Genomic DNA, 288,358 nt, shown 5'->3' with positions numbered 1-288,358 from the left:
TGTCTGTAACAGGCCTTTTTGGTTATTGTTCGATAATTGCATACTGTTCCTTTAAGAGAGCGCACCTTCATGCAATTTTTTCACAAGAACTTCTAGCTTTATGCTCTTTTCGTACATTTATTTAAGCTATTATACAGTCATGGAAAAAAATATGAAATCCCCTTTGTTTTCTTAATTTTCTCAAAATCATTATCCAGAAAAACATGGAAAATGTCTAGATATCAGCTCTTAAATTAAACTCTTATGAGCTATTTTTGTTGTTATTATTATTATTTGTCCAAACAAATGAACCATTAGTTGTACCAGGCATTCAAATGAACAAGAAATTGAAGAAAACAAGGGTGGTCTAATCATTTTGTTTTCATGACTGTATATAGAAATACATTTTTAAACCATTTATAAACAAAATAAAATAAGTACAATTACCTAATGAGTACTTGACTTCCAAAGTTTCTTTTATTTGTGTTATCTGGGACCAATGTGCTCACCTTTCTGTACTGTCGGGACCTTAAAATATTGCTTTTTTCTATGCAGGCTGCCTCTTGTGGCCATTGAAGGAACTGCAGGTGTATCATCTGCCTTACCGCCTGGTTTGTACGCATTTCAGATTAAACAAGACACCAGAAAAGCTCCGTCGGTGAGTAAGGAGAAGCCTTTATTGGTGTTTGGAGGGAAAACAGCCAAACCACATACGCCATCTTCCCCGTGGACACACAATACTGGTGAGAAGTCGGGGTCGTGCTGCGCCCATGGGACTCATAACAGTCAGTCACAACATGGAGAAGTTAGCTGAGAATCCACAAAGTTGAAGAAGAAAGAACAAGGCTGTGTACATTATTGTTATCATCACCAATATAATTATTATTGTTTGTATTTATTACCCGCAACGCTGCTTCACCGTAGAGCGGCAAACTGTCACTGCCGCCACGAGAAGAGCGGGCCTCAAACACCCAGCGGGAAAAAACTGCAACACGCTCAACAACACAGTTACATAGAAAAATAGCACTGTCAAAAAGTTTCTGAAACGTCTGTGAAGAAATCCAAAAATCCCAGATATCAAAAGGGAAAAATACCACATGGCTTTCTTCTTCCATCACCGGACGGAAGAAGACTTTCCTTCCAGGGATTTGAATTCAGAAGTGTCTATCAGTGGAAATCAGGTTTAAATGTCTTCCCGTCTAGCGGAGGAGAGGACTACAGCTCCCACAATTCACCTGGGGTTCAGTTAAGTCTCTACGGGTGGTGCTGACAGCAAACAGGCTCGTGGGAAATCAAGTGAAAGTTGTTCAAAAGAGGATTTAGGTCAGAAATCACAGCTGTTGCATGAAAATAAGTATCAACAACAACAGCCGTTATAATGCTGGAAACTGTGGCTTTAAAGCAGGCGACAAGAACTTTTTCAAGAAGTTTCTGTTTTTAAAACAGACACAACTGTTCACTAAACCCCGCCCACGAACAACGACTGTCCAATCACAGCTAATAAAATGTGACTGGGCTTTGCATGTGTGCATGGCGGAGGGTTTCCTCTTTTTTTAAATCTCCTTTTCTGAAAACTGAATAGCAAAAGTGTAATGAATGGATTAATTAGATTTTTTTTTTTGGCCTGCTAACATTAGCATTGAGTGGCTACCTAGATGAAGAAGTATGCTGACCTACAGTCATGGAAAAAATTATAAGAGAATAGTTTTCTTCAATTTCTAGCCATTTTCCATGGTTTTCTTGAAAATAACTAAAATCATTATCAAGGAAACCATGGAAAAATGTCTAGAAATCAGCTCTTAAATTAAACTCATATTAGCTATTTTTGTTGTTCATATTATATTTGTCCAAACAAATGTGCCTTCAACTTTACTCCTACCTTTATACGGACCACTGAATATGTGCAATATTGTTCTTCTTTCCACTCTGACACTTTGTTTGGGACAATTTTCAATGAGGGATTGATCCACATTTGGTGCTCGAGCGAGTTTTTGTGACAGGTGGACACATTTTCTGGCCTCCAGCTTAACTTCTACGTTATGCAGCCCACTGAATATGTGCAGTTTAGTTTCTGTCTGCTCAACCTGCCGGGAGTTTCCACCAGTTTCCATCCAATTGATGCCATACCTGCAGCTCAGTTCATACTGCCAAAATAGGGAACATTTCTTATCAATATTACTCATACTGTATGACAAACATGGAAAAGATTACCTCAGTGATTTACTAAAACAGCTGGTCACTTTAGCTTTTAGTAAACGTCACTTAAACTGGAGGAAACATGGCATTTGTTTGGGACTATTTTCAGCGGTGGATTAACCCATTTAGGCCTAAAATGCCTGTAAAATCTCTGGGTGATTTTAAAATAACCCCCTTAAACCTGAGGTTTTTCTGGAAATTCAACAGAAGTGTCAACGCTTCCTGCTAAATAATATATTTTTCAGCCTCTGTAGCAGATAGAATTGAAATTCAGGTTATACCTGTGGCTTTCATGAGAAGTTGAGTTTATCTGTCGAAACCTTCAATAAAAAAATTTAAAAAATCAACGTGTTGCATTGCGACACTCCCACGTGTATTCTGATGCATTTCATTGGCCAAGAGACCGAAAATAGGTGGAAAAAACTACAAATACTACAAAACGACATATCCACTTTCCCGGCTTTAATGGTAGAATAACGCAACACCGCCCCCGGATTTAATGGTAGAAATGCGGTGATGCTTTCCCGGCTTAAATGGGTTAATCCACAATTGGTGCACGAGCGAGTTTTTGCACAGTGTATATATGGGACTGAGTCAAAATAAACTACAATGGGTCCATCTGTGGCACAGAGGGATGGCATTTACACAGTTCTTGTTAGTAGGATCAGTTAGTTGTGGTCATTTTGTGGGTTCTGTTGAAGCCTTGTGTCCTTTATGTGCCTTTTATTTAAGCCATAATATCTGCTCAATGGAGCAATACATTTATAAACTATTCATCAGCTGAAGAGTATGTGATTTCTCTTTTTTTTTCTCTATGCAGGCGGCCTCTTGTGGCCATTAAATGAACTGCAGGGCCAGAGGAAAGTTTTAAAGACATTAAACTTTCAGTGATCATAAATGCAATAATTTGCACTATGTTATACATTCAAAATAGTCAGTGAACATAATTGAGCCTGTTAACAGTTTGCAGAAGTATTTTTTTTACTATTGTTGTCTGCAGGGAAAATACTTTATAGACTGCAATACCACAAGTGGCCACTGGGGGAAATTGGCTGAAATGGATCAATGGATTCTGTACAATCAGGTCGGCTGAGTCAACGATCTCTTTTAAATCTCTCTTTCGTAAAACATACTTTTATCGGATTGCCTTTCCTGATTTTACTTGAACTTAACCTTCCGTTGAACTGTCTTTTCAATTTTTATCTGATGTTTCATGTCTGTTTTTAAGTTGTCTTTGTAAATCACTTTATAACGTGTTTAGAAAAGTGCTCTATAAATAAAGATTATTATAATATTATTATATATGTAATACTAACTAAGGGGGGCGGGGCTTAGTGAACGGTCAGCTGGTCTGAGGAGAAAGTTGAGTGAGTTAGTAATTTACTGGGGAACAACAGAATCAGAAGATTAAACCCAAACGGCTGTGAAATGCAAGAAAAAAAAATAAAAATAAAATATAACCGACCACCTCCCCCCAAAATAAAAAACCAAACCACAAATTCTGTGATCCAATCAAAGACTTTTTTGTGTTTTTTTTTAATACGTGTATTTAATACCTCAGACAAAAACACCTGAGAGAAAACTGACAAAAATGATTCCATGGGATTTTCTGTAATATATTCAATTATGTATATTACAACTATAATCACATAATTCAAGCATATATCATATACATATATTTATATATATCTAGTGAGAGAATAGTTTAATATTCAATAGTACAGTTGTATGGTACAGTAGCAGTAGGGTGCATTTCTCATTTCTCATTGGGTAAAGTTTGAAGGAGAGGTATAGACAAGTGTTTGTGTGTAAATCTATATACGATTTATCGATACAATATGCAACAAAATAAAGAAAAAAATAAACTAAAAAGAAGGAATAAAAGACAAAGAAAGGGTATAGGCAGTTCAGTACTGTGTCTGAGATGGTGGAGGTGTTTGCATGTGTGTGTGTGTGTGTGTGTGTGTGTGTGAGTCAGGTGAAGGATCAGATCAGATCAGCACCATAGAAGTCCATAACAACATCAACAACAACAATAAGGGTTAAAACCTGGGTGAGGATTGTTTGTTTGCGTGTGTGTGTGTGTGTGTGTGTGTGTGTGTGCATGCTGAAGGTTTCAGTCACTGTTCGATCTGGGCAAATCAACCCGGAACCAGTTTCATTTTTGCGCATCCTGGAGAAATCGATGAGTAAACAGAGAGAGAAAGACTGCAACCACATTGTGTTGTTGTTAATTGTCTTTCGCTGAGTGTGTTTGTGTGTCTTTGTGTGTATAAGTGTGTGAGCAGGACCCGTTCTCGACAAAAGTAAATGCAAACCTGCCAGCGAAATTCTCCACCTTAGTTATTTTCAGACATCTGCTCACATCCAGCTGTTCTGATGGCTAATTAATTCCTGTTCTCTCTCTCTCTTTTTCTCTCTCTCTCTCTCTCTCCTTCACCTTCACACAAATAAAAGCCCTGCGATTATTTCAGAAAAATCAGACACGGAATCAAATAGAAGATAACAAATCAAGTGCTTGAACGAGCCCACGAACGAAAACAAACGAACACAAAAATTTCTTTAAAACTATACAATTTTTGTTTCACCGTCTTCCCTCTTTCTCTCTCTTTCTCTCTCTTTTTCTCTCTCTTACTAAGATTCCCCGCCTCGTCTCGCACCGTGTAAAATACCTGATTCAACCGTGATACATTCTCCGTTGCGGCTCCGCCTCCGACTAACCCAGCTCAGTGAAATCGAAAATAGATTATCTGTTGTTGTTGTTGTTTTTTATTTAGCGATAAACAGCTGGGAGGAAAAAGCGTTTTCGTGTGGCCCCGTGACTGTCCAGCTAACAGCCCCTCCCCGCCCCATATATAAAATATACAAAAGATTATCTCCAAAATCCTCCTCCTGACTATCTCTGCTAATAGAAAAATATACAATAATCCTATGTCAAAATCTCTTTGCGTTATGGACGAAAACCATGCACCTCCCCTCCTCCTCCTCCTCCTCTTCTCCTCCTCTTTGCTGGACTAGTCTTGCCTTCCTCAAAAATATACATGTTTTTTTTGTCCTATTTATAGAAAAAAATTACACATCTGACCTCCCCTGGCTTGGATCCGTGCCTTGAGCTTAAAAAGTGAGATTTCACTGGCATAATGTGAATCAACACCCTGTTTGAACTGGCCGGAGCAGCGGGCTTTTGCGACGCACTACCTGCAAAAATGCCGTGCGACACCGGGCGTAAGCACAGCACCGAGAGGGTGACGTTAAGCTGCCGATGTGACACACACACGGTGATACAGTACGGGGTTAGTGGGTTCAGCGAAGCAGCATGTACAAAGAAGAGTCAGACTGGAAAAAGGTGGCGTCGCTGTGCTTTCCTGTCGTGGCGTCCTGAAGCACAGCGAGCGTGCACCTTTAGGTGTTTGCGCCCGGTGTCGCACAGCGCTTACTGCAGATCTACGCCGGCCGTCCCCCCCTCGCCACTTCAACTAAAGTGCTGCTGTTGTTGGGTTTGCCTTGTACCCTTTTCTCATTCTCTCCTCTCCCCTCCCCGCCTTTTTCCTCCGCCGTCTCCGTCCGCCGTCTTCCTCCGCCTCACAAGTCTCCGTGCCGACTCTCGTACTTGTTGATGATGTTCCTGCAGCGGCCCAGCTCTTTCCTCATGTCGGCCACCTCCTGGCGCAGCGCGGCGTTCTCCCGCTCCAGGAAGGCGGCGCGCACCGAGATCTGGTTCTCCTTCAGCCGCCGGGCGTCCCGCGAGCGCTTGGCCGCCTCGTTGTTCTTGACGCGCCGGCTCCAGTACTTGTCGTCCTGGTGTCGTCGTCGCCGTCGACGCCGTGCGGTGGTGTGGTATGTTGTGGTGTGTGGGGAGGAAGGTGAGGGGGAGGAGAGAGCAAAAACAAAAAGAGAGCGTGGGATGAGTTATAAGGGTCAGATATGTGACGAGAGAGAGAGAGAGAGAGAGAGAGAGGACAGGAGAGGAAGAAGGGAAGGAGGACAGAGGGCCACAGTTGAATATTTGCAACACAAGAACATTAAAAACATGACGAACAGACTAAATTATGTTGTTTTTATACTATGGACATTGAAAATACTTAAGAAATTTCTGATTGGCTAACAGGCGTCTCTTGACCTCCATCCATCTATCATTCATCCATCTATCATCCATCCATCCATCCATCCATCTATCATCCATCCATCCACCCATCCACCCATCCATCTAGCATCCATCCATCCATCCATCCATCATCTATCCATCCATCCATCCATCCATCCATCCATCCATCCATCCATCCATCCATCCATCCATCAAACCTGTAGCCCCATTGCTAATTCTGTAGTCACACCAAATAAATGCAAACAAAGCCAAATTATCTGTTTCTAATAATCTCATGTTATGTCTTTAATTTCTTTAGATTCATTGTCAGAAAAAGTTGCTTTGTAGCTGTTCGCAAAACAAGTCTAACTTTTGGTACAAAAACAACAAACATAGTCCTTCAAGACAAACAGCAAACAGAAGCTGCGACATTATAGCATACATTATGTGTATTAACAAGATATTGGACATAAGGATACACACTGGAGAAGTGGATTTTACTGCTGTGATGATTTGCAACAAGATTTGCATTTTTTATAAATTGCACCACCTGACAGTATATTAAGTAGTTAAAATTAGCCCTTCATGAACATTATTAAAGTGCTAATTAAATAAATGCATCAATACTAATAATAAAAATATCATATTTGGAATATATAAAGCATTCTGCGTAAGGAGAACTTTTACTTTTGATACTTCCAGTACATTTTGATGTCGATACTTTTGTACTAAGTCAGGTTTTGAATGCAGGACTTTTACTTGTAGTGGAGTAATTAATTAAAGTGTGTTATTAGTACTTTTACTTAAGTAATCTGAATACTTATTAATTAACAGACACACAGACACATTAAGAGACAGAAAGCTTTCTAGCAATCCAAAGGTCTGCATGTTTACAAAAGAGATGCACCATCAGTTTATAAGTAATATGCAATAATATGCGATAATTATAATTAAAAGAGAAGTAATGAATCTATGGAAGCAGCTCTGTGTGACTGCAGCTGTTCAGTCGTGCCTGCTGAGCTGCTCAGCTGAATGAATAAATTCTCGGCAGTCGAACAACGTTGTTTTTTGGGGCATGAAATAATTTTTTTTTGGCCGACGAGGGTCCCATGAGGGGCCGATTGGAAACCGCCGAGATTGTTGTGTTAAACTTTTGGACTTAGTGAGCAAAACATGGGTCCAAATTGAAAATGGAGATCTGTATCTGAAAGATTTATGCCGGTGGAATCGCTGCAGACCCAAAACGGTGCTCTGTGTTTCCTCAGAGAGCCTTTTTACTTTTTAAAGGATCTGTTTACTTTCTGCAAAGTGAAACTCTGCAAAGTCATTACCCTTCTGAGATTAGTTTTTAATTAGCTTATGAAAAAATTAAACTCTCCTTAATGTGGTGATCCTGGAACATCTTTCATCTTTTGATTGCCGACATATTTTCCCGCTCGGGTTGGAGCTGAATCTTAAAATCTCATCGCTGCAGAACAATCCCAGCTTCGTCTTTAACTTTGGCCGGAGATCATTTTCCCCCACAACCTGCACAGGAATGATTTATAAAAGGAGCGAGCACGAGGAGAGCGCCTTCATCTCTCCATAAATTACAAACGCCTCAGGAGCTGCAGCTGCTCCGCGCTGAACTGTGAAAGCACGAGCCATCGATCAGAGCGCCTCTTATTGTGCCATGAACTGAGGACAAAATATTTCAGACGTCGGTACGAGTGGGCATCGTGCTCCTTCAGGTTCTGTTCCACATCAATACAGCAGCTGTCAGAGAGGAAACCTGACCTCTGTCTGCAGAGCACTCAGGGGCTGAAGGAGGTCATGCTTTTATTCAGCTTTTATTCAGCTTTTATTCTACTTCAGCTGTGGATGATGTTCTTTTTTTAATTATTAGTTATTTTCTGTCAGCACTGTTAGAATATTTCAAACTGTTTCTGATAGAAATCCACTCATTTCAAAGGCCGTCTGTGTGTATAAATGTGTGTATGTCTCCAAAAAAGAAAGAATAAAGCAGGTTAAAATAATTAAGAATTTAAAAGATTTTTATGAAATATTCAAATATAAAGAGATTTTAATTTGGAAACTACATTTTGGAGGACTCAAAAAAAAAAGACTTGATAATGAGTTTTTTTGTTTTTGTTTTGCAGCTTTGAGACCAAAATCTTAAATCTTTGCAGTTTGAAACTGTTTTTTCTAATTTATTGATAAATATAAGTGTGAAACTGAAATACTTTTTTTTTTAAAAAGTCCTTCTCTCATACACATTAATATTAAATTATAATAACAATTATTACCTTTTTATTATCCTTATTATTATTATTATTATCGCTATTTTTATTGTTATTATTACATTATTGTTATCATTATTATTTATTATGTATTATTTTTATTTTATTATATATTTTTATCATATTATTTATTATAATACATATTTATTATATATAATTTTATGTATATATTTTTTCTATTTATTACCATATTAAACCGGTCAGGATCTTTATAAATATTAATGTTTGACTTTGATCATATCATAATAGCAGTAAAAACTTTTTGATCACATTTTGACAGTAAAACTAGTCAGAAAGCATTTCTGTAGAGCAGCAAAGAATTGTGGGAGATGTAGTACCTTCTGCTCATTGGGGACCAGCATCTTGCGGGCCTTCTTGATCATCGGCTGAGGTTTCAGCTCCTCGTCGGAGAAGCGGTGCCGCCGCGGGTCGAACGCCTCCTGGCCCGGCACGCTGGACAGCGCCAGGTCCGCCGGGTCGGGGTCAAAGTTCACCATGATGTCGCTGTTGCCGTTGGCGGCCGTCGGAGGTCCGGAGGGTCCCGGAGGGCAGGTGGAGGTGGGTGACTGGTCCTGAGGCACCGCCCGACCACCTGAGGGAGAGAGAAGCAGAGAGAGAGGATCGGTCAGTTTGTTGTGCCAAACTACATTGGAAAAACACACAATTTTAACATGAAACTGCTTAGTTCAGTGTTTCTACAGGTTTTAATCACTTGTTCTGTTTGTTTAAGAAAAGAGAAGAGCTCTGATAATAATTCTGCTCCAGTTAAAAAACTCCTGAAGGAATTCTAACCAAGAGAGGCTCTACAATGACTCTTTGTTATTGTTTTGATTGAGAGAAGCAGAAAATTACACTTTGCACCTTTTAACTCACTCCAATGTAACGAAGTATATTTACTCAAGTACTGTACTTAAGCACAAGGTTCCTTTTCATACTTTAAATACATTTTTATGCTGATACTTTTGTACTTTTACTTCATTAAGTTTTGAATGCAGGATTTTTACTTGCAGTGGAGTCATTTCACAGTGTGGTATTAGTACTTTTACTGAAGTAAGGAGTCTGAATACTTCTTCCACCACTCTCAGGAACTTTAGGGGGAATCTAGGGTGTCTGTATTAACATATGAATATCTACATAAAGATCTTTTTTACAACAATCATTGAGTGTTGCTTTTAACTTGCTTGTTCTGCTTGTAAACAAATCAAAAAACCAGTCTGACTCTTGTTTTCCCGAATTAAAAGTCCACTCGAATTAGGAAACGAATCAATCTTTTTACACAATTTCTATTATTATTGAAACCGTTTTCTAGATACAAAACTAAAAGCTGTAAAGATTTCTTCAGCTTTAAGTTATTTGTGCTCACAGAGCTGTCTGTGCCAGATGTAGAAGAAGAGATTAACGACACAACTGCAAATCTGCTGCAGATTGTCAGGAGCCAGAAGGCCAGAGGAAGGTTAAAGGTCGAGCTCAGCTGCAGACATGAAGTTTCTGCTAAAACTCTGGTTTGAAATCTCCTCTGTCAGCTGATATTTCTGATAGCTGTTCACTGGTCACTTTGTTTGTGACCGTCATTATCAATAAATTACTAGAAAACAGAGCAGAGAGAGCTGGTTGATACCAGTGGAGAATAATCTGCTCAACAGTCAGTTCAGATAAACACAGAATCAGCAGGACTGACTTCATGACTAATTTATGTTCAATCATCATCATCCAGTTTTATCTGCAGATTAGAGTCCATCTGCCCTCCGAGGACGGCACATGTCAGATGTCAGAGAGCAGCTAAAGGCTAAAGGCTAACAGGCTAAAGGCTAACAGGCTAAAGATGATAACATGATGATCAACAGTGGAGGTTTGATCACATCAAGCTTCAACTGAGGAACATAGATTGGAAAAAAGTCTGGTCCCTACCTCAAAAGTTTATTTTAACTGATAAAACGAAGGAAGTGTCATTTAAAACTGCTACATAGATTTTACCCCACAAAAGTGCTCACATTTATTTTGGTCTTGTGAATTTACCTACAAACTCTGGGAGGACATTGTTAACACAAATATTTTCACTGGTTTTACTTTGCATTATAAAGATGTCATATTTGTCTGTTTTGATCACAAAAAGAAGGATGATGATGCATATCTTATACACAAATGTAAGTTTTCAAGAACAAAAAACAAATTTCTTTTTGTTGAAGTCAGAGTTTGAACAGTATATCTCAACTCTCTCCTGTCTACAAAACAAAAAAGCTGTGAAGACTGCCAACATATGCACTGCGTTTAATGTCTTTAACATGTAATCTTGCGTCTGTTTATTTTATTATTTATTGGTTTGTTTTTGTTTAATTCTTTTCCATTTAATTCTTCTTCTTCTTTTTTATGTTATTTACTTCTATTTTATTTTTGCATTGTTTATCTTTCTGTAACTCGTTTCTTCTTGTTTGTAACTGTGCATTGTATTGCTGTTTGATATAAATAAAATAAAAATAATTAAAACATTTAAAAAAGCTTCAACTGAGGACAAAAACATGACCACAGAAATTGTTTCAACTACCAGGAAAATAGTGTTTTAATGTCATTTTTTCCCCTATGAATGTCAGCTGTTAAAGAGCAGTCAGTAGAAATTAATTGTATTCTTTGTATATATATATGTATTTTTTTTTTTGTTAAATCAATTTTTTTATTCTTTTCTCACATTCAGCCTGTCTTCAAACCCCTCCAGCTCCTAATGTAAAAAAGTAAGTAAATATATAAAATAAAAAATATTTCAGCCGATCAAAATGCACCATTTAAAGGCTAGTTTCTACATTTGAAGACCTAACTATAAATCCACCATATCTATACTAATTATTAAAGGATATTTTTCAGTGTACACACGAGGACAATTTATAGCAGTCATGTGCTGTCGGAAATAATAAGAAAAAGTAGTTCCTGATCCGTTTCCTTTCTTTGTTGTCACAAAAATACAGGAAACAGCTACCAGCATGTTGTTTAGACTCTCTGAGCCATAAAATAAAAATATGACAAAATAAAAAAAAAGATATTCAATTTCCTAATTCGGGATTATGTCGTGTAGTTTTGGTGTCTGATGATTTTTAAATTATTTTATTTTACACATTAGCATGATTAATGTTGCTTACATTGTGATTGTTTTTGAATCTTTTACGACTTGCACTTTTTGCATTTTGTTGTATTTTATTTCTTATTGAAGTGAAATAGTTTTTTCACTATGAGGGTTTCTAATCTCAATTGCACAACTTGCTTCATTTTTCCCATTGGTGTGTTTCTGTTCCTTGTCTTATTGTGTAAATTAAATATTAAATATAAAACATTTTAGAGACATTTCTGGCCAGACACGATAACAATCCTGTTATTAAGTGGTTATTATTTTTATTTAGATTAATAGTTTTGGTGTCTGATGATTTTAAAAATATTTCTATTTTACACATTTGCTTGATGGATGTTGCTTACTTTTTTAAATGTTTTTTTATTCTTTGTTAAGATATTTTCTTTTACGACTTGCTTTTTTTGTATTTCTTTTGTATTTATTTCTTATTGAAGTGAGATTTTTTGCTCTATAAAGGTTTTTTTAATCTCGCCTGCACAACTTTCTTCCTTTTTTCTGCTATTGTGCTTCTGGTCCTTGTTTTATTGTGCAAATAAAATATTAAAGATAAAAAGTTTTAGAGACATTTCTGACACAATCCAGTTTATTTAGTTCTAACAAAGACATGTTTAACTTTAATGTAAATCATACTGACATCTGATGGTTATTAAAAGTGGTTATTATTATTTATTTACATTAATAGCGGTAAAAGTTTCCTCTTATCCCTTTAGGACATAAAAAAGGACCTGATTTGGATCTTTCCTTTAACGTTGCATGAAAATGAATAAATATCTCCATAACAGGCAACTTCATTGTGTGGTTTGTTGGGGTTGATGCCACTGGAAGAAGATAATATGTGCTGAACACTGTGTCTCTCTCTGCTTCATCCAGAGAGCAGCGAGCCAAGAATGAGGCCCACTGAGAGATGAGTGGAACATAAAGAGGATTAGCATATAGACAGCGAGCAATATGTTCAAATTTAATATAAAATGTGTGTGTGGGGAGGGGTAGAGGAGCTGAAAGTGTGTTTATTTTCCCATCTCTCATTTCCAGATAGTTTCTTGCACATTATAATCCCAAGTGGACGCTGCAGCTTCTCACACTCTCACTTAAACCCTCCAAATAATTCACTCTGCTGGTTCTGCAAACTGGCCACCAGGTGGCGGCGTGGAGCCAGAAACCGCTGAGCAGGGCAGCGAGTTCACATCATGCTGGATTTACAACAAGCAGGAAAGATCAGGATTTTGTTTAACCCTTTGTGGTGCCCCGTGCGAGGCTCGTATCAGCTGAGCAGAGACGCAGGACGATCATATCTGAGCCGCAACAAGGAAATTAAAGAAAATCTGATCAGAATCAGATCTCTTGAGCCTGTTTTGCATTTAATAAAGCTCCACTGAAAGGCAGCACATCATGTTGGTTGGTTGCTGGTGTTGCAGTCGATTTTTTTTCTCCCTCTGATTCGATTCGAGCTGTAGTGGCACGACATTTTGTGTTTAAAATCAATGTGATGGAATGAAATAAATCTAATGAATTTAACATTACACTGTGAAAAAACATGATGTCAGTTCAAGTTATTCTCGGATGCTGCTCGTAAATTGTGTGGCAGCAAATCTAAAAAACCCTCTTTGGTGCTTTTTTACCCCGCAGCCATTCTGCATCAGCTCTCCGTTCTCAATGTAACACTACAGAACCAAGAATAGAGCGCCTATTTTCAGTCGTATCTCTGCACCAGCTGCACATCACAGCAAATCTACATTTCTGATACTAGGAAGGGAGAAAAAAAACAAACTAGATTTTCCTAAATGTTTTCACTTAGTTAGTTGAGCAATCATCCAGCACCAGTCAGAACTGAACTGTGGCAGCGTTTGTAAGACGCTTTTTTTGGAGCTCCAGGCTCCGAGCCACAGAATTATAAATAACTGCAGGAGCTGGGGACCAATATCGAGTGAAACAGTAGTGGAAAGATTTCTGATACTTGAGCAAAATTTAAACAGAAAAGAGAGGTGTTTATAGTTTGGCTTATAAGTTATTTTTACCTGCAGAGACCAGAGATTACATCAAACACTAACGACAGATATTAAAGGGGACATATTGTGCAAATTTTTTTAAGCTCATATTTATATTTTGGGTTGCTACGAGAACATTTTTACACGTATAATGTGCACAAGAACATAATTTTTCTTATACTACCCACGTCTGCTGCTTCTCTAGTCACGTTCCGCCTGAGACGCTCCGTTTTTCACGCCTGTCTTTTTCAGACCACCCTTACGAAAAACCTAATATGCACCAATAAGTCTGTTTTTGTTCGGGTCTTATGCATTTGTGCTCTTGATTTATGTACCATTGTTTTCAATTTGGTATCTTTTTTGCTGGATTTAGCAAGTTCTCTGACCCTCTTAGCAACTTTCTCTCTGAAAAAGCGAATACCGACATATTTAATGGCTTATTGCATCAAGGAAAATGTGAGCAATATATTATATTGTAAGTAATTCCTATGCAAGCTGCTCATAATGATCATAGTGGGCGGCTCTTTTGCCAACAACATAGTCTCTCCCTCTCCTCTTCTAGTTTTAGCGACTTTTGAAACCAGGGAAAACAGTTGGCAACCGTGCTTACCATTCCTGCAGCATATTTTATGGTGAAAAATCCCCAATAAAAGCTTCAAAACTTAATTAAAGCACTTGATTTCACATTTAATTATCATTACTCTCATTAATAATTGTGAATTACAAGAAAGTAAAGAAAGAAAACAGCTGAAAAGTAGCCGCCACTGTAGTGTGGACGGCCCTGAAAACACCATCAAACATGTTCCAGCAGGAACGTGATCCAAAAATTTAAAGAGATATGAACAAAATCAACAACCAATATTACAGGTTTCCCTGGTGCTAGCATGCAGCTACATGTAGCAGTGTTTGTAATATAAACATGGCAGTAACATGCACTGGAAGTGATGACCATATATAGAAATCCGTCACAAGCTGTGAGAAGAAAAAACAGCAAACACAGCATTCAGAACGGTCGGAAACATGAGGTTAATGCTCACTATTTTTTACACATTTAGCACTTTATTTGAAAGTTTGGCCACGTCTGATATGATCATCTGTCATTTTTGACATTATAGATATGACAGAAAATAGGGAAAAGCACAAAAATGTCCTCAGCCATCTGAGATTTTGTGCTTTCGGAGCATATTTGTAAACCTACAAATCAGTCTGAGCAGCACGGCTGACACTGATTCGCTATTTGACTGCTGCTTCGAGCCGACAGTCATTTTATTATGCGCATCAACCACAATACCACAACCAAATCCTCTGCAGGCTCGGAGAAATCAGGCTGACGGTCCATGGCAGGGGGCGGGGGGGTACTGGGGGGTACTGGGGGGTACTGGGACCATCGGAGGGTCGTGTCCCCCCTGAAAACCAGCTGAAAACACTTGACTGCACACTGAGAGAGCAGTGCCGCGACACGAGTGGGAATATCTGGATATATAAACTCTCTGAGTGGTTTTGTTCAAGTTCAAACTGATGTCAAACTCTGAGATAAAAATCTTCTTGTGATTGTGTTTACATCCAGCTGTAAGGAGTGGAAAAAAGCTTGACTCCTCATTTGTTCTCGGTGACTTTGATCTGCTTATGAAAACATTCGCCTACACAATATTTTGAGAATATATCCATATTTACTGCTAATATCTACCACTACAACCTGATTCAGAGTGTTTTCTCCAGAGCTTGGAGCTCATAATTACATAACCACCAGTATGACATGAAGGCATCATCCAGTTCTGCAGCTATTATCCTTTATAGATGGTTTTCTGTGGTCCGAGCCAAAGAGTGGAAAACTTTTTGTGTGTATTTGGTTATTTTGGGCTCCCAGTGCCCAGCTGCCATCAGACCAGGGCTGGTAAACAAAAGTCACGTGGATTCCCAAACACAGAAGCTTGTTGTCGATTAGCCAGAGTTAAGGTAACTTGTCGTCCTGCACAGTTTGGATCAAAACCTGGTTTATCTTCTCTTGGAAGAGGCTTCGATTTCTTGGTATTTCAGTGTTGTTATCAGCTATCAGCAGCGTCCAAATGCTTCTGTTTCCAGCTAAACAAACTAAATTATCTCTAGAAACAGATATCTGCATAACAGAAGCATTCTTGTTTCCATTTGTAGTACGAGTAGTATTGACCGATCACGTTTGACGAGACTTTTGTAGAACAGACTGTATGAGAGAAGTGGACGTCACCCATTGGTTTTTAAAGAAGAATTTGCCTTTTTGGCCATTTTTTTAAAGCCAGAATTGAACATAATTGGACAAAACACACCGTGGCAGCATCACAAGACAGCCCCGACCTGAATCAAACCCTGCTTTATCAACTATTTGACTCTAAGTGGGACCATAATTTACTAAATTACCACCATGTTGTATTAGAGAAGACTTAAAAGTACCAATTAAGACCATAAAGTCATGATGAGAATGTTTACTGAGGTAATACATCAAGTAAGAAGTAGAGTCATGTTCTCATTGACTTCTAAGCGATCAGACTTCTTTTTGCAGCCAGTGGAGTCGCCCCCTGCTGGCCGTTGGAAACAATGCAGCTTTAAGACAATTGCATTGGTCTTTACTTTTCAGACACGTGAAGCCATTTGCTCTCACATCGGCCTCAATTCCAGGAAAGATAAGCTGTAGAAAGCTTCTGTTCAGCAGACACACACAGTTAGCGAGCAGCAGCTGAACATGGTGGAGCGTTTAGCAGCAAAAGAGACAGGAGATATTTCCCTCAGGAGCTGCTAGAGAACAACAACAGAGTAAAGTAAATATTGGACTTAAATTCATCAACTGGACACAAACACGACTCCAAATAAATGATTATGTTGCTGTGAGTCTGCTGGATGTGTACACAAGGCACTGTTTACGAACACTTTCCATCTATCAGCTTTACAAACTGATGCAATGTCAAAAACTGCCTGTTTCTGTTGCACACAAGTGACCAAAAACACTACAAATTAATATAATTATGAATTGAGCATTGTTAAATTTTTGGATGGATGTTCGGACGATTTGCTGTTGCATTTAATGTATCAAATAATCCCAAAAATAAAACCTTTTTTGGTGCAAATGCTGTTTACAAAGACGTTTCATCTATCAGCTTTACAAACTGATGACATGTTAAAAACAGCCTGTTTCTGTTGCACACAGGTGACAAAAGACAACAAATAAATTGAATTGTACATTGTTTGATTTTTGGATGGATGTTTGCACAATTTGCTGAAACATTTAAAGGATCAAATAATCAAAAAATACTTGGTTGCAGCCCGACGTGTATCATCAGTTTTACAAACTGTGATATGTTAAAAACAGCCTGTTTCTGCTGCACACAAGTGACCGAAAAAACGTCAAACTTCCTGAATTGAGCATTGTATAATTTTCTGTTGCATTTTATGGATCACATAATCAAAAAAAATGATGATTCATGCATAGTTTGTGCATTTTAATCCTTGGTTTCAACCCTTCGTGCATCTACATTTTCTGCAAACTGTGCACATGTTTATGCACACTTTGATAAAACCTTTTTTGGTGCAAATGCTGTTTACAAAGAATTTTCATCCATCAGCTTTACAAACTGATGACATGTTAAAAACAGCCTGTTTCTGCTGCACACAAGTGACAAAAAAAATACAAATTAATAAAAATGATCAATTGAGTATCCTACAATTTGCTGCTGCATTTTATGGATAACATAATCAAAAAAAGTGATGATTCATGCATAGTTTGTGCATTTTAATCCTTGATTTCAGCCCTTCGTGCATCTACATTTTCTGCAAACTGAGCACGTGTTCATGCACACTTTGATAAAACCTTTTTGGATGCAAGTGCTGTTTACCACCCATAATGCAACGCACCATATATCCTCCTCTTTATCCGCCTATACATCCTGCGCTCCATCTGTCTGCAGAGCAGCGACTCCATCAGATGAACTGCTGCCGGTTTGATCTGACTCTCTGGCAGCTGGACGGGGCTGATCCTGGATAAGTCTGCCCAAAGCCCCGTCCTAATAACAACCATTTTGGGCAAAAAGTTGAAACTGATCCAAGAACACGGCTCCCGCTGCTGCTGCTGCTGCCGCTGCTGCTGCTGCTGGCGGGTAAACAGCCGCCAAGCGTGGCTTCGCCTGGCTTCATTTCCTGTCTGAGAGCAGGAGCCATTTGGACGCAGCAGCCGCTGAATCTCAGATTCTCTCTCTGCTTTCATTAATTTAGCTGAGATTATGTGTGTTTCTCTCTCTGCCTGTCAATCTCTGCTGCTCCCCGGCTCTCCGTCCATCACTCTGCAGTCTGGGAGACTCACTTTTATAGAACTAAATATATACATTACATACAAGTGAAGCCTGTAGATTCATATTTCTGGATTAAAGCAGCTCAAACTGGATTATTTTAAATTTAACACGGACCGTTTTCATGCCAAAAACATCACACTAAGTCAGAAACTTCTATTTAATATGTTGTTTTAAATATATATATTCCTAACTAGGGCTGTCACAATAAGTACTTGTTGTTGTATAATATATTATCCCAGAAATAATTGCAATAAACAATATTATTCTAATTTTTAGACTATCTTATTCAACTGATATTATGATAATATAAAGGCATATAATAATAAGTGCATGCATTTAAAAAAAACAATGAACCTTTAGCTCTTAAGAGTTCTGAAGAGTTTAAAATTATTTTAAATATAAACAAAAAAATGCACAAAAAAATAGGCAAAAAAAAGCAAAAAACGCAACAGAAAAAATGAAATTGCATAATCAAAACAAGTAGAAAAAAAAGTTTACTCTCAGGCTCTGTTAACTACAAATGAACCGATAAATAAATATATTGGCTCAAGAGTCTGATAGTTTCCCGGGAAACCTGCTGTTTATTCTGCAGACATGTCGGTAACAAAATGTAAACAAAAAAAACACGTAGCGGCCAAAATAGTACAATGACCTTTAGCATTTCTGCTGAACTTGATAAGCTGATGTTGTGATTATTGTGACATGTTTATTCTGAATTCATTCACAATAATATATCTTATCAGTTAAGGTATCTTCTTCTTTAAACCCAGTCAGCACCAAGGTTGATTTTTGGTGTGTTTATTTTTAGTTTTTCTTAAAAAATACCCAATATTTATACTAAAATATGTGTCTTAATGAAGCTTTACAACCAGCAATATGTTGTACAACCAAATTTTATCAAATGCATTGTGTTGTTTTAATGTTTAGCTGTTTTCTGACATTCATAAGTTGTTCTTTGACGTGTTAAATAACCTATTTTCGTGTGATTTTTATCAGTTCATGAGTCAGGCAGCTACTTGCTCCTCCTACAATAGACTCAGTACAATCGAGCACACCTGTGTCCTTTCAAGATTTTCCCATGAAGACGTTTGTGTGATTTCATATGAAATGTGACAGGTAACGAGTGCTGTTTTCAACAAGTGCTGACACATGATAACCGTGTTGTTCTTCCTGTACAACAGTTGGTTAAATACAAAATGTTCCTGCAGGAATTGGATCTGAAATTTGAGGAGATGTGAACAAAATCTGCAGCTAAGATTACAGGTTTGCCTGACAATAGCTATAGATAGCAGCCATAATATAGCATATAGCAGTTTTCCATGTTTGGGAATCAGAACCACTTTTCTATCCACAAAATGAGACACAAACAGGGATCTCCTGGTTAAAACACCTCCTCTCCTGCCCAGTTAAAATTATTTTTACTTGTTTTTTTTAAAACTCATTTTAACAGTACATTTGTCAGTGAACAAAGAGAGAGATACCGATAAATTCCATAAATCTGAATTAAATTCCCTTGCCCTTTTTTTGCCCATATTAAGTCATTATTATGAGATAAAAAAGTAAAAATGATCAGATAAAGTAATAATTATGAGATAAAATGTGATAATTATGAGATTAAAAATCAAAATTATGAGATACAAGTGAAGATTTTGAGATAAAAAAGTCAAAATTATGAGATAAAAAGTCAAAATTATGAGATAAAAAGTCATAATTATGAGATAAAAGTTGAAATTATGAGATAAAAAGTCCAAATTATGAGATAAGTCATAATTATGAGATAAAATGTCATAACTATGAGATAAAAAGTAAAAATTATGAGATAAAATGTCACATACTATGAGATAAAAGGTGCTAATTATGAAATTAAAAGTCAAAATGATGAGAAAAAAAGTCAAAATTATGAGATAAATGTGTTAATATTGATATGTGGAAAAAAACATTGTGCATTGTGGCAAACAATTAAACAATCTTGCTTCCCGTCTACAAGATCTGCAAAACTAAAGTTTCTGCTTTAACTTTTTTCAAGGTCTCGTTTGGTGTAATTCAAGGACTCTACGTTTCAGAATTAGAGCGTTGGTTTCTCATTCATGCTCCCGTCGAGTCTCTAAATCCTGGTTGAGATGTTTGGTTTTCAAACCGGCTGCTGGATCTCCTAAAGTCTCATCACAGGACTCGCCTCGGGATGTGAAGCGTTGATCCTCGCATGGAGACAACACCAGCATACTGATGATGCGCTGCAGAAACTTTTTTCTTTCCTTTCAAGGTCCAACAGAGTTTGCTAGATGTTTAAAGTGATCTCTGTGTTTGTGTGGAGAGGAGCTGCAGTGGGCAGAGACGCCCACAGAGGCAGAAAATAGCCGAGGTGAGCTTTGAGAGTCAGGTGAGCAACTCTTCCTCTTGACTAATCGCTCGTTTGATCCAGCTCTGCTTTCACCTGATCCACCTACACGCCAACCAGCAGCCCAACGCAACACACACACTCACTGCTGCTCTCTGAGGGGGGCCACCAAAGGCATGCTGGGAAATGTAGGAACCCCCCGAAGAAAGAAAAACCCTCACCATCATTGTCTTAGAGCAGTATGGAGCATGCAGCACCATGGAAGCACATTTCCAACATATAAAATAAAAATTAAAACTTTTATCTCACCAAAATTCTGAGATACAAAGTTATGATTTTGTATCTCATGATTATGACTTTATTAATCTCATAATTATGACTTTTTTTCTAATAATGATGACTTTTTATCTCATAATTATGATTTTTTTATCTCATAATTTTGACTTTTTTAATCTAATAATTATGTATTTTTATCTCTTAATTATGACATTTTTAATTCATAATTCTGACTTTTTTTATCTCATAATTATGATTTTTTTCTATTAATTATGACTGTTTTTCATCTTATAATTATAACTTTTTAAATCTAATAATTATGACTGTCATAATTATGACTTTTTTTTCTAATAATGATGACTTTTTATCTCATAATTATGATTTTTTTATCTCATAATTTTGACTGTTTTAATCTAATAATTATGTCTTTTTATCTCTTAATTATGACATTTTTAATTCATAATTCTGACTTTTTTTATCTCATAATTATGATTTTTTTCTATTAATTATGACTGTTTTTCATCTAATAATTATAACTTTTTAAATCTAATAATTATGACTTTTTTATTCCAATAATTATGACATTTTAATTTAATAATGATGGCTCTTTTAATCTAATAATTATGACTATCTCATAATTATGATAATTGTATCTAATATTTATAACTTCTCAAAATGTTTACTTTTTTTTCATAATTTTGACTTTTTAAAATGTAATAATTTTGACTTTTTATTTCATAATAATGACTTTATTGTCAAAACTATGACTTTAAAAAAAATATATAATAATTATGACTTTTTAAAATCTAACAATTTTGACTTATTATCTCATAATTATGACTTTTTTATCTCATAATTTCCATTTTTATATCTCATAATAATTACTTTTTATCTCATAATCATTACTTTCAAAGTTTACATTGTTATAACTGGTGTAAATGGCCTTCCATACAGACAGAGTGTCTCCCTGTTTAAATCCTTTCCTCCTGTTTCAGTCGGTTCTTATGTAATAAAAAGAAACAATGCAATTACGGCAGCGATGGTAATTATGCTAATTATGCCACGATGGAGGTAACAATTAACTTCTGTTGTGATTACAGTAATTGAGGCTTTTTCAGTGGTTTTAAACTATGTTTTCTTCTTCATCTTCAGTAAGTTTTCATCAAATTTAAGCACTTCTTCGCATTTAAACTCCATTATCTTTGAAGCTGAGGCATCCGGTCAACTTCTTTTCTACTGAACTGGTTTGTTTTTATGCTTTACAGTGACAATAAATATCATTTTGTGAGGGAAAAGGAGCAGCAGCAGCAGCAGGAGCAGCAGTAGATGTACCCAGCAGCCTGTGCAGCAGCACTAATATCACTATTAATAGTCGTAGCAGCAGAATTAGTCCGACCGTCAGCACTATAATCAGATAAAGAGTCCGAGCAGCGCTTTGTTTCCTGTCCAGTCGGCTCCGAGTGGACGACATGGAGATGAACTGCCAGCAGCTGTTTGTGCCACACACACACACACACACACACACACACACACACACAAACACACACTGGAAATTCAATACACACGTGGAACGTGATATAGGAAGTGTGTTACATAAGAAGGGCTCCCCTCCCCGTAATGTAAACACATGTTTGGCCTCTTCCTCTCCAACTTAAACACAACAGACTCTTCCTTCACAGCAGCAGCTATATGATGAAACAGCAGCTGAACACACACACACACTCCTATAGGACTTTAGAAAGCTCAAAACAAGCAGCAACCTCCAGGTCGGACAAGTGAAACAATGCAGAAGTGTCTTTAACCTGCGTTCTCTCTAACAACCAGCAGGGGGCGACTCTGATGCTGCAAAATGAAGCCTGATTGTGTTTGTGTGGAAAATAACCCGATTTCTCTCTTGATTTCTGACCTCAGTAAACTTCTTTTAATGATTTTATGGTCTCAGTAGTTAGTTTCAAGTCTTCTCCAATAGAGCACGATGTTTATTTAGCAAATAATTGAAAGTAAAACACACGTTAAAGTAAAAATAAATGCTTAGATTTACAGTGATTTTTTTTTTCTTGCTTCAAAATTATTACTTGTGATTTAATCTAGTCTGTACAGAGTTCACTGTGTTTTTTGTTTTAAATGTACTCAAGAAGCACAAGCTCACTTAATTTCTAAATTCAAATTATATTTTGATGAGTACAAAGAATAAAAGATCAAATCTAATGACCTTTTCCACAAGGGGTTTTAATTCTTTCTTTTATAAAATCTAAATTATAATTTAATTTATTATGATTGTAGTATTATTATTATTTGTATTATTTTATCATATATTACTTTCCCTCTTTAATAAAACACTGACATGTTATTATTTTATTATTATTATTATTATTTTATTTTTTTAATATATAACACTTTCCCTCTTTAATAAAACACTGACATCTTACTATTTTATTATTATTAATATTAATATTATTATTATATTTAACCTTCCCTCTTTAATAAAACACTGACATTTTATTATTATTATAATATATTATTATTATTATTACAATTATTACTATTATTATTACTATATTATTATTGTTACTATTATTATTATTTTTTTAATTATATTTCACTTTCCCTCTTTAATAAAACACTGACATTTTATTATTATTATTATTATTATTATTATTATATACATTATTATATTACTATTATTCTTACTATAATATTATTGTTGTTATTATTATTACTATTATTAATAATATTATTGTTATTACTACTTTAATTATTATTATTATTATTATTATTATTAATATTATTATTATTATTATTATTATCATTATCATTATCATTATCATTATTATTATTATACTGTTATTACTGTCAGTTGTGGTGTGTAACATCTGCTGTGTGTCTGGCTCTTTGTGTCAGACTGAGATCACACATGTCCGAGGTGAACACACCCAGCCAGGCTGCAGGCTCTGACTCGCCTCCGCACACAAACAAACACACCGCCAGGCACGTGCACACTCACACGAGTGTGCAAGAACACCAGTGGACACACAAACACACACACACTCACACACACACACACACACACACACACACACACACACACACACACACACACACTCACAGCAGAAACAATTGAGTCCAGGTGACACACCCCAGGAGTCTTGTTCCTCATGTCAACACTGACTGGGAGTTATGTCACCACATGTTTCTAAATCAGCGCTCACGCTCCGCCACATCACATTATGAGACGCTGGACACTCTCCTGAGCAGACCCCCACACGGAGCAGGCCTCCACACGGAGCAGGCCTCCACACGGAGCTCTGCAGGAGAGACTCCCAGACCTGGAAATGAGTAGGAATATCTGCACTTCCGGTTCCCTCGTGTGAGAGTCAACGAGCTGTTGGTGAACGGTTCAATGTCTTAAATAAAGTTTTAAGAGTTTTTTAAGAGATTTCACGTTTTGTTCTACGACCTGAAACACGTCAGTAAATACCCGACTTGTTAAACTTGAAGCTTTCACGTGTCTCAAAGTGTCTGAACGAGACCGCCGAGGTTTCCAGAGACATTAAACGTCATTGTGGTGAAGCTCGTTTATAGCAGCTCTTTACTTCTGGCAAATGCATTTAAGCTTTAAAGATCTAATACTTTTCTCTCTGCCTGTATATAAAACACTTTAAGAAAAGGTTTACTGTGACATGTTGGTATCATTTGTTTCAGTACAACCTCACCTATATGAGCTGATCATTAGTTTTCACTTTGATCAACATCTTGAACCCCCCAAAAATTCAAAAATCTCTACGCTGCTTCGTTTCTATATTAGAAGTCATAAAGAAGTCAATATAAATATTTTTCTTTGTGTAATAATGCAATTTTCAGCTGTCAATATTGTATATATTGCTCCAAATCTTATATTTCTTAATGTGTAAAGTGTTGATACTTGTTTTTTATTTCTTGTTATTATTGCTTGTTTATACTTATTGTTATTTTATTGATACTTTTTGCTGCTGTAACACTGAAAAGTGATTTATTTTGCTGAACAAAACATGTCATATCATAAACTTTTGTTAGATGAATTCAGGCTCCAACTGCTCTCCACAAACACTATACAAAATACTCACGTATTGTAAATCTTTTATGCTTTCAAACATTAAAAACACGCTGTTTTATGCAGAATCTCTGCAGCCTGAGTGTGCACAAAGCTTTTGACTTTCCGACAAAAACTGATAATGGATTGAAGCAGCAGCTGTGTGCCGAGCGTCCTCAGTCAGCAGCATTAATATTGTTTTGCTCATGTTTTCATGACAGCCGTCCTCCTGTGAGAAAAATAACTCAGTAAGAAGCCGAGTCTTAAGCAGCGTGACGTAACAACTCTGCAAAACCTCTTAGAGAGCAGCCAAAGCCTCGGACTCTGACGTGGGGAGCTGATCATCACAACTGTAACCACACTTCATGTCCGCTGCACATTATATGACTTTAAAGTTATCAGATTAGTGTATTAATCACTTCACATGACTGTCTGCTCAACCCTGTGTTCATAAAAGGCCTTAAAGCTTTGTTTCTCATATTTCTGCACCTTAAATCTCTTAAACTTCTACATTTTTCTCTTTAATCAATTGTGTTGTTATCTGGTTTATTTGTTTTGCACTTTGACTCGTCTTTGTGCTATAAAACTAGCCGTGACTTGTCAGTCTAATAACAAGGTATCATGAAGTTGTTGTGGTTTGTACATTAAACTAGTGATCAGTGACGCAGAGTCACATGTTTCGAGACATTTCACGGGGGAGGATTCACCAACAAGTCTGTCCTCAAACGGCGTTCAGTCGACCAAAAGTCACGGGAGAAGAGCTACGAGACCACGTGTGAGACAGGAGCTCTTTTGTCCACAAGTGGATGTCCATTATTGGAGCTGTTTGTGCTGATTTGCAGCAAAATAAGCAGAAAATATGGAGGAGAGAATGGTCTGGGAGAAGGATTGTTCAGTCTGTTCTAGTTGCTGATCTGCCCTGTGTCTCGCATTCTCACTGGATTTAGTTCGCCTGTTTCTGGTCAAAACAAAGTCCACATTAAAGGCACTGGACTCACACACAGGTCCAGATATTTAACCAGCTAGAAATCTCTCAGAATACTCAAAAGGCCGAGTACCGATCCGTCTCTGGTCTGCAAAAACTGTCAGAGAGAGAGAAACTCATGGAGCATAAACTCTGCAGAGCATTCCCAACCCTAACCAGGTGTTCACACTGAAAATGGCCCTACGACGGAGTGCAGTAATGGTTGTTTCAAGTACCAGTTTGGAGGTTGTTCAGGAGCCAAAATGCTGCAAAGCACTTCACAAAATGACAAGAAAAGCTTTTACGAAGCAGCACAAAATGTTTAGTTTTGCAGGATGTTGAGCAAAGTGTTTGTTTGCAGAAAAATAGAATAAAACCCAGCCCAACAGCAGTGCTTATTTCAAAGTGAAACAGCAGGAGCATTGCATGGCGTTACCACCCATAGTGTGCACTGCAAACAAGGGGTGTCTAAAAATAAGATAAAAACACTAAATCTGAGGGAAATGATGTCTTTTAATTAAGATTGTTAAATCTAGAAATAAGTATGTTGAACACTTAAAATATGAAATTAACTCTTAAAACAAGATACATTATCTAACACATCTAAATCTCAGATTTTATCTTGGTAAGAAACAAATCATTTGCAGTGTGCACTGAATGCATGCAACTTGACAATTTGGGAAGCAAATGTGCTTAAAGAAATGGTAAATAATGCACATTGTTGCTGAGAAAAGCACAAAGATGTTTCTCTGTAACTTGATGCACGATGGTGTATTCTGCATTTCACAAATGCAGCCGATCAAAAAGAAAAAAGGCCATATTATTAATTGTTTAAAAGGTTCATTTTGGAAAATTCTTCGTTTGCAGAACTTGTTAAATTCAGCAGGTTTCTGGTTGGAGTAGATTCATTCTGTGGCCGAGGAGGAACTTATTTATGTGGTGAATGTGAATTTGTGTCGTTATTACAAAGCAATAAGAATCATTGTGTCTTTTCTCTGTGGTGAATAAACTGCTGCACACAGACCTGCTTTAAAATTCAATTAAAATTCCCTTCCAGCTCACTGTTTAGTCTGCCATCCTAAAGATTTTTTTTCCCTGCCTCGTCCTCAGTGTTTATTCTCTCTGTAATCTCCTCTGTTTCCTCTCTCTCTCTCTCTCTCTCTCTCTCTCTCTTTATCTCCCTCCACTTTCCTCCTGCCTCGCTCTCTCTTTCCTCCCCCAGCCCCTCCCTCCCTTCCTCCCCTCCCTCTCCCTCTCCCTCTCTCTTGCATGCTGGCTCTCTCGCTCCGATGCTTTCTGCAGCGGCACGTGACGTGGCGGCCGCACATGGCCCGAGCGTGTGAGAGAGAGAGGGAGAGATTTCAAAACATGCAAAGCGAACACTCTTGACTCGCTCTCCCCCTCCAGCGCTGCTCCCTCTCTCTCCCTCTCTCTCCCTCTCTCTCTCTGTGCGGTGTTACAGAGTGCAGAGTCAGTGTCTTGTTTAACCCTTCCCTCTCCAGGATTAATCACAGCCCTGAATGTTAAATCACCGACTGCCTCGGCGTGGCTTTATCCTGCGCTCTCCTCTGTTAAAGAGACAGCTCTTCACTCTAAATCCCAAAGAATGCACAGCCACATTTTCACTAAATTCACCTTTTAATGCCTGAATTTAACTCTTAATGCACATACTCGTCTCAGTGGCTGACTGATTCCTGCAGGGTTTATGTGGGATTCTTCCCGTCTAGACTCTGGTATTTGGTTTTTCTGGTTAGGAGCTGCAGAAGTCACATACTGTACGTCATCTCTGAAGCCAAGGACGGACTCATCAGTGCTCAGATTGTCTGTGAGGGAAGTGACTGCAGAGATACAGGCTGCTGACCTTTTTATGCATACTTAGTTTTGATATTTTTTCCTCTCTGTAGTGACAACAAGGAGATGCAAAAGATCAAATATATTTACATTTATTTTGCAGCTAAGTCCTGCTGTATGAAGAGCTCTCCTAGCAGCTCTGTGAGGCTGCACTTAAGCTAAACGCTCACACAAATGAAATGCAAATCAAAGCGTGTTTCCATTAACTGGTTTGGAGTGAATAAGCTATGGCATTTTGTCAGAAGCTGCTATTTAAGTCATGTGCATTAGAATAAAGCAGAGAGCTCTTCAGGAATCTGCTTCAACTGGACAAGTTTCAATTGTTCTTTCATGTCAGCACGTGTTGGCTCTGATTCATGCAGATAAAATCAAACTTCAGCAAGACGCCAACAGCCGAAACAGCTGATCAGGACGTCAAAACGTATTGATAGAGGCATTTCCATATCCCTGTTAATGCATCAACTCTTTGCATCAAAGCAAAAACTACCTCAAGTGAGCAAAAAATGTTTCTTTTGTGCAGCTATGGAACAAATGTTTCTGTTTACATGCAGTTTTTTAATGCAATACTTAAAAAAATGTGCATAAAAATAAGATAAAACACAGCCCAAAGGCAGTGCTTATTTCAAATTGAAACAGTATTAGCATTGCATTGCATTAACACCCATAGTGTGCAATGATTGCATGATATGATTGCTGCAACTTGGCAATGCTTAAAAAATCGTAAATAATGCACGATGTTGCTGAAAAAAGGATGAAGGTGTTTCTCAAAATGTCCGCTACGTCAAAACTTATCGTTAGAGGCATTTCCATATCTAAGATAGTGCATCAACTCCTTATGGATGAAAGCAAAAACAACCTCAAGTGAGCAAAAAACTTGCAGCTATAGAACAAATTAAGCTGTTTACATGCAGTTTTCTAATGCAATACTTATAAAATGTGCATAAAAATAAGATAATTGAAACCATATTGCGAGCATGTTGATGTTTGTCATGTTAGTCTGGTTTGTTAACATGCTAACGGCGGCTAATTAGCACTAAACTGAAAGTACAGTTGAGAGGAGAGGCTGCAGGTTCAGGACGACATTTCTGGAATGATTGATTGTCAGGTGACGCAGTAACTTCCCCGTAATCTTACGTTTACCGCTTCAGCCTTTACTGGAAGAGATGTTGCAAAGATCTGTGTTCCTAAAAGTGCTGCAGGAACATACTATTGGCTGAGGCTGATGGGAAAGTCAGTTTTGAACTAGTTATTACAATTAATCCTCTGGGCAACATTATTAGAGTTTCACAGAAATCCATCCAACAGTTTGGATAAAGATAGATATTTCAGAGATATTTCACTAAAAACCCCAAATGTCAACCTCTTGGCAGCACCAGAGGAAAAGTCAGAAGGTCATCAGGAATAATCTTTTAAAGGAAATCTATGATGCAAATTTCGACGATAATGGAGTTTGAGAAATTCCAATAAAAAACATAAATGTCAACCTTAAGGCACTTTTAGAGAAACGCGAAGAGCCGTAACAAGCCTAATTCTGTTCAATTTCTTTGTATTAAATCCATTTAAATTTGACAACATGTGGGTGAAGAGGAATCAGGTCATACAGCTCTGAATCCAACTGAAAATATTTTAAAAATGAGGCCTGAAATCCAGGATATAAATAGGTAAAATGTAAAAGTCAGTTTGCAGAGAGAGTTCCTGATTTTGCTGCTCGACGTTAACTCTGGTTTGTTTGTCTGTTGGGCCCTTTTTTTCCATGATCGGCTTGTTTGTTTTTGTCTCCACTTCCCGCTGAAGCTTCAGCACTTCAGTCTCATCAGCAGGATTTAAAAAACTGCACATATTCCCATGAAGTTTGGTGCACGGCTCAGCGGCGTGCAGAGGAAGAGCTGATTAGATCTGGGTGGTGGAGGAGGTGGAGGAGGTGGTGGTGGTTCAGTTTCAGTCTCTCCAGGTTGCTTCACGTTTCATGCAGTAATCTGTACAGTTGTACGAGGGATCACCATTAAGGACCGCCCTTTGTAATAGCTGTGTAAATACGTGCAGCAGATGCTTCCTTCCACAGCTCAGTTCAATGAGTTCATGGTCCTGCAGCATGCAGAACGCTCTCGGGGATCTGGGCTTTTACAGTCTGCGTTTGAGGGTTCTGAGTGATGGAAGTGACCTGGAAGAGTCCGAGCTGCAGCCTGATAACAGCTGATTTGAACTGCAAGTTAAAGGGATCTGTCATGATTTTCCTTATTTTCTGTCATATGTTACAATGTTGGACATTCAGCAAAAAGCTCACGTTTCCAGTCCAACTGAACGATCAATTTACGTCCACATTAGCGCTGAAACATGTTCGATTGTGTAGTTTTTGGTTTAGAAGCTTTTAAGTGGCTGCTGTTTTCTTGTTTTTTGCTATTGACATTCCTATTATGAGAAATATGGTTGATAAAAGCTGAATCAATGGCTTTAATTATGTTGTGATTGCAGTTATTGTTCTTGGTGCAGACAGGTCTTTACTGGGAGTTTTCAGGGTAAAAAGTGACAGTCGTTACAGTCGTCTGTTGACCAATCAGAGCAGACTGAACTTTTTTTTTTTTAAGGAGGGGTTCTTAAAGAGACAGGCGCTACAACGGAGCGTCTCAGACAGCAGACCTTCCTCTCGAATTGGTGTACAAATAAAACGACATTAGACCTTGAAATGACATGCAATGCATACACCAAAATCCAATTTTGCAACCACATGATACGCCAATCTGTCACCCAGAAGAACGGGGTTTGTGATATCCTCATAACTACTTCACTTCCAGCATTTACATGCATGTATTTACAGTTTAAACTGTCTTTTATAATGTCTGACCAGGAACTTTTTTGCCCTAAATCTAGGTCAGTGGTTTTGCAGCCTAAATTCAACGAAACTGCAATGTTGTTGTTTTTTTAAGAACAGTGAACCTTTAAAAGTCCTGCAACCGGTAGTGTCGCTATTTTTGTAAATATTCCTGTGCATAACATATGCATGCAAAATATGCACACAAAAAGGATTTTGGCGTATGCATTGCACGTGATTTGAAAGTTCAAAGTCGTTTCATTTGTACGCAGATTGGTGAGACCAAGTTGCAAACATCGGGTGCAAACTGAAGTGTTTTTTTAACATTAAAACATGTAAACATACATCAAACAACTGAAAACTAGCTTTATACAGTCATGGAAGCCGATATCTAGCAATTTTCCATGGTTTTCTTTATGATGATTTTGGTTATTATCAAGAAAACCATGGACAATGTCCAGATATCAGCTCTTAAAATCTTGTGAGCTATTGTTGTTGTTATCATTATATTTATCCAAACAAATGTACCTTTAGTTGTACCAGGCAGTATTATTATTTTAGCTTTATTTTTTTTTAGCAAAAACTAACTTTTACAGGATCAGTTTGTTGTTTTTTCTACATTTTTTATTGTAATATTTGTATCCAGCTCCACTACAGCTGCTTTAGTAACACTTTTAGTCCCCATTTGTGTCCATTTCCAGCTAAAGACTTCAGTTTGAATCCTATCAGATGTTAAAAAAATGTAGCTTTTACTGCATTTTCAGCAACATCATAAACCTTCTTATTTTTAGCAATGTGTGGCTAAAATCTTGTAGCAAAAACTACATTTGGCAGGTTTAGTTTGCTTTTGTTAGGTAAATAAAAGCAGAAAAGGGGGAAATCTGCATATTTTATTCTAATATTCGTGTCCAGCTCCACCACAGCAGCTCTAGTAACACTTTTAGTCTCCATTTTCAGCTAAAGACTTCAGTTTGAATCCTATCAGATGTAAAAAATGTAGCTTTTACTGCATTTTCAGCAACAACATAAACCGTCTAAAACCACAGATGCATCCATATTTTAGTATAAGCCGTTTCCCCTTTTGCCCAGAATGAATTAAAATCAAAGCAAACATGTGCACATGGATCAGATTATTATAACCAGTCTCTATTTTCCATCTATTCCTCTGGATGACTCTCTCTCTCTCTGCAGCTCTGTAGTAACACTTCAGCTCCACAGTGACCTGAGGGATTTCTGGCTGGATGCATCACGCTCGGCCCAGTCACGTGTTTATAATTCAGAATAAAGAGCACACACACACACTAACACACACAGAGAAACACACACACACATATGAGAGCATGTTCACATTAAAGCCTAAACAGTTGCATGCAAATGCCGAAACAAAGAGGACACTCTCATATGCACGTTCAAAGTTCAGCGCACTGCACACACACATGCACACACACACACACACTGATGGCGTGTTTTCATAGACACTCACAGAAGCACTCAGGCAGATATGAACACACACACACTCACACACACACTCAGAGCCTTGCAGCAGTATCCATTGGTATTCGCTCTGCTGAGACTCTGCTGCTTCCTTTCATGCCTCTCTCTTCTGTCTGTGTCTCGTTTTCCACTCGTTTTTTTTCTACTCATTTATTTTTTCTTCAAGCTCCCTCTCACAGTGAAACATCTCCTCTCTTATTGCTTATGACTCAGAGGGAAGAAGAAGAAAAAAAAGACCATTTTCACAATGTTCCAGTCAGATTTCTCAGACCCTGCTGGGCAGTTTATCCTCCTCTCTGATAGTCGCTGCCTGCAAACGCCTCATAAAAGTCTGCTGTGAGAAAGCGTAGGTATACGGGACAAAGAAAGGGAGCTAATTATCGCTACGTGATTAAAAACAGTTCCACAGAAGTGACCTGGTCGGGCAGCATTTTCTAAACAACAAGCGGGAAGAGCAGTTGGAGCTCGCCAACTTATAATTAACCTTTGAGACTCTGACGTGCACCTTTTATAAATCCAGCCTGAGTGTAAAGTGCTTCACCCAGACAAACACACACACAAATAACAACTGAGTTAACAAACACATGACAGTTTTAAGTCTCTGCACCTGTTACTGCAGATCAACAACACACTGCCTCTTCTCCCTCCTGTTTGGGACATATTTGTAGCTGTTGTGTGCAAATTAAAGGGGAACTATTAAGCTTTTCCTTATTTGTGTAATGTGACCATGTATAAAGTTCATATTAAATGCTTGCAAAGTTTCAAATACTGCAGTAAATGTGTGTAAAAGTTATCACTGTGGGTAAAACTTCATGTTTCGGACCAATCTGAACGATTAGTTTCCAACTGTTTTTTCTACTCTCAGCCCGAGATGACATCACCTCGTCGCAGATTTCTGTTTATGGTCACATTACTGCAGTGTTTACACTACATACACTGCTACATGTAGCTACATGCTAACCTCGGGGAAACCTGTAATTTTGGTTGCAGATGCTGTTAATTTCCCCCCAATTTCAGACCCAATTTCTGCTGGAACATGTTCAATTATAGTTTCCTGCTTGGTTTTGATGTATTAATTGTTGATTTCTTATGTAAAAATGCCACAATATGCTACATGGTACAAAGACACTAAAAGCACAGACGGGACTACTCAGAAACGCTGACCAATCAGAGCAGACTGGGCTTTTTAGGGAAGAGATTTAAAGAGACAGGAGCTACAACGGAGCGTCTCAGACAGATGGTGAATAGAGGTGTGCAAAATAAGAAAAAATAAACTGTTTTTCTTGTATATTAAACATGAAATGTGCTAGAAGAAACCCAAATTACAAGTATGAACCTTATGAACCTAAAAATTTGCATAATATGTCCCCTTTAAGTTAGCTACTAGCTGTTAAAGCTGCAATAATCATGCATATTATTTGATTCTGCAACTTTCTTTGTGTTTTTCCACTTTTCGTTTTGGTTCACTGTCCGCACTTTCCTAAGAAACAATAAAACTCTTTTTAGCTACATGCTAACAGCGATAAAGTTGTGACTTGCTGGTGAACACAGAGGAGCATGTAGCCGCTAAAGCTGCAGATATTTGAGTTGGTAGACACCAAAGTGAGCTTGCCGACATATTTGCTATTCTATAAAGGTGATTAGCCTATATGTTATTGTTGTGTTTGTAGCCTGATGCACCGCCCCCTAGTAGCCAAAAAAATCAGTTAATGCACCAAAATGATTCGCTAAGTAAGCTATTGCCTAATAAATCCCTGTGCAGAATTAACAAACATTATCCATCTCTATCTCTGCAGGATGGACACTGATGCTTGCTTTTTTTTGCATGCATACTGTGAATCTGCCTGCCCACAGGTCTGTGCCTTTAACCTGCATTAAAATAGCATCACAGCTCTCTAAAACGTGTAAAATATAATCAAACTAGCTGCACAGGCTGCATTAGTCATCGTCTCGTCCCGCCTTTAAATGTCTACACAAACGCGGAACATTTACAAAGACATGTGTGTCAATAAATCACCGTGAATCATCAAATTAGCTGCGATGATTCAATCGATGGCTCGCAGGATTAAAAAAACCCGAGCGTCAGCATTATGAAGAGAAGGCTTTGTGGTTTCAATTAACCACAATTGCAAGTTGTCAGACTTGTGAGAAGAAAAAAAAATTAATTAAAGACAGAGAGACAGAACTGCTCTTGTGATATTCTTGCAGTTGTGGTTCACATCAAAGCAGCAGAGAGAGGAAACAATAAATTATGAATATATATTGGATGAAAACAGGCTAAGAGAGAGAGAGAGAGAGAGAGAGAGAGAGAGAGAGAGAGAGAGAGAGAGAAGAGGAGAACAACGTGTCAGCCATTTATCACACAGAGATATAATTAGACAAAATCCTACTCTGGTTATTGTGGAAGGGTTAGTTAATGTAATGCATCATGAGTCTGTGTCCTCATTAGTGCCAGATCACATCAAAGCAGCTGCATGTGTGTCTGGCTGCATTAGCTGCTGAGCAAATGTTGCCGTCTCACGTGAAGACGTCGATTTTAATCTCGTTGCAGATTTCTCAGGAGCTCCAGTGAGAAACGATCTCGCATATCTGTTCATTTCTGTAACGTTTTAAGATATTAAAGATATTAAACACTTTCCTCTTATCACCTCCTTTCGTTTAAAGTCTTTGGCGTGTCTGATAAAGTGAATGATTAAAGGACAATTTAGTAATTAATTTTTAACAGAATATGTAAAAACAGACATTTTCATCAAATTTCCATCCTTTCAATGAATGCATAATGTGTGAAAAACATTTCCGTCAGAAAATTTTAAGAAGATAAGATTAAAAGGTATTATTTCATCAAAATTCACTATTTTAAACTTTTATTTGGGCCAAAAATCTACTATTTGCATTAACAAATTGCTGTCAAAAACATTAAATTCTGCGCTCCTTGGCACAACTGGGAAGCCGTGACTGACTCTGCTACGACCAACAGACACGTGACAAAAATTCAGAGAAACTCGGAGAGAACTACGGGCTGTTTTTACACAGAGCCGAGAGGAGAGGACAGGAGAGGTTCAGGTTGTAAAAATGTAAATAGTTCAATATGTATAGCATGAAGAGACCAATTTTTTTTCTAATATCGGTAACACTTGTGGGCATTTGGAAAAATATAGGGATTTAAAAAGAGATTTAAAGAGACAGGCGCTAGAATGTAGCCTTTCAGACAGATGGTGAATAGAGGTGAGCAAAATGAGGAAAAAAAAATGTATTTTGACTATTAAACTTTGTTACCATGTTCTAGGAGTAAGTATGGACCTAAAAATGAGCACAATATGTCCCCTTTAAGCTTGCCACTAGCATTTAAAAGCTGCAATAATCATGCAAATTATCCGACTCTGCAGCTTTCTTCAGATTCCATTTATTCCAATTTTTGTCAAGTATATTATGAAAGAAATTCAGCTTTTCTGTTTTTACAATTTATAGCATTAAAACTGGAATTATAAGTTCTCCCCACTTATAATCAGGATTGTGTTGTTTGCATAGAGGTGCAGGACTTTTTTTGCTTTATATATTGCAGGAGACAGGAGAGAAAAAGCCCAGAAGCCAAAATCTGCTTATTCACTCACCATGTTGACACTCGGGTCCTCCCATCATGCCTTGCTGCTGCTGCTGAGGTGGCAGTGGCAGCGGCGGCGGCTGCGGCTGGACGGTCTCCAGTCCCAGCAGCGAGGAGGAGGAAGATGAGGAGGACATGGAGGAGGAAGAGGAGGAGCAGGGCGGAGGAGAGCTGGGGGGGCACTGGGAGCTCTGGTTGGGCACCGCCGACTGGGAGCTCTGCAGGGAAAACAGATAAATTAATTTATGTCCAAGATTCTGACAAACATCGGTCTAAATTACGACGTAAACAAAGAGAAGAGCGTTAAATCCTGTTAAATCAAGTTGTGTTTGATTCGTCCGATTCATTCAAAATTAAATTCAGTTGTTGAAAGGTTGCAGAGCCTCTGGTTAATATTTTAAAATCACCACATGCCAACCGGAGACAATGGTTCTTTGTTTTCAAATTAAAATGGATCTTCGTTCTAAAACAGAGAAACAATGAGAGAGGTTTGTTTGTTTACAGCCCCTAAAGCGTTTCCACAAACACACTTTAAGAGGAAAGTGATGCTCAGAGCAAACTAACATGAGGAAGCAGGTTAAAGTGAGTTAATGCTGTAATAATGTCACAGAGTGGGAGAGGCAGGAAAACCTCATTATTCTGAGTTTTTACATGTTATTACAAGATAGAGAGGCATTTCTGTTTGCTTTGTTTGTTCACCTGATCAGAGGAAATTAAGCCAAATAACCCTTTTCTTGTTGTGTCACTTGTTTGCATCTAACTATGAAATTATTGTTGTTTATATTGAATGTTTTTTTAGATGCAAATGACTCGTAAACACAGGATAAGTTAATTATTTCTGCTTTAATTGGGGTTTTGTGTTCACGAGTAGAATCCATATAAACTTCAAAACTCATCTGTTCCAATTAGCTTACTCCGTATGATTGCAACATATTTCTTTTTTCCTTTTTTTTTTTAATTATTCTTTGTCACTGTACTGCACTCTTTGTTTGGTTTTATTTCTTGTGTCTTGTTTTCCTTCCCTGTTTTGTCTTGTTCAAATTATTGTACAGTGTCCTTGAGTGTTAGAGAAGCGCTTATAAATCAAATGTATTATTATTATTATTATTATTAGTAGTATTATTATTGTTATATAAACTTTCCCCCTGGTGGTGTTCACAACCTCGTCAGCAAAAACTTTCTTAAAGCTCTGAGTTCACAGGAGTTCAGATTTATACATTAAGGAAAGAAGGATACACAAAGTCTAAGCAATAAAAACCCAAAGACCTGATAATTAGAGTCAAAATGTGTTCTAATAAGTGACTCTTTATATAATCATCATGTTTATATTGTTGCAAAGTACAGCAATGAAACTATGATCTTTTTTGTACAAATTTTATCTTGATTCCAAACTTTTGGCCTGTAGTGTAACTTCTAAGAAAGTTAGGGAAGAAGCTAAGTGTTAACTCAAGTGGTTTTCAGCTTCTTTTCAGACTTTTTTGGTCTCTTGATACGATGCGTTTGACTTCTGTACGGTGGCGAAACATCACTTCAACTTTGTTTAATAAAAAAAAAAGTCAACAAGCGACTTTTTGAAGCTAAATTTAATGTCGGATGGAAGGATATTTTGCTTTTATCTTTCCTAGTTCACCTTCACGCTGGGAAAACAGCTTGTAAAGTGAAAATAAATCTTTTTCGAGCTCCAGCTTTGGTCTCCTCCAGTCTCACCTGAGAGGGGATCTGGGCGCTGGTGGAGCTCGGCCCGTTGCTGTGCAGCCCCATCCCGTTCTCGGTCAGGAACTCCTCCAGGTCCATGTACTGCAGCTGGAACAGGCCTCCGTCGCAGGGCAGGGTCCGCTCCCACAGCAGCGGGCCCAGGAACGCCGACTGCGAGTTGGGCCTCAAGGAGCCGGAGCCGGGGGTCCCTCCGACGCCACCGGGGCCTCCGGCGTTGACGCCCTGAGAGTCTTCATCAGAGTCCACCAGTTTGTCTTTGTCTGGAGAGGAGGGAGGAGTGAGTGTGTGAGATTATTTCATCTTGATACTCAAAGACAAACTGTTCCCGCCCAAAGTGTAACCTCTCCCTCGCCTCTGAGCTGAAGGGTGAAAGGACAGATAACAGATAACAGCTGAAACTATGCAGCTCGAAGGAACGAGTTTGAGTATCAGGGAGTGAAAAATGTTCAGTATTTTGTGCTGGAAAACAAACCGGCAGCCGAGAGTCTGGCTGCACAGAGAAAATCTCATTTGTTTACTGTAATCAAACTGCCTTCAGCTTAATGTGGCAGTGATTTATTGACTCTGCAGAACACACTTTTCAAACTGATGCGGTCTCTCATTCCAACACACTGTGTCCACCACAGAAACACTTTCAGCTTTTAATCTTTAAAACTGAAAAAGGTCACATGACGAAGCCATGCATGCATGTGTGCATGTCTGCTGATTTGTATCCGCAATTACAAAAAAAATATCAAAGCTCTAATAAAACTGTGGACACAAAATGATCATATAACATACTGGAAGTGTTTACAGGAAGAATCTGGTCCAGATGGTCACAGGTTTGACTCCCTCAGGCAAACAAACACCCATGCCTTTTATTTTCTACATTAGCAGCGTTCTATTTCCTCACACTTCAGAAATGAAAAGTTGAATTCATGAGTAATAAAACACACTCTTGCTGTTTTCAAGTTTTACTAATACAGTCTGGAACCAAGTCAACTAATTATGAGATGAACCGTGGCCATAAAACATTTCATTTTGAGCAAAAAAAGATTGTAAAAGAGGAAAAAATGTTCCTGCATATTTTAAGAGTGAAGGAGCTACTCCTCTCATAAACCAGAGCGAATGATACAACTTGAAAGCGAACAATAGTTTAGTGCTTTTCTTATTGAATTTAACCTTTGGGGTGATTTAACCCCTTCTTGTCCTCATCTCTAATGAAATGCAGCACGTCAGAAAGTACAATCATGGATTCTGTGTGATAACAGTAACGTAAACGATCAAGAGTTTAGTGGCAGCAGTAAAGTGGGCTAACTCATTGCTATTTTTGTTAACTTTGAAACATAGATACGTCACGTTCTATGGCCTCTTCTATGTCACCTAAATCTGTTTAACTGAGTCCATTAGTTACACACAAAAGTGTATTATTATTAACCCAAACCATGTTCTTCTTGCCTATCATAAACCAAGTAGTTTTAGTGCCTAATCCTAACCATGAAGCTCCTTTTCACAACATTAACCATGTGTTCAAAACAGCACAATGTGGATTAGAATGGTCATATTCTGGCAAACCATTTATCATAAACAGACACTGTAAAAACAGACATTTTCATCAAATTATCATCCTTTCGATGAATGGATAATATGTAAAAAACGATTGAAGAAAAGACTGACTTTTTTTTTTTAAATAAAAGCATTATTTAATCAAAATTCACATTTATTTTTTTTATTTGGGTTTAAAATTTTGCCCAAAAATCAAGTGTTTACATTAACCGAATGCTGTCAAAAACATAAAATTCTGCGCTCCTTGGAGCAACTGGGAAGCCAGGATTGACTCTGCTGAGACCAACAGACAGGTGACAAAAATTCAGAGAAACAGAACTGCAGGCTGTTTACACAGAGCTGAGAGGAGAGGACAAGAGAGGAGAGGTTGTAAGTATGTAAATGTAAATAGTTCAATATTAGACATTTTTTTAGTGTCTAACCCTAACCATGAAGCTCTTTTTCACAACATTAACCATGTGTTCAAAACTGCACAATTTTTATTTGAATATTCCAGCAAATATCAAGGTATCATACTTTGCATACTTTGCACTTTGCAACTTTTCGAAGATAAACAAACTAGTTAGAAGTTGGACCAGTAGCTTTAGTTGCTAATGCTAACCTTAGAAATTGCTCTTTAATTGTCATTACTGAGTCAATTGGCTGACTTTCTGAATTTTCTTTTATCATGCTATTGGAACACCTCATGTTCAAGTATTTATCTTTATCCTGGTACTGCCATATGCCACTACAGTTCGGCAAAAGTTGCATACTTTTCTGAAATATTTGACCAAACAAACAACCAAAAGACATCATTTTTGCCCTTTTGAGAGCCTTTAAGACGGCACAAAAATGATTATTTAAGTACATAAATTCTGCCTCTTTAGCCCGTGTTCTGGCTCTTATGTTTATTATTTGAGAATTACCTTAGAAACTGACTAATTTTGGATGTTTTTCTGATGGACTGATAGTTTCTGGATCGCTCTGTGATCCATATCTTAAATCAACTGGAAGACGCTGCATCACAATCGTGTCATAAAATCATTTTAAAAGACAAACAACAATCAACAAACAGCTCCAGAGGCTCCGCTGTTGTTTGATGAACACCGGCTGAGGTTGGTGCCTTTGTGCCCGCGGCGCTCTGTGAAGCACTTAGTTGCAATCATTAAAAGGCATCTATAAATAAAGTCGACTTGACTGACCCTGCACTCTGACCTCACACGGAGGGAGTGGGGCCGATGGAAAGATAGATAAAGAAGACATCAATAAAGCATCAGCAGAAAAAATAAATGAAAAATCCTGCAAAGCAAGCCAAGAACCAAACTTAATTGCCGCACATGGAAAGAACCGGAGTGATTGTTTTGTACCCTGATCTTTTGATAATATTATCCTACAGAATTACGCCTCCAAAAGCGCATATTGAATAAATGGTACGCTGAATAATAAAACCCAATAAAATAGTAATAAAAGAGCATATTTAACTGGGCTGGGACGACCGAGCAAGACAGAGTAATGAGAACGAACAAGAGAGAGAGAGAGAGAGAGAGAGAGAGAACATCAGGAAGGCCGGAAATTTAAATTTAAAAGGATTAAAGAACATAAAGACACAGGAGATTACAACGTGAAAACAGCAGAGGAAGGATGGAGAGATGGAGCGAGGGAGGAAGAGAGCAGAGAGTCAAGTCCCTCATAATCTCTCTGCCCATCATCATCATCATCATCATCATCAGCTGACAGCTTCTTTTAAACTGTCTGCTCGACACCAAACTCAAAGGATTCAGCAGACAGAAGGAATAAAGACCTCATGAAACCCCGCTGCAACCATTAAGACAATTGCAGAAACTCAACGAGACGACTTGATTTAAAAGCGACGTAAAATGGCGACAGGCAAACAGATTTGAGGATTGAGGCTTCAGTTTAAGTGACATGTGATGGATTCTCTAAGCCCGTTTCCACTGCACTTTGTCACATTTTGCTTTTACTCATGCATTAACTCTTCAACCTCAGCCAAATGGAACAACTTATTTAGCTTTTTCTGCTTCTATTTCAAGGTTTTTGCATTTTATTTTCTGCAGGTTTTAGGTGCAAATTCAAAACGTATATGCAAGGAAAGGGAAAACGATGCGGATTGCAGCCAGAGTTCAGCTACATCAACCTGTGACTAAACTATTAAACTATAAACTATCTATCTAGAGTGGCATGACAGTCATTCAAGAGCACAAATTAAGTGATTTGAGAACATTCATTACTTATTTAGGTAGGAGCAAAATAAACTCATAAGAATGTTTCAAAGGGCAATAAATCAAGTGAGATGTAGGGTAATTTTCTCATACAATCTGACTTCTTTTTGCAGCCAGAGGAGTCGCCCCCTGGTGGCCATTAGAAAGAATGCAACTTTCAGACATTTCTGCATTGGCTTCAATTGTCAGACTCTTGTTGCATGCACTAAACCCAAACAACTTACTTTGATTTCCCTGACAAGTTTCACTATTTATGTGCTCTTCATAAGGCTACACAGTGCTCGAAAAACACTGTTATAGGGACAAGCAAAAATACATTAACAGGCAGAGTTCAGCGACACCAACATGTGACTAAACTATCTATCTAGAGTGAAATGACAGTCGTGCAAGAGCACAAATTGATTTGATAGTATAAATTACTAATTTGTGTGCACAAGTGATTAAGTCAAAGGGCACAAAAGATTTCATCTTGCACACAAATTAATAACACGCCTGCAGGCTCCACAGTAAGGAGACGAATGCAAACATAAGAATTTAAAAAGAGACTTCAAGCGTCATGAGGAAAACCCTTCAAGAGTGGCGGCAGGAGGAGAGAAGAGAAGGAGAAGAGGAGCAGAGCAGAGCAGGAGAGGAAATAAATGAGAGTGCACTGTAAAAGATGAGGACAAAGCCTGAGAAAATGTAAATCAGCACAGGGCGCTGTGAGGAGGAGATGTGATGATGAAGAGGAGAGAAAAAAACTCAGAGACATGTGAGGGAACGACAGACAGAGAGGAAGAGATGTGCGAGATGGAGTGGGTGTTTGTGAAGGCGTCAAACAAAGCTAGCCAGGAGGGCGAAGGAGCGAAACATCCACTCTGCATCGTGGAAACTGAAAAAACATCACACGGCAACATCTTTTCTCTCTCTCTCTCTCTCCCTCTCTCTCTCTACACTCCCCTGAATGCATCACCAGTCATTAGGAGAATTCGGCTCTATGGGCGCTGACAATGAGGCTGTAGCCGGGGCCTCTGAGCTGCTTCTGACTCCATGGAGAGCCTGTCAGCCGCGCTCACCATCATCTCCTCCTCCTCCTCCTCCTCCTCCACCTCCTCCACCTCCTCCTCATCATGCAAAAGGAATAAAAAAAAAAAAGTGCTGCAGTTGCACCAAGAGGCCACCAGGGGTCGCCAACCTGCAGGGAGCATTTAAACTCCCTCTCTCTGTTTATTTTATCCATATTTGTGAATCTTGACAGGCCATTGTGAGGACGTTTTATCATAGTGACAGGATAGTAAAAGGTTTAAAAATGTCCGTGCAAGAGTCCTCACAAGCCAAACAAAACCAGTGTGTGTGTGTGTGTGTGACAGCAGCTGACTGGGAGTTATGATCCCCACAGAAAGAGAGAGAGAGAGAGAGAGGAAGGAGAGAGAGAGAGAGCTGCAGCCTGGTTAATATTTGTCATGGCAGCTGGCGGATGGGAAACAATTCAATCCCACTCAGTAACCTTTATTTAAACAGAGCGGAGAATCACAACGCTGCTGCTGCTTTCTCTCTATTTTGATGGCATCCACTCCAGATTGTGTTGCTTTTTTTAAACCCTCTTCTTCTTCCACCATCGTCCTCCACCTCCACCACCTCCTCCTCCTCACGATCACTTCATTTCAAATGCAAAAAGGAAGCATCTAATATATAAAAAATCCAGCGGGCCAGAAGGAGGAAGGCTGAAGTGAAAACAGTTTGTGCATGTGAGTGAGTGAGCGTGTGTGTGTGTGTGTGTGTGTGTGTGTGTGTGTGTGTTGGATAAGTGGGGCCTCTGTCTTTTACAATCACACCTACCCACTCAGTCACATGCACACACACACACACATACACTAATGAATAATCACTGTAATATTCCTGTGGTTTTTCTGCAAAGGCGAGCACTTGTTATGGTTTCTTTTTATATATTAGAGGAACAGCTGATGATTAGCAATTAATCTACCATTAATTTTCATTAAAATGTTGAAAGATTATTTTTAAAAAGTGCAGATTATAACTTCCTAAAGCGGCAGCTCAAACATTCATGATGTTCATTTAGGCTTCAACCCAACATTTGACAAAGAAAAGCAGCAAAATGATCACATTTCTGTCCCTTTTTACTCAAAAAATGTCCTGTTATAAACCAGTTTTAGCTCAATTTCATATTATAGCACTAAAATATTTCTATACTGTTCATGCACAAGCTTCAAATATCTCTAATGTGCATTTTTAGTTAAATTGTATACTATCCGATTGTATTTTATTGCACTAAATATGGATTAGTATTAATATTTTACAATAAAATTCACCATAATGTTGCACAAAAACCCATGCATGATGTTCGTTTAGGCTTCAACCCAAGATTTGACACAAAAAGCAGCAAAATTATGACATTTCTCTCCCTTTTTACTCAAAAAATGTCCTGTTATCAACCAGTTTTAGGTCAATTTCATATGATAGCACTAAAATATTCCGATAATATTCATGCACAAGCTTCAAATATCTCTAATGTGCATTTTAGCTAAGCCTTATGCCACCCTAATGTATTTTATTGCACTTAATATGGATTATTATTAATCTTTTACAATAAAATTCACCATAATGTTGCACAAAAACCCATGCATTGCACATTTGGTGCATTTAAATGTAACAAAAAAAATGCATTTCAATGTTCAAAAGTGCACATCTCTGTGTTGTTCCTGCAGGGACTTGTTGGCTGAGGTGTTTTTTTGGTTACTGTCCCTTTAAGAAGTTTCTCGCCTATAGAAATCCTCCTGTCACGCACGCACGCGCTCGGGCACACGCACACACATAAACACGTGCACATGCTCACCTTTCATCTCGCAGCAGTCCTTGGGGCCTCTCTGGTCGGCTTTGATTGGCAGCTGGAGCAGCGACTTCAGGTTGGTCATGGAGGTCAGGTGTCCGCTTTGGGGGCCACTTCCAGCCGGGTTACTGGCCCCGAACTGGGGGCTGGTGGCCCCGGCAGGGAGATCCGGCGGCAGGAGCTGAGTAAGAGGCCTTGACATAACTTCCAAGGCAGAAGGAGGAGGTGGGAGGTGGGAGGTGAAGGGGAGAAGGTGGTGGAGAGGAGCAACCTGCAGACTTCTAAGTTCAAGATCAAAATAATCCAATTAGCGACACTAATTGACAGGCGCGCCGTCAAAAGGTGACGCGCTCAAGATCTCCACCTGATGTCCCGCTGGTGCGCCCGTCCCATGAAGAAAAAAAATATTTTAAAAAATAAAAAGAGGGGGGACTTATCTCCAAAATGGCACCATGTTCACAGAGTCCAATTCATCCTCTCACGAGTTGCTGTCACCTCTTTTAAACTAGTGATGCACGCACACAGGAAGACAGATTGGATCCTGGAGCGACTCAAGAAGAAGGAGAAGGAGAAGAAGAAGGAGGAGAAGTCCGCTTCTCTTTTCTTGTTTGTTTTGACAAACTCACAGTCCGCTCCGGTCCGGTCCGCTCCGGTCCGGGTCGCTGATTCGGCTCGGCTTTTTATTCCAGAGAGGAAAAATAAAATAAAAGCAGATAGAAACGCGGATGGCTGTGTAGTCCCATGCAGAGAGTAGAGAGGGAGGATTAGAAACAGTAGAGGCGAAGCGAAGATAAGAAAAAACAAAATAACTTGTGATTAAATATGAGCGAAAAAATATAAAGATGAAGGAAATAAAGAGATCCCCCCCGAAAAAAATAATAATATCCAGTAGTATGAGAGTCAGATAGATGAGACTGATGGCTCTTATTTTCCTCCCTCTCTCCCTCCCTCCCTTTCTCTCTCTCTCTCTCTTTCTGAAGCTCTCTCCCTCTCTCTCTCTGCCAGTCAGCTGGAACCAACACGGGCCGCTCGTGTGACGTCACCGCTCACGGGGGAAAGGCGATTGGGGGCGTGGCTCATTTGCATGCAGAGGCCACGCCCCCTTCGCCCATCGCTGCCCGCTTGGTAACACGGAGCGTGTTCACGGGCGCATGGGAAAGCTGGTAAATCTGAGCTCTCCACGTGTAAAAAACACAATTCAAACTGTGAACCTGAGGAAGAAGGAAGACAAATGTTAATTAAATCTATGTGTTTTTAAAACATGCTGTTCAACTTGGTTATACTCCAATGCACTTTGTGTTTTTCATGCACACTGCACCTTATTTGTTACACGGCACCTATATTTTTATACTGTATATTTATATTTTATTCCGCACTAGAATCCATACTCCTTCTTTAGACATTTTTATTTTGAATGTATTTTATTGCTTGAAGTATGCCTAGGTTGTTCTTTTTATTTAATTGTGTTGTCATTGTCTCTGTGTGTAATGCTGCTGCTACACTGTAATTTGATAAAGTTAATAAAGACTTTAATAAAGTCTATCTATCTATCTATCTATCTATCTAGTATAAAACACGGTTAATATATTAGCTGATAGATTCACACAAACGCATTAAATGTGAGGATTTTTCCAGACAAATCTGAATTGAGAGAATAATTAGCAAAATCATTCTTAATGACAACAATAAATATGAGTTTAAATCAATATCCAGACTTCACAGGACAAAAACTGCCCCCACACAGACAAGACAGACATATAAACACCCGCAAAGTGCTCAGCACTGCAGTGACGGCCGTATCCACTAGTAGTCTAGAAAAACAACAACAAAACAAGATAGGAGGTACAAGATGTAATAAACAAGTAAAACAAAAGAAGCAAAGTATTAAATTATATATAAATATTTAGGTACATAGACTACATGATAGACTGTCAACTCCAAAAAAAAGTACAATAATAAAATTCTATAACAAAAAAAATGAGGAAAGAAAACACTTCTTTAATCTGGTATAATGTTTAAATACTGACTGAATTCGACCTCACGGGTGTTTTTAGGGGCAGAGATAATAAAAACAGACTGATAACACCTGGTACTCTATTATTATAGTAAAATTATATTTTTTTTGTACTATACATTGCTGGTGCAATGTCATGATTTGACAAATTTTACTATCCATGATAGTAAAATAAATATCTCAACATGGTTTGTGAGAAATTACAAAGTAATCTTACTTTGGGGAAATGAAAGCCAATTTCTCTCCAAAATTTTCAAGAAACTCCATACAGATTATTAGTAGGCTACATAACTCATTTATTAAGCAATACTAATTGGGGCTTGTAAATAGGATAGTAGATTTTTAAGTTATTATAAAATAAGATTCAAGATATTTATTTATTGATCCCCAAGGGGGAAATTCAGGTGTTGCAGCAGCACAAGTAGGCATATAGAGTAAAACAGATTAAAAATAGAATAATGTCATATGTCATAAAAAAGGTAAAATAAACATTAGAGCTGCAACAATTATTCGATTAATCTAACAATAATCGAGTATTCAATTAATCGCCAACTATTTTGATAATCAAATAATTGGTTTGAGCAGTTTTTTAAAGACATTAAGTCCAAATTTTCTTATTTCAGCTTCTTCAATCCTTTCTTCATTTATTTGTTCCTTTATGACAATAAACTGAATATCTCTTTGGTTTGTGGACAAAACAAGAGACGTCATCTTGTGGTTTGTGAAACACTGATTGATATTTCTTAACATTTTATTGACAAAACAACTAATGATTAATCATTTCAATAATCGACAGATTAATCGATAATGAAAATAATCGTCAGTTGCAGCCCTAATAAAAACAAATAGTATATAAAAAAGTACAAAAATCAGAATTATAAGACATAAAACAAAGACACTCCATCCACTAGTGGAAAACATAAAATTATTTTAGTAGTCTCATCATCCATTTCTACACATTAACGTGAGAAAAACAAATCTTCTTGCTGAATGTACCAACATTTAGTATGCTTGCTTTCCACAGTGGTGTGTATTAATGCCTTTATTACTCCGGCAGTACTTGAACGCCACATATATTTGCATAAATCACAAACACCTCCCAGATCCTGCAGCCAATGGCTGACAGCAGCTGGGACTGTTGCGTTTGTTGTCGCGCCCACCTGAGCTGAGCTCCTTCCTGGATGGACCGTGAAGGCACCACGCCCCTCCGAGCTGCTCTCACGCTGTCATTTAAACAGGAGGCCGAAACAACAGACTGACCACTGAAAAACACTCACACGGGCCCGACACACCGGGACGGTGTTTACCTTCTAAATGTTATTTCCCCTTCTCTCTGTTTTGTCTGAGAAAAGCGGGGAAATTAATATTATTCTTACCCACAACGTGACAGGATTTGAAGAGTCAGAATAAGCAGCTCAAACAAAGCAAACACCACGAGTGCACGTGTGGGCACACAGATGCTCACACAGTTTCTATTGAACACATTATATATAAATACATATCATTTATAGGAGCAAAAACAACAATAATGCCGTGATTTTAGCAGAATAAGTTGAAAAAAAAAGATAAATAAAAATGTTTTATTCTATATAATAAGTTGTATTTTTACTCAAGCGTTAACTTTAACCCCTAACATGTTCAAATCGTTGCAATTCAAGGTGTTTAAATGGTGTTTTTGTGATAAAATCGGTGTGTTTTTCTGCCTGTTAAATGTCCCGATCTGCCTGAAGAAGCACATGGCTCCGGCACGCGCCGACTGTTGCCTACCGGCGACCCTGCCGCGCCGTGATTGGCTGAATCTAGGTCACTCGCTGCCTCTCCCGGCCTCTGATTGGCTTAAAATAGGTCACAGTCTCCGCCCACAGGTTTCCCCATGCTAGAGCCGCGTGACAGGCCGTCTGGAGGGAACACAGAGAGAGGGGGGAGGGGGGAGAGGGGGATTAGTGTTTTTCTCTTTTTAAATCACATTTATTTATTTATTACAAATTCTACAACACTAAATTAAAAAAAATAGAAAAATAATTTAAAACATAAAATTAAAAGTTTTATTATGAACTCATGAAAACATGAAACAAGATCAAATTTAAAAACATAAAAATAAAATAAATATTTATCTATAACTTACTTATTAATAGTACTACTAGTAGTTGTATTAATAATACAGGTACATATTTTTTTGTTTAGTTTCTTGACACATTAGGCTGGTGTAGTAACATAAAATACAATGTATTTATGTGAACTGATGAAAACATGAAACAAGATCAAATTTAAAAACTTCAAAATAAAACAAATATGTAACTATAACTTACTTACTAGTACTACTACTAGTTGTATTAATAATTAATAATACAAATAAGATAATGTTTGTTTGTTGACATATTAAGCTAGTGTAGTGTTGTTTTTTGACGTTAGTATTTTTAATAACAGTTACATTTTATTGTTTTGTATGCTGTATTTTGTATATTTTAGGGTGGGATTAGTCCTGTGTCTTTTTTCTTTATAGTTAATTCTATAACACAACACAAAAATATAAACAAAGCATTTGAAACATAAAATAAGTATAAGTGATAAAAACATGAAACAAGATCCAATTAAAATATACAATAAATATTTATCTATAACTTACTTATAACTAGTAGGCTACTACTACTTGTTATAAGAGCATGTTTGCTTGTGAGTGCTGTGTTGTTGTTCTTTCAGTTTTTAAATCACATTTATTTCTTTATTATAAATTGTACAACATGAAAAAATACAAACGAAAAAAAAATTAAAACATTTGAAAAATAAAAATACTATTATAGTAGTATAGTGATTATAGTGACTATCATATTATGAAATAATAGTATAGTTAACTTACTATAATTCAATTATTTACTACTACTAGTTATATTATTAATACAAGTAAGCGCTATATATATATATATATATATATATATATATATATATATATATACACACAATGTATTATTATTATTAAATGAGAGAATGTTTTTTTTGTTGATATCTGAGGGTAGCGTAGTTTTGTTTTTTCACATAATAGTTACATTTTATTGTTTTGTATACTGTATTTGTTTATATATTCATTTCTTGTTAGTAGCCTACCACATTGTAGTTTAGTAGTTTTTATCTTGTAAACTCATATCTTTACTCATATTTAACTTTATATATGCTTTTATCATTAAAAAGTTTTTCTCTACACTGCAAGCATCTGTAAAGATGTATTATTATTATTATATTTTAATCTTATAGTAGTCTTAGTTATTATAGTGAACTAATGCTGAAAAAATGTTTTGGTAAAAACAAATAATTTAAGAAAATACAATAAAAATAAAAATACACCCTTTATTTATAGCACTGTTTATTAATGTGCACTGCTAATTAAATAAATGTTAATGTTGCCTAATCTTCTCATCTGGTTACATTTCTGTTTAATAATGTTCAGTCGTGTTAATAATCCTGTCACGTTTTCTTTTTGTCTGCTGATCAAAGTGAAAGGGAAAATGGCAAATCTGTTACTTCAACAACAACCCAATTATAACAGTCTATAAAGTAAATAAAGGCACAAACGGCTGGTAAACATGCCGCATCATGTGTTTCCTGTTGATACTAATGTGAGTGATTCATGAATCAGATGCAGCAGCTGCACTGTGGGAACAACAGTTCCTGGAAGGACCTTGAGAGGCCTGCAGGTCCTATCTGGTGACAGAGTGCTGTCAAATACACGGCAGGAATGTGCGAGTAGTAAGAGGCCAAAATTATCTCTGACACACACACACACTCACACAAACACACACACACACACACACAGGAGGCGTGTTTGTACGCTGGCACGCTTCAGTGAAATAGAGGAACAACAGCTTGACTCCACTAATGTGTGATCTGAGTTTCATGAGACATTCCCAACAGAAATTATTTTCCCCTCGTTTCTCTCCTGCAGACATGTGAGGCAGAAACAGTTAAAGTGTGTTTAAATGGCGCCATCTAGTGGCCAATTGTCAACATTGCACCAAAGTATTAAATTCAATTTAGTCTGCAGCTTTACTGCACTACGTCTCATGTCCGGTGATTCTGTCTGATAAACTAAAGGTTTAATTTTTTGTCTCATATTTATTAAGGTATAAATGTTCTTGTTTGTTGACATATTAGCCTAGTGTAGTGTGTTGTTTTTTTTTTACATTAGTATTATTAAAGTCGTTTCATTTTATTGTTTTCTGTGCTGTGTATGATATATTTTAACTTTATTTACAAATGTTTTAATTAAAATGTAATATTCTACACTGCATGCATTTATATATATGTATATAATTTATTGTTATTATTATTATGGAACTGATGCTGAAAAATATACCAAAAAAATTCCCACAACAAAAACTAAAAATAAAACATTTTTTGTCTCATATTTATTAAAGTATAAATGTTCTTGTTTGTTGACATATTAGCCTAGTGTAGTGCTGTTTTTTTTTTTACATTAGTATTATTAAAATGGTTTCATTTAATAGTTTTCTATGCTGGTTTTTTTATGTATTTACTTTTTTACTCTTTTCTTTTTTTCTTCTCATTTTAAGATTTAGCTTTTATTACTATTTTATTGTTTTACTGTTTTTAGTATTTTATTGTTTTCATTGTTTTCATTTATAACTATATTTGTGTCTGATTTTTATTGTATTTTAATAACTGTACAGCACTTTGGTCAACTGAGGTTGTTTTTAAATGTGCTACAGCCACAACAAAAAATAAAAAATAAATAAATATAACTAAACTCAAGCATTTTCCAGGTGCAATTTCAAGCCTTTTCAGCAACTTACAGCTCTGCAAAATTACACATATATTATATAAGGGTATACAGAGTACATACAGTAAACTGATTATTTAATTTCATCACATAAAATAAAAATTAAAACTATAGAATGCATGCTTTGTTTAGTTTTTAAATAGATTAATAAATAGTTTTTAGATATTGCTTTTTTCTGCCTCTGTTTTTATTTATTTATATTATTTGCATAATGTTTTATTTATCATGCAATATTTGCGTCTTCTTTAGGCTACACCCTCTGTACAAAAATGCCATATAAAAAGTTTTATTATCATATTATTGTTTATTATTATCATTGTTATTGGTTTTAAGTCCTCTATCTCTTTTATTTATTTTACTACATTTACCTACGTCTTTTATTTATCTTATGTTTATCTGTTTGGTTTTATTGTTTTATTTATAGCATAATTTTAGATTTATGCACTTATTTGATTATTTATTGCTGATTGTTATATGGAAATGTTTGTTTTTATTGTTTTTATGATTCTTTATACAGCACTTTGGAGATGTTTTTGTTTTTTAAATGTGCTATACAAATAAAGTGGATTGGATTATAACTACTTGGTGTTGTAGATAAGCACTTTTTAAGCACTTTTCAAACCTTGAAAACACTTTTTCAAGGATTTCCAGCACTCCTGCATATAACGCAGATAAATTAATCAGTAAAATGCAACATATAAACCAGGGATGGGCAACTTAAATGCTAAAGGGGGCCACAATTTTTCATGTTCACTACCACAGGGCCACATATTGGACCGTGCACTTAACCAGATATGATGAAACTGCAATTTTAAATATGTTTACAGTGCAGTAACTTAACATATTTCATGTTCAAATGCATGTTTAACAGTATAAATAGGAATACAAAAGGTTTGAAGCAAATAAAAAATAACCACTTGTGTTTTATTGTATTTTTTTAAGTGCAAGAACAGCATTAACCAACATTAATTACAAGAAGTAATTTTGTGCATTTTTACACTGCACTTTTAAGATTTCATGCTCAAATGCATGTGGTTGTACTGAGGGCCACTTCAAGTGAGGGTGCGGGCCGTATGCGGCCCCCGGGCCTCCAGTTGCCCATCCCTGATATACAATAATGCAGCCCAAAAACACCATATATAATAATAAAAAACTGCAGAATGTTTACTTTACCTAGGACAATTTTCCTAAATCTTTGAGTAATGTTTTACTGTGTTGTAATGCAGGACTTTTACTTGTAGTCTAGTATTTTTTCAGTGTGGTTTTAGTACTTTTACTTCAGTAAAGGATCTGAATGCTTCTTCCACCACTGATCAATCTGCTGTTACGCCTAGAAAACTGCTGTTGTGTGAGACACGTTTCACAACATGTGAAGTTAAAAGCAGAAGCAGCAGCTGTGAACTCATGAAGGCATGAAGAGCTCACCTGAGCGCACGCTCCAGGTGCAGCACACCTGACCTCCGTCACTGCAGCTCAGAGAGAGAAACCTCTTCAGTCTCTGTAGGAGGAGAGCACCGATAAAAATATGCACGGTGGGTTAAATATGTGAAACAAAGCTTGGAGGGGATGGACGTCGTGGTTGAGCTGTTTGTGTCATTCTGAAAGTTTCATTATTGTAGGAGAGTTTATTTAGATCAGAAAAAGGTTATTGGAAGTAAACGAGTACTTTAATAGCAGCTGCAAATATTCTTTAGATCCATAAACTGACCATAACCACATAAGTTTAACCCTCCGGAGTCCACGAAAGCGCCGGAGCAAGTCTTCTTCATGACGTCACAATGTAAAAACTTCAGCAGCATGTTTCCCTGCTGTCAGCTGAACTCTAAAGTTTTGGCTTTTCCACAAGTTTCAATGTCCAATTTAATGCATCAACCCTTTTTTAGCAAAGGTTTAAAAAACACCTCGAAGTGTAATAACATGATTTTTTACTTTTTTTGCAGAGATTTTTCTAATTCAGCTTTGTGCATTTAGCATTTGTAGTGCACTTTTGTGTTTACTGTAATTTAAAAAAAAAAAAACAATAATTTCTTTGTTTTTATTTGTGTTTTTGTAATTTCTTTGTGGGGTTTTTTTTGTCATTTTTGTGTTTTTTTTTTAATTTATTTTTATTTGGTTTTATTTGTTTTTTATGTTTTTTATGTGTTTGTGTGTGTTTTTTTGTAACTTTGTGTGTTTTTGGTTTGTTTTTCATGTTTTATGTGTTTTTTGTAAATGTTTGTGTTTTTTCGTGTTCAAAATGAAAAAAAATAATCAGGTCATATAGGTGAGGTTGTCTTGAAAACAATGATACCAACATGGCATGGTGAAGCTTTCTGTAGTTCATACAGGCAGAATGAAAAGGAGTCCAAAACCGACAAAATAGCCCCAAACTCCAAAGGGTTAAGTAATGTGAATGTTTAGACTTCTAAGGATTAATTTTTTCTAACGAGTCATTTCCATTTAAAACAATTTCTCCAAGTTGTCAGCATCATTATACCACAACTCCATTTAACATCTTGCTTTCACAGACAGAGATTAGGCTACTTTGCTACTTTAACAATTAACAATCATCACTTTTAGCAAAAGCTTTAGCAGACTGGATATACCACCTAAACATAATATATCATTTGATTTAATTATTTTCTCTCTATTCTCACCTCTGTGTTATTTTCAATTGTTTCAAAATGACTTGAGTCACTATAGAGATGAGGTCTTAGCTTGATGTCTGTTTAAAGCCCTGATGACCTTGTGGTTGAAACATTGGCTTTTTATAAATATTATGTCACTATTATAAGTAATATTTGATCTTTCCTTGCTCACTAGATAGTTCTCCAATATTTTAGAGTGCCTGAATCACCTTTTGTTCATCCAGAACTTACAAGCAATCAAAATTTAACGTTTGAACTGTGAAGAAATGTCAGCAGTTTTCATATGGGAAAACATAGTTAAAAGTGAGTTAACATATTTATATGAAAACCTGCCATAAAAACGAGAAATCAAATACTTTAGAAATCTTTTTCTAAAATCTTGTTTAAAACTAAAAAGGTTATATATTTGACAAATAAACTGAATTCACCTTTTTAAAGTCAGATTTCTCTGAGAAGTCAGAAATGAATAAAGATAACATTCAACCACTAAAACTCTTTTTTATCTGTTCAGGAATGCAAGTAAACAACTACAATTTGACTCTGAAGAAAAAATAATGTGCTTTACTATTTTTACAGTTTATCGTAAAATTGAAAATTCATGGATAACAATTATATTTTAGGATTAAAAATATCATTTGGGTTAAAGAGCTTCTACATACTGCTGTATTAATCATTACATAAACATTAACCCATTGAAGCCTGGAAAGTGGATATGTCATTTTGTTCTCAAATACTCTTTGAATTTCATTCTATCTGCTAGAGGCTGAAAAATCTATTATTTAGTTAGTAGCGTTGACACTTCTGTTGAATTTCCAGAAAAACTTCAGGTTTTAGGGGCTGATTTTAAAATCGCCCAGAGGTTTTACAGGCGTTTCAGGCCTCAATGGGTTAAAAATAATTCTGGTATTTACTAATGCTGTTAATTTAGGACAACTGGTTTTTAAACCCCTTTTCTCTTGCCTTCAATTAAAGTTTTCCTCTGGCAAGTGCTAAGGAATAGTGTCCACTAGTAATCCCACAGTGCTTTTAAAATCATCCCTTCTTCATTTAATTTATTTTGAATTTAATTTTGTTTTCTTTCACCTTTGTCAATTCTGTTTTTTATTGCACTTTTATGTGAAGCACTTTGGTGAGACTCAGCCGTCTGTAAATGTGCTATAGAAATAAATTTGACTTTGACTAACTGTGACACAAACTGCTGGTCTAATAAATGTGTTAAGCACTGTATATCTTTGCATTTGTTTGTTTTACAAATAGTCAGGTGGCTTAGCCAAATAAAGGGGACACACCGGACAAAAGCACCACATTTTTTCCACATTCTCTCCATCATTATAGGTTTCAATTTTTAGTAGGAGCCACTTCATCAAGATTGCGGTGATGGCAGCCATATAAAGTCTATGAGAAATGCTATATCTTCCAAGCCACTTAGAAGGTCAATCTTGGTGTCAAAATCTACATTTTCTGGGTCAAAGAATCATTTAAAGCTATTGAGAATATCACTAGATGATTATTTGATCAAATAGATATGTTCATTTTCACTCAGACTGGGCAACTCGCTTCAAGTGCTGCAGCAGGGTATCCTGAGTTGAAACTGTTTGGAATCAATGTTCACGGGAGAGTGTGGATTAGCTGCCATGTACACTGCTCAAACAAATCAAGGGTACGCTTTCATCTCATGTCAGATCTTGATCAACAAATTATTTACAGTGAGTCATCCAGTGATATTCTCAATAGCTTTAAATGATTCTTTGACCCAGAAAATGTATATTTTGACACCAAGATTGACCTTCTAAGTGGCTTGGAAGATATATTGGTTCTCATAGACTTATGGCTTATATGCAACCTGGTCTCACAGAAATCCGTGAAATAGCCACGGATTTCGCTTAACCCAAAATCCGTGGAATAGAAGTTGAAACCTTTGGTGATAGAGAGCATGTGGAAAAATGTTGGTGCTTTTGTCCGGCGTGTCCCCTTTCTTCTCAAATCTGGTCCTAAGCCGCCTGACTAAAAGTGATAAAACAAAGTTTAAGTGATGGCTGATGTTGTCCTGCACATAAAGAAGGATCCGTCACTTCCACACAGTGAGACATAAAGGCTTATTAATCAAACATTAATTAAACACTGGTACCAGACTGTTACTCAGTATCAGCCGACATGGATCAGTGCGTCTCTCACCTGAACAAAAGGATCCTCAGCTCTCTGTGTGATACAAACCACCTAAGTTCAGAGGGAAAACACTGTTTTCTGTTCCAGTTGAAGCTCACTGCCTGCTGAGGTTACCTGTGAGATGAAAACCTTCCTCTTCTACTCCAGTTACCTGTATCTGGCAGAAACACACCTGTATTTTTTTATATTTTTTTTAACAAATTCATATTATTATCATTACAATAATTCCCTGGAGGGTAAAAGAGAAGAAAAGAAAGCACCATTCTTCAATCAACCTCTGAGTTGAATTATTCACTCAGCTTTAACAGTTAAAGGTTTTCAGCAGCTTCAATGATGTAATATTGACACAATACTTTTAAAAAAAATGTTTTGGAAACATTATTTTGTGCGGTAATTTCTAAATATTTTTCATAATAATTTCAAAGAGATTTCCTGTAAAGAACCATGTTATTTGATAGGAACTTTCAGCATGTTGTCCAATATAAAAACGTTTTTATTTTGATTTATTCAAATGATCAGCAATTGATTGATACTGAATTATCAATATACAGTACTGATGTTTATTTAGCCTTTTAATTTTATTTATTCTGAATGTTTTTTTAATTTTCATTTCTATTATAGTTGACAGTGTAACACATCCCATGTATAATAATGTTAAATATTCTTTAAAAGTGTTTTTTTCTGTTTAAGAGAGTCTTCTGGCTTCCTTTGCAGAGTCGAATTGGTGCAAAATCAACATGGAATTTATCAATTTTAACTCCAGATTAAAAATCATTATATTGGGCAGCAAATCGGTTATCTGTGAACCTTTGCCTCTAAAATTGGAATCAGTATCAGTCTCAAAAATCCCAAATCAGTTGGGCGCTAATAGAAAAGCATACAGTTACAATAATACTTTTTAAAAATGGGTGAATATTTATTTGGGGCAGCTTTAAATTGAGTTTTTATTTTAAGGGAAACAGTTCTATCTCTGGGAAAATTAAAGAAATCTCGTAAAAAAAAAAAAAAAAAAAAAATCAGTTTTTCTATTCCTCACTACCTTCAGCTTTAACATAAACTTAAAACCAAAAGTACCATTTCAGATTTTTTTTTTTATTTGATTTGAGGGTTTTCAACAACTCACTTTTAGGCAAAGAAAAGGATAGTAATTTAGTAATAATATTACATGTTTTAGTTTTACAGAAAAAAGAAAAAACACGTCTGGACAGGACCTAAGTAATGAACTATGTGTACACGCTTTTTGTTACAAAAATTGGGCATAACTGTGGCAATGAGGGAGTGGGTAAAAGGGGTACAGGGAGGGGGAAAAAATATCACATCGATACATATATTCATCCCGCTGTTTTACAAAGATAGCCCCCAACTCGTTCCCTCCCACCCATACAATACCAACGATGATAAAAGAAATGATACTTGGAGTAAAAAACAGCAAATCATCAATATATAATAAAATATAATACGAATTGTACAGTACACTCCGGTTATTTCTGTTGTCCTTTTCAAATCCTGAACACATTAACAGTTTGAGTCGTGTTTTCTCTGCGGCCACGCCTCTTTAAAAAATGACAAAAGTAGTGTACATTTAAAAACAAGGTCACCAACACTGTTCTGTTTGTCCTAACTCCTTTTTATCCTTTACAGCCACATCGACTGCATTTAGTGACTAATACTTCTCATGAGGTTCTCAGGATTTGTTGTTTTTTCTCTCTCTTTTTTTAAAGATTAATTTATGTTGAGGGCAGATTTCATCTCAGTATAAAAAGTGAGATTCTCCACTGGGGTAACAAATAAAAACACATACAGAGCAAGAGACACGGACTATACGGTTTAACTGTGAATAATGTGAAAACAATTTGAAAAAATAAACTGGTACTAAAAAGGTACCTCACTTCTACTATAGGCATCCAATCCATATGTATGCGCAAACACTGCTAGTGGGAAAATAAAAATAAACGGATGTTGGAAAGGAAACTGGATTAATGCATTTGTCAAACAGGTGCTACTATAATTGGTCTAGAGTTCCTCCACCTTAGGGGACACGTGATGAGGGTGGCTCTGATTTTGGGGCCTTTTGAAGTCCTCTCTAATTTATCAGCCACCTCTGCTGCAGTAAATTAGGATTGTTTGCAGGTTTCTGCGGGAGGTTTGGGGATATTATGGTAGTTATACTAAACCCTTCCCCCTTTCTCCTATTTGTTCTGTTAAAAACTTGCTAGCTCTTGCTTGCTTCTTGGATTATTTAAAAAAAATAAACATCAAAACAATCTAGTCTAGAAAACTTTTTTTTTTCTTTTTTTTTTACTGACTGTACTCAGTCAAAACAGTTGATCTCTCAGGCAGGACCAGAACCGGGACCGTTAGCTGGACCGGTGAATGGTCACTTTCTGACTGCTCGAGTGACGGCGGGGATTTCATCTTCACCAGTTCCCAGTTCCCGCTGTTGCTGGTCCCCCCCCGGCAGCAGAACTTGTGGCGGGCCAGGAGCCGGGGGCTCCAGAAACGGTGTCGGCATTTGCTGCACTGGAATGCGGCCTGTTTGAGATGGTGGCCCCTGTGTTTCAAGGCTTTGTGTAACGAGCTGGTGCGTTTCCCGCACACCTGGCAGCGCAGGCGGGCGTGGCGGTCTGAGGTTCTCGTCGGGTGCCTGACGGCGTGGTGGAGCAGCAGGGAGCCCTGCCTGGCGTACGTGGTGCTGGGGCAGATGGGGCAGGGGAAGCGTTTGATGGGGACTTCCATGGAGGTGAGCCCGGTGACTCTGACGGCGCCGCCGCACCACGACTTCACCCTCATCACGCAGCCCTTCACCCTCAGCTGGGCCAGGAGCTTTTTTTTGTTGACCTGCGCCTGCAGCCGGCCCCGCTTCCTCCTCAGAGCGATCAGCTTCCTGCGGGTGTCTTTACTCAGAGGGACTCCCACCAGCTTTCCATCTCTCATGATGCTGTGGATCAGCACTCGGCGTTTTTTTTTCCTTTGCTTTTTTGTTTGTCCATGCCGCTTTTGGAAGTTTTTTGAGCGGTAGTGAAAAGGGTGCTGCTGCAGCTGCTGCGGTTGCTGGGGTGGCGGCGGTGGTTGCGGCGGCGGCGGTTGCTGCTGTTGTTGCTGCTGCCCAGCGGCGCCCTGCTGCATGTGAGACGACCCGGGGTAGTTTGTACCTGATCCAGAGTCGTAGAAGAGCGGCGAGTATCCAGAGGGCTGCGACTGGTTGACCCGCTGGCCGTTGCGGTCGATGCCGTGCTGAGAGAGCTTGTGGCGCACTAAGCTGTTGGAGTATGCGAAGGCTTTGCCGCAGACTTCACAACGAAAGGACTTCTCCAGGCCGACGCCGCCGCCGTGGACCGTCTGTTGATGCGCCGTCAGGTGGAAATAGTGGCGGAACGACTTCCAGCACACTGTGCAGGTGTAAAGCCTCTGAGACGGGGTGCCAGATGTTGGAGACTTCTCTCCCTGGGAGCAGGAAGAGAAGTAGTCAGCGTTTCCCGTGTTGCCGACTTGACTGATGGCGGCAGCGGCGGCGGCGGCAGCAGCGGCGGCTCCTTTAACCCTCCTCCCCTGGCTGTCGATCTCTCCTTTCCTGTGCAGCTTCCCGTGTCTCACGAGGCTCTGTGCATAGGCGAACATCTTCCCACACAGATTGCATTTGTAGTTCTTCTGACCGGAGTGTACAGTCAGATGCTTGGTGAGGTGGAAAGGCTCGCGGAACATTTTGCCGCACACATCGCAGGCGTGGGGCTTCTCCCCCGTGTGGACGCGGTTGTGGCGCCGCAGGGTCTCCGCCCTTCTGAAGCGTTTACCACAGATCTGACAGCTGTACGGTCTCTCCGATCCGTCCCCCGGAGGCGCCGGGCTCCTTCTTCTCCTGACGATGGTGCTCGGGTCCCGCTTCTCTCTGGGCTTCCTCGGCCTCCGGGGCTTGCTGTGCGGATGGCTGGGGTGGGTCAAAGGCATGGTGGAACCGTTGAGGCTGGACGTGGACGAGGGTCCACCCAGGTTACCAAACCCCAACCCCCCCAGCAAGCCTCCGATGATGTCCCTCCTCTCCCCGTCCCGGCCTTCTGCGTTTAAATCACAAGAGGCGGCGGCTGCAGCAGCGATGGCCGACATCGCGCTGCTGGTGACTTCATCCTCCGAATCATCCAATAAGGAGGAGAGGGGGAGGTGGGGCTGCGGCTGCTGTGGCGGTGGCGGCTGTTGGTGGTGGTGGTGCTGGCTCTGTGGGTGTGGATGAAGAGTTGGAGCTAAAGGGGCCTTACGCAGAGTTTGGCTGGTCATTTCACTGGCTAGCGTGCTCTCTGAGGAGTACAGAGACGAGGATTGTGATCGCCGGTAGTCGTCGACCGTGCTGCTGTACGTCGACTGATTCTGGTAGCGATTTCTGGAGTAATCCGTTGCATATTTGTTATTCGTCATTGCTGCCCCATCGTTTGGGAGTCCCACCCTGTCACCGCTGCTTCCCATTTTACTGCTGCTCGGCGTGCTCCCTCCGCCGCTGCCCCGGTTTTTTGAACTCCGAGGAGGTTTGCCACAGGCGCCCGACGCGGCGTGGTTCAGGAGAGAGGTGCTCTCACGGAAGCAACGCCCGCACGCCGGGCAGCGGAAAGGCTTCTCATCATGAATCTTCTCGTGTCTGGTGAGCGACTCTCGCCGGTTGAAGGACTTTTGGCAGATGTTGCAGACAAAAGGCCGGTTCTCCGAGTGGGTGACGCTGTGTTGGATGAGGTGACCCCTCTTTTTGAATCTCTTCCCGCACTCGCCGCAGCAGAATATCCTCTCGGGGCTGGGGGAGTTACAGTCTGACTTCCTGCTCTGGCTTTCCGGTGTCAAGCCGTGGCTGCGGAGATGCCTTCGAAGGCTGGAGAGGTGGGTGAAGGTTTTACCACATTCACCACAGTGGTAAAGGGGCTCTGGCTCGGGCTGGCCAGACGAACTGTTACTGTGGCTGTCTTGGGATTTGGACAACTGTCGGCTGCCGTTGGCTACGAGCACAGAGGTGGAGTTAGAGGAGGGAGGGGCAGACGAGGAGGAGGAGACAGTGGAGGATGACTGCTGCGAGGACGATGAAAGGAGAGAGGAATGCGGCGGCTCGCTTCCGATGCCACTTATCCCGACGCCCCCAGATCCTCCTCCCACGAGGCCCGATGAGGAGCTCTGACTGTGCCCACTTGAGCTGCTGTTATGGCAGTTAGCAACACTGCTGCTGCTATGGCTGTGGCTGCTGTGACTGTGGCTACTACTCTCGGTTTTCCTCTGGGGCAGGTAGCCCGCCATCGCTTTCTTTCTCCTGCTTCCTCCGGCTGAAGACGATGATGAACTCTCTCTGTCGCCTGACTTTGAATCATCTTTAGAGAGAGACAGGTGCAGGGGCAGGGGGAGGGGGAGGCCGGCCTCTTGCTGCATTAGTGATGCTATCTGGTTGGAAGAGAGGACTGGAATGCCTTGGAAATCAAAGCCACCCAGCGGGGCGGGCTGGGGAGCCGGGTGGAGCGGGTGCGGGTGGTGAGTGTGGCTGTGTGGGTGAGATAAGGCATGAGAGGTCAGCTGCTGTTGCTGCTGCTGAGGCGTCGGAGCTGTGTGGCTGTGGCTGTGTGAGGAGTGGAGGGCGGGGGGAGGGGCCAGGGCCGAGTTTGAGTCGGAGGCCCCTTGGCTTAGACCCAAGCCCAAGTGGTTGTGAGTGCCTTGCTGGACGAGGAACTGCTCCAAGCTGCTGTTGGTGGGGACGCCGGACAGGAAGTACTGGTTGGCAGCGAGCATGCAGCTGAACTGCTGGTGGAGGCTGCGGGGGTCCGACTGGCCGACTAAGGGGACTGCAGTGCTGCTGGAGGGGTTGTTGGAGGCTGAAGAGGTGGAGGGAGAGGGCGAGGAGGTCGGGGGACCAGAGGAGGGCTGGGGGACAGAGAGACCTGGATGCAGCGGTGGAGGCGGGGGTGCAGGTGTGACCACCCCCCCGATGACTCCGGCGCTCCCTCCGCTGCTGCTCCCACTAAAGTCAAAGCGTCCCATGCCGGAGTGGAGCTGCTCCTGAGCCAGCGCGGCCTCGGCGGGGTGAAAAGGCCGCAGGAACTGGGGGTACCCCGAGCTCCCGCTGCTGCTGCTGCTGCTACTGCTCATCTTACTCGACTTGCGGGAGCTGTGAGACGACGAGGACGACTGGCTCTGGTGGGAGATGGAGGGCGGAGGGGCGCTCATTTTGGCAAATAACGACGAGGAGTCGGCGAAGGCATTGCTGCGAGAGCTCTGGAGGGAGCCGAGGCCGAGGCCGGACAGGAGGCTCCCGGAGCTGTCGGCGGAGGGCTGGTGCTGCTGCTGGAGCTGCTGCTGATGCTGCAGCTGGACCTGCTGCTGGTGGCTCAGCTGTCGTTCTAGTCCCAGGCCTTTGAACTGGTGGGCCTGGTGTCCACTCAGCATCTCTAAAATGTCCATGGGGTACTTGCTGAATTGGAACATCTTCCAATGCAGCTGGGGCGGAGTGTCACGAAGCCACAACTGCCTCGTGCACTCAGCGGTGATCCCTCGTCAAAAAGACCAGGTGGGATTATCAGAGGTAGTCCGGATCCCAAACGTCAAACGACAAGCTGCTATAATCCACCAAAAGCCGATGCTTGATTTTTGTCATATAAATGCTTCGATACTCTCCATTCAAGAGTGAAGCCTTCAAGTGCTTCTTCTGTGGGATGTTATAAAAAGGGTCATAAATAGGAAATAAACTAAATCATACTAAAAAAAACTGAGTCTGTAGTGTTTCTTTAAAAAGTGTTCCATAACCGTATGCTGATTTTTGTTAAAAATCAGGTCAGCAGTCTCATGTAGTGGAGTGTGTCCGTTATTTCAGCGGAGGAGGAACCGTCGCTTCACTGCCATTCTGTCCCCTTGTGGAGTTCTTCAGACAGCCTGGAGAAAGAGAAGAGAAAAAACAAAGAAATTATATTAGTGAGTGATTCAGTGACTTCATATGGAAATTAATTAATTAATTGGCACAGAAAGTTCAACATGTGGCTTTTCTTGCACTCTTGCATGGATAAACAACTGTTAAAATATAATCAATTTATTCTTTCTTTAGTTTGGAATTTTTAACTTCAGCACTCAATATTTAACCTGACATTTGCCCATTAATTCATTGTTTTATTGATTTAAAAACCAACAATTACTTTCTGTTGAGATGGTCAGGTGGGCCTGTAGTTTTTGGTGATGTTCCATTTGTGCATACTGCAAATTCAGCTGTTTTTAATTCTAAAAGGAGGCAAGTTTAATTTATTTTCAAAACACATTTCCCCAGAGAAAACAAAGCGTCACCACATCTAAAATATTTGGCTAAAAATACATGAAGGTTAACGTTGAGGAGGAAATTTTTGTCACAGACTGAATTCCCACTCAGAGCCTGAGCAGCACAAATATTTTTGCACAAGTGTGGAAATCTTGGAAAGCGCTCTGCCTTTTGATTGTTTGTTCAGTCTGGTAAAAATGTTCTTCAGCTTGCTTTCTAATATCAGCCAACTTGAACCCAGAGAACCAACAGCTGCTATAACCTTGTAATTAGAATTTATGCAAGGTGTTTTCTGCAAATACAAGGAGTTTTTAACTGGTTGTGAAACAGCCTCAAATTAATACTGATGGGCATTTGCCAGTGTGTAGTACTAGAGGACTAGAAGGAAGCAGGAGGAAGATTTTCATTAGAGAGCACTGGGGGCAATGTTTTAATGCTTAAAATTAAACCAAATGGCCATTAAAGCCCTGCACTGAATACAGGGGAAACACAGATCTTCACAACATGAGGCGGTGAAACACATGGAAACACTTCAGCACCTGCTTTAAATGTTTTTTTAGATTTGCACAATCATTATGCATCATCACTCATGGAAACACGACCACTTTTGTCCGCAGGGGCCACAACTTCCACAAAAAGTTCATTGTATTTACTGTAAAATATCCAAAAGAAGAATACAGTCGTCACTGAGAGAGCAGTTTCAAGGAAATGAGAGTTTAGTTAAAAATATAACTGACGCAGTTAATGAAAAATAAACATTAGGGACAAAATGGAAATTTGCAAATGCAGCTCTGAGCCACCGGTTTTGCATTTATGAAATTAACTTTTGGCGCAATAATCCCAACATTTAATTATAATACTGGTTTTCTATGACTTTGAAGGATTGAAGTGTATTATTTGACTGGGTTTCATGTGGTCAGACACCAGTGAGAGGGGCAGACAGAGTCGACTCGAACGGTGGCTCAAAATGCCACACGCCTCCTGTCCTGCTGGATAACATGGCTGCCTGTCCACACACACACACACACACACACACAATATAAAAGGTGGTCTGGTGGACAGTGTCTTGTGTGCAGGAGGAAAACAGGCTGCTGAGAATCAGCTTTCAAGCTCAGCAAATCCCTCAGTCAGAAATGTGATCTGATATTGAGAGATTGGCATTTAGGAGCCACTGATTATGTTTTCTACTTTGTTTCTCAATTTCAAAAGGGTTTTTTTAACCAGTTAGGGAGAAAAGTGTATTCATGCACCCACTACTGGGAGCAGTAGCTCAATCAACATCTACAATGTATTGAACGCCTCCAAAAAATAAAAACAGAAAACAATAAACATTTCAGTACTGTGGAACAACAGTGCAATATATATTAATTTATGTGAAATGTCTCCCATTCTGCTGCCTCTCCCCTTTTTTCTTCTTCTTGTGCTTTATTATAGGGTTTATATTTTTTATTGTTATCTGTTTGTAATCTGTTTACTCCTCTGTAATGACAAAACTATTCTGATTCTTGTTTAAAGTATAAGAATTTACACTTGTTCGTCTTTTTAACAAAATGTTTTGATTCAACACCATCTCTTTAGTCTGAATACTCTGTATTCATCTGTAAAGATAATCTACGACATCTGAAAACGCCCCAATCTCAACAATGACTCCATCTTCATGATGCTTCTTCATTTCACTGAAGGCAACAAGCTGCTCCTTCTACTTCCACACCAAAACATTAGCATTAAAAAGGCCTAAGCAGAAACCAATTAAGACGTTCATCTGACTGGCCTGGGTGACATATCTTTTTTTAAAGAGGAAGGTTAACTCTGCTCTTGGTTGTGACCTTCCTCTGGCTCTGCACAGAGCGCTGAATGTGAACAAATCTCCCTCGAGACAGAAACCAGAGCAGCCAAACATCTTCATATGTCACATCTGTCTGCAGTCTGAAGCTTGGCACACTCATGTTCAAACACAGCAGGAATGAAAAATCACAAAACCATAAATGAACGCAGACTTTCTTGTGGACGATATGTAAACCGGCTGTTACTTAAAGCTTTGAAAGTCTTGAATGTTTATATGCATTAGAAAGCTGATGAACCACCGAACAAACAAATAGTGATATTGAGAGGAAAGATGTTTCTATAACAATATTCACCTATAAAAGCAGCTTCTTATCACTCTAATCCTGAGAAGGACAGTGTGGCTGCAGCACCATTAAGAAATTGAAAAAAAACATTAATCAACTGTGCTCTAACGTTTACAACAATAACACTCTCCAAACTTCTGCTGCTGTCCAGCGACTCAGCAAACACAAAAGCAAATTAATCTAAATTCTGCTCAGTTACCAGTCTGTCTAACTGGGCCGGCCTGAATAAACGGCACCCAACTAAGTTCAACATCAAACCCAACTATGTTGCAGCAAATTAAAAAACATACACGTTACAGTAATAATCTAATAAACCACAACACAATGATAAAAAATGTCTGTTTTAAAGATTTAGGTTACATTAATTTATTTTTTCAGTAAGCAGCATGAGGCAGCGGGCTGTCAAACTGGTCTCAAACGCAGCAGGATTTCATTTTATCTTTAGTTCACACCTGTTACATCTGTAGATGCAGGTAAAAAAACAGCAGGACTGGAAGAGTTATCAAAAATCTTTCAATTGACTGATATTGTGATTAAATCATGCGTCAAGAAACAATAAAGCATCTAAATTGATAATAACAAGCACATACCAACTTATACCTCTCAGAAAATTTGATGTCTGTATGCATATTTTTTCTTACTACTTCAAAAAGAAACTCAACTCAAGTTACTTTTTATTTTCTTGTGTATTCAATTCACACGGAAGTTAATTAAAATAGGCTTTAACCATGTTGTCATTTCATACAGACCATTTATTTTGTTATGGTGTTGACTCATTAAAGATGATGCTACGTTCAATAACTTGTGGACTGCAGCTTCAGTTGAAACACTTAACTTGATTTTGTGCTGCACATAACTTCAACACATCTCCTAAATACTTCTGCAGCTATTGCCTTTTGAATGTGAGACAATCTAAGGAACTTTTGAACATGTGCAATAACTCAAGAATAACTCATTCATGTGGAAAAGTTTAAATTATTGTTAATGTTTGCTGCAATTATTCTGCTGTTCTCTCCTACTAGCCACAAAAAGAATTATAAAACGCTAAAAATGTTCAAGTATCGTGACAACACAATGACTGAGTCTGCAGTTTTATCCATTGCAGCTGATCAATCTTATTCATGATACTTATTTTTTTAACCAGACAAAAGAAAATAATGCATTGCACACTGCTGATTGTTTGAATTGAAGATCAAACTCTCTGGTCTCAGCAGCACATGTATCCACAATGTATGAGGAATTTCCATCATCAGGCTGATCTCAAATGTGCTCAACGTGAAAACATTTTGTTACATTTTTCCTGTTCACGGTATGCAATTCTTTTCAACCGCTTTCAACAGTTTGGTTGGTTTGTATCCATGGGGGAAAACACTCATGTCCAGAAAATGTAGACTACGGAAAACAGAACCTGATCCAGCCTTAATAATGTTGGTCGTTCTCCTGTAATTTACCCATTTACTTAATCTAATGACCCTAATGAATTTAATAATTTGTGCGAAATTGGAGGGGAGTGGAGAGGTGTTGTTCCCTTTTCTTCCTTAAATTGCTCCCCCAGGTGTGGAAATGCAGGGAGGCGTGGCTGCCCTCAGAGTCACACATGCTTCTTTTTGTTGAGAACTGTTTATATTTAATGTCTGGTCAGATTGTCTTGCTTACTTATTAATTAGTGGCATTGCTCTGATAGTGTATTAAAGTGTAATAAATAAAGAATTAAAGTAAAGTTTAGTAATTTTGGGGCCTTTTGTAAGAATGAATGAGGGTTTAAAGCTGTTAGTGCTGAAATTAATAGTCAACTATTCAATCAGTTGATCATCTGTTGGAGATTTTCAATATATGTTAATGTCTTTAATGAAGAAAAACTCCAAGATTCACAATCTACAGTTTTTAAAATGCAGGGGAAAGATGTGCAACTTATTTGGAAATAACTTTACTGTTGGATTTTATAATTTCATGTTGTGAGAATCTTAAAAACTGATCATGCAGAATTACATAGATCATATTTTTTTATTAAATCACACAAAATGCTACTCAAAAAGCCCTTTTCTATTCATCCTGGGGGGTTGATCCGATTTGCCATCCACCTACACCCTTAAAAGTATTGACTGGGTGATTATTTAATAATGTGTGCTAAATAAGGGGGAGTGGCTGAGTGGAGAGGTGTTGTCCTGCTGCCTCAGGTGTAAAAAGAAACGCATGGTATGTCACACATGCACCCCGATTTAACAATCTTTTAAAAAAAGTAGGCAGCAACTTTCTCAAATTAGAGGAAAAATGTGCAACTGCTTTGTAAATAACTTCACATCACAGCCAGTGGTGTCATCAGTTAGTCTGAGCTGCTGATTCTGCATCAGTGTGTGCAAAAAGCAGATATAATTAGTTAAAAATGAGATAAATCTCCTGTAAGCCCACAGTTTTTATGCAGGCAGTGTGGAGCAGCTTGAGGGGGAGAAGAGACAGACTGAAGCTAATGAAGGTAGTAGGTAGTGATTGCATGTTGTTTCCTTCTTACCGGCTGATCCACAGGTCTGGAGCTCCCTGCTGGACCCGCAGCTGCTAGAGGGGAGGGTGGAGGGGGTAGAACTGTCCGCTGTCTCCGCCGACAACCGGTGACTTCAGGGTGGACAGCCTGAAACAGATGCACCGATGACCGAGCAGGTTAGACGGATACACATAACTGTTCTCACTCCGCTAAGCAGCGTCTGCTAGCATCCATCAATCACTCAGCTAACTAACGTTCCACCAACTGCCACTAACGGTCGTGAAAAAGCGCATAATGTGTGCCATATTTAATAAACACTGACACACAGGGTGTTTTAAATTTAGCAAAAAATATGTTAAATTGCGCTATAATACTCATAAATATAAAATAAATAACTCAACTGACATAAAAGGGGGTATCCAGGTTGCTTAGCATAGCAATGCTAGCAGCTTAGCTACAGTTAGCATGGCGGCTAGCAAAATTAGCTGGCTTTTGTTTTTGTTTTTTTTTACCTTGTAGCTCGCGACGGCTAGGTGCACTAACGGCTCACAGACACGGGAGGGAAAGGTTTAAAAACAGAGAGAGCCGTGCACGCGGCGTCCCTGCTGCCTGTCAGCGGGGCCTTTTTCTTCATCCGTGGAAAAACACCGCGAGAGGCCTGGCTCTCCATCGGCCCGGGAGGGCTGCTTTTCACTCGCTAACAAAAACTCTTTCCGCCGCTGGCCCGGCCCGATGGGTCCATTGTCTGCCGCCTCGGTGCTCCTGCTCCCCCCCGGCTCCTCTTCTCCCTAAACGGCGCCTTTGTTTTGTTCCCGTCGTGTTTCTCCCTCTTCTCCTGGCTGTTGTCCGCCCCGTGTCAGATTGAGGTGTCCCCCTCCGCAGACGACGGCTCCTCCGCGTTAAAATGGTAGTTTCCTGTCTGCATAATGGTTCCGGGTAGAGCCAGGCACAGGTCGGTCTGTCCGGCCGCCGCACCGCCGCCTGCCCCGCTCTCTCACCTCTAACCCTGCCTTTGCAAAATATGGATCCAATCCAGCATCATGAATAAATAAACATTGTGTGTGTGTGTGTGTGTGTGTGTGTGTGCGTGTTTTCACTCCATTAAAAAGATATCACAGTGAATTCTGACACTGTGTGTCATTAAGTGTGTGTGTGTGTGTGTGTTTTCACACTATGTGTGGGAAATGTTAATGAGTCAATTAAGGATATCATTACGGCGCATGCTGCATAACATTACAAGGTGTGTGTGTGTGTGTGTGTGTGTGTGTGATGCATGTGCTTCTGTGTGCCTAATTTGCATTCAATTAAAGTTATCATTACAGTACAGTATTTTCTGCCTGTCGCTGACGTGTGGGTGTGTATCTGGCTGTTTACTTCGTGTGTGTGTGTGTGTGTGTGTGTGTGTGCGCGTGTGGTTGAGACAAAAATCGTGAAGAAAAAAAGGGAAAACAAATCCCTTTTTTTTCTTTTACATTGGCTGCACTTCTGTGTGTGTTCCTGCATTTTGCACATGCATGTGTGCCAGATGGATTTTATTTTTATTCCATGTTGTGAGAATATTAAACGCTGGATAATGTTCTGCATAGTCCAACAGCAAAAAATAAAAAACATTTTTCTATTCATCCTGGGGGTTTTGGTCTTATTTTCTGCCCCCCTATAGACATAAAAGTGTTCATCAGTGTTTGTCTTTCTCCCGTAAATTCCTTATTTAACCTTGAAGTTAAAAAATTGTGCTTAATTTAAAGTATTTGCAATATTTAATTTCAGGAGAAGTCATTTCCTCTTGTGTTTGCACAATACTTCATTTGAAAACTTGAGTTGCTTTGTTGAAAATGAAAAGGGTTCATAATAAATTATCATTTGTTATTCATTACTCTGGCTCTGTATTAACACCAGTATTAAATGGTGGTTATGTAGCTTTAAGGCACTTTGTAAGAATGAACGAGGAGATATTAAAGCTGTAAGTGATGAAGTCTCTTATTCAATCAGTTGATAGGAAACTATTTTAGATATTCAATCAGTCATTTGTCTTTCAGTAAGAAAAACTTCACAGGTTCACAAATGCAAGAATATGTTGCTTTCCTTGAATTTATACTCATAAGAAAAAACATTTTTGGGTAAAACAAGTTATTCTTAATATCACACTGGGCTTTGGATTTTGCTTTTCTGTTACAATTTATAGACTAAAGATCTATAACAGTTAATGGCAACCCTGTATAAGGTTACTTTTGTGTCTTTATTATGCAATTAAACATAACAGGGTTGAGAGCAAAACTTTACACATTGTAGGAGAAAAAAAACTCTAGTCTCAGTAAGTGGCAAAATCTTAAAGTTTTGCTTTAAATCCAAAAGTTTTGTTTCCAAACCCCCAGAAATTTGCTTCTAAATCCAAACTTTTTTGGCAAAATCTAAAAGTTTTGCTTTAAATCCAAATGTTTTATTTGCCAAAATGCAAAAGTTTAAGCTGAACCTTGTGGGCGGGACCTTTGGGTTTGCAAACAAAACTTTCTCTTCCACATAATTTTACATTTCTAATCACAAATGTATTTACTTGCAATAAAACATTGTCTGATCACATCATAAAGACATATAGACACAAAAGTATCTGCTGATAACCCTTAAACCCAGACTAGTATACTGTAAATAGGACTGTATTCATTATCAATTCATGTAGCTGTTATTTCTTCATTACAACAATTTATCATGTAAAAATAAATAGTCATAACAGTACTTATTTTGTCTGATCAAACGTCCAAAACCCAGTTATTTATTCAGTTTACAATGATATAAAATGAAAAAAAGCAGAAAATCCTCACATTTATTGAACAAATAACCAATGAATCAAACTGAAACAGAAAGAGCCCGACACAAGAAGACACAGACACGATTTAGTGGGATTTTTTTTATTGTTATTATCAATTAAACAGTATGGTTTCTACAAACGCAAGAATTGATCACCGATAACAAAAGGGTTGCACATCTGTGAGACCTTTGTTTGGATATTCTTGGAAATAGACATATAAGGGGATGTAATAAATAAATGTATCATACAATTTGAGGTATGCAGAGTAGCTTTGAGAATACAAATATGCCCATGCCTCCCCTCCCAGTGGTTAACACACACACACACACACACACACACACTCATACACACACACTGCAGCCGCGCACACACACATACAGGCACACAGTTTTATCAGGGGAGCAATTAACTGAACATGGATTACAACATCTGAATCAGACCTCTGAAGGTATGAGGAGACATTAAAAATACAACTGAATCTTCACGTGTCATTTACATTTCCCCCGCTCGTTTTTTAAGCCTCTTTCTCTTTTAAAAGTTAATGAGATCTTTTTCATTGTAAAAACCACAGACTCTTTCCAGTCCCGTCAGCCAAAGGCAAGTCTCAATACATTCTCCTCCTCGACCTCCACGCCAGGCGCTAAAAAACACTGCAATGCAACTTCGAAGACGCTGTTAACACCTTGTTTTGTGCCCTTTAAAGTTCTGTTAAAACGAGCACAAACCGTCGTGGAAAAACACATTTTTGCAGATACATATTTAGCAGCGACACAAACTCATCCACCGAGTGGTTTGTGACGTCACGAACGAACCACTCGGCGTCTTTTTCTATTCAAATAACCAAAAAATTGACACAATATAAGCCTTCGATTAATTTACATTTTTCAAATGTTTGGGGGGGAAAAAAGTCCTCGCTTTGGTGAGTGTAGCTCGACAAGAAAAGCTGTGATTGATCAATGTCCCTTTGAGAGAAAAAAACAGAAAATTAAAACGACGACAGGCCTTTTTTAAAAATTTCATCACAAGTTGATATGAACACGTAACGACCGCGACAAGTTCGGTCAAAAAAAATGAGGTTCAGCATTCCTAAGAAGAAGAAGAAGAAGAAGACACTGAGAGAGTTACACACACGGGCACACAAATTAAAACAGACGCATGTACATTTACACACACACATACATACACGCCGTGACATCATCAGTCAGCACTATGACATCATCAACACTGGCTTCTGACATCGTCATGCGGTTTTTCGTCGTCTTTTCTCTTTGATTGCATCAGCTCTTTTTGTTCTCGAGAGTACAAATCTTTTTTTCATTTTTTTTAAATTCCACTAGAAAGTTTGAATATTGAAAATCCAGGATTATACATTTAAAATTCACAGAGATTTAAAAAAATAAATACATGTTTAAGTAAAAGAAAGAAAAAGAATGATGATAAGAGCGTTCATCGTCTGATCGAGGGGGAATCTTTACACGTGTCATTAACATGTATATACATATATATACATATAAATATATATATATGTATATTGTGGGGGAAAGAGTGAAGATGTCTGGCAGGAAGCGTCGCTCAGTAATCAATCATGTCTGTCTGAAAACCTCAAACAAGGCCTCATGAGTCCCTAAAACCCCATTAAAGGGGAAGATCCAGCCTAAAAGACTAGAAGGTCCATCTCACAGCCAGAAAACAAAAAAAATGTACAAAATATGACATCATCATGGCCGAACCTCTCCTCCAAAAAGGAAAAAAAAAGGTGTTTTTACACAAAAAACGTCCCTTTGCTTTGCAGAATAATTTCCTTGCATGTTTATATATTTTTCTCTCCACACACGAAGAAAAAGTAAAAAATGAGAATGAGAAGCAGACGCTGTACAGAGCACAGACACACAAAGATAATTCGGTATAGCCCTTGGTGTGAAGTGTCCCGTCTCCCTTCGTACGGAGGTGAGCAGCTGGTCGCCATGGCCGCCGCAGCGCTCTACCAGCTCACAATGACGAGTTAAAACAGTGTTTGAGGGATGTTTGGTCAGTCTGCATGAGGTTAGATCATTTATTCTATGAGTGGTCTTAGTTCTTTTTCTTTTTTTGTACCAATTATTACGCAAAAAGGGTCACAGCACAATGTTTGATAAACACCCACTACAGTTCACTGTACAAAGCTGAAATCAGACTGTGGAGTGGATTTTAACTCTTTAAGGCCCGCTTGTTAAAAAACAGGAGAATTTATCTGCATCAGACACACGGATGGATTTTACTGTCCGTAGCAGATTTTTAATACCAATTGTGTTTCTTGCATGTAAAGTGTCTTTGAGAACCTTTTTAAAGCACTATACGAATAAAATGTAGTGTCATTATTATAATAAGAACTGGATATTCAGTCAAACCGTCTGGCTTACAAGTTTTTAAATCATTTTTCTTGACTCAAGAAAAAGGTTTTACAAATTCAAAACCTTCATGAATTAAAAGTCCAGACTAGAAAGTCATAATTTACCTTGAATTCTTTTTTACAGGGAAAAAACACTTTTTCAGCTACAGTCGGATTGGCCACTGTAAAAAATATCCAGTTCTATAATACATCCACGGTCAGACAAAGTGAATACTTACTGGGCTACTTTAACACTAACTAACAGGCAGGGAACATGCTCGTGTTCATAGTTTTCACGTGACGTCACAGCACAATGGGAACGCCACCCGGAGGGCAAAACAAAGTCAACTTTCACCACAATATTCACCTAAATTTGTATAGTTATAGTGTTGGAGACACGCCTCAGGCAGTGTTTCTACAGAGACCCAGAGGTGGAGGACACTGAATTTTAGGTCTTTATTAAATGTAAGCCATAATCATTATATTCTTTTCATTGCCAAGTTCACATTGGTTAGAATACATGTTTAGCCATAATCATTATAATTAGAAGAAATTAAATCAATCAAGACATGAAATGTTTCATTCTGTGTGTAATGGATCTATATAATGTGTTATTTCCACTTTTTGAATTGAATAAATGACATAAATAAACTTTCTATGATATTCTAATTTATTGAGATGCACCTGTAAACTGTTGGCTAAATGTAGCAGAGTAAAAAGTACAATATCTGCATCAAAATGTAGTGAATTAGAAGTATAAAGTTACATAAAATACTAAAGTACAGTACTTGAGTAAATGTACTTCGTTCCACTGCTGTAATGTTACGTTTTCATCTTGGAAGCAGCATAAATAATGACTCGAAAATTTGCACCAAATTACAGCTCTTGTAGGGACATAACTGTATTAAAATACAGTATATATATATATATATATATATATATATATATATATATATATATATATTGTTTGTTTTCCTTGTTTGTAAGGTGATCTAAACACTTGTGGCTGGTAAAATAAGCCGTACACTGCAAAAAAGGTGTGTCTAAAAACAAGATAAACATTAAATCTGAGGGAAATTATCTTGCTGCATGGGCAGATAATTTCACTTGACAACATTTCTTGAATTAAGATTATTAAATCTAGAAAATAAGCATGTTGAACACTTTTTTAAACACTAATTAACTCTTAAAACAAGTTAAATTATCGACCACATCTAAATCTAAATTTTTTAATTAGCAATGTAGTTTTATAGAGTTTTGCCTTCCAGATCTCCGCACCAATATCATGTGACTGAAAACTATGAACCGCTCCCTGCACCTCTTTATATCTGGTCTGTTCTGGGCCATTTCAGTCAATAACGTTTGTTTCATTAAAGAGGGAAAAAACATTTCTTAACTAGCAAGCTTTTTGCTAACAGGGCAATAACAATTCAATTGCAACAATTTCACTTAAATCGATCCACAAAATGTAAATGCTGGTGTGACAGAGCAGCTTGTGTTTTTTTTTTTTACCCCAACATGGTTAATATATTATATTTTTATCTGGAGTAAATTGAGCCAATGGAGTGACAGCTCCTTGATTATTTTTGCAGAGAATGTTTTTACTTTGATGATCGTCCAATCACAGCTAGAGAAAGAAGGTCACATGTCCGGCCTTTTACGTTACAAACGGGCCGGCTGAAAGGATAAATACGTTTTGAAACCAAGTATACACAAAGTCTTACAGGGCTCAGTAATGTTAATACTATCGTTATTATTATTATTATCATCAGGTTAATTTCATACAAAAAGCAACTCGTTTGGTTTTTAAATACGTTTCCATAAATACAAAGACAAGCAAACCCCCGTCTGTCTCTGCCTCGGCGCTCTCCGTCCTCCGCAGACCAATCTGTGCCGGAGCTCTGAGGACTCAGAGGACAGTGCAATAAAACTCAAGGACAATTCAACAAATTTGACTCGGCGGGTATCCTTCAATAAAAGTCACAGCGAATACCCAGCAGCCTTTAGAAAGCTGCGCTCATGTGATATTTTTTGCTCTTTTTTTTAAAGTGGACATTTCTGTCTTCCCTTTTTTTCAAAGAATGGCTGAATATTCTCTTTTTTTCGACACGGAGTGACAAGGAGAAAATCAATCGGCTGTATTTACTCACTATGAGATTAATGTTGTCGTCCGCCACTTTTTGTTTTTGCGGAGAAGAGGGGGAGGGGGGTGGAGGGGAGGGGGGGCCGTGTGTGTGTGCAGCCCTGTGAGGCGGCCAGCGGAGATCAAACCTCTTCATCACTTCTTCTCTCCACTTCATCTTCCCTCTAAATGCCTCCTCAGCTTCTTCACAGCTTCTTCCTGCTCTCTCTCTCTCTCTGTTCCCTCGTCCTCTCACACTGTCACCTCGTTCTTACTCCCAGTCCGCAGTCCCTGCACCCCTCCTCCTCCTCCTCCGGGGATGAAGTGCAGCTGTTCGATGGTGTTCTGCCTCTTGTTGGCGAAGGCCATCCGCCGGGCGTTGGGGTGTCCTCCTCCTCCTCCTCCTCCTCCTCCGTGGTCCCAGCCGCCGTGCATGCCCATGCCGGAGCTGCGGTCCCGGTCCCGGTCCCGGTCTCGGTCTCGGTCTCGGTCTCGGTCCCGGTCTCTGTCGTGGTCGTGGCCCGGCGTTGGGTGGGAGTTCATCTTGATCATGTGGTGGCGGTCCATGGACGGCGTGACGCAGATGTTCTGCTGGGACTGGGCCTTCTGGTGGTGGCTGAGCCGGCCCATGGTGGGCACCATCCCGCTGCCTCCGCCCCGCTCGCCTCCTCCGCTGATGATCAGCCCCATCATCAGCCGGTCCTCCAGGCGGTCAGGGGAGACCAGAAGCCTCTCGTGGGACCTGGAACCAGAGACTCGTTTATCCCCTCTGCCTTTAAATCATGCTTATGACAACAAAACCTGAATAAAAACTAGGGGTGCACCCATCAATCGGCACCGATTTCCTTAATTTTGCGGGGTCGGCGATTCTTTTGCGTCAAACCGATCTTATCTAGCGATCTTATCTACCTCCGCAAAGGTCTGAAAGTGCGTCTGCACCAAGGTTATTATAATTAACTAACAAAATAAAGAAAACTAAAATTGAAAAAACATTTTCGTTAACTGAAATAAAAATAAAAACAAGAGTTTTTGAAAAAACGATAACTAACTGAAACTGTATTTTGTGGTTACAAAACTAACTAAAACTAACTAAAATTATAGTGAAAATGTCCTTAGTTTTCATCTTTGTCAACCTTTTTCATACATAATTCAGTGTTTCTATTTCAACATGCAGGAACACATGGTAAATATGTTTACTGAGACTGGGATGTTACACTTCAACCAAAATACAAAACAGCCCGAACTGTAAGAGTTAATAACCTAATTGGTGCTAAGATGGATAAACCAAAGGAAATGAAGGCACATACCCATTACAAAAAAACTAAAACTAACACTAAAACTAATAAAAACTAAACTAAAACTAGAAAATTCACTCTAAAAACTAACTAAAACTAACTGAATATGAAAACAAAAAATTCACAACGAAATTAAAACTAAAACTAATGAAAAATCCCAAACTATTATAACCTTGGTCTGCACATACGCGTACTCGGATTAGCGTCTATCATGTGACAACCGTCACCCAGAGCACGTTCCACCAATCATGTCGTCAGTGTAAGTATTTATGGTTGCAGTTCTTTTGTTAGTTTGTCCTGTAAATTGTTGCTATTTATTTTAAGTTAAATATTTTATTAACTACCTCAGACATTGTGATTTCCTTTATTTGTTAGAGAAAAATACTGCTCTGTTATTGTTTTTCAATAAAATAAGATTCAAACATTGAAGGTTCAGCTGTGAGTTATTAAAAAATCAGTATCGGTAGGTCAGGCTTTTTGAAAATCGGTGATCGGGCAGAAAATTGCAATCGGTGCACCCCTAATAAAAACATTTCGTATGTGGTTTTTAAACCTCTGAACCGCAAGTTTCAACACATTTTTTGCTATTTTTTACATTTTACTCACTTTGACCTTGTATTTCACTGCAATATATAAAATCTATATATAATAAAAAGTCCTGCAGCTCAATGGAATCATCACGATCAGGGCTAGAAATGGGGACAACTCAAACATGTGTTTGTGCGGAACAGTTATAATCACATAAATCATTGAAAGGGGAAAATGCAAGCTTGAATTTCTTGGATGAATTATTTTTTTTAATTTGAATGAAATTAAATCTATATATCCAACACTTTGGTGTCACGAATATTGGAAAAGAAAAGGGTCTCCACATTCTATATATATTGTCATGTTTCCAGCCTCTCCTGTCCTCTCCTCTCTGCTCTGTGTAAATATTTGTCACGTGACCGTTGGTCTCAGCAGAATCAGTCATGTCTTCACAGTGTCTCTGAGGGGCAGAATTTAATGTTTTTAACAGGATCTGGTTTGTGCAAACACTTTATTTTTGCCGATGTTTTAAATGAGACGTAGAATAAAGTGATTCTGATATATCATAACTTTAAGATTTGTTTTGTTTACTTTTTCTTACGGAAACTTTTGTAGCTTATGATCCGTTCATGGACAGTCAGAAAGTTTAAATTTCAACAATAATGTCTGCTTTTACAGTTTTTTCTGCAATAAATGGTGTATTTTTGGTATATTGTCGGGGTTCAGAAGGTAAAATCTCTCTTTAGTGTTTCCTCTGCTCCTCTGTACTCTTTTATTTCCTTTTTAACTCTAACTCTGGTTTTAAATTGAGTTTTTTTTATTATTATCTTACTGTTTTTATTGTTTGTTTGTTTTTTATTTATTACTATATTTGTGTGTGATTTTATTGTATTTGAATAACTGTACAGCACTTTGGTCAACTGAGGTTGTTTTTAAATGTGCTCTATGATTAAACTTTGACTTGTGTCTTACCTGCGGAGCGTCTGAGAGTTGGAGCCCCTGCTGGTGCTCATCATGGCTTTGTAGTACTGGTGTTGCTGGTTCTTGGACAGGCGGGACAGCGTGTTCCCCTCCCCGAACGCCAGCAGCTGGTCCTGGGAGCGGACGCGGCGCGGCGGCCTGTCGAAGGAGGAGCTGGTGTAATGCGTCTGGGCGGGCAGCGGGTACGGGTTGGGCGTGGAGGCGGGGATGTGGAGGCGGGGCCGGGAGCCGTGGAGGGGCAGCGTGCCCCGGGAGCCCAGCGTGTACTCGCCGCCCCACGGCAGGTAGTGCTGCGAGGAGTAGAAGGTGGGCGGGGCGTTGTTGGAGCGCCGCTTGGAGTTGTAGTAGCCGGAGTACTCGTCAAGTTCTTTCTCTGTTCAGCAAAGAAGAAAGACATAGAGGACATGTTAACAGAGCTGAAACTAAAGATTATTATTGATTAATATGTCAATTAATTCATCCTGTGGGCTAGAAAATGTTAAAGGAAAGGCTGAATCCCTGCAAACAATCTCAGGTGAGAGTTTTTGGCCCATTTGTGACTTTAAAAATTTTAATTTGATGCCTGTTATAGGGTCATTCCACAACTTAATTATGTTATATGTCACAGTATAGCACAATATAGCATGCTCTCTGGTATTTCAATAAATAAAAGTCTAAACAGGTGCAAGGATCAGAACATTTAGAGTCTATAAAATAAAGTAAATAATCTAAATTATGTAAATGTTGCCGTAATGCAGTTCAGCTGCTGGTTTTTCAACATAGAGAAAAGATATGAAAACATATCTACACCATAGACATTTTTATCTTGTTTTGACCATATTTATCATTATATTTCCCAGCTTTTTTTGAAAACATTGACAGCTATAAAAAAATTTTTGTGGTGAAATGTATTCAGACTGGTGGCTCCTAATGCTTCTTTCTGGACAAACAGTCCAAAACCTGAAGAGAAGTCCTTAAATTGCAAGCCGGAACTAGGAAATGTTTATAATTTTTGATTAAAAATAAATAAAAGGAGGGTTATTCAAGTACAAAAAAGGGAGATAAAGAAAAGAAGGAGCTTTCATGGAAGTGTCGATGTACAAATTTCCACTTTTTCGAAGCATTTGACTCGACGCTGGTGAGCTTATTGAAAGACTCGACTAGCACTCAGAGCGCAGATCTTCAACAAGGTCAATGGTGCATTCGAGTGCTTCCTGAGTTGGAAAAGTGGTTCTTCCGCCTTAAGTGTATCCATGAGCTTCAAGTTGTAATATGGAAACAACATGGACACTACTAAAATGATAGTATTTCAGCTTTTAAACAACACAATGACAGCTGTTTCCAGGGTAAAAGCATCAGGTGAGCCATGAAATATGATCCGGACACTCATTTTCCCCATTTTTCCAACACCACATGAATGCAGCACAAATACCCCATCTCACAATGTTAACTTAAGTGAAAATTAATTAGTGTATATCCGCCCCCGTGATTCGGATCTGCTCCAAAGTTTAATGAGCTCTTTCTTGGCTCATGCTTCAACCTTCCACCATGTTTCATGAAAATCAGACTTCTACTTTTTCTGTAATCCTGCTGAGAAATCACACCAAAAACACATCACAGCTACTGATGGAGATCATGCTGTAACCTTGTAACTCTGGACCTTGTAGTCAGATTGTTTTTCTCAAAACTCCAATGTCAAGACTTCAAATTCCAGAGAAGAAAAAAAGCAGAAAGGAGAGAAAAAAATTCACAGAAATGAGGTAGTAAGAGAAGAAAACCAAAGAAAGATAACAGGGACAAAAGACAGGTGAAAAAGATTAAGTGATAAAAAGAGAGATAATGTCAGGGGGGGATGAATGAAAAAGAAAAAAATGTGACTTTTGTGGCAGGACAGGGAGGTTTAATATGCAGATAAGAGAAGAGAAGATGAGTTGAAAGAAACGGAGAAGGGAAGGTGAAATAAAGGTGATTGAGTTGAGGGCGGACAGGGTGAAAGATGGAAAAGATAAGAACGGATAAAGCAAAAAAAAGAGATGCGCACTGTATATTTCATGAGGCATAAAAGAATAAAGGTAAACTGTACCGAGGTAAGAAGGAGTTTAAAACCCAGTGACGTGAAAATAAAGACACAGAGACACGGAGTAAAGAGAGAAGAAAGAGACGTTCATTAATAGTGAAATACAGAGTTTCTGTGCTTCCTGCTCTATAGCCTGAGACCGCTTTAATCTTCAAAGCATTTCCATGGAAGCAGCTCCCCAAGAGCCAATTTAAACCTGACCTTTACCCAGCCACCTCTCTGCCTCTCCCTCCGCCAGGTCCCTTCCCCTCCTCTCTCTGCTCTCCTCTGTTTGTTCCTTTGTCTCTTACACTCCTTTGGTTTCAGCTCCCTTTCCCTCTCTTCCTCCTGCTCTCCAGGTTTTATTCCTCCACCTCTATCTCCTCTCTCTGTTTGTCTCATGTCCTCTCCCTCTCCGTGTTTACTCCCCTCCTTTAAGGCCAAATTATCTCGAGGTTTCTCCCCCGGCTGCCGGCCAGCAGACAAAGAAGCCTTTATCAGTGTCCTTTCTGCGGCTCCGTATGGGGAACTACATCAAAAGGACCTGGTTTCATACAATGGCTGGCGAGCGGCGGCGCTCTCTTTGTGACACAATGACAACGTTTTTAGTTTGAAGAGGCGTTCCACCAATAACTGGCATTCAGGATGTTTTTATGAGAAAGCAACCATTAAATAATCAGACATGTAGAAATATTTTTTTTGTGTGCTTTCGGTGTCAACAGTTCATCAGTGATTCAGCCTGAATCTGGATCACAGTTTTCTGCTGAAGTGATCAGCTCTCAAAGGAAGTCATTTATTATATATATTTTGGTTTAAAAACAAACAGAAAAAAGGAAGAACCGAGTAAACTTCGGATCTGAACAGTGAAGCCAATGCAGAAGTGCCTTAAAGCTGCATTATTTATAATGGCCAGCAGGGGGCGACTCCACTGGCTGCAAAAAGAAGTCCAACTGTATGTAGGTCAATAGGGAAATGACTCTACTTTCAGTTGATGTATGAGCTCAGTTAACATTCTCATAATGAGTTTATGGTCTCAATCGCTATTTTAAAGTCTTCTTCAATTCAACATCGTGTTTATTTTGTAAATTATGGTCCCAACGACATTTTTATGAGAAAGAAACCATTAAATAACCAGACATGTAGAAATTATATATATATATATATATATATATATAGCTTTCTGTGTCAACAGTGAACAACAGTGATTCGGCCTGAATCTGGATCACAGTTTTCTGCTGAAGCGTTCAGCTTTCAAAGGAAGTCATTTATTATATTTCTGGTTGGAACAGAAAAAAGGAAGAACTGAGCAAACTTTGGATCTGAACAGTGAAACCAATGCAGAAGTGCCTTTAAGCTGCATTCTTTCAAATGGCCATCAGGGGGCGACTCCACTGGTTGCAAAACAAGTCAGATTGTATGCAGGTCAACAGGAGAATGACTATTTCTCAGTTGATTTATGAGCTCAGTTAACATTCTCATAAATAATTTATTGTCTCAATTACCATTTTAAAATCTTCTCCAATTCAACATCGTGTTCATTTAGTAAATTATGGTCCCAACAAAGTTTTTATGAGAAAGCAACCATTATATAATCAGACATGTAGAAATCTTTTTCCTTTTTTTTTGCTTTCAGTGTCAACAGTGCAGCAGTGATTCAGCCTGGATCTGGATCACAGCTTTCTGCTGAAGCCATCAGCGCCTGGTAGTTCAGCTCTCAGAGGAAGTCATTTATAATATTTTTGTTTGGAACAAACAGAAAAAAGGAAGAACTGGGTGAATAATGTTGCAAACTTCAGGTTTGAAAAGTTGCAATGCAGAAGTGTCTTAAAGTTGCACTCTTTCAAATGGCCAGCAGGGGGCGACTGCACTGGCTGCAAAAAGAAGTCAGATTGTATGTAAGTCAATAGGAAAATTACTCTACCTCTTAATTGATTTATTAACTCACTAAACATTCTCATAAAGAGTTTATTGTCTCAATCACTATTTTAAAGTCTTATTCAATACAACATTGTGTTTATTTTTTTATTTTATAATTGTTTTCAGCAATTTGGTCGCCTAAAAATGTTTTGTTCAGTGTTCAGATGTACAAAAGACACTCATCTGTCCATGAGACATTTACATCCTGCTACTACAATGCCTGATGTTGATTCTCACATTTCCACCAAAATTCAACCCAGAATGCTCTGTGTTTTGGTCAGTTTCCTTCCTTTGGTTCGGACTGCGACCTCACCTGCAGAGAACTGAAACCCCCATTTTTTAGCAGACCAGAGTTCAGTTCTTTGGTCCTCACCAGAGTTCGTTTCAGCGTTCACACCAGCAAAAACCAAACTGACTATCAGACAAAAAGGTACCAAACAGCTCAGGTGGGCCCTAAAGTGTGTCATTTGAAATTGGTGAAATTTACAACTACACAGGTCAGAACATACTGTACTGTACACAGTGTACTACATGGAAGTATCCAAAGTGAGACACAGAACGAGCCAACAGACACAGGTGATGTAAAATAATCGATCAAATGGCGTACGATTTTGAGTCGTGACGCAAATGTGACGCACGTGAAAAGTTCCAGAAGTTATTGTGTGAAGAATGAGAAAAAAAAGGGTGGGTAGGTGGTTTTTAATCATTACTACTCATGTTGTTATTAAGAACTTTCAATCTACTTTGGTGAAGTTTTTCACCCCACGCAGCCTCTCCGGATGTCTACAGAAAGTCTGCAGAAAGAGCACCTGAGGCTCCGAGTGGACTCGATGAACTGTGATTTGAGCAGCCAGACTTTACAGCCTCAATGACGCAGCACAGGGAGAAAATAATGCCACCTGCAGAAACTCTGAACCGAAAAACTGAACTGTTACCGTCCTTGAATTGCAGATTAACTCGGGGTAGTGCAGAGCTTAAAAATATGAAAATGAGCTCTTAGGACCAAATTATTCTTGAATTAACAGAGGTGATATCCGTGCAAACATTTCCTGTCTACAAATTAATTTGCTCAGTCATTTGAGGAGGCAATCATGTGATGAAAAGATGGCGAGGGAGACAATGAGAGAGAGGAGGTGAATGAAGAGAGTCTGTCTCCATCCTCGGCAACACGTAAACGATGACGTCGTGGCTTTTGAGGATCTGAACCATAAAAGAAGCTGCAGATTAATGCGACAGAGATTCAGGAATGAGACAATGAAGGGAAGTGGATGACCTCTGGAGCTCTGCTGTGTAATGAGTAGAAGCCTTTCTGAGATTCAAGTGTTTCTCTCTTTTTGATTGAATGGAAATAATAAGAGACTCATCTGGACTTTCACCTCATTATTGCTTCCCACTTCCACGTACACACACACGTACACACACACGTACACACACACACACACACACACACACACACACACACACACACACACACACACACACACACACACACACACACACACACACACACACACAGTGTAGTAAGCATCCATCAGTCAGCCTGCGGAGGCGCCTCCCCTCCCCCTGCAGTCTTCAGCGATATCAGGGCGAGAGAGGTAAAGGCAGAGAGAGAGAGAGAGAGAGAGAGAGAGAGAGAGAGAGAGAGAGAGAGAGGTAAAGACAGAGAGAGAGAGAGAGAGAGATAAAGACAGAGAGAGAGAGAGAGAGGTAAAGACAGAGAGAGAGAGAGAGAGAGATAAAGACAGAGAGAGAGAGAGAGAGAGAGAGAGAGAGAGAGAGGTAAAGACAGAGAGAGAGAGAGAGAGAGAGAGAGAGAGAGAGAGAGAGAGAGAGACAGAGAGAGAGACAGAGAGAGAGAGAGAGAGAGAGACAGAGAGAGAGGCTGCCAGTCGTTCCTCTCAACCCTCTTTTCTTCCCCGTCGGAGGCAGCTCGGCCCCTGCAGACCGCCAGCCAACGCCCCTCCCCCTATCTCCACATCTCCCTCCAATCCCTCCTTTCCTTTCCTTTCTCTCCCTCCATTCTTCTCCTCCTGCTCACTCCACCTCTCTGCATGTCTATCTCCACTGATATCTTTCTCTCTCTATCCTTATTTGGCCATCAGCTCCTTCACTGCCTCCCCGATTCCTTTTTTTCCTGGTCAAACAACCTTTTATTCTCTCTCCTTTCCTTATTGTTAATCTCCCCTGTTTCTCTGCCCCTCCCTTTCCCTCCATCTTTCTCTCTCTCCATCGTTTTCACTCCTAATTCTCACCGTCTGCTCCTTTAATTCCCTCCTTTTTATCGGTTTCAGTCTGTTTGCTTTCGTGTTACAGCGGTTTAACAGTTTACACCGAGATGATTATTTGGTTTTTGCAGCTGAGTCACAAATCTCAAATGTCTGCCTGCTGCCATCATAATACTAATAACGGAGGTTTTACTGGAGAATCGGCTGCATGGCCGTCCAAATAAACACGGAGAGAGAAATACCTGGAAAGAAAGTAGAGTAGTAGAGTGGGAGTACGGCTAGTTTACCTGAGAAGTGGCTGGTAATTTAGCTGATGTTTATCAGACAGGTAGAGCCTAATGCCCTCACTGAGGAGAAACATCTGGCTGCAGCCATCATCACTCTGCTAACTTCATCCTGGGTGGTCAGGATGCACGTTTTAGCTAACAAAATAGATAATGGAGACAAAAAGATGGAGACAGAATGCAGCTTTTAGCCACATCAGGGAGTAAAGGCTACTTTTAGTTCTCAAACAAAATAAAAATGTTCTCCTCTCGGTCTAAAATGGTCCAGTATCGATACCGGAGAGTTTCTTTGTTTTATGAAGTAGGCAGCTGTGAGTGTTTGACCGATCAGCAACATTAAGGTGTTGTTTAGATGGAGACGATCTGAGCAGAAAACACAAAAGTGGCGTTGTGTTCTCACTTTTTATTCTGTGTTTAGACAAGCGTCTTTAGGGCAAAAACTGCGTGCAGGCGGTGAAGCAAAAGCCTGTGAAATTTGATGTGGTATGCAGCCGGGTGGCTAGGTGGTTGTCAAGATGTTTATTATTTATCATTATTTGTAGCTCTAAATAATTATTTTAGGGTTTTGTGCCTCTCCGTTTTATTTTGAAAAGTCTGTGTTGCTTCCTGTATTGCTTCCTGTGTTATTGATTGCAGCAGTTGCATCCAGGTTTGGACAGAAGCACATAGCCCATTGGTTTATGACCTGTGGTCACCTGTGGTCATTTTGTAACAAATAAAAGAAGACCAAGGATAAAACACGAGTTATTGCTTCAGTGTGCTTCCTGTCAAGCCTTTTCGGAGGGCTGAATTTTTTAAATCCGAACAGTGGTACTGTGAAGCTCTGCCACGCAACAAACACCAAGAGCTCACGCATCAAAGACAGTAGCGCAAAAGTAATTAAGGTAATGAATGCACCTTCTCTGTTCTGTTCTATTGTCTGTGATCCTTCTGTTAAACTGCTGAAATGACTCCTGTATGGTTATCAGAGCTGCAGGGCAACTTGCATGTTTGACTGATGGAAATAGTCCGACATGTTGGTTGTTGTTTGTCTGGACTGCTCATGTATGTTACGTAAACGCAACAAGAGCCAGCATGAGCTGATCAGAGCACAGTTTTGCGTTAAGATTTCCACTCTGGAGGGTAGTTTCAGTTTTTTGCGTTTTTAAGCCCCAAAAACGCTGTTGCCGTCTAAACGAAAGGCACGTCTGATAAAATATTTTCTTGTTTTTTACCCAAGAGAGTTGTCGTGTAAAGAGGCCCTAACTGAAAATACAGGATGAAGTTGTTACAGTCCTTGAGTCATAGATTAACTCAGGGAGCTAAAAAAAAGTATAAAAGTAAGTAAGAAATCCTGCTTTTCTTTTCTTTTTTACCATGCTGTAACTATAAAAACATTTCCTGGTGAGAGAGAGAACAAAAGAGATGAAATAGAACATGAAAAAGGAGAGGAGGTGAATGAAGAGAGAAGAGAGAAAATGTTCTCCTCTTGGCATAAAATGCTCCTGAGCAGCTCCTCTTTGGGGGTAAAATGTCCCTTCAGACCTTCAGGTTCCTGCGGTTGAATAACAAGCTTTAAGCAGAACTTTGCCTCGTCTCTGGGGAAAGTTTCTGCAGTTAAAAAAGGGTCAAACGATCCACACACACCCTGCCAATTTTTTTTTGGCACACAAAGATGAGAAGGTTTATTACCCTGCAAGAGGAGGGACATTTTGCACAATGAATATATATATTTTTAATATAACTTTGAGGGACTTTTTGAGTCCTGCTGTGAATCCACAACAGAATCATCCAACAGCAGAAATGTGTCCACTGCTAGAGATCTGGCAATACGGTTATCCTTGCCTGATCTTTTATTCTGATCTCGTGAATCTAGCAGCTTCTCGAGGTCACGCAGGAGGAAAAGAGACTTCCTGTTAACCTTAAAACCTGAAGCACTTGAATTTATTGTTTCCAGGAATCTTAAAAACTTTCTTTTTTGAGTCTTTTGTTTTGAACTCAAGTCGTGTCTCGACTGTCTTCTGGTTTGTAGCCTATTTAGGTTGCGAAATAGAAGAAGAAATTATATTGTTTTAACATATTTCTTATTTAAATGTTCAGAAAATTTACTGTATCGTGATATATACTGTAACTTTGATATAAAACTGTATATACTGTGTTATATTTTAGATTAGATTTTGGACATCAGAAACGATGCCTTTTTCCCTTCAAGCAACACAAATGTGTTATTTTGTCCTACTGTATGTGAATATTCCTGCATCCTGGGGCCCCTAAACAGTGTGTGAGCTGCACAAATGGGGTCTGACTGGAAAGCTGAGACTCTTGTAGATTCACTGAGCCCAATTTTCTTCATGTGTGATGATGTTAGTGAGTGAAACTTGAGCTCAGTGTATAAAATGAGCTGCTGTGACCTCTAGGATAATCACAGCCTCATGAAAAAAGGGCCTCCGTGTCAGTGGTTATTTGGCAACAGATTAGCATAATTAGCATTTATCGGTTTAGTTAGCAGGGTAACACTTTACAATAACCAACTAAGTGATGTTTATAGATGGTTTATAAACAATTAATAATCATTTACAAAGTGCTATACATATTTAATCTTTAAATGTTTTCAACCAATTTCTCAAAGGTATATGAGTCATTTAAAAATCATTAACATACTTAATATGCTGTTAAAAATGTTAAAATGAGTGCAACTAAAACTATTAATAAACTATTAATTATCATTTTTAATGGTAAAGTAACTATAAACTTACATTAATATACCATCTATTTGTCATTTATAAATTATTTAGTTAGTTAAACATTAATAAATTATGTATTTACCATTCTTAAAGGCCTACGGTTTATAAATGATGATTAAACATTAATAAACTATCTGTTTACCATTCATAAATGAGGGTGATTGTAAAGTGTTACCGTTAGCAGGATGCTAACTATGCTAATTTCAGGACATGTTAATGCCTTACAACAGGAAGTGGACTGAATGTCAACCAAACTTGAACTTTTTTTGAACTTATTTAGTTGTTTTTGTAACACTAATGAATTAAATGCTGACTCATCTATATTTAAACACATTAGATTTATTACACCCCTTAAAAAAAGAGGGCTTCACGCCCCCCCCGTGGGTCTTTAGTGCCCCCCTTTGGGGGTCGGGCCCCCCCGGTTTGGGATCACTGCCTTAGACTCACCCAGCCTCTTCAGGGAGCTGTAGCGGCTCAGCTCGGGTTTCATGGCGGCCTCGTAGGACGGCGGCAGCTGGGCGAGGTTGTGGAAGGAGTGGGAGAAGGACGGGTGGCTGCTGTTGTGTCTCATGCCGCCGCCGATGATGCCGCCGCCGCCACCGGGACCTTTACTGCTGCTGGAGAGCAGGGTGGGACCCGAGGAGAGCTGGGGGGTGTTGTTCATGCGGGCGCCACGCTCTGAGCGGAGGGAGAGGGAAGAGAGGAGAGGGATGGAGGAGAGGAAATGAGGAAGAGAAGAATAGAAATAAAGAGGGGGACATAAAAATGAAGGGAGAAAAAAGTTAGATGGAGCATAAAACAAGGAGTGGGAGGGAACAGAGAGGAGGGAAAAGGAGAAAATGCAGAGAAATAGAAACAAATGGAAAAGAGATTTTTAAAAAAAGTAGAAATACAGATGGATGAAAAGGAAGAAATAGAAATGAGGGGCGAAAACAAGATGAAAAAGAGATAAGAAATAGAAAGATGATGGAGCATAAAAAGAGAGAAGAAGGGGAACAGGAGAAGAGGATGGGAGGGGGAATAGGAAAGAAAATACAGAGAAAACAGAAGACAAAGGGAAAATTAATGGAGAAAGGAAAAAAAATGACAAGAGAACAAGAAAAGAGAGGAGAAAATTGGTTGATGGAGGAGAGGATAAAGAAGTGAGGAAGGAAAAGAGAAGAAAGGGGGGAAAACAAGATGAAAAAGAGAGGAAAGAGAATGTTAGATGGAGCATAAAAAAGGAAGAGAGAAACAGATGGACGAAAAGAAAGAAGGGGAAGAGAAGAAAGGATGAGGAAAAAGAAGAGGTGGAGGAGAGGATAAAGAAGCGAGGGAATTTGAACAGGAGTACAAAAAATGAAAGGAGTTAAAGAAATAGAAAAAAAGAGGAGATGATAAAGAGGAAAGAAAATATTGAGAAATCCAAAAAAGAAGGGAAAACAAATAAAAAAGATAGAAATAGAAATGGATAAAAGGGAAGAAGGGGCGACAGAACAAGAGGAGATAAAGGAGCGATGGAGAAAAATTAGGGAAATTAGAGTAACGGAGGAGAGGAAAAGCAAGCAAGTGAGAAAATAGAAATGAGAGGGGAAAACAAGCAGGAAGAGAAGAAAATAAAGGATGAAGGAGTTCAAGATACAGAAAAAGAAGAGATGAAAATGAGAAAGGAGAGACGAGGATAGGAGGGCGAAATGAAAGAAAATACAGAGAGAATTGAAGAAAATAGAAAGAGAAATGGACGAAAAGAAGGAGATAAAGAGATGAGAAAAGGGAGTGATGAAAATTTGGAGAAGAGAGGAGAAAATTAGGGAGGGAACAAAAAGAAAGACAAAAATAATGGGTTCAAGGAACAGAAAAAAGTTACATGTACAATAAAAGAAGAAACGAGGATGGGAAGAAAAGGGAGAAGGAATAATAAGATGGAGGGAGAGGAAGGAGAGGGGGACGACAGAATGAAAGGAGGAGAAGAAGAAGAAGAAGAAGAAGAAGATAGGAGCTGGTTAATGATCAGTAAACACAGGAAGTGTCTCCGAGCTCCATGGTGACCAGCTATAAATACAACTCTCACTGTTCATCTGAGGCTCCAACACAAACACATCAGCCACATGGAAATACAGAGAAATACACTGAGAGCATCAGGAGGGGGTCCACACACACACACACACACACACACACACTCTCTCACACACACACACACACACACACACTCACACATCACTCACACACACTCACACACACACACACACATATATTTATGCAAAGTGCAAAAGCAGCACATTGATCGATACACATAAAAATGATTTGTCTTATGTAAGATTATGGGGGAGGGGCTGTTTTGCAACATGTATATCAGTTACATCACAGGTTCAGACACGCCACTAACGACCCAACATGTAGGTGCACTCAGCCGTGACCTCACATGTGTAGGTGCTGCACATTTAAAACGGGGACATCGGAAATAAAAACGCATGCTGCAGAGTCGTCGGATCGTCTTCAACCACTGAGGAGACTTGACACAAAGAGAACAGGAGGAAGTTCAGGGTGACGGCAGCTGATATTAACCCTCGGAACTCCAACATAGGCGTTTTTTTTTACTCTTTCTTAAATCACCGTGTACTTGTATTTCAATGCAATGTTTAAAAATATATAAATAAAGTCTATAATTCCTGCAGCTTTATGGAAAAAACACAATCATGACTAGAAGTGGCGGCAATAAGGCAATATAGGCAATATGACATAAATCATCAAAAAGAAATAACGTAAGTTGACTTTCTGCAAAAAAGTATTTTTTAAAAATTGGAATACAATATTATTTATCTATATAAACATTCATAACATGATGCATTCAAGGGCCGGCAGAAAGTTCAAACTCGGACTACATTGCTTGTTTTTACAGTTTCCTTCTGCAATAAATGGTGTGTTTTTGTAGATTTTTTAAAAAGAAAGAACACTTTTGAAAAATCCGCCGGCAGGTTTGGGGTTCAGAGGGTTAATAATCCCACACACTAAGAAAGAATTAATACCTTTATTATTATGTCTTGCAGCCACGTTAATAGCCATGTCTTGAGGAGCAGAACTTAATGTTTTTAACAGGATGTAGTTATTTGTAACAGTTTATTTTTGGCAACATTTTAAATGACACATGTAGAATAGAGTCGGTCGGTTGATTTTTTTTTCTAATGGAAGCTTTTGTAACCTATGACGCGTTCAAAGACTGTCGGAAAGTTCAACTTACGATGATAATGCCTGTTTTTACAGTTTCTTTCTACAATAAAGTATATTGGCGATCTATTAAAGAAACATAAGTTGGGTTCCAAAAGGGTTAAAAGGTTAAAAATGTGAGAATATAAAGCAGCAATAAAACGATTACGTAACTGCAGAAAATTGGCTTTTGTTTCCTGTCTTTGGGACACAATCGAGTCCGTTCAGGGTGGTAATGGTTACGATGTTGTTAAGATTACAGGCGGACATGTACTCCTCGCTGACCGCTGACAGTAATGGGTAATAATGGGCAATAATGTCTCTGTTAAGCGTCACCCGGGGAACACACACCACATCAACTTCTGCACCGTGCACACACACACGGTGGTGGAGGGGGGGAGGGGGGGCAGAAAAAAAGCAATGCTAGCTGTGAGATCATATGAAGCACAAGGAAAATAAAAGCATCAAATGTTGAGCTGCTGTTATTTTTTCTGTGTCATGATACAGAATTAGCCCGGTCATTTCCAAGAGAGCACGGTAATTGATTTTTGGAACACCTACGACGGCTGACACAGGAGGTTTGATAATGGTGTCATGGAAAAGTGAACTTTGTTCAACGCGCTGCAAAGTGTGTGACTCAGAGAGTGAAGTGTTCTGCTCTTGTATCCTCCCAGGAGGACGTGAACATTATCTAACAGGAAGAGAAGAGAGAGGACACTGGAGAAGGACACTGTGAGATCTCACCTTCAGGACTAAAACTTTACAGAATTATTTTTGCATGAGTGGACTCGCAGGGCACTGATTATACAGTATGTTGAAGACTGACTATTTTTCAGTGAACGTGAAATATCAGAATTTTAAACATCCGCACTGTCATTTAATTTCATCCATTACAGAGTTTCGCCACATTTTAGTTTGAGAACAATTTAAAAATGGGTTCTATGGCTGCCCACTTTATAATAATTCCAGTTTGGGGGCAGAAAAAATGCCTTTTTCTCCTCATGCAGCACAAATGTGTTATTTCCACCTACTGTATGCTAATAGTTGTGCATCCTGGCATCTTCTTTGTTTAATATGATACTTTATTAAACATTTGGGCTATTTTACAAGTAACATGCCCACTTTATGCACTCTATCAGATGCTGTTTGTGGCAGAAATCATGCAACTACAAATGTGTTATTTTGTCTTACTGTAACAATGCATTTTTTCCTCCTCATGCAGCATAAATGTGTTATTTTCACCTATTGTATGTGAATATTTGTGCATACTGGGGTCCCTAAACAGTCTGTGAGCTGCATAAATCTGGACAGCAAGACAAAAATCTATGCAAGAACCCTGGCTTCTCTGCTTTGTTTCATATGATACTTTCTTAAATATTTGGTCTATTTTTAGAGGGAACATGCCCACTTTATGCACTTCATCAGATGCTGTTTGGGGCAGAACCCATGCAGTTTTTCTCATGAACTACAAATGTGTTATTTGGTTGAACTGTATGTGAATATTTCTTCAACCTGGGGTCTCTAAACAGTCTGTGAGCTGCATAACTCGGGTATGACTGGAAAGCTGAGACTCTTGTGGATTCAATGACCCCAATTTCCTTCAACCTCAACAGCTTGTCCGAAAGGGGGTGAAGTAACACTTAAGTCGGGCTAATGTAAAGACTGACATGCCAATTTTATGCTAGTTCTTTGCATTTGCAAATATTTCTGCATACTGTGGTCCCTAAACACTGAGTTACATAAATTAGAAAAGACAACAAGACAAAAATCTGTGTGGCATGCCCACTTTATGCAAATTATCAAATGCTGTTAGTGGCAGGTTTTTTTCTCCTGCAGTTAAATGTTTTATTTTGTCTGACTGTATGTGAACATTTGTGCACACTGGGGTCCTCAAACAGTGTGTGAGCTGCATAAATGGGGTCTGACTGGAAATCTGAGACTCTTCTGGATTCAATGAGCCCAGTTTTCTTCATGTGTGATGATGTTAGTGAGTGAAACTTGAGCTCAGTGTATAAAATGAGCTGCTGTGACCTCGAGGATAATCACAGCCTCATGAAACTTTACAACCACAGACTAGAGACCTAGAACATTCAGAGGATGGATAGATGTTTCCTACGTACATTGACTAAGGATTTTTTTTCAGCAGTTTACAGGACAAAAGTGCTCGCCATCCAATCACAGAAGGAGGCAATTCTTGCAGAAATCTCCAAAATGTGAAAAGTTCTTCAAATTAAATCACAGCATGGATTTTACTACGGTGTTCCTCAAGATTTTGGTGGTTAATGTGGTATTCTGGAGGGATTTTAAACATTTTAATCAATTCTTGAGTGGAAATAATGGTTAAATGTAGTGCCAAATCTGTTTAACAATCTCCAAAAAGCATGAAAATAGTCTTCATGTACTTCAATCCTAATGTTCTAAAGCCTTCTACACTTTCCCGACTTTATTTTAATTACTTATTTTGTATTACAGACAGTGCTGAGCTGCATCTCAAATTAATCGCATGGTTCACAGCTTTCAGATGACCTGCTATTTCCTCCTAATAATCCCTGGAGTTTGTTCTGTATCTTTAGTTTGATACAGCAAAGAATCTATTTAAACACATCTCATTTCCAGAAACAAATATACATATATAACTAGAAGGGATTTTGACTTGCTTGTTAACAATCTTTGCTCACAGCTCACATAAAAACCAAACTTTTAGTTAAATCTATTCTCTGCCTCTGGTTTTATTCTTCATGCTGCTGGCTTCTTGTGTAATGCGTCCCCTGAGGGACTCATGTAGGTGTAATGGTTTGGAATAATTGGCACTGAAACGGCTTAAAAACATTCAGTAAAAAAAAAAAAAAAAATCATGCTTCCCTTCATCCTCGTGATATTTCCACACAACTTTTTATCCAGTACTCTGTGGCAGCCATGTTAGATGCAGCAAATTAGCTGATGATTTAACAAAGAGAGCTTTATTTGCATTTTTACATTTTACTCTCTGTGGCCTTGTGTTTCACTGCAATATATAAAATATTTATATGAAGTCTATAAATCCTGCAGCCTTATGGAAAAAGCTCATCATGGCTCGAAGTGGCGGCAATTAAACAATATCTTTTGTGCAGAATAACAAAGTTATAATGACAGAAATCGTCAAAAAAAAAAGAAAAAACGCAGGTTCAATTTTTCTTCAAAAGGTATTTTTTTAAATTGCAATAAAATTGTATTTACTTATTATACTTTTCAAAGTGCCAAGTATCATTAATATATTGTAAAAAATATTGGACTATTTACATTATTTGTCCTCTCCTCTCTGCTCTGTGTAAACAGCCTCTCCTGTCCTCTCTTCTCGGCTCTGTGTAAACAGCCTCTCCTCTCTGCTCTGTGTAAACAGCCTCTCCTGTCCTCTCCTCTCAGCTCTGTGTAAACAGCCTCTCCTCTCTGCTCTGTGTAAACTGCTCCTGTCCTCTCCTCTCTGCTCTGTGTAAACAGCCTCTCCTGTCCTCTCCTCTCAGCTCTGTGTAAACAGATTCTCAGTGAATATTTGTCACGTGACCGTTGGTCTCAGTAGAATCAATCATGTCTTCACAGTGTCTCTGAGGAGCAGAATTTAATGTTTTTAACAGGATCTGGTTAGTTTTAGTTATTTTTGCATCTGTTTTTTTATTTTTTTTCGGGGGGTGGGGGGGTGGAGGGGAGATAAATCACTCGTGCTAGCATTGCTTTTCTTGTTTTCTTGGTGCAAAGCCTGGGAAAACAGACTCGGGTAAAGTGCAGTGACCTCGCTTAAGCCAAGACTTCTAGTAATGTGTCGTGTCAGCTGTAAGCACATCACTGCTACACAGAAAGAAGAAGAAGAAGAAGAAGAAGAAGCACATTTGGAAGCAGGCTTGTGGTGGTAAGTTGGTGGAGGGAGAGACAGGCTTGCATTAAGCGGAGAGCAGCCCAGACAACTTTCAGCTCACACTCTTATGAGCGATGTGTCACGTTCAACGGCGGGCGCGTTGACCGTGACACAGCTGCTGTAAGAGTGCAGGACGACAGGCCGCCACGAGACAGGACAGACAGTGTGACAGTGGTGAGGCCGTGGGTCCGGCCGGCGGCTGGTCACCGCCGCCCGTGCTGGACCGTGCTGCTGACCACGAGGCTTACCGATGGTAGCAGAGTGTTTGGGGCTGGAGGCAGACCCCTGCTGGTTAAAATGGTGGTGCAAGTTCCCAGCTGCGAAGAGAGCAGAGCCGACAAACTGATGGACAACCACTCCAGAGACACAGAGCCATGTGTCGAGTAAGCATATGTGTCAGTACAGAGAGAGAGAGAGAGACAGAGAGACAGACAGAAAGAGAGAGAGAGACAGGCAGACAGACAGACGGTCCCTCCAGGAGTTGGCTTTTTTTGTTTCTTTGATAGTTTCACTTTACTGACACACATTTCCACAATAAAACTGCTGATTAACATAAAGCAGCTCGTCTCCTCGGCCCCACAGAGGACGCAGATGAAAGACAACGTTTTATTCTCCATTAAGAGTTTAAATTATTCACTCAACCTCTTTGTTATTTGCATACTATGAAAACATCACAGAGTGAACCTAAACAGCTCACTAAACACTTTTACAATCAGGTAGAATTTGGTGCAATAAAGCAGCTTTCATGTGTTTTTAATGTGCTGATGTTGCAGCAGGCCTGTCATGATAACCACATTCTGTTAAATAATCTAATTCTGACACAAATATGCATCTAAACTCAATGACAGATATATGGAGGTCACTTTGATTATTTTTTCTCAGCTTATATTGTAATTATTATGATTATTATTAAGTACAATTACCTATTAATTTGGCTGGTGTTTGGAATAAAATGTTTTTGTGGCATCATGTTGATTAAAATTAGTATCATTTTCAATACAAATATGCAGGTAAACACAACAGCAGATATTATACCATAAATGGATATTACCTTGATAAGTCAATATTGTGATTATTGTGACAGGCCTATCTTGAACTAAATCCATAAAATATATAATGATAAAATCTGGACTTTGATTTCATTTTAAGACCATTTAATACGACAGTTATAATGATAATATAATAGCATAATAATGCAAGTACATTGAACTGTTAATTTGGCTCTGATGCTGTGAATAAACATGTTTTTATGGCTTCAAGTTGTATAAAATTATTATTATTCTCACACAAATATGCAGATAAACACATTGACATGTTAAACGATATATCGACATAACTTTGATTATTTCTTCTCAGCTTATATTGTAATTATTATGACAATATTCGACAATTTTGCATGTACAATAACTTTTTAATTTAGCTGTTATGAAAAAACATGTTTTTATGCTGTCAAAATTATTATTATTCTCTCACAAATATGCATGTAAACAAAACTGCAGATATTATAGGATATTAACTCTATATTGTGATTATTGTGACAGGCCTATGTTAAAGTAAATCTATAAAATCTATAATAATATTTTTTTTTTTACTGTTTTAGGTTTGTGTTGAGGCCTGTCACAATAATTATTTTTGTTCGAGGATATATTGTGCCAAAACTATTGTTAATAAAACAATATAATAGTAATTTAATGTCACGGATATAATGATAATATAATGGCATAATAATGAAAGTATATGAATAATAGTATAAATATACTAGAAATAATGAAAATAATGACAATTAACTGTTAATTTGGCTCCGGTGCTGTAAAAAAACATGTGTCATGGCTTTAAAATGTTCTTATTCTTAACTTTGATCATTTCTTCTCAGCTCGATAAGTCATATACTGTAATTATTATGATCATATTTGACAATATTGCAATTACAATTACTTTTTAATTTGGCTGTGATGTATAAAATTATTATTCTGACACAAATATGCATCTAAACACAACCTCAGATATTATATGATAAATGGACATTACCTTGATTCATTTTCTAGCTTAATATTTCATATATTTTGATTATTATAACAGGCCTATACTGAACACAATCCATAAAACATATACTAATTAAATACATACTTTGTTTTAGGTATGTGTCTAAACCTGTCACAATAACTATTATTATATAGTATTTTGTCCCAGAAATTATTGCAATGAACAATATTGCAATTTTTGCCACTGATATGATAATATAATAGGATTATATTGCCAGTACACCGTTTCAAAGAGCAATTCACTTTTAATTCTTAATTCTTATTCTATCAATATCCTCAATAAATGCACCTCAGGTTTTATAATAGTCGGTAAAACCTGCTGTTTGTTTTGGAAACACAAGGGGAGATATAATAAATAATCATATAATAAGTCCATATTGTAATTATAGTGACAGGCCTGTATGTGCCCAGTGTTTTTGACAAGTAATAGTTATTTCCACCCCCAAAAAGCAACTTTCTAGGAGATCTTTACTTGTACAAAGAGTTGAAATTATCATTTTTAAAAAGTTCTGCAAAAACTAAAAAAAAAAAATCACAAAACAACTGAGCAAACTCCTGGAGAAAGCAGAGAGGTGAGAGACAGAGTGAGCAGAGAGACAGAAGTGTTATGTTTCTGTGTGTGTTCAGACTCTAATTGTGTGAATTGTTACAATACAAGAAAACAAACAGGTTGAGCAGCACTCTGACGCTCAGAGTGTCACTCAGAGAAACAACACCAAGCCGCCTGCACAAGATGCAATAGAATGAGAAAATTAAAACAGGAGACTTGTTGGATTTGTGTCCTGACAACCTCAAAAAGAAAGTGTCAGAACTTTTTAAAGCATTTCATTTAGCTGAGGAACAAAAGACTGTGGAAAACATCCATCTGTGGCCAAACAAGTCCACAGAATCGCATCATAAACATGACTGCTGCAGGCTTTCAGTCGAAAGTTTTGGGCTTTTTTTTTAACCCTTTTCATTCTGTCTGTATATACCACTTCAAATGTTTACCATGCTGTGTTGGTATCATTATTTATACTGAATATATTTGACCTTATCTCTATCTCTGTCTATTTTATTTGGCCGATCATCATCAAACAAAAACTGTTATGTATGTAAATGCCAGAACTTTAGAGGGGAGCTCCATACTGCTTTGTTTTTTACGTCATTACATCATGAAAAAGGGAAAAAAAGTGAAAAAGTTTCTGGCAAAGACAACTTTAACCCTCCTGTTATGTTTGTTTCTCAGGAACAGCAATAATGTTTTTGGGTCATGATGAATTAATAATTATTCCATATTTGTGTCAGAAACTATGGAAATCTCAATAAACATTGTTTATATTTCATTAATAACTCCATTACTATCCATTTCAATCAATATTTAGTGCAGTGGTGTTCTTCACCTCTCACAGATCAGGTTCAATGAGGATAATTCACTCGTTTTTAATTAAAAATGCACGTTAAAACTTTTTTTTATATACATTGGAAAGACCGACATAAAAAATACAATGTTTTTACATGACACTGACTTTTTAAACTTCTATTTTACACTTTAAAATGTTTTCTTTATGTGAAAAAATACTTTTTTTTTTTTTTTTTTTTTTAAACTTTGAAATAGGTCAAATTGACCCCCGGGGCATGTTGAATTAATCATTATTATAAATTAGTGTCAGAAACTAAAAAAGTCCATTTAAAATTGTTTAGATTTCTTTAATAACTCCCTTACTGTCTATTTCAATCAATATTTAGTGCAATGGTGTTCTTTACCTCTCACAGATCATGGTTCAATGAGGATTATTCATTTGTTTTTAATTAAAAATGCATGTTAAAACTTTTGTTATGGACATTGGAAAGACCTACATATAAATACAATAGTTTTTTTATTTTATTTTACACTTGTACTTTTACACATGTTTTCTTTATGTGAAAAAAATACTTCTAACTATTTTTTTTTTAGATTTTTAAACTTTGTAATGGGTCAATTTGACCTGCAACATAACAGGAGGGTTAAGGAATCACAACAAATATCAGTGTTTAGATTAACTTGTGGTCAAAGTACAGGTGATTTATCAATGAGAGCTGCTGACATAACGCTAAAAAACAATTTGCAGGGTTATGTGCAACAGATCTAACTTGTGTCAGCATTCCAACGACGCTGCGACAAAAAAATATTTCAGATTCAGATGAGTTTTATTCACTGTGTGGTGAATTGGATCTCAAGATTTTTCTCTTCTACATTACGGCGTTGTCTGCAGCTCTCTGACCTCGGGCTGGAGGACATCTGTCATCTGGATGGAGTGATTATGAATAAAAGCGCCAATTGAAAGAGTCAAAGAAGCTTCTTGTAAAATTCACTCCACTCTGTCAGAAGTCCAGAATCATCACACAGACCCAGGTTTCAAATAAAGAGTCAATTATTTGGAGCTGATAGTAAAGAAACGCTTGCAAATCAGCGGATATTTTAGTTTTTTTGAATCGTCACAACAACAACTGTCAGAATTTGATCCATTTGGAGGCGTAAAATGAAATAATTTACAGGTGCATCTCAATAAATTAGAATATCATAGAAAAATGAATTTATGTCAGTAATTCAATTCCAATAGTGGAAATAACACATTATATAGATCCATTACACACATAATGAAACATTTCATGTCTTAATTTATTTAATTTCTTCTAATAATAATAATTACAGCTTACATTAAATGAAGACCTAAAATTCAGTGTCTCAAAAAAAATGTAATATTGCAAAAGACCAATTTGAAAAAGTTTGTTTAATATGTAAATGTTGGCCTCTGAAAAGCATGTCCATCTATATGACTCAATACTATAATACTTGGTTTGGGACTATTTGACTTCAACTGATATTAAGATGCACCTGGAATTCAAATTCAAGTTATCAGAGCACTAAAACGGAGAGCCCGCCTCCAACACTGCACCCAGATCTCTTTATGTATCATTCAGTTAGTATGTTAGCTGTGGTACTTCAGAGACAGACGTGTGTTACTGAGATTTAACTGAAATTTGGAAGAAAAAAAAAAAGCTATTAGCCTCCATGTCACTGGGGAGAATGCTGGTGTGTAATTAATGATTTGTCTCTCTGCTGGTTTTACAGGAAGTGGGAGTGGCTTACTGCGGTTGTCTTTGCTCTGCAGGATGGGGGTGTAGAGGTTTTTGGATGTGCGTCCGTCTGAGGTGGTGGTGGTCAACACTGCCGCGTTGTTCCTCTCTCCCTGCTGCACCGGGCTCGACTGGTGACGCAGGATATCCACCAGTGATCTGACACAGCAGAGGACGGAGAGAGGGAGGGAGGGACGGAGGAGGACAAAGAGAGAGACAAAAGGTCAGAAAGGGACAGAAAGAGAAATATAACGAGGAGGGGGAGAAGAGTCTGAATACAGAGGAACATTCAGTCCAGATCTCTTGTCCAGTCCTCTGTGTAAATCACCACTAACAGGCAGTGAGCGCAGCTGTCCGGAGGCTCACCTGGGCATGTTGATGTCCCTGTTGCGAGGTCGCCGTGCCACCTTGCTGAAGGCGATCCTGACGCCCACCGCCACCACCAGCGTGAAGGAGATCACACCTCCGATCACGTAGCCCGTACTGCAATCAGGGAGGAATGACGTCAGCGCATTCAGCACGTCACTATAACGGTGTTATTCTGCACAGAAGACATTTTTAACTCCCTGCTTCTAGCCACGATTGTGCCGCTTCCACAGAGCTGCTGGACTTTTATATTGCAGTGAGAAACAAGGCCAAAGTGAGGAAAATGTGACCTGAACTAGGGGTGGGCGATATGGCCCAAAAAAATTATCACGATATTTCAGGGTATTTTTGCGATAAGAATATTCTTGACGATATTACAAAATACTGAAAAAAATATAGAAAATATGATTTTTTTTTTTTGTCTGTATAAATAAATAAAAAATATTCAACAAAATAAAAATCGATCATGAATCTAAAATGTAGTGTAAAGTGCAAATCTCAAAATTTACTCTTGACTCTTGAGTATTAGCAAATAATAAAAATCAAGGGGCTGGAGAAAATTTTGTACATTTTTAAGTAAAATGCATCAATCTCGTGCACTTTGAGATCTTAATGTGAGCAAACACCTGATATAACATTTTTCACAGTCAACAGGGCTTTCCACTAGGACATGGGGTAGCAGTCAGTGTTGAAAAATAGCTGTTTAGGGGGGTCTGGGGCATGACCCACTGGAGAATTTTTTTTTCCATAAAAGCCCAAATTTGGTGCCTCTCACACATTCTAATGCCACTAATCCATCATATACACTGATCCTATCATTGCATATTTTAATGAAATATTGTAAAGAGAATAAGGGTTCTTGTATGTTTTATTTAAGGCATCTTATTTTGACAGTCTTCTTGTAAAATCTGTGGTGGATTCTGTTAACACACTCTGGTCTTATTATGAAAACTGCATTGTTTAGCGACAGGAAGGAATAGTAGCTTTTTGTGATTAACTCAACTTTAATTGTTAGCTAATGTTAGCTTGCGGCTAACGAACAGCATAATTCAACAGTGTGTTTGGACCTCTGACGGCCCGGACAGGTTGAGAGTATTTAGTTTAGCGTACGCACACAAAGAGATGATGTGGGGACGGGACTGCTACAGACAGGTAGGCATGTTTCTCTAGCTGGAATTGTTTTGAGGTGCAGTGGGCTGGGCAGCTCGGTATATTCAGTGTGTGTGTGTGTAAGAGTGTGAGTGCGCGCGCATGTCTCCAGGAGGACGGAGAGGTTGGTCGGGGTTTTGACTGACTGACTGGTGACAGACACTCTGCTGAGCAACGGCAACACAACGCAAAAAAAAAATCTATTATCAGTCGTGTAAATATGCTTTCAGTAGCTTGAAATGTGACGTTAGCGCAGCACATGAGACTCTGGCGGTCGAGGTAATTAATGCTAAACCATTACGCCACTACGTCAAGAAGTAGGAATGTTAACAATATCATGATATGCATTTTTTTACTCTAAAATACTAAAAGTATCCCGGTATAACCGTGATCGATGCGATATGGCACACCCCTAACCTTAACTAAAATGGAGCAATAAAAAAAAGTTATTTTCTTGATTCTGTTTACAAGATAGAGACAGAATATCGTCCTTAAAGAGTGTTTAATGACTGTTTCCAGGACTCTGACCTGCTGCTCTGCTGCTGCAGCGTCTCGAAGTCCGGGTCGGGCTTGTTGCCCGTGTTGACGGTGACGGGGACCTGCGGGTCGGCCCACACGGGGGAGTTGTAGTTGTTGCAGGAGTCCTGGTCCAGCCGGCTCCTCTGGTGCTCGCAGCAGAAGCGGTAGTGGCAGGTGCCGCAGCAGTAGATGTAGCTGCCCTTGGAGCAGTTGAACGTGCTGTCAAAGTGCCCCATCACGTCGTAGTAACCCCTGAGGAGCAGAGAGGGAAAGATCAATGTTAGTCCGTGTTTCTGTCCCATGTAGGACTCATTCAAGACCCTGAAACCTGGTCCAAACCCAGATACATTTATGGCAGTAAAAGCCAAAATTTGTGTCCTCTTGCACACTGATCTTAATCACTGATGATTGTAAACATGTAGGAAATTATTGTAAAGGAGATCAAGTCTTTTTGTATGTTTTATTAAAGGCATGTTTTGACAGACTTCTTGTACATTTTGTGGATTCAACATGCTCTTATTTTGAAAACTACATGTGTTTAATGACAGGAAGTGATGCATACGGATATGCTTGTTGTTAACAGTGACGTTCGTACACTTGTCTGTGCTAAAGACGTTAAACTTGTGCTCTTTATAACTGATGCATGAATCCAAAACACAAGAAATTCAAACAAACAATTTAATCCATAAAGATGAACTTTACTTTGAAGCCTCTGTGTGATGCACTATTTCAGTGGCAGTAGACTGTGGGAACAAGAGGCGATATGTTTCAAAATAAGATTTCTCATTAAATATATCTGCTGGGTTGGTGGATCAGACACACAGCGAATTAAACACACTCATAACACTTTAATTCACCGTCTTTGCATGTGTGTGTGAGGGTATTTGTATGTTCTGCTGCTTCCTGTTGAGGCTGCAGATGCACAGATGGTGTAAAAAAATGTGTATTTATACTGACACTGTACAGATTATGCACATAATTCACGATTCACAACACACAGCAATTCTGACACACACAGGGAGCCGACACAGACAGACAGGCATTTTTCTCCATCACCATTGTTTTGAAGCGGAGGAGAGGCGTGAAAATGTGCACGCTGTAGTGAATGGCAACTTCTTAATCAAAACTATTTCATTAGAATCAAAAATAATAACATAGCTGGCTGCAGGTGAGTCCAACCTTGTGTGTTTGATCTTATAGAAAGCTCTGCATCCAACATTTAAACACAGAGGAAAGGCTGATATGTGTTACTGAGCATCAGAGCGATGACGTCATCTCTCAGACGGAGACGTTAAATAAAACATCAAGTTTAGACGAACACAAGTGACGATCTTTATGCAATTTTCTAATCTGTTTCTCTGTTATTACTGTTGGAGCGTAGCTGCTCTGTGTGTGTGTGTGTGTGTGTGTGTGTGTGAACTGATTTAGAGCTGATTACATGTTGCCTAGAAACAGCGAGACGCCTCTCAGTGCAGAAATATAAGCTCCAGTGAGATGGAGATCAGAGCTGCTGCAGGAGGAAAAGAATCATGTTTTTTTTTTTGTGTGTGTGTTGTTTTTTTATGGTTTCCAGTGATGAACGCAGATGGAGGCAGAGCTGAGCTGTAAAGGAGACGCAGCCTCTCTGCTGGGAGCCGTAGACGACTTGTTACAGCTCACCTGAGGCTCGTCAATTCTGGGTTTTAACCAGCTAGTCGTTCTTCGGGGGGGTGGGGGCTTTGATTCGAGCTGGTTTTCACCTGGATTTTATGTCCCTCTGCTTCCAGAGGCTGTTTCTGCTGTGAGAGGACTCTGATCCTCCACAGGTTTTATTACTAACTGTTACTAGACGAGTTCTTTGTAGGGATGCACTGACAATTTGGACAATGCAGATGTTTTTTGTTAGTGTTGTGCCGGGAAACAAAGAAATCTTCATTTTAAAGCAATAATTGAGCTGTTTAAAGGGCTGTTTATTACCAGTCTGCCTGCCAACAACCAACACAACATTAAACCAGCATAACAATAAAGTGACACATCAGATAAACATCTGTGAAGCATCACTGAACGACGTCTTAACTGCTAATAGGCCGACACCAACGTTCGGCAGATACCTGCAGTGTGCCTGTTGTTTTTGCAATAATTTATCATTATGAAGTCATCAAGATATGAGATGAAGATTTGGGCCATATGGTGCAAGTCATAAACCATGACTTGAACACTGAAGAAACTCAGAATACCAGCAGCTATCATCAGACTGACTGGATCAATCTACTTGTTTTCATTTTAATCAACGGACAGAAAATAAGTGCAGTGTGGCTGTGTTGTTTGGAGATTCGAGTGGAAACTGAAAGCTAAATGATCGGATTGTTTTTGCAGAAGCTGCACCAACATTAATCAGAAAGTCTGAGGGACTGGTGGTAAGAAGTCAGTTTCCACTTTAATACTAGAGTCTCTCTAAAGACCTCCATCAGGGTCATGATTTGATGCAGTTTGTCTGTTTGTCAGCTGATTTACAAACAAACTGATTGCTCCATTTTCATGAAACTTGGTGGGAGACGAAAGCATGGTTCAAGGAAGAACCCATTAAACTTTGGAGCAGATCTGAATCACGGAGCAAATACAGACATCTCATTTTCACTTTCATTAATATTGCAAGAGAGGAAGCATTGGTATTGCATTCATGCCAATGTCAGAAAAATGGGAAAAATTAGATCAAGACTGGGGAAATTTACATCAACGCCAACATTAGTCTCGTTCCATCAACACATTTCTCCATTTTCTTTTCAATTATAAGTTGACCAATTGAATACAGTTCCTAAAGACTTTTTTTTATATCTATGCGTCTGTATCTTGAGCTGCTGTGACAACTAAATTTCCACATCTACATCTACATATTAAATCTGACCTAAAAATATTCAAAATGAACCTCACAAAAAGACAACAGGAAGTGTCTGTACCTGCACACGTCCACGTCCACCAGCTGTCTGGGAGGCGGAGCCACCTGCGCCGCGCCCAGCGGAGGCTTCAGGGCGTCGGCCGTCATGTTCCTTGGCAACATGGTCTGAGGGAGGGGCTTCGGTGGGAGCTCGGCCACGGCCGGCGGATCGTCTCCGTCCTCCACCTCGGCCGCTTTGGGCGCCACCTTGGGCCCGGCGGGGAGCGGCGGCAGTGGCGGTTTGTACCCAGTCAGCCGGAACAATGTTGTGCTCCTTTTACCGGCTGCTGCGGCAGAGCTCCCGCCACCGGCGCCGGTCAGAGTCCTGGTGTCGCCATCGACGGCACGCCGCTCCGTGGTGATGGAGACCGTGGAGGCGGCGAGGCAGGAGGACAGCAGGAGGGCGAGGGACAAGCAGAACATCCCTCTGGAGCTCGTCGGTTTCATTGTTTTATCACAAAGTTCTTGAGCCGCCGTTAAAATGAATTCACCCACGAAGCTCCGGGTGTGAATAACGAGCGTCCTTGATTTATAAAAAGGTTTTATATGAAAAGTCTGATGAACTTGTGGAGCAAAGCTTAAAGTTTCTCGGTAGTTCACTCAGTTCAGGCGATGTCTCATGAAAGTGTTTGGCATATCACTCCTTCAGCTTCGTGTAAACATTTCTCTCTGTATACAAATCCTTCCGTTAAGCAGCTTTTGTAAACATTGAGGTCTTTCAGAGTTTTTAGGCCCTGTACGAACTGCCTGTGAAATGGCTGTAGTTCTGAAATTATAACCGATTATAAGTAATGTTGTTTTATGGCAGCGGTGGTCGGATATTTTAAATTTGGTCTGACGGTTTTACAGTCTCTGGGCCAGAATTCATCAAAACAGGCAGTAATCTATTTGTTTTCTTTTTTACATTTTCTGTAAACAAAAAGAGAAAACTGTAAACTCTTTTTAACAGAACGACCCCCCCACAACAGGAGTCTTATACACCTCCGACTGAAGAGTTTTCTGGGAGTCGTTTATGGCACGAAAGTTACGATTCACGTAAGAAACTGCAATGGAAAAATGTAGTCTGTAAACATTTAGCGCAGTATGTAAACTTGTCGGGTGGATTCTTGTTTTGTTTTGTTTGGCACTTCTGTTGTCCTGCGTGGTTATGTAAAATCATACATGGAGAAATAATACTTTTTAAAATGAAATCTCGAAGCTCTGTATCTGTAAACAGCAGCGCTGGCAGCTTTAGAGAGCTCGGCTTTGTTCAGCAAACAAGCCGAGAGGAAGTCGGTCTGAATTTGGCACAAGCTGTGGCTTAATTCTTTTACACCAGGCTCACAATCTGCCAATAAACAAACTCTTCCAGTTAAACGTTCAAGAGGAAGAGAGTCAGTAAAGGTCAATATGCTTGAAATTTTGGTTTAAAATGTAGCAGAACAGTGAATTTAGACGGTAGTTTGACTTATAAAGCTGCTAAATGAACAATAAGCAGCATCAAATGTTTAAGAAAAGCGTCTAGAGGACAGGTCAGTAAATGAGCATGTCAAGGCATTCACGAAGCGAGAAACTGGTGACGAAATTAAGGAAAAAGGTTTAAAAAAAAAAAAAAAAAGAGGAGGATCTATGTGCGTTCGATGCCCTTGTGTGAGTGTCTTTGCTCTGAGTTTAGCTTGGCCCAACAGAAGAGAACGAAGGAGGGCTTGGGCCCGGTTCTAGCAGGGCAGCGAGGTTCTGCCCACAGAACAGACATGAAAATGTCCGGATTCATCCGTCAACGCAGAGGAGCACGACGACGCGGGAACTCGACACGGCCACAATCACCGCCACGCTCGACACCGCGGCTCACAGATTTACTACGATCTCGTTAAGACACGTGTATTAAAAAAAACAACAGAAAAAACAAGCCGTTTCTCTCATCCGAAACGTAGGAAATTTAGGGTTCTTCTCACGAGTTTCTTCATCGACTCCCTGAATGTGCACCGATGTGTCTGAAGATCACTCCGCGGAAGAAATCTGAAACATTTTCGGGTGTTTTTGTTGTAAATGAGAATTTGTATGGCTGGTGTTCAGTATGGCTTTAGGTTACAAACTCCCACAACAAATGTAAATACAGTGAAAGGTTTTAAATTGCATGTTTGTTTTCTGTTTTGTTTTTTTTAAAAGGAAGAATGCAAAAAAGAGGTCACTGGGATTAGATAAAGGGGCTGTTTCAGGTTTGTTCGGTGTAAATCGAGCGCCACACGTGGAAGAAACAAGACGAAGAAAAGAGCGAGAGGCGTCTCTCGTGTAAGCAACTGGAAGAAGGAGATAGGCAAAGTGTTAACAGTGTTTCACAGCGCAGACTGAGACGTGGTTAAAATATCTCCAAGCCTTAGAGATAGCAGCAGCAGCAGCAGCAGCAGCAGCAGCAGCAGCGGTGGAGTCTATATTTATCAGGTTAGACGCGGCTCGTGTTGCCCGTCAGTCAAACGCCGTCCCGCCAAAGACTTAAAATGCTCAGACGGCGCCACGGCACGGTTATCGCTGCTCGCCACGCCGCCTCTCCTGCAGCACACAACTACAAGCTGGAGGATCTGTTTATAAAGCACTTTGAACCAATAATGCACTGATCAGCGTCTCTCAGCTTTAAGAGCGGCAGCGATGCAAACACGGAGCGAAGACAACGGATATAAAGTTTGTTAAAATATAAGAGATTAAATGAGACTTTAATGGGAGGATGGCAGGGTGTGTTAATGTGGTGGTGGGTGGACAGGGGAACTAAATAAAGATGTCCTTTTGTTACTTAATCAGGTTTCTCAAAGCTTAAATTAACTCTTCTTGTGATTTGGTGATGGCTAGTTTCAAAGATTTTTTTGCTTCTTCTTCTTGACACAGTCAGTTTGGCACCTGGTTTTGGTCTTGCTTAGAACAAAACAGCAGACGAGGCGGGTTCTTCAGCCTCAGAGTCCCGACAAGAAGTAAAAACAGTGTGAAAAAGGAGCGGGGACAGTTAGTGAGGAGCCTCGGCTTTAAAAAACAGCCGAGAGAATCCCCCAGGAGACCTCCATGTGGTGCAGGGACGGTCCAGTCCACATCCAAAGTGGCTTCCAGCTCTGTTTTCTGCAGGTCTCTCTTTCTCTCTCACAGGTTTGCATCCACGTGTTCACCAGTTTCCACACTGAAAGACAAGAACACAGCATGCATCAGGATGCATTCAGTCTGGTAGATATTTTGTTTGTTGAGGAGGAAACAGCTCATTCTGTGTGTGTGTGTGCAGATATTCTAGAAATCACTGTTTTTTTCTACTCCATTAAACTTCACTCACTGGGTTTTTTTATCCATATTTTCCCAAACAAAAAGAGGTTTAACAGTTCTGTACTGTCAAAACTTCTTTCGAAGTTCCCTTATATAGGTTAAAAGTACTAATAACACACTGCAGAATTACTCCACTACAAGTAAAAGTCCTGCATTCAAAACTGACTGAAGTAAAAGTACAAGTATCAGCATCAAAATGTACTTAAAGTATCAAAAGTAAAAGTACAAGTATCAGCATCAAAATGTGCTTAAAGTATCAAAAGTAAAAGTATTCGCTATGCAGAATGGACCCACTCAGATTGTCCAAATATATTATTGTATTATTATTTTTGATGCATTTATGTAAGCTTTAATTAACTGTTGTCAAGGTAGGGCTAATTTAACTACTTAATGTACTTTAAAGTGGTTTAATTCATAAAAATGCGTAGTCATTTTAAAAATATTATGTTTTTTATGTTTAATCTCGACCTGAAAAGTAACTAAAGCTGAAATATAGTGGAATAAAAAGTACAATATTTGCCTCAAAGTGTAGTGGAGGAGAAGTATAAAGTTACTTAAAATAGAAATACTCAAGTAAAGTACCTCAAAATTGTACTTAAGTAAATGTACTTAGTAACATTCCACCACTGGTAAGGACACTCTTACTCACACACAGTTTAGTTGTTGTATAACTGCAGCTTTTAAAACTAACACACACATTAATATCATGGTGTTAGCTGCACTTGAAGCCTTTCATGTGACTGTTTCCAATCAATGACAACAAACTGTAAGACCAGTTTACGGAGTGAGAAATGCAATTTGCACTGGGAAATTGGAGCTGTGAGGAATTCTCAGCTCATTCAGTCCAGAGAATACAGAGCAGAGCTGCCAACTGTCACAAACTGACCAACACTTTTTGCACATTCTCACGCCACACATTCATTTTTTCACACAGTGAAAAGAAAATTCTTAAGTAATAAAGTCGCGCCACGAAAAGAGGACACAGACACCCGAGACAGAACGTCACAGCACAACTGAAGCACCTCGCCAGTTCGAGTCCCAGGATTGACAGGTAAAGGACTGAAGTGCCCTTGAGCAAGGCACCTAACCCCCCCATGTGCTGCCTACTGCTCCTGAGCATGGTGTGTTCACTGATAGGTTACAGTTTGAATTTCCCCGTTGTTGGACTAAAGGGAATCTTAACTGAGTCAATCTTTTTTTTAAAACATGTTTTTATTTGAAGAAATGAGTATTAATCACAGATATTCAACATACATAATTTTTCTTATTTTCTTCCCCCCCACCCATCCCCATCGTGCTGTCAATACGGAAAATACATTTTAAAAAAAATAAATAATGAAAATACACTCGTGAGTGAGAAGTACACCTCAAATGTTATACGAAAAAAAAAAAAAAAGTTACAGGCGTGAAAATATATACAAGGTTAAAATAATATTGTAATACAAAATAGATCTATCTAAATAAAGTTAACCTTAAATGAAAAAAAAAATATATATATACATATATATACATACATACATACACACATACATATACATACATACATACACACATACATATACACACATATATATATATATACACATATATACATATACATACACATACATACAAAAAAAAAAAAAAAGTGGACATCAAGACATTACAAATAGGCTATTTGCCTTCTTTTAATTTTTAATCTTGTGGGAGGGCTGTAAGTTTCTCAAAATAAGATAATAGAGGAGCCCATGCTTCATAGAATTTTTGGTTCGACCCTCTAATGCAATATTTTATCTTTTCCAACTTAAGGAATAGAATCAGGTCCTTCATCCAGGAAGAGACTTTGGGTGGATGTGCTGATTTCCACTCTAATAGGATTCTTCTCCGGGACTGAGTCAATCTTTAAGACATATTTTAAGTTGCAATACTGAATAAAAACCTAATTCTACTGTGTTTGATGCAGTTTTGGACCCCAAAATGGCAGCTAGACACGACAGCGTGGACACATTTAACTCCACACGTCCTGAAATATGACATCATTAAACCTCACAGCCTTCACTCACTCACTCTGCTGCTGCAGCTGCTCTCAGAGCTTCTACTCCACAATCTCAGACCGATGAATGAGGACAACGATTTAATGCTGCTCAAGAACATTTAGCTGGGTCACTTCTTGTGTCGAGAAGTACGCAAACACACACACACACACACAAAGGCCGAAATATGAAGGAAATGCACAGAGGAAGTGTGTGATTTGGGCTCGGAGGTCGGGGTAAATTTATATAATACTTCTGCCTTGAGCAGATTTCAGCACAGCTTCTTTAATGCTTGATTAAACCTGAAATTCTGCTCTAGCTGAGGGACGTATAGCACATATACGAGCTCCTGCATCACACACACACACACACACACTGAGAGGAGAGTCATATATATAAAACATCAGCTGACAGAGGAGATGGGAGCAGCCGTGATCTGACTTTGATAAAAAGAGAGCAGGCGACATGACAGCTGCCATATGGACTCATCTGACAGAAGGACAGAGGAAAGAGAGAGCAGATGTGTGTGTGTGTGTGTGTGTGTGTGTGTGTGTGTGTGTGTGCTCTGTTTACAGAATGAGGCCTAGAGGGGACCAGTATAACTCTGCTGTCAGGGAAAAATCTCACAGCCCAAATATTGATGTTTTCTTACTCTAATTTCACATATATACACATATACGTATGGATTACTTACATATACACATACGTAAGTATAAGTATGGATTACTGTACTGTCATTTGTATAATGACTCTCTCCTGCTGTGTCCTTTTGTCCTTTGTCTTCATATTGGCCCAGAAATTATTGAGATTTTTAGAAACAATATATGCCCGATATAGTGATAATAAAATAGGATTATAATGGAAGTACACTCGAAACCTTTGTGAGAGTTTCTAGAACATCAGGACATCAATCATTATAATTTAATTATTATTATTATTATTATTTTATTTTTAATATTTAATTATTTTATTGTTTTTTAGTAGGTCACGTGCAGGGAAATGTGTTATGATTATTTCTATTCAATGATTGTGGAACTGTAATCTGTTTATATGTGTTAAATGTATGTAAAATTCCATTTGATAAAAATATTGTTGAAAAAAAGTATGCAAGTACACTCAAAGAGCAATGTAATTTTAACTCTTATGAATATTCACACATGAATGTGAAAAAATATTAAAATATCCTCAATAAATAAAGAACAGAGCAGAAATGATTGCAATAAAAATATTATGCCGCTTATATAATGGTAATAAAATAGGATTATAAACAAGAAAACTTTTTTTTTTTAAGTCTATTGAATTACTTTTCTTGTTTAAATTATTATCATTATTATTATGATTATCATCAGGTGCAGGAAAATGTGTAACGTTTATTTCTCTTTAATGATAGTGGAACTGTAATCTGTTTATATGTGTGAAATGTTTGTGAAATTTCATTTGATAAAAAATATTGTTGAAAACATATTTAAAGTACTTTTTCAAAGAGCAATGAACTTTTAATCCTCAGGATCTTCATACAATGTGAAAAAAATATTAAAAACAGAGCAGAAATGATGATGTATTTCTGTTCATTGGGCTTATCATAATCAGTTGTCAGATGTCATGCTGACATTATTTAGTAAAAAAACCTGCAGGAAACAAGATAAATCCAGATTATAATTATCGTGACAGGACTACTGTTTAGTACAAAAACTATAGTCATCTTTAACAGATAATTAACTTTATTAACTGACAGTTATTTATCAAGAAGATGAAACAAGATAATTGCAAATATTTCGCATCATTTCATTCAAGTGTAATAATCTCTTTGGAACTGTTAACTCTGGCATCGTGTGATAAACACAGACGGACATTTATCAATCAAAAAATGTAACACATTCCTGATAAAATAAAAGGTGTCACAAAAAGGCGTAAACACATTTTTGTTTTTGTTTGGTTTGGGGTTTTTTTAAATGGGAAATTAAATGAATATTTCAGCCACAAAATGACCATTTGTGCATCAATTACTCCTCCTGTGTTGGCTTGAATTTGTAAAGAAAACATTTTTATCAAATGCCTCCACAGCACAGTCATGTTAAAATCCAAAAACGGAGAAAATTCTTCAAGAATTTCCAGCAATTTAATATGAAATTTACAGTTTACTGTATAACATTTTGCCAAAAAGTTATTCAGAGAAGATTATTGAGACAAATAATTCCATTAGATGCAAGAAAATCCATGCCTGGTAAATGAGATTGTCAAATTTCATGACTTTTCCAGGTTTTCCAGTAAACCCTGAATGTTAATTTCAGATTATTTAGACTGTTTTTGTGTTCAGGGTAGATCCTTCATCATGATGATGATCATTATTAACGGCCAACATGATGAAAGCCTGAATAAAATGATTAAAAAAAATGAGATGATCAGCTGCAGCCGACAGAAGCATCAAACACAAACATGAGATGATAAAAGGAGACAAAGGAAGAGAAAAAACAAGAGAGAGGGCTTCTCCTCTCCTGCAGCAGGAGGAGAACAGGACGTTCTGATTCCAGGGTCGAGGAGTTGACGGGAACTATTTCCTGAATCACAGTCTAACCTAAATAGCCCGGTCCCTGACAGCACGGCTCCACATCAGCGTGTCTCGACCCTCCGAGGCTTTTCCGACCCGCTTCCTCAGATGTCGTAATTAAGAAGCCCCCGCTGACAAACAGCTGAACTTCCACTGGCTTTCCAGGCAACGAGTGCATCCACTCAATGAAAATAAATAAAGATAATCCGATAAGCGTGCACGCAAACACACAAACGCAGACGTGTCCGGGTGCTTCAAATTAAAGACTTAAAGTTTTAATTTAACAGCCAATAAAAGGACACACTGCTCATGCAAATTAAGAACAGTGCAGCTTGAAATGAATATATTTAAAGCTGCATTCTGAGTGCATTCCTCGTCTTCTATCTGATGTTATCTGCTGCTAAAACAGGAAGTGAGGGGCCGAGGCTGGCAGGTTTATTGGCCGGTTTTGTTTCTACAGCGAGGTAACCTAAAGATAACACCGTGCTCCGGGAAGTCACAGTAATGGGATTTTCATTTAATTATGGCTGTGTGTTATTAAAAGGATATTCCTGTCTGTGCATGTGGGTCAAAGTGAGTAGAACACAACAAAAGCAAATAAAATGGAAACTACTGTTTATGTGTCCTTGTAGCGTTTTTACAAGACATTTCCTTCCACGTCCCCTTTAACCCTCCGAGCAGCAAACGGTTTCATTTTACTCACTGTGTCCTTGTATTTCATAGCAATATATAAAATATATATCAAACATAAAATTCCTGCAGCTCTATGGAATCAGCACAAGCATGGCTAGACATAGGAACAACTCAAAAAATGTCTTTTGTGCAGAATAACACGGCTAAGATGTCATAAATTGTTGAATTTCTCTGATAATTTTTTTTTTTTTAATTTGAATAAAATGTATGTATACAACACATTTCCAGGTGCCCACAAGTGTCATGGATGTTGGGAAAAAATTGACAAATCGAACTATTTGTATGTTTCCAACCTCTCCTGTCCTCTCCTCTCAGCTCTGTGTAAACAGCCTCTCCTGTCCTCTCCTCTCAGCTCTGTGTAAACAGCCTCTCCTGTCCGCTCCTCTCAGCTCTGTGTAAACAGCCTCTCCTGTCCTCTCCTCTCAGCTCTGTGTAAACAGATTTTCAGTGAATATTTGATTGTTGGTCTCAGCAGAATCAATCATGTCTTCACAGTGTCTCTGAGGAGCAGAATTTAATGTTTTTAACATGATATGGTTAGTGCAAATGCATTATTTTTAAATGACAGATGTAGAATGTAGAATAAAGAGATTCTGGCAGAAATATCAACATTTTAAGCTTAAGTTTTGGTCACTATTTAGAACCAAACCTTTTCGTAATCTATCATCCATTCAAGGACCATCGGAAAGTTAAAATTCTGCAGATAATGCCTGTTTTTACAGGTTTGTTCTATGATAAACTGTGTATTTTTGGTGATATGTTAAAGAAAACATATGTTTCAACGCTTTACTTTTGGACACGTTTTAAATGACACATATAATAAAGTGATTCCGACAGAAATATCAAAATTTTAAGCTTCATTTTGGTCACTTTTTCTCATGGAAACGTTCATAACATATGATGCATTCAAGGACCAGTGAAAGGTTAAAACTCAGACAATATTGCTTGTTTTTACAGTTTCCTTCTATGATAAACGGTGTATTTTTGGTGATTTTTTAAAAGAAAACACACTTGTTAAAGCTGCAGGCAGGTTTGGGGTTCAGAGGGTTAATAATCCCACACACTAAGAAAGAATTAATACCTTTATTATTATGTCCTGCAGCCACTTTAATACCCATGTCCTCCTGTCTGCCTCTACATGCCTGAACCTTTTCCTCGCCCGTGTGGCTGCATAAAGCCTCTCTGCTCCTCGTCGTCCCGCTGAGCTCGGCCATTTGTCTCGCTGTGTGTGCTTCACACATGTATGGATTTGTCGTGCTGCCCATATGCCTGCTGCTCCGCCTCCCTGCCAGCAGGATCTGCCAGAACACCGAGCTCCTCTACAGTGTGAGCTCCACTGATGTGATCCAGTTCTACAGCGAAGAGGGCGTCCAACTTCACACAAAGAAAACACTTCTCCATAAAATCACATATGCATTATCATGATTCATCAACAACAACAAACAACGCCTCAACCGCTCAGTCAGATCAGACCGATTAACACTAATAATTCCTTGTTTTAATTTAGCTGACAGGTCAGAATGAGGCTATATTTACATATATCTGTCCTGTATTTAGATGCAGTTGTGATGTACTTTACGTGCATTTTTTTTTTACTTCTACTTTACGATTTAGAGGAAATATTGCACTTTTTCCACCAATTACTATGTGATTACTTCAGTTACTTTGTAGTTTCAGGTTAATAATGCAAAATGTAATCAACAAATACATGATAATGTATTGTTATACAATAAGATAAAAACAAATAAACTACAAAAAGTCATTAAAATCAGCTCCAGTGTTACCAGCAAGTGATATTAACGCATTCATAATTCTATATTATGTTATATACAGCATATTTTTAACATATTATGTTATATTTTTTAATGCATAGTATTTTTTCAGTGCAGTATTAATACAAAATATCTGAATATTGTAACAAATGTTTCATAATGTACTCTTATTTTGCAGTTAGTCGACCTTTATGATAAAACAATGAGCCGATACTGGGATGAAGCTGCCAATTAACAATTATATTCATCATTAATGAATCTGCAGACTATTTCCTGGATTAGATATTTAATCATTGAGTCAATAAAAAGCCAGAAAATATCAAAATATGCCAATCACAATACTCCAGTCTTCAAACGTCTTGTTTTGTCTCAATATCAGTCCAAAACCTAAAGACATCCAGTTAACTTTAATACAGGACAAAGAAAAGCATTAATTTAAGAGAGTGGAGGCAGTGAATTTTAAATATAACAGATTAAAATAAAATACTAAAGATACTCACTCCACATCCGTTCTGATTTACAGTAATTCACAGTAATCCCAAAGAAAACCGACTTTAAAAACGCAGTTATTTTAAGCAGCGTGTTACAAAACCTGAACATGAGTAATGCTTCCCTGAGTGATTCAAACATTGAGAGATGTGATGGCAGTCTGTCGGCTCGCTGCCATGCCGTGCTTCATTTAGAGGCAACCTGACAACGTATAGTTCAGGAGCACATATGGAGCCATCACCCCGGGTTACGGCTGACTCAGGCTGTGTGAACGCACTCTGTTGTGGAACAAACACGTACGGTTTGGTGCAGAGACGGTTTGTTTATAACTCGGACTAATTCAGAGTAAACTTTGTGCTAAGATCATTATTTTTTGCCTCTTTATCAGTCTTCTTTTAATTACTTGTTGAAGACCGAGTTAAACAACCAAAACTGAACCAAATCTTTGATAGAATTCACTAAAGAGCTCCAGAATACATCAGCTATCGACAACCCAACATAACTGCAACACAACACCAAGCATCACGTCCTGCAAACACAACAACGTCAAAAACACAACAGCAGGAAACTCATATTTCTACAGCGGGATCTCCTCATGGAACAACCTTCAACCGTCTATCAAATAAAGCCAAGAAACTAAAAGTTAAGGAGGATTTGTGGGTGGAGTTAGGCCGCGTTCAGACTGCAGGCGAATCTGATTCAAATCAGATTCCTACTCAAATCAGATTTTTTTTTTAGCAAGTGTCCAAATCGGATATGGCTCTGTTCAGACTGGGCCACAGTATTTGACTGATCTGACAGGTTGCTATAGTAACAGCGTCAGAGCGTCTGACGTCGTAATGGCGTCTGACGTCATATAATTGCGACAGCGACAACAACAACAACAACAACAACAACAACAACAACAACAACAACAACAAACATGATGGAGGCAGGTCACCTCAGTATATTGGCCTTATCTCTGTCCAGTAGAGGTGCAGAACATCTCAGACGCACCAGGGGAGAAACCAGGCGGATGGACGCCCCCGTCGGGCCCGCATGATACGGTCGGGTGCAGCTGCCGGTGGACACCTCGTCTGCGCGCTTCCGGCGATACGCGTGCCACGTAGAGTGACGTCACGGACAGTCAAAACCGATCTGAGTGTTTGGAGGTTCAGACTGAGACGCATCTGTCCAAATGCGATCTGAAACTACCTCCCGAAGGTGGTTTCGATCCGGTCTGCAAAAATCGGATTTCATGTGATTTGTGACTGTTCAGACTTCAAAAGAGCCATCCAGTTCCAATCTGGATGGGCTAAAAATCAGATTTTGGCTGGCAGTCTGAACAGGGCCTTAAAGGCTCACTGTTAAACGAGGAGCTCAAATGATTGCGTAGAGGTTGCAGGAGACTCAGTCAAGCACCAAAGGAAGAGCCCCATAGCGACAAAACAGTGGAAATACAGTTTCCAGTAGCGTCATGTGATGCCATTGGGCCCAAAGACTTTTCCCACACTCACATTGTTAAAGAAACGTCTGTACATCAGCAGTTTTTAAAAATCTCACAACCTGCAAAATGACTCATTTTATTGTCAGAAAACTGTCCAAAAAATTTGGAAAGTCTAAAGGAGCCATAAGATTATAAAATAGAAGAATAGAAGAGAATATCTTTAGTGTAGGAGTATAAAAAACAGGAGAAAAATTTAACTACAACAAACAAACATCTTCTTCTAACGTCTTCCCCTCTGTCTCCCCCTTTCTATCTGTCTCTATCTAATAAAGCATTAAAAATGCCCAAAAAAAATTCCACAGTTTCCTTGGGGGCTTGGTTTACATACTGTAATATTTAATCGTTAATAGTATGCAATTTGTGTAGTATTTGTTTCATACTACAGCTTCAGACTTACTAAAAAACACTGTTTTATGGTCCTAAACAGCCTGTGAGTGTCAGCCTGTTCATGTGGCTCTCAGCTTACTGTATCTGTCTCACTGCTACATGCAGGAACACATGAAGCCCCCTGACGGGCAGCAGACCACCACCCCTCCTCCTCCTCCTCCTCCTCCTCCTCCTCCTCCTCCCAGTAACACATGCACACCATCGCTCCTCTCTCATCCATCCATCCATCCATTCACTCCCTCCCTCCCTCCCTCTCTCTCTGGCAGTGCGTGGGCTGTAGCGTCTCTCTCAGAATAGCTCTGCAGCATTGAAAAGAAACACAAGGGAAGAAAAATAAAAGAGGTTTGTTCCCTTGCTTGGTACTTTTTGTTGTTGTGTTGTTCTGTCGATCCTCGCGGCCTCCGTCTGTCACCTCTCAGCGGTGTCTTCTTACTCTACCTCTTCCTCTTCTTTAACCCCGTTCTCAACCCTTCTCTCCTTCCTCTCATCTCCCTCCCTCTGTGAAGCATGCTGGGAAATGTGCCAGTGCAGGAGGGCATTAGGCAGCAGAAAGTATGGCTCTGTATTCTAATGTGGACTGGGGCGAAGCTGCTGTGAACTCTGTCCATAAAGGTCAATGCACTGCCCTTGGTCCTGACACAGTGATGCATGTGGTGCTGGAATAAAACTGGTTTAAAAATAAAAATCCATTAATGCAGCCTAGTTTTCAGATGATAGTGTGGAGTGAGGAGTATTATAGGAGGCCCAAGCTTCCATTAACTCTCACTACATAATGTCCTAACGATTTGTTTCAGCTGCTGTAATAATCTGATGTTTGGAGGCTGAAGCGTCACCGCACAGTTTACACAACAGGTTTCATTTTCACACACACATACAAGGTAAACAAGGTCACTACTGCTATGTGTTCGGGGGGTTTGTATGTATTTTATCATCCATTAATAAAGTTCATGTTCATGCTTCTCAACATGACCAGGAGTCAGATTTAAAGCAAACCGCTATTCATTTTCTGAGTTCAAATCTATGTAAAAGTTGCAAAAGTGGATAAAAAAGGGAAGATTTAACAGTTCATAACTCAAAGATCATGTAAAATGAGAATGACAGCAGAAGAGCTCAGTCGTTCTTCAGACTTTGGTGAGTTTGTGACGATACAAACATGATGTTCTATTTTATCCCTCAGAGCTCACAACAACACGCTGATGGCCGTTTCCAATATCTGTGTGACAACGATGACTAAAGGAAACAAATGAGCAATAACAGCACTATTTAAGGGAGTAGTTGTACTAAAATCCTCCGACACATAATGAGCTGTTCTTGGTAGTACTACAACTATTGTTTTGGGAAAATCAGCTTTTTTCTAATATATGTGAAGTGAGTTTAAACAACATGTTGATGGCCGTTTCCAGGATTTGCCAATAAGGAGCAAAGAAAATAGATCAGGTGAGCCATTAAATGTGACCAGGAACTCATATATTTCATTATTCCGACAGTACATGAATGGAACAAAATGCCCCGTCTCACATTGTTGATGAAAGTGAAAAATAACTTCTGTCTCTATTCTGAGCTGCATCCTTCCAACCAAATTCATGAAAATTAGGCTTGTAGTTTGTCTGTAATCCTGCTGACGGACAGACAAAACCAAACTGGAACATAACCTCCTGGTGAGGGGTTCGGATAAAAAACGCAGAAAAACAGCAAATCCTCAGATCTGACAAACTGGAAGTAGCAAATCTTTACTTGCAAGAACGTGAAGTTACATTAATATAGTTCAACTCCTGGTTTTTGATATGGCAACTTAAACAATATGTAAAAGTATTTACGAAAGACATTTGATATTGTTTTATCCATTAGTTTTGTTGATAGATAATATAAAAAAACTGACATTTTTTGGCATCTTTGCTTGTTATCTGAATGACAATTAATCAACTAATCATTGCAACTCTACAAAAACCACAGTAGAATGCACACAAAATACTTTTGCCAATACAAGTCATTACCTACAGACATCACACCTTTTTATTTACATCAACAAAGAAGTTACAGTACTCACATATTAACTGTTGTTTAAACACAAACAGCTGAACATATTTGATGGAATATTTGCTTGATACAACCGTTATTGTATCTGTCAATTAATTAACTTGATCTATAGAAAACATAATTGAGAAAATATTTAGAATGTTTAGATTTCCACTCACACTGGTAGAGCGCTTACCACTAAGGCTGAGTCCTTGCTGCGGCGGAGCCGGGTTCGAATCCGGCCTGAGCTCCCTTTGCCGCATGTCTTCCCCTCTATCACCCCCTTTCACTCTATCACTTTCAATAAAGCGTAAAAATACCCCAAAAAATAATCTTTAGAATGTTTAGATTTCTAATAAATACAGTATGAAAGACATAAAACACTTCATTCGATTAAGCCGATTCATAAATCATCTGACCCTGTGACTGTGTTGTGTGATGTCTCCGTCTTTATATTTCCAAACGTTCATGTTAAAGCTCTGTGGATCGATCAGAGAGCTGGAGTTGAGGAAGAGCTAGCAGCAGCTCGGCTTCATGACTCAGCTTCCAGAGGCTTCTCCACTCTGGAGCCTCCTGAAGCTCTTCTGACCTGAACTCCCTCCTTCACTCAGTATCTGCTGTTACATCATGACACGCCCGGAACAATACACAACTTCTCTCAGTTTTATATTCCCATCATGAACCTGGCACGGCTCAACACCAACCCTTCAGAGTGGCCGCAGGGTCGGAAACCAGCCATCGGATTCTGGTACCGAAACTATGAAAACACGGTGCAGACACCTCAGAATTATTTAAATAATAATAAGAATAATCTTTATTTATAAAGCACTTTAAAACATGTGTTACAAAGTGCTTAGCAAGTTAAAAACAGACAGGAAAAATGTTTTTAAAATAAATAAATATCATTAATGCAATTATATGTCACAATATTCGATTTTACCATGATTATTCTGAGAGAAAATTTCACAATTTTTAATCAGGAAATTTACTACACTAAGGAATTAATTAAGATTATTTGCATAATCTCTGTCAAAAAAGAGAAAGAACAAAAGGAAAATTTAATAATTTTAGATTTTTTTTAATAAGCTAATAAACAAAAATATGTATTTTATAGGGCTGGACCCTTAATGTTGCATTATTTGTACATTTGGTAGGTTTCGATTCTCATTTTTGGGATTCAGTTATCTTTTTTTCCCCTCAATGTGTAAGGCTTTAATTAAACTTGAAAGACAGAGTTGCAGCTCAGTGTCACACTGTCACAACACAACACAACACAACACAACACAACACAACACAACACAACACAACACAGGAGGAATCAGAGCTTCTACAGTTCTGAAAATGAAACTGTGACGCTTGTAACCGTGATTCATCCTGACTGACCTCCCTACATGCAAAAAATATCAAAAATGCATCGGTTTTTACAGAAGAGGATTAGGTCCCGAGAGGAGAAAAAGTAATGAGACGAGGAAAAAAAACACATTTATTATCCTCGATAAAAAGGTAGAAGTGACAAGAATAAAGTTGAAAACAATGTTGAGAATAAATGCAATTTATGTGAATATTTTTATTCATAAAATGAGTAATAAGGACACTTTTTAAGAGTGTGGTGGTACAAAAAAAATCACTGACACGAATGAGCTGCACTTGGTAGTTCTACAACTATTGTTTTGGGAAATTTTGCTTTTTTCTCATTTTCAGATCTTTTTCTATTTAAAAAATAAGCAACAACTTCCCTATTAAAGGTTGTAGTGGCACTAAATCCTCCTACAATGAGCTATGAGGTAAAAAACAGCTTCTTTTATGTAATTTTATTCTGTACAGTTCGACTTTTTTTGTCGTACTGAAAACATGTTTCCTCTTCATGACTTTTTCTCCTGCCTGGCCTCTTCTCTATGTTTTTCTGTTTGCTGTGGTGGCTGTTTGCTGCAGCTGGTAACTGCTACATGGTGTCTGGATCACAGCTGCATTAACATGACAGCAGCATTCAGAGACACTACAGCGACTGTCTATACCACTTCTGTCCTGTCAGCACATTTTAAAGTGTCAAGCAGCAAAGCAGCAGCTGAACTTTCAGCAAACGTTCAGTGAATAAACTCTGCAGCTCCTCAGGACCAGAAACGTTCTACTGTCTTTCTACCCAGTTAAGATTCTTGTTAATACTTTAAGATTTCTTGTTAATGTTGCTTGTTTACTATGATGCTTCTTTCTATTTTTGCTGCTGGAAATTTCCCCGTTGTGGGACTAATAAAAGGAATATCATTCTTATTTTCGCCCTGGTTGCAAAATGTAGATGGGTGGTTGACGTGAACTCAAATTCAAAGTGAAAAAAATAATAATTCAAAAATATATGTCAAATGACATACAGTTATATTCCCTTATATGTGAATAATTCAAAACTGAATGTGTCCATTTCTAATTCTTCATATATTTAGCATATTATTAACTTTTGGTGTGGTAGTCCTAAATTGTGTCCACCGGTGCAACAAAATAAAGAATGTCATTATTTAATTCAGAGAATGTTGGACAGATAAGATAGATAAGCCCAAGGCATATTAGTTATGAATATTTTTATCAATTTACATTATTTTCAATGATCAATCAATGTAAATTGATAAAAATATTCAGATCAATACTTAAACTGCGTTGTACCAAAAGGCCTACCTTAAGACGACCAGTTCCGACACTGCATGGAAACGGTAATATTATATAAAATATTTGAGACAGAAGTGATCTTGTGTGCAGTCCACCTGCTCCAGAGATGTCTTCTGTCCTTCCTGATTCTGGAAGGACCCCTCTCAGTAATGGGGTGGTCACATTAATGCCTGTTTTATATCGACATAATGGCGTTGCTCCAGGAGGACACCAGTTTTGCAGACAAAATGTAATGTGTCATAATAACTCTACATAGGGACCTTAACACTTATATCCGCTAGATTCATTAAGTAAACACTCGTATGACATGCATTCAAGTATTTTAATGTATTTAGATTAATTTTTCATTAAATTACAGTTGTTTTAAGATAAGTAATGCTACCTAGGACAGTTGCACCGGTGGACAAATGTCATGTTCAAAACAGAATATTTGCATAGTTGAAGAACGATGCTCATTGTTTGCAGATGGATTAGATGTAGAAGAATGAACTGCATATTAAAACAAGAGGTAACAAGAGGTAACAAGCATTTACGCCGATTTGAGCCTGTATGGAACAGGCGCAGCGACGTGCTACAGGTGTGATTTTACTTAAAATATTTCATTTTCATTCATTGTTGAGGATCTCTGGTCCTGCTGGCCTACATTCACCTCGTCCCTCAGCGTAACATCAACATGCTCCAATTCCTAAAAGACTTACATTATTTGAGGAGCTCTGAGGTGCAGAACAATATAACTTGGTTTAAAAAGAGATTGATTGGGTGAATTTTCTGTTCACTATATAATCCTGTAAATTATATTTGTTGCATTGTTGACAGGATTTTTAGATGAATAGAAGCTCTTTAAAGTCTGACTGCTCTGATATTAGATCCGGTCAGTAAAAACAACCAAAGGCAGAACTCTTCTTGCAGAACTTGACCACAGTGTTTCTGCTGTGGAGAATAAAAGGGTCCAAATATTGTCCAGTCACAGTTAGTGGAGGCTTCAACTAGGAGACATTGTTTCTAAGCTACAGTCTGCAACTAGACCGAAGGCCGAACAAATCTGACATTAATTTGTCAGGCTGAACTGAATGTTTGAAGGCCAACTATTAAATGCTACTATAATCTATTTCTCTAACCTGTGAAACAGCGGGCCGGCTGTTTTTTTTGCAGTTTTTTTTTCTTCTTTTCGAGCCTGTAGCGGGCTCAATTTATATGGAGATGTATAGGGAAGATACTGGTATCATATGACACTAGAAGATCTAAGGAATCCAATGGTACAAAGCATGTCCAGATATCAAGTTGCTAAATAACGCTAAATGTTAAGTTAGGCTACTTTAAGTTAGAAGTCATGCTATTTTATTTATCTTTTTGCTAAGTGATTTAGTATGCCAATTTTCAAAGCTGCCGTGTGACCTCTGACATCATGCTATCTGAATGGAAATGGGATCTATGGGTTCCCACAAGTCTCCTTTTTACATACGTCTACTTTATAATGCCGATAGCGTGCAGTTTAAGGCAAAACCCGCATAGTTTTTCTCATATATTACAAACTTTTATTTTGGCCTATTGTATGTCAATATTTCTGCATACTGGGGTCACTAGTTGCATAAATTGGGTATCACTGTAAAGCTGAGACTCTTGTGGATACACTGATTAATCTCACACACAATTACATCCCCGTTCACTCCCAACATGCAACAGGAGAGAAACCAGCACATGCATGTGTTAAAGCAATGCTGCGGCGATTCAGTGTAGCAATCATTTTTGTTTGCGAACTTGCAATCAATGAAATCAATGCAGCAGTCTAACAGATGCAGTGGGAGATATTCTGACTTTGCATTGGTAAAGAAATGTAAATTACTTCTGTCTTTTAATAGCTCAAAGTTTGCAAAGGAAACTATTTTACTCCTCGTGACAAATAAACTGACTGTGTTTAATCTGTGCAATGTCCCTTTAACATTTACAGACAGTTACCACTGCTTCATCCTGATTCGTTCCTCTACCCAGCAAACAGAAATAATTTGGTCATGTTCTATTTGGCTGAGACTAGATGAATCTGAATAGTGTTTAAAGAGGGAACAGTGGGTCCCTGCTTCATTGTGCTTACTTACTAAATGTCTCTGCTTGTGCTGAATAAAATAACACAAATTACAGCTGAATACAAGTGGGGTTGAGTGGGCTTCAATCCATAGTTGTTTACGAAAATAATAACAGCAGCAGGAGAGACTCTGAGCACCATTCAGCAGCACGAGCAGCCACACCAACACAACAGCCGAAGAACAACACAAACACAGGAACGAGCCGACGTGATCGGGATGCTGGTACTGGTCTAATAAAGCTTACGGTCTGGGGTTCAACTTGGCCGGGGCAACCCAGAACAGAGTCCCAGCACCTTCGATTAATAAGTAGATCTGCCATCTAAACTGCTAAAGCCAGTTAGGACAACAAGTTCTCCAACCAAAACGACAGAATATGTTGTGTGTCAGTACCACAAATGACAGCACGTACATACAGTACAGGCCAAAAGTTTGGACACACCTTCTCATTTAATGCGTTTCCTTTATTTTCATGACTATTTACATTGTAGATTCATCAAAACTATTAATGAACCCATGTGGAATTATGTACTTAACAAAAAAGTGGGAAATAACTGAAAACATGTCTTATATTCTAGTAAGCAAAGGGTGGTTACTTTGAGGAATCTAAAATACAAGACATGTTTTCAGTTATTTCACACTTTTTTATTAAGTACATAGTTCCATATGTGTTCATTCATAGTTTTGATGCCTTCAGTGAGAATCTACAATGTAAATAGTCATGAAAATAAAGAAAACACATTGAATGAGAAGGTGTGTGTCCAAACTTTTGGCCTGTACTGTACATATTGCGGCTCGCGATCAACGGCTCGTTCTAAATATAGCACACCCGTACGGTTTGTGGTTGTAAAAAAGTTTGCAGTTTCTGTGGATTTATGTTGTAAAACCACTGATCGAGGTTTAGGGCAAAAATATTCCTAGTAAGGCGTTATAAAAGACAGTTTAAACAGTTAATATATGTACGTAAATGTCCGAAATGAAGTAGTTACAAGGTTCACATGACCATCCCAAGTTACGTAAAAAATGTACGTTTTTTAAGTAAGTAATTCAAGTTAAAAACTAATTCACTTTTGTTTTCACACAGGACGTCCACCATTTGTTCAACCCATCCACCATCCCAGGCTCCAACAGGACGCGGCTATCCACCCCATTATACTTCGCTTGGCTGTCAATTCCTGCTTCAGCAAGATGGCGGCGGACGCATTACAGCAGACGGTAAATTATACAGAGATATATGTATAAGACCTATACTGACATTTTTGAGGGGAGAACAGACTGGTTAAGATGGTGAATTAAAGATGATGTTGTTGTCTTCTGGTTATAAACAGGCTCAGTGATGAAACACACAGAATCCATCAACATGTTGGTGTGTTTTTTAGCTCAGCTAGACCAAAGAATATCCAGGTAAAACAGATCAGTGATGCCATTTCACCCTTATTGTTTATATTGAGTGAGATGTGCACTGGACCCAAGAAAAAAAAGCCTTTTAAATGCTATACATGAAATGCTTTAAATGCTCATTTTAACACCTAACAGCCAGCTAACAGAGCTAAAGCCACAGCAGAGTTTCTGCTGAAAAATGTACAGTAAATAACAGTATTTATCGTAAATAATAGTACCTTAGTACCTCAGCTGAGTCGAGTTTGGAGGAAAAAGTACCTCAAGTTTGGACATAAAGACACTTTACATCCATCATTACAGAAAACTTTTTAGTTTTGGTTTGGCCCCATTTGTTTAAAGTATGGCTGAGCGATATATCGATACATTTTTAAATGTGATATGGAATTAGACCATATCGCATATATCAATATAGTTCAAATTTGCACTGTGATCCTTGCTCCAGGCAAGTTGTGGCTTTTATTTAAGATATTTTTTAATTAAATGTGCACCTTATGAGCTTCTTCTTTTTTTCTTTTTTTTTTAAAGCTACTCCTGTTGTTATTCAGTATTTATGTTCACTTAAATAAACAGTTTCTATAAAATTACTTGTGACATGTCATATTTGGCTTTGACTGAACATTTGCTCTCACTTTGCGATAAAAATATCGGGATATATATCGTATATCAATATTCAGCCTAAATATATCAGGATATGATAGGATACTTTTGGTCCATATCGCCCAGCCCTAGTTTAAAGCAACAAAAACAGTATAATAATTTATTTCTTCCACATTTAATGGTGTTTTTATGAGGCCACTAACAACTCTAGACTATAATAACAAAAGGGGGACATTTTACATCCATTTTACATCCATTTCGGGACGATTAAATGTGTTTTTGGGAGATGTGGAGAGAAAAAAGTGACATTAAAATACAGTAAATGAACCAAACATAAGGTAGTAAAATGACATCTTCTTTAGTAACTCCAAATAATACATGTTTATTAATACTGAAAGGTGAATGAGTGTCTGTGCCGTGTGTAAATGTTGTTATTGACTGCATCATGCTCCGTCACTATGACTCCGTATGCTCTCATCAGACGTGTGAAGCAGATAGTGACAGCCTCCGCGGTGGATGACGGAAAATTGTGAGATATCACACCGATGTATTAGCTGTTAGTCGGCCTGCGAAACCACTTTGAATATTTCTTTCCAAAGATTATCAACTGTATAATTAGTCAATCTGATCCAGGCGATAATTATTCCCCTCGCAGGGAAACAGTGGTGTAATTTCTCTTAATGACAGCTTCACCAGGCGTAAATTAAACATACTGTTGTGCTGTCGTGTGTGTGTGCAGCTCCGGGACGTGCTCCCGTCTGCCGGAGGTGGATTCTACCACTGAAGGGGGAATAAAAAGGCCTCGCGGAGCTGCACCTTCCTCACAGCCAACTGGAAGGTGTCGGTCCAGCGAGGAGCGTTTGCAGCTCTCAGCGCGCCAGTCGTACACAACTCCAGGCCCGAGAGCGATGACTAACCGCTTGGTAAATACTTTTGGGCTTGAACGGAGGCACTCTGTGGCCGCTCTGCTCTGCTTTGCTGAGACAGTGACACTGGCAAGCGGCATCGACAAAACAAGTCAACAAACAATCTTTGTAACAACAGTGGCGCCTGCCAAGAGTCTTCCCAGGAAGAGAAAACACAAAGAAGTTGTGGGAAGACACCAGATAAAGAAGTGACTGCAGGAACAGAACGGAGGAGCTGCACCATGTCTGTTAGGATTCAATAAGCAATTAGTGCAAGCTGCAGCTCAGATACAGGAGTCAACACAGCTAAATACTTTACATGCAAGTTAGTGAGGAAATCACAAACCGATTTAATCCACCAACAAAGACACATGTTGGAGATAAAGTGCTTGAATTATAACAAACCAAGATAGTCTTCCCTGATCTAATTTCCTAGGGATAGATATTCATCCATCCATCTATATATATATATATATATATATATATATATATCCTAATTTTTTCTCTGCATAAAAAGAGTTTTTGGATGGAAAAATTTGAGGTCTGTGAGAAATGTTACTTCAGGAAACAAAATACAATAAAGTCCCACATTTTTAACTGGTCATACAATTTTATGAATGAGCAGAAATAAGGCTGGGCGGTACGGCCAAAATCTTCTATCCCTATATTAGTCATTTCATATCTCAGTAATGTAATATATAGGTCTGCCACGAAACTATTTTTGTTCAATGACATATTGTCCCAGACTTTCAATAAACAATATTATTGCGATTTTAAAACCAACATGCTGCTGATTTGATAATTTAATAGGATTATAATGCAAGTAAACCATTTTAAAATTACGAGCTTTTATTCGTAAGAATATTCACACGTAAAAAAAAATATATTAAAAAATAAATATCCAATAATATATAAAAATATACAATAAATATCCTCAATAAATACAAGAACAGAGCAGAAACTATTTGTTATTTCTGTTTAGGGCTGGGCAATAATCAATACAATAATTTATCATCTTTCATTGGCATCATATAGTCATAAAAAACAATATTAAGGTATCGTGATACAAAGTTACATTGTCTACTTTGAATTTCTAACAAGCACTAGGGCTGGGCGATATGACAATATTTGTTGTATATAGTATATATTTTTATTTTATACTTTATGTTTATCCCAGTGTCAAAAATCAGCAGCAGAATTGCGTGAAAACAACGTTTACGTCATTTAGATTATGCTGGAGCGAACCATAGAGGTGCTGTTTTACCAACACCAGCAGTATGGAGCATACAAAAATAGGCTTTAGTTATTTCATATAGACAATTTATTAACAGAATAACCAGAAAACCATGCTTTATCGTGAGATATATCAATACTGAGATATGAAATTACTAATATAGGGATAGAAGATTTTGGCCGTATCGCCCAGCCCTATTTCTGCTCATTCATAAAATTGTATGACCAGTTAAAAATGTGGGACTTTATTGTATTTTGTTTCCTGAATTAACATTTCTCACAGACCTCAAATTCTTTCCATCCAAAAACTCTTTTTATGCAGAGAAAAAATGAGGATGCAGGAAACAGCGACAAAATAAACACAGCTGACCTTTTAATCTCTATCAGAGGAAATTGCTGCTATTAGCTTAATCACAATAAATGTAATGATAATGAGTTTTTTTTTTTAATACATCAGAGCATCAGTGTTCCCTCTACAAACACTCGATTTTACTGCATTAATTTGTGCCTCTTCTGCATCGATTTATAGTGGAAATATATTGATTTAAGTAAAGGAAAACACATGGGTTTAGTTCACAATTTAAGGGATAATATAATAATAGAATACTGTTCTGTATTGCTTTCAAATATGCATTAGGAGGTGCACCTGAATGCACCATACCCCTGAGATGTATATGGAGATAGTGGGACTGCAGCAATAAAACGCTGCACACAAATACAATGCGTCAGTGACAACAGAAAGAAGAAATAAGACTTTATAAACATTGGTTATTGTTAGAAAGCTGATCAGAAGAACTTGTTTTCATTCCTACTTGTTTGAACTGTCATTTTCAGTCTAATCATATAGTGATTATAGATTCTTAGACAATGTTTCTAGTCAGGAGGAAATTTTGGTCAAACAGAGATTCACAATGTCTGATCAATTTGGTTTACTGTCCAGTTATTAAACTTGAAAACAGTTTATTTCATTCACAGAAAGTTAAAGGAGCCAGCGAGCAAAGTGCCAGAATAAAACATTAATATAATTGATATAAATCCACATATTCTGAAGCTGTGATGCTTTCCCATTCAGTTGGACCACTGTCAACACATATTATAAATTCAAATATGTATACAAATTGTCACAAAACAATATGAAAATGTAATATTAGATTGTGGCGAGTGCAAAAAAAATGTATAAAAGAAGGCTGGTGTGTCTGCTGCTCTGTTAAAAGGTTTGTGAGTGGACACACAATCAACCACATCACCCTGAGTTCAATAAATTATTTTTACAGTATAGGATTTTTTGTTAATGTATACGTATGTAGATCTTTTAACAGTCATGTTTATGTTGAAATAAGTATAAGTAGCTCTGTGGATCGTTGAATCGATTGGCCCTCTTGTGGACTTAATGCACCAAAATCGATATTTAAATAGTTCAAACTAATGTGGTTTTATTACAAGTAGAGCCCAGCAGATATATAAGCTGACAGATATTATCAGTCAATATTGGCATTACGTTATCACTGTATATGCTGTCCTATATGCACCGTTATACAATATATAATGCAGAAAATGTTGCTTGGCATGACGTAGATTTTTTTTTTTAAATAGTCAGCTATTGACTGAAACTGAACAGTAATTATGTTTATTTAGCTATTTATTGTATTCCTATTCATTCTTTATTTTCTCAGTTATCATTTATAGAATTGGCTGAGAATGTAATACACTGCTTGTATAATGTATAATAATGTAAAACAATGTTAAAAATGATTTTACGTTTGAGAAAGTAGCTCTCTGGATACAAAATCTGTGCACAATCCGCATAAAAAAGGTCTATATATATATATATTGGCATTATGTTATCACTGTATATGTTGTCCTATATGCACTGTTACACAACATATAATGCAGAAAATGGTGCTTGGCATGTAGATTTTTTTTTTTTTTTAAATAGTCAGCAATTGACTGAAACTGAACAGTAATTATGTTTATTTAGCTATTTATTGTATTCCTATTCATTCTTTATTTTCTCAGTTATCATTTATAGAATTGGCTGAGAATGTAATACACTGCTTGTATAATGTATAATAATGTAAAACAATGTTAAAAATGATTTTATGTTTGAGAAAGTAGCTCTCTGGGTACAAAATCTGTGCAAAATCCACATAAAAAAGGTCTATTTTCATACAAATTACTAGATCAGCCGCTATATCATTTATCAAATTATTTTTCACCCCTAAAATCAGTATCATCTGTCTCAAAAAATCCACATCAGTCTGACTCTAAGCAATAATCATGCACCAATTTGGCTCATTTTGTCCAAAAACACAAACAGAACATGTAAAATTCCCGGCAGTGAGAATCACTGTTCTGCTTTGTGTTTGCATGGAGACTTGCAGGCTCTGAATGTGCTCCTGTATTAACCGTCTACGTTCCAGTTGACATGGGAACAGCCAGCAATGAGCCCAACCAGGTCAGCCACATGACGCCATCAAACTGCCTTTTTGTCTAATTTTGTTACGACCCATTTATTGCAGACGGTTTTTATTAAGAGTTTCAGACGGAGCACTGCTTGCTGAAGCAGGTGAGCTCAGGATTCTGCCACTTTTTACAGAAACACACAGGTGTCGGATGAGACATTTTCCACCCCTGTTAACAGACACTTCTCTCTTACATCAATGGTACAGTGGGGGAGTTCCAGGAACAGGAGTCACTGTGCTGTACAACTGTATTTGTTCCTGAAGGTTTTTTCCTGTGTGTGCTCAGAATACCGTCAGTCATTTGTACCCACGTCCCCGGTGATGACGCCAGCACCTGAGACTCTCCGGTAAACCCCCTGCATCAGTCAAGGCCATTTGTCTACGTGTGCACGCAGCCCGTTTCCAGCTCCTTCTCTGGGGTGCACTGAGAGCCTGACCACCACCGATCACATTAATCACCGCTGACTCATAAAACAACCATGATGGATGGCGAAGCTGCAGACGATCCACCTCCGCCACCGCAACGGGAGCGCGCGCACACCGGGCCTGGCAAGCACCAGCGAGCCCAAGCAACCCATCATTTCACTTCAGATAACCCATTACTGTGATTTTTAACACGCTAAACTGAGGTAAATCACCCAGAATGCACCAGGGTGTTGGATACTTTGCCTCTGATGCACTCTTATATCATCCATCTGTGATGTGCAATGCCTTTGTCATCAACTCGCTGTATACTTTCTCGCCTGCTTCCACTTCAGTCAGTGATTCCCAGCGTTTCCCAGAATGCCTTTTCAACAGCCCCCAGAGAGTGGGCGTGAACTTGTTGATTCGGCTCAGAGGTAGGCGTACGCAGAAACACAAACAGCTTGAAAGTGTGATGGCTGGGCTGCAGGCTTCTACCTGTACGTGTGACCGCAGCGAGGCCCCTCACTCAAACACACGGCGTCCGTCCCGCAGCTGCAGCGCTGCGGCGGCGTGGTCCGTGGAGGCCGAGCTGTGGGAGTGCAGCGCTCGCTCTTCCTCTCTGCTGAGGATGTTTACCCTCCTGTTCATGCTAAACGATGCTGCTCTCAGGAGACGCTGCTGCTCTTTGGTTTTAAGGAGCTGACACAGAAGGAGGGCTGCAACTAATGATTGTTTTCATTATTGATTCATCTGCAGGTATATTTCTCTTAACGAGATGTCCAGAAAGGTCTTGTATTTACATTAATATGCTATAAAACAGAGAATGGCAGGAAATCTCAATTCTTCGCAGCATTATCTGCCATGTTTGCATCAGAAATGTCTTTACTAATGAAGAAATTTTAAAAAAATGTGTTATTTTTCTGTTGATCAACTTAACAATTAGTCGATGAATGGATGCAGCTCGAAACAAAAAAGAACATTTTTTCTTTTTTATTTAGAGTAGATTTATTTGAATAGTGAAAAAATCTATCTAGAACAATCCTGACTACCAATCAGGTCATTTATCAAGACAAACTGCAAAATATTCATTGCCTTCTGCCTCTCACTTGTGCAGATTTGCTACTTTTCTTTGTTTTATATCACCATTTATTGAAAATCGTTGGGTTTACAACTGTTGGTCGGACAAAATAAGTAGTTAAAGACCAATATTCAGAATTTTCTGACATCTTAAAGACTAAACAATTAATAAATTAATGCAAAAACAGGTTTTATCCCCCCAGAAAAGTTGTTAGGCTGACGGCCAAGTGTCATTTTACCGAGGCAGAATTACCGTACGGCCCTGTAGTTTCTTGTGTAGTATCACATACTGACAGTTTGGCTCACTAGTGAAGGCTGTAACATTAGGTTGTGATAGTTGGAGGTGTGAGAGTAAAGAAAACTGCTGTTTCCTATCGTGTGTTCACATTTTAACCAACAAATCTCCCTTGTGAGCTTTCAAACCATTAGATCTGTTTCCAACCAAGCTGCCCAACTGTAGCTGTAGTTAAAGAACATTTTGAATGACATTTTTAAACGATCACTGACGCTTCAGCCTAGTAGAGGTTATCAACTTGGTCCCAGTGGACCACAGCACTTACAATACACTGGGGGAAAGCCTGAGGAAACATAATTACTTGATGAATCAATAATGAAAATAATCATTACTTGCATCTCTCTTAATATCTTTGAGTTTGGGACTGATAGTCAGACACAACAAGCTATTTCAAGCCATTTTTTCACTTTTTTTACAGATTTAAAGTGCTCCAGGCTGTATTTTATTTCAATTAGTCACTTTGGTGCGAGTGAAGTTATCACACCAATATTTTTTTCATGTGCCCAAACAGGCTGACTCTGAGTGTGTCAATTATAGGAGGATGGGAAGCACTTCTCTAATGTACCCTGGCTGTGGTAATCCGGTGAGGCAGGTGTAGGTGTGCAGCTCTGGTTAAAACACATCCTCAACCACACATGGCCCCTGCAACCATATGCAAGGTGATATCATCCACAAACACGCACCTACACAGACACCTACACGCATGCATGCCTAAAACACACACACAAGTGCACACACTAAGTTAGGTAAGGCTAGAGCACCTGTGTGTCCATGAGGCAGCGGTGCAGTTAGTTTCTCTGCATTAGCATGATGCATTAGCATTCATGAGGCAATTATGCTCACATTGGAGCCAGTCATGGCACTCGTGTGTTTGTGTGCATGTGTCTTTTTCTGCATGACTCTAATGCAGCAACACACAAACACACACACGCATGCATGCATATAAAAAACACACATTTTCCATTGTTTTAAGCTGCTATGTGACTCCATGTATGGATGATGCTGCTGCTGCATTCAGGGCATCACAGTGAGACACAAAATGGGAGGGTTTTGTTGCATTATGCCGAGGCGTTACTGTATTGTACGTATGTATGGCAGCAGATGAGACAACTGCCTCATGATAAAAACCTGTTCGCCTGTCTACCAAACACACTGCAGCACCACAACAAACGACAAAATGAAGGAAGCAGGAAAAAAAATACCTGTTTTTCTTTTACGCAGGGGCTCCACAGAGAGGATGCTGATCCTATAGATGCGGCACCCGTCACCATTTTCCCCCCTTTTAGAAGAAAAAAAAAACACAGCCTCGTATGAATTGAACTAAAAAAGATGCGGTGGTAATAACAGTTTTCCCCCTCAATAAATCAATGGAGGCTCAACAATAAAAGCGCAAACATTGCAGTGGCACACATGCGCCCTAGCAGGAAAATGTGGCATCACTGACGCCTTTAAGTTAACATGAAACATCAGGTTTAAGAGTGAAAAAGCAGTGATGGTGTTGTGGTGTGAATACGACACTCACAGAGCCTCTTTTCCTCCTCAACAAATGGGACTATGTTTGAAGTTACGCACGGTTAAAACGTGATATCACTCCAATTCACAATTTCCATCAACAAGCAGAGCTCAGAGAGGCTGGGTTTTATTTACCTGCTGTCTTTCTGTCGCCGTCCTCGCTATTGTGATTCCTGGTTTGTGAGAGAAAACGTGTCACCTACATTTTTCATTGTAATTCCCAGGTCTGGAAGAGGAGAATTGATTAGCCGCAGTGAAGCCTCGCTCGCCGTTCCCCTCCAGGACCAAAAAATAACACAAAGAAAGCGTAGAAAAGGCGGTGAGATGACGGGTTTGTCTTCTGGTTGTTAAATATCGAGTCTAGTCACGTTGTTTCAGTTTGATCTGTGATGCTGTGAGGCTCCGCGTACGACGCCGATGTTGCTCCCTCTGCCTCCCCGACACTGACTGCTCTCACTCGGCTCCGCTGTGCTCCGTGGCCAAGTCATTGATTGGACAATATGGCACTAGCCCACGTTTGCATTCCTCAAGTACTGGAAGCGATTGACCAATCAGAGGGCGCGGAGCGTTCCGATCATCGCCTCTGATTGGCTCTGCCGCGTTCGAAACCGTTGGTAAATTCCCGATACACGCGCACCTGTAATCGCTGACAGTTTACAGTAAATATTAATGCGCCGACCGTTAGTGCAGCTAAATATTAATGTGCGGACCGTTAATGCAGCTAAATATTAATGCTGGGACCAGAAATGATTAGTCATCCGTGTTAGCTAACAAGCCATAAGTTTCTCTTTACATTTATTTTCAGCAATGGACAAGTAGCACACAATTTAAATCGTGCTAGGCACAGTTATTAAAGGTTAAATATGTGTCAAAATAACATCCTGAATTAGAGATGTCCCGATCTATGAATCATATACAGACGAGCAAAAAAATCACACCGTGATTACTTTAATGTAATTGTACATTTAGCCTTTCTGTGTGGTTTGAACGTTCTCCCCATGTTGGCGTGCGTTCTCCCGCAGTCCAAAGAGCCCAATGTCAGTTACTGACCCCCGCAACACGAGTCCGCAGTTAAGGATAATAAACATGTAAACAAGATTGATCCCTCCAATATTGTTAATCATATCCCAATTGCAATAACACTTAAATAACCTCAATTAGATTATTCTTCCAGTCTAGACATAATTTGACCAAACACACCTTTTGGGGCCCATGTGGGGCCACTGCGGGTGGAAACCGTTGCAAAATGCGGGGCACATAGGTCCCGTGGCAGCCCAAAGTGTGTGGTGTGCACTGAATGGGGCTAATCACACTAGGCAGAGTGGGCCGACCCAATGGGGGCCCAAACCTTGGCCCCAAAGTGTGGGTCCCACATGTGGCCCGCATTTTGCACGGGTAGCGGGGCCCATATTTAAATAATAAGCCAAGAGAGGCCCATAGTTCTCAGTGATTTTACAACTGCTTTGGGGCATGCACATTGCAATAAAAAAAAATCAATAATTTACTGATAACAATAAATCATTCTTCTGCCAAGAAATGTAGTTCTTCAGTGGCCAATAAGAAGAATTGTTGAAATGTACAGAAAAAGAGACATTTAAAACATTTAGCAGCAACATGTATTTTTTAAGAAATAGCACAATGAGTTCATTTGGAACTACTGGATCAAAGGTATGGATGTATTTTTCTAGTATGGTGAAGGCATGGCCCTTTTTGGTCTACTTAACCAATCTGGCCTAAACCGAACCATCAAAACCAACAAAGGTGATCAGTAGTCAATCAGTGTCAGAATAGGGCGGGTCATGACTTTGCCACCATTGGAAAAAAAATGGCAAACTGGATGGACCAAAAGATAATGCCTTTTGTTCACTTGGTGCACACCCCAGAAAAAGTTTTATCTTCCGGGTTTACTTCTGCTATAATGACCCTTCTGCAGGTTCCTGCTCTGCCATAGACTTTTAGTTGCGATTAGGTGACACCTTTTTTCAAATTGGACGAATATAAAAATCAAAATTTCAGAACAGAAAAAGTCAGAGTTGGTCTTGTTTGCACTTTGAGGTCTCTTGTTAACAGTTTTGCAGATGTCTACGTTGGCCCTGAAGTGCAACACACAACATTAACCTCTAACAGAGGTGGTCCGCTTCAGACACGTTTCAAAGAAGCAGGGTTGTACAGATGACAGAACTCGTCTCTTCTAGCTGAGGTGAGACCGAGCAGCAGGGGCCCAGTGTCGTGTCCTAACTGGTTTTCACACTAACTGGTTGCCGTCCTCGTGTGTTCAGCTGTGTTCTGCCTCAGTTAGCAGATTCTTCACATATTTATAAACATTTTACTGGCAATTTCCAGGTCGCATCTCCTGTCTACTGTGGGGAATATTGTTGTATAAGTCTCTGCATCACAGCCACCTATAAAAAAAATAAATGTATGAAAATATCATGTTTGCAAGATCGGTTAGAGCTGGATTCTTCACCTGTACATTGTGAGCTTCTCATGCTCATATGTTTATTCTGCAGCCAACAATATATAAAGAGTAAGAGATCTACGTCAGCATGCAGGTAACACTTTGTTTTGGAAAACAACTGGTTACCTTGAGCTGAACATCGAAGATTCCCGAACATATTCATCAGGATTCGGGGCTACTGTCATATTTACCACCTCATTAGCCTAATATCAAACACATTATGGCAAATAAATACTTTTAAACAGTGACGATTTTACTCAGACGATACTGTCACTCAGACAATACTTTATTTGACGATTATTTTTATACTCTATTTTGTTTTTTGTATATCTGTGTGTTTGGTTACATGTTCAAGACTCAAGATTCAAGAGATTTATTGTCATATGTAAGTGAAAATCATGATTTATACAGCAATGAAATTCTCACTTTACATTTGTGTATTGTAAAATAAAAGTTAGAATATAAAAATGTAAAATGAAAATCAAATATAGCTTAAAGTGCTGTTAAAACTTGGATTTTGTGTGTATTTATATATATACTTTTTTTTACCCTATTTTTGTTGACTTTCTCTCTCTTTTGGTGATTTTACTTCTTACTTTTTATTATTTTATTTTATGTTCATTGGATCAATATTAATGTGTATTGATGTCTGTTGTTAAAAAAAACAAAATGAAGGAAGATAAGTATTGTTTCAACTGTGCATTGTTTGTCCGTTAATATAAAAACATTCATTGTATGGAGTTGGAGGTTGAAATCTTTGCAGAGGTAAGTGAGGAAACACGTTTTTTATAATTTGTGCGTCTGGCCCTTTAAAAAAACAGGAATAAAGAGAATAAAGTATACAGCTATTAAAGTATGTTTTATGCAATAACTTATTATTTCCCATGCCCACCACTCCCCATTGTAATGTGTAATCATCTATTATGGTAATTGACTTTCCAAGATTAATACCAGACTAATAAAAGGTGTGTGAACTCTCTTCTGTGAATAAATAGGAGTTTAATATGAGTTGAGGTGGGGGTTGCCCTCCCCCTCTCCTCCCTGCTCGGAGCTGTTCAATGGCTGCTTGATGAACGGGAGGAGAGAGGGAGGGAGGAAGATGCAGAAGCGCCAAGTGATAATGCGGTGTCATCAGTTACCTTGACAACCGCAGCCTGCACATCTAACGTGTTAATTATAATTTTTTTCTTCTTTTTTTTTTTTGCCAGGAAATTAGCAGAGGCTTGTTCCCTGTTCTTGGCCCGGCCTCTGTGGCTCTCAGGCCTTTTGCCTCCATCACTCACTGCTGACTTCAACAACAAGAGAGAAAATATATAATATGCAAATCTCTACGGCGCTCTGCCTCGAGCCCTGGCTTATATTCCTCGGCAATGAATAGGTACTGATGCAAAAAGAAAAAAAGCTACAGGCAGCACTATCTCAAGCCTGCAACAGCAACATAAGCTGCAGCACGAGAGATAAAAAAAAAAAAAAAATGAATGCATGTTGTTGTGTTCACATTCGGTTTTATAATTTGCACACAGGCATGTGGAAAATAACAGCACAGAAGTGACCTCACAGGTCAGCAGGCGGTGAATAAAGCAGTGTTTCATGTTGACACGTGTCACAGTTTCAGACTCTTTTAATGCCACGTGGATTTATCCTTTACTTATTATTCATTCTGATTTGTATTAAACATTTATTGTGAAATCGAGGACAGATTTATTTTTGAAAGAGTTCTAAATGAAAAAATATTAAATTAACTGTATTTTCTATGCACATTATAATCACATGTCTTTGATTTTGTTTCCTTCAGTCAATAATGACCCTCTACAAAGGTTTCCTCTCTGGCCAACGTGGAATCAGATTCACTTTGAGCATTTTATTTATTCATGTTTATGCAGATTAATTCTTCATGTAAAGGCATAATGTGTCCCTGAGTTTCCCTTACGGTTGAATGAGCTCAACCATGGATGGAGTAAGAGTTTTAAAGTACTGCCATCATGAGAGCGTGCAGTTTTTTGGGGATAAGAATGTGCAACCAGTCAGGATGTTTGTAGGCGAGGAAGAAAAATGATGCACAGTAATTTATAGGAAAGCCATGTTAATATGAGCCAGGAGGTGGCGACCTAGTGGCTGTAGTACTTATGTTTGGAGCGAAGGGTTACAGGTTACGTTACAGATTCAAGTTAAATCCAAATCCTTTTTACACATCAAAACCATGGACAAAAGTGAAGCCAAATTATCCCAGATACAGGCGCTGCCATGTTGCACTGGTGATGTAATTTGGAGCCAGAGTCAATCATGATGTCACAGCCCGTTGATAGCATCAAATATCTAATTAAAACCAAACTTATCACAAAATTAACACCTGAACAACCATTAGCATGATAAGAATGACCTTAAATGGCAGAAAAGTTGGGCTAAAATTAAATACTTTGAGATTTTAGTTTGGCCCATTCCCTAACATGGAGGGGGCGGGGTTTATGACTTTGGTTCTTTATTTGCATAGAAAATTATTGTCATAGAAAAAGTAGTAAATGCAAAAAAATAGAATACATGTCCAGGTTAGGTGGAATCCCACTATAAACTTTTCTTATAAAACTTCACCTAAAAGAGAGGGGGAAAATGATGTGCATGTACATAAAAAGAAAGCAAAAAATGAGCTATTCTGCAGCCAGCCACCACGGGGCGATCAATATGTTTTGGCTTCAATTCTAAAAGTGAAACTCCCGTACGTGAAAACATCACTTTCTATGTCCTCTACGAGACCGACACAAAACTGTCTGCTAGTTACCTACAGAAGGAGGTGTTTTAACCCAAACCCTGATCTTTTTTTCCCCTAATTTTAACCACTTTGTTTTGGTGCATAAACCTAACCAAGTAGTTCTGTGTCACAATGTTAACAAAGTGCTTAAAAAGGGGATCGTGCAACTCTTTTCACTGTGTGAAATAGAACAATCAGACTTCGTAAGATATCATACGAAGTAGTATAAGTACTTTTAGTATTTGTTGAACCCATAGAATTCAGGATAATATTTAGATATTACTGCTGTGTTATCGCTTTGACATATTGAGTTGCCGGGCGAGGAGAGTCTCCAGGGTTACACACAAACTCCTACACATATACAGATATGCAAACATTTTCTCAAAAATGACTAAATGTGTTTTTTTAATGGAAATGTTACAAAAACATATTGCAGGCATGTAAAGAAATAGACTCATTTAAATAAAGTTGCTAATAAAGTATTTTGTACTATTTTGTAATAATTATACAAACACACAAAAAATAACTTTCCACACATTATTTATCATTAAAATTGGAAGAAATTGAAAGACAAGTTGCAAAAAATCTCTACATCCACTAAAATACTGAGGACATGATGAGTGTCTGTTAACCTGCACAGAAACATGTCACCATGCTGGATACTTTCTGTGTTTTACAGGTTTCTCACCTTAAATATTGTGATGTTTGGCATTAAAATCACATATCTTAAATGTAGTATAGTATAAACCTTCTGGAATATGTACAAATGAGAGTATGTGAGCATGGAGAAATATCCTTTTTCAGTTTGAGAAGTGGATGAACTCAGTGGAAGCAGGTTAAATCTCCACTGCAGAGTTTACTATAAAGTCGTGCTCTTTACTTCTGCTGTTTTTCGATCTGCAGTTGAACTCTTCCCGTTATCATGCATTTTCATGCAGATGAATATTTTATTCCGAGTCTGTAGGTTTTCAGTGGAGAGAGCGGCGCTGACCCGAGTTCAGCAGAAAAACTGTGGAGGAACCGCAGATGGAGAAGCTACATGTTGGTCTCTGCAGAAATAGCCAGAGGAGTTGGCACACATCTAGCCAAGCGTTTGCCAGCTGTTCCCTCACCAAAGACAACTCCGGTAATCCTTTAATAAATATCTCTCAGTATAACAGCTCACAGATAAAATGCACGACAGATTATAGCAGAACATTAACATCAATTTCACTGTGAAGTCAGAAGGTCCCTGCAGGTGTATTATAAGTGTATTTACTGTGATTTACCTTCAGCTCGCCTGCAGCGCCTTCTCATAACAAGAGCTTCAAGTATCAATAGATCAATACCTCCACTAAACTCCAATCAATGCACAGCTGGAGATCAATGCTGTGCAGCACACTGAATTAAACATGTGGCAGCTTTCTGTGTGTGTGTGTGTGTGTGTGTGTGTGTGTTCAGACCTCACTATGAGGTGCACACAAGCAGATTCTATTTCATTTTGAAACAACATCTCGACAGGTTTGGTTTCAGTTGTCAGCAATAATCATTTATTGCATTCATTAATAATTAATAACGAGGCTTTAACTGGTCACAGTCTTTAACTGGACTCACTTGATTTTATTGGAGCAAAGCTGTCAATGAGCCACAGGGAGACTGGAAACCTTAAACTTAAAAACGATTAGAAATCTTAAAAGGTCAGCTGGTCTCACACAGTGTTTGTGTCTAATAAAACAACGCAGAAATTAACTCTTGCAGTTGATTTATGAACCAATTAACTCATCTCAAACAGACAATATGTACATTTTTATTCCACTAGGGGTGTTCACGACCATTGCAGGTTTTTTTTTATTCAGATCTCAATAATCTGCAGAGCTCTCCACTCTCCAAAACAAATTGATTGTAATAATTATTTCTGATAACATCCAGACCATAATCTATAGGTATAAAAAGCATAAATGTGTAAAAATGTGGAAACATTCAATTTAAGACAGCTTCTGGCAGACAATCACAACAATGGCGTATGTTTATAGGGGATATGACGCCATTCACACACCAGCAAATAAAAAGGACAATTACTTTGATTGAAATTGGTGGTTGGAAATATTTGGGATAATTTAAGTTCACAACTCAACAAAATATATAGCATGGATCTAGATCATAGAGACTCTTTTTGTCAGAAAAGTTACGTATTTGTACATTTAAATTGTAAAGAAAAAAAAGTTACTAAGATTAAAGAAAACACAAACGTTTTGATATTTTAAAGAGCCTTTTTTGGCAAATATTCCAGTCATAAGGACCTGTTCTTATCATAATTGCTAAGAAATTGCTTTCTCAGAATATTTATAGTCAGGAAATTCCTATAAACTTGGCAAAGCAAGTAGAGATATGAGCTGAGACTGTAAGGTCGTTCAGCAGGATGGAAAGTAATAGCGGGGTATCATCGGCGTAACATCGGTTAAAAAAAACATGATTGCGGATGATTGCGCAAAGTGAAGTGGTGTGTATTGAAAAAAGAAGGGGGCCTAGCACTGACCCCTGAGGTACCCCTGTGGATTAGATGTGCTGCTTGGATGATGTTTATCTGACTCATTATGAAAAAGTTATATAAAAAAGACTAACAATCAATAAAAAAATAAGGATGATCCTCATAATAAAACTGAAAAACTGTAAATAATAATAGCAGTTCTGATCAGAAAACAAAAAGCAGCATTGGGTTTCATGACCTGAAAATTAATATTTTATGTGATATATATGGTATATAAACAACCTATCACAAAGATCTGGTGTGTGGCTGTTGGAGAAAGTATGGTTTAATTAGGATCAGTGTCTTAATTTTCAATCAATCAGTATGAACTATTATTCAGTATCATCTAAACAATTTGACTGCATATTATAGGGAACAGCAGGGTTTAGCTTTAGTTTGCAGCTCCTCATCAGTGGTTAAAATGATGTTTCTGTGGATGAAAATGCAACAACAGAAAACTGGAAAAAAGAGAAGAAAAAAAAGCTCAACAGAGAGAGAGATGTTTTTTTTTTTCATGAGCAAAATTAGAGCATGTGGAGGAGGAAGATATGGCCGAGCAGATATGATTCAGAGGGGGCAGCGTGATGTGAGGTACTTCTTGAAGAAATGAACCTTTAATGATCCCCTTGGGGATTCAGTCCGCCCGTCAGCGGAGGATGAGGAGGGACTCCACTGTTCTGATTAGACGAGGAAGGTCAAACTCTCAGGTCTCGGCAGCCGGAAAACACGGCGTTAGTCGACACCTGATTTGTTTTCTCTGGCCTTTCTCAACAACCGTCCCCCCCACACCACTCTCTCTCCTCTGGACAGGAAATCAGTAACACTCCCCAGAGGCTCTCTGCACTCAATACACGGCTGCTGAGGGTGAGAGTGGAAGAGAGAGAGAGACAGAGAGAGAGAGGGATGGAGGGAGGGAGAGAGAAAGCCATTGTCTGCTGCAGAAGTAAAGACATAAGGATGTAATGTGTAGGGTTGCTAAGGGACGGAAAATTCCAAGTAAATTTCCATAAACTTTCCATGGGAAGTGCAGCTGGGGAATTTTGTAAATATTCCATATTGGAAACTTTCCATAGGAATTATTATGGAAATGTATGGGAATTAACTAGAAATTGGGGGTAATTTAAACTGTATCACAGCCAAACATACAGTCATGGAAAAAATATTAGACCACCCTTATTCTTCCATTTCTTGTTCATTTTAATGCCTGGTACAACTAAAGGTACATTTGTTTGGACAAATATAACGATAACAACAAAAGTAGCTGATAAGAGTTTAATTTAAGAGCTGATATCTGGACATTTTCCATGGTTTTCTTGATATAAACCAAAATCATTATCAAGAAAATCATGGAAAATGGCTAGATATCAGCTCTTAAATTAAACTCTTATGAGTATATTAAAAAAACATTTCAACTGATTCATCTGTAAATTTATCAAGTGTTAATTATTTTATTGAACAATCAATTCTTTCATTGAACAACAAAACATGAATGTGTTTCGGGCCAGGAAACAGACTGCAGCAACCTCCTGGTTTGAGCAGTGAAGCAAATGTGGAAGTGGCTTAAGCCTGCATTCTTTCAAAAGTCCAGCAGGGGTCGCCAACGTCAGTTGCAAAAGAAGTCCGGTAAATGAGCTGCTGTCTGAGTGCTTATTGTTGGTCGTTGACCTCTAGTGGCTGCAGTCATTATTGCAGGCGCGAAGGAGGAAGTAAGTTCTTACAAGGAGCACCAGAGTCTGCACAAGACGATGGCTCTTAAACAACTATTCTTCTTATTTCTTTCTTTTCTGCACATTTGCATATAATTTGCACTCTGCACATTCTTCACTTAATTTGCACGTTGCAAGTTGTATATAGTATATTGTTAAATGCCTTTTTCTATTAGATTGTTTATTTTTTATATTTATCTTAAAGGGAAATAATTTTGTGTGCAATTTTTGTGGTTGGCTGTAACAAAGAAATGTCCCCGCTGTGGGATTAATAAAGTCAAATCTAATCTAATCTAATCTAATCTAATCTAATCTAATCTAATCTAATCTAATCTAATCTAATCTATTCAGGAGACTGGGGTTCCAGTCCCATGATGGACTAAAAGTGTAAAGCGCAAAATAACTTTAGAAGTGTTTTTTATATCTTGTAAGTATACCAACGTTAAGTATTTCATCTAAACCATGATCTTTTCTACTTTTTTTAACAAAACTATGTATTTTCGGTGCCAAGATATAATAAATAAATAAAATGTAATCTAATGGTGTCATAACAACCTTCTGCACATATAGTAGGTGGATCAGATCCATATTATGTATGAGGCTGATAACAACTGATAATGTTCCTTTAATGGGCTGCTAACAGTGGAAACAGATGGCGGTCCCCACGTGTAGCACATGATGATGTAAGTCTAATCTTTTATTGGACGTTTTGTCTCCTGTACATGCTGTTGGTCATGAAATCAATGAAGACAATAAGCGAGTTGTATCACTGGGCGTCAGGAGACTGTTGACTGTGGGACAGCTTGTTGCTCTGATGTGAAGCTCTGTGATTGAGTCATAGTTTAGTTTCCCCTGCAGGCTGTTTTTATGTCACCAATCAGAGGCCAGAGACTGGAATAACACAGACCTGATCTTATACTTCCATCTCCGTCTCCGTCTCTGTCTCCATCTCCGCTGCATGGAAAGCTCTGCAGAGCAGCTGTGCGGAGCCTCCGGCGGCTCCGAGTGTGATCGCAGGGGCTGGGAAACTTTCTCAGGGCATTTTCCAATGTCTGCTTCAGCACCACCACCTCCAACGCTCATCTCTATAGTAACATGTATGAACGGATGAGCGTCAAGGCGCTGGAATGTAGGTCAGAGCAAAGATGGCGTCCTTTAGCACGCAATAAGGTATGCACGGGAGGAATGTTCTTCAAAATTAGGGGATTATTTTTCGACGTGAGCTTCGTATTTGACACAAAACTAAACGGTGAAAACGTTCGTCGCTGTGTGCTGATTTTCCCGTACAGTTTGTTCACAGAAGGAGGAGGAAAACGAGGTCTTTGTCTGCTCGTTTTCTCCTCTTTTCCTCATTGCGTTCAGCCTTTACATCACTTCCTCCGGGGCAGGATGGAGGGCTGGGCCGTGTTTGACGCTGCAGCCGGCGCAGCCCTGCTCTCAGTGGTGGACCTGCCAGACCTCAGTACAGTCAACAGACAGGGATGAGTCAAAGTGTCCTCTGGCCAGCAGAGAGTGCGTCACTCATACACATGAGCAAACACATGGACGCACACACACACACACACACACACACACACACACACACACATGTACAGCCCATATGTAAAGGTGCCAGTGCTGCCATGTGAAAACCCTGTATCTCTAAAAATGTCACATTGTTAGAAACCAAAAATGCTGCTTTGTTTTCAGCACAAGCAGCATGAAGAGTTTGATATTGGTTTTATACTTTTCCCTCAAGAAAAGCAAATAAACCTGAATTGAAGACACCAATCAGGGGTAAAAAGTCTTGTATTTAGCACATTAACACAGACTTGGCAGACAAAATAGACCAAGGGACCTATTAAATGTCGTGAGTGAATAAACAGTAAATATTGGACCCATTTTTCACAGGTCTTCTGAACATAATGACAGAAAAACGCCATTTTTCTGAAGAGTAAATCAGCAGAAAATTAACATTGTTTGAGACCCGTCTCTCTCAGCAGCTCACTCTGACTGTATCATTTATGAACATCCTAGCAAAGAGACTGATAATTGTGTAAGAATCTCATGTTAGCAGGAGAAAATATACAAAAATGATTCTTGATGTTCACAAAGCTTCCAAGGAGAGGTGGCCACGCCCACTGAGAAGACCAGAAGTGTTGAACATTTCATTGCACTGGTGAAGTTTGTAAATATAAATCTTCCATATATATCCAGTATCTTTAGTGTAAAGCATGAAAATCTGCTTTTAGGGCACCCAGGACTTTTACCCAGGAGACCTGCGTTCATGTCTCGTGTGAAACCAAATGTGTCACTTCAGTGCATCAGTGAGGCCTAAACATAACTGAACTAAAGGGGAAATTAAGCGTAACAGTACCCGGCCATTATATGGTCTGATAACCATCTACTGCACCTACAAGAAGGTGGAGATAGTAGAGGTGTAATGATTCTGATTCTAAGGAGGGATTAACACCTGAGCTGGTTGTTTCTCTTGAAATCTACTCTGCTGCATTTTGTCTGATAGTCCGTTTGGTTTCTGCTGGTGTGAACCATCAAAACGAACTCTGGTGCGAACCAATGAACCGAACTCTGATCTGCTAAAAAATGGATGTCTGGGTTCTGGTTCAGTTCTCTGCAGGTGAGAACGCAGCCCGAACCAAAGGAAGGAAGCCAACCGAAACACAGAGCATTCTGGGTTGGATTTGGGTGGAAATGTGAGAATCAACAGCAGGTACGGTAGTCACAGGCTTCAAATCATTTAGAGACTCACAGAGTCTCACAGTGGATCAATGCTGCATGAAAGTGAAAAAACCCTCCACCAACAATACATTAAAATCTGCGACTTGCTCCAAAAAAGTGTCCGCTCTTTCACTCACATATTCTGTCCAACAGACGAAGGAAATTTGTTTAAAATAAATGAAAAATGTAACAATGTTGCAACTTCACCCCTGAATCACAGAGTCCACAATGTCTGAAATCGACCGAAAACTAGCTTTCAATTTGGCCGTCAAAATCATGATCTGTGTTTCCAAAATCAGCACAAAGTGAAAGTTTCTTGTAGTAGCTTTCGAGTAAATTGCAGTACAGACAGGAGGTGTTACTGTTGCATCATGGGAAATGTAGAATCAGGTGTTTTGGACCTTTGGAGCCGTACTCAGGACACAAGGTCTGGATGTTTTAGCTGTCAAAGCTCCACACACAGACCATCACTTGAACCCCTTCACACATTTATTAACACAAACACACACACACACTTGTGTCCGCCCCCCGTATGATGACCCCCCCCCCACACACACACACACACTGCCACGGTAGAGAAATAAAAACATCTGCAGGCGGTGACCCGGGGTAAGTCGTGTTATGATGTATGCCAGTCATCCAAGAGAAAGAAGGCGAGCGAGAGTCTCTGCAGCAAAACACGAGCATATGGCTCCAACATCTCCATATGTCGCGGTTAACACGAGGTGAAGCTGTGAGAGGAGTAAACAAGCGCCGCGCGGGCACATGAAAGCAGCCGCAGAGTAAATAAGTGGGGCGGTGGACGCCAGAGGTGAGGGGGGCGGGGCCGCACCGAGGTTACTCCCTATGGTTACTCCTCATCGCCACACGGTGGAGGCGAGAGGAGGAGCTGCAAGTGTTACTGTGTTTTTTTTTTATTTAAAAATAAAAAAATCTAATTTGATAAATGATTGATAATTTTGATATTTTTACAATGCAACATCTCCAAAATTTTCTGCTGTTTTAAATGCAGAGAGCATTGCTTTAAAGAGCATTTGCTTATTTCTTCATTTTACATCTTTATTTTTAATTAATTTTTGTTAGAAATTAAAGAGGACTATAACTGCCAAAATAAAAAAGTAAAAAAATAAAAATGTCATTAAATGTACAAAAAATTAAATAAAAAAAAAAAATAAATAAAAAAAAAAAAAAATAATAATAATAATAATAATAATAATAATAATAATAATAATAATAAATTAATGGAAAAAATTTTTAGAACAAAAGTATAAGTTTGGTGAAATAATTAAGAGGGAAAATACAAAAGTAAAGAAAAAAATAAATACATTAATAAATATATACATTTACAAATGAAAAAAGTTGAAATTTTAAAAATAAAACAAATGCAAAAATAAATAATGTTTGTGTCAATAATTAACGTCTACATTTATTTTTAATATTATTTTTGTTTACATTATTGGCATATTCATTTATTTATCGAGCCATTCATTCTTGAAATCTTGAAAGCTTTGGTCCTCCATAAGACATAAAGTACTAAAGTAAAAGACAAGTTCTTCCAAAGTGTAAAATATTAAAGTATATGTAAATAAACCTAAATGTGACTCTCCTCTGCTGCTGACAGACGGAGACGGACGACTAAAAGCTGCTTCGACTGTTAATGTGTTTCCCAGAGAACAATCTGTACGTAGCCACCTCCTCCACTAAAGCTTCATTAAAGCTTTATTGTTCCATACGGCTCCAGTAATGCAGAGAGCGTGTGAAAGGTGCAGCAACGCTCTGCTGCTGACAGGTGCAGCAGGAACGTGCTGCTGCTGCTGCTGCAGAGCGGCTCAGAGCCAGAAGAGCTGCAGCAGTTTGTTTTACTGGTGGAGAGTCTCCGCTGTGAGACGTGATGGAGGTCACTAAGTGGGATAAAAACTGTATAATAACTGGTTCTTTATAAATCAGCATCTGCCTTAGTGGAATGGTGGAAATTAGAGTTAGATTAAGTGCAATTTCAGCTTCTGCTTGGCACAAAATGAGACAGTGGTGGAACATAATGAGAACACCGTGTCCACAGCTCTGAAACTGGACAAATATAATTATATAATATAATATAATAACCTTGAAATAAGTCACTGTGTTCCAAATAAGGTTATAATAGTTTGGGATTTTTCATTAGGTTTATACGAAGGAGTATTAGGGCCACATTTAGAAAAAAAAAATTCATTATGAGATTAAAGCCCTAAATATTGAATTAATTACGAGAATAAAGTCGAAAATATTTAATATTTAATATATTAATATTTATCCTCGTAATTAATAAATATTTTCGACTTTAATCTTGTCATTTTTTTTCTAAATGTGGCCCTAATACTAATACATTGTAGTTTTAGTTTTAATTTCTTTGTGAATTTTTTTGTTTTGAAATTCAGTTCATTTTAATTAGTTTTTAGAGTGAGTTTGCTCATTGTTATTAGTTTTTTTTTTGAAAATGCTTAGTTTTAGTTGAGCTTTTGTTAGTTTTGGAGTCAGTTTCAGTTTTTTTTACAATGGGGTATTCATTGGGTGCGAGATTCAAAAAGGTCACAATAAATTTTGGTTATTTATTAAAAGGTTATTAACTTGTGAAAGGGTGAAATAGGTTTCATATCAAACAAAAAGGTTTATGTATGAAAAAAGTTGACAAGGACGAAAAAACGAATGACATTTTCACTATAATTGTAGTTTGTTTTAGTTAGTTTTGTAACCACAAAATATAGTTTCAGTTAGTTATCTATTTCAGTTAAAGGATTTTTTATTTTTATTTCAAAACCTTTTTTTATTTTGCACTTCTTTGTAGTTTGCTTTGCTTTTTCTTCAGCCTTTGGGCAACAATAAGAGCTGGGAAAAAACAATGTTAAAGTCAGAAATGAATCCCGCGTACTGTTCCTTTAACTCTCTGGAGTCACAGAAAGCTCCAGTGCATTTCTTCTTCATGACCTCATGACATAAAACCTTCAGCAGCGTGTTTCTGCCATCACAGCTTTCCTCTAAACTTCTGACTTCAAACTCCATGAAGCCAGTTTCTGTTTGATGATGATTGGCCAAGTAAAACCAGAGATACGGTAAAATATATTAAAACTCAGAAAGTCACTGAGCAGTATTGTGTTTTGAAGGTTAAAAACATGTTGTTTTTTTTGGTTTGGTTTGTGTCTTTCAGGTTCAAAATGTTAATCCAGTAAGTTAAAGAGAAAACATAAGGATCAGGTCATATCGTGAGGTTTTGCTGAAAGAAATGATACAAACATGTCATAGTAAACATTTTAAGTGGTTTATAAAAGGCAGAATGAAAAGGATTTAAAACGGGCAAAATAGCCCCAAAAAAACTCCCCACTGTATTTGTGAAACGTGCAGAAACAATTTAATTTGATTCATAATTTAGATGCAATAAAACAAACTGAATACATAACTGCTCAATGCACATTTGATTGATTGTGTTCTGAAAGTTAAAAGACAGAATTTTCTAAATGAGATTTTATGTTTTTTCACGTTTTTTATGTTCAAAATGTTGATCCAGTAAGTCAAAGAGAAAACATAAGCATCAGGTCATAGAGGTGAGGTTGTGCTGAAAGAAATGATACCAACATGTCATGGTAAACATTTTTAAGCGGTTTATAAAAGGCAGAATGAAAAGGGTTGAAAATGGGCAAAATAGCCCAAAACTCCCCACTGTATTTGTGCAACATGCAGAATAATTTTAATTTGATTCATAATTTAGATGCAATAAAACAAAGTGAATATGTAACTGTTTAATGCACTATGATTGTGTTCTAAAAGTAAAAAAACATCAGTTTTTTGTGTATTTTTTGTGGTTCAAAATGTTGATCCAGTAAGTCAAAGTTAAAAATAATGATCAGGTCATGTAAGTGAGGCTCCAGGCAGAATGAAAAGGATTAAAAAATATCTGGTAGCAGAAACCTGACCCCCCCCCCTTTTATTTTTTTAACTATTTATTTATTTTATTTTTTATTTAATTTACTTATTTATTTTTTACTTATTTATCCTTATTACTTTATTTTCAATATTCATATGTGTATGTATGTTTTTATTTATTTATTTTTATTTATTTATTTTTAATGGCTATGTATCTGTATTTTTCCTTACTATTATGTCTCTTCACTTTCTGTTCCCTTGTTTGTAACCTGTGCCTTGCACATGTATGTTGTGAGTATGAATGGATTGAATGTGTGTAGTTCAGGGTGGGTGGGTGGTTACATCTGGGCTGATATGTCCATAATAACTGGATCTTAAGCTTAAACTGTTTGTAAAGAAAGAAAAAACCAATAAAGAAAGTCTGGATTAAAAAATATCTGAAAACTCCAAAAGGTTAAAAGTGAATCAGCTGCCTAAAAGGTCAGGAATCAATGAGATTTGAAGGCGACTGCAGTAATGTGTGAGGTGACGTCAGCAGCTGTGATCTACAGAGGAACATGAGTCTAACATCTATACATGGAGCTGCTCGTCTCTCGTCCTGCTGCCTCAGGAAACAACGACGTGACGTCAGACGAGTCGCTCATCGATCAGCTGCAGGAAATCCCTTCTGGCTACACTGGAGTTAGAGATTTAGGAGCTTAAAGTCAATCAGGGAGACAAAGAGAGTAGAAATGTAACTAAACCTCCACCAGCTGATTTATCACATCAAGACAATTCGTTTTTACGTTACAAGCTTCTATACGAAGTTTAAAAAGATTATCTGATTCTAACTTTTGGAGAATTTAGACAAAAATATACAAACTAATGAGACTTTATTCAAAAAATACCTCAAAATAATGAGTTTCTAAAAATGAGAAATTATTAAAAATAACAGTTATTTTATGTTTTTAAAAAATAGCGATGGAGCAACTTAAAATGACTTTGTGTCTTTTAAGAAAGCTCATTATTCTAAGATACTATGTCAATATTTTGTCATCATTTTACATTGAGAATTAGTTTTGTAAGCTTTCTATACAAATAAGCCGTTATATAATAAATTAATTTAACTTTTGGTGAATTTAGAAGAAATCCACAGAAGAAAATATACAAAAAAAACCCCAAACTTTTTCAAAAACAATGATTTTGTTTCTCAAAATAGAGTTTCTAAAAATGAGAAACTTATGAAAATAAAGACTCAGTATCTCCAAAAAATTTTTTTTTAATAATGACTTGAATGAATATCAAAATGACTTATATTTTTAAGAAAGCTTATTATTTTATGATACTATTTCACTATTTTGGAGAGAGTTTCTCATTATTTCAAGATTATTTAAAGAAGTGTTCTCATTCATTTACAGACATTAGTTATGCATGCTTTCTATACAAATAAGACCTTATATAATGCAACTTCTGGTGAATTTAGAAGTAATCTACAGATCAAATTTACGAAAAAATATATTTTTTAAAACAACAATTTTGTATCTCAAAATAATGAGAAACTAATAAAAATAATCATTATCTTTATATTTTTAAATTATATAATAACTTAGTAACTTAGTATCTTAAAATAAAAAAATTCTAAGATTCTAAGTCATTATTATCAGATAAATTATTAATTATTTAAAGAAAATCTCTCATTATTTTACATTTAGACAATTATTTTTGCATAACAAGCTTTCTATACAAATGAGGCATTTTATAATCAATAAATACAACTTCTGATGAATTTGGAAGAAATCTAGAGATGCAAATAAACAAAGTGCAGTAAAATAAACATCTAAATGTGTATTTTAAACATTTTCATTTCTTTAGTCTGAAGGAAAACATGAAATTGAAGCAAAAAAAGAGCTAAATGTCAAAATGTATCAGTGACTGTAGTGTTTCAAACGCTAAAACAATTCTCCTGAAAGATTTTGAACAACTTTTGAACAGATACAATTAAGAAAAATTGTTAAAAAATAGGATTTGGTTACTGATGCATTAAAAACAGTCACAATTATTATTTTATTATAATTTTTAATTTTGTGTCATTCCTGTTTTAACGACTTTTAAACAACTCCTTCGAGGACACAAATATTAAAATAAAAATCTAAAAATTCAGTGAGTAATAAATGTAATTTTGGCGATCTAAAGGAACTTAGAAATATGGAATTAAATAATAATAAATAATAAAGAAAAAAAACTCAAACTAACAAACAAGCAGACAGGTGGAGTTTTTTCTGAAAAGTACTTCTTTTATTAATATTTTACAATCCTTTATTCATGGTTATGTCATTATTTACTTTTTCAGCGCCACTTTGCAAGTGTCATTATTCCATGCTGTCTGACGACAACAACAACAAAACAAAAAAACAACAGAAGAGGTTTCTGAAGAATGAGAGTCTATACAACAACACTTTTATGTCAAAGGGGGCGGAGAGAGCGAGAGAGAGAGAGATTCACATTTCTCACAACTCTCAGATTATTCCACCTCTCGTCCCTTCCGCTTGTCAAAAAAAACAACCAAAAGTAAACAAAAAAACAAACAGGTTAAAAGCAGGACTGTCAGTCAGGTGAAGAGTTGTTTGTTTGGCTATAAAAACACCTCAGTTACTGATCTTAAAATAAAGACAGAACAGGCTCCTCCTTCTCCCCAAAACACTAAATATAAAGATGTTTCTCTTCCAGATGCTCCAAACATTGGAGGATAATATTTGCATTTTTTTGTTATAAAATAAAGGTGGTTTTTTTTTTGGTGAAATGGCAGGTCAGGAGACTCCCAAATAAATGATTGATTGATTAGAAATTAAAGATTTTTTTTTTTGGTGCGACGAATCTGTTTTGAAAAGTTTGTTGTGCTGTGGCGACGGGAGGGAGGGAGGGAGCTGCTGCGGCGGCGGCGGCGGCGGATACATTTCCTCGTTTTAGGAGGAAAACACTCCCGTCATTGATCTATCAAATACTTCCTGAGAAATAAAGGAAATATCTACCTGGCGTGGGGAAAAAAAGGAGGAGGACAGGAGGAGGAGGAGGAAGAGGAGGAGGAGGAGGAGGAAGAGGAGGTGGGAGCCGGACGACTGAGAGAGCAAGAGGAAGAGAAATCTGAATCAAAAACAAAAAGGTGATAAAAATAAGGAGATGAGCTGCAGTTTGTGTGTGTTGGCAGCAGCGTGACTTGTTGGTAGTGAGAACTGGGCAGTGTGTGTGTGTGTGTATGTGTGTGTGTGTGTGTGTGTGTGTGTGTGTGTGTGTGTAAACAGAGCTGGAGGACAGAGGAGGTGTGGGCAGCAGTGCTGGTGTTTGTGCTCTTCAGCTCAGAGAGAAGAGGAGGAGACGAACACTCGTTGGTCCAGCTGCTGGGAGCTCCAACACCCACAAGCATCACAAGCATCACAAGCATCAGTTCAACAAAGAAAAAACACTTTCTCATTTCTCTTCAGTTTCATCTGTCCACGTCTGAGGATTATCAGCTGAGGCAGGAGATGAGGAGTTAAAGTTTGAGGCTTTTGTGCAGATGAGATTGTTACGGAAGCTCGTTTCTGCCGACGTGAATTGAAGAGTCCATTAACAGTTTAATTGTATTTCCCGTTAACGTTTGGGTAGTTTTGGAATTTTTTCAAATCATGAAATGTTTCCAGCAGTAATGATGCAGACTTCTAAAAGTCACAGAATATAAATGAAAAAGAAAGTTCACATCTGTCGCACTGCTGAAAAGATTACAGATGTATTCAAAGGGGAACACATTTAAATATGGTACACTCAGTTCACAGATGATTAACTAGGTGTACCTAATAATCTGGCCACTGATTGTTTGGTTTGAGTTCCTAAAGGTTACGGGGTTACGAGGAGTTAAATTTTGAGGTTTTTGTGCAGATGAGATTGTTACGGAAGCTCGTTTCTGCCGACGTCATGGAAATAATGAGTCGTTATAATAAGATATAATGAGCAAAAATGACTTAGTTTGTCTAAATAATGGTGTAAAAAATAATGGGTTTGTATCTCAAATTAATGAGTTTCTAGAATAAAGCCTTAGGATCTCAACACATAATTTCCTAGTAAAATCAAAATAACGACTTAGCGTCTTAAAATGACAAAATAATGAGACTTTTTCCAAAAATAATAGTTTTGTATCGCAAAAATAATGAGACTGTTTCTGAAAATGAGAAATTATTTTTAAAAATTAAGACTCTCAAAAACCAGTTATTCATAATAATGTCATATAGATTTTTTTTTACTTTACCAAGACAATCATGAGATTTTTTTCATTATTTTGAGATACTAATCCATATTGAGCAACTAATTACTTTAAGATACAAAATCTTTTTTTTTTTTAAAGAATACTTATTATTATTATTATTAAAGATTAAAGAAAAAAAGTTTTCAATTTTTTTTTGATATTAGGTCATTATTTTTTGACTTTGTATCTTAAAATAATGACGGTTTCTCTAAAAAATTATGAGAAACTTTTTCAAAAATGATAGGTTTGTATCCCAATATAATGCCACCGTTTCTGAAAATGAGAAAGACTTAATATCTCAAAAACAACAGTTTCTCATAATAATGTCCTTGGTATTTTTAAAAAATGACTTCAGGATCTCAAAATGACTTATTATTGTTTGAGAAAGCTCGTTATTTTAAGATATTAAGTCGTTATTTTGAGATATGTCAATATTTTGAAAAAAGTTGCAAAAAGGTCATTAATAAAAGAAAAGTTATCATTATTTTAAGATACAAAGTCAATTATTATGAGATTTTTTACTAACTCATATTGAGACACCAAGTCATTTTTTAAAGATTGTTTCTCATTATTAAAGTCATTATTTTGAAATTTTCTCATTATATTGGTTTGCATTTTTTTTTTTTTTTAAGTTGTCATCTTATTTTTGCTTCCAATAAACTTCCAATAAAAAAAGAATATTACTGTTATATTTGCAGCTGAGACTGGAAACAGAGCAAATCCTGTTCGTTTAAAAGTGCAAAAACAATTATTTGTGGGAGAAAAGTTCCGGCTCCAAATTAAGAAATAATTCAGCACATAACTTTATGCAAAAGTCCTCAAATTCTTGTTTTTACACTGATTTAAACAAACAATATTAATTACGTTTCCATTCTTTATGCTAAGATAAACTCAAACGACCTCGCTTGGCAAGATAGCAAATTATTTTGTAATTCACAAAATAACCTCAGAAAACTCTGAATTAACCTCAAAACACGGACAAATAAAACCAAAACTAAACATATGACTAAATACCACGAGAGAAAAATGAGAAAACTATTTGTTTTTTTGCTGTAACTTTGGTGAACTGACCGTTTAATTTACAGAAACAAGTTGTGAACGCTGCAGAGGCCAAAGGCAGAATTTTAAACATAAAATCCTGACACACACACACACATATATATATATAAATATATATGTATTGTGATTCTCAGAGTGTGATCCCTCTCAGAGTGCTGTGACATAACGCTGCCCACCAGGTAGAGACGGTTACTACCAACACCTCGGAGTTCACACTCCTCCACCGCGGCTCCACGGGAGGAGGCCGGCAGGATATTTATACTCCGCCACGGCTGCAGGATTCACAAAACAGAGCAGACACTTTTATCAACAGCCGGACTTCTGGGAGGTTAAGAGAGAGAGAGAGAGAGGCCCGGGGAGGAACCTTCGACCAGTTTAGCCTCATCCTGATGCTGCTGCTGGTTATTTCACCCTGGTGGACAGGCGGATGTGTTGGAGTTCAGAGGCGAGTTAACTGGTCGGAGGTTTGGGAGAATGACGTAGTTTTGTTACCAAAAATTCACATTAACCAGCCGAAAGGGACACAGATGAGAGAAAAGGGAGATCGCAGTTTTTTGACCAGAGTATCAAACAAATTTCTGTTTTGTGATGATTTCTTTCGAGGTGAACTTAACGACCCGTAACTCACGCGTAAATACGCGCTTATATTCCATTATTGCTCTGAATATTACAAATTTGATAAAGAAATGTGCGATATGGTGATCATTCTGGTTTTAGGAGTTTTCTTTGGCCACGTTTACGACTCGGATTAGATGATAAACCAGAATTTTATCTATAAAAGAAAAAACAGATCAGATTTTCAACCCAAAGCTGCTCAGAAGAAACAACCAACTTGTTTGAGTCTATTGCTAAAGACAAAAAGTGATCCTGTGGATCCTGGGGACTTTATTCGTTTGGCCGCGGTATCGAAAGAGATATTGAGAATTTTATTGAAATTTAATATACCAGGGTATTTATAAACCTCAAAGAAATGTTGTTCAATATGGCCATAAATACACCTGCTGCTCTTTTCTTTAAACTCAGAGTCAGATGCTGTATCTATTTTTTATATTGTAGTACACATCTTCCACCACTAGAGGTCAGTCTCTGCTGGTGGAACAGAGCCGAACGGAAAAAGACGGAACAGAACTATGAGTGGTGGGAATTATATTAAAGGAATAATACGAATAAAAGAAAAGCCTCTTCACCTGTTTGGGCGCTTGGATTTAGTTGTTTTTGAGCGGATTTATTTTGGTGATTTTAAGGGAATGTTTCTGATGAGCGAGAGAGAGATAGCAGCTGTATAAAAATAAGACAAGAAAATATCCTTTTAATTGTGTTAGGGACTGATCTTTCTGGTGTCGAAAAAAAGATACAGAGTTTGGTAGAGGAATTTCTAATTCTGGTATCGTGACAAACTTAAATAATAAATTGCTTAGTAAGAATACAGTCTTGTTTAGAAAAAGGGCAAAAAAAGGACTATTTTGTGCAAGTGAACGTAGTTTCTGCTCTGCTTTGTTTCTTGAACTTTGAAGGACTGTCGCAGCTGGTTTTGCAACATGTCAAACGTTACAATTTAAGTGTTTAGATGTTCAGGTTCAAGTCTTTTGCTGCCTCTGTATTGAAGAGTCCATTAACAGTTTAATTGTATTTCCCGTGAACGTTTGGGTAGTTTTGGAATTTTTTCAAATCATGAAATGTTTCCAGCAGTAATGATGCAGACTTCTAAAAGTCACAGAATATAAATGAAAAAAGAAAGTTCACATCTGTCGCACTGCTGAAAAGATTACAGATGTTCATGTATTCAAAGGGGAACACATTTAAATATGGTACACTCAGTTCACAGATGATAACCTAGGTGTACCTAATAATCTGGCCACTGATTGTTTGGTTTGCGTTCCTAAAGGTTACGGGTTGTTAAATTCCTCTCGTTTAAATCCTCTCTGAATGTATTTTTTCGTTCTCGCTCGATTCACAAAACTTAAGTCACATTTTTTAACCTGAATCCTGCTGCTGTTTAACTGCTCCAGACATGATTCACTGTGTGTCTCTGTGGGCTTTTAGGCTTCTACACGGTCTGTACGTTATGATAAACCAGTTATCTTTGGTTCTTAAAGGGGGCGAGTATATGCATATTAAAGCCAACAAAAGAAGAGAACACAGAGGGGAAAGGGGAAAAGAAAAGAAAAGCACACGATTCTGATTATTAGGTGTGATTTTTTTGTGTCTTATCTGCCAAAAACAAACAAAATCTTATTGTAAAGAGTTCAGGAAAAGATGGAAATCAAAGGCCTGATGATGGAGGAGGAGGAGGAGGGATGACAGGGAGGAGGGAGGAGTAATCTCTGCCGAGGAGAGGATGCTGAGGCCGCCCTCGTCTCTCCCCAACCAGCCGAGGTCAATGAAAGGAATGTCAGCAGGTGGAGCTTCGTTCTTCATCCCTCTCTCACTTCCTCAGCCGCTCGCTCGCTCGCTCGTTCATTCGTTCGTTGGTTCTTCTGTCTGTCTGTTCGTCTTCCTCGCTGCAGGTCACTGGAGGTCTCGGTCCTCGAGGTACCGGTACTCGAACGTGAAGCCTTCTTTCTTGCGCTGGCCCCATTTCTCATAGTCAAAGTAAATGTATGTTCCCTGAAGGAGAAAACATTTAAAAAGGTGCAATTTGAAAGATATGGCCAGATTTTTTTTGTTAAAAACATCCTAAAAAAAATGAACAAATAGAGAGTGAAGAGGCGACATGCAGCGACATATAGACTTAAATCAGCCCGTCCTGTCTTGTAATACCACGTGTGCCACTAGAGGCAGTAGTGAGTCACTGTAGCGTATCAGGCTGCAAAGTATGAAGCTTCAGGATCGTTACTGCAATGTGTGCAGATGCAGTCATCAGACTGCGATGACAATTAAGGCACATTAACTCAAACACAACATGCTACAATGCAAAAGCGGCTCCAGAGACACATGTGGCTCTTCAGTTTAAAAAGTCTGTGATACATTTTTGGGAACTTTTCACAATCTCTGACGATCATTGCTGCATTTAGTAAATCATTATTTACTTGCACAAGGTGAAAAACTGCCTTTGGAGCACGCAGCCAGCAGTTATGAACTGCACCTTTAAAGACACGAGTATGACCTCGCTGCCTGAGGATTCGACCTCTTCCAGGAAAAGGTCTTTGTCTGTGCGCAGATGCATCTTCTCTGTGTGTTCGCTGGGCCACAAAATGAATCTCCGACATGTTTAATGATTCGGCTGCTCTAATAACTCGCCAGCAGCCTCTGGAGAGAATCTTGTTTTCCTTTTTCATTTTCAATTTGGCTGAAAATGCACCTGCTAATCTGCAGTGATTCATCCTTCTTTTGACAGTTAAGTAGCATCACTTGGCTAATCTTAAAAACGCATCAGGAGCCTGAACTTTATATCAAACGTGGAGGGTAAAAATGAGACACGAGAGGTGAAAGATGTGGAACTGACCTGCTCAAACTCATCGGTGATGGTCTTGGGTTCTTCGTGCCTCTGAAACCACATCATGTACTTTGTGTGGAACCTCCATGACTGCTTCTTCAGGGCTTTGGCTGCCAGATACTGGGCCTTAGTGCCCTGCAGGGAGGAATAACATGAATTTAATGAGCAGGAACGTGTGCAGAAAAATACAGAGATTTAAAGAAGTAGTAAGAGATGCATACCTCCAGGTAGTAAAAGATGAAGAAGAGGGTTTCTGTGGAAAGCCTCTGGTAAAACTCTACAGTGTCGGAGTGGGGCGGTGGCACCTGGTGGTGGAAAGGCAGGGTGGGGCACGGGTTCCTCATCAGGTACTGCCTGGAACGTCCACACGGAGGGAGGAGGGTTAGAGAGACACGACTGATGCAAACAGGGAACACGAGAAACTCTCAAAGCTGCAGATAATTCATCAATCAAGCTGACGCACAACAGACACAACACGGTAGATTAATGCGTCTCATCTGTGATATTTAGGCTGATTTTCAGAGGTGAGATAAAGTGAAAAATGCTTTTCAGCACGTTCAAATCAAACCCCAGAGAATATAATGCATGCATTTAATAGAGGTATGAATCAGTGTGTCGGCCCCACGATCCGATTTTATTCTGATTATCCTTATCCTATTATTGGATTTTAAGCATTTTGCGATATGGTGAGTATTGAGATGCAATAGATCGCAATTTAACTATTTAACTGCATTTTGTGTCCACAAAATTAATTTCTGGCAAGAATTGCTTTGTCAAATAAGAGAAAATTCTCAGTCTATGCATCTCACTTCAGTCTTTTTATTTCTCCACATTGAGAGTCAAACCCACAGACTGACCAACAAAGTATTTAGTAAAACTGAACTGAACTGATATCAAACATGTTGGACGACAACAACTGCAGCATTTTATCAAACTTTCAAAAACAAGCTTCACTGCTCTGAATGTTTTTGAATGAAACAAAACTTTGCAGCGTGATTTTGACAACTTCCCAACACGATACCCTGACACACCTATAGATTCATTACATCTTCTAGTTTATTATGGGACCAGTATCTCCAGTATATTCCTAAAAGTGACCCCGCTACAGCCTCTGGAGATATTGATTCTTGGTGGCCATGAATCGACACACAAAATATTGCGATACTATACTGTATCGATTTATTCCCCAACCTCTAGTATTTAACATTACAATGCAATACAATGACAGAAATGTCCCAGACACATGTAAATTATTATGCAATAATAAGGGATTTCCATTTCATAACAACTAGAAGAAATAGTTCTGTCCAAACCACAAGAACTGGGAATGATCATAGTTTTTAGAACAAAGATTTTGAGGGACTTTTTAGCTCCTATTTCAGAGTACAGGTGCATCTCAATATATTAGAATATCATAGAGAAGTCCATTTCCAGTAGTTCAAGTCAAATAGTCCCAACCAAGTATTGAGTCATATAGATGGACAGACTTTTCAGAGGCCAACATTTCCATATTAAACACACATTTTCAAATTGGTCTTTTGTAATATTCAAATTTTTTGAGAAACTGAATTTTAGGTCTTCATTAAATGTAAGCCATACTCATTACAATTAGAAGAAATTAAATAAATTAAGACATGAAATGTTTCATTCTGTGTGTAATGGATCTATATAATGTGTTATTTACACTTTTTGATTTGACCTACTGACATAAATAAACTTTCCAATGATATTCTAATTTATTGAGATGCACCTGTAGATATCTAGAGAAAACAGAGAACAGTGAAAGGTCGATCAGAGCCATTGCAGCTATTGCAACCACCACTTTAATACAGACAACACAAAAGACAAACAGCTCATAACCTCAAAAAACAATGGAAGAACACATGAACATAAATTGACCGTCAGTGACGTCCAGGCTTCAATGAGAATATGATTTAATTTTGACTCATTAAAGCGAAAAAAGCCGCCAGTTTACGTCACTTCAGCACCTATTGTTGCTGCAAAGCTAACAGAAAAAGATTTATTCCACAAATCCCCATTGTGTTACCTCATTCAGCTACAGACAGAGACCTAAAAAAACATTTATTTAAATTAAAATATTCAAAAATATCACTTTAAGACACTGAACAGTGCTGATATGACGGTGAATCATGAGTACAAAATGAAAAACTTAAACTATATATCTATGAACATTGCCTCTAATGTGAAGATAAACAGACTCATTTGTTAATCTAAAAGCCACAGACGCTCATTAAATATCGACTGGGAGTATTGAGCGTTTCTGATGATCGTTTTGGGACCAATTAACTGACCCATTAGTGAGACGGGCCGACACATTCACCTCCCTGATGGAGGAAAACTCACTTTTCCACCCAAACGGAGTATTTTTAGATCAGACACTAACGCGGTTTGTCCTCTCCGTTCTGTTTCCGTCGGGCTTTTACAACGTTAGCGTGTCAGGTCAGCGTGTCCCACGACTAACGATCCGACCCACTAACAAGCAGGACGTCTGAACACCAGAGACACAAAAAACACTACACATCCATGTGTCTGTTCAGAGTTCAAGGACCTGACTAACACGTTAAAAAATGTTTTTATCTCACTCGACTGACGACGTCACGATCTGGTTTTAACCCCAGAAACACACATCCTGCAGGTGTGTGTGTGCGTGTGTGAGTGAGAGTGTGTGTGAGAGAGACAGAGAGTGAGTAAGTGTGTGTGTGAGTATGTATGTGAGATCGTATGCATTTCTGTGTGTGTGTGTGTGTGTGTGTATGCATGTGTGTGTTTGCGTGTGTGAGTGAGAGTGTGCGTTTGTTTGTGTATATGTGTGTGTGTGTGTGTGAGTGAGAGTGTGTGTGTATGCGTGTGTGTGTGAGAGTGCATGTGTGTTTGTGTGTATGCATGTGTGTGTGAGCGAAAGTGTGAGTGTTTGTGTCTATGTGTGTAAGTGTGTGTGTGTGTGTGTGTGTGTGTGTGTGTGTGAGTGTGAGAGTATTTGTGTGTGTGTGTGTGTGTGTGTGTCTCCTCTGACTGTAACAACAGGTACTGTGGGACAAGAGGGTTTGAGTGTTTGGATTTAAATGTCAATTGTGTGTGTGTGGGCTGACTCTCTGTAGATACAGAACAGCAGAATAATCTCTCCTCTAATTGTGTGTGTAGGTATGCTGCATTACTGCATCACTGTGGATATTTAAAGAAATTACTAAATACGCGTCAAATATAGAGATATACTGACTTCTATTATGTTCACATTAACTGTATAATAACTGTATGCTATTGGATTTAAGTCACACAACAAAGAAAAGCTGCAGAATCTGGATTTTCTTCCTAATTTTTGCTTTATAAAACATTTAACAAATGACTGAAATTAAACATTTAAACCCCAAAAATGTCTGTTAACTCTGCATTCGTTGTATCTATTGAGGTTTTCAAATAACTGTCATAATAATTTATAGCCTCAGGGCTTCCAAACTGATTCATTTTTGACTTGGGTTTGATAGGGTGGCAAGCAAATACAGATAGATTTAATCTATTAAAAAAGAAAGAAGAAAAGAAAAAAGAAAAAAATCTATAAAAAAATGTTTTATTGTGGTTGTATAAATGTGATTGTTGTTGTGTGAAGTACATAAAATATGGGTTAAATCAGGGGAATTAAAAAAAAGATATATTCATTATTTAATACAGTTTAATATATGTGGAATTAAAAAAACACTTATTGTCACAACATTATAATTATATAAATAGTTATTATGAATAAATAATATAATTTTATAATTTTATTATTTTTTTAAGCCTGTGGCCTCTTTACCTCTCTTGATAAATTTATTTTTTTTCTTATATATTCAGTATTTTATACAAAAAAAATATGATACGAAATACGAAACAATCCACTCATAATAATCACATTATTATTATTATTACATTAATACTTGTTATTATGAATAAATAATTATTTATAATTTTATTTTAACTATATAAATAAATAAAAATAAATAAACACACTGAAAGGGCATCTAAAAAAATATTATTTTCTTATACATCATTTTTTAATGCTTCATGGTATCTCTACTTTTACTTCTTTCATGACTGTTACCCAAAAAGTAAGAAAACTGATCTTTTTACAACGCTGCTGACTGAGTGCAGCATGAAGGTTTATCACATGTATTTTCTAAATAATATTTTGTGTGTAAAATGTTAATTTGACTGCACCTGATCCTCTCGGAGTCGGACGGGTGGGGCATGTGCGTCCACGCCGCCTCCTCCATGGCCTGTTGGTAGAGCTGGTCTTTGGACAGGGGCACGGGCCCCAGTGGGCAGACCCCCAGTGACGGGGGGATGCTGACCTCTGACAGCGAGAGCTGAGGTGCTGACGGGGGGCCCGAGGGGGCCGTAGTGCTGCTGGGGAAGATGTCTGAGGACAGAGAGAGAGAGAGAGAGATTTATTTATTTATTGTAAATATTCCTTATCTTGTTATCTTTTTTTCTGATGCTTGCTTTGGCAATATTACGTCATGCCAAAACACAGAGAGAGAGAGAGAGAGAGAGAGAGAGAGAGAGAGAGAGAGAGAGAGAGAGAGAGAGAGAGAGAGAGAGAGAGAGAGAGAGAGAGAGAGAGAGAGAGAAAGCCATTGTCTGCCGCAGAAGTAAAGACATAAGGATGTAATGTGTAGGTTTGCTAAGGGACGGAAGAAATGTTTGTTGGTTGTTTTGTTTTTATTTTATTTTTTCTTCTTTTTTTGCTGGGACAGTTAGATTGTATAAATTATATGTTGATTGTAATTCAATGATTGTAAATATGGCTTTAGTTTTTCTTTTCTTTTAAAATGAATAACAGAATTATAATAACTTATTGTAAATATTGAAAAGCCAATTGAATTGAGAGAGAGAGAGAGAGAGAGAGAGAGAGAGAGATAGAGAGAGAGATAGAGAGAGAGAGAGAGAGAGATAGAGAGAGAGAGATAGAGATAGAGAGAGAGATAGAGAGAGAGAGAGAGATAGAGATAGATAGATAGAGATAGAGATAGAGAGAGATAGAGAGAGATAGAGAGAGATAGAGATAGAGATAGAGATATAGAGATAGAGATAGAGATAGAGAGAGAGAGAGAGAGAGATAGAGATAGAGATAGAGATAGAGAGGGATAGAGATAGAGAGATGGAGTGGAGGATGCAGGGGAGTGAGAGAGGATGTGCAGAAAAAGGGGGGAGAGAGATCGAGGATTTGAAGTCAGAAACAAAGAGAGAGAAGTTGAGTCAGGGCTGATAATATCATCAGCAGTTTTTGTTCAGAGGAGGCTGAGAGTGGGAGGTGAGATGACATTTTGTTCCATTAAACTACAGCCTTTCTATTTCTGCTCCGTGGCAACCCTCTATCTCCTTTTATTAAGCCACATGTGTGTGTTTTAGTGTGTGTTTTAGTGTGTGTGTGTGTTACCTGGGGTGAGGTGCAGGGAGGGCACGTCTCCCTCCATCCCTGAGCTGAGTGCTGCTCGCTCGGCCATGGACTTCAGGCTGCTCAGAGGCTCCTGGGGCTGATGGGGACAGACAGGGAGACTCATGGGACAACAGATCGTAGCGGACGGAGTGTGAGCTGCGTCCTGCTACCTGCCCCAACACGGAGCTCGCACCGTGACAACGCTGTCACACAAATCACTTTGGCTTTGTTTCTGTTGTTTGTTTGTTTACCCCTGTCCCCTGACGCAACAATGAACACAGCGGAGCAGCGATTTCAGACAAAAAAACTACATTTTATGGCCCAAAAACCAGCAGCAAACTTTTTTTTTGTGTGTGTGAGAAAGTCCCTTTGTACAGCTTCATAAAGAAATGTTTTTTTCCCAGTTTTGTGTGGAAGATCCTGAATGGCTTTAACAGCTTTAACCCTCTGGGTTTTAAAAGAATGTTTATCGCCAAAAATACACCGGAACAGGTCATTATACTGTGGGAGTTTGAACTTTCCAGCAGTCCTTGAATGGATCATGTGGGGGGAAAAAATAACCAAAACAAAGCTTAAAACTGTGCTTTTTCTTTAAAAATCACTTTTTGCTACACGTCTGATTTAACTCATATGCCCTATTTAGGGCACTTTTGTCTTTTTTTTTCAGGCATGAGCATTTCTTTTTAGTAAAATTTTTGAAATCCAATGTCTTTTACTCTTATATGTCTTTTATACTGTATTATACTCTATTTACTACCCTCTCGTGACCTTCGCGCACACAAAAAATGCTATTAAATCACCATGCATCAATATGTTTTCTGCTTTTTTCCCCATAAATCTCTTAGAACAACTACAGATTTGTTCCAAACTACCAACATTTCAATCATTTTAACCCTTTAAATGCCAGTTTCTACATTTGAATTTATCCATAATTTCTTCCAAAAAAACACCAAAAATGAATTGTTTTCCATATAATTAATACTAGGGGGCTGGGGCTTTGGTGGTGATTGGAGTCATGGATATGTCTAAGATTAGCAAAAAAAATGATTTGGTAGCCTTAGTATTTTTTATGTAGTAATAGAAACTACCTCTGGACACCTACCTCTTTAATAACAGTTTTTGTGTGCATGGATATTTTTGGAGAGTAGTAAATTTGAAGAGGGCATAAGGGTTAAAATGTCTGCAAGAGGTAAATCATTTGCACCAATTAGATCCTGCAGAAAACATTAAATTCTGCGAAAAAATGCAGGTCTGCTGCAACTTTTAGTTAATTTCAAACGAGACTGAAGACTTTTCTGTTTGCCGCTGCCTTTGATTAAATCAAGTGAAGACCATAGAAAAGACAAAAGCAATTTAAAAACTAGAGACTAATGCATACAATTAATAAAAATGATAAAAACATATAATATAATCTATAAATGAACTAGTTAAAAATTGAAGAAAATAAACACCTAAGCACTGTAAGAAGAGTAAAAATAGACTACGAATTATCTTAAAAAAGGAAAAAAAAAAAAAGATTAAAAAATAACAATAAAATGCATAAAAAAATTGAAAGATTAATTTCTTATACTGCACTTGTTCTTATTATTTTTTATTTTATTCTGGCTCTTTAATGCTTTTCAAATGTCATTTTATAATATGTTGCTTTTGCATTTTCTCTAAATTCTTTTTATTCTTTTGTGTAAAGCACTTTGAAATGTTTTATAGAAATAAACCTGTCTTGCCTTTGATTCTCCTTCAGATATCTCTAGTTGTATTTTAGTTCACTTGGGGGCAAAAAACAGACTTAACCTGCAGATTTTGAACAGAAACATACCTGTGTATATATAAAAGGTCCCAAAATCCACATCACGGCTTATTGTGTGTATTTGAATTGTCAAAGAAGTCGGTTTAATTGCTTTTAAATGAATTCTATGACACAATAGAGTGAAGAGGTCTGAATACTTCCCACCACAAAAACCTTCAGACTGAAATCTTTTACAAAAACATGACGGCAGAAGATGTAACAACTTTCTTAAAACTTAACTTTAAGCCTTCCTATTGAGCCACACATTTGAATAGGAAGACAGGATTTATATTATATTAATAATATTATTTAATTGTATTTATGGAGTAAAATTTTTTACATTGTTTAATTTTACCTGTTAGTTTTCCATCATTTAAATCATATTTTTTGTCTTTTACCAGTTTTATTGAGGGTTTTTTTTCATTTTATTGTTATAATTTTTTATTCTCGTTTTGTCTTTTTTAATCAAAATGTAATCTAGTTTTTATTTTTCTTGTTTTTGATGTAATTACTCTTCTTATAGCTCTCAAGTGCTTCTTTTCCTTAATTTTTAACTAATTTATTCATACATTTAATTACATTTTTTTATTGATTTTATGCATTGGTTTCTTGTTTTAAAACTGCTTTTGTCTTTTCTACGGTCTTCACTTGTGTGAAATGTGACTGTCTTGTTAGATTTCACATGTAATTATGAATTATACACATGATTATAGAGGTCGACTCAAAACAAACATCATGTTCTTTCTGCTCAGTGCTGTTGATTTTTCATTATTCCTTTCAGTTTTGTCAGAATTTGTTTTGAGTCACATTGAGACCATAATAACAACAAAAACAACAATAATCCCCACTTGGATTTCCCTGTTGGCAGACTTAATTAAATCGTAGTAGAAGCAGTTTTTGCATGCAAATTAACAGTCTGTGGAGATTTTACACTATTAAATGTTTGTAAAGAGAACAACTTGCAAACACCACATTGTGTTTACAAAACCTAGAAACACACAAAAATTAAAAATGTGATTTGTATGTAGATTTAGGGCGCTTTCACACCCATCTCGTTTGGTCCGGACTTTCGGACTTTTCAGTTTGATCCGAACCTAAATTCCAGGTGTGAAAGGTGGCGCGGACCACGGTCCGGACCAAAGGACCAAAGTTTGGTCCGACCAAAAGAGGTGGTCTCGGACCAAACGAACCAAGGTCCGAACCTTTTGCAGTGTGAACACAACTTTTTTATAGTTCGGACCTTCGTATCAATGACAGGAAGTTTTTTTCTTCTTCTGCTCTCGAATTACGGTACTTGCGAATACCAAGCACTCTCACGTATTGCTCATTAAGCTCGTGCTGCTGGTAGCAAAAGACCAGCAAAAGTATTTGTTGCGGCGATCTGCCTGGAGGTGCAGCTGCGTGTGTGTGACAGCGGCCGTGCTGCTGCATGCGCGCTACGCAGTGTGCGTTGCTCCGCGGCGCCTCAGCAGGTGAACACAATCACTAATCAGCGGCAAGGTAACACAAGACCAAGGACAAATATTTAGTTTTGTGCACAACGGAGCTGAGGACAGCAGCAGAAACCTTCACTGCCACAAGACTGAAATAACGCATGGGAAAAGGACTCAAACGGAGTAAAAGGTGTCTCGCTGGATTCATTTTGTGTAAACACGTTAAAGAAGTAACACTGACGTCAGATGCCGGCCGGCCTAACAACGCAGCGTAACCAAAACAAAATGAGCCGTGGAAATACATAGGGAGATGACGTGTCCAGTAGAATTGTCTTGTAAAGTCCGTTATTCCTTTTGCAGTGTGAAACCAAAACCAACCGGACCAAATGTAGACAATGTAACAGAACACGGACCTTGGTCCGGACTCTCAGGTGTGCAAGCACCCTTAGATAAATAAAGGGGCAGTTTGGGTTTGTTTCCTCACCTTGATGCTGTCGGAGGACTGTGAGTAGGACATCGGCCCGTTCAGCAAGCTGCCGCCGCTCACCATCTTGGCCTCGCTGTAGAAGGCCGGAGACGGAGAGCTGGACGACATACAGATGGAGCCCAGTAGACTGGAACCAGTGTCCTTACTGGGAGAGAGAGGAGAAGAAGAAGGAGAGGATGAGAAGGATGAGAAACATAGAAACAAAAACCCAAGAAGATATGAGCTGAAAATAAAATCTCACACCACGCTTGATTTACGATTTTAATCAATTCATTTTCTTAAAAACCAACTATGAAAGAAGATGGAAATATTCAAATAAGTTTTATTTTATTTGTACATTGAAAAAAGAGGTGCACATGTGGGACTAATTTTGGTAATTCCCCAAACAAACACGCTTGATTTTTAGTCTTTATGTAATCAAAGTTTTCTTAAATTTAAATTGTTGTTTTGCAGGTCAAAATAAAAAATAAAAAAAGCATTTTCCCTCACGATTTAGTGGGATTTCTTAATTTGTAAGGGACATAAGTAACACATTTTATACTTCCTGTGAATATATTCCAATTAATCTAATTCCCATGTATGGATTTTGCATAAACTACTCTGTTTTAACACCATAACACTTCTAACAACTTAATTCCCACCACAGTATAAGAACCAGGGACATAATAATGGTGGCGGGCGGTGGTTTGATTGAGGTTGGTTGCTGCAAAACTGAACTGAACTTAAGAGACGTTGCTTATTTTGGGAATAAACTCCTTTTTTTAGAGGAATCTGCCATATTTATATTTAACCCGTGTCTGAATTATCTAAACGATGTGAGCAAAAGGAAGCGGCGGTGATGCTTCGGCACCATAATAACTTATTTTATGATAAAACCAGCTCTACTTAAAGGATTCAAGCTGAGTTTTTAATCCATGTTTCTATATTTTCTACACGGCCGGTAACCTGCTCCGTCATACTCACGGCTGATTGGCTGTGGAGGTCAAAGACGAGGGTTGGCTGCTTTGTGACTGGCTGGCACTGGTGAGGGCGGAGTCTGTTGTGCTGTCTGCTACCACAGCGCTGTAACCTGTAAGGTTAACAAAAGACAGATTAGGAAATGTCAAAGTAAATCCAAAAGGAGCTGTGAGTTAATCTCCCGCTCAGATACTCACTAGTGCTACCGTTCTGCTTCTGTTGGCTCGGCGGCCTGACGGACAGCGACAGGTTCCCGCCCACCACGCCGCTCCCTCCTGACCCCGAGCTGCCTCCGTTGCTCCCGATGACCCCCACGCCGCTACCTGGCGCCAAGCCTCCCACCGGGCTCAGCGACACCAGGGACGAGCCCTGCATCCCCGACTGCCCCGAGCCCAGACACAGGATCCCGGAGCTGCTCAGCCCCGGCGCCGGGCCCAGGAGGCCCCCCGAGGAGGACGTCGGCCCGCCGACTGTGATGCTCCCGCTGCCGATGGAGCCCACGGAGCTGTTGGTGGTGGTGGGGCTGATGCCGATGCCGCCCAGGGAGCCCGGTAGGCCGGAGCCGATGGCCCCCGAGGCGGCTGCCTGAGCGTAGGGTGCCGGGGTGGAGCCGGACAGGAGGCTCGCCATGGAGCTCAGGGACGCCTGCATCCCCGACAGGCCCAGGCTCCCCGACATGGGGCTGGTGGTGATGGAGCCCGACATGCCCCCCTTCCCCAGAGAGAGCCCCAGGCTGAGGCCCAGGCTGTTGGAGGTGGGCGTGGACCCCGATAGAGAGAGGACCTGGGACTGGGAGCTGGAGGTGAAGAGCCCCTGCGTGATGGCGTTGGGGGGGGAGGAGGCGGAGGAGGCCAGGTGGCTGTTGGTGGAGCTGATGGGGATGGAGATGGGGGCCGAGGTGGCGGAGCTAACTGAGTTCTTGGCCTGCTGCTGCTGCTGCTGCTGCTGCTGCTGCTGCGGCGTGGCCGACGGGTGCGGCTGCTGCTGGGTGGCGTTGCTGTAGCTGCCGGCGGAAGTGTTGGAGAGGAGACCCCCCGAGCTGCCGTGGTGACTGTTGGGCCCCGGGCCGCTGAGCCCTCCCCCGGCGATGGTCGCCATTGAGACGAGGGAGGATGAGGTCAGTCCCGAGACGGAGGAGGAAGAGGAGGAGGAGGAGGAAGATGAAGAGGAGGAGGAGGAGGAGGATAACGAGGAGGAGGGGTTCCCGTTCTTCACAGGAGACTGGAAAAAAGAAGGAACGAGACATTAAAGTGCTTGAAGTTTTAATCAGTGTCGGAAAAAGTTTTTGCCACAAAAAGCCCCAAAGAATTGAGGCATTTACAAAATGTTGGAAGCAGTGTTGACTTTTTCTGTGACATGAATCCAGATGAAAACACATACACCTTGTGCAATGTTCAAATTAAAAATTAAAAGGACATCATTGCTGCTCCAAAGACACTTGAACACCCATCTGCATGTGTGACAGAAAGCAGGAACTCCAACTATCATCTACAATATAATTATTTATCAGACACCATCTATTGTCTACTATGAACAATTCAGCCTAAAGTCCAGTTAACAGCACTTAACCAGGTTACTCATTCAATCCCAATACTGGTCCATTGCAGCAGCCAGTTTTATTTGTGTGAGTGTGTTAAAAAATGCATGATTAGGATATAAACCAAATGGATAAATATATAATTTTTAGGGGAAATTTTTGCCTCTCGATCATATTTTTGGGGGCTTTCTGAGATTTGTAGTGCATTTTAGCAGTCTTTGATTTACTAACATAGTAATAATTTATTGTTTTTCTACATGAAAATTAAATATTCAGTACTTTGGGGTCTTAAAAGGTGAGTATAGATTCACCAAAATCACACAATAACACTAACAAACTGACAGATTGAAGGTTTGGTAAACCAGCAATTCTTCTCTTCTGCAAAGTAAAATTACTGTTTCTGTCAATGGGGTCTGTTGGCTCTAAAGAGAGCACAGATAACTGACTTAGTTCCCTTTGTGTCATAATAAACAGGGCTGTCTGACAGCAAGGTAAAGCAGTGCAAACAGTCAATGTTTTTGTCTGTGGTTAAAATATGATTTTCTGCTGCCACAGATGGACAAATATCTCACACAACTCTACTTTATTAATTGGAAATGTTTAAACTCACCTGACTGACTTCACTGTCTGTCGAGCGTCCCCTCTTCTTGTCATCCTCAGAGTTCTCCTGCAGAAGCACAAATGAAAACACAGTTTATAGTCAGCTGGTTTAAAAACAAACAAACAAGAAAAAGCAAACAAATGTAAATGTTTGTTTATTTTTTAAAAAGAGAGCTTGTAACCAGGGAGGCTTCTGCTGCAAACCTCTGCTATAAAAAACTAAAATTACATCCGTTTCAGGTAAAACTTTCCTTCGATAATTATGAAAGTTACAAAACAATACTGACTAAACTTCATATTTCCCATAATTCACCGCGGCTTACATCCTATCCTTTACATTCCCTTTCACGCCGACTTCATGTCAGCGGCATTTGACAACACCACGCCTTCCATTCACACACATCAGACCTATAATAAGTACTCTGGGCGCTCGCTGCGTGTGGGCGGAGAGGAAGAACAGATGATATAATGACAGCGGAGCAGAACAATGAGAGCAGATGGCAGGGCACTACAATAGCACACACAAAAGGCAATTATCTTACATTTAAATTTTAGATATTGACCTGACTCGACTCGACATGAATGCAACAATTTTAATTTTCAGATATTACCAATATTAGTGATGAATTCAAAAGGTAAAAGAAGAGATAATAACACGTCAGGATGTTTGTTTTTGGTGGGAAAGCAGCAGATCAAAGGTTGGTTCTTTTATCATTTGCTAGTTATTTTTTTATTTTTTCAGAGAGAGAAAGAGCAGATGGCAACATGTGGAAAAGTTTTCGTGACAAAGTGGAACTTTAGGCAACTTTTTAATTCCAAATGAATGTGTTTTAATTAGAGGTGTGAATCAGCAGAGGCCCCACGATACGATTTGATCCTGATACTTGAGTCACGATACAATATTATTGCGATTTTAAGCATTTTGCGATATGGTGAGTATTGCGATACAATATATTGCGATATAACTGTTTAACTGCATTTTGTGTCCACAAAATTAAATTCAGTCAAGAATTGTTTTGTCAAATCAGATAAAATTCTCAGTCTGTTCATCTCACTTCAGTCTTTTTATTTCTCCACAATGAGAGTCAAACCCACAGACTGACCAACAAAGTATTCAGTCAAACTGAACTCAACTGATATCAAACATGTTGGACAACAACAACTGCAGCATTTTATCAAACTTTCCTCCACTTTAAGCTTCACTGCTCTCAATTTTTTTGAATGAAACATTAAAAAACTAACTTTGCAGCGTTATTTCAACAACTTCCTAACATGATATCCTGACGCAGGGTGGCTATAGATTCCTTAGATCTTCTAGTTTCATAAGATACCAGTATCTCCAGGATATTCATAGAAGTGAACTCGCTACAGCCTCCGGAAAATACTGACTCCTACCTGAAAATACTGACGGTCCGCTTGAACGCTAAATCTGGATACCTGTCGACCATGAATCAATATAATTTTGCCACGCAAAAATTGTGATACTATGCTGTATCGATCCCCCACACACCTCTAGTTTGAATCTATTGCATCTGCAAGTTTTCCCCCCAAATGTGCAAGACTGTCAATCAAGGTTATAATAGTTTTGGATTTTTCATTAGTTTTAGCTTTAATTTCGTTGTGAATTTTTGTTTTCAAATTCAGTTAGTTTTTAGAGTGAATTTTCTAGTTTTAGTTTAGTTTTTATTAGTTTTAGTTTTAGTTTTTTTGTAATGGGCTATAGGTTGGGTGCGAGATTCAAAGTGGTCATAATAAATTTTGCCTTTATTTCCTTTGGTTTATCCTTCTCAGCCCCAATAATGTTATTAACTCTTACAGTTCTGGGTGTTTTGAATTTTGGTTGGAGTGTAGACATCCCAGTCTCAGTAAACATATTCACCATGTGTTGCATGTTCAAATAGAAACACTGAATTATGAATGAAAAAAGTTGACAAAAACGAAAACTAAGGACATTTTCACTATGATTTTAGTTAGTTTTGTAACCACAAAATACAGTTTCAGTTAGTTATCGTTTTTGTTTCAGTTAACGAAAATGTTCTTTCAATTCTAGTTTTCTTTATTTCGTTAGTTTTCGTTAACTATAATAACCTTGCTGTCAATATACATTTTGAGGAAAGCTAACGTATCAGACTGACTAATTAACATCATGTGCAATACAATATCTATCTATCTCTAGACTATATCATGTTCATTATCATGTGCAAAATATCTGTATATTACATCCTGCCATGTCATCTGCACTCTACTCACTTTACTCCTTAGACACTTTAAGTACTTTATTTATAGAGTTCGTTTTTTTTGCAGAACAGATGACTGTGTGCCAACGAAATGGACGGGCCAAGTCTAAACCAAACAGTTTTGATCAATCAGATAGTCGCACATTCATATTATAAAACTCTGTGTAAAAGTAAGTTAGGCGTCCTTTTCTGGGAGGTTGTTACAGCTAACTGATTAGCAGCCTGTGATTTCTGAACAGAGAAGGTCCATGTACATGCTCTCTCTTTCATTATTGTCTTAAATAAATAGTCAAAAGGATTTTATTCTCCTCTCATCTGTTAGATAAAAGAACTCTTAACATATTGTTATTTTTATATTGTTACATATTTTGTTCATTGTTTTCCTTATATTACGCTATATTGTGATTGTTTTGGTAACTTTGGAGCAATCTTGAACTACAATTTCCTTCGGGATTAATAAAGTTCTAAGAGGTGAAACTTTGTTATGTGTTATTACCGTAGTGCAAGTGGCAGGTGAGGGCGGGATGGGTGAGGAGGAGGTGGTGGAGGTGGGCGTGCTGCTGGAGTGCTGGAAGATCTCGTCCTCCAAGTTCGAGTTTCCCGGCGGGGAGGTGGCGACCAGAGTCTGAGCTGGAGGAGCAGAGACACACAGAGGGAGGAGGAGAGTTCAGGGACGGTCACAACAGCATCAACAACAACAACAACAACAACAACAACAACAAACTCCCTCAGAGGAGACTGTGAGATGCAGCGTAGAGCAACTGAGTTCAGCAGATCAGCGTTTTGTAACTCAGTAGCAGGTCAAATAAGAGCGTGACGCATCTTTTCTGATAAAATCATGGTTAAAAACAACCCAATCACATACACATCATACATAAAAACTAAAAACTGGTGTTGCAGCTGTTGTTTAGTGAATATGCACTGCTTGTTAATGTATTTTATTATTTTATTCTCTTTTTTTGCTTTAATAATATTGTACATTTTCTGTTTCCTACCCAGGGACTAAAGATGAAAATTAGCTCATAGCTAATTCTAGTACAGCTATAAAAATAAATCAATATAAATAAATAAAGCATGATCATTTTTAATGTATTAACAAGTAATTTGGTGACTTTAATTCTCTGCTTGCTATTTTATTGAGTTGCCTCTTGAATCGTGAATTAAAGTTGGGCTTTTATTGTGAAAGGCAAAAACAGAAAACAGTTGTTACATCTTCTGGGGAGTCTTGGTGTTTTATTTTATTACCTGCATCAGTATAGGTGCAACTCACAGCCCTCAGCTACACTATATTTATACGGGTTGTCAGCAGCTCGCCTGCAATGCATTCTGGTACATGTAGGCACAGCCATAACACGGTTCCTCGAGCAGGTAACCACAGCAAATTTAGAGCGAAATTTTGAAATGTTGCAATATAGAAAATGTGAATTAGGAACGTTTCTATCAACTGGTTAAGAGCAAATAAACAAAGCTGCATGAACATACTTTGTTATTGCTGTGGGCTAATTGGTCAGTAAACAGGAGAAGAAGAAGAGAGAAAACAACAACAAAAAGAGGTTGCTTATTGGACGACTTTGGCCACAAACGAGAGAAAATGGAGAGAAGTCTTCAGGAATTAGATTCAATTTCAACTTCTAATTTTTCTTTCATGTCAGAGGAAACAGCTGATCAGTCAAGTGGGTTAAATGTTCGCTACTTCAGAACTTATTTGGATTTTTAAAAAAAAGAGTTTCCATCTCCTGTTTAGCGCATTAACTATTTTTCGAAAAAGACAAAAAACTAAAATTTTTATGCACAAGTTTCAACAAATCTTGGTGTTTTTCCATCAAGTTTTTAATCGTGCAAATCTCCAAAAATGTGCAGAGAAGTTAGCTGATGGAAACGCAGCTAATGATTCAACATTTCAATTCAGTGATCAACAATAACTGGACACAATTTCTCTTTAATCTCAGCTTTTTTCCCTCTACTTACGGATATCTTCCAGGTCCAGGTCGTCGTACAGGAACTCGTTCTCCTCAAAGTCTGGATCCTGCGACGAGTCTAGATAATACTCCACATCATCCTTTATAAAGACAGAACAAAATGAGGAAGATAATGAATCTGCTAGGATGCATGTGGCTCTGTCAATAGAAATATCATAAATGATGAGGATTCTCAGTAACGGTGCAACAACAACACATTGATTTTCAGGGGAAATAAATCTTGCAATGTGACAGTGAAGTTATCTCATTAAAAAAACAAGAAAAACATGAAAAATGTGCAAATGCAACACAATCCACCCTCCATCTACGAGTTCAGACACAGAACAGACATGTTGCATCTTCCTCTGATCTTTTGAGCCGACCTTGATCTTCCTGATGGAGTCGACCTGCACCGAGTCGTTGTCCAGCATCCTCAGGATCGTCTCCAGCATCCGGATGTGGTGTCGATGCTTTTCAATGAACTTCTTCAGCTCTTCAATCCGGTCCTGCTTCTTCACAACAAGAGCGTGACGAGGGGGAGAGGGGGGGGAAAGGAGGGCAAACAATTCTGGTGTTAGGTTATTTTTTATACAGGCATTAAAATGACACAAAGCAACAGCGACATGAAAAATATTCTGTTAAAGCTGCAGTGAAATTGTATTTTTATCTGCACAAATTTATCGGTTTGGTTTGGAGAGTAGATCATGTGGGATTCACCGCCTGAACCTCAAATAAATCAATAAATATCTTGAAAATGAAAAAATAAAAATTCAAAAATTTCACCATATATCATAGCCACAAACTGAAAAATCACAAATTATCGTCAGATTTTTTAATTTTTAAAGGTCTTTGATCAAATCATGTGTGAAAGAGACGACCATCAGGAAAAGTATCCAAATATAAGTGTAAAATGTTAATATATCATGAAAATCACTTTATTAATTTAACTTTAATAAAATAATCTGTGACGATATAATTAAAATTTCTCCAAAAATGAACCATTTGCACTGATCAGATTTTGTTTTTCTCAATGCAACTGTGAAGCCATGAATGATTTGGCTGAAGCAAACGGTCACATAGTAAAAATCAGCGAATCTTTCGTGAAAAAACTGAACTGCAGGCCGTTTACACAGACCTGAGAGGAGAGGACAATGCTGGTTACACTTGTGGGAACTTGGAAAAAATGTGTATGTATAGATTCCATTATTTTTTCCCATTTTTTGTCGAATAAATTGAATTAAATAAACTTGTGAGTTTACTTTTGTATGATTTATTTATTTATTTATTTATTTCTATATCTTTGTTAAACTGCAAAAAAAAAAGACAAAATTAAAGTTTTAATGTCTCTGATTGTTCTACCAGATTCTTCAGATGTTTTTTTCCACCCAGATAATACTACAATTAAGGCAGAAAACACTTTATATCTGCATTATTTGGTATAAAAACAGTCATATTTAACATGCTGGGGGATATATGCCACCTTATTTCAATGCAAAACACAAACTTTAGAATCATTTTTTCATTGAAATAACAAGGGCAGACATTTTGAAAGAAAAACAAAATGCATGTTAAAAATTTAAAGCTAAACACACATCAACATGCTATACATATACAGCGACATGTGCACTTTATGGCGTTACTGTATGCATCGTATCACACGCTCAGCACCACTTCTGATTTAAATATTTAATTCTCATCCACACTTAATTTATACATGTTTGGAAGCACTTTAGATGTAATTTATTTGACTGTTTCTTTGTATTTTCTTTCTATATTTGAGGTCTGAATGTGCTCCACGAGGCGTTTCAACCAAACTAAAAACATATCTGGATGTTTCTTTCGGATAAAACCTTTAAACAGAAACGATCTGATGTGATTATATAAACACTTGGGCTGTTAAAACACAGGCAGAACCACTTAAGATGCATGTTGTTCGGCGCCTGCTGGACTGCATTAGCGGAGGCAGCGGAGTGGAACTTATTAATGTGTTTCATCACAATACATATTAATGCTGCAGCAGCACATGTCAGGAACATGAGGACGGCCCTGTGCTGAGTGCACACGGACTCTAAAAGGGCAAACTTCCACTCTGAACCCGACCACAACCTGCCACTAAGTTTAAAAACAAGTTCAAAGCAAGCTTTAAAAAAATATTATACATTATTATATACTACTTTCATTGTACTGATTTTTTTCCCACCGAAATCTGACCTAATTATTGATATCAAATACTAATTGATTTTAAAGATTTCAACCGTTTAAATGCCAGATATTTGTCACGATGCCTCCATGATTTTAGATGAAACACCCTCCAGAAAATATCAATTATTATCAATATACTACATGCAAATAAAAAGGCATTTAAAGGTTTTATTCTGATCTTCTTAAACACCTCTGACTCAAGGCTAAAAGCCAAAAAAAAGCCCCCAGCAATCAAACTCAAGCTCAAAAAAACAAGTTTTCTTTTAAAAGCAAGCTATACAAATATTATACATTATGATATTCTACTTTCATTGTACTGATTTTTTCCCCACCGAAATATGACCTAATTATTGATATCAAATACTAATTGATTTTAAAGATTTCAACCCTTTAAATGCCAGATATTTGTCACGATGCCTCCATGATTTTAGATGACAAACCCTCCAGAAAATATCAATTATAATCAATATACTACATGCAAATAAAAAGGCATTTAAAGGTTTTATTCTGATCTTCTTAAACACCTCTGACTCAAGGCTAAAAGCCAAAAAAAGCCCACAACAAACAGCTCAAAAAAACAAGTTTTCTTTTAAAAGCAAGCTATACAAATATTATACATTATGATATTCTGCTTTCATTGTGCTGATTTTTTTTCACCTACATCAGACCTAATTATTGATATCAAATACTAATTGATTTTAAAGACCCTTTAAAAGCCAGGTTTTTGTCATGATGCCACCATGATTTTAGATGGAAAAAAAACTGCTTTTAAAAGAAAGCTATATAAAGAAAATATACATTTTTATATTCTACTTTCATTGTACTGATTTTTTTCTCACCTACATACATACTCCTACAACAATTGATTTTAAAGATTTTAACCATTTATATGCTAGGTTTTTCTCACGATGCCACCATGATTTTATATGGGGAAAAAAATGAAAAATATGAATTATTTTCACTATACTACATGCTAAATAAATTGTTTGGTGTTGAATTATTACAGCCTGGGAAATGTCAATAATTAGCGGCAACACTGACTCTTTTCGCATTTTAATTTTTTGTCCAGTGTCACTCTGCTGTGCACAAAAAAAAGTGCTTTTTAAAGCAAGCTATAGAAAATATTACATATTGATATTATTTCCAACTTTTTAGGCCTCATTTTTAATGAGTAAGTGTGCACAATATTTGAAGTGGCCCTGAGGGTTAAAAGTCACAAAAAATACTCCTTTTATTGTAGCCAGAAACTTAAAAAAACAGAAGTTATTGTCAGATTGTCAGATTTTCACATTTCCGACAGTCCTTGAATGAATTATGTGTGACAAATGCTTCTGTGAGGAAAATAAAACAAATCTTAGCTTTAAAAAAATTGTGTTATTCATTTTAAAATCACGCCAAAAATAAACGACTTGCACCAGCCAGATCCTGTTAAAAACTCTAAACTCTCACTTCTAAATTTAACTGGGATCCCAAGAATGAACTGGCTGAGAGCAACATTTTCGAATAATTCAGAGAATTTTGGACTGAACTGCAGAGTTTTTACACAGAACAGAGACGAGAGGAGAAAGGACGGAAGTAGAGGCTTTAAGAATGAAAATAGTTCTGATTTCTCTAGTTATCTAATTTCCTTTTTTCCCCAGTTTTTGAAAAATAAAGTATCAAAGAATTCAACTTGCTTTTTTCCTTTTTCTGGGTTCGTGCAGCTCCAAGCACCAAAACTTTCACATCTTATTTGTTACTATAAAATCTTTTTACCCACATCAAATAAAGTATATCTTCACTTTAACAATTTTACATGATGTTAATATTACAACCCTGAGTCCCCAACAAATGAGCACCTGAATGCATCAAACCCAGACTTTACATAAGGTGACATCCAGCACCATGTTTACCAGCATCAGTGTGAACATGCTGTCTTCATACAGTATTTAACTGAATATGAATCAGTTGTATCACTACTTTACAAATCATGATCATGACTTTAAATAATTTCCAGAGTGAGGGATCAATGGTGAACTTATCGGACTATAAATGACGAGTAAACACGCGAAAAAGAGCTTTTTAATTCAAATAAGAAATAACTTTGTGGCTAACTTGAGTGATTGTGTAGATAAAAGCAACAGACTATGTTGAAAATCAAGAATTTTTCTAGGAGTATATTCAAGTTTAAGTATATTACAAACCTTGAAAACCTTTTTTCTTATAATTTAAGGCATTTTAACAATGTGCACAAATCACATGTTTGCGTTGTTCAATGTTTGTGCCGTTTTCATAATGGTGCAGAACTTTTATATTACTGTGAAAAATGAGGCCAAAGTGAGTAAAATCTGACAAAAAAAAAAAACGTCCTGAAACTGCTTAGGATTCAAAAGAAGCCCAACCTAAAGTACTAAAGAATAAAAAAAGTAGATCCCTGATCTCATGCAGGCTAAAAAGGCATTTAAAGGTTTTATTCTGATCTTTTTAAACACCTTTGACTCGAGGCTAAAAGCCAAAATAAAGCCCCCAGCAAACAAACTGGAGCTCTAGAGATTTATTTCTCGCTTGTTTTGGACTTTTGATCACAGCTAGAAGCTTTTTTTTTTTCGACCCAGACTGAGCCGACGAGCTGTTCATGCACCGACTCTGACTCTGTTTCACTAATGGTACTTAAAAGTAAACACATCAGAAACACTGTGTCAGTAAAAACAGTAAACTGCTCTGAAATGCAGAAAAAAACAACCTCATTTATTAAAGATGTTGATGTGAAAAACTGTTGGTCAAAAACCTTTGAAACTCATATAAAATGTATGTGTTTTATACATTTTTCAAGGAACAGATTGAGCTTCATTTATTGGAAATGTCGCTTTTTCTTTCTCGTATCGACTTGCCAGTTGTTTTGTTGATACCAGCAGGTGAGATTTGTGGTGAATTATGCACCAAAAAGGAAATTTCACAGTATTTTCTGCAGGATATTTTGAAGCCTGTGTGTGAAACCGGGGAGCAGAAACTCATATCAGCACTTCAACGTGTCCACTGAGAAACACTCTCAGTCCTACGCCAGATAACTGCAAAACACAACAAAAATAAAACCCCTCTGGGTCTTATTATCTAAATATAAAAAGGTCTTAAATACAAGCCAATACAGAGAAAGTCTGCTAATATTTTCTGTGATAAAAAGATATTTGCAGGTGTGTTTGTGACTCCTCTGTCATCAAGGATAAAGTCAGGAAGGTTTTTCTATAAATGAGGCCCCCGGGAGACGAGTTTAAAGGGAAAGTGAAAGAATAAGTGCTCAGCAAGGTCACAGAGAGAAGATAAATGTAGGACACACTATCTGACCTCCAGCTGAGAGAGAGAGAGAGAAACAAGCATGAAAGGCAGAAAAATAATGAATGGATGAGAGAGATAAGGACACACTGACCTCCTTGTCCCCTTTCTTTTTCCTCGTTTGGACTGAAAGGGACTCGACCTCGCTCTCAAACTGGTCCACCTGCATGTTCAACGTGTCTATCGTATTCTGCAGGAGAGAGACGAAGGAAAAGGTTATTATTCATATCAGATTCGTCATTAATATCGACTGCTTTCCTTCCATCTTATGTGATAGGAATCTGGAAATATTTGGCTCTGAGACGGTTGTTTGGACAGAATAAGTGATTTAAAGACATCACTGTTGCTTTTAGGTCACTGTAGTTGTGTAAAATTGACATTTTTCATACTATTCTGACTAGTGGACAACAGATATTGTATTTTCAAAGACCTGCTGATGCATATTTTTGTTATTTTTTTAAACAACAATTGAGCATAAATTAACATTTATTTGAACTCTGCTTTTGTCTGCATTGGTTTAAACAAACCTGTCCTCTATCTGCAGTGCACTCATTTTAAATACAGTCATGGAAAAAAAATATTAGACCACCCTTGTTTTCTTCAATTTATTGTTCATTTTACTAACTAAAGGTACATTTGTCTGGACTAATATAATGATAACAACAAAAATATCTCCTAAGAGTTTAATTTAAGAGCTGATATCTAGACATTTTCCATGGTTTTCTTGATAGTGATTTTGGTTATTATCAAGACAACCATGGAAAATGTCTAGATATCAGCTCTTAAATTAAACTCTTATGAGATATTTTTGTTGTTATCATTATATTAGTCCAGACAAATGTACCTTTAGTTGTACCAGGCATTAAAATGAATGAGGAATGGAAGAAAAAGGCTGGTCTAATAATTTTTTTCATGCCTTTATAACGCAGATTTCATATTTTTGTCATTTTTTTAAACAATTTAATAACAAATCAGACACAAAACTGCTGAACTTAAATTAACATTCATTTGAATGCATCGGCTTAAATAAATCTGCACTCTATCTGCAGTGTACTCATTTTAAATACAGCGTTTGTGTCACTTTTCAAGAGTTAAACGAGTTTTCAAGCACCTTTAAAGTACCCAAACAGCCAGACATTTACAGACTCTCAAAGTCTTAACTATTACTATAAATGCAAAAAAAAATAAAAATTTGGAAAGCATCAAACAATCATGATTTAACACATAATCCCAGTATAGTATAATGCAAAATTAAGCATTTTTGAGGAGTATATTCAAATTCACAATAATCTTGAAACCATGACAGTTAAAATGAACTTCTACAACATCACTTTTCATAATTATCTTGAGTAACCAGGTCATGATTTCTAAAATGAGACATATTTTGGGTGTCTGGAGCACTTAATAAATACAGAGAAATGCAATTACCAGTTGTTGTTTTTTTGCGGGGGGAATCTATGCAATGTCTATTCAAACTTCTTTTAAATCACTTCTTAAAACCCAATTTTATAGACTTGCCTATATGTAATGCTTTCTATTTTACCACTCCTTTTTACTTTTTTTTTACACTCCTATTACCTTTTATTTTCTGTGTATCTGAGAACATCTTGTGATTGTTCCTGCTCTGTCTCTTATTGTTTTTCTTTTCATGCAATTGTTTTTAGCCTCGTGGCTTCATTCTCATTGTGATTAACTGCTCTCTGTCGAAGCACTTTGCAAACTGCGGTTTTTAAAAAGGTGCTGTATAAATAAAGTTATTACCATCATTAATATTGTAATGTTTGGTCAAAAAATGTCAGAATAAAACAAAAAAAAGGGTACATTTACTGTAACACAATACAAAAGAAACTAATTCCTAACCCTCCCATCACAATATGTTTTGTCTAAAGATGATCTAAATATAAGTTGTACGTTTGTGGATACAATTCACAGCTGCAATGTATTAATGTAAAGAACTGCTGGTTAATGAGGTTTTTATCGTCTTTGTTTTTGTAAAAAGTCGGTTTTAGTTCCACTTTTATCTCACTTTCAGTTCCAGGTTTTGTTGAAAACAACAAAACATAGAAATTCCCTCCAGTGAACTCTGTTATAAGTAAAGTCACATCTGACTGAAATAAGTTTCTTATTTTTGAAGATATGAATGAAAAATAAGGGTTGAGACAACAGACTGACCGTTAGCCACGTGCCGACCTCCTCCTTCTCTTTCTGGGCCGGGTCCACCTTCTGGGCCAGACCCAGCCCTTCTTTCGAGTACGCTTTCGTCTTGGTTTCTCGCTCGACTATTTTGAACCGCTCCATTTGCTGCAAGCAGACACACAAACACACACACACATACACACACACAAACACACACACAGACACACACACACACACACAGACAACAAGACAAAGAAATGATGCATAAAACCAGCTGTTGATACATGTGGATCACATCATAACAAAAAAAATGATTTTATATTCCACAAGCAGGAGAAACTCTGCAGACAGGCGCGTAGACGAGGCATGAGGTGATAAAAAGGAAGAATAATTTGCATTTATTGCAATGTTTCGGGTGCTATTCAAATTTTAAAAAATATTCTACGAAACAGGAAAAAAACTTTCAGAGCCCTTTCAGATCTTTTGATGCTACAAAGATACAGAATTAAAGGAAGAGAAATACACTTTAAGAGAATTTCAGAAACCTTAACAGCTCAAAAAGTATAGAAAATAACAGTTTTTTCCCCTTTTATCTGTTTTTAAATCATCTGAAGCTGTAAAATAGGAAGACTCAGCTATAATAAATGACAGTTTGGCTCTAGTGGAGCCAATAAAGCACTCAGTAGAGCAGAAATAGGACGAGACCACATACTGTCTGTTACACAAGGTGATTGCAGCCTCTTCTATACTGTAAAAAACACATCACAGCTGTGATTTTAACACCAAACCTGTGTTCAGACCCCGAGGAGGAGGCTCTACACTGTACAATATTAATTTTACAGGACGGATTCATCTCATCACATCCTGTAAACACCCAGCAGATTGTGATGTTGCTTTTTTTTTCTGTATGTGTTTCTAACAAACTCCCCCCCCGGCCGCTTCCTGCACAACGTATAATTTCAGGTCGAGCGACAAAAAACCACAGGAAGTCTCGAAGAGCAGCTTTGGGATAAAAAGCGACTGGTGGAGATCAGAGGGAGCTGGCGAGTCGGCCTCGTCCCTCATTGTGCAGGCAGGTGGCTCACATTCAGTCCATCTCAATAACCCTCATCAAAAGGCTCGTGTGGCTCTGCAGCCTGACGGCCGGGTGAGCTGGAACAGGTGTTAGATATCGGACCGGCTCCCATGTTTACCAGCTCTCTGTGAAGAATGCCGTAATGAGCTGCTCCTGGCTGCAGCTCTTTATTTAAAGGGGGAATCTGAGAAATTATTTTGGCAGCGTCTCCAGGCTGCTGCCATTTCATTCTTCAAACTAAAAACTGGATAAAACCAGCAGAGATTTAAAGCCTTGACATATTAAAATGACGTCTGATATGCTTTACAGTAGATTTTCTCACACAGAGAAACATTGATAGTTTCAGATCAATGCAGGTTTCATTTTCACACCCTGCACCCACGTTGTGCAAGTAGGAAATGTGCTTACACCCTGAACTCTCTGAACCCCAACAAGCAGTTTCAGGGCATTTTTTGGCTAATTTTGTTGGTCTTTTTGTCACATTTTACTCACTGTAGCCCTGTTTTTCACTGCAATATATAGTCATGCAACTCTATAGAAACAGCACAATGATGGCTGGAATTGGGAACAAGTCAAAAAAATATTTGTGCAAAATAACACAGTTACAATGACAAATTATTTAGCAGCAGTTGAATTTCTTCACTAAAATATTTTTTTAAAATTGGAAAAAATCTGAATTTAAATATACAACACATTTTGAAGTGTCACGAATGCTGGAAAAAAAATGTTTGCGCCACTTTATTATACATATTGAGCTAATTTTAAAGCCTCTCCTCTCTGCTCTGTGTAAACAGATTTTTAGCATATATTTGGCTTCACAGTGTCGCAGAGGAGCAGAATTTAATGTTTTTAACAGGATCTGATCAGTGCAAATATCTATTTTTGGAATGTTTTAAATGACGCATGTAGAATAAAGAGATTCTGACAGAAATATCACAATTTAAAGCTTAGTTTAGGTTACTTTTTTGGAACCACCCATCACAAGTGACTACTGGGAAGTTAATGCCTTTTACAGTCTCTTTCTGATATTTTTGGTGAGTTTTTAAAGGAAACATGTGGTTTTCCTGGGGTTCAAAGGGTTAGAATGAGGTGTGATCAGGATCATTGTTGTGCAGCAGAAAGTGACTGCAGCATTGACCAACAGAAACCTGGTCTAAAGTCAGCGGTGCAGTATTTTCTTGGTATTTAATATGGGGGTTTACTACATGCATACATTCTACTTGTTGAGGAAAGGAACACAGAGGAGGCAGTAAACCATCTGCTTCTCCAACTTGTCTTATAAAAGGAATGGAGATGACAGTCTAATTGGTCTGTTTGATTACGGGACTTAATGCCTCTTGCACCTCACTTTGTGCCCAGATCATGTGCAGTTTAACTCGCAAAAGTGGAGTTGGACGCACCCTGCATGCACTTGCATACAGTATTTTTCATGCATTTTTCATGCAAGTATGACCTATGTTTAATTTTTTTTGCACAAGACCAAAATATTGTAATAATTTGTTTCCGTTACAGCATTTGCTACATGTGAAAATTGCAGTTAACTGCAATAGCTTCTACTGCAATCTTGGAAACTTTCAAAATTATAAATTGTTCTTGTCTGTTTCATTTTATACAAAAAAAAACATGTTTCAGGAACATGAAAAACAAACGTCAACACAAATAAAAAACATATACTATGAGTGTTAAATCACTAAAACTCATTAATTCCTGGAAGTCAAATATTAGTGGATAAATTGAAGTGAACTGGTAATCTTCAACCTGATGCGTCAACGACTGAGCTATGCATGTAGATTTTCAGTCATTTCTACATATGGGAGTTTGTCAAATAAATTTTTTTAGACTTTTTAAGAGTTTTAGAACAAACACAAGGCTCCAGAGTCAACAGGGTCCTGCAGGGAGCGTTATAATGATCATCATGTGTCCTACTCACCGTTTCTATGAGTTTGCGGTTCTCTACTAGCTGCCTTTTGTCTTTGATCTCGTTGGATGCCACCCACGTCTTGATCTGGTCTCGAAGACGCTGGGGGACCAGAAGAAGACGAAGAAGAAGAAGAGGGAGAGAAACGCAGCGGGGGAGGGAGAGAGAGAGAGACAGAGAGATGCAGATACATCAGTGATTACATGCAGAGACTCGTCCTCAACAACAGTCATGGATGGACAACTTCAACATGCAGCAAACAGGCTTGGCTTGGAGTTTGGTGCTCATGGTAACACCGAGATGAAGCACCGTGGTGATATTTAATACTACACACACACACACACACACACACCTCTATGTGTGGGCAGGTTAAACAATATCAGATCAGCAAACAATCAATGTTCTTTCATCCAATTTCAGGCCCAAACTGGAAGCACGAGACCTCAACCAGTCAACTCTGGCTGTTTCTGCCTCACTAACTGGTTGGATGGGAGTTATCTCCATTTATAAAAATGGTTTTAACAAGTAATCTGTACCTGGATGTGTTAATAAAACACATGTTGATCCAGGTGTCACACTCATCCAGTCACACTGACTGACTGACCAACTATTTTCATCATCTATTAATCGTTATAGTATTTTTTCATACATAAAAAGGCCGAAAATGCTGTTTTCAGCCTCTAAAGTATAGCGATTTCTTGATTTTCTATATTCTATAAACTGAGTATCTTTGGGTTTTTGGGCTGAAAAACACAAGACATTCACAGACATCACCTCAGACTTTTTAGAAACTGTGATGGGTTTTTTTAAAGCCCAGAAGAACTAAATACTATTGACTGATTGAGCCAGAAAATAACTTGCAACAGAATAGAAAATAACATGTACGCAAAATGCAGTTAAACTGTTAAATCGCAATATATTGAATTGCAATACTCACCATATTGCAAAATGCTTAAAATTGCATAATCATAATCATAATATCGAATCGTGACTCAAGTATCGGGATAAAATCGTACCTGCTGATTCACACCTCTACAAATTAACATAGTGAACTTATTTTTTGGGCTGAATATTGTTGGAAACAACTGGAATAATGTAGGTACACAACTGAACAAAATATAGCATCTAGGTCCAGTTGTTTTTAGGCATTTAAATGCAGAAGTGTTAGATATAATAGTGTAAAGTTTGTCTTTACCTGTAGCTTTTTAATCTCCTTCTTGAGGTCTGCTTCATATTTCTCCTTCTGGTTCGCGTTGGCTGCATTGTGAAGCTGCGGAGGAAATAAGACAAGAGGGTCAAACCAGTTCTGGTCCAAAAACAACACAATGCATGCCCTGGTTTTAGACATATATCCTGGAAATATTTCCAGTTTCCTGCCAGTCTGTCAGTGTGCTTCTCCTTAATAAAAAGTAAAATGATGTAATTTGTTTTAGCTTCGTGCCATCAATTAATTTCGGGATAACTCTATGGATCTCTGTGGGGAAATTAAGTTTGTTGCAGCAGCAGCAAAGGAAACACAATTAAATAAGGAAAGAAGATAAACATGAGACAAAATGGATTATAAATTAAGTTATAAAAGACAATAAATGTAATACAAATAGAACATGAACGTTTGTGGGTAAAACAAGTCCCTCAGAGTTTAACAGACTTCGTGATCAGCATGAAACCAGCAGCACAATAAATACCAGATATAATGATGGAGGAAAAAAGGACAACAGGGATGTTTGCTAACTAAAACACTAATAACTTTATTAGGAGAACACTGGGCCTCTAATACATGTTTTATTAACAGCTCAGTTTATCATCAGGATCATGACTGTTGTGTTTTAATCTGTGGTGATGGTAGGATTGTTTTGTACAACTTGTACAGAATAAATTGTCCAAGTTTAACATATTTTAGGAAGGACAAAAACATTTCCTTCTTACTGACAAAAAACATTAATATTGTGTACCATCCACAAGGCAGTTTACCAGGTTCCATCAGTGTTTGTTTCTCATTAATGGCACAAATAATGCAAATTAGAGTTAAAACAATTAGTTGTTTGGCAGAAAATTAACCAACAACCATCTTGATAATCAGTTAATTTTCTTTTTATGCCAAAATTCTCTGGTTCCAGCTCCTCAAATGTGGATGTTTGCTGGTTTTCTTAGTCTTCTTTCATTGTTAACTGAATATATTTTGGTTACTGGACAAAACAAGACATTAAATGATTTTTTTAGGGATTTTTCACTGACATTGTACAGACCTCTGGCTCCAGCGTCTTGAATGCAATGTGATTTTTCTCTGTTTTCAACCAAGTTTCTACATATTGGATTGTGGATCACATGCAAAAACCACTCTGGGAAAATGTGATGGGCATTTTTTTTTACTTTTTTTCTTATAATTCAAAACAAAAAAATTGAAACAATAATATACAAATGAATAGTGAATAAATAAATGTACCATCCACAAGGCAATTTACCAGGTTTCATCAGTGTTCGTTTCTCAATAATGGTACAAATAATGTCAAATAGAGATAAAACAATTACTCAATTGGCAGAAAATCAAGCCACAACTATTTGAAAATTAATTTTAAAAATCTGGTTCCAGCTCCTCAAATGTGAATGTTTGCTTCTTTTCTTTGTGTTTACTGAATACTTGTAGCTTTTTGGACAAAACAAGACATTTAAAAGTGTATCATGTTGGAGTTTTTGAAGAATCTTTCAACATTTTCTGACATTTTACAGACCTCTGGTTCAAGTTTCTCAAATGTGATCTGCTATTTTCCCCATTTAAAACCATTATAATGAAAGCTTTCCACATTTTGGAGCATGGATCACATGTGAAAAAGTGATGTGGTGTGCATTTTTTACTATTAAATCTATGGATTAATAGTGAATTCTTCCTCACCTTTTGCCAAATGTCTTCAAACTGTTCGACTCCTTCCGCTACTTTTTTCAGACATCGATCTATTTCCCCTGGAGAAGGGAGAAGCAGAATCACAGATTAGAGAAAGGAGATAATACTGAGTACACGTGGAAGTGAATGTAAAACATGTGGAAAGATGACGAACTGGAGTAAAAACCAAAAAACATAATAATACTTAAATTATTCCACTGCAACACACACAGAAAGAACACTCCACGTCACAGCGGAGCATTTACAAATAGTGTTTGACAACTCATTAAATATGCATTTCTTAAAAGGGACATTATGCTTGTAAGCGAGAGGCAACACACAAACATACTGTACATCCTGTTATTACACCTCACTCAGCCTAATGCGGTCGGATTCAGTCCTGCAATAAAGACTTCATGAAAGTTATGATGTTCATTTCTGTTGAAGCGGTTTGACCATTTTAAAGGATGCAGTTTGTGCTGCTGTTGAACTATTCTGCATCATACAGAGGCGTGTTTCTGCCCTCATATCTGTCTGCAAGCCTGCCCGTCCACTTCCAACCGTTTTTCTGATTGTCTTAACACTTGGCGGGTTTTATTCTGAGGACCAAAGGAAGTGCAGTGTTGAATGCCTATTTATTCATGCATTATGTAGACTCATGGAGGGCAAATTTGTAAAAAGATTGTGCAGCTTTTGAACCTGCAAAGCCTGCACAAACAGGACAAGAAAAATTCTCAAAGCGCCTGCAAAGAGTGAAATGCACTCTCAACTATGCTGCCAAGCAAATAGTGTCGCAGTGTTCTTTTGCCATTTGCACATATTTAAATTAGATGATGTGTAAACATTTGGTGCAAAAATGGCACCTTTCTATGCAAAAGCACCTCAATGCTAAAAAGGGATATTGTCAGCACCTTCAGAGAGCTGGAGGTAGCTGAGCAGATTGATACGGGATGTCTGCTCAAACTCATTTATTCTGGGATGCAGCGACAATGTCATGAACAATAAATGAATAAAGCATGATAAAGAAAGGTTGAAAATAAATAAATACCAATATGGTTATATCTAAACTTAGAAATAAAATTTTTTCTTCTCTCTCCGCTCTTTCCCAAATCCTGCTTTTATTTTTCCCCGTCTTCGGTCATGCAATCTGATGCAAAAAAGGGGCCAAATTGCACACAGCTGCAAAACTTTACGGCCTTGTTTGTGCTTTCATAAATCAATTTTTTTGGTAAACTGTCATAGTATTAAGCACGCACAATCATATGCATAAATCTGTTTTTAAAAAGTCATAATTTGCCTACTTTTTGTGTAGTCTGTCCGCCACCAATCTCTCCTTGTAAGTATTATATAAAAAAAACTGATAGTGTTTTCGACAATCAGTTCATAAAACACAACAACGTGATAATCAAGTGCATGTAATTGTTTTACATTTTTAAACTGCCAGAACTCCACCAGAACTTTCTTAACAGAATATTTTGTTGCCAATAATTAGTGTCAGAGATATAAAATGAATTATTAGTACTAATATGAAAATGTTTGGGAGAAAAAGAGATGGAAGAGATGACGGATATTAAGATATGAAGAGAGGAGATTGAAGGAAAGTTTGGGAGAAGTTCCAGCGTTCCGGTTTCAAGACACGAACAATAAATGTTTCTTCCCAATACTGTCACCACTAGATTAATGCTCATGTGATTAATTTATGAATTGTGCGATCGCTAATTGAAGAACAAGGGGTGAAGAGGACCGAGAGAACAAACTCTACTTTTACCTTGAACAGCCTCCATGCTAAGATTCTGCTGCGGGTGTGTTATTTTTAGATGAAAGTCTACCTCCTCGGTAATAATACATTAAAATTTGACAGAGCCTAGTTTGGTGCTTGTGCTTGATCTTTTCTTCTCCATGATGGGATTTTAAGCATCGATGCATGTTTTTTTTATTTTTATATGACAGCCGGTTCCAGTTGGAGAAGACACAGGAGCTCACGTGAAGGGATGCCGACAGCGAGGCATCAATCCTGTCAAAAAATCTGGTTTTCAGCCCGGGGCGACACACCTCAGACTGAAAATAACATCAAAGTAAAAGGAAGATTTCTGTGGGAGCGCTGAGTCTTTACACAAAAGGTCTGGGTCAGGTTACAAAGCTTCTCGTGGTGATCTTTGGGTGCTTTATCAACAGAGTCCTGCTTCACGGCTACAGTCCCAGTGTTCAAATATAAAGAAACTAAAAGCTCTGAGAAGAGAAGAGAAGAGAAGAGAAGAGTAGCTCACGATCCTCACTGTTCTCACTAGAAACACAGCGAGTCTGTCTGAAGTCTGAAACATGCTCTGGTGTGTGTGAAAGTGTGCCAGCGTCACCAGCAGACTTTTGCACAGATGTCTGCCAGCACACATGGACGAAATGTCACCCTGTGCACAATGAGGCCGTGGCACATCTAGCCAACCAAAACAGGAAAAGAAAATAAGCAGAAACCTTTGAATAGGGGCGACATGGATAAAACTATCACTTCTCTTTGAATACTGACTGAAGTATTGATATGGGGGACTGTTAACAGTTTGTGTAATCGTGCCATTTAGTCACAGGATAATTACAATATGTACAAATGGTATGATCTATGGACATGATGCAATGATTTTGGCTGACCTCGATATCTCTTGTTGTGTTTGCATGCAGGTGTTTTTATCTAACAGGTTTTTCTGACTATTATAAGACCTGCGTGCATGTTTTTGCAGCACCTAAACCCAATGAACAGAAATAATCATAATTTCTGCTGTGTTCTTTTAGTTATTGAGGCTATTTTAATATGTTTTTTTACATTCATGTGTGAATATTCTTAACAATTAAATGTTCAATGCTCTTTAAAAGCATCTACTTGCATTATAATCCTATTATCACCACATCAGTGGTATATATTGGTCTTAAAATGACAATTATATAATTTACTGCAATTTTTTTTGGAACAATGCATGGCAAAACAAAGATATGCAATGAATTTGGCGTTTTTTCTCCCTTAGTTGATTTAACAGGAGGGAGAATGTGATATAGCACACTGGAGATGCACATTTTTGTCCACTCATAAATTCAGTTCGGTGGATTTATTTGTGATATTGAATATTACCAAATGCATCTGCAGAAAACAACCCCAAAATGTGATGCTTTTAGGGAGAAAAAGCCTTAAAAAAATTGCAAAAAGAGACAGAAACTGACACTGGGAATCCATTAATGGGCCAATGCTCCTATTCAGTTTTTCTTATTTAAGATGGCAAAAATGCGGCAAACAGCTCAGGTACATCCATCATGTTTGAGCTGAAGCAACACGAACCAAGACCAGATTTATTTCGGACTCCCTTTGTAGCAAAAACCCTCTAACCTGGCAGGATGACAGCATGCACGACTCAGAAAACAAGCGACTCATGAGTGTAACGCATGTGACTTTTGTTTACAAGCCTCGCGTCTCCAACAGCAGAGCAGGATGAAAAGAAAAGTACATATTTTTCACTTCAACTACCAAGCAGCAGTAGGTGTGTAAGTGTGATCACACTCGAGCTGTAAACACTTTTCTGACATTTGTTTTAACCTACTTAAAGAGACAGACGGCTGGAGTTGATCAGCCATCAGGGGACTTTCCAATCACAGAAACATAAATTACACTTTGAAATGCTTTTTTATGATTTATGGCACTCCCTGTGTTATTTCATTTGTGGTAGACCGCACCCACCTGGCAACTGATCAAACCACAACAAATCCTCATTTGCATCCACTCAGGTCAGGTGTTTAATGGGACACACACACACACACACACACACACACACACAACACACAACACACAAACAGACATCTCACCTTGAAGTTTCCTTTTATCGGCCATGACTGATGACTAGGATGATGTCTTCATGCCTTCTTTTACTGCAAAGTGACAGAAAAAAAAGTTATTAGTGTATTTATTGGTTTAATAAGAATGGGAAAGTGCACATGAATAAACACTAATACCAATAAACAAGTGCTATTTTTCGTAACCCTAAGAATTAGGAATGTTAGAAATTTCATTCATTTCATTCTTCCAGACCGCCAGCGATGGTATGAAATGAATAGAAAGATCACAGTGAACCATTTCATTCTTCCTGAAATCATATTCAACCAGGTATTTCAAACTTTCTTTTATGGTCTGGAACAATTCACAGAACCTTTTTTATCTCCATAACTTTTTTTTTTTGCTTTCAATTTCTCTTTTCTGCATTTTTTCTCCTTTTTTTAACCCGGTTAAAAATTGATTATCAACATATTTGGCACCCATACACTTAAGATATGTTTTTATCTCGACTATTTGTGTTTTTTTATGATGTTTAAGTACCGTAACACACTAGTCCTGATGACACATTATGTCTGCTTAATTGTATTTTCTCAAAAATACTGTAAACTAAAGAGCTAAGAGTCTAGCACAAAGCTCACCTGCATGCGATTTTCATTTTTGCTTAAAATCTTACTATATTTGCCAGCATATCTGTATTTTTCCCCTCTAAAATTGGTATCGGCCTCCAAAACATCAGTCGGACTCTATCCACAATGCATCAGTTTTATTATGACATAAGGAGTGAGTATTGGAGTTCATCGTTTAGAACTCTTCTTTTACTTTCAGTTTCTCCCTTCTCATTTTTTTAATCCTTTTTTTAACCCAAATGCAGAGCAGACCAAAAGGAAAAGTTACAACTCTGCAATCCACTTATTTATTACTCTTGCTACTAATATTAGGTATCCTGGCATCACCACACTAATTCACAATTTGCAGATTAGTGTGGAACCTCTCTATTAATTTCGTATTTCCAAGGTGTTGACCAATGGGTCCAATGGGTGCAGACCAAAATGCCTCCAAATAGACCTACAACCAATGTTTGCAAAGAAACTTGACCCCCAACCAATCAGAGCAATGGAGCATGTGATGAAGTACTGAGTGACACTGAGGCGAAGAGGGGACGCAAAAGTGGCGTCGCCTCTTCACTTTTTATTCCTCGTTTAGACGAGCATTTTCGGGAGGAAATCTGCTGCATACGGTGACGCAAAAGTGTGTGAAATTCGATTGTATGCAGCCAGGCGGCATCACTTAAAGCGATAAGAGCATCTTTGGGCATGCAGAAGTTTTCACGCCACACATTTTCATCAGCTACTCCTTCCACAAAGTTCTCCACCATCACTAGATCTCCCAGGTCTCGTTCACAGCCGTCTGGCTCGCCTCCGACGAATTGCTGCATCCAAAATGTGATGGAGGTAATTCCAGATCCTTCTCTGTTCACTAATACTATCTCTACATATCCTGTACATTTGGTGGAAAGACTCCTGTAAGTTTATTAGAGCTGCCAGAGCAGCTTGAAGGTCCGACGCATGGAAATAATCCCACGTTTGTTTATTTTCCTGTACTGGAGCATGTATGTGACGTAAACGTGACGTGAGCAGATCTGAGCAGAGTTTTGTGTCTTGTCAGTGTAGACGGACACGCTACGGTGGAGCGGATTTAACTTTTCCACTTGAGGGAGGGTGGAGGGTGGTTTCAGATTTTTGCGTCTTTAAGCCCCAAAAACGCCGTCACCGTCTAAACGAAAGGCACTTCTGATAAAATATTTTGTCGTTTTCACCCACGAGCGTCCTCATGTGAACGGGGCCTGAGTAAGTTTGGGAAACTCAGGCCGGTCTTCCTCCACGCTGCAGTGCACGGATATCGCTTCATCCAGGGAACGTTTAACGCACCATGCTTGAAGGGACATGGGACATCCCCAGCAAAAAGAGTGCCGTCAGATTTTCTGAATTTAGGCTACAACTTTTTATTGAAGTTTTGGTTTTTGTCACATCCCTTCTTGTTAGCACTTAAGAACAAACAGAGACTGACAGAAAGATAGGAAAGAGGAGACATCCAGGGAGAATGTAGAGATCATTATCTTCCCGAGCTGCCGTGCTGTCGTGTCTTTGGGAAACACACTGACTCCCTGATGACAGAGGTGCAGCTCTGCAGCTGAGCTCAACCTTTATCCTCCAAAATGTCCTTACAGGAATTAACTGTAACTAAAGGAGACATCCTCCCTCTGATAATTTTAGACTTGTTATATTAATCTGTGAGGTTCAGGATGTTCGAGGAGTCATTTCAGGACTTGCAAAGTAACTTATTTGGTAAACTTGCTGCTCAATGTCCACATTAACTCATGGTTACTACATTTTTCAACAACATTTTAAAGTTTAATATCACTTTTTTTGTGCTTGTTGGAGGTTAAAGCAACAAGCAAAGGTGAAAAAAAGATATTACTCACAACGTTGGCAACCTTATCCACCATTTTTGATCACGTCAAGGCGTCTGGATTGACTGAACATTTACAACATGTAGTTGCAGTGTTGAAACTTTTGCTTTATTTCATTTCTATTCACTTGTACTAAATGTTCTTGAGCATATAGAAAACAGCATTTTCTGCTATATTTGCATGGATAATAACTTTAACGATGTTTTTTATGATGTTTAAGTAGCATAACACATTAGTCCTGAAGGCATATTGTGTCAGCTAAATTGTATTTTGAGAAATAGAGTTATATTTAAGAGCTCAGAGTCTGACACAAAGCTCCCCTGCATGCACCTGCAAACATCTCATCTTGGCCATGCTCCATCCACAGATATTCAGTTTTAATATGACATAAGAAGAAAATCTTCATACTTGAGAGGCCATTAACAGCATGTTCTGCCCTTTTTGCAGATGTTTATGCAGATTATGTTTATGCAACATAACACACAAGTCCTGATGACATGTTATGTCAGCTTAACTGTATTTTTGAGAAATACACCTAAATTAAAAAGCTAAGAGTCTGACAGAAAGCTCATCTGCATGCGTCATTTTTTCTCAAATCTTACTAAATTGGCCATCATATCTGTGTATTTTTCCCCTCTAAAATCGTATATAGGTCGAGCTCTATCCAAAACCCAAAGATATTCAGGTTTAAAATGACATATGAGGGAAATTTCCCAGTCAAAAACAGCATTTTCTGCTATATTTGCATGAAAAATTACTTACCGATCATTTAGATTGTGGGCAATTATTACACCCATGCCCATTCGTTATGTTTTTTTAATCTTGATTATATTTAGTTTGTATGATGTTTATGTAAGGTAACACACTAGTCCCGGGGACACTTTATGTCAGCTTAGCTATATTTTTGGGAGTGTTAAATTTAAGAGCTAAGACACAAAGCTCACCTGCATGCACCTGCAAAAATCTCCTCTTGGTCGGGCTCCATCCACAGATATACAGTTTTAATATGACATAAGAAGAAAATCTCTATACTTGAGAGGCCGAAAAAAGCACTTTCTGCCATTTTGCATGAAAAATTGCTTTCATGAATAATAAATGATCAAAAGAGTTGGCCATTATTATCCCCATAAAATAGGATTTTCTGCCATTATTGCATGAAGTATTCTTTTAACGATTAATAAATGATCAAAAGAATTGGCCATTATTACCCCCATGAATTTGAGATTTGCATTTGTCTCCATTACTTATGGTTTGTATGATGTTTATGTAAGGTAACACACTGGTCCCAGGGACACGTTATGTATTTTTCCCCTCTAAAATCATATATAGGTCAGGCTCTTTCCAAAACCCAAAAATATCCACGTTTAAAATGACATAAGAAGGAAATTCTCATACTTAAGAGGACAAAAACAGCATTTTCTGCCATTATTGCATGAAAAATTACATGATCATTTATTTCTGCACCCGTGCCCTTCGGTATATGTTTTTTATCTTGATTATTTATGGTTTGTATGTTGTTTATGTAAGGTAACACACTAGTCCTGGGGACACGTTATGTCAGCTTAATGTCATTATGTCAATTTAAGAACTTAGACAGAAGAAAATATCCAAACTTGAGAGGCCAAAAAATGCATTTTCTGCCATTTTGCATGAAAAATGACTTTCAAGAATAATACATTATCAAAAGAGTTAGCCATTATTGCCCCAATAAATTTGAAATTTGCATTTGTCTCGATTATTTACGGATTGTATGATGTTTATGTAAGGTAACACACTAGTCCTGGGGACACGTTATATCAGCAAAACTGTATTTTTGAGAAAATCTATCTAAATGTAATAGATAAGAGTCTGACGCTCTATTGGCCACCGTATCTGTGTATTTTTCCCCCTATAAATTCTCATATAGGTCATATCCAAAACCCAAAGATATCCAGGTTTAAAATGACATTGGAAGAAAATGTCCATACTAAAGAGGACAAAAAATAGCATTTTCTGCCATTTTTGCATGAAAAATTACTTGATCATTTATTTATGCATGCATGCATGCCCTTTTAAAGTGTTTTTTATCTCGATTATTTATGGTTTGTATGATGTTTATGTAAGGTAACACACTAGTCCCGGGGACACGTTATGTCAGCATAACTGCATTTTTGAGAAAATATATTTAAATGTAGGAGTCTTGACACAATGCTCATCTGCATGTGATTATAATCTTTGCTCAAAATCTTATTGTATTGGCCAACATATCTGTGTATTTCTCCCCTCTAAAATATCATATAGGTCAGGCTCTATCCAAAACACAAAAAATATTCAGTTTCTGCCATTATTACCCCCATAAATTTGAGATTTGCATTTGTCTCGATTATTTATGGTTTGCATGATGTTTATGTAAGGTAACACACTAGTCCCAGGGACACATAACGTCAGCTTAGCTGTATTTTGGGGAAATAAGAGTTAAATTTAAGAGCCAAGACAGTCTGATAGAGATCTCACCTGCACGTTGTAGCTGTGTAACGGCCTGATGTGTTGATTTAGACGACTTTAACGGACCAAACTAAGGGCTAAACTAGCTGTAGCATTAGTTTTGTGAACAGGTAGACACACATCTGGCCAGAGGCCCCGCTGGTGTCCTGCACGCTGCTGCTCAGTTGAGTTTGGACCAAGTGGAGACACTTTCACTGTCCGTCGGATTTTACAGTCAAATCTAAAAGCTACACCGGCATCGGGGGCTAGCTAGAACCGAGCAGCCGAGCCGTGTTGTCGGACCGGGGGGAACAAACATTTGTTATCCCGGGATGTTTATAAACAATGCGGGCATCATTCAGGAGCTCCAACATCCGAGCACATCCACTTCAAAACAAACTAAAGTTTACAGCCCGCGGGTCGGCAGGGGAGAAGTTTGGCTTTTTTTACGTTTTAACAAGCACGCAAGTTGATGTGTTGTCAGTGTGGAGAGCCGCAGCTCCCCACCGGCTGCGCTTTTTGATGTGGGAGACACAGTTTGGATGAGGGGAGAGAGGCAGAGAGAGAAAAGAGGAAAAGAGGGGAGACACACAAACGCATCACCTCTGAGTCCCGAAAACAGTTTACCTCGATTTTATCCGAGCTACGAGTTCTTCCCTCAGCTGCCGCGCTCCCCTTATTCTTCAGATTACTCAGTATAAAGACAATTCTTTAAAAAAAATAAAAAAAATGTCAATTCTTCTCGCTAAACAATCACTCCGCACATCCAAGATGGCTACCAGGAACACCTCCTCCTCCGATGCCCTGTTGGACAGGAGTCCCGCCTACCTAGCCTGTGATTGGTCCGCCGTGGCCGCTCCCGCACTCCTATTCGTCGAGCCCCTCTGTCCGTCACAAATGGCTCGTTTACTACTTCCAGGATACCCAGCGCTCTGATTGGTCAGTTTGGAAAGGTGAAAGGGCAAAACGAGTTTTGGTTCACGCCCACACCGCCACTTCCCTCCGTCGACCGCAGGGCATTCTGGGTAATAGAGTTCACCTGTGATTTGTTTTAAACTAAAAAAAAAAAAGTATTTAGCTTCAGTTTTGTAGTATGGAAAGATAAAAAAAAATATATATGTTGTAAAAATAAAATTGATGAAATGTTTTTTTTTGTCTGACTGACGTGTAATGCCACATGTATGGTTAAAAATAAAATAAATAAAAAGTCTTAAACTCATTAATTAAATTAATTATCCTTTGTGGTTTGGTATCATCAATGTTTTAAGGTCTGGCACTTTGAATTGTTCACATATATAATATACTTAATATAAATTGAGCATGTGAGATGGCGAATTATTAAAAAATCCAATTTAAAAGGTAAATAGCTGCTCTTTTTTGAAGGTTACATTACTAATTTTATGCATATAGATCATCCTGTAACTCTGATTGTAAAAGCAGTGAGACTACTATGATTAAAAAAAAATCAAAAATAAATGTCTAATTCCTAATTTACCATTAAATAATTGCTTGAACATTTATCACAGTTTTTTGTGTTTTTCTCCTGAAAGACGAACAACAAAAATGCTCCTTTGTTTACCTCAGTGTTTTTTTTTTAATCTTGCATGAAGTTTATTTGTCTTTTCTATTTTAGAGATGTTATTCCTGATTAAACCTTGATTATTAAATGTGATTTTAATGTGTGGGGTTTTTTTTTTAGTATGACAATAAATCATAATTCACTATATTTGTATTAAATGGATGAATGAACAAGCTTCCAGTGACCTTTGACCTTCCTTCTGGGCCTGATGCTGACAGAAACTCCTCGTCAGCGACTCTGGGACGCTTCAGACTGCTGCCGTTCATCCCATTATGAGTCATTGAAGAAGATAAGTGTCATAACTGACCGTCCTGACCCTCGTTATGATTCATGAAACTCACATCTGTACTGTGACCCTGAGCTCCGGCTGCCAGGTGCAGATGTTACTGTGATTAATGGAAACATCCGGTTATTGATCGACAGTGAAGGCTTCACCGCGCTGACCTCTGTGGTCACTGCGGCTCAATTAAAGGCTTTCAAACCTTCATTCAGACTTGATACTTTCACTGTTTTTAGTAGATGATAGAAAATTGCAGTGTCTTTATTATAAAGTTTATAATGTCTAGTGCTGAACAGAAAAATTACAGAATTTTCTTTTATTCATGACTACCAAATGCTATAAATGCAATTAATGATTATATTAACTTAGCCATATTTTAATAAATCCAAATGCATTGTGAGTCTTATTTAACAGCAATTTTATTTAAAACCATCAAACAACAATTTAAGCTTTTTAAAAATAATTCTATGTAAATTTAAATGCCAATATTTTTTTATTTTTAATATATCAGCTTCAAGTCAGCCTCCTTAGTTACTAATAGTTTCTCTATCAACCTTGAAAAATAAAATATCAATTTAAAAGCTTTTCTAATGGTTCATGAAAAACAAATGTTTATAAAAAAATATATAATAAAAATTATTAATTTATTAAGGACATCAGTATAACGTCTTTCCCACAGAAGTAAAAACAACAAGAAAAAAGTGCAACTTTTAATAAGGAGTCAAGTTCTGCTTATTTCATGGTTATTTTATTGTTCTATTGTCTGTGTTTTGCACCAGTTTAGATGCTTTTCTTGTTGAGTTTTGGGGTATTTGCATAAAGGTTAATTTAGAGTCACTACTGCAAATTAGCTTAGGCTTCATATAGACAGACTTGGTCTATGTTTATACCAGTTACTATATATAAATATATATATTTTGTCATTTTGTTTTCCCTTTGTGGTCTTTGTCTTTTTTTGGTAGTTTTGTGTCTCTCTGTGGCCATTTTATGTGTTTTTTGGTTATTTTGTGTATTTTCTGGTCAGCAAATATATTTTTATAAAAATCTACTTTAAACGATGCAGCTAATACAACAGAAATATATTAAATCCTCATTTTAGAAACCATCCATCAGCATCATTACCTGTAAATCTGTTAGTTGCTGCTTTGCTCCACTAGAGGGCGCTGCAGCCTGATACAAAAACACAGGTACGCTCTTCAAACAAAACAGACAATCAACATTTTCAAGCACTTTTACTTTTTGTTTTTGTGACATTTCAAACCTTCTAATATCACACAAGCTCAGCTGGCCGACTCAAATAATATAGATATACAACTTAGGCACAAGATATATATACAAACACATTTTTTTCCAATAATACGATGTTAAATCAATTAATATTTTACAAAATAATAATGCACACAATACAAAAGGCTGTGTCAAAAATGAATAAGGGCAAACAACCATCTGGGGGTCCGCAAAGAGCACAAATATTTCAATTTCGCAGAAATTCAACAGTTTTTATCCAAAATAACACATTTACTCACTGATTCCTGCTCTATAAATAGTCACTCAAACTGAATCATAGTGATCTGAAATTAGAAGGAAATTAAACTTCCTAATAAACTGTCTTCTAGTTAATATATAACTTCAGTTAATTCCTGATTTAAAGCAAAAAGTATCTTCAGAGTTATTTTAACATCCGGTGAAAATTATAATCAAAACAAGCTGAAAAATCATTAACAGCTGCATCATAAATAAAAAGAAAACTCACTAACATAAATCTAAATCAAGGAGCATGTTGGTAGAACTGTGAAACTGATGAAAATTATGTAATTTGGGATTTAAGTGTCTTAATTTATCTTCTTTTTTTTTTACGTTAAGATGATGATGATAAATGTTGAGAAGCTGAAACCAAACACTGTTCAGTTTCTGAACCTGTAGGAGATGGGCAGCAGCTTGTGAGTCTTCTTCATGCTCTGGACTTTGGCGTGTGTCGGCTCGTCCATCGTTTTGTAGCAGCGCCGAGCGTAATCCAGGAGCTTCTCCTTCGGCGCCTCGAACTCTCCGACCTCCGTCAGCTGCAGGACGACAGGAGGAACACTTCAATCAGACACACTCGTTGTTACGCATCTTTTATGGTTTTATGTCACTGTGATCATTTTGTGCCACTTTGTTGGTCATTTTTGTCTCTTTTTAGTCATTTTGTTCCTGTTTTGCTTGTTTTCTTGGTTGTTTTGCATCTCTCATGGTCATTTTGTGTCCCTTTGTGGTCTTAGTATATATTTCCTGATCAATTTCTGTAATTTTCTGGTATTTTTGTGTATTTTCTGCTCATTTTGTTTGACTTTGTGGTCCTTACATGTCATTTCTGGTTGTTTTTTTGTCTTTTGTGGTAATTTTGTGTGTTTGTTGGCCATTTCATGTCCTGTCTGGTTATTTTGCTTCTCTTTGTTGGGCAGTTTTTCTCTATTTACAATTATTTGTTTCTTTTTTGCATGTTTTATTCGTCATTTTGCATCTCTTATTGACATTTTGTGGTCTTTACATATATATATTTTTGTTGTTTTGTGTCTCTCTGTGTTCATTATGTGTGTTTTTTTTTTGTTATTTTGTGTCCTGTCAGGTCATTTCTTTGTCTTTGTTGATTAAGTGTGTTTCTTTTTGGTCATTTTGTTTCTTTTTTGCTTGATTTCTTGGTCATTTCACATCTCTTATTGTCATTTTGTGTCTTTTTCAGTTGTTTTGTACCTCTTTTAAGTAATTTCGTGTCATTTAATTTTCCATTTTGTGTCTTTTCCTCTTTGTTGTCATTTATTTTAATTTATAACAAAAAAGACACAAAACGACCAGCTTTTTGTGTCTTTTTTGTTATTATTACTATTTACATTTTTACAACCTCTCTCTGTCCTCTTCTCTTTGCAATAATAAACCTGCTCCCAAACTAAAACAAAACTATATTTTTCAGTGTGTACCTGTATACGAATTATTCATAAGCTGTAATACAGAGCAGCTGGCCTTATAAAAGACGAGTTCATTGGTTTTCAGTGCTTCACTAAGTCGAGATAAATTCAAACTATAATGAGCAGGAACGTTAAAAGACTGGGACCTTCTCTGGAGCCACCAGCAGCAGCTCTGCGATGGGCGAGGTGGAGGCCATGGTGTTCCTGTCCACGCCGTGGATCTGGAAGGCTCGGGACATGCTCCTCACCCGCTGGTAGGTCGTCAGGATCTTCTTATAGCGGATCAGAACTCCCTCTGGGTCTTTGACTGAGGAGCACAGAGAAATGTGACGTAATGTTCATCAAACACTGCTGCATATATCTGTCTATAGAGCCTCCACCTCTCTGTCTCTCCCTGCCGTGTGTGATCCTGAAGATCCTCCTCATCTTCATCCTCGGCTCTCCGTTGGCTCGTCCTTTCTTCTTCGAGCCTTTCTCCACCGCGGAGTCGTCGTCTTCCTCCACCTCCTCCTCGTCCTCCTCCACGTACTCGTCCTCCGTGTAGTACTTGTCCTCCTCCAGGTGGAACTCCTGCTTCACTGCAGCCGGGAGAAGTTGAGCGGAAATCAACTCGACGACAACTGTTATCACGTGTCCACAAAGTCTCCATGTAACATCGGAAACTTTATAAAAACGGTACAAAAATAGCACTTTACAATGTCAAAGTAAATTATCATGCAGGAGCTATTTCATTAGTTTGATTATTATAATTGTGTATTTTGTATTTATTTTGATGTACACTAGGGGCACTAAGCACCAGACCAAAGATGTATTGGGTACTGATAAAGGCAGCAGGTGGTAGTGACAGTTTGTTACCAGAGCAAAGAGAAGCAGCATGAAATGTTTGTTTGCTTTGAATTGTAAATTAAATGAACTAAAACGTGAATCCTGCCTGGACAATGGGTTCCTTTTTGCCGGAGTCCTAATCAAACTGGTGCATCAGTGGCCTTTTTTGCAAGTTTTAAAGGTGAAAGAACTGTCTTACAAATAGCCACTACATAATAATTATTACTTTCATCAGGGAGGTTTTGTTTTCTCAATCCGGTTTGTCTGTTTGTCTGCAGGACTACAGAAAAACTACAGGATAGATTTTCATGGAACTTGGTAGAAGGCTTCACCATGAGTCAAGAAAGAACTCCTCAAATTTTGGAGCGGACCCTAATCACGAGGTGGATATAACGACCAATAATCGCCTTGGTGACCACCATCAGCCGTACAGCCGAAAAGATGACAGCAGTGGACGTTGTTTATCTGGGTCGCATCAATTTTGGTTAGTGTTAGAGTGTTGTTGGTTATTTTGCAAAAGTCCTTTAAAACAGTTCAGTTATTTTATACGGAAGATTTTTTTTCCTGGCACAAAAGGGGTAATAATTTACCTCAAAAACAAAATAAACAACAACAATCTGCAGAACTGTCATTTTAAACATTTTAAACATCTGGGCCGTACTGACATTGGCCATGTCAGTACGGCCCAGAAATTCACAATTTTTGACAATTTTTGAATTGTCGGATACGCAAATTGTTTTTCACTTTTATTAACATTGTGGGATAGTGCTGCATTCATGTGGTGCCAGAATAATCGGAAATATAAGTCCCCGACTGGAAAAGTCGAAAGAACAACTCAGCCAGTTCGGCACACATTCCACGGTTATTTAATCGGTTTTCTTTTGTCTTAATTGTCACAGAAATACTTCAAACAGCAATAAAATACAATATCGTGTTGTAGCTTCCGTGTCGTTCCTACATTACAACTCAAACAACATTAAAACTCACACAGAAGAACGACTTCCCATCTTGTTTTATGGGACTCTATGAGGAGCTCATGAATTCACAAGGTGTCTTTTGCTCACCAGGGATGGCGGTGCCGCGGCGGCCCCGGGGTCCTGGTCTCTGCAGCCGTTTGAGGGTCATCCCGGACCTGGTGGTCATGGGGGACGGGGGGGAGGGGGGGCTGGCGGGCTGGACCTTCACAGCACGCTGGGGGTCTCCGCACCACTCAGACACTGTGTGGAAGAACACAGAACAATTAGAACAAATAAAAGATGTGAAACTTAGTTTTTAATACGTTGTTTCTACCTATTTTCATCGAAATATTGGACATATAGACATGTTATCTATATATTTCAGTAAATATATCTCATATTCATAGAGAATTGTATGCATTTCCAATCATGTTTGCTCAATTTTAATAGATTTTCTTATTTATTTGTTAATATTATAATGTCATATACCACTTATACTATACTGTGTATATCTCTGCATATATTAAAATATATTTATTCATGGATGTTCATACCACTACATACAACAAATGATTAACCTTATCCAACATGCTAATATTTATTTTCTCCAATGTGCAATATCTGCAAAATGCAAAGTACTTTCAGGAAAACAAACAAACACAAAATATATATATATTAATGATAAATGCTAAGTAGCAGAAATGTATGTACGTTTGGACACACCTTCTCATTCAATGCGTTTCCTTTATTTTCATGACTATTTACATTGTAGATTCATCAAAACTATTAATGAACACATGTGGAATTATGTACTTAACAAAAAAGTGTGAAATAACTGAAAACATGTCTTATGTTCTAGTAAGCAAAGGGTGGCTACTTTGAGGAATCTAAAATACAAGACATGTTTTCAGTTATTTCACCTTTTTTTGTTAAGTACATAATTCCATATGTGTTCATTCATAGTTTTGATGCATTCAGTGCGAATCTACAATGTAAATAGTCATGAAAATAAAGAAAAACGCATTGAATGAGAAGGTGTGTCCAAACTTTTGGCCTGTACTGTATGTATATGTCTTATTTTTTATATTCTTATTCTGTCTTCTATATCTATGTGTCTGTATCTTGAGCTGCTGTGACAACTAAATTTCCCCACTGCAGGATAAATAAAGTCGCATCGTATCTTATCTTATCTTATCTTATCTTATCTTATCTTATCTTATCTTATCTTATCTTATCGTATCTTAATAAACCGAGCAGCAGACTCTCACCCTCCGGCCCTCTCATGCTGACGATGAATCGGTCCAGCTGGCAGCGCAGGAAGTTGCGCTCCTCCTCCAGCTCCTCGATGCGTTTCTGCAGCCAGGCGTTCTTCTCCAGAGTGACGTAGAGGTGAGCCCGCAGGTTGGAGACCAGGATGAACGGGCTGTACTGAGAGTGAGGAGGCTCCTGCACCATCGGCTCTGCAGCAGGACACCACAGACATTAGATATTATATCATATCATATGTATAAGTACCACAGAGACGGTTTGTAGCTGCAGTCACCCTGTTGTTTTTATATGATTCCACTGAAAGAAATGATCCTCTAAGAGTCTGACATGAGCTGTTGTCATACAGCAGTGAACATGTGATGAAGAGGGCAAAGAGGAAGAAACATAAAGAATAATACGAAGGAAAGAATGAAAAAAATAAGAAAAACTGTGCACTCAGACACCTTTAACACTTTCAATATTCCTTCTATGCATGCAACATATAATGTGCAAATCAATGGATAATGCAATAATAACAGCACTTTAAAACACTAACAATTGTCTTTCCTACTTGCACTTTATCAGTGGAAATCTGTTTACATTAGAAAAAATCAATACAGCATTGTATCGCGATATTTTGCGTGGCAATATACTATCGATTCATGGCCGTCGAGTATCAATATTTAGCGTTCTGGTGGCCGTCAGTATTTTCATCTTCTTCCTTTTTTGGAGGCAGTAGCAGGCTCAATGTCATTTCTCATATTTTCTTTCTACCATGCAAATTTAGTTTTTTTGTACTATGACAATAAAGCCTCTTAATCTTAATCTCACTTTCTTCAAAGTTCAAAGATAAAACTAAAGATATGTATAGATGTCACTGACACTTGGGATGGTTGATTTTGTCCCCATTACTTTTAAAAAGAATAATTTGTTAAAATATGTCCTGAAAATTAGAAAATACAGAACACAGATTTGTTAAACATGTTTTGAATGTGCAGAAAATGAGCATAAAACTTGCTGAAAGACATACAAACTTTGTTATCAGAGGGTTTATAAATGAATGGAAATTAATTAAATATCATTGAAGGTGAATAAGTGCCACAAGACACAGAAGAGACGGGACGAATAAATCATGCCGACATGTGGTGTCTCTGCAGCTGGGAGGGGAGTCGATTTAACGTTTTATCACAGGACAGGAGAAAAAAAATGGCTTAACCCATTGACGCCTAAAACTGCCTGTAAAACCTCTGGGTGATTTTAAAATAAGCCCCTAAAACCTGAAGTTTTTCTGGAAATTCATCAGAAGTGTCAACGCTTCTACTAAATAATAGATTTTTCAGCCTCTGTAGCAGATAGAAATGAAATTCAAAAAGTATTTGAGAGCTTATACAAATACTACAAAACGATGTAAACGCTTTCCAGGCTTCAATGGGTTAAATAAATTCTGCAGGTTTCAAAATTCTTGTCACAACAGTTGAAGTGTAGCTCAGAAACTAAACTAAACTTGGAATTTAACTTGAAAGTGGACGGCTCCTCTCTCTCCGTTGCAGGACGGAGAGATTCAAAAGATCCTTCTCTCCTAATAGCCATCAGGCTGTCTCATTCTAACAGAGATTCTACCAGACTAACTGAATTTCCCCTCGGGGATGAATAAAGTAATTTTGATTTGATTTTGATTGATTTGAAGATGTAACTCAGTTACAAAGCAGAACTTCCAGAATTTAAGAGAGAATTTAACTTCTGCATCATAAAACTTATCACACAGTAAGAAGCAGTGTGTGTGTGTGTGTGTGTGTGTGTGTGTGTGTGTGTGTGTGTGTGTGTGTTGGCGTACCCTCCATCACCTGCTGGCCCTGGTTCAGGTGATACGCAGGCGGTCTCTCGATACTTTCCTCCAGAGGGAACGAAACCTCGTAGGCATCCAGGTACAAACCTCCTCCTGATGAAGAGGAAGTTTGGGGCATGTAGTGCCCTGATGATCACACACACAATATAAGATTATTATCATTATAGATTAATCTGTTTATTCTCGTCTATAAAACAGAAAATAAGTAACAAGTAATAACAATAATAAGTGAATAATTGTGAGAAACAAATAACTTGTTTGTGACTAAATGTTAATTCTGAAAGACTTAAAATGACCATACACTTATTTATACTTATTATACTATAGTTAAGACTCTCATAAATTAAATATAACACCCTTATAAAGAACAAACACGGAATATCTTAATACATTTGATCACTTACTGCCAGAAAAAAACATGTTTGCTACAATTAATTTCAACAAGACAGAAGATGTGTTCTGTTAATCACATGCATGTGTGTTACACCGATAGAAAGCCCAGGACGTGTTTTACACAGAACATCAGGCCTCAAATAGATACATTATAGATATAATTGACTGCATGCATGATGTTAGAAATAAAAACTTCTGTCTCATGTCCACCACAGAGGACAAGTATGAAGTTTAAAGCAATTAGAACTACATATTTAAGCAGCTTTAGATACAACTTAACATTTTTCCCTTTTTCCCCCAGTTAAATAAACTTTCTTTTTAAACTTTATTTTAGAGAACTAAACTTTTTTTCCAGTTTACCAACGTTTTTCCCCCTTTTTCTAGTTTATCAACTTTTCTCCCCAGCTGAGCTTTGCTATATTTCAGCCTCTCTCTGTGAGAAGTATTGGCCTGCAAAGCTACTGGATGCTTTCAAAGCTAAAGCTTCAAAACAAGGAGAGATGTGTGAACCTGTAAAGTTGCCCTGGAACAAATGTCCATATTGAATTGACTTAAAACGTATTGCATGGTGTCTGCGGAACTTTATGCCCCCGAAACTGCAGAAAATCCAGCCACGTTTGTGAATAAAATGTGCATTTAGCATTGAAAAGTGATTTGTGTCGGTTCGGTGGATTCGCCATTTAAAGTGTCTGTTACCTGCCGGGTGAGTTGCGTCTCTGCTGGTTGGAGGATTCATGACTTGAACTGTCGGAGCTGTGAGCTGCTCTGATGAGTAATAACTGATAATCTGGTTATTATTGTCCTGCAGCAGCTCTCTGTGCAGTTATACTTCAGTAATACAGCGTGAAACGACCCGCAGCTGTCTCGCGGACACAGTTTCTGCAGCAATTACCTGATTATAAGTGGCGCCGCAGGTGAGCCATGCTGCGGTCTGCACATGCGCACAGCGACGGCGTTCATACACCAGAAAAAAACAGAAAAAGACAGAAGGAACTTTTTATGTTTTGTCCAAACGCCTCGGCAGCTTCAAGACCAGAAGTTCCTTCAGTTTCCTCCAAACAGAAAATATATTTTATCTTCATTTTCAGACCAGACATGACTGTCTGTAGAGCATTTATCTAATCATTCATCTAATTCAATATTCATTGACTAGCTTGAGAAATATTACCGGATGGTTTTTGCCAATTTCCTTTTTTAAAAATGTTTTATTGATGTATTACCCACATTTAATATTCTGCAATTTAATAAAGTATGCATGTTATTTTATTATTATTATTATTTTTATTATTATTATTTTACTTTCCCCAAATACACTTTGCCTCTGAGGTGGAAATAAACTATAAAAAAAACAAAAACAAATTATTAAATGAAAATAACCTCACTCTCAGAGTTTGATTTTTCACAATTTTTTATTTATTTATTTTAGAAAACACATGCAAATTAACAGCATGTAGAATATATAGCAAATTGCTTGATTTTTCTTTTATTTAAAAAATATATATAGATTTTTTTTTTAAATCAATGCTCCATAAACACATTTTTCTTGTTCTTAAGGCCTTTCATTGTGGTATCATATTGATGCAGTTCTTAATAAAAAAATCCCGTCTGCCCATCTCTTTCTCTGGAATTTCCCCACAAAAAAATCTACTTTACAGAACAATGAAAATAGAAACAAAAGAACATATAATAAAAATAATAATAATAATAATTGTAATAATTATAATAATAATTATAATTATAATAATATCTTCCCTCTACATATAAAAAATATCTAATTTAGAAATATATATATTTTTAACCTAATTTTCCATATCATACACCCACCTAAAGTATTCTGGTTTCTATAGCTTGATAAAAAAAAACATCACAGATTGCTTTGTTACTTCCAGTTCAATGAAGATGCCAGAATACTCGATATAATTTTTTTTTTCTGCATATATTTGATGCAAAATGTCAAAGGAAACCTCTTAAACTTTATTACTAAGACACTGTTGTTTATTTTTGTGTTTCCTTCTGTGAAGGTCGCAGGTTAAAATCATGTTAAAATATTGTAACGGGTCCGAACTCAGACCGGAAATACGTCACCTGAGGGGCGGGGCGCAGGTAAAGTGCAGGAGGGGACCTGAGAAGGTGAAGGCGGAAGAAGTAAAGAAAAGCTCCAGCAGAGAAAACTCAGAAAGAAAAACGAGAAATCAGGATTTTATGCTGCTGGACGAAGAACGATAACAAGTGAGTTCAAGTAAAAGTTTTTACCTGTGGAATTAACGTTTTAGCAACGTTTTATTGCAGAAATAAATCGAAGAAACAGTCTCACCTGAGGAGGGGCTCCATGCTGCGAATTTTGAAGCTACATGAGAAATAAGCAGCGTTCAGGAACTTTAGTTCCGTTGAAAGTACTCATACAACCTTAAAAAAAATACTCCGCTGCAAGTAAAAGTCCTGCATTCAAACTCTTACTGCAGTAAAGTGAACATTCTTCATATTTGGTTCTAATAAAATCATATGAAAGTACCAAAATGACAATGCAGAAAGGGGATTTTTTTTGGAATTGCATATAGTAGTAGTATGCAGAAGTCCTGCATTTAAGTTAAAGTTAGCATCAGCAAAATGTACTTTAAATGCTCAAGTAAAAGATAACTGCGGTAAAATGTTTCCTACTTCTATCTCATGTTTTTGTATTAGTATTACAGCTGCATTTATGTTCATGATGTATTTTGCTGCTGTAGATGTTTAAAGCTGTGCTCATTTTCAATCCATTGATGTATCATATTCTATAAGATCTTCATATTGAACCACCAGTTCACACACTTTTATCCACTTTTTGTGGTGTGGCTGTTCAGGTGATAACCCTTTCTCCTCTCCTCTTGTTTCCTTTCCTCTCCTCTTGTTTCCTCTCCTCCTCTCCTCTTGTTTCCTCTCCTCTCCTCCTCAGTCTCGCTATGGGCCTGTGTGACGGCCTCTCCCACTGTAAACTGGCTCTGGCCTTCGCTGTGCTGATGGACTTACTGGGAGGAGCGGCTCTGCTGGTGGGAGTCTTCGCCCCGCTGGAGATCAAGGGACAGGACTTTGGAGACTTGCTGGTCTACACTGGTAGGAAAAAAACTGTCACAAACAACACTAACTGTCGGAGGATGTGGAATAGATCCAAATGCATGAAGTAGAAAACCGTTTGAGGCAAAAACAAGCAGTTTTACTCATGCATTAAAATGAGTTATTTCATCCAATATCTCTGAATCTTTGTGCATCCTGGGGTCCCTAAACACTCTGTGAGCTGCATAAATCAGGTCTGACTGGAACGCTGAGACTCTTGTGGATTCAATGAGACCAATTTTCTTCATGTGTGATCATGTTGGTGAGTGAAACTTGAGCTCAGTGTATAAAATGAGCTGCTGTGACCTCGAGGATAATCACAGCCTCATGGAACTTTACAACCACAAACTAGAGACCTAGAGCATTCAGAAGGCTTTTCACAATAAGGGGGTTTCTCAGCAGTTAAAAGGTTAAAATATTTTGAAACCAAATCACAGCATGGGTTTTTCTTGCTGCCTTAATGTGGCATTGTGAGGGGAGCTATGACCAGCTTTATCAATTCTCGAGTGGCCAAAAATTGTAAAATTTAGCACCAAATCTGTGTAACAAATGATGAAAAACAAATAAATCACTGCATAACTTATGAGACATAATTGAGCATTGGATTGGCCTTGGATATACTCAAATCATAATGATCTTACTCATTTGAAGAGGCTTCAAACTAAAACACATAATGTGTAATATGATTTTGTTCGAGACACAGTGCTGAGCTGATGGGAAGGGGAAGAATAAACACATCCAATTAACGAAACAGAGTGAAAAAATTCTGCAATGTATGTTTGTACAGGATGATGTGAACATGTGAAAACATGCAAAGCAAAATCAACGAGGTGATAAAATAAGAAAAACAAGAAAAAATCACATGATGAACAACAAAACAAGAAGATAACTTTAATTTTCCTGAGGTAAAATGTTGCACTACAGCTGCAGTACAGGGAAGAAAGAGTGTAAATATATTCTGTCAATAAACACATATCCGAAATCCAAAATATGCACAATGTCACTTCTAATGGAATAAATAAAATGACACATTAAATAAACATTTCTTTGATCTTATAAAGCTACTCAACGAGAGGGGGATAAGTGCTTTCATAGACTTTCGTCCTGCAGCTGCAACATGATAATATTTATTATATGAAGTTATGATTTAACAACTGATTTATCCTGTGTGTGTGTGTGTGTGTGTGTGTGTGTGTGTGTGTGTGTGTGTGTGTGTGTGTGTGTGTGTGTGTGTGTGTGTGTGTGTGTGTGTGTGTGTGTGTGTGTGTGTGTGTGTGTGCAGGAGCTCTGTTCGTGGTCATGTCTCTGGCCGGCTGGGTTCTGTGGTACAGCGGGAACATCGAGGGTCTGACGTCCCGGAAGGAGCTCGGACACATCAGCAGCGCCGTCGACCGGCTGGCCCGAAACCTGAGCCGCAAGATCCGCACGTACCGGACCAACCACTGACCCTTTCAGAGTAAAAGCCTGCCCGTACCAGACCAACCACTGACCCTTTCAGAGTAAAAGCCTGCACGTACTGGACCAACCACTGACCCTTTCAGAGTAAAAGCCCGCTCTCGCTGTCTGTCAGTATTAGTGTAAGATGTCTTTAGTGTTACAAACCTGTCAGAAACATTTCACCTGCGGTCCTGTTACATTGTCCTGACGTTTTATTATGATCAGTGTTTTTATTTTTGTAGTGTTTTAGATTCAGTGGTCTCTTTCTTGATTTCAATAAACACATTTTTATACATTATAAATGTCTCTTTTTATTATATTTTCAGCAATATGAGATTAGTCATCTGTTCACAACCAAGTTAAATGAAATAAAAACACATATTTTCAGGTGTATGTAGAAAAGTGTAATTAAAACAAAACAAGCAGTTTAAAATGTACTAGGGTTGTCACGATACTCAAATGTTCAACTCGATACCGATACTCAGGAAAATATTCGATGCTTGATACCATTTTCGATACCACAAGGATAAAAACAAAGACCCCAAAATTTAACAGAAATATTTTTATTAACAAGAAAAATGCAACATGTAAAAAGTAACAGAACCACAGGTTAAATATTTATAATAAAAAAACAGTTGTGCAAAAAGAAACTGCAACTATGATAACAGGCTTCAGATACTCGATACTTTTGAAAATGAGTATCGTATCCGGATACAACGTTTTAGTATCAATACTTTTTTGAGTATTGATACTTTTGACAACCCTAAAATGTACAAAACTGGTCATCAATAATAATACAATTTCACAAAATCATAAAAACAATTTAAAAAAAGTAATATAAAACATCAAATTAAAACAACTTCCAAGATTAATTCTCTGTTCACAGCCGAGTGTAATTAAATGAAAAAGTTATTCATACATTTTAGTGTAATAATAATTTATTACACCTGAACATAAAACAAAATATTTTAACAAAATTGGTGATAAATTCCAATAATATAATCATAAAAACAATAAAAAGTAATTTAACACATTAATAAATTAAAACACATTAAAAACAGCCACATCATTTTTATTAGATTTAATTCCAATTTATTATGTAATTCGACTTGTTTTTTTTCACCTCTCCGTAAAATTATTTGTATCTGGTTTGTTTGTTGTGCTGCTGCGACAAATTAACTGCATCCCAAATTGCATTTTTTTTACTTTTGCACAACAAAACAAGAAAGAGCAAGAAAGTTGTACAAATTAGATAAAAAAATAAAAAAATAAACATTTACAGAATAAAATATCACCACAATAAGAAAAATAAAAAACAAATACAAAAAATGCAAATAGAAAAGTTTTTGTAATCTGTAAAAGTAGATAAATAGGAAAATAAATTCAATAAAAGTTATTTTTCTGCTCTTATATTCAGAGTAATCGGTAGATATGGGGCACTATGCTGCCCTCTAGTGGTGACAGGCAGGAATTACAACACCAGGAGAACATTTTCCATCTGTGGCCTGAAGAAGAAATAACAGAGCAGGATAAAATAATAAATCATCTTGTATATTTGATGCTTGGTGCTCATTCAGAATGGATTAGAAGAAAGTTGTTTTTCACATCCATAAAAAGTCAGGTTATTAGGGGAGGAAGTGACCTCAGAGCAGAGTTTCCTCTCCACCATGAAGGAAGTTTCCCTCCGACTCAGATGATCTGATTCACCTGAGGATGCAGTCATGTCCGTGGTGACACCGGATTACCCGCCGTGGGATTACTGTACCGTGTTCCTCTGCAGTCACTGTCACAGACTGTTAATCTCCAAAACAACTCATTAGATCCATTACTGTGTTTATACAACAAACAGGTGTCGACTCACAGCAAAACAGCTCGTTTCTGGAAAAGTGAGACACATTTAGATTCATAAACACAAAGACAGCATACAATAGCTCTTATTTGTAGATGATAGTCAGAAAAATAGAAATAAATAAACATTTAGAACACAACAAACAAAATTCATTTTAAATTTAGATTTTTAAAAAGTCAACTTGACAATCCAGAAAGAAAAACGAGAAAATACAGACTTCCCATTCATGTTATTAAGAGATTATTCTGTGTAAATTTTAAAATATAACCAAATTAAGAAGATTTTGAGCAGACCATTTTTTTAGAATGGGACTTAAAGTGTAAATGTGTCATATAATTGGCATCTGGACACAAATATATGCAGCTTTTATTCAAGCTTTATGTGAGTGAAAAAGTGTAATAATAAAACATAAAAGAAACTATTTCAAATGTACAAAATTGGTGATAAATAACAATATCATAATTTAAAAAATGTATAAAAACAAAAGGTAATATAACACATCAATGATTTGAAACAAGTTAGAAAACAGTCACAACTAGAATTAATCAAGTTTTTGGCTGGATTTATGAATATGTCTAGTCGGAATAAACATGTATAATTAAAATACTGTTCTTTCTGATAAAGGAACAAAACAACTGTTTCAGTGTTTGAAACCACCAGGTCGCTCCACTAATCGTACACTGGACGTCCCAAGAAAGATTTGCATAGAAAGATTTTTATCTTACAAGTTTCAGAATATGTTTAAGTTTTAATACATTAAATGGGACGTCTTGTGTCTTTACGACGTCTCACTGTAAAACCTTCAGCAGTGTGTTTCCTGCCGTCAGCTTCCCTCTAAAGTTCTGGCTTCAAACTCAATGAGCCCAGTTTGTGTTTAATGACGATAGAACCAGTAAAACTGAAGATAACATCCAATATATTTTGTATAGAAATATAGAACTAAATGTTTTCAATTCTTTATTGAGCATTATTGTGTTCATAAAAGTAAAAAAAACACAATTTTGACTCAGATTATGTGTTTATTGTGTTCAAAATGTTGATCCAGTAAGTCAAAGTGGAAAATGAATTATCAGATTATATGGGTGAAAACAATGCTACCAACATGTCATGGTAAACATTTTTTTCAGTCAGGAAGAATGAAAAGGATTCAAAAATGAAAAAAAAGTAGCCTGAAACTCCACCCATGTATTTGAAAGTTGAAATGTTCTGTAGTTTCTGCAGATGTGCTTGTTTAGCATGAGACTAAAACAAAAACAAGACAACATCAGTCAAACAAACTGAGTTTTAAGAGGTTAAAGTTCAACTGTTTACCTACTCAAAATAAAAGATCCAAAGGCTGGCAACCACTTTTAACCCTTCTGTTATGTTTCAGGTCAAATTGACCCATTTAAAAGTTTAAAAATAAAAAAAAATAAAAAAATAGTTAAAAGTATTTTTTCCTTAAAAAAAAAAAAAAAAAAAGTAAAATAAGAAAAATAAAAAAACAATGTTATGTAAAACCATTGTATTTTATGTGTAGGTCTTTCCAATGTACATTAAAAAACTTTTAATATGCATTTTTTTAATGAAAAACGAGTGAATTATCCTCATTGAACCTGATCTGTGAGAGGTAAAGAACACCATTGCATTAAATATTGGTTAAAATAGTTAGTAATAGAGCTATTAATATCAATATAATGCATTATATTATACTTATATATTATTGCTGTTCTTGAGAAACAAACAGAGCAGGAGGGTTAAAATATATTGCTGAGTCATGGAAGCTTATTTATGATGAAAATGTTGCACTTCAAGCGTGTTTAACCCCACTTTACCTCTGTTTATTGAGCTCCAGCACCTGTTGGGTTCCTTCGTTAAACTAATCTATGTGAGATTCAGTCCGACCTGTTTTCCTGGACTTTATCTGTGTTGCCCTCATATGTTAAATCTCCACCATGTGCTTCAGCAGGTGGATTAAATCTGGACCACAGAAAACTGTTTTATGTTGCTCTAAACTCAGGTCTGTGTTTCAGGTTATTTATGTTCCTGCAGACTCTTGTGTGTGTTGTTCCTGGACCCTCTGTGACCCTCGGCACCCTGAACCACCTCAGCTGACCTGAGCGTGAGCAGCGGACCCTGCAGACGCTCCGTGTCCCACGAGTAATGGGATTATGAGGATAGTTCGCATGTTTTCACCAGCAGGTGAAGTCAGGCCGTTCACCTCATCCATGTCGCGTCCCAGACTCAACCTGAGAGATGTTGACACAGTTTACACTCATAAAGTTTACACTAAATGTTCATGTTCTCCTGACTCAGCATTTTCACAGAAGGGTTTTGCTACTTTACTTAAATAAAATATCTGTCACATATAAAAATCAGCATGAAAAATGCATTTAAAAAGACGTGCATGACCTCATATGCTCCTGCAGACGTTCTGCTTACCTCCTTTTACTTAGCACACAAGAAGTTCTGTTCCTTCAGCAGGAAGTTTGCAGAATCTGCCATTTAAACAGCAACAGGTGCAAACACATGTGGCTTTCAAAGGGAGATGACACACTGACTGGTTTAACACACCTATGATTCATTAAGAGAATAAAAACAACCAATTTACACCCTGCTATGCGATCAGATTAAGGGCCATTTAACTCGATATAGTGGACAAGTTGGACAAGGCCTCAATGCACCTGCACCATACACTTTAGACCGTGCATTAATGTATTAAAAACAGCTCAATATGCCAGTGTTGTGTTTGCTACTTTGTGATTAGATTATGCAACATTTAACTTGATAAAGTGGAGTGGGACACACCATACATGCCTCTACACCATACTCTTTAGACCGTGCATTCATCTATTACAATATGTAATATGCCAGTGTTGTGTTTGCTACTTTGCAATCAGATTATGCACCATTAAACTCGATGTTAAAGTCAAGTTGGACACAGCCTAAATGTACCTGCACCATGCACTTTAGACCAGGAGTCAGCTACCTTTACTAACAATAGAGCCAATAAAAGAGAAAAACTGTCAAAGCCGCAAACCTTAATTTGAGTATTGAAAATAAAATCTGCCTACTAAGTCTAAATTAGCCTAGCCTTACTAATAGGTTTTAATGAGCATTTTTTAATATGATTTTCAAATAGTCTTTGTCATTATATAGTCAACTATACAACGAAATGAATAGTGCCACTGCATAAGGTGCATAGTTAAAACAATCATAACACAAAACAAACATGACGAAAACATTTAAAAATATGTTAGAACACTGAGCTAAAACAAGGACAAGGACGTGTCATGTAATAAATAGATATAAAAATAAATAAATGACCACTGAAAATTCTACAAAGATATTGACAAGGTAGATAGTATGTCTTGCACACATTAGTTGTATTGCACATGTCCGTTTAATTCATTTATCCTGTGTGGGTGTTCTGACAGCCAGGGAAAGAAGCTGTTTTTCATCCTGCTAGTCCTGCTTTTTATTTTTTTGTCAATATGCAGCAAGAACACTGGTGCAAATAAAATGTAGAATCCTGAGAAATATCTCAGGAGATTTGGAATCAAAGAAACTCAAAAATAGATTTAGACTTTAGACTTGAAATTGGCTAAATTTACAGGTTAAGGCACCAGGCGTACACTTTTGTAAGCTATGATGCACATTTTGGTTGCCTAAACAAATGTATTAAGCTGCACATTTTTACAATTGAAGAATACAAATTGCTTTGGGCAGACACGCAGATCGCCTGAGGAGCCACTTGAGGCTCCAGAGCTGCAGGCTGCCTCCGCCTGCACTGATCGGTTTATTGTGGCCCAACCATAGACTGCATATAAATAATGGACTCATTGGTTTGTGGCCCGTTGGAAGCATCGAGTTCAGTGTTACACTCATCACCATCTTGTTTCTGATACGGGGAGCAGACCATATCTGGACTGTGGAGGAGGAGAAGGATCTGATCACTGACTACAGCCTCTCTACACCTCAACCTGACTGACTCAGGTTAGCATTAACTGGAGCATTAACTGGGATGTTAGTTTTGGCTAGCAAAAAACTAAAACTACGTTACTTACCTCAGAAAACTGAGCAGCGACTCCTTGGAGTGTCTGTAAGTCCAACCAAACGCTGAACAAGACATTTAATGAACAAAACGTTCAAATAAACTGTCATTAAGTGAAAATACAGTGAAAGGGTCAAAGTTATGAGACCAAACCTCTAAATGTCCTTTTTTATATCTATATAACGTTGTATATATAACTTTATTGACACGTTGCCGTGAATTCGCATTGTTCTGCTTCTCTCCTGATGACGGCTCGCCTTGTTTGTGACCTGTCAATCAAAGGTAGCCACGCCCCAAATCATACAACTCTTTATCTTCTATTTTCTTCTAAATGGGGCCATTATTTACACTATTAACATCAAATTGTCTTGAAGAAGATTTTTTTTACTAGCATTTGAGAGCATAGTGTTGTCCTAAAAAAACTGTGGTAATAAATCAAGTGAAAAGTTTTCTCATTCAAATGAATAGAACAAAATGTTTTTGCAGCTGCCGTCAGTGCCTCCTGCTGGAATTTTCAGTAGAATGTAGAGGTTGCCACCTGGGCCCAATATGCCAATGTTGTGTTTGTTACTTTTATTCCCCCAACTGGCCCAAAATAACCCCAATTAATGCAGGTTTAATGAAAGTTTTCAAGTTTGAAATGACATTTGGGAACTGCTCCAACATCTCAGTATTTGAGAAAGAAGACTCACTTTGTCTACATTTTGTTTACTTCTGTTATTTCTGAAGCATGGACGGCTGTTTACGCAGAGATGCTGCTCATGTGACTCTGTTTATTGGCTCAGAAATCCTTTTTTATTCCCTCCGATCTCGTGGCAGTCTGACCTCCCTCTGCTCCCGCTGCTAGTAGCCACAGTGGAAGCCATGATGCCCATTAAGGTGTCTAGATTAAACGTTCCTATTCTGGGAAAAAGAATTGTCAAGGTCGGGCCAAAGAGCTTTGATAATACTGATCAGAGCCGTTCTGGTCACCACCGATTTTCCATTCCCTGCACGGAGTCTCTGTCTGCTTTGCACCGCTGCCAAATCCTCCTTACCTCCAGCCCGCACCGCTCCTGCTCCATCTCCTCCTCCGGCTCCTTTTTAATCCCCATCTCCTCTCAATTAAGGGATTCTCTTTCCTAGAAATAAATCTAAACAGGGTGGGGGGTCAGAGGGCAGATTGTGACAGGTAAGAGTTTGCCTTAAGAGCCAAGGGACAAAAACTGCTTAATCCAATAAATCCAGACTCTTTAGTATTTGGAGCCTGGAGGGAAAATCCCTGATCTAAAAGGAGAAAGATCTGCTTGATAAACAGCCGTTTATCGACACAGTGAGGATCTCCCAAACTTCTTACACCTCAGCTCAAAAACAACAGGGTTAAATGAGTCAGCCTGCATTTTGAGAAAAAAGTTGTTGTCTTTTGGGACAGAAATAAACTGACTGATTGACTCAAACTTCAAGGGGTGGAGTGAAGAAGTTGTGTAGAAGTTGCAGAGCATCTAAACAGGCTGCACCACAGTTTTGTGACAGTAAAACAGAAAGAAAACTATGGCTGAGCTCATTTATATCTGTAGTCTTTGTAAATATTTGTAGATATCCCAATATACTGAAAATACAAATTGTGCAACTGATCCAACTAGCACGTAAGAAAGTGTGTTTATTAATGATGAGTGTGGTAAAAAAAGGTTCACATTTTCAGGAGGATTGTTCAGTTGAAATTAGGGGAAAAGGTCTTAAAAAAGAAAATAACTTTACTCAAATTATTTTCAGAAGGTCTCCATGTTCATCAGGATTTATGGAAGTCATCAAGGTTGAAGCTGTTCTGCAAGAAAGAAATGATGCACTAGGATTCTTTGGAAAACCCATGTTATTGTGAGCATACAGAAATCTTTTGAATTTCCCAAAATAAATTGCCTACATCAACTACATGAGTCCAGTAGTTCCTGAAACATAACCACTTACTTTTGTTGCCTAAAGCTAGCCGAGTAGTTCTGTGTCATCATGTTAACAACGTGTTTAAAACAGCGATCGTACGACTATTTTGCAATGTTAAATAGAACGCTCATATTCTGTGAGATGCCTTATGAACCCGTTAATGAGAATACAGGGATTATATGGATGGGTCCCATCATCAACAGGTGTGGCTGCTGCCTATAAATCATGCAAAACGTGGAAAAGTTTGTAAAAGGATTGGCAGGTAAATGTAAAGTGAAAGTATTTTCATTTACAAAATAAAATTGGGGGTGACTGGTATAAAGCAACACGATGAAAGTTTTGCCAAACAGCGCCCACTGTGGTCACAAGTAGCAACTACAGGATGGCAGCAAACATTTTTCCTTTTTTTTTCCTTTAGTAAACTCTTGAGTCAGTTACATGAAAATGGACCACAACATTTTTGGGACCACAACATTTTACTTTTCTGACAAAACCAGTGACATGACTGTTTCGATAAAGTTCGACAGCAGCGAATTCCATCTAAAGTTTGATAACTAAAGCTAACTAACAATAAGCTTCATTTATGCTCCATTTATGTATGAAAATAGTTACGTCCATTTGAAACAATGTAACCATAACTTGCCACATACATCCATGCGTCTTTTACTGGGGCGGCTGTGGCTCAGTTGGTAGAGTTGGTAGAGTTGGTTGGCCCCTAACCGAAGGGTTGGTGGTTCGATCCCTGGACGTCGCAGCCTACATGTCGAAGTATCCTTGAGCAAGATACTGAACCCCAAATTGCTCCCGATGCTGTGTTCATCGGTGTGTGAATGAATTCCCAATGGTGGCAGGTGGCACCGTTTAGGGTAGCCTCTGCCACCAGTATGAATGTGTGGGTGAATAAGCGCAGTCTGTAGTGTTAAGCGCTTTGAGTGGTCGCAAAGTGACTAGAAAAGTGCTATATAAGTGCAGGACCATTTACCATTTTACGTTGGCATGGGTATTCAGCAATATCTCCACTAGAGGGCAGCGCAGCTCAGAGTCAAAAAATTCTCACAACAGCAAACATGTTGATGTCGGAGGAGGTCGTAAGAATGTACCTCTTGAGGCAAAAGAGGGATTATTTCACCTCAAACAGTTACGCCGTCCTTAATAAGTCGTCCTCGTGTCAGATGGTCATGGAGCACTTGAAGTATTCGCTACACTGCTGCTAAGATTTCCAGTGGTGCTGCTGTGTTTCACCAGAAGAAATGCACAAATACGGAAGAAATGAGTCAGTGGTCGTACTGGACCGAGCAAGGCAGCAGAAAGAGTGCATTTTATTTGTGATATTTCTTTTGTTTGTGGTTTTTTCTTGAAAGCTACACACCCTCTCTTTAAGAAGCCGTTTCCCTCAGAAGGTGACTTTGGTTTTGCTTGTCCTCTGGCCGAGCTCTGCAAAGCCTCAGCGGGCAGATGGCGAAATCCAAATCACCTGTGGAGCCGCGGCGGCGATGCCAAGAGGGAGGCAGGGTGCTGAAGTTCAGCCTCGGCATGTCAGCAAAGGAATTAAGTTGTTTTATTTAATACAGCAGAGAGATCAGAGGTTTGCCAAGCAGAGATTACTGTACATGCTGCGCTATACCTGTCCTGAGATAAAGCAGCAGAGAATCAGTGGGTGTGGAGGGTGTCTGCAGCCCGTTATGTCATCTTAAGAGGGTTGAATTCACATACAGTTTGTTGTTGTTGTCTCTGGTGTCGGTGATATTATTATCTAATGGGAGTCAGTTTCCTGAGCGGCCATCCAGAGTTCAGCCGTCACTTTACCTCATGTTAGCTCACTGGAGGTAACAACGCGGTAAATATACAAAACATACCTGAAACCAGCAGTCGGGAAACAAGTTTTGAGGTTCTTTTACTCAAGTAGTAGAAGAAGAGACAGAGGGTTACACAAGCAAAAGTTCAAAAGCATCAAAATACAAGTAAAGACACAAAGTTTTACATTTCATGCAAAATCGACAGCCTTAGAGTCTTATATATTCTGTATATTATTGGAATATTAAGATTAATGCATTTATGGAAGGAACATTTTAACCTCTTAACATCTTGAATGCTTTTTTAGAGTGGTGGGAGACAGAGGATATTCAGGGATAGGAAAAAGTAAAGATTAAAAAAGTAGATACAACACTAGATGCCACAAGATTTTCCAAAGTCTTAAGAAATTCTTGGGGTGATAACATTTGTTGCAAAGATTTGGTGCAAAATTCGACCATTTCTGGCTACTCTAGAATTGATAAAAATGGTCAAAATTTCCTCCAAAATCCCGCATTAAGACAACAAGACTTTGAAGAACAACATAGAAATATTCATGCTGTGATTTGGTTTCAAAACCCTTTGGCATTTTGCAGATTTCTGAATTTCGGCATTTGAATGGCGAGCACTTTCATTCTGTAAACTGCTGAGAAACTGACTTATTGTCAGTATACATGAGAAAGTTATATAGCCTCTGAATGCTCTAGGTCTCTAGTTTGTGGTTGTAAAGTTTCATGAGGCTGTGATTATCCTAGAAGTCACAGCAGCTCATTTTATACACTGAGCTCAAGTTTCACGCACTCACATCATCACACATGAAGAAAACTGGGCTCATTGAATCCACAAGAGTCTCAGCTTTCCAGTCAGACCCGATTTATGCAGCTCACACACTGTTCAGGGACCACAGTGTTCAGAAATATTCACATACAGTAGTCCAAAACAACAAATTGTGCATTAACCTGCTTTTGCCTTGACAATTATTCTGACACCTCATGAATTCTGCACAAATGCCCTATCTTGCAATTTTAACGAGTGAAAACTAATTAGTGTCAAAACTGAGCTGCTGCAGTAGGACCAATGGACATTTTAAAGCAGTTAATGTAGTCTTGATGAAATGCATTCACATTTATATCTTAACCCCCTGAACCCCAAGCACTTTTAAGGTGTTTTTTTGCTCACTGTGGCCTCGCTTTTTTACTGCAATATACAAGTCCTGCACATAACACGTGCCAATTCGTCTCAGCGCAATGTAAAGAGACTTTTTTGAAGATAAATCACAATTTTAAGCTGTTTTTTGGTTGCTTTTTTCTAACAGAAGCATTTGACATTCAATGAAAGTTTTACCACCAACAATAAATCTACTTTTACAGTTTCTAAACAAGGTTTTTGTTGCTTTTTTTATGTTTATTTTTATAGAAAACAGACAGATTAATGGGCTTCAGAGGGTTAAAATATAACTCATATGAGAAATTAAGTTAAATTAATTAAGTTATAATGTTTTAGTGCAATATTAACTCTGTGCAGTGTTTCCTTGCAGTGCTGCAGCAGAAGGATGCATGTGAGTATCGTTTTATCTCAGTAATGAATTAGCATTAAATCCACTTTGCGACTATGAGATACATTACAGCCGGTCGTGACCTCAGAGTCCTGCAGAAGTAAGTTAAAGTCAGAGTTAATTCCTGCAGCTTTCCTTTCTAACCGTGCATGGAGTCTATCGAGGAACCAGCCATGCATGCAGCAGGTGGACTGTGGTGGAAGTGGATGTTTTCGATGCAGACCAGTTCACAGCGGAGCAGATGGAGGATCAGTCAACACTCTGTTAAGCACATTTTCAATCACAGAGCCAATCGCTACCAGTCACTGGATTTAAACTGTTAAGTCTTTGCCTGCGTGTTTTTTGGAGAAGGACTCACTTTTACTTTGTCACTTCACTTGATCAGGTTTATTTTTGCTGCGGATAAAAACCTGCAGGTCCAGCTGCAGCCTGAGATGAGAGTGAAGCTGCAGGCCGGTCAACGAACTCTGAAGAGTTTTAACCAGGGTTGAACCTCCATCTTTACTCTCATCATAAGTCTCAGCATGACTATAGAGAGTAAACTGACAATACTGGCAGTACTGTCAATTGAAATATCAATATAACCATTCAGAATCAGAAATACTTTATTGATCTCCGGCGGGAAACTGCTTTTGTTACAGTTGGTGCTTTATAAGAAATAGAAACAGAGATAAGTAAGTCTGTAAATAAAATACAGACACTGAACATACAGCAACAAGTCAAGTCAAAGTCAAGTGAAAGTTTATTTATAGAGCACATTTAAAAACAACCTCAGTTGACCAAAGTGCTGTACAGTTATTAAAATAGAATAAATCATACACAAATAGGTATAAATAAAAACAATAAAAACAATAAAATACTAAAAACAGTAAAACAATAAAATAAAATAGAATACAACAGTAATAAAAGCTCAATCCAACACAGAGTTAGAGATAAAAAAGACAAATAAAAGGGTAAAAAAAGAAAAAAGAAAAGTATATTAATATATTAAATAAAATAAACACAAATGCAACAGGTCTTAAATTAATAGAAATATGGAGATATAGACAGACATTTGAGATAAATAGAGATATGTACAAATATGTATAATAACAGGAAGCAAAAAAATGTTTATTCTGAAGTTTTATTCACGAAAAGGCGTAAAAACAAAACAAAAAAACAACAACTCTTTGACCATCATGGGACATTAAAAGTCATAAATACACCATGGAATATTGTTGTAATCCAAGATGTGTTGTGTTCTGTATGTGATTTTCTCTTTCTTTTTTTCTTTCTTTCTCTCTCCCTCTCCTTTTTTTATTTTCCTCTTGAAAATTAATAAACACATTTCTAAGAAAAAGTCATAAATACAAAGTATTGTCAATAAGGTTGAATCACTTTTCTTAAATGTAAAATTGACCTGAAAAGTAATTAAAGCTGTCAGCTAAATGTAGCACAAAATAAATCAGAATCAGAATCAGAACTAGAAATACTTTATCGCTCCCAGGGGGGAAATTGCTTTTTGTTACAGTTTTAGCTGAATAAGAAGAGAAAAAGAAGTACTTAACTAAACAAATACAGGTAAAAAGTTAAATGCACTCTACATTAAATTTACAACAATATAAATACAAATGCCAGTCTTACCAGTAAATAAAGATATGGACAAATAGAAATATAAAATGTAGAATAATTTGGAGTAAAATAGAAAAGAGATATGTATAATAGAATCAAATAGAAATATGGATACATAGGTACAAATATATGTATGTATGTATGTATGTAACAACAGTGTAACAAATTGAAAAATTGCACATGATTCATATAGAAATTGCGGATTGCACACATAATTATTATAAATAAAGTTATAAAGCTATAAATAGAATTAGAGTAAAAAGTACAATATTTGCCTCGAAATGTAGTGGAGTAGAAGTATAATGTTACTTTAAATGGAAATACTCAAGTAAAGTACAAGTACCCAAAAATTGTACTTAAGTACTTGAGTAAATGTACTTAATGGAACATTCTCACAATGAGTACTTTTTCTTTTGGTGCTATTAGTGTATTTTGATGCATATACTTATACTTTTACTGGCATAAAGTCTTAAATGCCAGACTTTCTACACTGTGGTGCTGCTTCTTGACTTCAGTGAAATATTTGAGTTTTCCACCATTAGTCATCTGCCATGTGCCTTTTTTTTTGTTTCTGTCTATTTTTTGTCCTGCAGCCTGTTTGTGAAAAACACCTTCCAGATAAGAGCAACTTGGCCACTACATGAAGAAAAAAGGAAAAAAAGGAGAAGCTCTATAAGCTCAGGGGTTCACATGGGTGCCGTGGTGGCTCCGCCTCAGGGTGATCCAGTTTAATTGACTTAACTGAACGAGAGAAGGCTGATTTCCTCGGCTGCTCGCAGACAGATCGTCACTGTTTGTCCTGGACTCCTCAGCTGCTCACACAGGTAGGAAACATCACCATCACCATGATTCAGACACTATGAATGGGCCTCTTGACTTTCTTGGACTATTGGTACTGGTAGTATTTATCTTAAACTAGGTTTAATTATTATTCTCTTTGAGGAAAAACACATTGTTATGATATAAAGCATGAGAAGATAAGATGGAACTTAAAAAACTGTTTAAAAAGTAGCCTATGTTAATCAGGCTACGCTATGTTGTTGTTGTTGTTGTTGTACATTTGTTTGTTCTCCATCCACAGCAATGTACCATGTGGAACATTAGGGTTAGATTTACTTTAAAGTTTTTTTATTTAAAGGGTGAACTTCATCAACACTGGAAGAGTTTATCTGCAGAAAACTAGATAAAAGCAATTCTTAAAATGGATAAACCAATTTTGGAAAATTAAAAAAAAGTTGTGAGATATCTTACAGACACAACTCAACTGCACTTTTATTGATATTCCCTGCAAAACAACAACAACAACAAAAACAACAACAACAACAACAACAAAGAAACATGATTAAGGAAAGCAAATCAAAACTGAGATTTTGAGGTAAAGATGCAATTAAGATTGTTTATCACGGGAAACTGAGTTTATTATTATTTTTCTAATTTCTTCAGAGTTGTAACTTGCCATGTAAAATTACTTATATTGGACTGGTGTGAATTGATTCTGTCACCATGTTACAGTCTCACTTCACTCTCCAGGAGATTAGATTATTTTATCTTATTTTTTCCTGATAGGCCTTATGTGCAATTGTGCTATGATTGTGTTTAGTGTGTAATACGTTAATAAGTTTATTCATAATGTAAGTGTAGTGTTGTCACTTTTGTGTCAGTGGGGATAACAAAGCAGGACACTGCCTGCTTTTTTAAAGTGGCTTTGCACTGGTTTTGGTAGTGACACACAAAATATCTTGAGTTATCCATCTGTATTCATTGGTCTGGAAGCTGACACGAAACGTTTGAAGACCCAGAGTCAAGTACAGGACACTTATTGTCACCTACAGAAGCGATTCAACCTGGAAAGTTGTTGTCTAGTGGTTACAATCAAAGCCTTGCAACACATTTTACCTTCCTGACATTAAAGCTACAAATCTACAGCAAATGAGTTGATTCTGGGTGAGAGGTCTGTAAAGAAAGTCACAAACCTGTTAAAAAAGTTTCGAGGGTCTATATTTTTTGGTGAACCTTTCTGAACCTCCTGGGTCATAGTTGCTTGAGTCTTCAGTGCTGGATTATCAGTGCATTGGCATTTACTTATTACTGATTATTTTCATGTTAAACTGCATCAGGTAAAATCATTTAATGGCTCATAGACAGAAAAGAAAACTGTCTGCAGCACCAATAAACAGGGACTTCAGCCTTGACCTGGGTTAAACCCTGTCCGTGACACCTCTCGCTGGTATTACTAATGGTTGATTGGCTTAATCAGCTTACCAAGCAACTCCTGCTCTTTCCACAGCATATGCCTCTGTGACCACGACCAGGATCAAGAAGGATACTGCAGCCATACCTCAGGAATAGTCTTCTGTTTACTACTTTGACAGAGTAGAGGAGGCAACTCCCTAGGTTGAAGCTGTGTGTCAACTGCCCTACAAGAGCTCAAGGGCCATAAATTCATATCTCGAAAACATCACCAACACCATCAACAATGGGTAACTCCAAGAGCGGCGCTGTGTCCAAGGAGATCCTGGAGGACCTGAAACTCAACACCAAGTTCTCAGAGACTGAGATTGTCCAGTGGTACGAGAACTTCAAGAGGCAGTGTCCAACGGGGCGCATCACGAAAGAGGAGTTTCAGAGCATCTACAGCAAGTTCTTCCCAGAGAGCGACGCCCAAACATACTCCCAGCACGTCTTCCGATCCTTCGACACGAACGACGACGGCACGCTGGACTTCAAGGAGTACATCGTCGCTCTGCACATGACGTCAACAGGGAAGACCACCAGGAAACTGGAGTGGGCCTTCTCGCTGTTCGATGTGGACAAGAACGGATACATCACCAAGTCGGAGGTCAAGGAAATCTGTTCGGTGAGTTTCAGAGAGGGAAGTGAGACAATAGCCTTGCAAACAACTTTTTTTCCCCAGATGTAGACGCCAGAAGGAACAGTTGAGTGCTTTGATTAAATTATAAAAAACGTTTAGTTGATATAAGTCTACCCCGTACTGTGTCTGTTAGAGGCTTATAAACAAAGGTCTTTGTTTGCCAACCTCAACAGTGGTTTAACTTAATTTGTTGGGTTGTGTTTCTCGTTAAATGATGGGTGGAAGATAGTAAAAGTCAATAAAGGGAAGGTAATTTGCTTAAAAGTGAAGAAAAACTTATCGACACATGTTCGGATCACCGCCATGTGATCATCTGAAAAAAATAATGTTTCTTAATTTGGATGTGCATCTCTTTTCAAGTGTTCAGTTTCTATTTTTTCCACTTCTCATCACATCTCCATTAGCACCCACTCACTTAATAATAGCTCCAATTTACGTGTCACCAAATTTACCTGCAGCCTCTCATGGCAAGGCCACGTTTTTTTTAAACATGAGATTAGACTTGATTGATTGATTGATGCTGATAAACAGTTTAGGATTAATCAAGGGCTAAGCCTACAGAGAGCTTTTGGAGTGAGGAAGAAGGACAAATATATATATATATATATATATATATATATATATATATATATATATATATATATATACATATATATATATATATATATACACATATATATATATATATACTAACTAAAAATAAATAACAGAACATTTTGGGATCAATAGAAATGTAACAGTTAATTATGAAATTAATAAAAGGTAACCCATGTAAGGACTCGGTAATAAACTTATCACATTTTGTGTAAACTATGGAAACCACTTGTTTCAACAATGTGCATTAGCAGAAACAAATACAAGTATAAACAACAGTATTGTCTGCATACAGGATGATTTGGGACTTTTTTGGGCTGCAACTTTTGATGGCTTTTAGATAAAATGCGACAATACTTAAGACACTAAATTATACAATTTATTACCTCAAATATCTGTATGTTTCATCTTAAAACTTTAGCAAACATTTCAACTTCAAATAATGTTCTTCCCTGAATTTTTTTAGACAGAAAATGGCTGTACATAACACTGTTTTTTCATCTTTTTTTATATGTATTTCTTTATTTTTCTTTTGCAAAAACAACCAGAGAAGATGATGTGGGGTTCACGGTAAAATATGATGAAAAAATATTGTTTAATAAGTTCTAACTTCTAATGCTAAATTCTTTGGCAGTACATCTAAATGAGACATTTTTCCAACCTGGTCATTTTTCAGTAATATTTCCGTTAAGACCTGTAATTGCAGTGAAATGGGAGCTAGTAGTTTCTTTTCACTTCTCACTTTCACTTTTTACACTGCTGCCAATCTGACATAGTTTTTTTTCTTGGTTGAAATGTGAAATCATTCACATTAATATTCATCCAATTTGTGTTCTAACAAATCAATATAATTCAGCGTTAAAAAGGTATAAAAGTGACAACTAATCTTTACTCACTAAGACTAGAGATCATATAACCAAAGCGCTTGTTGGTTCATCTCTGGCACCACAGCAGTTTGTTGCCATTTTTGTCAAAAATGGTTGAGCTTCAAAGAGGATTTAGGGTGTATAAAAATAAAATGAATTGGAAAAATGGTCAGTATTTAAAATTGAATGCTTCATTAATGACTCGTATGTGTCTTCCATTTTTTTCCCACAACAGGCAATTTTCAAGCTGATTCCTAAGGATGAGTTGTCTATTCTGGCTGAAGATGAAAACACAGCTGAGAAGAGGGCAGATAAACTCTGGAAGTTCTTTGACAAGGGCGACAATGGTGAGACACAACAGTGTGAACGGAGACAAACAAATACAATCTGTCCAGTCACTAAAAATAAAAATAGTATATTACTGCAAACCACAAATTGGTTGATAGGTTTCGGGTCCCTTTAGCTTTGGCATGTGCTATTGACAGCAGTGTATGACCAGCACCACAGTCAGGAGGTCGGGATGGTTGGATGGTTCAACAGACGACACATTTACACCCAGAAAACTGGTGTTCGGGTTTTGTTTGTGTCTTGTTTGAAACCTAAATTCAATTTTACTTACTTCTACTTTAATACTCAAAGTTACTTTCCTTAAGTTTAACAACAACAACCCTAAAATTAACTTCTCTATGTAAATATGTCATGCTCTACGTAACCTCAGCCAATGCGTCCAATAGTGTTTTTCAAATCATTATTGAAACTTCATCAAGTAGTTACATGGATTTTTTCCTTACCTTAACCAAGTAGTTTTAGTGCCTAAACATAACCAAGTAGTTCTACTTTGTTTCCAAGCAGTAAGCTCCAGGCCTGAAAAGTGAAGTCTGTAATTCCTTGGCTGGCTCTGTAAGCGAGTCAATGCACATTGACTCCCATATTAAAATGCCCAACGTTAACGTATAAATTAACGTTTACAGCCTGGTTCAAAAAGTGGTTTTGGTCTCTATAGCTAATTTCCCCAACCAAGACAAATATGAGGGGGGTGAATTTTGAAATAACTTATATAAATTATAATGCTTCATTTTGGCTCTTTAGAAACCAAAGGGTGAAATCACGGACACAATATGATACTCTAAATTTTATACAGTCAATGGTTAGTTTTGTTTGTCCCCCAAAGCTTTATAACCACAAAGAGAGAAACTCAGAATCATTTTTTATTGGTTAAAAATGTTCAGATTTAATGTATCAAAAAGAGATTCAGCATTTTTGTGGGTTGCAGAAATGTACAATGTCAACATTTATGCTGGAGACTGGATTGTTTGTCAATCACTGATGTTTTAATTTCTTCCTGAAAAAGCTTTGTTTTCTCAGCTTAAATGAATGAAAATAAAATAATTGGGTGCTTAGGACCAGTTCTTCTTCCAATCAGTGTTCTCCAGTCTTTTTCTACCTTGGTACTTTTCTAAAAGTCTTACATTTTATAATTTTTCTTCTTTCTCTTCTCCCTCCAGAACGAGTGGCAGAAGGCGAGTTTATCCAGGGAGTGTTGGACAATGATGAAGCCCTCCGTTTGATTCAGTATACGCCTGCAAAGTAACTCTGTATCTCTCTCTCCGTTCCGTTGTTTCCACTCTTTCTTACCCTCACCTGAACGCACCTTCACAAAACGTGAACACACAGCACGTGTGACGACAACCGCCCCCAATCTCTCAAAGTTAAATAAAGATGCAGATTGTCCTCCAGGGTTTTTACAACTTTTCAGTTCAGTACAAACAAATACATGTTAAACCTGTAGTGCAGAACTTTTTGTCTCTCCCTTCTGAGACAGTAATTACACAAACTCTGTCTGATAAAGTACGCCTGCAGGTGAGCTCGCTGCCTCTCTGTGCTCAGGCAATTTTCTATCAGATGCTGCACAAGTATTTGACAAATACCAACTGATTCAAATGCAGTAAGTAAGTTCTGGTATACTGAAAAATACAAAGCTTTACCTGTTAGTGATCGGCTTATTCAGCAATCATAACAGGCATTCATTTACATGTAAAAGTCCCGCACTCCAGCTTTAAAAACTTCCAGCTCAATATTGTCTGTCTGCCATGAAGTACAAAGTAAGTTCCCCATATTTATATGTAACTTAATTGACACTTTCCCACGACTAAATAAAATGTGCATATTCTTGTTTTGCTAAGTTTAGCCTCTTCATTGAAATAGATAAAGCACATAGTGTACAGTATGTCTAAAAACTGTCACTGTTTAGTTTACAATTCCTTCGAGAAATGTAATAATGAAGGCGTGTTTTAGCAACTCAAGCACACGCATAAGATAACACGTCACGTGCTTTAGTATCATTACCATGAAATATGTTGTTTTTTTCAGCCAATGCTGGTCTCTGTAGTCTCATTTTACCCTGGGATGTTTTGTTTGTTTTTTTAAACCCCGACCAACATGTAAGTGCAGCGAGGTACCTGTGATTTTGTGTCTTTTACAGTCTTCATTTCATCCCTGTGGCACAATCGTACATGTTTGATGTTCTAGTTGAGTGGTGCACTTTGGAGAATAGGTTTGTTCATGTAAAAAAAATACATGTAAAACTAAATGTTGGTCCTGGATTTCCCTTTACAATAAATTCAATAAATCAAAAACAATGAAATTGTAATAAAACTTAAGCTGTCGGTTGTCTTTCTTCTTCAGTTTATAGTTAATAAAATTGGGGATGAGGAGAAACAGTAACAGTAGAAGTAAAACTGGGGGAAAAGAATCACAGGAAACTGCAAAGGCTATATGCAAACATAAGGAATTCAGTTCAATATAAAGAGATAAAAAGGCCGTCTGACCACACACTACATGTAATGTTGCAAGAGAAAACACGCTGCAGGCCCACAGGCTCTGATAAGGAAGGCAGCAGCTCTCTTCAGCTCTTTTTATACTCCTAATGAGTTAATCAGACAGAGCTGAGGAGCAGGGAGGAGACGGGGAGGCAGCTCCTGGAGAGGATAATGTGAGAAAACACAGGAAAAATGTGTCAATGGTTTAGAACAAGAGTGTACAGCTGTTAGCAGCTCTGTGTGGCTCTACTTTAAGTGGTAATTTATACTTAAAAATGTTTTTTGAGCTGTAAATTAAATCATGTAAGTGTACTATGATGAAACGCATCAATGTTGGTGTTAATATTGTTACAATTCCAATGTTAGCAGAAGATTTGTTAAGTTTGTTAGCCCATAAGTATGGAAAAGTAGGGGCTGCTCCACCTGCTGGCAGGCCAGTAGGTCGTTATCAGTGTTGTTGTTTAGCGGCGCCCTCTACTGGCCTTTGTAATTATGAAGCAGAAGTGATGTCACGGAGTAAGAGAACGAAGGAGGAAGTAAAGGAAACAAAGCATAAAGCACAAAAAGTTACTCCGAAGGTGGTTTGGTCAAATGAAAACCAGGACTTTCACCCAGGACAAATTGAATTACTTCTGCTCCAGTTTCCACACAACTTCCATCTGTTTAGGAGCTCTGGAAGTGATTGAAGTCAACCGGGGAAGAGTGGCGGCACAATCACAAGTTGTAGGAGGACGACGATAGGAGGGAGGCCTGCATATGGGATATGTGCTTGGACTGGGTTAATAAGGCAACCGATATAAGATCATCGGTTAACTTTTCCTTGATCTGATCCTTTAGCCAAACATGAGTTTCCTACATTACATTTCTCACACACAGCCATGTTTTTGAGACGCTGAGTTTCTAGTTGTAAGGCTGTCAAACATAGACAGCTGGGAGCTGAACCGTGTTGTTACAAAAAGAAGTTAAAACACCATGTCCAAAGCGACTGTGCCCATATTATGTAAAAAAAAAAAAAAAAGTGTCAAAACCATTTAAAAGTGTTAATAAAGGAGGGTAAAAACGGCGTAAAAAGTAACTTTCTGGGAGAGCTAGTGTTGGAGGCGCACAGATGCTGACGCATTTATTTTACTTTAAACTGTCGGTTTTGTGGTGTAGTCAGAGGGAAACTGCAGCCTTTTAACTAGACAAAATCACTTTGTTTCAGCTTGAATGGGTTGATAATGACCTTCTGGTTAATATTGAGATCATAGTATTTATATTATTATTATTATTATTATAGATCTGGCTGACCAAACCTCTTTCTGCTCTCTGCTGATCAATACCTGAGTTGATCACTACTTATTTACCTTTCCAGAGAAGTCAGCAGTGTGACAGCGCCCCCTGTGGACCAATAATATATCTGCCTTTGAACTGCTCGGGAAACCACCTGAGGAGTCACCTGACTCTCTGTTGGTGTCAGTTTGACAAAACATCATGATGATCCATGACTCTGGTTATATGTATTTATCAAAGTAAGAACAATAGAATAAATTAGAATCAAATATGAATGTATTAAGTGTCAATAAAGAGCCTCACTGCTCCATGAAACCTAAAAATACCTTTAACAAAGCTGAATCCAGGAAAACAAACAAACTGTGAACCTCCAACAAACAACAAATAAATAAATCTTAACTGTTGTCTATTTCAGGAGCACAATACTCATAATATAAACTCTGGTCATTACAAGTTGTAGTTAAATGGAGGCTGTGACACTCTAAACAGTAATGTTCTCAATAACCCAAACACTATTTTGGCCATTTTTCAGCTTTATTTGATAGTGAGAGGGATACAGAGTTAAAGGGGAAAAGGCTCTGAGCTGGATTCAAACTAATAAATAGGAGCCATAAAAAGAAGCTTGAATTAGGAATTAAATTAATTAACTTCAGCATTTAATAAAAAGTCACATTTTGAAAACAAGTCAAAATCTGACACGTTTTTTTTGCAATCTGATTAAAAGCCTCAACTCAAAACTCAAAGTCTGAAATCAAAATACTTAAAGAGAAAATCATTCTTTCTGGGTCTCTTACCAAGGATGAGAGAAAGAAAAACGTGTCAAACAAAAACATCAGTAATGTTTTACTGTCATTTAAAATACCAATTCCCTCCTCAGCTGTCTAAAGAATCACAGGTTTTCCCAAATAATTTTGTTCTTCCTGCTCTGTAGTTTAAAATGGACAGGTCAGAGCCACAGTAACAGTAGTACAAACTCAAGCAGTACTCATATAATTATAGTTACAGTATCAGATGTTTAAGCATGTATGTGTAATCACAAAGACAAGGACATTAGTTATATTGGGAACTTTATTGAAAAGCAAAAGTACAAAAGAAATGAAATAGCACAGAAGCTTCATTTAACATTCATCTACTTCACCCAACACAAGAAGAGCTTGGCTCTAAATTTCTTCAGTTAACATATCGATATAAGTGATTAAATGTCCCTTGTCCCAAAATACTCATTAAATATTCAAAATATTTCTATAACTGTATTGAGAAGCTTTGAACAACCTGCAACCATTTTAGAATCTCAGCTCAAAATAAAATATTTCAAAACGCATCAAAACAATGAAAAACAGCAACATAAGCTTCTGATGATTCATTCAGAAAAACCTCAACAACATAAATTATCTTTTCCTTTGGCCTGACTTGAACCAAACAGAATCTTAAAATCAAACCAGTTTAAAGAAGAAATATATACACACAAACTATTTACACAACTGGAAAATAAAAGTGCTGTCTGCTGCTGATATTTTGTGTATGTTTGCATACACATTGTATATGTAATTCCATGTTGTGATATATTATTTGCCACAGTAATGCAAAGATCCATCCATTTCCTCAGCGGTTGGTGGTGCTGAGAGCACACACTGGGAGAGGTGGAGTCCAGTTTATCACCAGAAGAAACACACAGACATTCACACTGACAGCTACGGGAAGTTTCAGGAGCAGTGGCGGACTCAGACTGTTAGAAGGGCAGGGGCGAAAAAATAAAAAGGAACATTCTGCACAACATGGGGCCCCACCAGCGTGCAAAAAGCTATGAAGCATCATGTATGATGAAATATTAGCATTAAGTTAAAAGGAGATCCAGATCAAAGTAATTAATGATATGGTACTGACAATTAAAACCATCGAACCGAACCATCTAGGGGGGTCCGGGGGCAAAGAAAATTTGTACATTTTTAAGTAAAATGCATCTACTTTGTGCACTTTGAGAGCTAAATGAGGGCAAACATCTCACATAACATTTTTCACAGTTGGGTGATACCGTAATATAGAATCTCTAGAGGGCACCTCATCATAATTTATTGTATGAAGGGGCACCCTAGGGGGCAATCAATACTTTTTTTTCATGTGTTAAGGGCAGCCAATAAGGCACTTTGTCTCATTTTCACCATCTAGAGGGCACTTTAGCAACACTTTTTCAACCAGGGAGGCACCAAACAGGAAGAAGGGCACTAGAAGGGCACTCATTAAGGCACATTATCAAATTTTCTTGCGCTAGAGGGCACATCATCATTATTTATTATATGAAGGGGCACCCTCGAGGACACCAAATAATTAGGCACTTCCTCTCGTATTCCCCATCTAGAGGGCACTTTCGTGCGCTTTTTCAGCCCTGAGCCCACCACTGTTCAGGAGTCTAATGAGCAGAGAATATTTTGGGATGTTTCTGATTCATTTGCAGCATTGTCCCCCATGATCAAATACAACCAAAGAACCAAAGAACGGCTGAATCAATATAAACAGTAAAGAAAACTTTCAACTGGTTAATAAATCTCTTTATCTCAAGGTTTATATTATCCTATTGCCAGAACCAAGAAGTGAGTATAATAATATGAGAATGCACATAAATTAGCAGAAGAATCATACTATTAATGTGTTTTTTTTTTTTAGATGAGCACACAAACCTTTACTATGTATGTATGAAGAGTGTTGTGATGCTTTCATAATTTTACACATCATGTTTTACTTCTCTCCAAAAATAAACCTCCTCAATTTGATTTACAATCACTTAAGCAGAAATTATATCAGAATAAACGCCACATTTTCAAACCTAATGATCCAAATAATAAAATCTCCATTCATGTTTGATAATATTTGTAAAATATTTGTTTGTTTGTTTGTTTGTTATTACAGTTTGTTTTCTTTGTATTCCAATCAATAAAAATCTACAACTAGATTTCCCAACCCTGATTCTATCAGTTTGATATAATATAATAATGTGTTTGTGGAGGAGAATGTGGAGGCAGCGCTCCTTGATCCAGTGTAATGTTTATCCATAAACCTAAAGAGACAAAAAGATAAGATTATTAATAATATATAAAATATCCATTTAAGTGTTAACATTTTATATTATATTTAGCAATATACCAACAAAACTTTTCAAGTACAATAATTTATTTTAATTTGGTTAAACACCATTTTAATGAATTAGTGTTAATATTTGAGTTTAATATTCCAGCTGATCTGAGCTGCTGATGTGAAGGTTTCTGAAAGCCTCTGTGTGCTTTTCTCCTAATTAAATCACTTCAGTTCAACTGTTTCATCTTTGTTGGTTACAGAAGTTTAACAGTGGATAAAGAAATAATCACATGTGGTGATTTTCTTAGTTTAAGGCAGCTTTGTTTAACAACTGGTGTGAAAAGTTCACGTCCCAGCAGCAACTCACTGTGTGCAGGGTGGTGTGTTTGTCATTTATGTTCCTGGATTGAGTTCCTCCAAGACCTCCTTGTTGCTGACAGCTGTAAGGTCAGAAACACATTGTTAAACACGGTATCAGTTCAGAGCAGTGGGCCAACAAACACTGCAGGAAAAAGTCCTGAATAAGTTCTTCAGCACAAAATCCAGAAAGCATTTTTTTTTATCTGCAGAGTGAATGTAAGGTCAGAGAAATCAGAATAAAAACAAGTTTTACTTACGAGATGGAGGGCGTTTGTCTGAAACAAAAAGACAAATTATTGATGTTGTTAAAGTTGAAAATGACACTTTGTCACATTCTTTCCACTGATAATTCCCCTTTGACTTAAACTAAATAAGTAAATCCTGTTTACCTTTTGTTTTACATTATTTCTTTTCCAATGTGCCCTCCCTTATAACATCATGCTATAGTTATATTATAACCAAACTGTGGCTCTGAGCCTCACAGCACTCAGCTGTTGTTAAAAACAGATTTTGATGTGCTGGAGAGTCTAATTTGCTGCACTTTCTAAACTAAAAACATGAAAAGAAGAGACAAAGCTTCTTTACTGATGTCTCACCATTCTTCTTTTTATAAATGATGAATCCAATCACAGCGAGGACGAGGACGAGAGCAAGAACAACGACTGCAGCGATGATGATGGCGGTCATGTCAGTGGGCTTCTCTGTGGAGCAGAAAACAACAAGAAATAGTCACAACGTGAACAGATGAAGCAGGTCAGAAGAGAAGAACCTCAGTTTGTCCACCAGAACACAATCCTGTAGACATTGTTTACATTGTTACATTGTGATAGATACATTCTTTCATCAATTTATCTAATTATTCCATTATTCAGCCTCTAAAACTGGCGAGTAGTTCAGTCAATACAGTGATTATTATATATTATTCTCTCTGAACTGAGATTAAAAATCAAAACGGTTACACAAATTGGTAGAATTATTTTTTTAAATTATGATTTAAAAACAAAAAATAACTTAAAAAGGGGATAAAGATATTGGAAATCTAAAATTAAATTTAAAAAACAATAAAATTGTTTTTTGTTTGTAGTATTTTATATTAACCAGAACATTGGACGGGCAACACAAAACAAACCCAGAAGTGGGTAAATGTGTTGGTTTAATACTTAAAGCAGGAGAGAGATTCAAGATTAACTTTACTGTCATTCATATTATTCACAGGACAAGTGAACAGCAGAAGCATTTCTGATCTAAGTCTTAAAATTATACATAAAAAAACTTGATTCAAGAAACTGGAAACAAAACAATATGAGGAAAGAGTTAAAAGACAGATAGAAGTCTCACCTCTGTTGGTCCTGATCTTTACTTCTTCCAGTCTGGTGAAGATGTGCTCCTTCACACCAACCAGCTGAAACACACACTCGTACCTGGTCCAGTCTTCAGGTTTGACTGATGAGAGGTCCAGGTCAACACTCATCTGGAAGGATCCATCGTGGTTGGGGAGGATCTCTCCGAGCTCCACGTCCTCATGAAGCTCCTCTCCATCTTTCCTCCAGAACATCATGGCTCCGTCAGGGTAGAAACCTGTAGCGTGGCAGCTGACTGGAGAGGAGGGAGTCTTCTGGAGGAGAGACACTGAGGGAAGGTCTGCAGAGAGGAGAGAGACACAGTTTATAGGGTCTTTATTACTATCACTACCTTAATACACTATAGATACAGTATCTATACAATGTGAATATGTCTCATTAATTGATAAAAGAAGAGAGACAGAAGGAAAAAGACAGATGAAGAGAGGTGAGACGGACTAAAAAGTGCAGTGGACAGTGAGTGTGAGAAAGACGAGTGGGGATAAATGTGATGAGTCAGAGAAATAAAGAGACCAGAGAGAAAAAGAAACGTGTTTAAACTGAGACAGATTCAGCCTCTGTATGGTTTATATTTATTGTAATGTTACTTATGGTTGGAAACACAGAAGGCATATTAACATTGTTGTGTTCATTAAACTACATCAGGTCATGTGACTCTACCTTTTCTCAGCAGAGAGCTCCTCCCGAAGTTCACGTACTTCTTCAGCCACTCAGGACAATTCTGGGTGAGGTAGTGCTTTCTCTGAGCCATAAAAGCTTTGTCATTATTCCAACTGTGTTTGGTGGGGAGAGCCTGTTGTTTTGGAGCGACCCATGTCTCTGTCTCCAGGTCATATGATATGAAGTCTTCTCCATCAAAAGCGTACTGATTGAAACCTTTGACCTCACCAGTCTCATCATCCCATTCACAGCCATACATCTTCTGGACCATGTGGACACCTGAGAGACAGAGAGACAGAGACACTGCAGTAAACCAGAGTGAGATCACAGCCCAGTCATCTATTACCAGCTGATATCACATCTTTACCACAGAGACACACTGATCCACAGACACTAAGACACAGAATCTACACCTCCTGCTGTTACTGTCTCCATGACAACCACTTACAGCCAGTCATCATGTGGACAGTGTGGACGTCTCAGAGAGAGACAGAGAGGCAGAGACTGCTGGGAAACAGAGGGACATCCTAACACACTTCATATCCTCTTTTCTTTAACCACAGAGACACACTGTCTCCACGGAGACCAGCAGTTTGTCTCCACTGTTGAAGGTGGTGTGGCTTCATGTGAGCTGCAGGAACAGACACACACACTGAGGTGGAGTCCTGATTATCAGACTCAGATTAAACCTGAACCTGGACTGAACGTTACAGCCACTGAGACCCTGCAGCCAGTGGATCAGTCCAACAAAGTCCTCTTCCTGAGAGAAACTACACACTAGACTGTTTCTGTTTAATAAAAGACTTAAATCATTATTTGATTATCAAAATTTGTGTCAATTAATTTTCTTTCAATCAACTAATCAATTAATTGAGTGATTGTTTCATCACCATGGATGTTATTTATGGAACAGACCCACCATGGTCAAGTAAAGTTAATCTGATCTAATCTCATCTGTAGTTCTACTAGATATTTGTGGCTTAAATTAATTACTGTTGTCATTGATTACGTAACAACTATTTTTCAATTAATCAATGATAGTTTACACTGTAACATGTCAAAAAATTGTGAAAAATGTCCATTAAAAGTCCCCTGAGTAAAGGGAGAAATCTTCTAATTTCTTTTTTTATCTGACCAACACTGAACAGTTTTCAATATAAAATTACATAAAACAGTAGATCATTCTCATATTTGAGGAACTGGAACTAGAAAATGTTTGATATTTTTGCTGAATAAAAGACTTCAATGATTATTTGATTATCAAAATCTGTTTCACTTAAGTTTCTGTTGACCACCAAAACGATTCATAGACTAACTGTTTCAGCACTATATACATATATTATAGCCTACACACACTGTGGTGAAGTAAAATAATCAAATATAATGTGTACTTCTACAGTATATAAAGGTATATTATGGGATGGACACACTGTGTATCAGTAGGTAGAGTGGAGCTGTTAAACTCTTTAAACCTCTGATCTGAATGAGACGTTCACTATGTCGTCCTGTCAGCAGCTTTATTAAAACAAACCGCTCCTCCTCTCATATGAGGACCCATCAGAAGCAGCCTGTGTCCCCTTTACAGTCCCGGCTCCACACTTTGAGAAACCAGGCAGTAATGTTCCTCTATCAGCTGTGTGTTGTTAAAGTGTTGTGATCAACAGGTTCCTGCAGTAGAGTTATTATGGAGCGACTCACTGTGGGCAGTTCAGTCGAGTTATTCTGATCTAATCTAGTGGAGATAAAGTGTTAATAATCTCTGCTGGTTATTATGGGATGGACACAAACACTGTATCCATGTAGTACAGCAGCATTCACTAGTCTCACTGTCTGACTGGGCTTCAGTCAAGAAAAGCTCTCAAACACTTTCATCTTAGAATGGTGTGTGTGTGTGTGTGTGTGTGTGTGTGTAACATCTGTGTACTAAAATACAAGATGAAAAATAAAAATATACAACACAATAAACAACAATTTCATCAGTAAAAAGTGAAACATAAACAAACCTCCAGTTTGGTTGAAGCGCTGCTTTGCAATTTCAATGTTGACTTTGAAGGTCTGCTGGGCACCAAATCGTCCCTCAGTGTTCCTCTGCCAGTACTGAGGATCACCTTGTGTGGCTTCGATCATCCAGTCCTGTTTGGGTACGTTTTTCCTGCTGTTACTGTCATAGTGATCTATCGCAATCTCATCAACATAACCAACAGACACAAACTCTGGGAAGTTTGGGACTTGAGACGATCCAGTGTAGAAATACTGCAGAGAGTGAGTCACTGGAAGAGAAAAGAAGTCATCATTTCAGTTTTTATATCACAGTTTTATAAATAACTTAACAATCTTCTTTTCCTGTAAACAGAATAAAAAATGACAATACATTTGGGACATCCTAATAATCTGTTTCACGCGATAATAAATACAAAAATACATTCATAGATTTTTCATATTTTAATATTTCTGATTGTTTTATACTGAAAACGGTATTAATTAATACTGAAATAAAATATTAAACGAGTCACATATTTAGGTCATGCAGTTGTGTACTTGACTCTCATTGACTGAAAAAAATATTCTAAAAACAAGATAAATTATTAATTTAATGCAGGACAAAAATGTTTAGTTTCCAGTCAGTGGATCATTTATTCTTCAGGATGCATCATTAGAAGTTTACGCTCCTCATTATTGAATTAATTTGAAATCTAAGGTCACAAACATCTGACCAAAATATAAATGCAGCAATTTCCTTTTCTATAGTTGACAAATTATACTTATTTTTCTATATTTTATTATTTAAAATGGCTTACGATCTCCATTTCATACTATAGATTGTGACCAATTACAACTTGTGTTTCTTCTTCTGAGGTTTTGAAAAACTAATTTGAAGCTAAACGTCACAACACTTCTCCTTATATAGTTTACAAGAGTTTGTTTTGCTTTTCTCTATTATTGTTTTATTTTTTATATTCAAGTAATAACTGATTTCATGTTTGTGGTGCTGTCAGAGGGTTTGTGGATTTTCCAAAGTTTGAATATAACGTTATTTAAAAACCAACAAGAAAAATAAATATCTGACCCGTGGCACCCCTCACTTTTATATTTCTTTATTTATGTAAACTGAATAATTATATTTAGGTTTCACTCTCAGTATCAAGTTGATAACCAAAATGTTGTGTAAGACCAAATGTTCTGTATTTAATGACAATCCCCGAAAACTCTATATTTAATAAAGTTTTAATAAAAAAGATGTTTATCTGTCATGTCGTCATTCTGTACAGTTTTAGTTTAGTATCAGTTATAAACTGGTTTAATATCTAAATTCCCTCCATCATGAAGTGATCATTATTTGCTCTTAGTCCTGATACTAGAAGTCTTATTTATTTAGATTAGATTATTTTAAAGTTTGAACAGAGTAAACTTTCTACAGTTTTCTATGAGTTTTGCTGATCATCTATTTAAGAATCCTCCACTGTCCTCTGTTGTCTGGATGCATGTAGATCAGATTTCTGTGTTTAGATGAACTTTAAAAAATCTGCACTGGTAAACGTTTAAAAAGAGCCTCAAATTGAGTTAGTTCATCTCTATATTTTACACATATTTATCTGCAATAAGCTGATATCATAAAATAATATCCATGGCGGATTTATTGGTCTAGCTCTACTAAACAGTTTGACGTACGACATTAAAGCAGATGTGTCTTTCAGTCCATGAATTTAAACTGTGGAATTATTTAGGGAACGGCTTAAAATATGTATATTTTTTAAAATATAATGCACATTAAGAAAATATATGAAGGACAAATAATATCACAATATGAATTTAATAACTATGTTTAGTAGGCTGTTAGTTAATATTAATATTGTTCACTAATGCGTGTAAACAGAATTACTTAGACTGTAACATGACATATTTATATTGTACCAACAAAGCAGGAAGTTGTTTGGCTTCAGCAGGAAAACAAAGATATCAACTGACATGCTGGATAAAAAATTAATTAAAATAAAATAAAAACCTACAATATTTTTCTCTGCATAAGTATGCATATACTTTTATATTCAGCTTGTTCTGAGTTCAGATAGAGTGTTTTTCTTATCATACAGTATTAGGTCTTTGGACACATGGGACTCCTGTATTTCCCTGAATTATAATGGACTCTAGTGCTAAAACAGCAGTCCATGTCCCAAAAAGACTAGATATAGAGAGATAAGAAAAACTAAGTGTTCAGCTAAACGGGTTGACCCAACATGACGTCACATTTATGTTGAGGGAAGTCCCGAGAAGACTCCAACAGGAAATTAAACATTTCAGACGGAATAATAGCGACACACTTTATAATATAAACTGTCGTGAACAACTTATATCTTGAATAAGAGAACTAAATATAGTTATGGACAAGAACCGTTTAGTTTAAAAGTCTTTCTTCATGTTGCTGTTTATTTATTTGTCTAAATGTGGGCTGGACTGTTGCTGCAAAGTCATGCTGCCATTTTAACATTAACATGGATCAGACCGTATCGGTCTTAATGGTCCTGATAGTATAAAATAATGAGCCGAATAAAAGATATAAAAGTTAAGGAAAACACACTTCTGCCCTTTTCAGGATTACAGTATTGACTATCCCTCTTTACAAAAGTTCAACAGGAACCGAGAAATCTTTTTATAGGATCATTCAATGAGGTGAACAGACAGGATTTACTGACGTCAACTTTAACATGATGGTTTGTTATTTATTCATATTTATATAATATACACAGAAGTCCAGGAAATAAACATTAAAGACAATCGTAAAACGCTGAACTCATAAATACAGTATAGAAAGACATTAAGCATTTTTTTCTTTTACAATAAAGCAACAAAACAATGTTAACTCACTTGCCGCAGCGCCATGCAGGGCTGTTACCAGGACAACCAGAGCAGCCAACATCTTCACTGTGACCGTCTGAAGATTCAGCAGAGTGAAGCTTTGTGTGTTTGTCTGAAGAGAGAAACACAAATCGTCCTTCAACCTCGAGAATCAGGGTTGAAATGAGGCTAAAACACGAGACTGTATGAATAAAACATGAGGGGGCGCTGACACAAACCTTCATCTGAGCCAATGGGAATTTATTCTGAGCATGACGTCACTTGTATCTCGCTAAAACAGACCGAGACAGGTTTTGAACGCAAAGTGCTTCAGTAGTGTCTTGTTGTTCTTTTGTTCTGTATGGCTGCCCTGGGATTAAAAACAGTCCTGATCTAAATATCAACAACAAACAACAAATCCAAGTTTGGTTTAATGTATGTTAGTGTTATCTGTCCTACAGAATAAATGCTCCTAAGGTGATTTGAAGCTGTGGACGCTGAAAACTGCTCAAACAACAGAAATTGAACACCTCTGTTGATGTTTGAACACATGATCCTGCTTTTCATTTTGCTTTGTCTCTTCATATAGCTTCTCTGTTTCTACCCTCTCTTACTGCTGTTGAAGCACTTTATAAAAAAGTTATTGAATTGGGTTTAATAAGAATAATTCAAACACGAGGTGGCGCTTCATCTGAGCCAATGGGAATTTATTCTGAGCATGACGTCACTTGTATCTCGCTAAAACAGACTCAGACAGGTTATGAACTGAAAGTGAAAGTTTATGATGTTACTTCAGCCTGTAAGAGGAAGGGGAGACATGCGGGGCTTGGCTTTTATTTCTCAACTTTGTCCACATATGAAAGGAGTTTTATACTTTCTGCTGCTCACATCTTGTAAAAATGTTTTGCAGACTAATGAAATGTGAAGAAATGTTGTGGCAGGTCAGAGGTCACTGTCAGCTACAGATCAGACACTCTGCAGTTTGTGGGGATTCAGTAGTGTCTTATTGTTCTTTTGTTCTGTATGGCTGCCCTGGGATTTAAAACAGTCCTGATCAAAATATCCACAACAAACAACAAATCCAAGTTTGGTTTGTTATCTGTCCTACAGAATAAATGCTGCTGAGCTGATTTGAAGCTGAGGACGCTGAAAACTGCTCAAACAACAGAAATTGAACACCTCTGTTGATGTTTGAACACACGATCCTACTTTTCATATAGCTTCTCTGTTTCCACCATCTCTTATTGCTGTTGAAGCACTTTATAAAAAGTTATAGAACTGGTTTAATAAGAAACTTAGATCTTTTGTTCTAACTACTCCAAGCCAGACAATAATATTCATGATTATTACACAAACAAATCAATCTGTGTCACATCTTTTATCCAGACATTGTAGTATTTATATTATTTGTTACTTTGAGGCCTTATCTCTGGTTGACCAAACCTCTTTCTGCTCTCTGCTGATCAATACCTGAGTTTATCACCAGAAGATCCAGTTACAAAGATCTCCAAGGAATGTTTAACTGTCAGAAAAACAAGGTAATACAACCAGTGAAAAGGACTGTTTGCTGCTGTGACGTTGGTTCAGTGAACATCTGATGTGGTGCACATTTAAACAGGTTCCAGGATGCTGTTCAACTATTTATTTAGTCAGAGTGGTTTCACTGTCTGATCAACAGGAGGATAGATGGATGGATGGATGGATGGATGGATGATTTTTGCCATACAATGAAATGCAAAAAAGAATATAACTTATCTGAAAATATCAACAATAGTGTTACTAATAAATCAGGTTACTCCTTTACTCACTTCATTAATGCATCCACAGTGGTTTCCATTTACTCAAAAACAGGAATAAACTCAGGAATCTAGTATAACAAGAACACAAATCCATCCTCTTGGTTCTGGCTGGTGTTTGGAGGGACATCAGAGGGAATCACAGGCCTGGAGGGCTGGCTTTATAGACTTGGGGGGAGTGGCAACCTCCTGAGTGACAGGGTGATGCTACGGGCTGTTTAGGGACTTGTGATTTAACAATCAGTACAAACATCTTGAATATGGTGCATTCAGTGTTATTTGGTCACAAACAAATAGTCACAACAAGGCCAAGTAGATGTGAAAGTAAATAATATCAGCTGTGAAGGAACAAATGCAGAGCTGACTGGAAAAGTGAAGCAGAGATTAAAAAGGTGATGGTACCTGGAGATGCCACATGACAGAGGAGAAGCAACGAGAGGAACTTCTTCATCTTCTCAATAAAGGAGTGTAAACAGAGACAGGTACCAAGAGAGACGGCTCACTGACCTCTCAGTCCCTGAACCTGTCAGGTGATTCAGTTACTGCCACGCCCCTTTAGGAGACGAGCTGCAGGTCCGATGGGAGAAATAAAACTGGGCGCAGATTATGATGTGTAACATGATTTAAAGATTAATTTTGGAGTGAGGGATACGGAGGGAGAAGCAGGTTAGAGAGTTTAGATGAAGTGATATTGATGAACCTGACTCTAAAGACTCTAAAGGAAGTTGTAGCTGGAAAGACTGAGGAATGTTGCTCTGGCAGCTTGTTTCACTGCAGTGACTTCTCTCACAGCTGACTCATTTCAGAGTTATGTTGCTCTCTAGTGGTAACATAAGGAAACACACTCTAGCCTCAAGATTAAAGGGCACTCAATGATTCACAAAAAATTGCTGCAGGAATATTTTTGTAGCTGTATTCCTCCATCCTCACTCATTTAACAATTTAAGAACTGAAGAAAAATGAATCTTCAGATTTAAATATAAAATAAATGTCGACACATATATGAAGTTACTGAAAAGCTGAAACTTTATTTCCACACAACAATCTGTGATTATGTGTACAAAAACACTGTTAGTCCTTTGTGAAGCCACACTTATTCTATTTTACACCACAGCCATGAAGTTGCTAGAAGGCATCTTTTACAGAGCTGTTGAACAACTGATTTCTTCTCTAAGCTTGTGTGGAGATAACTCTGCTCAGTCCACACTGATACCAATCTTCTCATCCAGCTATGTGACAATACTGCAGTCTCAGGTAATATTCATACTCCACACATGAGTATATGGACTCAGCAAAACATTTAAAATAGTTTTTTTTTTAAAGCAAAGCATCAGAACTAAAACTAGAGCAATACATTTGAGTTTGACATTCATTAATGGTTATTAATACAGAGTGAAATGTACCAAAGGTGAGATGAGGATTCCTACAGAAGCCCAGTATTCATTTAATGATGTTTTTACCTTTAATCAGGTCCTGCAGTTGGCTGTCATCATAAATGTACGGAGCAGGTGAGACCATTCTCTAACCCCGACCACATGGCTTAAAGCTGCCTTTAAATCCTTCACTCCCCCAACCAAAGAGCAGATACTCAGCTGCCTGATATCTACATCATATCTGCATCAGGCTAAACTACAGTGGCTGGCCCAGCTGGCTGGATGAGCAACTTGATGTTGTCCAACCACATCACTGTCTATCTGCTTCCACTATCAATAGCCACTCGTTAACAGGGGCTAAACTTTTTATCAATTAAAAACATGGTCTCAATAATCCATCACAACAGCTGATTTTGAGAAAACATTCAATGTCTACATTCTGTTCACAGAAACCTGTAATTCACGTTATTCTAAAGCCATAAAATAATACTAAAATGATCAAACACACACATTGGACATGCTTAAAAATCTTGGCTAGGAAACACATAAATGTAAAATTAATGATAAATAAAATAGAAGTTATACGTTTGTAATGAGAAATAACACTATTTCACTTTAAAATATCAACCACACAAATTATAACTATTATACTATAATATAGTGATATATTATAACTACTTGATTTTTGTTGTAGAAAACCACTTTTCAGTCTCTTTTGGGTTAGGGTTAGGGTTATAAAGATATATAATGTGACACATTTCAAAGTTTCACTGTTTCACGTGTTGGTCAGACACACTTGGATTCAGCTTCTCAGAGAGTTCAGAGCTGTTGTCTGGATCTGTGAAGTCAGAAACAAACTGTTAGTATGAAACTGTGTAAATCTGCTCATCCTGCTGTTTGATTGACTGTAAATGCAGGAAACAGTCATAAAAATTAACAATAATGTGAACCCTTTATTAATCTACAGTATAAAGTGTGTCAGACAAGTTGAAAAAGTAAGTTTTACTTACCAGATGGAGGGCTTTTGGCTGAAATCAAAACAAAAAACAAATAATTTCAGTTGGAAATGCCAGAATATATGTTGCCACATTTTGCCAGGTCAAAACAATCCTCTCTTCTATTCAGTCAGAGTGAGAAATAAATCTATTTAACACTTGTATTATATACAACAATATTAAGTTGTCTTTTCCAGACCTTTTCCCTCATTACACCCATGAAGTATGTGAAGTTGTGTCAGAAACCTCACTTTACTTCTCCTGAGACAGTGAAGTAGAATTTGCTTCATAATAAGTAAAACCATCATTATTTCTTACCATTCTTGTGTTTCCTCCAGAAGAAGAGTCCAGTGATGCAGAGTGCAAGAAGCAGCATCAATCCCACACAAACTCCAATAACAGCAGCAGCAGGAAACTCTGAGGGAGAAACTGGAACCAACACAGAACATTCTCACTTTGTCTCCTCTCCTGGATGGAGCTGATGTTGACGCCACTTACCTCTGTTGGTCCTGATCACTGCTTTGTCCAGTCTGGTGACGATGTCGTCCTTCACACCAGAGAGATGAAACACACACTCGTACCTGGTCCAGTCTTCAGGTTTGACTGATGAGAGGTCCAGGTCAACACTCATCTGGAAGGATCCATCGTGGTTGGGGAGGATCTCTCCGAGCTCCACGTCCTCATGAAGCTCCTCTCCATCTTTCCTCCAGAACATCATGGCTGCCTCAGGGTAGAAACCTGTAGCGTGGCAGCTGACTGGAGAGGAGGGAGTCTTCTGGAGGAGAGACACTGAGGGAAGGTCTGCAGAGAGGAGAGAGAAAGGGAAAAATGAAGAAATTAAGAAGGGAGAAATCAAGATAAGAAATGGAGAAAATTTGAGACTGAAGCAATAAAACATATATTAAATCAAATCAATGACAATACAATGATAGTTTAGTCTCAGCAAAAGTGGTTGAGTTTCAGCAGGCTGTATAAACATTACTGTGTCCATGAAATGATATCAGGTCATGTGATATTACCTTTTCTCAGCAGAGAGCTCTTGCCATAGTCCACATACATCTTCAGCCATTCAGGGAATACCTGAGTGAGGTAATACTCATTGTCTTTTAATCCAACTTCATCAGAATCCCATCTCTGTTTGGTGATGACAGCCTGTGGTTGTGGAGCGATCCATGTCAGTGTCTTCAGGTCCAATGATAAAAAGTCTTCTCCGTTATAACCATACTGATTAAAACCATTAACTTCTCCAGTCTCATCATCCCACTCACAGCCACTCATCCTCTGTAAAATGTGATCACCTGAGAGAGAAACAGAGACTGAAACATGATGTACAGATGATATCTCAGGTTAAAAAAAGATGATCTTAAACATGTTGTGCATGTCATGAGGTTAGTCTCTCAGTCTTGTGGTGTGCTCATGATTCAAGAGCAGATAATCAGTTCACTTTTTATTCAAATGACTGACATCAAACTGTCACACACAAAGTCAAAGTCCTGTTTAGTTTGACCTATCTATCCACACAGACCTCTCTCTACATGAACGTATTTGTGATCTGACAAAAACAAACATAATTCTGGAGAAAATATTTTCCCCTAAAACCTAATTGATTATGTAGTTTTGTGTTATGGGAACATCATTTTGAGAGACCAGGGCTAACATTAGGAAATGACCTGGTCTCATGGAAATGTTGAAAACCTGATCAAATACAATGCATGATGACCATAGGATCAAACATTATGGTTTAACTGGGTTTCAATGGGGACATTTTGTCCTTAAGGTTCAGAGTGTCTGTTCTGACTACACAGGTTATTATAGATAAGATTATTATTGGAACTGATAATAATAAAATAAAATAAAGCTGCCTTAACACAGCTAGATAAATAATAATAAAACTTAAACAATCAAAGCAGTAAAAACATATATTATGACAGTACTGCATAGTGTACCTCCACTTTGGTTGAAGCGCTGCTTCAAAAGGTCAATCGTGGCTTTGAAAAAGTGAGCCCCCTCAAGACATGCTGCAGTGTACCACTCCAACTGCTGAGGTTCATTTTTTAATACTTTTCTCATCCAGTCCTGTTTCGGTTCAACGATCTTTTTATCACTGTCGCAGTAACCGATCAGTAGTTCATCAACCATTGCAACAACCACAAACTCTGGGACATTTTGGAATCCAGAAGATGCAGTTGTAAAAAACTTCACGGAGTGTTTAACTGTCGGACAAACAAGGTTTTACAATCAGTACAAACATCGTGAATATGGTGCATTCAGTGTTATTCGATTACAAACAAATAGTCATAACAAGGTCAAGTAGAAGTGAAAGTAAATAATATCAGCTGCGCAGCAACAAATGCAGAGCTGACTGTAAAAGTGAAGCAGAGATTAAAAAGGTGATCGTACCTGGAGATGCCACATGACAGAGGAGAAGCAACGAGAGGAACTTCTTCATCTTGTTTCAATAAAGAAATGTAAACGTCGACGTTAGACTGTTAGAAGCTCGACTGCTCACTGACCAGTCAATTCCTGTACCTGTCAGGTGGGTTTAGTTACTGCCACGCCCCTTTAGACGCGGGGCAGGTCTATTGATTACTACGGGAGAAATTTAAGTGATCGCAGATAATGACCGAGTCTTCTAAATATTCTGAAACAAAACGGCATTTTTCTGAAAGACAGGTCAGGAGAGAAATAACTGCTCGAGACCTTTCCGTCTCAGCTACTCACTCTTGCGAGTGACTTACGGGTCTGTATGGAAATATTAGTACATTGCTGACTGACACACACACACACACACACACACACACGCACACACGCACATTACTTTTGTGAGAAAGTCTTAAAAATACTTATTTTTGGGTAGGATAGAATTTGCCTTTGTATTGGGAAATAAGTGCGCACACTGTACTAATTTAATAAAAGAAAAATGAATGAAAACATAACTTTTTGTATAGTTGTATACTGCATTAATAGTGTATGGTCTTTGGTGTCTGCCTTGATAGTAGAGTGCTGTGGTAATGACTCATTAACTAACCCTGTTTTGTGAACAAGTAGGTTGTTTAACAAACCACACATTCATCTGATGAATTATGAGATTTATGTTAAAAAAACAAACAAAAAAAAACAAAAAACAGACAGTCCCCAATAGATCATGATGACCTGCTGGCTAAATGACATGTCTCAAAATTGTATAATTTACCATATATTTCTCTTATACAATCAAGGGAAACGCAATAAAATGGTGTTAATAATTATAATGATTATTACACAAACCAATCAATCTGTATCACATCTTTTGTCCAGACTTTGTCATATTTATATTATTATTATACCACCTGAGGAGTCACCTGACTCTCTGTTGGTGTCAGTTTGACAAAACATCATGATGATCCATAACTCTGGTTATATGTATTTATCAAAGTAAGAACAATAGAATAAATTAAAATCAAATATTAATGTATTTAGTGTCAATGAAGAGCCTCACTGCTCCATGAAACCTAAAAATACCTTTAACAAAGCTGAATCCAGGAAAACAAACAAACTGTGAACCTCCAACAAACAAATAACTCTTAACTGTTGACTTTTTCAGAAGCACAATACTAATTACCCTGATCAATACAAGTTGTAGTTAAATGGAGGCTGTTACACTCTAAACAGTAATGTTCTCAATAACACAAACACACAAACACAATTTTTTGGGGGCATTTTTCAGCTTTATTTGATAGTGGGAGAGAAACAGAGTGAAAGCGGGAGACTTGGAGGAAAAGGCTCTGAGTCAAATTCAAACAAATAAATAGGAGCCATAAAAAGAAGCTTTGAAAGAAACTAAAATTAACAGTTTCACAACTTTCAGTGTTCCTTTTTACTGACACCTGATAAAAACTGACAAATAAAAACTTGTCAAATAAAGAAGCTTCAATTTAAGAAAAAAGGTTTATCTGATAGAAATTAAAACAAAGTTTACAAATCCAGATTACACAATTCATTTCATCTTTATATTATATTGACACGTGATAAAAGCTGACAATTAAAAATGAGCCATAAAAAGAAGTTTTGAGAGCAATGAACAAAGAAAAGTTATTTGAAAGAAATTAAAACAAAACATTCTAGAAATCCAGATGAAACATTTATTTTACAGCTTTATATTTTACACACACCATATCTTTACATGGTTATTTACACACTGGTGGACTTTTTAAGTGAAGAACAGAATCCAGTTCACCAAATTAAAACTGAATAAAAAGAGCTTCTTCTCCATAAAACCTTGTAAACCAGATCAGAGATCATCTCCACAACATGACAGAGTTTAGAAGTGTTGTACGGGACATGACAGGACTCAGAGAGACACCAGCATCACACAACAACAACACATGTTGTCCAGTGTTGTGTCACAGGGTTTCTGGATTTAAGATGTTTAAGTGGAACACTATAAATATTAAAACCCTTGAGAAGCTCACCTTCCACTTCAGGCTTGTGTCTAATATTTATACTCACCACCAGTTTGTGTTAAACCATATCTGATGAATCTGTTAACCAGGAAAATGTCACTCATTTAAAAAAGGTTTGACATTTGGTCTTTTCTTTGCATTATATTTCAATTACAAAAGAATGATTTCCTGAGAATTCAAAGCAAATTAAATGATTGTTCACTTCAGAATGAAACACAAAGTCGTTCATGGTTCTCATATGTGAGAAATTCTGCAGAAGTCAAATCAAAAATGTTTTGTAAATCTCATCAGAGAATCAGACATTTTACATAAGCTTCATGTATATAACTTATAATAAAAAAACAATGGAAGTGTGTTTGCCCCCAGCCATCCTTTGTTAATATTACACTGATTATTGCACAATGTTTTATATTAGTATTTATGACCACTGTTTTATTAACCATATCTGCTAAATGTCCCATAGTGCACTACAGACACGGTGCAAAATGTTTCCATAAACCTAAAGACAAAATGAAAAATATATATATATAAACTTAATTATTTACCAGAGAGGTTTGGAGGGTTAAACTCCACAAAGCCTCATATTTACAGCTTCATTTAGACCTCAAATATCCACAATTCATTAACTTAAGTGTCCACATTTTGTAAACATTTAGTTAATATGCTTTTAAAACAAATTATTCATATTTAATTTTTTGTTTCATTGATTTGGTGTCAATGTTTTTCTTAAGGTTCATATTTGACTTTTTAATATTTGACTTTATCTGACCTGCTGATGTGAAGGTTTCTGAAAGAATCTCTGCCTTTCTCTTCACACTTTTTATTAAACTCTCAACTTTGTTATGGAAAATCTGAATAAAGTCAAATATTTTCTTTAAAGCTACATTGTGTCACAAAAGTTGAATAAGAAACAATGACAGAAAGTTGAAGGCGTCTTTGTTGAACAGCAGGTGTGAAAAGTTCACGTCTCCTGAAGCAACCCACTTTGTGCAGGGTTGTGTGTTTGGCCTTCAGGGTTTTCTTTTCCAGAATTCAGTTTCTCAGAGAGCTCAGAGTTGTTTTCACAGGATGACTCGCATTTGCCTGAAAAACAAAACACACATCATTTTAGTCGTCACAACTGCCAAATGCCAGAGTATCTTCTAACACCTTCTTCTCTGTGGACATGATCCCCTCTTCTATTCACTCACACTGACAAATTCATCTCCTCTACGTTTCTTTTTTTAACCCACTTAACTTCTTTAATAATCACTTCTTTCTTACGTCATCGTACTAAAAATCATTTTAGGATCCAAAACCAGTTCCAGAGTGTAAACCTTTATGTTGACACACGTTTCTTTTCCTCAACACACAGCTCACTCTGACTCCTCTTGAAAAAGGGTTTTATTAATCCGCTGTCCCTTCAACTAATAATAAACTAAAATACTCTCCACAACACAGTTAAAAACGTTGTGACTCCACTCTCTACCTGCGAGCTCCTACCTGCCTTAAAGTAGCACACAACTGTCAGGTTGTCTTAATGGGACATGAATGTATTACCAGTTAAACACGTCAAAATAAAACAACTTTACTCTAAACTGACATTAACCATAATATATGATGTATATAAGGAAATAGATTATATTTAGATAGATTATTATTTAGCTGTTCTGGTCCGATTATCATGACTCTGCTCTCAGCCGTTCACCACTTACTGTTGAAGATTGTTTCTCTTTCACAATCTGAATAAAAGCCTCAACTCACAGTCTGAAATACTTTAAAAAAGAGAGAAAATCTCTCTGTTTGGGTCTCTCACCTTTCTTCTTTCTGCAAATCAGGACTCCAATCACAGCGATGAGGATGAGAGCAAGAACAACGACTGCAGCGATGATGATGGCGGTCATGTCAGTGGGCTTCTCTGTGGAGCAGAAAACAACAAGAAATAGTCACAACGTGAACAGATGAAGCAGGTCAGAAGAGAAGAACGTCAGTTTGTCCACCAGAACACAATCCTGTAGACATTGTTTGTTCTGCTGTTGTTATTTTTATCCCTTTTTATCTGAACATATTGTATCTATTTGTTGTTTGTTTATTCTTGTCTATAGCTTTGTTGTCTTTGTTTAGCTGCATGTCTGTGTTGGTTTCTGTCCCATATTTGGTTTTTGACACAAACTCTGTTTTGAATGTTAACATCCTCGGCCAATAAACTTGATTCTGACTGATTTACTGATAGATACGTTCTTTCATCAATTTATTAAATTATTACATTATTCAGCCTCTAAAACTGGCCAGTAGTTCAGTCAACACAGTGATTATTATATTTTATTCTCTCTGAACTGTGGATACAAATACAAATGGTTACAAATATTACCTTTATTTTAATGTATTATTTTGATTTTGATTTATAAACGAAAAATAACTTAGAAAACGTGATAAAAAACATTTAAAATGTAAAAATACATTTAAAATAATTATGATAAAAAATATATATATATTATTATTTATATATATTTTTATATTAACCAAAGCTTAAGCAAACATTGTACAGGCAACACAAAACAAACTGTGGTAATAATTCTGGGTCCAGAAGTGGGTAAATGTGTTGGTTTAATACTTAAAGCAGAAGAGAGATTCCAGATTAACTTTACTGTCATTCATATTATTCACAGGACAACAGTACGATTTCTGATCTAAGTCTTAAAATTATAAATAAAAAAAATAGATTCAAGAAACTGGAAACAAAACAATATGAGGAAAGAGTTAAAAGACAGATAGAAGTCTCACCTCTGTTGGTCCTGATCTTTACTTCTTCCAGTCTGGTGAAGATGTGCTCCTTCACACCAACCAGCTGAAACACACACTCGTACCTGGTCCAGTCTTCAGGTTTGACTGATGAGAGGTCCAGGTCAACACTCATCTGGAAGGATCCATCGTGGTTGGGGAGGATCTCTCCGAGCTCCACGTCCTCATGAAGCTCCTCTCCATCTTTCCTCCAGAACATCATGGCTCCGTCAGGGTAGAAACCTGTAGCGTGGCAGCTGACTGGAGAGGAGGGAGTCTTCTGGAGGAGAGACACTGAGGGAAGGTCTGCAGAGAGGAGAGAGACACAGTTTATAGGTTCTTTATTACTATCACTACCTTAATACACTATAGATACAGTATCTATACAATGTGAATATGTCTCATTAATTGATAAAAGAAGAGAGACAGAAGGAAAAAGACAGATGAAGAGAGGTGAGACAGATTAAAAAGTGCAGTGGACAGTGAGTGTGAGAAAGACGAGTGGGGATAAATGTGATGAGTCAGAGAAATAAAGAGACCAGAGAGAAAAAGAAACGTGTTTAAACTGAGACAGATTCAGCCTCTGTATGGTTTATATTTATTGTAATGTTATTTATGGTTGGAAACACAGAAGGCATATTAACATTGTGGTGTTCATTAAACTACATCAGGTCATGTGACTCTACCTTTTCTCAGCAGAGAGCTCCTCCCGAAGTTCACGTACTTCTTCAGCCACTCAGGACAATACTGGGTGTAGTAGTGCTTGTTCTGAGCTATCTGAGCTTTGTTATTATCCCACTTATGTTTGGTGATGACAGCCTGTTGTTTTGGAGCAACGTATATCTCTCTCTCCAGGTCCAATGATATGAAGTCTTCTCCATCAAAAGCGTACTGATGGTAACCTTTGACCTCACCAGTCTCATCATCCCATTCACAGCCATACATCCACTGGTTAATGTGGACACCTGAGAGACAGAGAGACAGAGACACTGCAGTAAACCAGAGTGAGATCACAGCCCAGTCATCTATTACCAGCTGATATCACATCTTTACCACAGAGACACACTGACCCACAGACACTAAGACACAGAATCTACACCTCCTGCTGTTACTGTCTCCATGACAACCACTTACAGCCAGTCACCATGTGGACAGTGTGGACGTCTCAGAGAGAGACAGAGAGGCAGAGACTGCTGGGAAACAGAGGGACATCCTAACACACTTCATATCCTCTTTTCTTTAACCACAGAGACACACTGTCTCCACGGAGACCAGCAGTTTGTCTCCACTGTTGAAGGTGGTGTGGCTTCATGTGAGCTGCAGGAACAGACACACACACTGAGGTGGAGTCCTGATTATCAGACTCAGATTAAACCTGAACCTGGACTGAACGTTACAGCCACTGAGACCCTGCAGCCAGTGGATCAGTCCAACAAAGTCCTCTTCCTGAGAGAGACTACAGACTAGACTGTTTCTGTTTAATAAAAGACTTCAATCATTATTTGATTATCAAAATTTGTGTTGATTTTTTTTTTTTAATCAACTAATCAATTAATTGAGTGATTGTTTCATCACTATAGATGTTATTTATGGAACAGACCCATCATGGTCAAGTAAAGTTAATCTGATCTAATCTCATCTGTAGTTCTACTAGATATTTGTGTCTTAAATTAATTACTGTTGTCATTGATTACGTAACAACTATTTTTCAATTAATCAATAATAGTTTACACTGTAACATGTCAAAAAATTGTGAAAAACGTCCATTAAAAGTCCCCAGAGCAAAGGGAGAAATCGTCAATTTGCTTTTTTTATCTGACCAACACTGAACAGTTTTTAGTATAAAATTATATAAAACAGTAGATCATTCTCATATTTGAGGAAAGGAAACTAGAAAATGTTGCTGAATGCTGAATAAGAGACTTCAATAATTATTTGATTATAAAAATCTGTTTCACTTAAGTTTCTGTTGACCACCAAAACGATTCATAGACTAACTGTTTCATAACTATATACATATATTATGGCCTACACACACTGTGGTGAAGTAAATTAAACAAATATAATGTGTACTTCTACAGTATATAAAGGTATATTATGGGATGGACACACTGTGTATCAGTAGGTAGAGTGGAGCTGTTAAACTCTTTAAACCTCTGATCTGAATGAGACGTTCACTATGTCGTCCTGTCAGCAGCTTTATTAAAACAAACCGCTCCTCCTCTCATATGAGGACCCATCAGAAGCAGCCTGTGTCCCCTTTACAGTCCCGGCTCCACACTTTGAGAAACCAGGCAGTAATGTTCCTCTATCAGCTGTGTGTTGTTAAAGTGTTGTGATCAACAGGTTCCTGCAGTAGAGTTATTATGGAGCGACTCACTGTGGGCAGTTCAGTCGAGTTATTCTGATCTAATCTAGTGGAGATAAAGTGTTAATAATCTCTGCTGGTTATTATGGGATGGACACAAACACTGTATCCATGTAGTACAGCAGCATTCACTAGTCTCACTGTCTGACTGGGCTTCAGTCAAGAAAAGCTCTCAAACACTTTCATCTGAGAATGGTGTGTGTGTGTGTGTGCGTGTGTGTGTTAACATCTGTGTACTAAAATACAGAATGAAAAATAAAAATATACAACACAATAAACAACATTTTATCAGTAGAAAGTGAAACATAAACAAACCTCCAGTTTGGTTGAAGCGCTGCTTTAAAACTTCAATGTTGTTTTTGAAGACCTGCTGGGTACCCATCAGTCCCTCAGTCTGACTCTGCCAGTACTGAGAATCTCCTTCTGTGGCTTCGATCATCCAGTCCTGTTTGGGTTCTGCTTTCTTGCTGTTACTGTCATAGTGAACCATCTCAATCTCATCAACATAACCAACAACCACAAACTCTGGGAAGTTTGGGACTTGAGACGATCCAGTGTAGAAATACTGCAGAGAGTGAGTCACTGGAAGAGAAAAGAAGTCATCATTTCAGTTTTTATATCACAGTTTCATTAATAACTTAATCTTATTTTCTTTCACACAGAATGAAAAACAACGACAATACATTTGAGACCTCCTAATAATCTGTTTCACGCTATAATGAATACAAAAATACATTTTTCATATTTTAATATTTCTGATTATTTTATCTTGAAAACTGGATTAATACTGAAATAAAAGATTAAACGAGTCACATATTTACATCATTTGTACTCGACTCTCATTGACTGAAAAAAATATTCTAAAAACAAGGGTCATTTATTAATTTAATACAGGAAAAAACAGTTTAGTTTCCAGTCAGTGGATCATTTATTCTTCAGGATGCATCATTAGAAGTTAACGCTCCTCATTATTGGATTAGTTTGAAATCTGAGATCACAAACCTCTGACCAAAATATAAACGCAGCAATTTCCTTTTCTATAGTTGACAAATTTGTTGACAGAGGGTTGGTGGATTTTCCAAAGTTTGAATATAACGTAATTTTTTTCAAAAATAAAACCAACAAGAAAAAGAAATATCTGACCCGTTGCTCCCTCACTTTTATATTTCTTTATCTATGTAAACTGAAGGATTATATTTAGGTTTCACTCTCAGTATCAAGATGAAACCAAATTGTTGTGTAAAACCAAATGTTCTGTATTTAATGACAATCCCAGATAACTCTATATTTAATATAGCTTTAAATAATAAGATGTTTATCCGTCATGTCGTCATTCTGTACAGTTTTAGTGTAGTATCAGTCATAAACTGGTTTAATATCTAAATTCCCTCCATCATGAAGTGATCATTATTTGCTCTTAGTCCCGATACTAGAAGTCTTTACAGATTATTTTAAAGTTTGAACAGAGTAAACTTTCTACAGTTTTCTATGAGTTTTGCTGATCATCTATTTAAGAATCCTCCACTGTCCTCTGTTGTCTGAATGCATGTAGATCAGATTTCTGTGTTTAGATGAACTTTAAAAAATCTGCACTGGTAAACGTTTAAAAAGAGCCTCAAATTGAGTTAGTTAATCTCTATATTTGACACATATTTATCTGCAATAAGCTGATATCATAAAATAATATTCATGGCTGATTTATTGGTCTAGCTCTACTAAACAGTTTGACAAACTACATTTAAACAGATGTGTCTTTCAGTACGTGAATTTAAACTGTGGAATTATTTTGGGAACGGCTTAAAATATGTATATTTTTTAAAATATAATGCACATTAAGAAAATATATGAAGGACAAATAATATCACAATATGAATTTAATAACTATGTTTAGTAGGCTGAATATGTTTTTCTGTGTGTACATGTGGTCAAATTATTCTCACAAATAATCAATGTCTACTATTTATTTATTTATTTATTATGAGGGGGCCTGGTTATATAATGTTACTTTCTTCTTAATTCTCTTTAATAATAAAAGATTATGATTTAGTTACAGATTATAGTTTATGTTATGTTTTGCAAGTGTACATTGAAGTTATATATTTATGTAGTTAATATTAATATTGTTCACTAATGCGTGTAAACAGAATTACTAAGACTGTAACATGACATATTTATATTGTACCAACAAAGCAGGAAGTTGTTTGGCTTCAGCAGGAAAACAAAGATATCAACTGACATCCTGGATAAAAAAAATAATAAAAATAAAAAAAAAACCTACAATATTTTTCTCTGCATAAGTGTGCATATACTTTTATATTCAGCTTGTTCTGAGTTCAGATAGAGTGTTTTTCTTATCATACAGTATTAGGTCTTTGGACACATGGGACTCCTGTATTTCCCTGAATTATAATGGACTCTAGTGCTAAAACAGCAGTCCATGTACCAAAAAGACTAGATATAGAGAGATAAGAAAAACTAAGTGTTCAGATAAACGGGTTGACCCAACATGACGTCACATTTGTGTTCAGGAAGTCCCGAGAAGACTCCAACAGGAAATTAAACATTTCAGTCGGAATAACAGCGACACACTTTTATAATATAAACTAATATGTTGAATAAGAGCACTAAATATAGTTATGGACAAGAACCGTTTAGTTTAAAATTCTTTCTTCATGTTGTTGTTTTATTTATTTCTCTAAATGTGGGCTGGACTGTTGCGCTGCAAAGTCATGCTGCCATTTTAACATTAACATGGATCAGACCGTTTCGGTCTTAATGGTCCTGATAGAAAAAAAATAATGAGCCGAATAAAAGATATAAAAGTTCAGGAAAACACACTTCTGCCATTTTCAGGATTACAGTATTGACTATCCCTCTTTACTAAAGTTCATCAGGAACCGAGAAATCTTTTTATAGGATCATTCAATGAGGTGAACAGACAGGATTTACTAACGTCAACTTTAACATGATGGTTTGTTACTTATTCATATTTATAATATGCACAGAAGTCCAGGAAATAAACAATCAGACAATCGTAAAACGCTGAACTCATAAATACAGTATAGAAAGACATTAAGCATTTTTTTTCTTTTACAATAAAGCAACAAAACAATGTTAACTCACTTGCCGCAGCGCCATGCAGGGCTGTTACCAGGACAACCAGAGCAGCCAACATCTTCACTGTGACCGTCTGAAGATTCAGCAGAGTGAAGCTTTGTGTGTTTGTCTGAAGAGAGAAACAGAAATCGTCCTTCCACCTCGAGAATCAGGGTTGAAATGAGGCTAAAACATGAGACTGTATGAATAAAACATGAGGGGGCGCTGACACAAACCTTCGTCTGAGCCAATGGGAATTTATTCTGAGCATGACGTCACTTGTATCTCGCTAAAACAGACTGAGACAGGTTTTGAACGAAAAAGTGCTTCAGTAGAGTCTTGTTGTTCTTTTGTTCTGTATGGCTGCCCTGGGATTAAAAACAGTCCTGATCTAAATATCAACAACAAACAACAAATCCAAGTTTGGTTTAATGTATGTTAGTGTTATCTGTCCTACAGAATAAATGCTCCTAAGGTGATTTGAAGCTGTGGACGCTGAAAACTGCTCAAACAACAGAAATTGAACACCTCTGTTGATGTTTGAACACATGATCCTACTTTTCATTTTGCTTTGTCTCTTCATATAGCTTCTCTGTTTCTACCCTCTCTTATTGCTGTTGAAGCACTTTATAGAAAAGTTATTGAATTGGGATTAATAAGAATAAATAAAACACGAGGTGGCGCTTCATCTGAGCCAATGGGAATTTATTCTGAGCATGACGTCACTTGTATCTCGCTAAAACAGACTGAGACAGGTTATGAACTGAAAGTGAAAGTTTATGATGTTACTTCAGCCTGTAAGAGGAAGGGGAGACATGCGGGGCTTGGCTTTTATTTCTCAACTTTGTCCACATATGAAAGGAGTTTTATACTTTCTGCTGCTCACATCTTGTAAAAATGTTTTGCAGACTAATGAAATGTGCAGAAATGTTGTGGCAGGTCAGAGGTCACTGTCAGCTACAGATCAGACACTCTGCAGTTTGTTATCTTTCCTACAGAATAAATGCTGCTGAGCTGATTTGAAGCTGTGGATGCTGAAAACTGCTCAAACAACAGAAATTGAACACCTCTGTTGATGTTTGAACACATGATCCTACTTTTCATATGGCTACTGTGTTTCCACCCTCTCTTACTGCTGTTGAAGCACTTTATAAAAACTTATAGAACTGGGTTTAATAAGAAACTTAGATCTTTTGTTCTAACTACTCCAACCCAGACAATAAAATTCATGATTATTACACAAAAAAATCAGTCTGTGTCACATCTTTTATCCAGACATTGTAGTATTTATATTATTTGTTACTTTGAGGCCTTATCTCTGGTTGACCAAACCTCTTTCTGCTCTCTGCTGATCAATACCTGAGTTTATCACCAGAAGATCCAGTTACAAAGATCTCCAAGGAATGTTTAACTGTCAGAAAAACAAGGTTATACAACCAGTGAAAAGGACTGTTTGCTGCTGTGACGTTGGTTCAGTGAACATCTGATGTGGTGCACATTTAAACAGGTTCCAGGATGCTGTTCAACTATTTATTTAGTCAGAGTGGTTTCACTGTCTGGTCAACAGGAGGATAGATGGATGGATGGATGATTTTTGCCATACAATGAAATACAAAAAAGAATATAACTTATCTGAAAATATCAAACCATAGTGTTACTAATAAATCAGGTTACTCCTTTACTCACTTCATTAATGCATCCACAGTGGTTTCAATTTACTCAAAAACAGGAAAAAACTCAGTAATCTAGTATAACAAGGTCAAGGTCAAGGTCAAGATCACGTTTATTTATAGAGCACTTTATATACAACCAAGGTTGACCAAAGTGCTTTACATAACTGAATCACAACAAAAAATCCAATGCAATACAAGATACATAATTGAATAACAATAAACTCACAAAATAAAAATAAAAGACAATTTAATCTAATAATATATGAGATGAGATGTACAATACAGCACACAGAAACAACTTTCTTCTCACGCAGGGAGAAAAAATGCGTCTTGAGAGAAGATTTGAAATTGTCCAATGTCTTTGAGGACCGGATATGCAGCGGTAAACTGTTCCACAGCTTCGGGGCAGCCACTGCAAAAGAGCGATCGCCTTTTGTTTTTAGCTGCATTTAGGCACATCCAGGTTTGACTCATTTGCAGACCTCAGAGCTCTGGTCGGTCTGTGAACCTGTATCAGCTCGGTCAAATAAACTGGAGCCAATCCGTTTAAAATTTTAAAAACAAACATCAGGATTTAAAATCTATTCTGAAACGGACAGGAAGCCAGTGTAGAGAGGCCAGAACTGGAGTTATGTGTTCCAGGACAAGATCACAAATCCATCCTCTTTGTTCTGGCTGGTGTTTGGAGGGACATCAGAGGGAATCACAGGCCTGGAGGGCTGGCTTTATAGACTTGGGGGGAGTGGCAACCTCCTGAGTGACAGGGTGATGCTACGGGCTGTTTAGGGACTTGAGATTTAACAATCAGTACAAACATCTTGAATATGGTGCATTCAGTGTTATTTGGTCACAAACAAATAGTCACAACAAGGCCAAGTAGATGTGAAAGTAAATAATATCAGCTGTGAAGGAACAAATGCAGAGCTGACTGGAAAAGTGAAGCCGAGATTAAAAGGTGATGGTACCTGGAGATGCCACATGACAGAGGAGAAGCAACGAGAGGAACTTCTTCATCTTCTCAATAAAGGAGTGTAAACAGAGACAGGTACCAAGAGAGACGGCTCACTGACCTCTCAGTCCCTGAACCTGTCAGGTGGCTCAGTTACTGCCACGCCCCTTTAGGAGACGAGCTGCAGGTCCAATGGGAGAAATAAAACTGAGCGCAGATTATTACGTGTAGCATGATTTTAAGATTAATTTTGGAGTGAGGGATACGGAGGGAGAAGCAGGTTAGAGAGTTTAGATAACTGATATTGATGAACCTGACTCTAAAGACTCTAAAGGAAGTTGTAGCTGGAAAGACTGAGGAATGTTGCTCTGGCAGCTTGTTTCACTGCAGTGACTTCTCTCACAGCTGACTCATTTCAGAGTTATGTTGCTCTCTAGTGGTAACATAAGGAAACACACTCTAGCCTCAAGATTCAAGGGCACTCAATGATTCACAAAAAATTGCTGCAGGAATATTTTTGTAGCTGTATTCTTCCATCCTCACTCATTTAACAATTTAAGAACTGAAGGAAAATAAATCTTCAGATTTAAATATAAAAGAAATGTCGACACATATATGAAGTTACTGAAAAGCTGAAACTTTATTTCCACACAACAATCTGTGATTATGTGTACAAAAACACTGTTAGTCCTTTGTGAAGCCACACTTATTCTATTTTACACCACAGCCATGAAGTTGCTAGAAGGCATCTTTTACAGAGCTGTTGAACAACTGATTTCTTCTCTAAGCTTGTGTGGAGATAACTCTGCTCAGTCCACACTGATACCAATGTTCTCATCCAGCTATGTGACAATACTGCAGTCTCAGGTAATATTCATACTCCACACATGAGTATATGGACTCAGCAAAACGTTTAAAATAGTTTGTTTTTTTAAAGCAAAGCATCAGAACTAAAACTAGAGCAATACATTTGAGTTTGACATTCATTAATGGTTATTAATACAGAGTGAAATGTACCAAAGGTGAGATGAGAATTCCTACAGAAGCCCAGTATTCATTTAATGATGTTTTTACCTTTAATCAGGTCCTGCAGTTGGCTGTCATCATAAATGTACGGAGCAGGTGAGACCATTCTCTAACCCCGACCACATGGCTTAAAGCTGCCTTTAAATCCTTCACTCCCCCAACCAAAGAGCAGATACTCAGCTGCCTGATATCTACATCATATCTGCATCAGGCTAAACTACAGTGGCTGGCCCAGCTGGCTGGATGAGCAACTTGATGTTGTCCAACCACATCACTGTCTATCTGCTTCCACTATCAATAGCCACTCGTTAACAGTGGCTAAACTTTTTATCAATTAAAAACATGGTCTCAATAATCCATCACAACAGCTGATTTTGAGAAAACATTCAATGTCTACATTCTGTTCACAGAAACCTGTAATTCACATTATTCTAAAGCCATAAAATAATACTAAAATGATCAAAGACACACATTGGACATGCTTAAAAATCTTGGCTAGGAAACACATAAATGTAAAATTAATGATAAATAAAATAGAAGTTATACGTTTGTAATGAGAAATAACACTATTTCACTTTAAAATATCAACCACACAAATTATAACTATTATACTATAATATAGTGATATATTATAACTACTTGATTTTTGTTGTAGAAAACCACTTTTCAGTCTCTTTTGGGTTAGGGTTAGGGTTAGGGTTATAAAGATATATAATGTGACACGTGACAAAGTTTCACTGTTTCACGTGTTGGTCAGACACACTTGGATTCAGCTTCTCAGAGAGTTCAGAGCTGTTGTCTGGATCTGTGAAGTCAGAAACAAACTGTTAGTGTGAAACTGTAAATCTGCTCATCCTGCTGTTTGATTGACTGTAAATGCAGGAAACAGTCATAAAAATTAACAATAATGTGAACCCTTTATTAATCTACAGTATAAAGTGTGTCAGACAAGTTGAAAAAATAAGTTTTACTTACCAGATGGAGGGCTTTTGGCTGAAATCAAAACAAAAAACAAATCATTTCAGTTGGAAATGCCAGAATATATGTTGCCACATTTTGCCAGGTCAAAACGATCCTCTCTTCTATTCAGTCAGAGTGAGAAATAAATCCATTTAACACTTGTATTATATACAACAATATTAAGTTGTCTTTTCCAGACCTTTTCCCTCATTACACCCATGAAGTATGTGAAGTTGTGTCAGAAACCTCACTTTACTTCTCCTGAGACAGTGAAGTAGAATTTGCTTCATAATAAGTAAAAACATCATTATTTCTTACCATTCTTGTGTTTCCTCCAGAAGAAGAGTCCAGTGATGCAGAGTGCAAGAAGCAGCATCAATCCCTTACAAACTCCAATAACAGCAGCAGCAGGAAACTCTGAGGGAGAAACTGGAACCAACACAGAACATTCTCACTTTGTCTCCTCTCCTGGATGGAGCTGATGTTGACGCCACTTACCTCTGTTGGTCCTGATCACTGCTTTGTCCAGTCTGGTGACGATGTCGTCCTTCACACCAGAGAGATGAAACACACACTCGTACCTGGTCCAGTCTTCAGGTTTGACTGATGAGAGGTCCAGGTCAACACTCATCTGGAAGGATCCATCGTGGTTGGGGAGGATCTCTCCGAGCTCCACGTCCTCATGAAGCTCCTCTCCATCTTTCCTCCAGAACATCATGGCTGCCTCAGGGTAGAAACCTGTAGCGTGGCAGCTGACTGGAGAGGAGGGAGTCTTCTGGAGGAGAGACACTGAGGGAAGGTCTGCAGAGAGGAGAGAGAAAGGGAGGAAATAAGAAATTAAGAGATTAAAAAGGGAGAAATCAGGATAAGAAATGGAGAAAATTTGAGACTGAAGCAATAAAACATATATTAAATCAAATCAATGACAATACAATGATGGTTCAGTCTCAGCAAAAGTGGTTGAGTTTCAGCAGACTGTATAAACATTACTGTGTCCATGAAATAATATCAGGTCATGTGATATTACCTTTTCTCAGCAGAGAGCTCTTGCCATAGTCCAGATACATCTTCAGCCATTCAAGGAATACCTGAGTGAGGTAATACTCATTTTCTTTCAATCTAGCTTTGTCAGCGTCCCATCTCTGTTTGGTGATGACAGCCTGTGGTTGTGGAGCGATCCATGTCAGTGTCTTCAGGTCGAATGATAAAAAGTCTTCTCCGTTATAACCATACTGATTAAAACCATTAACTTCTCCGGTCTCATCATCCCACTCACAGCCACTAATCCTCTGGAAAATGTGATCACCTGAGAGAGAAACAGAGACTGAAACATGATGTACAGATGATATCTCAGGTTAAAAAAAGATGATCTTAAACATGTTTTGCATGTCATGAGGTTAGTCTCCCAGTCTTGTGGTGTGCTCAAGATTCAAGAGCAGATAATCAGTTCACTTTTTATTTCAATGAGTGACATCAAACTGTCACACACAAAGTCAAAGTCAAAGTCCTGTTTAGTTTGACCTATCTATCCACACAGACCTCTCTCTACATGAACTTGTGGAGTTACAAACATATGTGTGATCTGACAAAAACAAACATAATTCTGGGGGAAGTATTTTCCCCTAAAACCTAATTGATTATGCAGTTTTGTGTTATGGGAACAGAATTTTAGAGACCAGGGCTAACATTTGGAAATGACCTGGTCTCATGGAAAATAGTAAAATCTACAGTTTTGCAGCCAGGGCTCTATGTTGAAAACCTGATCAAATACAATGCATGATGACCATAGGATCAAACATTATGGTTTAACTGGGTTTCAATGGGGACATTTTGTCCTTAAGGTTCAGAGTGTCTGTTCTGACTACACATGTTATTATAGATTATTATAGGAACTGATAATAATAAAATAAAATAAAGCTGCCTTAACACAGCTAGATAAATAATAATAAAACTTAAACAATCAAAGTAGTAAAAACATATAATATGACAGTACTGTATACTGTACCTCCACTTTGGTTGAAGCGCTGCTTCAAAAGGTCAATCGAGGCTTTGAAAGAGTGAATCTCCTCAAGACATTTTCCACTGTACCACTCAAACTGCTGAGGATCACTTTTGAATACTTTTCTCATCCAGTCCTGTTTTGGTTCAACTATCTTCTTATCCATGTCGCAGTAACCGATCAGTAGTTCATCAACCAATGCAACAACCACATACTCTGGGAGTTTTTGGAATCCAGAAGATCCAGTTGTAAAAAACGTCAAGGAGTGTTTAACTGTCGGACAAACAAGGTTTTACAATCAGTACAAACGTCGGGAAAATGGTGCATTCAGTGTTATTCGGTTTAAAAACAATTGTCATAACAAGTCAAAGTAAAAGTGAAAGTAACTTAATATAAAGACGTGTTTTAGCTGCGCAGCAACAAATGCAGAGCTGACTGGAAAAGTGAAGCAGAGATTAAAAAGGTGATGGTACCTGGAGATGCCACATGACAGAGGAGAAGCAACGAGAGGAACTTCTTCATCTTCTCAATAAAGGAGTGTAAACAGAGACAGGTACCAAGAGAGACGGCTCACTGACCTCTCAGTCCCTGAACCTGTCAGGTGATTCAGTTACTGCCACGCCCCTTTAGGAGACGAGCTGCAGGTCCAATGGGAGAAATAAAACTGAGCGCAGATTATTAACTGCGGTCAAGTGAGCCGTCATTCGCTTCTCCGTCGTCAAGCCAGCCGTCCCTATATAATGTAGTGCGCCCGTATTGTGATATTTACGGTAAATTCACTGAAACTGCTCCAAGCGAGCTGACATGAAGGATAAACACTTTATTGTCATTCTTTATCACCTTTTTTTCAGTATAAAACTCCTACCAGCAGAGAGGAGATGAAGTAAGAACGTTACATCAACAGTTACATGTACAGTAAAATATTACATTATATTTTTTTAAAATCATAAAAATTAAACTGTCTGTTTCCAGTCACTAATTTCACTGCAGGTTCATTCTATGGCACCTAAGGTATATTATCACAAAATTACAGGACTTTTCACTGTAGAAATTCATAATAAAATGCATTTGAATATTTACTGTACATTAAACATTTTACATAAAAAAATTAATTAAAATTAAACTGTCTGTTTACAGTCACTAATTTCACTTCAGGTTCATTCTACAGGACCTCAGCTATATCCTCACACATTTACAGGACTTTTCACTGTGGAAATTCATTGTAAAATGCATTTGAATATTTACTGTATTGAAGTGCATTTTATTATGAATTCTACAGTGAAAAGTACTGTAAATGTGTGAGGATATACCTGCAGTCCTGCAGAATGAACCTGCAGTGAAATTAGTGACTGTAAACAGACAGTTTAATTTTAATAAAAAAAATGTTTGTAAAATTTTTAATGTACAGTAAATATTGAAATGCATTTTATTATGAATTTCTACAGTGAAAAGTCCTGTAATTTTGTGATAATATACCTTAGGTGCCATAGAATGAACCTGCAGTGAAATTAGTGACTGGAAACAGACAGTTTAATTTTAATACATTTTTAATGTAATATTTTTAATGTACACTAAATATTGAAGTGCATTTTATTATGAATTTCTACAGTGAAAATTCCTGTAAATGTGTGAGGATATACCTGAAGCCCTGTAGAATGAACCTGCAGTGAAATTAGTGACTGGAAACAGATAGTTTAATTTTTATGAATTTTTAAAAATACAATGTAATATTGTAATGTACAGTAAATATTGAAATGCATTTTATTATGAATTTCCACAGTGAAAAGTCCTGTAATTTTGTGATAATATACCTTAGGTGCCATAGAATGAACCTGCAGTGAAATTAGTGACAGGAAACAGACAGTTTAATTTTTATGATTTTTAAAAAATATAATGTAATATTTTACTGTACATGTAACTGTTGATGTAACGTTAATACTTCATCTCCTCTCTGCTGGTAGGAGTTTTATACTGAAAAAAAGGTGATAAAGAATGACAGTTAAGTGTTTATACTTCATGTCAGCTCGCTTGGAGCAGCTTCAGTGAATTTACCGTAAATGTCACAATACGGGCGCACTACATTATATAGGGACGGCTGGCATGAATACGGAGAAGCGAATGACGGCTCACTTGACCGCAGTGATTATGATGTGTAACATGATTTAAGATTAATTTTGGAGTGAGGGATACGGAGGGAGAAGCAGGTTAGAGAGTTTAGATAACTGATATTGATGAACCTGACTCTAAAGACTCTAAAGGAAGTTGTAGCTGGAAAGACTGAGGAATGTTGCTCTGGCAGCTTGTTTCACTGCAGTGACTTCTCTCACAGCTGACTCATTTCAGAGTTATGTTGCTCTCTAGTGGTAACATAAGGAAACACACTCTAGCCTCAAGATTCATGGGCACTCAATGCTTTTACAAAAAATTGCTGCAGGAATATTTTTGTAGCTGTTTTCTTCCATCCTCACTCGGTTAACAATTTAAGAACTGAAGAAAAATACATCTTCAGATTTAAATATAAAAGAAATGTCGACACATATATGAAGTTACTGAAAAGCTGAGACTTTATTTCCACACAACAATCTGTGACTATGTGTACAAAAACACTGTTAGTCCTTTGTGAAGCCACACTTATTCTATTTTACACCACAGCCATGAAGTTGCTAGAAGGCATCTTTTACAGAGCTGTTGAACAACTGATTTCTTCTCTAAGCTTGTGTGGAGATAACTCTGCTCAGTCGACACTGATACCAATCTTCTCATCCAGCTATGTGACAATACTGCAGTCTCAGGTAATATTCATACTCCACACATGAGTATATGGACTCAGCAAAACATTTAAAATAGTTCTTTTTTTAAAAAGCAAAGCATCAGAACTAAAACTAGAGCAATACATTTGAGTTTGACATTCATTAATGGTTATTAATACAGAGTGAAATGTACCAAAGGTGAGATGAGAATTCCTACAGAAGCCCAGTATTCATTTAATGATGTTTTTACCTTTAATCAGGTCCTGCAGTTGGCTGTCATCATAAATGTACGGAGCAGGTGAGACCATTCTCTAACCCCGACCACATGGCTTAAAGCTGCCTTTAAATCCTTCACTCCCCCAACCAAAGAGCAGATACTCAGCTGCCTGATATCTACATCATATCTGCATCAGGCTAAACTACAGTGGCTGGCCCAGCTGGCTGGATGAGCAACTTGATGTTGTCCAACCACATCACTGTCTATCTGCTTCCACTATCAATAGCCACTCGTTAACAGTGGCTAAACTTTTTATCAATTAAAAACATGGTCTCAATAATCCATCACAACAGCTGATTTTGTGCAAAACATTCAATGTCTACATTCTGTTCACAGAAACCTGTAATTCACATTATTCTAAAGCCATAAAATAATACTAAAATGATCAAACACACACATTGGACATGCTTAAAAATCTTGGTTAGGAAACACATGAATGTAAAATTAATCATAAATAAAATAGAAGTTCATGAAAAAAATAAAAATCTTCAACATAGACTTAAATAATAAATTACACGCTTGTAATGAGAAATAACACTATTTCACTTTAAAATATCAACCACACAAATTATAACTATTATACTATAATATAGTGATATACTATAACTACTTGATTTTTGTTGCAGAAAACCACTTTTCAGTCTCTTTTGGGTTAGGGTTAGGGTTATAAAGATATATAATGTGACACGTGACAAAGTTTCACTGTTTCACGTGTTGGTCAGACACACTTGGATTCAGCTTCTCAGAGAGTTCAGAGCTGTTGTCTGGATCTGTGAAGTCAGAAACAAACTGTTAGTATGAAACTGTGTAAATCTGCTCATCCTGCTGTTTGATTGACTGTAAATGCAGGAAACAGTCATAAAAATTAACAATAATGTGAACCCTTTATTAATCTACAGTATAAAGTGTGTCAGACGAGTTGAAAAAATAAGTTTTACTTACCAGATGGAGGGCTTTTGGCTGAAATCAAAACAAAAAATAAATAATTTCAGTTGGAAATGCCAGAATATATGTTGCCACATTTTGCCCGATCAAAACGATCCTCTCTGCTATTCAGTCAGAGTGAGAAATAAATCCATTTAACACTTGCATTATATACAACAATATTAAGTTGTCCTTTCCAGACCTTTTCCCTCATTACACCTATGAAGTATGTGAAGTTGTGTCAGAAACCTCACTTTACTTCTCCTGAGACAGTGAAGTAGAATTTGCTTCATAATAAGTAAAACCATCATTATTTCTTACCATTCTTGTGTTTCCTCCAGAAGAAGAGTCCAGTGATGCAGAGTGCAAGAAGCAGCATCAATCCCACACAAACTCCAATAACAGCAGCAGCAGGAAACTCTGAGGGAGAAACTGGAACCAACACAGAACATTCTCACTTTGTCTCCTCTCCTGGATGGAGCTGATGTTGACGCCACTTACCTCTGTTGGTCCTGATCACTGCTTTGTCCAGTCTGGTGACGATGTCGTCCTTCACACCAGAGAGATGAAACACACACTCGTACCTGGTCCAGTCTTCAGGTTTGACTGATGAGAGGTCCAGGTCAACACTCATCTGGAAGGATCCATCGTGGTTGGGGAGGATCTCTCCGAGCTCCACGTCCTCATGAAGCTCCTCTCCATCTTTCCTCCAGAACATCATGGCTGCCTCAGGGTAGAAACCTGTAGCGTGGCAGCTGACTGGAGAGGAGGGAGTCTTCTGGAGGAGAGACACTGAGGGAAGGTCTGCAGAGAGGAGAGAGAAAGGGAAAAATGAAGAGATTAAATTGGTAGAAATCAAGATAAGAAATAGAGAAAAGGTGAGACTGAAGCAATAAAACATACATTAAATCAAATCAATGACAATTCAATGATGGTTTAGTCTCAGCAAAAGTGGTTGAGTTTCAGCAGACTGTATAAACATTACTGTGTCCATGAAATGATATCAGGTCATGTGATATTACCTTTTCTCAGCAGAGAGCTCTTGCCATAGTCCAGATACATCTTCAGCCATTCAGGGAATACCTGAGTGAGGATATTCTCATTGAATTTCAATCTCGCTTCATCAGCATCCCATCTCTGTTTGGTGATGACAGCCTGTGGTTGTGGAGCGATCCATGTCAGTGTCTTCAGGTCCAATGATAAAAAGTCTTCTCCGTTATAACCATACTGATTAAAACCATTAACTTCTCCGGTCTCATCATCCCACTCACAGCTAATCATCCTCTGTAAAATGTGATTACCTGGGAGAGAAACAGAGACTGAAACATGATGTACAGATAATATCTCAGGTTAAAAAAAGATGATCTTAAACATGTTGTGCGTGTCATGAGGTTAGTCTCTCAGTCTTGTGGTGTGCTCGTGATTCAACAGCAGATAATCAGTTCACTTTTTATTTAAATGAGTGACATCAAACTGTCACACACAAAGTCAAAGTGAAAGTCCTGTTTAGTTTGACCTATCTATCCACACAGACCTCTCTCTACATGAACTTGTGGAGTTTTATTACAAAACTATTTGTGATCTGACAAAAACAAACATAATTCTGGAGAAAATATTTTCCCTTAAACCAAATTGATGCAGTTTCGTGTTATGGGAACATCATTTTAAGAGACCAGGGCTAACATTAGGAAATGACCTGGTCTCATGGAAAATAGTCAAATCTACAGTTTGAAGCCAGGGCTCTATGTTGAAAACCTGATCAAATACAATGCATGATGACCATAGGATCAAACATTATGGTTTAACTGGGTTTCAATGGGGACATTTTGTCCTTAAGGTTCAGAGTGTCTGTTCTGACTACACAGGTTATTATAGATTATTATAGGAACTGATAATAATAAAATAAAATAAAACTGCTTTAACACAGCTAGATAAATAATAATAAAACTTAAACAATCAAAGCAGTAAAAACATATAATATGACAGTACTGTATACTGTACCTCCACTTTGGTTGAAGCGCTGCTTCAAATGGTCAATCGAGGCTTTGAAAAAGTGAGGCCCCCTAAGACATGCTGCAGTGTACCACTCCAACTGCTGAGGTTCATTTTCTAATAGTATTCTCGCCCAGTCATGTTTTGGTTCTGCTGTCTTCTTATCTGTGTCGCAGTAACCAATCGGTAGTTCATCAACCAATGCAACAGACACAAACTCTGGGACATTTTGGAATCCAGAAGATCCAGTTGTAAAAGACATGAAGGAGTGTTTAACTGTCAGACAAACAAGGTTTTACAATCAGTACAAACTTCGTTAATATATGGTGCATTCAGTGTTATTCGGTTACAAACAAATAGTCATAACAAGGCCATATGAAAGTGAAAGTAAATAATATCAGCTGCGCAGCAACAAATGCAGAGCTGACTGGAAAAGTGAAGCAGAGATTAAAAAGGTGATCGTACCTGGAGATGCCACGTGACAGAGGAGAAGCAACGAGAGGAACTTCTTCATCTTGTTTCAATAAATTAGTGTAAACGTTGAAGTTAGATGGTTAGAAGTGAGACGGCTCACTGACCAGTCAGTTCCTTTAGCTGTCCCGTTACTGCCGCGCCCCTTTAGACAAACTGCTGCAGGTCTGTTGATTACAACGGAAGAATTTAAAATGATCGCAGGTGATGACTGAGTCTTTTGTCCCAGAGTCTCCAAAGTAAATATTGGACACATTTATCACCGGCAACGTGTCTTCTGAACATTCTGACACAAAAACGGCATTTTCTGACGGACAAATCAAGAGAAAATTAACTTTGTTCGAGATCTATCCGTCTCAGCAACTCACTCTCGCGAGATCTGGCTCTGGATAACTTTAACCTCATATATATATATATATATATATATATATATATATATATATATATATATATATATATGTGTGTGTGTGTGTGTGTGTGTGTGTGTGTGTGTGTATGTTTAACCTTACCAAAAGTCTCGCGAAAAAATGAATATGCCAAAACCATAGACAGTATATAAATAGGTCAAAATCATTTACTTTAGCTAAAAGTTTTCAAATACTGACATCAAAATGTGGGTCCACTCAAAGTCAGCTATTATCCATTTATCCATTATCCAATAGTTACAGGCCCCGGGCATGAGGCCTGGTTAACAGATGATAAAACCGGATTTAAACAGGAAAGAAGGAAGAGACGGGAATCAGTGACTTCTTTTAAGGCTCTTCTCGGTCTTTATTTACATATATTCATCGTTCAATTTCTCTTTTCCCTTTTTCAAAACTGATTCTGAAATAAAACATGTAAAGAAAATGTCTCTGCATCAGTCCTTTCAATTACACACACAAATATTCACTTCAGATCATTTAACTGGAGGTATTTTACATTGTAACATACAATATTGCTCATTAATATTCATGTTCATTTAATTACTGTTTGGTTACAGTTCTTTCATTTACAGGTAAATTATCACGAGGTAAGTATTCAATACATTTACATTTATTTACTGTTTTAGTGAGAAGATGAACTAGCCTGTTTTCAATGAAATGTTTTAAACAAATGTGTTCAACTGAATATTACTATTGAAACTACAAACAACAAAAGGACTTAGCCAATTAACCTGCTGGTTTGATTGTTTAGCATACAGCCACCAACTGCTCATAACTTAACAGGGCTAAGTAAGTGCTGCTAACCAGATACAGGCCTACATCAAAATTATATACTGTAACAAAATGCACTATTTCCCCCCATGTACAGTATATAGCCTACAAGAACATTAACGAGAATCAATACATTACGATTTATGGAAATAACACACATTCTACAATATGATACGATGACCTGCTCACTAAATGAGATGTCTCATAATTCTATTATTTACCTACATCATATAGGCTATTTCCATTATGCAATCAAGGAAAACTCAATAAAATGGTGTTAATAATATTCATGATTATTATACAAACAAATCAATCTGTGTCACATCTTTTATCCAGACATTGTAGTATTTATATTTGTAGTATTTATATTATTATTATAGCTCTGGTTGACCAAACCTCTTTCTGCTCTCTGCTGATCAATACCTGAGTTGATCACTACTTATTTCCCTTTACAGAGAAGTCAGCAGTGTGACAGCGCCCCCTGTGGACCAATAATATATCTGCCTTTGAACTGCTCAGGGGAAACCACCTGAGGAGTCACCTGACTCTCTGTTGGTGTTAGTTAGACAAAACATCATGATGATCCATGACTCTGGTTATATGTATTTATCAAAGATAGAACAATAGAACTAATTAAAATCAAATATGAATGTATTTAGTGTCAATGCAGAGCCTCACTGCTCCATGAAACCTAAAAATACCTTTAACAAAGCTGAATCCAGGAAAACAAACTGTGAACCTCCAACAAACAACAAATAAATAACTCTTAACTGTTGTCTTTTTCAGAAGCACAATACTCATTATATAAACCCTGATCATTACAAGTTGTAGTTAAATGGAGGCTGTCACACTCTAAACAGTAATGTTCTCATTCTCATTTTTCAACTTTATTTGATATTGGGGGAGATACAGAGTGAAAGGGGGAGACTTGGAGGAAAAGGCTGTGAGTCAGATTCAAACAAATAAATAAAGGCCATAAAAAGAAGCTTGAATTATGAATTAAACTGATTAACTTCAGCATTTAATAAAAAGACACATTTTGAAAACAAGTCAAAATCTGACAATTTTTTTTGCAATCTGATTAAAAGCCTCAAAAAAACTCAAACTCAAAGCCTGAAATTAAAACACTTAAAAAAGATGAAGCAGGTCAGAAGAGAAGAACGTCAGTTTGTCCACCAGAACACAATCCTGTAGACATTGTTTGTTCTGCTGTTGTTTTTATCCCTTCTTATCGGAACATAATTACTGTATCTATGTGTTGTTTGTTTGTCCTTGTCTATAGCTTTGTTGTCTTTGTTTAGCTGCATGTCTGTGTTGGTTTCTGTCCCATATTTGGGTTTTTGACTAAATTATTCTGACTAATTAAATGATAGATACATTCTTTCATCAATTTATTAAATTATTCCATTATTCAACCTTTTACACCACCTGCAGCCTGAAGAATAGTTGAGTTGGTCTGCGAAATCTCAAATGAAATAAAACATGCACACATAATGAGAGGTTAAAATTGATGAGTATTGTTTTTTCCTCTATTTTGGTAAATAAGCTTTGATGCCTTCTATTAGAAAAAAATGACATTATTTTGCTAAGGCCTTTTTTATTAGAGAAAACAGGAAAACAAACCAGAGAAGATGCAAGATGATGTTCCAGTGTAAAAAAAAAAGTAATCAGTAATGTTTTTTAATGTCATTTTTGAAAAAAAAAATCCCTCCTCAGATGTCTGAAGAATCACAGGTTTACCCAAATAATTTTGTTCTTCCTGATCTGTAGTTTAAAATGGACAGGTCAGAGCCACAGTAACAGTAGTAAAAACTCAATGAATACTCAAATAATTATAGTTACAGTATCAGATGTTTAAGCATGTATGTGTAATCACAAAGACAAGGACATTAGTTATATTGGGAACTTTATTGAAAAGCAAAAGTACAAAAGAAATGAAATAGCAGGGAAACTTCATTTACCATACATCTACTTCACCCAACACAAGAAGAGCTTGGCTCTAAATTTCTTCAGTTAAAATATCTAAGAGATTAAATGTCCCTTGTCCCCAAATACTCATTAAATATTTTAAAGATTTCTATAACTGTACAGAGAATATTTGAACATCCCACAACACTTAGAATCTCAGCTAAAAGGGGCGTCCCGGTGGCTCGCACTGGTAGAACGTTACCTTGCTGCGGCGGAGCCAGGTTCGAATCCGGCCTGTGCTCCCTTTGCCGCATGTCCTTCCCTCTGTCACTCCCTTTCTATCTGTCACTTTCAATAAAGCATGAAAAATACAAATAAAAAATAAAATAAAAAAAGAATCTCAGCTAAAAATAAAATATTTCAAAATGCATCAAAATAACAAAAAAAGCAACATAAGCTATTCATGATTCATTCAGAAAAACCTCAACAACATAAATTATCTTTTACTTTGGCCTGACTTGAAACGAACAGAATCTTAAAATCCAACCAGTTTAAAGAAGAAGAAATATTTACACACAAACTATTTACACAGCTGGAAAATGAAAGTGCTGTCTGCTGCTTATATTTTGTGTATGTTTGCATCATTGTGAACGTAATTTCATGTTGTGTTATATATTATTTGCCACAGTAATGCAAAGATCCATCCATTTCCTCAGGGGTTGATGGTGCTGAGAGCACACACTGGGAGAGGTGGAGTCCAGTTTATCACCAGAAGAAACACACAGACATTCACACTGACAGCTACGGGAAGTTTCAGGAGTCTAATGAGCAGAGAATATTTTGGGATGTTTCTGATTCATTTGCAGCATTGTCCCCCATGATCAAATACAACCAAAGAACCAAAGAACGGCTGAATCAGTATCAACAGTAAAGAAAACTTTCAACTGGTTAATAAATCTCTCTTTATCTCAAGGTTTATATTATCTTATTGCCAGAACCAAGAAGTGAGTGTGATAATATGAGAATACTCATAAATTACATTTACATTCCAGACAGCAGAAGAATCATACTATTAATGTGCTTTTTTCTCCACCAAAACCATCACTACTGCCACTCACTCCACCCTCACCATCTGCCTTACTGATATCAAAACCTGGATGCAAACAAACTTTTTTGTCTCTGTCTCTGTCCCCCCACATCCACAACCTTGGAGTCATCTTGGACAGAAACCTCTCTTTTGAGCACCACGTCACCCAAATCACCAGAACTGCCTTTTTCCACCTGGAGAACATCGCCCGTCTCCGTCCATCACTCTCCTTCCCCGCCGCAGAAACACTCATCCATGCCTTTATCACCTCCAGACTGGACTACTGTAATAGCATATTGTATGGCATTCCCTCCAAATCACTCAAAAACCTCCAGTACATCCAGAACTCTGCCGCTCGGGGACAGAGCCTTTTCTATCTCCGCCCCCTCCCTCGGGAACTCTCTCCCCAAAAACATCAGACTGCTCAGATCCATCCACATTCAAAAAACTCCTCAAAACTCACCTATCAGAACTGCTTTGTTGTTGATTTAATTGTTTGTTTTATCTTTAACTGCATGTTCACTGTTTTAACTGTAAAGCGTCTTTGTGTACCCTGAAAAGCGCTCTATAAATAAAATGTATTATTATTATTTTTCTTTTTAGATGAGCACACAAACCTTTACTTTGTATGTATGAAGAGTGTTGTGATGATTTCATTGTTTTACACATCATGTTTTACTTCTCTCCAAAAAAAAACATCCTCAATTTGATTTACAATCACTTAAGCAAAAATGTTTATCAGAGGAAATTATTTGTAATTAAACTAAATGATCCAAATAATAAAATCTCCATTAATATTTGATCATATTTGCAAAATATTTGTTTGTTTGTTATTAAAGTTTGTTTTCTTTGTATTCCAATCAATAAAAATCTACAGTTAGAGTCCCAACCCTGATTCAGGTTTATGATATAATATGAAAAACAAATCAACTCCCAGTTTGTGGAGGAGAATGTGGAGGCAGCGCTCCTTGATCCAGTGCAATGTTTATCCATAAACCTAAAGAGACAAAAAGATAAGATTATTAATAAAATATAAAATATCCATTTAAGTGTGAACAGTTTATATTATATTTAACAATTTACCAACTAAGCTTTTCAAGTACAATAATTTCTTTTAATTTGGTTTAACACTATTTTAATAAATTAGTGTTAATATTTGAGTTTAATATTCCAGCTGATCTGAGCTGCTGATGTGAAGGTTTCTGAAAGCCTCTGTGTGCTTTTCTCGTAATTAAATCACTTCAGTTCAACTGTTTCATCTTTGTTGGTTACAGAAGTTTAACAGTGGATAAAGAAATAATCACATATGGTGATTTTCTTAGTTTAAGGCAGCTTTGTTTAACAACTGGTGTGAAAAGTTCACGTCCCAGCAGCAACTCACTGTGTGCAGGGTGGTGTGTTTGTCATTTATGTTCTTGGATTGAGTTCCTCCAAGACCTCCTTGTTGCTGACAGCTGTAAGGTCAGAAACACATTGTTAAACACGGAATCAGTTCAGAGCAGTGGGCCAACAAACACTGCAGGAAAAAGTTCTTCAGCATAAAATCCAGAAAGCATTTTTAAAAATCTGCATAGTGAATGTAAGGTCAGAGAAATTAGAATAAAAACAAGTTTTACTTACGAGATGGAAGGCGTTCGTCTGAAACAAAAATAAAAGACAAATTATTTATGTTGTTAGTTGAAAATGACACTTTGTCACATTCTTTCCACTGATAATTCCCCTTTGACTTAAACTTAATAAGTAAATCATGTTTACCTTTTGTTTTACATTATTTCTTTTCCTTATAACATCATGCTATAGTCAGATTATAACCAAACTGTGGCTCTGAGCCTCACAACACTTAACTGTTGTTAAAACAGATTTTGATGTGCTGGAAAGTGTAATTTGCTGCACTTTCGAAACTAAAAATATGAAAAGAAGAGACAAAGCTTCTTTATTGATGTCTCACCATTCTTCTTTTTATAAATGACGAATCCAATCACAGCGATGAGGACGAGAGCAAGAACAACGACTGCAGCAATGATGATGGCGGTCATGTCAGTGGGCTTCTCTGTGGAGCAGAAAACAACAAGAAATAGTCACAACCTGAACAGATGAAGCAGGTCAGAAGAGAAGAACGTCAGTTTGTCCACCAGAACACAATCCTGTAGACATTGTTTACATTGTTACATTGTGATAGATACGTTCTTTCATCAACTTATTAAATTATTCCATTATTCAGCCTCTAAAACTGGCCAGTAGTTCAGTCAATACAGTGGTTATTATATATTATTCTCTCTGGACTGAGATTAAAAATCAAAACGATTACACAATTTGGTAGAATTATTTTTTTAAATTATGATTTCAAAACAAAAATTAACATACAGAAAGGTATTGAAAATCTAAAATTAAATAAAAAAATAATAAAATAGTTTTTTGTTTGTAGTTGTAGGAGCGGTCAGTAAGTCAACGCGCATTCTTTCTTTGTGTCACAATAATTCGTTCTTTTTATTGATTAATAGTAACAGAAAAAATAAATTAAACTCATCTTTAAACAGAGAAACCCGCTTTGTCTCAAAATGCGGTTGAAAATTGTTTGCCCTTCCGCTCTCTAGTCAAAAAACACACCTGCCGGTGCTCAGGTGACATCTACATATAACGTTACCACCCTCCACTGACATCATCATGGCATCATCATCATCATCATCATCATAATCAATTCAGCCATATGGTGGGTGAAACATAAATCAGTGTAATGGCTTCAACACTCCGGCCCCTAATTGACCGGTAAAGGGCAATTCTTACAATTATACAATGAAGCACACACTCAACAGTTCTTTGTGACAACATTCAAGATTGTCCATAGAATTTCAAAAAATAAGCCAAAAAATAATCCAGGTAGTTCCAATAGTCCATTTGTTGAAACAAGTTAAAAAAAAATTCAGCAAAAAGTCCTTATTCCAGAAAAAGAGAAAAAAAAGAAAAGTTTCAACTTAAGTCCTTTCAGGAATTAATTAAGAAGAGGGGGAAAAAAAGGGCATAGGACCTGTCTCATCAGGTAATGTCTTGTAGAAGGCACAGCTTTGTGATGGGCCTTTCCAAGGTACCATTTTGTGTCCTGATCTTGACCCGACGTATATGTCCCTTTTTGTCGGGGAAGATTTCCGTGATCCTGCCCATGGGCCAGGAGCTGCGTGGTGAGCTTTCATCGATGATCAGCACTATGTCTCCATATTTTAGATTCCTTTTAACTTTATGCCATTTCTGTCTTTGGGTGGTTGACGTGAACTCAAATTCAAAGTGAAAAAAATAATGATTCAAAAATATATGTCAAATGATATATAATTATATTCCCTTATATGTGAATAATTCAAAACTGAATGTGTCCATTTCTAATTCTTTACATATTATTCACTTTTTGGTGTGGTAGTCCTAAAATGTGTCCACCGGTGCAACACAATAAAGAATGTCATTATTTAATTCAGAGAATGTTGGACAGATAAGATTGATAAGCCAAAGGCATATTAGTTTGTCCCAATTATATTTCCACATCAAACATACCCCCAAAAAATTCAGAATTATGTTATTTATATACTATAAGATGTACACATAGAGACTTCACCCAAATGCCTGGGTTACGTTCATTATAATTGGTATAAAACCCAAGGAATCTTCATTTCATCCTTATAGCTGCATAGTGATGATAACATTATTGTACTATCCCACACTTTTTACATACATTTTTCATTAAAATACCTTTTCCACTCACAATTCAATTTGTTGCACCACAGGACATTCCGTTGCACCATTGGACAACAGAGTACTAGTATGCCCATGTCGTGTACAAAGTCAAATTAATTATCAAACATTGTCAAATTTACTTTCTGCGTCTCTCTCTCAGGAAGTTCTCTTTCCTCTCAGGATCTTCATTCAGCCTCTCCCTAAACTTCCTAGACCTTTCCTTGGTGGTCATCTCAGCCTCTCACTTTCAACATGGAAATCAAACTAGCTTTAACAAAACAGGGAAGGAAGGTTTGAGCTGTGTTGTCCTCAAATTCTGAGGTTAAGAGAAAATGCAAAAAAGCTACTTAAATTAGTCATTAAAAGTTGCTCTCGTTAAGGTTGAGGAAGTTTGCACCCATCCATGATCTGATGTCAGCCAGACAATCAAGCAATGGCTGGAGTGCAGCCTGCCCATCAACATTAAGAGGCAGATATAGCTGGACATCTTCTGCAAAGCATTGGAAGGAGATGTTATGTTTGACTAGGATGTCCCCTAGGGGTAAAATATATAATAGGAAGAGGATGGGACCTAGTATAGAGCCCTGAGGGACCCCACAGGTGAGGGGGGCAACAGAGGAGAAGAAATCCCCAAGCAGGACAGAGAAGCTCCCGTCAGCCAGGTAGAACGGGCCATCCAAATGCGGCCGTCCATTAACCTCCATTCATTTTTTAGACTCGGATTATATCTCTTTTGCATATTTAAACTAATTTTTCAATAAAACTTGTAATACAAAAAATGTTTGTTTACATGTTTGCTTTCACTATGTTAATTTTCATTATGATAGGAGTAAAGGAAAAAAATAAGTGAAACTGACTTCATGTTGTACTATAGGACAGTGCGTTTCACCAGTGGACATTTTCGAAATCAATGCTAGTTTGCGGACTAGCTATATGAGAGACATTCTTCATCCTGAGTAACAGTGTTAAGGTTTACATTATTTTCAATTATCAATCAATGTAAATTGATAAAAATATTCAGATCAATACTTAAACTGCGTTGTACCAAAGGACTACCTTAAGACGACCAGTTCCAACACTGCACGGAAATAGTAATATTATGAAAATATTTGAGACAGAACTGATCTTGTGTGCAGTCCACCTACTCCAGAGATGTCTTCTGTCCTTCCTGATTCTGGAAGGACCCCTCTCAGTAATGGGGTGGTCACATTAATGCCTGTTTTATATCTACATAATGCCGTTGCTCCAGGAGGACACCAGTTTTGCGGACAAAATGTAATGTGTCATAATAACTCTACATAGGGACCTTAACACTTATATCCTCTAGATTCATTAAGTAAACACTCGTATGACATGCATTCAAGTATTTTAATGTATTTAGATTAATTTTTCATTAAATTACAGTTGTTTTAAGATAAGTAATGCTACCTAGTACAGTTGCACCGGTGGACAAATGTCATGTTCAAAACAGAATATTTGCATAGTTGAAGAACGATACTCATTGTTTGCAGATGGATTAGATGTAGAAGAATGAACTGCATATTAAAACATTAATTTTAATGAAATATTATCAAATTTGAGTAATATTTGTCACTGGGAACACAAAAATTGAGCGTCACGTCAACCACCCCTTTCCTGTAGCAATGGGAGGTACTCTCGTGTCCAGCGTTTCCAGAAGAGATCAGCTATGTATTGGGTCTGTTTCCATCTTCTTCTGGAATAAGTATCGTCTTTGTCGAAGAGGCCAGGTGGAAGAGTAGGCTTTCGCTTCATTTGAAGCAGGTGGTTGGGTGTCAGAGGTTCTGGATCTTTCACATCCTGAGATAAGACTGTGATGGGTCGGTCATTCATGATCGCCTCTATTTCGCAAAGAGCTGTTTGGAGACTCTCGTCATCCAGGGTCTGTTCCCTTGTGATGGAGTAGAGGATCTTCTTGATTATTCGGATGAGCCGCTCCCACACGCCTCCATTCGTACCGTTGTCAGAAACAATCTCCTTCACTTGACCTCGTCTGCAGATAAATCGTCGAAGTGCAGAAATGCAGGAGTCTGTATCCATTGAGTAGGACATCTCTAAGTGTACGGCACTGCTTGCGAGGCACGTAAACAAGGCTCCATATCTTTTTATTTTGCTGCGGCCACGCTTGACTTCTATGGGACCGAAGTAGTCCAGTCCGGTATGGGTAAAGGGTGGCAAGTCAGGTGTTATCCTGTGCAGAGGTAGGTCAGACATTTTTTGTGTTATTGCTGTGCCATGCCATCTCCTGCAGAGTGTACAATCCCGGGTTATCCTTCTCGCAGCGGAGTTTGCTCTAATTATCCAGTATTTTGTTCTGAGTTTTGCGATCATTTGATTTCTCCCGCAATGACCCACCAAGGCGTGGGTGTGGTGTAGGAGTATCTTTGACAGGTGATTGTCCTTCGGCAGAATGGCAAGATGTTTAGTTTCCTCTGGCATAGCCAGCTTACTTAGTCTGCCTCCAACTCTCAGGATTCCATGTTGGAGGATGGGATCTAGTTTATAGATCGTACTGCTTCTTTTTATGGGCATGCCTTTTTGTAGAGAGGTCACCTCATCTTAGAAGGATTGTTGTTGGACATAGGACACGAGTGCTTGCTCAGCCTTGGCTAGATCCTCCACACACAGCTGTGACCTCGTTGGGTCTGGGTCGCTAGTCTTTTTTACTTTCAATTGTCTCAGATTTTCTTTGATTTTTAAGAGCCAGGCTGCAGATTGAATTAATTTGTCCCATGAAGAAAAGTGCTCAATAAACTGAGTCAACGGACTTTGATTCTGCAGCACACTTGTAGTGCAAGCCACAGTCACCTTCTTGACCTCTGGGTCACCGTCGGACAGTGTGGGTGGTACTTGGATCACTGGCCAGTCCGTTTCAGGTTGCATCAGGAAATCTGGCCCTATCAGCCAGTCTCCTTGAAGGAAGGTATCAGCTTTCATGCCTCTTGAGGCACTGTCTGCCGGGTTTAGTCCAGTCCTTATGTGGCGCCATTGGGATTTGTGTGTCAGATCCCGAATAGTGGACACTCTGTTAGCCACGTAGGTTTGAAACCTTCTGGAGTCATTTTGAATGTATTTTAATACGGCTGTGCTGTCGGTCCAAAAAACTGAGTTTCCAAGGGTCAACTCAAGCTCTTTCTTCAGCATCCTGTCTATCCTAGCAGCAAGGACTGCGCCGGCAAGCTCCAGCCTCGGGATTGTAACCACCTTTAAAGGTGCAACTCTTGCCTTGCCAATCACAAACGCAATGTGAGGTAGTCCATCATCCCTAGTCAGCTTCAGATAGCTGACTGTCCCGTAACCTCGCTCACTTGCATCACAGAAGTGGTGCATCTGTGCTTCAGTAACTTCAAAATCTGTAGGTTTAAGGCATCTCCTGATTCTTAGGCTGGAAATCAGATTAAGATCTTTCAGCCACTCCTTCCATTTATCAATGTAAGTAGTTGGTATCGATTCATCCCATCCACAATTTAGCTTGCACAGGTCCTGCAGTATTCCTTTGCCTGTCAGCATGACTGGTGCTAGGAACCCAAGAGGATCATATACTGAGTTCAACACGGACAAAATACTTCTACGGGTGATTGATGGTTGTTTCGGGGTGATTGAGAAGAAGAACATGTCTGACTCAATGTCCCATCGCATGCCAAGAGCTCTTTCTATGGGCAGTTTGTCTTTGTCGAGGTCTAGATCTTTGACCTCTTTTGCTCTATCTTCAGCTGGGACAGAGGCAAGAACTGCACGACTGTTACTGGTCCATTTGGTGAGTTTACATCCACCTGTGGCGCATATTGATCTGAGCTCGTTTACCAGACCGATTGCTTGCCTCTCATTTGGGACCGATTTGAGACAGTCGTCCACATAAAAGTTGTGACGAATGGTGTTCAGCACTTCAGTGCTACACTTTCCTTCATTATCATTAGCTGTCTGTTTCAGTGCGAAATTGGCACAGCTCGGGGATGAGACTGCTCCAAAGAGATGTGTTGTCATCCGATACTCTGCCAGCGGTTGGTTGGTATCGCCATCTGGCCACCACAGGAATCTGAGGAAGTCCACATCACGTTCAGGTATCCTTACTTGATGGAACATTCCTTCGATGTCCCCCATCACTGCTACTGGTTCCTGTCGGAATCTGAGGAGTACACCCAACAAGGTGTTCGTAAGGTCAGGACCCTGTAGCAGCTCAGAATTCAGGGAAGTTCCTTGAAATGAAGAGGTACAATCGAACACCACCCGGATTGTCTTTTTTCTTTTGTGGTAAACACCATGGTGAGGAATGTACCACAGTTTTCCATCTTTCCGGGGGAGTTGTTCCTCTGGCACTCTCTCTGCATGCCCTTTCCTCAAGACATCACTCATAAAGCCATTATAGTCTCTACGAAAGGCTTCGTCTTTCTGGAATCTGCGGGCAAGACTCAGTGCTCTTTGTTCCGCCACCTTTCTGTTGTTTGGCAGGCTGATGTTATCCTGACGGAATGGAAGTCGTATTTCATAGTGGCCATCTTTCCTTTTGACTGAGCTGTTCATCACACGCAGAAATTTCTTGTCTTCAAATGAGTTTTCTTGTTTTTCATTGTAGGCCAACTCTGAAAAGTCCTGGTTGTATTGGTGTACAAGAAGCTCTTCCAGCTTGACGACTGATATTTTATTGGCCGTTATCCATGGTCGACCATGCTCATACATGGGTGCAGTATTGCTGAGAGGTCCATTTATAGTCCAACCTAGGCGCGTTAGGACTGCGTAGGGCCCCTCAACTTGACTATTTATCACTTTCAGTGGCTCCATAGCCTTTGGGACATTGGCACCAATCAATAGGCCTACTTCTGCTTTGATGTGTTTCAAGTGGACATCCTTTAGGTAAGGCCATCCTTTTATGTCCATCTCTGTCGGAATGTTCTCTTGATTGACAGGAATGGCATTTTGTGTGAAGACCTCGGGAAGCTCTATGAAGCTGTTGCCATCCAGGCTGCATACTTCCAGTCCCCTTGCAGCATAGGTTTTCACAGGCTTTTCATAACCCATTGTTCGGAGTAGGATTTCTGTTTTCTTTCCTCTGACAGACAACTGTTCCATCAGTTTTTCTGTGACAAATGTAGCATTGCTTCCAGGGTCTAGAAACGCATAGGTTTCTATCAAACAGCTGCCTTTATGTGCTTTCATTTTTATAGGTACCACTGCTAACCTGTAGTTTGTGGTTCTGCCCCCTGTTTGTGCTGCTGATGACACCATAGCAATTTGTGCTGCTGATGAAACTTTAGCTATGCAATTGCTCCTGGTGTCTGAATCTTGCTTAGCTGCTGGCTTGGTGTTTCCTGGAGTGAAGTTCTCAATATGCAAGACAGTGGGGTGTTTCTTCTCACAGGAGCGACACATGAGACGTTTCTTGCATTCTTTACTCATATGACCTCTGACCAAGCAGGCAAAGCAGAGTCCATTTTTCTTTAGCAGCTCAACTTTCTCATTGTGTGGAATCTTTTTTTATTATTTCACAGGTTTCCATCACATGATCGGATGCCCTCTGGCCTGGCTGCCCTTTTCCATGCATTTATGCGCTTGTTGGTTTCTGTGTTGGGAATGACAGTCGTAGCAAAGCTTTTCTTGTTGCTATATCTTGTAAAAGGTAAGTCTCTTTTGGATTTTCTCCCATTTGTGCTTGCGGTAGGATCCTGGATATCCCTGAAGATGGGATCTTGAATTATTCTGGCCTGTTTTTCCATAAACAGAACAAGATCATGGAATTTAGGTCTCTGCTGTGTTCTTTCAATGATGTCACATACAGCAGACCGCCATTTCTCTCGAAGTTTAAATGGGAGTTTGAATACAAGCCTTTTCATGTTAGATGGTAGGTCAAGCTCTGACATGTATGGAAGGTCCTGAACTGCACTACCACAGGCTCTTAGATAGAGGGCGTAGCTGTGAAGTGCCTTTCCATCATCTGTACGTATTTGGTTCCAGTTTAAGGCCTTTTCAATGTATGCAGATGTAACCTTGAAATCATCAGCAAAATGATATTTAAGTAGGCGCTTTGCTTCCTTATAACCAGTTGTGGCGTTCACGTTAAAGCAGCTTCGAACTAGTTCCTTTGGGTGACCTACAGTATACTGTTCCAGGAAGTACAGTCGATCCTCATTACTGTTGGTTTTGTCCTCGATGTTGTGCTTAAAAGCCTTCATAAATGGCCTGAAAGTGAGAGGATCACCGTCGAACACCAGCAACTCCCTTCTTGGGTGTTTAGATTCCTTCTCCTGTATCACTAGCAGATCCACCAAGTCTGTCTGTCTTTCTATTATGTTTGTGAGATAATTGCTCTGAGCTCTATCCTTTCTGGGAGTTGATTTGCCTTGTCTGGGTGGTCCATCAGGTGCAACTCTAGGCATGTGAGGATTTGGTGGAGCCCTTGGTTGTTGCTCAGACCTTTTTATGATCCCAGTTTGTGGTGGGTATTGAGTGGATATAATTTTTTGTAAGGGTGTTTTAGGTATGGTTCCTATCCGTGCAAACTCCGGCTCTGTTAGGCTTCCTTCCATGTTGTCAGATCCATTTATTGGTTCCTCCATTTCTTTTCCAGATTCAGCTTCATCACATCATCCTCCAGAGCCTTTAGCCTCGCATCAGCTGCAGCAATATCTGCTTCCAAGTCCAGGGATTCCATTTTTAAACCCAGCTGATGCTTCTCCATTTCCAGTTCATGCTTCCGTTTGAGAGCTTCAGCTCTGGCCTGCAGAGCAGCTTTGTCTGCAGCAGCCTTCCTGCATGCTGAAACAACTGATGAAGATTTTGAACTTTTAGAACCTTTAGAACTTCTAGAATAATTTGAAACCTTTGAACCAGTCTGTGAGACACTATCCACAACATCCACTAGAGCCTGTGGGTCAGGCAGAGGATTCATCCATTGATCCATCTCAGTCAGAAAAGCATCATAATCAGCCATTTTTGGCTCATACCAGTCCACAGTTTCATTAATTCTCACATCTTCAGGCAGCAGTTTCTGAACAGATTCATGACACCTTTTAAATTCATCAAGCAGTCGTAGAAACGCATTTGCACCTTCATTAATATGGTCCACATCAGCACCCTCTTTCATCATTGTTTTTATTTCATTCATTTTCCGTGTACAGTGTGAGAGTTTTCCTCTGCGTGCTGCGCTCAGTGTTTTAAATGTTTTCCTTTGTTGCGCAGCGTCCATCTCCGTAATATTAGTTTCTGTGACTCCACATTCAGTTCCTTCTGCCATTGTTCAAAAGTTCATTCTCAGCCTTTAATATTCGTTTGTACCGTTGTTTTCCAAGTAGATCCGACAGCTTTTGTTTGAATATTCGTTAGTATTTCGGTTATTTATTTATTTATTCATTCATTCATGCGCACAGCCGTGCTTTGTTTCCGTTTCAGTCCGTTTATAGGTCATTCAAGTTACTTTATTTCCGTGAGCGTATAATTTATTTTCAGGCCCCTTCCGTGGCTTTGTTTCGTATATTACATTTTATTTCCATCTGACCGTGATATTTTCATTCATAACTTCCAGTGGCTTTTAAAGTTTTCCGCCTTCCGTGCAGCGATATTGATCTGCGGTGTCCTGCAGCCTATAGTTTCAGTGATTTCGTAGTTTATAGGCAGTTTATGGATTTATTTGTTTGCTCATCAAACACTTCCTTCATTTCTTTGTCACTTTAATGTTTGGTCGTAACCAGGTTCAGAAAACACACACCCGCTCGTTTACTCACGGTACCGGTGAGATCAGATTCTGGCAGCAGTCCAAAGTCAATCCAAACACACAGACTCCGGGATAAATCCATTCATTTGCACGCTGACTGGCGTCCTTTTCGGCGTTCAGATGGGCAATTTTCAACTTATGTAGGAGCGGTCAGTAAGTCAACGCGCATTCTTTCTTTGTGTCACAATAATTCGTTCTTTTTATTGATTAATAGTAACAGAAAAAATAAATTAAACTCATCTTTAAACAGAGAAACCCGCTTTGTCTCAAAATGCGGTTGAAAATTGTTTGCCCTTCCGCTCTCTAGTCAAAAAACACACCTGCCGGTGCTCAGGTGACATCTACATATAACGTTACCACCCTCCACTGACATCATCATGGCATCATCATCATCATCATCATCATAATCAATTCAGCCATATGGTGGGTGAAACATAAATCAGTGTAATGGCTTCAACAGTAGTATTTTATATTAAC

At 37.9% G+C, this 288,358-nt stretch overlaps 13 protein-coding genes across 16 annotated transcripts in view; 2 read left to right on the top strand and 11 right to left on the bottom strand.

The window, feature by feature from the left end:
• Nucleotides 1-3,870: 3,870 nt before the first annotated feature.
• On the bottom strand, nucleotides 3,871-44,811 carry dbpa (D site albumin promoter binding protein a). The gene is made up of 5 exons (XM_059350162.1): nucleotides 43,670-44,811; nucleotides 37,064-37,332; nucleotides 35,367-35,574; nucleotides 8,877-9,130; nucleotides 3,871-5,973 (listed from the first exon to the last, which is right to left on the bottom strand). Exons 1-5 carry the CDS (start codon nucleotides 43,863-43,865, stop codon nucleotides 5,758-5,760), a joined length of 1,143 nt encoding a protein of 380 aa, XP_059206145.1. The 5' UTR covers nucleotides 43,866-44,811; the 3' UTR covers nucleotides 3,871-5,757.
• Nucleotides 44,812-55,965: 11,154 nt separating this feature from the next.
• Nucleotides 55,966-68,112, bottom strand: znf865 (zinc finger protein 865). Its single transcript, XM_059349691.1, has 3 exons — nucleotides 67,641-68,112; nucleotides 67,159-67,275; nucleotides 55,966-62,147 (listed from the first exon to the last, which is right to left on the bottom strand). Exon 3 carries the CDS (start codon nucleotides 61,701-61,703, stop codon nucleotides 57,561-57,563), a length of 4,143 nt encoding a protein of 1,380 aa, XP_059205674.1. The 5' UTR covers nucleotides 61,704-62,147; nucleotides 67,159-67,275; nucleotides 67,641-68,112; the 3' UTR covers nucleotides 55,966-57,560.
• A 6,399-nt stretch (nucleotides 68,113-74,511) lies between these two features.
• On the bottom strand, nucleotides 74,512-133,317 carry shisa7b (shisa family member 7). The gene is made up of 10 exons (XM_059349613.1): nucleotides 133,008-133,317; nucleotides 132,563-132,639; nucleotides 103,593-106,712; nucleotides 100,666-100,908; nucleotides 98,989-99,105; nucleotides 98,636-98,781; nucleotides 93,730-93,798; nucleotides 86,857-87,087; nucleotides 77,217-77,598; nucleotides 74,512-75,163 (listed from the first exon to the last, which is right to left on the bottom strand). The coding sequence occupies exons 3-10, from the start codon at nucleotides 104,015-104,017 to the stop codon at nucleotides 74,674-74,676; spliced, it is 2,103 nt and encodes a 700-aa protein (XP_059205596.1). The 5' UTR covers nucleotides 104,018-106,712; nucleotides 132,563-132,639; nucleotides 133,008-133,317; the 3' UTR covers nucleotides 74,512-74,673.
• Nucleotides 133,318-152,438: 19,121 nt separating this feature from the next.
• Nucleotides 152,439-197,155, bottom strand: cnot3b (CCR4-NOT transcription complex, subunit 3b). Of its 3 annotated transcripts, none has more exons than XM_059349622.1 (19): nucleotides 196,966-197,155; nucleotides 191,438-191,500; nucleotides 187,610-187,677; nucleotides 185,915-185,989; nucleotides 184,732-184,821; nucleotides 181,763-181,891; nucleotides 179,685-179,780; nucleotides 174,463-174,591; nucleotides 174,090-174,180; nucleotides 172,618-172,751; nucleotides 169,895-169,951; nucleotides 167,945-168,968; nucleotides 167,754-167,859; nucleotides 166,788-166,935; nucleotides 163,085-163,181; nucleotides 161,863-162,064; nucleotides 157,872-158,004; nucleotides 157,660-157,785; nucleotides 152,439-156,821 (listed from the first exon to the last, which is right to left on the bottom strand). In XM_059349622.1, exons 2-19 carry the CDS (start codon nucleotides 191,460-191,462, stop codon nucleotides 156,723-156,725), a joined length of 2,829 nt encoding a protein of 942 aa, XP_059205605.1. In that variant the 5' UTR covers nucleotides 191,463-191,500; nucleotides 196,966-197,155; the 3' UTR covers nucleotides 152,439-156,722. The 3 variants fall into 3 exon arrangements, with proteins under 3 accessions (XP_059205605.1, XP_059205606.1, XP_059205607.1); XM_059349623.1 differs by having other exon boundaries at nucleotides 174,463-174,588; XM_059349624.1 differs by having other exon boundaries at nucleotides 174,463-174,585; nucleotides 196,966-197,154.
• A 2,257-nt stretch (nucleotides 197,156-199,412) lies between these two features.
• On the bottom strand, nucleotides 199,413-207,383 carry ccdc106b (coiled-coil domain containing 106b). The gene is made up of 7 exons (XM_059350199.1): nucleotides 207,104-207,383; nucleotides 206,003-206,140; nucleotides 204,189-204,380; nucleotides 203,029-203,181; nucleotides 201,520-201,717; nucleotides 201,286-201,446; nucleotides 199,413-200,257 (listed from the first exon to the last, which is right to left on the bottom strand). The coding sequence occupies exons 1-7, from the start codon at nucleotides 207,141-207,143 to the stop codon at nucleotides 200,102-200,104; spliced, it is 1,038 nt and encodes a 345-aa protein (XP_059206182.1). The 5' UTR covers nucleotides 207,144-207,383; the 3' UTR covers nucleotides 199,413-200,101.
• Nucleotides 207,384-208,512: 1,129 nt separating this feature from the next.
• Nucleotides 208,513-211,235, top strand: tmem238a (transmembrane protein 238a). Its single transcript, XM_059350603.1, has 3 exons — nucleotides 208,513-208,636; nucleotides 209,340-209,497; nucleotides 210,780-211,235. The coding sequence occupies exons 2-3, from the start codon at nucleotides 209,347-209,349 to the stop codon at nucleotides 210,941-210,943; spliced, it is 315 nt and encodes a 104-aa protein (XP_059206586.1). The 5' UTR covers nucleotides 208,513-208,636; nucleotides 209,340-209,346; the 3' UTR covers nucleotides 210,944-211,235.
• Nucleotides 211,236-226,166: 14,931 nt separating this feature from the next.
• On the top strand, nucleotides 226,167-229,659 carry LOC131985351 (recoverin-like). The gene is made up of 3 exons (XM_059350414.1): nucleotides 226,167-226,547; nucleotides 228,258-228,369; nucleotides 229,528-229,659. Exons 1-3 carry the CDS (start codon nucleotides 226,167-226,169, stop codon nucleotides 229,611-229,613), a joined length of 579 nt encoding a protein of 192 aa, XP_059206397.1. The 3' UTR covers nucleotides 229,614-229,659.
• A 3,504-nt stretch (nucleotides 229,660-233,163) lies between these two features.
• LOC131984551 (class I histocompatibility antigen, F10 alpha chain-like) lies at nucleotides 233,164-242,570 on the bottom strand. The gene is made up of 8 exons (XM_059349402.1): nucleotides 242,427-242,570; nucleotides 239,567-239,833; nucleotides 237,564-237,842; nucleotides 236,881-237,183; nucleotides 236,139-236,243; nucleotides 235,800-235,817; nucleotides 235,550-235,622; nucleotides 233,164-235,165 (listed from the first exon to the last, which is right to left on the bottom strand). The coding sequence occupies exons 1-7, from the start codon at nucleotides 242,476-242,478 to the stop codon at nucleotides 235,576-235,578; spliced, it is 1,071 nt and encodes a 356-aa protein (XP_059205385.1). The 5' UTR covers nucleotides 242,479-242,570; the 3' UTR covers nucleotides 233,164-235,165; nucleotides 235,550-235,575.
• A 2,637-nt stretch (nucleotides 242,571-245,207) lies between these two features.
• LOC131984546 (major histocompatibility complex class I-related gene protein-like) lies at nucleotides 245,208-249,271 on the bottom strand. The gene is made up of 7 exons (XM_059349395.1): nucleotides 248,961-249,271; nucleotides 248,507-248,773; nucleotides 247,580-247,858; nucleotides 247,059-247,361; nucleotides 246,879-246,989; nucleotides 246,576-246,593; nucleotides 245,208-246,403 (listed from the first exon to the last, which is right to left on the bottom strand). Exons 1-7 carry the CDS (start codon nucleotides 249,007-249,009, stop codon nucleotides 246,333-246,335), a joined length of 1,098 nt encoding a protein of 365 aa, XP_059205378.1. The 5' UTR covers nucleotides 249,010-249,271; the 3' UTR covers nucleotides 245,208-246,332.
• A 1,547-nt stretch (nucleotides 249,272-250,818) lies between these two features.
• LOC131984541 (H-2 class I histocompatibility antigen, Q9 alpha chain-like) lies at nucleotides 250,819-259,413 on the bottom strand. Its single transcript, XM_059349390.1, has 6 exons — nucleotides 259,254-259,413; nucleotides 256,446-256,712; nucleotides 254,449-254,727; nucleotides 253,766-254,068; nucleotides 252,798-252,899; nucleotides 250,819-252,085 (listed from the first exon to the last, which is right to left on the bottom strand). Exons 1-6 carry the CDS (start codon nucleotides 259,303-259,305, stop codon nucleotides 251,964-251,966), a joined length of 1,125 nt encoding a protein of 374 aa, XP_059205373.1. The 5' UTR covers nucleotides 259,306-259,413; the 3' UTR covers nucleotides 250,819-251,963.
• A 3,060-nt stretch (nucleotides 259,414-262,473) lies between these two features.
• Nucleotides 262,474-266,428, bottom strand: LOC131984547 (major histocompatibility complex class I-related gene protein-like). Its single transcript, XM_059349396.1, has 7 exons — nucleotides 266,307-266,428; nucleotides 265,840-266,106; nucleotides 264,862-265,140; nucleotides 264,333-264,635; nucleotides 264,153-264,263; nucleotides 263,850-263,867; nucleotides 262,474-263,679 (listed from the first exon to the last, which is right to left on the bottom strand). Exons 1-7 carry the CDS (start codon nucleotides 266,353-266,355, stop codon nucleotides 263,609-263,611), a joined length of 1,098 nt encoding a protein of 365 aa, XP_059205379.1. The 5' UTR covers nucleotides 266,356-266,428; the 3' UTR covers nucleotides 262,474-263,608.
• Nucleotides 266,429-268,413: 1,985 nt separating this feature from the next.
• Nucleotides 268,414-272,553, bottom strand: LOC131984543 (major histocompatibility complex class I-related gene protein-like). Of its 2 annotated transcripts, none has more exons than XM_059349392.1 (7): nucleotides 272,242-272,553; nucleotides 271,786-272,052; nucleotides 270,807-271,085; nucleotides 270,286-270,588; nucleotides 270,106-270,216; nucleotides 269,803-269,820; nucleotides 268,414-269,630 (listed from the first exon to the last, which is right to left on the bottom strand). In XM_059349392.1, exons 1-7 carry the CDS (start codon nucleotides 272,288-272,290, stop codon nucleotides 269,560-269,562), a joined length of 1,098 nt encoding a protein of 365 aa, XP_059205375.1. In that variant the 5' UTR covers nucleotides 272,291-272,553; the 3' UTR covers nucleotides 268,414-269,559. The 2 variants fall into 2 exon arrangements, with proteins under 2 accessions (XP_059205375.1, XP_059205377.1); XM_059349394.1 differs by having other exon boundaries at nucleotides 272,355-272,552.
• A 4,802-nt stretch (nucleotides 272,554-277,355) lies between these two features.
• Nucleotides 277,356-288,358, bottom strand: part of LOC131984554 (major histocompatibility complex class I-related gene protein-like) — a 13,334-nt gene continuing 2,331 nt past the window's right edge. The window contains exons 5-8 of the mRNA XM_059349405.1: nucleotides 278,387-278,488; nucleotides 278,059-278,076; nucleotides 277,820-277,892; nucleotides 277,356-277,435 (exon numbers count right to left, since the gene is read on the bottom strand). Of these exons, the coding sequence (XP_059205388.1) occupies nucleotides 277,846-277,892; nucleotides 278,059-278,076; nucleotides 278,387-278,488 (167 nt within the window). The 3' untranslated portion in view covers nucleotides 277,356-277,435; nucleotides 277,820-277,845. The remainder of the gene's footprint in view (nucleotides 277,436-277,819; nucleotides 277,893-278,058; nucleotides 278,077-278,386; nucleotides 278,489-288,358) is intronic.

The sequence above is a fragment of the Centropristis striata genome, chromosome 14 (assembly GCF_030273125.1).
Source record: "Centropristis striata isolate RG_2023a ecotype Rhode Island chromosome 14, C.striata_1.0, whole genome shotgun sequence".
NCBI lineage: Eukaryota > Metazoa > Chordata > Actinopteri > Perciformes > Serranidae > Centropristis > Centropristis striata.
This window is presented reverse-complemented; position numbering and strand designations above follow the sequence as displayed.

Bases quoted from the DNA above. Each gene is read 5' to 3' on its own strand.
- LOC131984547 (XM_059349396.1), bottom strand. From the start codon at position 266,355: ATGAAGAAGTTCCTCTCGTTGCTTCTCCTCTGTCATGTGGCATCTCCA. The intron at 266,107-266,306 runs GTACCATCACCT...TTTGTCCGACAG, and splicing joins CTGTCATGTGGCATCTCCAG to TTAAACACTCCTTGACGTTT. The intron at 264,264-264,332 runs GTAAGTGGCGTC...TGTTGGTTCCAG, and splicing joins AGTGATCAGGACCAACAGAG to TTTCTCCCTCAGAGTTTCCT.
- LOC131984543 (XM_059349392.1), bottom strand. From the start codon at position 272,290: ATGAAGAAGTTCCTCTCGTTGCTTCTCCTCTGTCACGTGGCATCTCCA. The intron at 272,053-272,241 runs GTACGATCACCT...TTTGTCTGACAG, and splicing joins CTGTCACGTGGCATCTCCAG to TTAAACACTCCTTCATGTCT. The intron at 270,589-270,806 runs GTAATATCACAT...TCCTCTCTGCAG, and splicing joins GAGCTCTCTGCTGAGAAAAG to ACCTTCCCTCAGTGTCTCTC.
- LOC131984546 (XM_059349395.1), bottom strand. From the start codon at position 249,009: ATGAAGAAGTTCCTCTCGTTGCTTCTCCTCTGTCATGTGGCATCTCCA. The intron at 248,774-248,960 runs GTACGATCACCT...TTTGTCCGACAG, and splicing joins CTGTCATGTGGCATCTCCAG to TTAAACACTCCGTGAAGTTT. The intron at 247,362-247,579 runs GTAATATCACAT...TCCTCTCTGCAG, and splicing joins GAGCTCTCTGCTGAGAAAAG to ACCTTCCCTCAGTGTCTCTC.
- tmem238a (XM_059350603.1), top strand. From the start codon at position 209,347: ATGGGCCTGTGTGACGGCCTCTCCCACTGTAAACTGGCTCTGGCCTTC. The intron at 209,498-210,779 runs GTAGGAAAAAAA...GTGTGTGTGCAG, and splicing joins AGACTTGCTGGTCTACACTG to GAGCTCTGTTCGTGGTCATG.
- cnot3b (XM_059349622.1), bottom strand. From the start codon at position 191,462: ATGGCCGATAAAAGGAAACTTCAAG. The intron at 174,181-174,462 runs GTCGGCTCAAAA...GTCTTTATAAAG, and splicing joins ACTCCATCAGGAAGATCAAG to GATGATGTGGAGTATTATCT. The intron at 167,860-167,944 runs GTGAGTATCTGA...TTAACCTTACAG, and splicing joins GAAGCAGAACGGTAGCACTA to GTTACAGCGCTGTGGTAGCA.
- LOC131984551 (XM_059349402.1), bottom strand. From the start codon at position 242,478: ATGTTGGCTGCTCTGGTTGTCCTGGTAACAGCCCTGCATGGCGCTGCG. The intron at 237,184-237,563 runs GTAGAGTCACAT...TCCTCTCTGCAG, and splicing joins GAGCTCTCTGCTGAGAAAAG to ACCTTCCCTCAGTGTCTCTC. The intron at 236,244-236,880 runs GTGAGACTTCTA...TCTGCTCCACAG, and splicing joins AAAGATCAGGACCAACAGAG to AGAAGCCCACTGACATGACC.
- LOC131984541 (XM_059349390.1), bottom strand. From the start codon at position 259,305: ATGTTGGCTGCTCTGGTTGTCCTGGTAACAGCCCTGCATGGCGCTGCG. The intron at 256,713-259,253 runs GTGAGTTAACAT...TTTCTCTTCCAG, and splicing joins CCTGCATGGCGCTGCGGCAA to TGACTCACTCTCTGCAGTAT. The intron at 254,728-256,445 runs GTTTGTTTATGT...TCTGTCTCTCAG, and splicing joins GCGCTTCAACCAAACTGGAG to GTGTCCACATTAACCAGTGG.
- znf865 (XM_059349691.1), bottom strand. From the start codon at position 61,703: ATGTTCCAATTCAGCAAGTACCCCATGGACATTTTAGAGATGCTGAGT.
- dbpa (XM_059350162.1), bottom strand. From the start codon at position 43,865: ATGTCAAGGCCTCTTACTCAGCTCCTGCCGCCGGATCTCCCTGCCGGG. The intron at 9,131-35,366 runs GTGAGTGAATAA...TCTCTCCCTCAG, and splicing joins AGGACCCGAGTGTCAACATG to GTGGTCGGGCGGTGCCTCAG. The intron at 5,974-8,876 runs GTACTACATCTC...CGACGACACCAG, and splicing joins TGGTCCCCAATGAGCAGAAG to GACGACAAGTACTGGAGCCG.
- LOC131985351 (XM_059350414.1), top strand. From the start codon at position 226,167: ATGGGTAACTCCAAGAGCGGCGCTGTGTCCAAGGAGATCCTGGAGGAC. The intron at 226,548-228,257 runs GTGAGTTTCAGA...TTCCCACAACAG, and splicing joins AGGTCAAGGAAATCTGTTCG to GCAATTTTCAAGCTGATTCC. The intron at 228,370-229,527 runs GTGAGACACAAC...TTCTCCCTCCAG, and splicing joins CTTTGACAAGGGCGACAATG to AACGAGTGGCAGAAGGCGAG.
- ccdc106b (XM_059350199.1), bottom strand. From the start codon at position 207,143: ATGAATCCTCCAACCAGCAGAGACGCAACTCACCCGGCAG. The intron at 206,141-207,103 runs GTAACAGACACT...TGTGATCATCAG, and splicing joins AGACGCAACTCACCCGGCAG to GGCACTACATGCCCCAAACT. The intron at 201,718-203,028 runs GTGAGCAAAAGA...TCCCGGCTGCAG, and splicing joins CCGCGGCACCGCCATCCCTG to TGAAGCAGGAGTTCCACCTG.
- shisa7b (XM_059349613.1), bottom strand. From the start codon at position 104,017: ATGAAACCGACGAGCTCCAGAGGGATGTTCTGCTTGTCCCTCGCCCTC. The intron at 93,799-98,635 runs GTAAGCCACTCC...CTCTCTTCGCAG, and splicing joins GCAGAGCAAAGACAACCGCA to CTGGGAACTTGCACCACCAT. The intron at 75,164-77,216 runs GTAAGACACAAG...CTCTGGTTCCAG, and splicing joins AACTCTCAGACGCTCCGCAG to GTCCCACGAGAGGCTTCTGG.